The following is a 255,048-nucleotide window of genomic DNA, read 5'->3' as shown; positions in this document are numbered from 1 at the left end:
TTTAAAATAGGGAGAGGGAAATACTGTCCCCTCCAGAGTTTATTGAAAGCTACTGATGAAAGTGTATCTAAGAAGGCATAGTATGTATCAGACTAGCTAGGAAGTTGAAGCAGATGGTACTGTCTTCAAGGGGAGTTGTGGGCACATACGGCTAATCCCAAGTCTTTGGGAAATGAGATTGCCTTAGCATCTTCTCACACTGGAAGGGTCTTACACTCTTTGGGTTGGAAGGAGGGGAAATGGCAGTGCAGTTTTTGTGTGACGAGGAAAGGCAAATGATCTTTATTAACATCTATTTTTAAAAGACAAAACATTGAGGAAAAACTTCTTTCTTTGGGGTTGTTAGCTTGGGAAACCAGGCTTGGAGAGAGGTTATGTGACCTGCCTTTTGTACTTGATTTTTGAACCTGTTGTGCAAGGTCAGGAGATTCCAAGTCTGTGTTCCTTATGAGTTTGGTGAAAATCGGTCATCTGAGACTGCGGTCCTGGTGAGAGGCTGTTACTTGAATTCAACCCTCCTTGTACACCAAGTCTGCCTGAAACACGGATACTAAGCTATAGCTGAAGGAGGGCAGGGGGAGGGAAGAGGAAGCATCAGGAATTTCACTAGTGAAGTTTATTAAGACACGAAGGAATCCAGTAATCTGTTTCCAAGGCATCTGCTTGGCTCTGCTTGCAGGACTGATTATTCCTCAGTCTGAATGGGCATGTTTTAGATGTAATTAAAAGAGCTGTCTGGTTCCTAGGCAAGACAAAATGAGTACCACAGTTAAACTGCAGAGAAACGGGGCTGTACAGTACCAGCCAATTTCAGCCTGGTATCAGGTGCTGTTGAAAATAGTTGATTGTAAACTTTTACTAGGCTGGACTTCACTTTTGTGTAAACTGCCTGGATTAACTAACCGCTTAGCCTTTGGTAGAAGGTGAGGCCCTGGCAAGTAACTCAGCCCCTGTTAGAAACTAACTCTGTCCTCCTGGGGGGCGGGATGTGTAAAAACAGATTGTGTGATTTAGCATGTTCTTTAAATAAGCAAGTAGTAAACTCCCTTCCCACGTAGCTAATAGAAGTGCTCATTACTTGGCAGCACTAGCTAAGTTGAAAAGTACAGACTTGCTAATCAACAGCAAGTGTAATTGTTTCCTTACATTGTCTCCGAAGCATTGGGAGTTTCTGCAAGGCAGCTGTGTGCTGCTGGACGAGGGGCGCTGGTGTGCTGCCTGTGGTAGGCACAGATGCTGATGGAGGGGGCAGTTTGCTCCTTCCTTGCAGCAGAAGGTCACTGAATGTCACTGGTGATTTTGGGGGGGTCTTAGAATGAAGTAATTGGCGATGGAGGAGAGTAATAGTTTGACTCGCTCACTTATCTCTGTCCTTGTAATGCAGCAGTTGTTCGCTAGCCTTGACCTAGTGAGGAAAGTGACTGCATGTGAACAGCCCTGTCCAGCTAATGAATTAAAAAGCTAGACTCTAAAAATAGAGCCTGATTCCTACTCTTTCATCTACTCACTCTCCAAGATGGGGAAAACGACCATCTTTTTTGCCCTTGTATGGCTCTCTTCTTTTGCAGCACACACAGGTCTAGTTCTGAGAGTTATCAAGCCAAAATACTCAGAGTGATGGAAACACCGCTGCAGCCACAAAAAAGCAATTTGGATTTGAATTGGACAGTTTTCTGGGGCTTTGAGCAAGCACCAACTTTTTGATCCAGTCCTTTTCAAGTAATTGTTTGAAGTGTGAAGCTGTATAAAAGGATGGAGAGCCTGTGGGTAGTACTCTTCATGTGTCAAGGTTCTGAATCAGCCTCAATTTAATAATTACACACAGAGTGTTTAGATTGCAAAGTCTAGCTCCCTAAAGTTAAGAAGTGCCTGAGCCTGCTTATACAACCTTTAATTCAGCGGCTATCCTGCTCTTACCTAACATGCCAGAAGAGGCCTGTGGCAAAGCCAGGATTGGAACCCAGTACTTCTAGGCCCCTTGTCGCTGCCTGAAATTTAGGAAAGCATGCTTTTCTTTGGTATCAAGTGATGTTCAATGATGTTGTGTAATTAAAGGCTCTTATGTAATGAAGATGACGGTTAATCTCATTAAATACTGTCAACTCTCCATCATTCAGGGGAACGGAGAGCTGGGGTATCCTGGAGATCAGGGAGCTCAGTGGGAGCGGATGAGTGATTAAATTAAGCCTGACTCTCTTAAGACCAATGCTGGCTGAGGTCGCCCTCTCAGAGGGAAGGTAGCCCCCTTCTGAGCCTGCTCAGGTCTCCCTGTGTTGCCTTCCAGGTACCAGGGTTCAGAAAGACCCTTGCTAGTTCTTATGTTGGACCCTAGCTGGCTCCTTAGGGGTTACGCAGCCTGTGTCTTGCTGCGAAAGGGCTGTGGAGGCAGACGTCTGCACCCCAGCCGACTGTCGGTGTGCAGGCTGAGAAGTTCCCTTGGAAACACAAGAATCAAGAGGCGCATTGAAGGAAAAAAGGAGAAGAAAAAAGAAGAGGACAAGTCAGCTGACTTCCAGCGGGGGCTTGTTAGTACCCTGGTGCTGCCCGGTGACAGGAACGTGTTGCAGAGGAGCCGGCTGCAGCTAGCCAGGGTTCATCGGCCAGGCTTGCGTGGCACAGTCCCCGCAGCGTAAACCTGGCTGGACCCAAGTCCCCTCAGCACACAGCCAGCTCCGCGTGCCCGTGTCTCCGGAGTCAATCTGCAACGCCGACAGACCGGGCAGCGGCCACGCTTCCCCAAACCCAGAGCAGAAGGACTGTTCTCGGTTGGTGCTGTGAACAGTAGGCTGGGAAAGGCACCACGTCCAACGCTCAAGCCCTCCATCTTCCAGGCCTCATCACCAGGCTGCGTGTCAATAGCCGGAACAGCAGGCAGAAACCAAGACCCTGTTATGCTCTGCGTTGTGTTCACGTGTGTAACGAAAATGAGTCGCCATCCCCAGAGAGCTCATATGCCAAGTGGAGGAAGTAGCTCATTAGTCTGGTGTTCGCTCATTCGTTTATTCATACATTTTTCTTCCAGCATTGTTTTTCTGTGACTAACAAGCAATTATTTGAACCCTTTCCTTGTATGAGAATCGCTGCCCTTCAACTCATCTGCTGTTACGATCCACCTGCCTCTCTCATGGGTTTCGTGATTAGTCAGATGAGTTTAGATAGATAGCAAGTTATGCAACCTTTATAAAGAACGTGTTCTGAGCTTGGTGTTTTCAGTTCATTCAGAGCTATGTATAAAAATGTTGTCTTACAAGTTGCTATGTTGTTTGCAACTATTTGAAAAGCAGTTTTGTCAATGCATAGTTAAGCAAAGTCATAGTAAAGCTTTTAATTAAAACAGAAAATTTCATTTTTTCACTTTGTTTACAAGTTATTGCTACAGGTGTTGATGGAGAACATAGGACATCTGCTTACAATCTTTTTAACAGAAGAAGACACAAAGTAAGATTCAGCTACACAAGAAAAGTCAAGGACAGATATAAACCAGTTTAAATACTTATAAATTTAGAAAAAGGTGGGAATAAAAGGATTGTTGATTATTTTTTTTAATAGATTAATACATACATTATTTATACAAAATACATGATTTGGTTGGTTCTATTAAATCTGGAGAATCTAGTTCCCAATCCTAGTGTAGGTAGTTTTATTTTTGATAGATGCCTGGTTGTCCATTCTTAACAGAGGGAGACTAAAAACTCATATGAACTCATAGTGGGATACTAAGTTTTTCATGTTAGCGCCAATGATTTGTACTGGGAAGATGATTGCTGCCCTTTATGTGTGATACACATTTTAGATTATACTTGCTGTTTAGGTTTTGGGCCCTGTTTTACCCAAACAGCAATTTTAAAGCAACAGTTATACCATATCCATGGGAAACACAAAATAAACTAATTGCTATAATGGGTTACACTGGAAACCCAATTCTTAGATTTGTGATTTATATTGCTGAGAAGGAAAAAAGGAGAAAAGAAAACCCACTGTGAACAACTGAATCACTGTTCGAACTCCTGAGGCTAAATAAAAAACTCCACTATAGTTATTATTTTCACTTGCTAGTTTAATAAAAAATACAAGAATCATAAAACTATGGAAAACGTGGCAAACACGAGTTCTATTTTCTCCAGTGATGGTCCCATCTGTTTAGAACAGAAAACTTTAAAATACCTCTCTGATAAACGATCTTGCCTTCTAGTAGGTGCCATTCTGGCAATATTCTGAAGTTTTAATTTATTTTAAGAAAGATAATTTTAAAATAAGGAAAGAAGAGATTTGTTTTGAACCTGAATAATTATTTTAGCCAAATTATGACTGTGGAAATGAATGCAGAACTGGAATTCTGTCCAGATCATAATGAATACTGAAACTTGATGGGTTTTGCAGGTTTTGCAAATTGTCCTGAAATCATACGAATTGCATTTAAGTTTGAATATTGAATTGTATCATCCTTTCATAGAAACTTTGTAGTAGTAGTAAAGGCTGAAGCAATTTTGTCATATGCAGAGGAGTGAGATGGAGAAGCAGGGAAGTGATTACCTTCCATCTTTCCCCCCTTTGGCCCCTGAAGTGGTAACCCTTTCGACACCTACTGGCCAACCCAAGCTGACCCATCTTGTTTCTCCTGGGTTTATTGCAGCCCTGTGCAACAGGCTACTGCTTGCTGCTGACTCGGTTCTTTTCGTCGTCGTTGTTGTTGTTCAATAGGAGTGAGATTGCCAAAGTTGTAGTCATTTGGGTTTGTGAAAAATGAGCTTCTCAGCTTTGCGTGCCAACACTGTTGTCAGAAGAGCTGACTCCAGCTGTCTATCAGGCACGGTGGGGAGGGGGGAGAGGTGGGAGAGCAGTAGGTCTAAGCTGGCCAGCTCTGAGGTGGGAAACTTCCTAATTCAAAGAAAGATCTAGTGTAATGTGTCCTGCTGAGATCCGTGACCGAGGACCGGATTAAGACTTGGCATTGCCTCAAAGGGGAAAAAAAAATTTTAAACGTGTGAGCTAATCAAGCCCCTGGCTCTGGTGACAGGAGCGGGGATATGGCATTCGGCAGCGCCTGCCTCCCGCCCCATGAATGGCCGTGCAGGGCCAGCCCAGAGGTCTAATGGGCACGGCATCCACTTTTGACAGGAACCAGCGATGGGTGTTTGGAGAAAGGCTGCTGAGCACAGAGCAAGTCCAGCCCCACATGTAGCATCATCTCCAGTTCTCTGAAGAGCAGGGTAAGGATTTCCTCACACCGTGGTTGCCCTCGGACTGTCCTGCTCAGTTACTGCAGCGGGACCTGTGTGCCAACAGCCGCCCCAGACAGCTGCAAGCTGTGACATCCAGAGCTAGCTGGGAACTCCCACGGGGCTTCTGGCTCCGCAGGAACGCGGGCTGGATCCGTACGCCGGATGGCATCTGAAAGTAGATAAAGAGAAAATGATTGCCTTGACTCATAGGTGCCTCCTGTAATTTGAAATGGGAAGTGGAAATAGAACCTGTTGTGATGGTTGATGCTCCTGGAAGCTCACTGAACCAGAAACTTTCCAGATGACTCAGAGCAAGACGGTTGTTCACTGAGAACTGCTGTATCAAGGATTTGGCAGGATTATATAACAAGCAGTTGTCCTTCGCTGCTGATAATGTGCCTTCTCTGCAAGATTGATGCTTACAATTGACCAGTTTTGAGGAACTGCAATAAAACAAAATGGCAAGTGCCTGGAGGCATTTTCAGGATGCAGCTGAGCTCCTGCCAGGAACAGACCTATTATTTGTTTCTAGACATTGCGCTACAGTTGTTCAGGAAGAGAAGATAAAATTTCACTGCTAGCCTCAGAATGCCACTCATTCCTTTGCAGTGGTCCCGTTTAGGTTGTGTTTAGCGTGGCGTACCTTGCTCTGTTTAGCAAAAACACTAAAACTAGTTGTGGAGAATGTGTCTCTTTGCAGTTAAAATGTCTAAGGTTCAGAGAGTGATCTTTTTGCTTTTTGGGAGCTGGGGCAAAGCTGGCTTCTTTTGTGTGCTTGAATTTTGCTATGTCTCTTTCAGTGCCCCTCCTGGAAAAGTTTGTACTGGATTAAGCGTTAGTGAAAATTGTCAGTGTTTGTAGCTGGAGGTTAAGAAGATCCTTTCTATCCTCAAAAAAAGTGTTTGCATTCTCCCAGTTCAGAAAAAAAACCCCGGAAGAAACAGGAATGTTCCTTTTTCTTAATGTCCAATATCACCTTTTGAAGAAGATAATTGATTGTGGCAGGGAGCTCCAAGAGTATTTTCAGTCCTTGGAGTTGTGTCTGAGACCCTAGCTGGGAGTTGCATGTATTCACTGATGTTCATGTAACAACAGATGAAGTGACCAGGGTGATTTTGATAAGATTTTAAGTGTCTCAGCAGGAGGTTTTGTTGGTTTGCCCATGATCACTAGAAGAATGAAAGAATTTGCTTCATTCCTTCTTAATTGTAACAGTTTAGAGCTGAAAGTTCTTACTCTGACTTACTGTACAGAGCCAGTTTTGCTGCGCGTGAAGCTGGCAGCTGAATCTGACTAAATGCATGTCTGCCTTTATTCACGAGGCTGATGATATCCAGCTCTGTTTCCATCACATCAAATATGAATGGTCCCTTAATAGGAATATCATTGTGTCAGGAGTAATCTGGGCAAGTCACTGAGGCATAACACAGGCCCAAGATTCAGGACAGCCAGAGAGGTCAGTATTTCCACCGCTTGTACAGTGCCAAAACTACAAGCGTAGATTAGTTTGCATCCACAGCAATGTTTGTATCCTGAGATATCCCACAAACATATTTCTAAGACCCTATGAACATAATTTGGATCTTACACTGGTGTTACAGGATTATAACCCTTTTGCTTTCAATCAAGTTATTCCAGATTTATCTGGAATCTGAGTTATTTTAAGAAGCGTTGTGTATTTGCAAAATAGTTTGAATACCTCAGGTTTGTTTCTAGCAAGCTTTTATTCTTGCTGCCAATGCCTTGCATACGATTTTGTGAGAGAAACTACATTTGTTTTAACAGTTAAATTTTTATAGCTGGAAGCAATTTTCTTTAGTGTAACATTTCAGAAGCCCTTTATGGCTAGCGATATTTCATTGAATGCCTGAAGATTGAGACCTACTGCATGACTTTATCATGTATAAAGCTTATTATCTGACATAATTTGGTGCATAGCAGGCTTATTTATTTAAAAGGTCACACAACCATATTTCACTACTGGTAATGGCATTTTTATCCATTTAATAGGTTTATCCTAAAGCATATTTATTCCTAATGCATTTTATTCTGCAGCCAGCTAATAACTTTAACTCTTTGGGCTCTTAGCAGAATAGAGAAGCCAGCATTTCGGAACAAGATGTTGCCCACCTGGGCCTAATCCAGGAGGACACAAGGTCTGATACGGTGTTCCACGCATCATCTCCTGATACAATTCCGTACCTTGAAGCATTAGGCCTTAAATCAGCTTTTGACCTCCAAGCCAGCCAGGGTGAGACAACGATCGGGGAAAAACCCACTGTGTTATATAGAGCTACTGAAAGTCTGAGGCTGTCCTGGCTCTTAAACTGCTAGCTATCCTTTGGGTAGTTACAGGTAATAATCCTTAGGGCCAAAATATGTTTTGGTTTATTACCCAGAGAAATTTTACCGATTTGAATATAGCTGCCTTTGTTTTGCCTGGATGTAAAAAGACGGTCCTCTCTCTTGGGGCCAATGCACAGGGGCCAATGGCATCTGTAAGGAAAGGCTGTTCCTTTTCTACCATCTTGGGCTATTTAGGGCCCAGATGCAGGTGGCATTTGCCTCTGTTCATGACTGAGCTGAGTTTTCCCTGGGATTTTCCTTGTAAAATATGCCAATAATTACAATAAGCTTGTGCTGCTCCAGAGGAGAGAAGAAAGGGCGATACGCAAAACCTTGCAAGAGCTGTGGGTGACATTTCTGACTTTGTGTCCCCTCCATACAACCTGCAGAGTTTTCCCAAGATGAGGAGAAGGTGTCATTTGCATCTTAGCTCTGCCCAGGACTGAGCTTTGTGTTTGTGTCACACTACATCCCTCCAAGGATTAACATAGTTTACAAAGAGAAAAAGCAAACTGGTTATTTATGTTTTGGTGGCCCGGAGGGTTCAGAAGGGAAATGGTGGAGCCGAGCTACATGACTTCTGAAGCAATGAGTTTGATTCGGTGACAGCAATGCCCGCCACACTGGGAACGTCCTGGCCAGCACCGTGCCAGTGTCACACAATGCCAACATGATCGCTGGCAGCCTGCAGCTAACTTCCTAGTGAGCATCAGTGCTTTGAAATAAGATGCTCTGTAGGACACTGTAACATAAGAGAGTTTGAAAAAGGCAGAAGAAAATCCAGTCTTAGAAGGATGTTTATTACAAAAGACACCAGAAGGAGAAAGGCGGTTGCCCCTGGAGAGGATTGGGTGGTGGGGAGAAGGGACTGGCAGCTGCCAAGAGCGAAAGGCAGCAGTTGTCTGCTGACTGTGCCTTCAATACAACACTGCTGATGTCTTCTCCGAGACAGTACAACGTGTCGTTAGAAATCACCTGTAGTTAAGTCACGTCAGTCTCGGTGTTTCAGTGAAAGCAAAGGGTAGCTCTTGGTGCATCCTTTGCACAATCCTTTCTGCTTCTCTCCCCAAAATCACGATTGGCCCAATCAAGAAATAAATATTCTCATCTTTGTTTCATTAACTGATGATTTTATTTCTGGGTAAATAGGTGATATGCCAGCAGATTAAGTAACTTCTAGCACAAAAAGGAAAAGGTGGGCAGTGATATTACTGCCATATAATATAGGCTCAATTAATGCAAGATTAATGCTTTGTCTTTCTGGACCAAAGGTCCAAGTCCTCACCTTCTACTAAAATCTGCAAGGGCAGCTGAGGCTAGTTGTAACATGTCACTATTGCATGAGGTTATAGCCCATCATTTTGACCAGCCTAGAAGGCCACTTTCATTACCAATTTATGTGAATAAAAAGCACACCTGCAATAACACTGGGTAAGAGGGAAAAGCAGTGGTGTTACATGCTTCAGGCCATAAACTGACTGCTAAAAAGCTGAATCAGGAAGCAAGTTACCCTATGGGCAAGTTAGTTTATAACTGTCTGTTATGAGCTTTTATATCTTCCTCCAAGGCTCTGATACTTGGCACTGAGAGACAGGATGTGAGCGAGGGGGAACGGTTTGTGAGCCAGCTCCTCTGTTTCGGTTATACTTAGCTCCGTGACTACACCGCTCCCGGTACCTAAGCTAGTTGCATTCGTGTCATGTAGGCATGCCCTTAATGGGTAGGCTTTAAATGATTCTATATTTAGCTTTTGCTTCTTCCTAAAGCATTCTGCACACATTCAGCCTATGAAGGGATGTGATGACAAGCTAAAGACCTCTGGGACCTCCTTATCAGGATTTCTCTTCAACAGAGAGGAAAAAAAAAAAGTGCAACAATCTGAAGAGTTAGATACATGTGTGAAATAGAAATGGAGAATAAGTAGGGCAAGGGGTCAGAAAACACCGCGTAGGGCTTGACCCAAGCCGACTCTGATCGATAGAAAAATTTCCACTGGCTTCCAGAGGCTGAGATTAGTTAGATGAGTTATTGCTATTTATATCATGTAATGTAGGAAAGAAGTCACGGTTATAGCTATCATTATAATGACTTTTAGAGGGCAATATTTAAGCTAGCAACTGAAGATAGCAAGTAAATCTTTGCTTTAAAGAAGCTGGAAATGCAAGGATAGGTTTGAAATCAGTTGCCTCACCTAAGAGAAGTGTACTTGTATGAACTAGTTCCACCTGCAGCTGTGGAGCACAAATTATTCGGGACAGACAGATTATTGAGGTTTTTGGAAGGATCTCTTCAAACAGGCTGACTGGACAGAAAAACAGTGACAAAGTATTTTATATGGGGGGAAAATAACTTTCATTAGATGTAAACCATCGTAAGCTGCAAAGGACCAGGGAAGAGAACTCGGACTCACTGTAGATCTGTGCAAATGCCAGCATTGTTCTGAGCATCAGTCAAACAGACAAATAAGATGTTAGGAATTTTTTCCTGAGGTAATAAGGAACAAAGAAACAGAAAACATGAGGAGCTGTTGGGGCATGAAAAGATGCTGCTCCTTGGCACTCTTCATGTAAACAAATTTTTTCTCTTTGCAAAGTATATGTTTGAGGGTCAAATTAATATTATTGCAAATGTGCCAGGTGCTGAAGAAGTCCAACTCATCCAAAAGCAGACAAATGCCTGCTGGTGGAAACTCCTACGTTCCTGGCTGGTGTGTGGATGTTTACTGGGATTAGGAGGGCCTCTCTGCAGGGACAGACAGGTGCAGGCATTCTGTCCCGACCTGAGCAACCACCAGCATTTCAGGCCTGAGGAGAAAGAGTCATCGGTCTCCACATACCTCTGGTGAGGTGGCCAAAGTGCATCCTGTCCCACCATGCAGCTATCAACTGCGCTTAACAGTTAAGTCAGCATTAGTTGCTGCCACACTGTTGTGCCGTCTCCCATCCAGAGTAGGAGAGTCTGTAGCACAGGTGGGAGTCAGTCTGCAACCTCTGGAATTTAAACATGCAGATTTAGCTGCTCCACTTGTGTCGGGTGGGAGGAAAGGGGGAGGGGAAATATTTGTGTACCTTCCCAGGAGTGGGAAGGGGGTTGTAGAAGCTTTCTGTCCCATTTTCTGTGCTTTTTCCCCTCTTCTGCCCCTTCACACAAGTCTTCTGCAGAGAGCAGCACCCTCAGTGAACAGGGGCTGAGGGATTCAGAGGACTGACCAAACACATGGATTCCCAATTGCTCTGCAGGTGGTCATCCTAGTGCCTGTCTGACCATCAGGTTGGAGACGTGCCACGCCACTGTGAATGCCAGCAGCACAGTGCCTCTCCATAATGCCAGGGTTGGTTTTGCCCTTCATGGAGGGGTGAACAACATGTAGGCAATCACATCTCCTGATGGGCATCGGGGATTACCCGCTGACCATCACATCTTGAAGGGAATGTTACTTGCAGCTCAGCAAGTAACACTAGAGCTTTAGCAGCCAAGCTAGGGTCTGCCCCTCAAGAAGCAGCCCAGGCACCACGACTTGGTTAGCACCCAGAGCCACAGGTTATTATGCTAGGTGTTTGTTTGTATGGGTTCGGAAGAGGTAGGTGGAAAGAGGCTCCAAGAAAAAATTGGCTCCCGTATTGCAACCCATCAGCGGAGCGTTGTCTTCCCCCAGGCTACAGGGCAGAATAAAAACCTTGACACTTGCTAAGAAAGTTTTCTCCTTCAAACACTGAAGTGCCTCTCATGGACTACTGTGGCAGTCCATACCTTTGTGCTGACAAGCAGACCTACAGCACAGGAGTGGACAAGGGCCATTCCTGAGATCTTCTCCATTAGGAACTCCAGGATGGGAGTTATACTGGTTGCACCGCCCCATGGCTACCCACAGCAAGCTCTACCTGCTGGACCTTCTCAGGAAACACACCTTTTGGCTTCCTCTGATGTTGTGGACAAGGAGCCTGAGTGGAAGGCTGGGTAGTGGGCCCATTACTTGCTTTTGCCATACTCCATTCCTAACAGAAGCGCTTAGCTATTGCAACCCACGCGTGTGTGTGTAACCACCTCAGGGGAGGACCCAGAGAGGACATAGTATTGGAGCACAGGGAGCCGTCCAAGGTCATTAAGGAAGGGGTTGATCTGAGATACGAGAGAGAAACAAAATAAAGGCATTCTTGAAGATGGGTGGGAGGTGACTCCAGGGCTGCAAAGTGCAGCGCCAGGGGCAAGAGCAGGCTGAAACTGCTATAATGATCCCCGAGAGTCTCAAAAGCAAACGGTAGAAGATACTAGAAGCTAGGATCCCTCTGGGAGGGGCAAAGTCCTGTCCCGGTGGTAAATAGGAGAGACTGAGATTGGGAGCAATAGCGTGATGGCCTCTCCCTAGGGCATCCTGCGAAGCTGTGTACGTTGACTTTCTCATTTGTCCCACCAGGCAGGAGCAGCAGCATTTGTCCTTGCCCACAAAGGAAATGGAGGAGCAGTCCTTCCCTTTATTGGCCACTCTCAGGAATGGAGTCCATGGACCTGAAGAACCTGGAGCCTCCCTTGAGCACCACAGACTGCCTGCAGGCCAGGTGGACCTTTGGTCCGAGTGCCAGTGCCTGCATACTCATCTCCGAGCGCTTCTACCACTACCTGCAGATTGAAGTCTCCTCCCGCCTCATCCAAGAGCAAGAGCTCGAGTTCTGTAGGTTTTTTTAGCAGTCGCAGTGAACATCTGGGGTTGGTAACCCACTGGCTAGTACATACCACGTAAGCATCGTGTCTAGACCTTAATGCCTTGCCAAAATCCAAAAATAACAGAACAAAAAAAAAAAAAATCCCAGAGACAGAGACTGCACGGGCAGAGAGTACTTGCTCTGCTATTGTCCCTGATGTTTAGCTTGGTTTCCTAGGAGAATCTGATTTATACACTACCTTCTCCTTTGGGTTTGTTGGCCAGTTTCAGCTGTCAAGAGGCTTGACATGGCAGGCCAGGCTAATCTCAAATACACCAGATTTGTGCTCGGTCCACGAAGACCAGCAGCCACGTGGAGGAGCAAGACGGAGACCCAGCCAGGTGCCCTGAGCACGGGAAGGGAGGGTGGGACGTTGTGGCCCGTACCTGGCCGTCCCCAGGGCAGGCAGCACTGCTTGGCCGCCAGCCGAGCAGGCAGGGGCAGTGCGAGCGAGCCAAGAGGGCAACACGGCAGGGCTTAGGAAACGTGGTTTGGAGTCGGTACGAGGAGGAGAACCGGCAACGTGAGGAGAACAAGGAAGTTTTGCTGTAGGAAACGAGGGCTGGGGGGTGGAGGCCCTGGAGATGGCGGTGGGGGCTGCCTATGGACCAAGAGGAAAGCTGGATGCTTCCCAGCCACTCGGCCACGGGCAGAAAAACAGGAAAACTCACCCGTTTACCTTCTTCTAGAAGTGAGGAAGCTCGCCCAAACTGACCTGTTTACCTCATTCGAGAAGAGAGGAAACTCACCCAAATTAGGAGGTGGTAAACTACATTTAGCTGCGTTTAACCTCCGCTCGTTAGCCTCATTTAACCCCGCTGCCTCCCCCTCATCCTGGAGGTCGACATACACCGTGATGCGACGCATCTCCTTCTGCCTCCCGGAGGGCAGAGGCAGGACGGAGCTTCCTTTTGGGCTCTGCCTTCACTGAACGGAGAGCGTGCCCCCCCTTTTATTGTTGTAGCGGGTTTTTTTTGGTGGGTTCCCTTCTGGGAGCGGGAGATGGAGGAGGGTGCGGCCACCCCCCGGGCGGGGACACCCCAGCTTTACCCCCCCTCCCCCCCTCCGGGTGCAGTAGGTCCTCGGGGGGCTACTGGCTCTGCCCGGAGACTTGGCAGCGTTTATTTCGGCTGCGTTTATTTCGGCTGAACTGGCGTGTGGACGCTAGCGGAGGGCTCTCTCCCGGATTTTCCTTTTCCCCCGCCAATGGGGAAACAAGCGGCGGAGAGGGTACGGAGCACCCGTGCTCGGAACTGCCCCACGTCCTGGTCGGGAGAGGAGAGAGCTCATTAGCCGCGGCAATCAGAGCAGTGGCATTTCCTGCCGATGCTCGGCGGCGGAGGAGCCCGCCGGCGGATGCTGACACCGCCGGCCGTCACCGTGCCCCGCGGCGCCGCGGGCACGGGCGCGGGCGCGGGCACATACTTGCGCTGCAGCCGCGGTGGGCGAGCGCCGCGCCGACTGCAGCAGCGGCGCGGCCCGGCCGACGGAGGTGGCTTCGGCGGGGCATCCCCCCCGCCGCGCCCGGCTAAAGGGGCGGGGGAGGGGGAGAAGGCAGCGACGCCGCGGCGGGGGCCTCCGCGCACCCTCCCCTCCCCCCGCACCCCGCGTCGCGAGCAGGCCCCGCCGCCCCCGCGAACCCGCCGCCGCAGTGCCCGTGCCGGCCCCGCCACCGCGGCAAACCCCGCCGCCGCAGTGCCCCCGCCGCCCCACGCGCCGCCCGCACGCGCCCGCCGCACGTGAGCGCTCCCGCCCGCGGCCCGGGCGGCGCGGAAAGTGTGTCACTGGGTGAGGGGGGCGGTCGGGGGCGGGGCCGGCCGGCGGGGCGGGGCGGGGCGGGGCGGGCGGCCGGCGGTGCCGCACTCTGCGCGGCTCCCGATCGCTTTTGTTGTAAAGGGGCAGCCGCCGCTCTGACAGGCGGCAGCGCGACCGCCTCCCGCCCGCTCGCTTGCCGCATGTAGGGCTGCGGCGGGGACGGAGCCGCGGAGACAGCGACCGAGCGCAGCCGTGCCGTGCCTTGCCGAACGGAGCCGAGCCGAGCGGAGCCCGGCCGTGCCGTGCCCTGCCCTGCCGTGCCCTGCCGGCGCCCAGCGCGGCGCCGCCCCTGCCCCTGCGGGAGGAGGCCGCCATGGAAGTCAGCGCGGGTAAGCGGCGGGGCGGCCGCTGCGGGCCGGGGCGGGGGAGGGGGCTCTGCGCGGTCGTCCCGGCGGGCCGGGCGGGTGGGGGGGGGTACAGGCGGGGGCCGGCCGGGGCGCCGCGGGGCGGGGGGGAGCGCGGAGGGCGGCGGCGGCGCCCGGCCCCGGCCCCGCTGGTGGCCGGGACGGCCGCGCGCTGCCTCACATGGACCCGCCGGGCGAGCCATGTGCGCCCTGTGTTTACGTTCCGCGCGGCGTGCCCGCTCATTGGCCGTGCGGGGCGGTGACGCGCGGATTGCATAATAGTGCCGGGGCGGCGGCGCGGGGCGGCTGGCGGCGCGGACACGTGAGGCGGGCGGGCGGCCGCTGTTTTGGTGACCTACATTCGGGGCGGCGGCGGAGGGGCGCGCCGGGGACACGTGGGGCCGCGCCGCTGCGGCGCCGGCGGCCCCGCCCCCCCGCGGCGCCCGGCCCCGCCCCCGCCGCGCGAGGCCGCGGTGGAGCGCGGCGGGGGGGGGGGAAGGAGGGCGGCCGTTGGCAGGGGCGGGGGACGCGCTGCGGCGGGGGCGCGGGGCCGGCACGCGCGCGGCCGTGTGCGGCGGCGGGGCTGCCCGGGCGCCCCGCACGTGGACCGGCCCGGTGCGCGGGGGCGGCGTTGTGTAACGGGGAGGGGGCGGCCGGGGGCGGCCGGGGGCAGGGCAGGGCACCGCGGCGCGGCGCAGGGCCTTTCCAGCCCGGCTCCGCCTGACGGCAGGGAAAGCCGCAGCCCCGGCCCCGCGGGGCGGCAGGAGATGGGCAGGGCGGACGGGCCGGCCCCGCCGCCCCCCCTCCCCGCTTTGGTTTCCTGCTTTGTTAACGAGGGCGATAGGCGATGTCGGGGGTGCCGGCCGGGGGAAGCCCCCGCTGCGGCGGCGGCGTCCTCGGCGCCGGGTGAAACGATTCGCACCGTAGCCGGTTCGCCTCCTCCTTGGCGCCTCCGCGCCGTTACAACTTCCTAAACCTCGGTGGAAATCAAGCACCTGCACGTTACGGGGCTCCCCCCCCCCCCCCCCCCCGCGCCTTAAGTAAACCCCCGCCAGGTAGGACCCGAAGGCCCGAGGGTCTTCGCGACTCCGCCCAGCGGGGCCCCCGCCGCGGCGGCGCGGCCGAGAGGCCTTGCCTCGGCACCCTCCGCCCGGTTCCCTGCGCAAAGCCCCACCGGTTTACGGACCCAGGGCCGCCTTCTCCACCGAGCCTGGGGGTCCCTTCCTGCGGGGTACCGGCGTGTGTGGGTGCGCGGAGACCGCCGTTGCCCGGGCTCTTTGTTTGGAGCTGTCGCCCCGTGCTGTGGGTGAGATTCAGCTTTTAACCGCGGGTCAAACGAAAACGGGGCCCGTAGGGAGATGTAACTTGTAAAATAGCGAAAGTATCGGGAACCTTGACTGCGACACGGGCAAGGCCGCCAGGCTCTCAAGGGTGCGGGAGCAGCCCAGCCGTCTGGGCCTCCCCAGGCTTTCAGAAGACAAGGGGCGCACACCCCCACAGGCGTACCCTTGCCGTGCTCCCCTCTGACACTTGAGGGAAAAGAGCCTCTCTTTTTATGAGGCAGGTTTAAAGGCGGCGGGGCCAGGCGGCAACGTGGAGTTCGCCGCCGGGGCCGCGTTCGCGTGCCCTGCTCTGCCCCTTGCAGATAAGGATGGCGCCTGCTGAGGAACCGGGTGCCTCCCTTGGAGCAGGCGGACTGTGAGCTTCGACCCGGCACCGGGCAGAGGCGTGTGTGGCGCCGGGGGACGGCAGGACCCCTGTCAAACAGGCGGTGGTGTCTTACACGAGCGCGGGCGTTTGACGCCGTCTTTTTCTCTTGCTGTTGCGGGACCTGCGTGTCCATTGCAACCCTCCTTTCTCCAGAAAAATGATCCCGAACGCGTGCTACGCTGTGTGGAGGATTTTTTTTTTTAAAAAAAATCCGTCCAGGAATGACCGCTTTGGTGGGGCGTAGGGTCGCCTGTGTCCAGGAACGTGAGGAGCAGTCTGTGTGTAGCGCACGTGTCGCACAACCGCTTGGTCTGACTTCTGCTCCGCGGCGACTCTGCCGGGGGGGGGGCTCCTCAGCTGCACGCTCTTCAGGGTGTTGGCGGCAGTTTCCTTGGTAGAAAAAATTAAATGCTAAAGAGGAAATGGGCCAGTAAAGCCGCCGCAGAAATGCTAAGAGGACCGTTACAGCTGATCAAAGTAAGGAAAACTTGTAAGTCAGAATTTCTACCTGCGAGCAGTGATATTTCCAGGGTTGTATAACACTGCTGCCTAATAGGCGTAACAGCCTTTATCTGTGAGGAGGTGATGTCTGATGTAAGGGGCTACAGCCCCAAACCTGCCGTGCCAACTCAGTTGATCAAAAACTCAACTGACACCAATGCTTTTTCTCCTCCAGAAGAAGCCAATGCATGGCCGTTCTAAAGTTTTTTAATTTCTAAAGTTTTTTAATTCTTACTGGTGTGTGGAGTTCCTTGCTGCAATCTCCTGAGTCGTCTGTGAAGAGACTTTACCGAGCAATACAGGCATAAAGCAGAGAAGATGCTAAGTGGAGTTTATTTAAACAGTTGCGTGGCTTTCGCTGTTGAAATTTTTATGTGAAATATCAAATGTTTTTATATTGACTTTTGAAATGCTGACTCTTGGAGACAAACTCAAATGAAGTGAAAACAATTTTTCTTGCTTAAGAGCAAGAAAAAGGAGCCTGTGAAAAGCCAGAACTGCTCCCAGGTCTGCCTGAGGACAAAAAGCTGTTTCAGCTGAGGGATTCTCAAGTGTGTCAGATTGCAGGACAGAGACTGTTTGCAAATAGCAGCCTGGCAGTCGGAGTTTAGCTGCTACTAGAAACGCTACAAAGGCTTGCAGTCGGACAAATGGCGTTCAGTAGGCTAACCAGGCTGCAGCGCTATTTCTTTCCCTTGCCCCTTCCCTTCTGCATCGTGAGCACCTCCCAGCCTTTCCTTTCTGTACCTCTGGCGCGTAGCCTGCCTGAAGTCTTTCTCTCTGCCCTATTTCTGTCCCTAACCTAGCTTGTTTGCATTCTGGCTCCACAGTGCTGTAAGATCCTGTCTTTGCTGTGGCTCCAGATGAGCTCTGCTCGGAGGGTGGTCAGAGAAACCCTCCCTGGGCCGCCTCATGCCCTCTCCCCGCTGCCCCGTCCTGCCAGCACCATGGCTTGTTGCTCCATCTTTTGCTTTCGCTGTTTCATCTCCACTGGGATCGGAGGAATTCTGATAAATTGGGAGAAGGGGATGGGGCAGATTGAGAGGTCAGCCGCTGAAAACGAATGGAGAGAAGCAAGCTGGAGGGAGCGAGGGAAAGGAGGGCGTCCAGGAACACGTGATGGCTGGGTCTGGTGGTGCTGGGTCATGGCGTGGCTCACATGGCAGCGGTGCATGTCTGCTTGTTATGTCACTACGTGCTGCCTTTTTTTTCTTGCCTTAGGGGGTGTGATAGCTTACATCAGCTCTTCAAGCTCGGCATCTAGCCCAGCCTCATGTCACAGCGAGAGCTCAGACAGCGGTTTCCAGTCGTCCTCTTCGCCTGTACCATCTTCTCCGAACAGCTCCTCCTCGGAAGGTGGCTGCAACAGTCGGAGCAGTGAGGGCTCTGACGGGGCACCGAAGAGCGATCGGCTGGAGGAGACTATTAAAACAAACCAGTCGAGTGTTGCTGGTTTGACAAAAGGCCATAATGGAGTCACAAGTATGTTTGGTGCTGGTTCCTGAAACCACCATTTTCCCCTTATATATTACAACCCAATATATTACAAGCAGGTCCTCTGCGTAGCTTGCTGTGAAGGCACATAGCAAAGCCTCCATTTTTATCTTTTTTTGCATTATATGTATAGTAATACGTATAGTATTGCCATACAAATGCTAATAGATAGAGGTCCCATTGCTGCTAACTTCAAACAGTCCATAAATACAGTCCAGCTTTACTTCAGATTTTCACTAGTGAAAACTGATCTTAATAAAAATCAAACACTTGGTTAAAAAGATGCAATGAAATAAAAGTAATAGTAATTAGAAATTGCCTTCAGGAGTATTTATGGAGCTGTCTTGCAAATCTAGTTTCTCTGTTTTTCATACTCCCTCCCCTTCCTCTCCACCTTTCCTCCCCCCAGATTTCTTTGAGGAACAAAATAAATAGATTACCAAAACATTGTATTATATTTACATAGCTGTAGCTGGGACCTTTATCTTTTTGATTCCAAGTTTTAATTTGTAGATGTAGCAAACAAAAGTACTTGTTAAAGCTGGAGCTGACGGATAGCCTTTTAAAATGCATTTAACAATCTAGCTCCAGCTATTTGCTTCACACTTTTTTTGGTAATCAGAAAAGTTCGACAGTAAAGAACTATATTTGAACAGTTTTGGAAGGGTAAGAATCAAACTAAGTGCTGGAATGAGTGTTTCAGTAAACACTTAGCTGGAATTTACACTAGTCTTTTGAAGGCTGAATTCTTTTATTGGCAGAATTGTTTTATTGTTTTAAATTGTTACGAAGCTAGAATAAGTATCTAACAGTTCTACCTTAAAAAGTTGGGGTTTTTTTGATTTGTTTTGTGTTTTTTTAAAAAATGTGTTCCTACCCTAAGTTCTTAGTAAGAACCTTTACTTCCTATTAAAAATTTGCTAGCAGCTAGGTTTTTGGTATCAGGGCAGAGGTTCCTGAAGATGAAAACTGTTCAGATGTATAGATAGATAGATAACATTTTTAGCTCAGTACTAGCTCTGGTTAAAAAAAAAAAGAAAAAAAAAAAAAAAGAAAAGGAAATCTTGTGGTTTGGTTTTTTTTCAAAACCTTTAAAAAAAAAAGTTTTAGTTCCTCTTTACAAATGAAACCCAAATGTCAAATAAATTACTCTTCTGGTAGAATATGGTTCTGTGGGAGTATTTCCAGCTGTCTCTGTTGCTCACTGTTAAGGTAACTTTGTGGTTACTGAAGTCACTAGTAAAATTCCCATTGGCTTCAGTGAAACCAATGTTAGACCAGCACTTAAGACTTCCAAAAAAATCTTTTTTTGCAAGCTGAAATAAAATAGGTGGGGAAAAACTTAAAAACCCCAAACCATGAGTATCTTTAGAGGGCTGACGAGGTATTTTCAAGGTCAAGGCTGTAAGCATGCCATTGTGGATATGCGCTCAAATGAGTAGTCTTTACGTACGTAGATGTGGCTGAGTTACCAGTCCTAAATTGTTATCAAATAGGTAGAGTTTATGGCTTGTTTACAATATATAATAAAAGAAAGTGTCCTTTAATATTTCTGTTTTTAAGAGAAGATGTTTATTCTCTGTTGGGGAAACAGTAGCCTTTATATGGCCTTACTTGTCCTGATGGAAAAACAGATTGAGCCCGAACTTTGGTGGCCTAGTTAACTAAATGGGCCTTTTAAAAGTGCGTAAATGTAAGCAGACTTTCTTTTTCTACAGTTGAGTACAATGCTACCGTGATTGACAGTCCAGTGAATACGTGCTTTCTCCCTATTCTGTGGAGTGCTTCATGTTTGTCTTTTTTTTCCCCTCTCCCTTGTACTGGTACCTTCTGAACTGTTCAGCGTTTTTGTACATTCTTGTTGTCTGTTCCTCTGCTGTATTTTTTGTGTGTTGAGCTGACCTGACGTAATTTGCTTTTAGTCCAGGTTTTAAAAGCTGGAAACATGTTCCTGCAGTTGTCATTGGTTTTCTATATCCTTGACTTTTCTGTTCTGATTCTAGAATTTAATGGCATGGTTCTTCTTTGCAAAGTCTGTGGAGATGTCGCTTCAGGATTTCATTATGGTGTTCATGCCTGTGAGGGCTGCAAGGTGAGCTATATTTCTGCTCACCTTTCTGTTGGTGAAATACTGAAGTTCCCCACATAGGGGAAGAGGGGTGATACTTCCGAAAAAAACCCAGGATGCTTCTCTGTTAAACCTGAGAAATTTCAGACAGTGTGTAAGTTGTAGGAAAAGGCAAACCACTTAGCAATACACAGCATTTTTCAAACTCTGAATGCTTTTTGTTCTTGCCCCTTGTCTGATCCTCCCTGACCTGGAGTGCACAGCAGAGAACCAGAACTGGAGACAGAGGTGGTAAGGACCATGTCACGCAAGACATGTGAATGTTAATTGCATTAAGAGATAGTGGGTGTGAGTTGTCACCTGGGCTGGGACACAGAACAAAACAGCTTTGGAAAAAGCATTTCTTTACCATGGGGAAAGCCAGAACTGGGTGCTTGCATGTTCGTGTATCAGTAGAGCTGTATTTTCTGATATTTTAACACTGCAGATTTTATGTTCTGTGAAGGAGTTTATCAACTTAAGCGTTATGTGAAAGAACCGCCTTTGAAGATCATATGGTGCAACAGGATGGTTTTGTTGCCAAACGGTGGAGATCGAAGTCAAAAGACCTGATTTTGACTTTCACCTTTGCACTTAGGAGATTGAGGGCATATCTTATAAACTGTCAGTACAGTGATAGAGGTAATTCTGGAGATACTTTGCTCTTAGGTGCTGACTATGCAGGGAACATCTTAGCATCTTCTATAGTTAGAAATCATAACTAGTTTGTGTTATACACAGGTCACACATGAAGGGGAAGTAAGTCATGAGGAGTAGCAAGTTCTTTAAAATCACTTGGGGCTGATGGCTCTGAAGCAGCTGATGAGATGCAGTGAGGTTTTCTGTGCTTGCTGAGAGGTGAATCTTGGCAGGAGGATTTGACATGTGCTGTAATAATAGTTGTGGGGTTTTTTTGTTTGCTTGTTTGTTTACAGGGTTTTTTCAGAAGAAGCATTCAGCAAAACATCCAGTATAAGAAGTGCTTGAAGAATAACAACTGCTCTATAATGAGAATGAATAGGAACAGATGCCAGCAGTGTCGTTTCAAAAAATGCCTGTCTGTTGGGATGTCAAGAGATGGTACGTTCCTCTACTAAGCAGTGATCCTCTCAGAGGGAATCTGCTGCCCACCTCAAAACCGATTGTTAAGGGTCTTAACGGCAGAAAACACAGCCAGCCCTATTGTCAGGGACAGGTTCCCTGTCCAAGAGCATTTAGATCAGCTTGCCTTCTTGTTCCGTGGCTCTCCTGAACTGATAATGTAATACTGGCCACAGAGGTATCCTCCCATCTCTGGAGGCTAATGCAGTGGGATGCGCTGCAGTGGTCTGTTAGGGAGACAGTTGTAAGAAGAGTCTCAGTTTTGTTTTAATGAGTTAATATTTATAGCTGTATCCTGCCTGAATCTGAACAAGACTCTATTCTTTTTAGTTTGTTTTGTTTTGTTAATGTTGGTTTTTCAATGAAAGGGAATTCTGCCCAAGCTGATAGCCTTAGAGTAATCATTATAAAGCCTAAAGAGTTAGGTTTGGGTGCATGGGGAGAACATATATCTGCTCCTCTTTTTTCTTTTTTTTCTTTCTTTTTTTTTTTTTTTCTCCCCTCTTGGAGGGAGGGAGGAGGCAAGGAGGAAAGGGTAATATTGAGCCGTGTCTCTGACCACCTTGCTGGCTATCCACTCCTTGTGACTTTTTTAAAACATGATGCTGAAAGTGTAGTTCATTAGTCTGCTACAACTTACTGTCATGAACCAGAACTCCTGTTTCACTTTTTAATTTTCTCTGGGTGTTTATTTCACAAGAACTAGGAATCTTGGGCTGTTAATAATTTAGTGGGTGGAGTGTTAAAACTTATTTTAAATAATTGTTCCGAGTTCTTGTCGTGCATAGGAGTTATTTCATCCCCTAGGCGCTTGTTTGCACATAAGGTTGCACCTGCTTTAATGAAAGAGATTTAGTTACATTAATGATGGACTACTGCATGAACATAATTACATCAGTCGAAACTGGTTATAAGCCCTTGTAAGGCTGTGGTTGGACAGCATAGTAGAGGCAGTTGTAGATTCCCTAGGACAGGGTCAAAAGGGCTGCAGCCGCAATGATGCCCTTCCCCTTACCAGCAGAAAATGTCCTTGTCAAGGCAAAGTTATCAGGAAAATGTGCCGAGGTAAGCTTCATTCAGCATTGTTGCTCTTAATTGTTTTGGCAAGTTAAATAATTGGTCCATGAGGAGCTGTCTTGTAGGACTTATATTCAAATATGATATGAACTGTGTTTAAATTTAGCTAATTGTCAGCTCACAAAATTGTACTGTTTTAATTGATCCAATCTTAAGGCCCGACACTTAATTAACTAACACAACTGCGTGTATAGTCCATAGCCAGGTTTGTAGCAAAAGGGGAAAAAGCTTTAGAGATTATGTGCTTTAGAGCTGCCTTCTCTTTCTCTGTAAACAGCAGCATGTAATTCGTATCTTGTGCCTGTCCTATGCTCAGGAAGCTCCTTGACTTCAGTGGTAATACCTCTGCTGTAGTATTGGCGAGAGCAGTTAAAGTCTTCCCTTAAAAGGCAAGATTATTGTTTGGGGTGTGTATTTTGTGTGTGTTCTTGTTGGTTTTTCACGTTGGTTTGATGCCTATGTCTGCTGCTAACACTTTCAGGATTGACTTTTTTCTCCCCCCCTGCCCCCTTTTCATTTCTCCACCTTGGTAGCTGTTCGATTTGGCCGTATTCCCAAACGTGAAAAACAGAGGATGCTGATTGAAATGCAGAGTGCCATGAAAACCATGATGAACAGCCAGTTCAGCAGTCACTTACCCAATGAAGCATTAACAGAACATCAAGATCAAGCACCTCAAGAAGACCTTTCCTCCAAGCCCAAACAAGAGCGGGAAACCATCAAAAGCCCTTCTCCCCCTCCTAGCACTGACATGGCTAAGGAAGAAGTGATCGGTATGGTCACTAGGGCTCACAAAGACACTTTCATGTACAACCAAGAACAGTCCCAAAACCCAGCGGAGATAATGCAGTCCCAGAGTGGGGAGAGAGTATCAAAGAACACTGAGCAGTACATCTTGAGCAGCGAGCACTGTGTTGGTGGGCTCGGTGGCCCGCAGTACCCTGAAAGTGAGCACCACCTTGGTGGACAGTACAAAGGGAGAAGCGCAATGCATTATCCAAGTGGGCATGCCATGTGTTTCACAAATGGCCACTGTATGAACTTCACCAGTGGTTATACTCAGCGACTTTGTGATAGGATCCCAGAAGACAGCTTTTCTCCAAACAAGAATACCACTTATTCTTGCAGCACTGGAGGAAGAATGCATCTGGTATATTGATATCGATTGTTTGCTTTGACTTAGTGAAAGGCTTAGTGATGCATGTGATCCAGCTGTACACAATTGGCACAACTGCTGAAACTTTTCATGGTGACACAAGTTTGATAGCACAAATTGTGATGAAGGAGAATAATGGTGCGAGTTGTGTGGAGCATTTGAAATCATACAACTGATGGGGTTTCTTGGCTCATTTTTTAGCAAACAAAGTAGACTGATGTCAAAGAGCATTGGTTGAAGAAAACTCATGGCTTTTTTAACTGGCTTGACTTAAAAATGGAAATAGATGTTAGGAGTTCATAAATTCCCTTCTTCACTCAATCCTCTTGAAGACTTCACTTGAAAATAATCTACACAGTCAGATATGCTGTATTTTTCTTAAAGGTATTCAGAGCAAATTTCTGGGGTGAGACCCCAGAGCTAGGATTTTAAGCCAGTCTGTTTGCACACCTTGCTAGTGTGTTCTAAAAATCTCTCCTGCTGGGTAGGCTGGTGTTTTTTGGGGGAGGGGGGCCAGGGGGTGTTTTGTTTTGTTTTAATGGGGATAGGCTGATTCTGTTACAGGCAGTGTGAAATATAGGCTTAATGGGACCCACAGGCTATGCATCCCTCTCCCCTAGAACATCTTCAGATCTGAGCAGAGGCAGGAGGAAGTTGCACAGCTAAACCACTTGAGAGAAGTTCAGGGTCTTTTCTATAGTACTTACACAAGCGAGGCTCTGCACACACTTATGGGTACCTTAGATGACTTTGCTAGAGCATTTTCTCACTGAATTCTTAACAAGGATGCTTCCAGTTTTCTTGCATATGGGTTTTGTTTTGGTTTTTTTTTTTCTTTTTTCCTTTCCTTAACAGGTCCCTCCCATTTGCCTTGCACCCACTGTTTCTCTGCCATTCAGGCAACTGGTTCTGTAAGCCCCTTAAAATAGATTGTCCTTTATCACTGGAACTGCCTGGGATGAGAGAACATAACATCCTCGTTCTCATTCTGCACTCCTGTCAAGAAGTGTGAGCCCCTGACCTTTCTGAAGTACTCGAGCTGCTGATGTTTTCCTTCCTCCTAGTTTGTAAAGATTCTTCACAGGTTCTTGAATGCCCCTGAAAGTCTCTGCACAGTGAAGGCTGTTTGTTTTGATGTTGGATTTCTTCTGTTGTTGTTGGGGTTTTTTTGGTTGGTTCGTTGGTTTTTTTTCTTCTTCAGCTACGGCATATGCGGACCATGCCATCCCTAGCAGGCTCTGACCTTAATTGCAGACTCTGGGCACTACACCATGGCAAATACTCATCATTCCCAGCCTTTCTTCCTTGCAGGGAAAGTATATGGAGTCACTACAGCAGCATTCTTGGCACTCCTGAGAAGCAGAGGTTAAACCTGTCAGTATGGGCAGGCAGGGAGTGGCACTGCCTGCAGAGGCCCAACCAGTCAGTTTGACCTGTGCATAGCAGCTGCAGGGAGGTTTCACACAGCCAGCGGTGAGGAAACAAAACCGAATCCAACAGAGCACTGCAGGACCGCCTCTTCCCCCCACCCCGCCCGCCCTGCGTCCCTGACGTGAATGAGGGTTTTGCCAGAGAACTTGATGAGAGCAGAATCCGACCAAAATGAGTCAGTAGCAGTAAGGGAGTGTAATTAGGCTCTGAACCAGTACAGAGACAGATGTTCAGGGGTTTGGTTTTTTCACTCATACCCCCACAACCAGAAAAGCAGAGCAGGTCATTCCTGAAGAGGTTCCTCTAAAGAGACCTAGTGACTGCACAAGCTGACAACTGCTTCCACAGGAAGCCTGTCAGAGTTCAGGGAGTGTCTGGATGATGCTCTTAGTCATATGGTTTAGTTTTAGGTAGTCCTGCAAGGAGCAGGGAGTTGGACTTGATGATCCTTATGGGTCCCTTCCAATTTAAGATATTCTGTGATTCTATGACTCTTGGGCAGAGGTCTCTCAAGAGAGCTTAGACAAAATATACAGCGGGTGAAAGTGGCACTTTCCCCTTGGGACTGAGCACGTGGGGGTTAGGGTAAACCATTGTGGGATGAGTTGAGATGCTTTTTGTGTCCAGTTCAGAGTGGGGTGCCGAACCAGAGATTCCTTATTTTCAGAGCGCTGTATTTTTCACAATACCTGTGTGAACTGTCGCAGTATCGTGGACAGAGCAGTGGCTAGTGTCTGCTGTGCTTCTGGTTGTGTGCCTAGACCTTTCCTTTTGCCAAAATATTTCATGATTTTCAGTTTATGGAAAAGGTCCCCCTCTACCCCACAAGTAATTGTTTGGTTTTGGGCATTGTCCTCAGACACACAAATGATGTTGTGTTTCACAGCTGAACCAAGAAATCTGCAATTCTGTTTTTTTGTCTTTTGGGGAGAGCTTTCTGCATATTGACTGCCCAGTTAGTAACTGATATTTGGGAAAAAAAAAGCACAAAAACTCCAGAAATGTGTATCTGTAGCTCTATTTTGTTTTCCCTAGCTGTTGCCAATTTCATACACATGCACGTGCATATATACCTGTTGACTATATTCTTGTAATGGATCTTGGCACCTTCCATGCAAAGAATTGCTAGGCAATTATCAGTCAAGATGGCCTGCAAAAGCAGCATAGCTCTGAGGAATTACTAATCTATTTCACTCCTTTCTATTTGCTTTGCTCACATGATGTAGGATTACATACACAGTAATAGTATACTTCTGAGGAATACTTAAAAGGAATTCTTGTCCTTGATGATAATGATGATAGGTGAAATGAATATTAAAAGATTTAAACTTCATTAAAAGATGTAAATTTTAAAAAGCAGAACCGAAAGTATCTCAGAGTGTCTGGTTGGGTTTTACAGAGGGAATTTATCGGCAGTCAGCCTTGACTGATACGTCTCATCTCATTATAGTGGATTCAGACTGTCCTACAAAAAATTGCTCTATGTATAAAAGAAAGAGCTTTTTGTCATCTTGTGACTGAGCAAAATTGGAATACCAGTTCCTTGGTCCTCCTTCAGTGATACAAATAAAAGCAAACATGTAGGAGAGGAAGGTGGTTCTGGTAATGAGGGTGTAAACTCGTGACTCAGGAAAACAAGGCTCAGTTCCTTGGTCTGGTGTTGACACCTTTACCACCTTGACTGAATCACTTTAGCTGCCTGCAAAACAAGAAAGATATATGAGAGTGAACGTAGTAGTGACTGTGAGGTTACAATTGATTGATTGTGAAATCACGATTAACTGTGAGATTACAGGGATAACACAAGTAAGAGAAATCTAGATGTCAGCCATGAGTGACATCAGGGAAGAGTAGCATAACCCGGGCTCTCTCAAGTCTTTTGCCATAAACAATGTTGGTGTTACCAAGGTCAGCAAATTTAGAAACAGACTGCTAATGGACTGCCATGGATTTTTTTTATTGTTTGTTTGTTTGTTTTAAAGGGAGGGAGAGAAATCTAGTTGCTTTGGGATCTGACTGAGGAATACTGATACTTTTTCTCCCTGTGTCATTATTACAAAGTTTTCTTGGAAGAATAAATCTGTTTCTTTCAAGTACTTGTCAGTATTTGGAATTATATCTTTAAGAGTTGTCTTTTGCTTACATTTTGTAAACATTAGGTCTGCCCAATGAGTAAGACTCCCCACGTGGACCCAAACAAGTCTGGCCATGAAGTCTGGGAAGAGTTTTCCCTGAGTTTTACCCCTGCAGTGAAGGAAGTGGTGGAGTTTGCCAAGCGCATCCCAGGCTTCCGGGATCTCTCCCAGCATGACCAGGTTAATCTTCTGAAGGCTGGGACCTTTGAGGTGAGACCACTGTGTGTATAGTGCGGACCTGAAAAGCTGTGCATCAGTCCGACCCCCTTAAGAACAAAAATAAATACAACTGGGTTATATTGGGCAAAACCAGCTTGTTCATGGATGCTAGCTCTGAGCTTTCCTTAAGCTGATGGTGTCCAGTGCTTCTGTTTGGTCAAATCTTGGTGAGCTGTCCCTCTTCCAAGTACGTCAAAAGTGCTCAGCCCTTTTACCCTTTCCTCTTCCCTGGGCATTAATAAATGACTCACAAGGAGTTTCTTGGTTTTGTATAGCAGCGGTTACTTTGAGCTACCTTTGCTTAGCCTAGAGAGAAGCAGACTGCATCTGGAAGGGTGGATAGTTTAGAAAGCTTTCTATTGACTTACAAGTTTTGTAGCGGAATGTGTTTGTCGCTCTGTATGTCCTTCCTTCTGCCACTGTGCTCCCTGCCAAAGCCAGAGTATCCATCCTGACCAGTCACCACTAGCCTTTCTTGGGAACTGGGGGTTGCTGAAGCCTCCATTTCCAAAGCAGTAACACTGATAACTAGCTGTACTGCTGCAGCTCTGTAGATCCTGCGTACCAGCTGCAGCCTGACTTACTCTAGGCTAATCCCACCAGGTCCTCGTCGTTAATTTCACCCACTTTGCAAGCATGACATATATGTGTATTAGTGGTGTTAAATTGGGAATGATACCAGAGCCTGGTGCTGTTTTATAATTAGTGACCTTCACCAGGGGACCTTTACTTAAGATTTTAGTTGCTCTTCCAGACTCTTGTCTATGGGGACCATGCACATTTGATAAGCATTTGGATTTGAAGTTTAAACATAGAGGGACAGAGGAGCTGAAGTCTCAAGCATGCGATGATACTGTGGTTTTCTGGGGTGGGTAGGGTTGGTGATGCTTTTGTTCTTGTTTACTTGATTTATTCTTTCAAAGAGGGATGCTGGATTTCAAATTTACCTGAACTGAAGACGTTTCTCATGTAATGTGTTGGGTCTTTTATCTGTATTTATATACAGCCCGGTTCTAAAATGGATAATTGTTGGGTTGGAAGGTACAAGTTATACTGGAAGACCTGGTGCCTGGAGCGTATCAGTTTCCACGTTGCTCCCATTTTGCTGTCATGTATTTTTTGCTATTATACTTATTCTTGACCTTTTAATATTCATCTACAACTCCTGTAGCTAAGGGCTGTATTTTCACTTCTTCAGCTACAGCCTCTTATGTTGCTGTTCACATTACACAAAAATGTCGGTTCCTTCCTCTGCAAAGTGGTATACTGTCCAGTGCCCTCAAGGAGGGTGGAAAATCAGGCTTGAACTGTTCCTATAACGTAAAGCCAAACCTTCATGTTTTGCAAGAAAATGTTTTGTCTTGGCCTTTCTTCACCTCAAGCTTTTCTGAAGCCTCATTCGTATGCCTTTTTGCCTGTTACAAGCACTGCTGATAAACTGTTAAACTGCTGACAAGGCTATTTCTATATCCAGGGAAATTAATAATAATGTGTGGCTGCATGCTTATCCCTATTCACTTATTTATAAGAAACATAAATGATTTCTGTTAGTGAGCTGTACCTGTAGTTAAAGGCCTATGTGGCATCTTAGGAACAGAAAAAAACCAAAAAAACAATGCTGCAGAGCAGTGGGAAAAAAACCACCAAAACAGGATTAAAGAAACCATTGCAATAGAGGCAGAAGCATCTTGAAACCCTGGTGCATACAAGGTTGCTTCTGTCTGCTGCATAACTAAATTAGGATATCCCAACCTCTGCATGTTAATAGAAGAACCTGACTAAAAGTACTGCCTCCAAGCCTGTTTTGGCTCCCTTGGGCACCAGTGGGTGGCTGTCTTGGCACTGTGCTTGCCAGCAGCTCATACTCAAGGAGTGCTTGTTTGTTTAGGGGCGAGAAGACGCATGAAGACGCAGAAGCAGCATAGCTATACATATTCACACACATGTAAGCTAAAAAGCCCTCTTAGAAGTGAGAGTACTGGGGAGCTCAGTATATCGTGGTGGTATTTGCGTGGCTTTGTATGGGAGCCAGCTCAGAAACAGCGGTGACTGTAAAATGAGGAATGGATTTGGGTGGATTCTCCCCCACCTCCACAAGCCCCCACTCCAAATGTAATTGATGGTAGAGCTAACGAGCCCCTTGGATCTATTGAGATAGTGACTCAATTTCTCTACAGACTCACAAACTTGGTAATTTGGCTGCAGGTGGTGGGGAAGTGAGCAAGCACTTGCCTGTGTGGAGGTTTTTGTCTGCTTACTTTGCCATGGTCAGGTGATAGGGTTAATCAGGTATATCCTCAGTGTGCACAAATAGGAGTCTGGCTTGAAGTGAAATGGGATGAGTCAATCATGTGCTCTACCATAGTCTAAACTGTTCTTCCTTGCGTTAGAATGGTGACATTGAAATCTATAGGCGAGGTCTTTGCCTTAGTATTAAGTCAGCACAGCTTCGTGGGCTTCAGTTTTGAATACCAGCGTTAATACTGGTTGCTCATTATTTAAAGTTCATGTTTCTAAAGCCCAGTTCTGTAAGGGGAATACCATTTTGAACTGAAAGGTTGTTGAGCACCTGGTGGGTCCCTGCTAATGCAGAAGTTCAGCATTGTCTGTCTGCCCTTTGTCTCCTTTTGTTGTATTCTGCGGGCTTCTGCACCTAGGTTTCTGCCTAGGTTTCTGCACTCTGTAGTTTATGTCGTCAAAGGACATATAGCTTAGCTGACAAAGGTGAATAATACATAGTGCTCATGTGTCCATCAAGATTGCTGCATGTCATTTGGCTGTTAAAATTTAGGAGCAGGTCACATAATGTGCATGAATGGTGTTTGAATTCTCAAACATTTTCATTTTTTTTTTTGAACCCTCCTTTTTTAAGCTTGTCAAAGGCACTAGTCTTTGCTGAAAACCTGGTTCTCCTCTCATCTGTAGTAAACACTTAAATTAATGCAGTTATGTAGGGTAAGTGAGAAGAGACGACTGTCACACCAAGAGATTGCAGCAAGTCTGAAGTTTTAACCAATACCAGTTGGTTCATTTTCTCCAAATAAGAAGGCTGTTCTGTGCAACTTAAACCTTGAAAATGTAAATAAGGTTGTTGAACATGAGCAAATGAAACTTTACAAGCCATTCCAGAGGGAAACATTTCACAGTACGACTGAGAAACCACAAGAGAAATTTCAGCCCAGAGGGGTAAGTTCAGCACATGTCAACCTGCTCCAGTCCAGGTGCTTATACCAAAGGGGTATTCCCAGCTGCAGCTACAGACCAGGTGCCGTTTCAAGCCCTGCTTCCCTAGCCTTTTGAAGGCTGTACATGTGGCTCCTTTTACCAGAGCTCATTAACATTCCTGTGGGTACAGCAATGCGGCATGGTACTTTCCCAAAGAATGCCTAGTGGGCCAGATCATCAGGTGGTGTAAAGCAGCATTGTTTCAATGGAGCTGCTCTAGTTTACGCCAAGCGAGAATCTGGTTCAATACCTTCATTTTGCTCCTCATAAGTGTGGCCAAGAAAACATTTCTTTTAATGCTGTGTATGCCTTTGGCTGTTTGGTGGCTTAAGCAAGTTGTTCTACTGGCATATTTATGAATGGCAGTGTCTTTGTGGCTCAGGCTGTCTGAAGCTTAAATTTTAATTTTCTTCCCTTTCATGTGCTATAGCCCCTCCCCTGCATCCACTCACTAATTTTTTCACTTGTTTGTTTCCCTCAGACTACTGGGCCAGAGCTTGCACTGTTTTTTACAGCTCAATAGCATGCTGACAGTTTTTTTATAGAATGCTTGTACAGTTGTTAATGAGATGGTTTGAATGATGTTAAAAGGTTTAATTTTTTTTCTTCTGCTTTTCTAGAAATCCACCTATATTTACCTGTTTTTGTTGTTCTTTTTTTCTTTCACCAGGTTTTAATGGTACGATTTGCATCTTTGTTTGATGCAAAGGAACGTACTGTCACCTTCCTGAGTGGAAAGAAGTACAGTGTGGATGACTTGCATTCGATGGGAGCTGGTGATCTGCTCAACTCAATGTTTGAGTTTAGTGAGAAACTAAATGCCCTGCAACTTAGTGATGAGGAAATGAGTTTGTTTACAGCGGTTGTCCTGGTATCTGCTGGTAAGGAGAGAAAGTTAACTTGCACCTTTGCCAAATTTTGAATATGGCTCTCTATTAAAAGATTTCTGTAAAATGTATACCCTGTTATTTCACGTCTAAGTGCAATTCAGTAGGTTTTAAGCTATGAGCAGCCTGTAATTTACTTTTTTACATACCTGCTCTTTCTAATACTGCCTTTTGGAAAAATGTGACAATAGGCTTATATTTTCCTACTACTTTCTATAGAATGCAAAAATACATCTCATAGCTGCCCGATGGCCATTTAGAAGCTATTTGTCTGACTCATCTAAGTTTCACAGGACAGCATCAGTGAAATTACTCCTGATTTGCACAGCCTAGATCTTGGGATAAGGTGGTATTTTTTACTTCCAAGTGTTGTCACTGAAGTCAGTTGCGTATCTTACTTAAGTCTAAATCCAACAGTTTGATCTCTGCCTATGTCAGCAAGAAAGCCCTATTCATCTGCATTGTGACTTCTTACCACTAAAGGTCTGCCAATCCACTAACATCTTCACCGGCCTCATATCTTGTTTTAGTCCCTGGATATACAGAACACCCTGGCCCAGATTCAAAGACGGATTAAGCACCGACTTCTGTAGTATTATCTAAAGCCTCAAATTAGGCACATTAGCTCTGCATATAATGCCTGGAATACAAGATGCAGAATCCCTGCTTGCTGGGTAAGGAGCTCTCTAGAGGTAGCAGGCAGGAATACTAGTAGTGTCCACTTATACAACAAGCCAGCATTTGGGGCCACTCACTTCTTGAACAAGTACACCTCTTCCACGAGTGGGTTAGACCCACATCTTTCTTATCAGGGAGAGGCATCCCAGCCATGGTGCTGTAGGCACACGAAGCCTCTGTAAACACTGTAGGACAGTTCAGTCTAATAGCTTTGTGTATGCCCTAACTGAAATGTGATAGCACAGGGTGGGGCAGCTGTAGCCTCTTCAATTTGTAAGTGGTGGTAACGAGCAGAGGGTGGTACAGAGTTTGCAAGCTTCAAAAGCCAGAACGAATGGCAGTGTGAAGGAAGCATGGCACTGTAGTCTGTCAGTGAAAATGTTCAGGTAGCAGAGAGAAACCTGGGGTTTTAGTTGCTTTTTCCAGACTCTGCTTTACATATTTTATTTTTGAAAAGCTAAATTGACAAGAACTGAAGACAACCTTTAAAATAAGGACTGAGAACCAGGCCTCTTCCCTCCTTGTGCAGTGTCATAACTAGGCTACAGCCGCTCTTCTTGCTTGCTCAGCTGCTGGGCCCTAGAATATCACCATCTCTGTGCCACCTGTTTTGAATGTAAGTGGCTGTATCTGTTCTGTTAAATGTGCTTCTAGCACAGAGCCAGCCCCTCCCCCCGCAGCCTTCTGAGCAGTGCTCCATGCTGTTGCTAGCTCCCAGTAGGGCTTAACTTAGGCATAGTATGTAACATGTACAGCATGTAATGTCAGAGCCATGCAACAGGACAAAAAGAGGAGGTGTTTGGTATTCAGGCTTCTTGCAGCTGCTGAGGATTTTTCAGATCATAGTTTTGGACATTATTACTACCCATCTTAGCTACCTTGTGATCTGATCTGTAGTCTGATCGCAGCCTTCCTGGACAAATTCACAAAATACTTCCAGGGTTTTGTAAAGTACGACTTCATCAGTCTTTTAATGTTTGGGCCCAAACTTGCATTATTACTGTATTCCAGACACAATAGTAACCTTGATGGTCACTGAGAGTCCAGCAATTTTCAGATCAGCTTTGCTCTGCACCTTGCAACTAAATTGAAATGCTGCAGTCATTACTTGCACAAGTGAGTAACTGAGCAAGCTTCATGCTTGAGCAGGTACCTAAGAAGAACAGAAGTGCCCCCAACAGAGCTCCTGGGGAAGATTCTTGTAATGTGAGGGCTTGACAGGAGGAGAAGGTGTCTGTAGAACTGAAGGATTGTGTGCACCTGTTGGTTAAACTGATCTTGAAAGACAGATCCCCTGCACCCCACCCCTCAAGGAGGAGTGTGACCCAGAGAGTCATTTCCCATAAGGTGGAGCTCAATTAGAAAAGGAGGAAGAGTTGAGGAAGAGCATCAGAGAGAATGACATGGAGATGCAGGCAAAGGCAAAAGATGCTGTAACTTGAAGAAGAACTGAAGGTGGAAGAATAAAGCCAATTAAGACTTCTTCATCTCAGAATGAAAGTTACTCAAGAGAAGATTGAAAGGAAGGTGGTACAGTAGTCAAGTTTTACATCAGTTCCAGAAGCAGACAGGAGTGTGTGACCTGTTGAATCTGTGTGATCCAGAATATAAAATACCATGCTGCACTAGTTAAAAATCTTTAAAAAAGACTTTCAGTTGTTTTAAAATTTTTGAAAAAACACCAGTGGAAAAAAGAAATGTTCGTAAGTCTCTAAATAGTGCTAGTGGGTAGAACACTTGTCAGAAGCATCTCCACGTAACACTGGGTGAATAACCACACTTACGAGGGATATTTAGAACATGCAGAAAGAAGAAGCAGGGGTAGTAGCAAGGAATGTGTGTAACTGTACATCCTCTTGTTTTGGTGTCACATGGCAAAGAAAGAAGAAGCAGGGCCATACAGTGAGGATGTAGGAGTGTTTCTGGTGGTGCTGAGGAATTGCCTTGGTACCATTCCAAAAGTAAAAGAATGCTTTACCTCTGGCTTCAGTTAGCTGGATGTGTTGAAGATGGAGGGAAGATGGCAGGATGGATCATGGGCACTGAAGAAGGAAGAAGCAAGGTGGAAGCAAAGCTGAATGTGGTTTGTGCAAGTCTAGAGAGCAGATAATCTCTTAACTGAGGGTGATGCCTTGTGGTAGAAGAACGTAAAATACACACCCTCTATTATTCTCTGTTAGTGGGGTAGTACTAACAAAAACTTCTGCTGTCCACTGGGAGAAACTGGGAAGTAGACTGAGAGGGAGAAGAAAGATTTGGACTCATTGAAGAGAGGAGGCTACAGTCACTCACCCAAGGCAGCCAGGAAAGACTGGACTGCATTCTTCTACTTCCAGAAGCAAGGTAGTAGGTACCGCTGTCACTGTACAGAGCTCTTGAGAAACCTCCTCTGGCATATTCTGTGCAAATGTCATCATCCCTGTTCAGGATAGAGCAAACCTAAATGTTTTGCAAAGCAGGGGGGCAAGTGGGATAGATATTAACAAATAAAGGCAGAGAGGCATCTCTTTACTCATGCTCTCTTGGAGAGCAGCTATCAAACCTAGTGGACAATCTACACAGAAGAGTGGAATATGTGCTAATAAACACCATTTGATATTAATCAAAGTTACTAATTGTTAGAGTAGAAGGTTCTGGAACAATCTTTCTAAAGGAAAAAAAACCACATTAATTGCTTCAAGATGGATACTTAAGTGGATTATATAATAATTTTTCCCATAGCGGTAGGGAACTGCACTGAATAGTCCAGGAGGACTTCCTAGACTCTCTTCACCTGAGAAGTCTAATTGGATTGATGCTGACAGCATGAGGAAGGGATTCCCACTCTGACTGTACAGGCTGACTCAGTGCTGCTCCAGAAAGCTGTTGTCATTCTGTGTCCCAGTTCTGCAAAGTGCTTAAGTACGTGTACACATCAAAGCACATTTCTCTTCGTGTCTGTCACTCATGTATGTCTGTGCCCCACTGAATTTACGTAGCATTTAAGAAGAGAGGCTAGCTACAGCTTGCGAAAAACAGCTACTGTGCATGGTTATTAGGTTTTGCTTAAAAATTTATCCTTTTAAGCTGCTTTACTTGGGTTCCACCTAAGGACAACAGGCATGTTCTTAAATACAGCTCTCTTGAAAGAGATGCTTCGGGTGTGGGACGAGTGCAGTATGTGAAAGCATAATATTTTTGTTGATGTTGAAATTCTTCTTTTCTTTCTCATTTGGGAATTTTTGGGCACATGATGTTTCATTTTGTAAGTGCTTCAGAACACACTCAGAAATAGTGCCCAGTCACGTCAAGGCTTGTGCTCCCTTTGCCCCTGGGGTCCCATTGTGCAGATACGAGGGTGGCTTGTCCTGACGAGTGGGATTTCCTCCTGAAATATGAACAGCCAGTTTAAGTTTAGGGTTCTATGTCCAGCCTTGAGAAATGTTTGAAATTCTTACTTCTGTGTACCCTGTCTCTCTCCTTGCATTGGAAGTTGTGATTCAGCAAAATAAAATTTAAGTGTGTGCTTCAATCAGTCCTTTCCTGGAAACATGGGTGATTACAGAAAAGGTGATTGAATGCTGCCAGTTCAGCAGGAACTTCATATTTTACACAGTTGAATCTAAACAATGTTCGAAAGACTCTTCATATGTGGGTTTGAAACTTTTGGCATAAGTATTTAATTTTTCTTGTGCTTGTTAATTTAGTGAGTTATTCTTGCAGACTACATCTGTTCAGTCTCTCCCCCTCCCCCCTCCCCCATTTTTTCTCTCCCCCCTTCCCCCCCTCTTCTCTTTAGATCGCTCCGGAATAGAAAATGTCAATTCTGTGGAGGCACTTCAGGAAACACTAATCCGTGCATTAAGGACCTTAATCATGAAAAATCACCCAAATGAAGCCTCTATTTTCACAAAACTTCTTTTGAAATTACCTGACTTGCGTTCCTTAAACAACATGCACTCTGAAGAACTCTTGGCCTTTAAAGTTCACCCGTAGGCCTTTAGGTCTCATTTGTACTTGGACTTGCCTCGTGTTAAACTGTTTTGTGCTAAAATATGTATTTATACAGTTGTACCACTTGTTGGAGAGAGAGAGTTCACAGACTGTGAACAATCGATAGCTGTCCCATAACCATGCAATAACGCTTCAGCAGGTGCTTTCAGCTAACAGCGGCACAGCATTCAGAGTCCTCCAAGACGTCCAGACCCAGCTGTGCCACACTTCTGCAGAAGAGGTTGCGATGAGCCGGAGTAAATATGGACTGTTCTTTCATTTAGAAAAAATAACCACCACTGCCCTCTCATGTAAACTGAACGCAAAATAGCTGTGTATGTGCATACAGAGCATGGAATGGGGTGGGAACAATCCTGCGCTAATAGGAAAATGGAAGAGCTGTTTTAATTGGTCTTTCACTTATCTAATAGATGTATGTCAGTGTCTCTTGATAACTCACTCATGGTTTCACTGTTGTTATTCCATTAAACCCAATGGAATGATTTCAGCCTGCACCAACTCTTCACTGAGCGTGTGTTCATGCCATGTGTATATAATATAAATAGTTAAGTAATGAGTGTTTATGGCTATATAAAGTACAGAGTTGTGTGTATATATGTGTATGTATATAAATAGTTCTATACATAAAGTATACATATAATTTCTTCACAATATTTTAAACTGTGAAGGAATTTAAACTTACAACAGAAGGTGATCTATGGAAAGAACCAAATAGATGCACTTTGCATATTGCTGAACTAATTATCTGAGCATTTCTAATTTTTAGAAAACATCAAATTTGCATTACTATGCTGTGTTTGTTAATTTAAAAAAAAAAAAAAAAAAGAAAAAAAAAAAGGGCAACAGAGTGGCACCAAAGGGGCAGAGTCAGATTCAGCTTCCAGAAGGGGTTCATAGAGAATCTCAAGTGGAGATGGTTGGTTGTGGCACTAATGAGATTGATTGTCAATTGCCACTGAGGTTCTTACATTCTGATAAAGGTTAAAGAAGCACTAGATGCTCTTCAAAAACTTCAGCACAGCCAGAAAGAAACTATCAGATTAATAACAGCATCTATCAGAAAAAAAAAGTGGGAAAAATGTATCCATGGTTGCGTTTGGGTGTATGTGTGTTCTGTGACCGTTTATTTCTTGCAATACATCATTTTGCTGCTTCATTGCTAAACAAGAATTGAAAACAGAAATGTGAGATTCCCCATGTCTTTTCACAATTTAGGCTTTGTGGTTCCCATGCCTGTTCTTCTGGAGCTCTCCATTGGTGCGTGTGCATGTGCGTGTGTGTGTATGTGCAGAGAAGGTGCACTGGATGGTCTGGATTTTTTTCTTAAAAAAACACCACAAAAACCAAACAAACAAATGGGACTTTTTTTGTTGTTTATGCCAGTAGCAAATTACAAAGCAGATCCTCAAGGCTTAAGATTCTGCTGTTTTTTTCCATGTAGGAAAGCGGCTCTCTATGGGTTTTCTCCATTTGTAGCAGGACCTGGCACCAGAAAAAAGATTAAAAGAAGTCAAAGCAGTTGCATTAATTAGTTACGTTTATGTTTTGCTAATGTGGGAAGAAGATGCTCTATTTAAGCTTGTGTTTAGTTAACTTACTTTGGAGGTAGCTCTCTGGGTCTCCAGCGTTTGGTAACACTACTCTGTGGAGGGAGAGACCTCTCGGTTTGTTACTGCGTTTAGCTGTATGCGGTAGTTTGAGGCCAGGAGCCAGCAAGCCGCCAGACTGCAGAGCTGCTCCTTGCTGTGCCGAAGCATCTCTTGCACAGCGGCGCGTCCATGGGAGCCGGCGTGTGCCTGCCGCTGAGCTGGAGGAGAGGCGTTCTGCCTGCCCCTGAGCATCAGGAGCCAAGCAGGGGAGGGGAGGCTTGCACCCTGCCATGGCTCCGGTCACCTATGGGCTGGGGATTTCCCCTTGGAAAGTGGTAAGGAGCGCGGGCCAGGGGGCTGCGAGCAGGAGGGGGCAGGTGCTCGAGTAAGAGCTGGGGGAAATCTGGCGTCAGCCTTGGCCAAGGAGCAGCAGAGCCCACCCTTTCCCCTGCTCTGCAGCTGCTGCAGGGAGGGTCGTCCTCCTGCTTCAAGCTACTTTAACCGCTGGGTAACGGCTCCTTCATACACACAGTTTTGCTATCCAAATGTGCTCTCGGGGCATAGTGTCCTAATTTCTGTTAACAGTCTGCATCTTACCAGTATTATTTGTTTGAGACCTTCACTGAATTACGCATTGAACCATTCAGACTTTAGAAAGGACAGTCACATGTTTTGTATTATTTAGGAGCTGAAATGACTTCTCTGTAAATGTGGAAAGTACAGTTAACCCTTGGTTGTTTTGGGAGGGAAGAAGGCTTCTTGCAGAGATTGCCACCCTACAACTATGTTTTGTTGTGTTTTGTTTTATTTTGTTTTTCTTCTTAAAACTGTATTATTAAGCCTTTAGGAATGTATAACCAGGACTGAGTAATTACTGCTTATTAAATTTTTAGTTAGATTGACCATGTATGCCTATAGATAGATATTCTAACTTGTGCAATTTCATTTGAAATAATCTTCCTGTACATAATGGAAAAACTCATATAACAGAAAAAAAAAAAGCCCCAAACAGATTGACTGAACAAAAAAGTTGATTAAAGTACGGTTCAAAAGTGACCCACGTATTATAAACTCTAGCTGGACTCTTAGAAGAAAATCTAAACTCATTGTGTTAGCTGTGTATTGTGAGCTCTTCTTTTACTGTGTCACTGGTTATACACTTGTTAAACGCTGAGATAATAGACTTCATGCCAGGCATTTGAGTACTGTAGATTGGGTCATTGCTGAAAGATTAATGTACTGTATGACTTAAATTTTTATTCTTGATTTTATTCTTGATTTTGTTCTTGTTTTAAAAGATTAAATATGGGCATTATGTCAGCAAGCTAAACTGTGTTTCTGTGTTCTTTGTATTTTTCTGTACGAAATCTGGAGGGGAGGACAGCACGCTGAGATGAACAATGCAGAAGTAACGGATGAGAACATCAGCTGCTGTAAGGTCACAGGGGCTGCGCCGGTGCACAGTGGCTGGGAGCCCACATCTCTGTCCGCCTGAGATACTGGTCCATCTTGCCAGGTGGTTGGATGGGGGCATATGAAGGCCAAAGATCTGTTTGGTTTTTCCCAGCTTGATTTCCTAGTTTGAAGAGTTTACTGTTTTAGGAGATAAGAGAGGCTCCTCCAGGAAATACTGTATCTATCGGTGTTCAAAAAAAACCCCCAAATTAAAACAGAAACAAAATTATGACTGCCAGCACTGGAAAAAATAACAGCACAAAAATGCTTTCTTTTTTTCTTGGCATGTGTTCTCTGCTGGCATGTTTGCATATGGCTTTCCTCGTTGCCACCAAGTCTGAGCCCCTGTGAGTGGGGCCGTGAGCCACGGAGGTCCCAGGGCCTGGGAGGTCCTTGGGAAGAGCTCCTTCCAGCTTTCACCAGGATGCTCCAGATGGGCCATGAGTAATTTCTCCCTGTTTGGCTATAAGAGCCTTACCACAGCAAATGAGGGGGATGGGAGGGACACTCCCCAGTAAAAACATGATTCCCTTCCCCGCTCTGCCACCCTCCCAGTTTGGCAAGATGCTCTGGGGTTGGGGACACGAAGTATTTGCGCTTGTTCTTGGGAAACTTGCTGGGCTTGGAGTCAACAGCGCCGACTCAAGTGTGAATGTGCCCACAGCAGCCTGCCCTGTCTCATGTCCTCACCCCACGAGGAAATGGTGAATTTCACAAGGAAAACAAAGGTATGAGCATTGCTGTGTGAAAGTATAAACTGATGAGGGTGTGGGCAGCCAGCTACCTCCTGCTCGGGCCTGTGACCCATGCACAGGCTGTGTGTGGGGTGGGAGGGAATCAGCATTTGCAACTGAACCGCAGAGCTCTTTGATTACAGAAACAGTTTGTACAAGGAAATAATTGGCACTTCCTTTTCTTTGATGAGTACAGCGAGCAGCTGCCAGAGCCTTCATCAGCAAATACCTTTTTTTTTTTTTTTTTTTTTTTTCTTTTCATTTTAAGGTTGAAGTTTGGAGCGGGCAGGGGGGAACATCCAGGAAGGGGGAGAGCCTGGACACAGCCACCCCTGACAGCCAACAGAGCTGCAACGGGCAGCTTGGAAAAAACATTGCGGAGGCTGTGCTTGCTGGGCAGGAAAGTTGGTCAAGGACACAGCCACGTTGCCAGCGAGAGAGAGCAGCTGAGCAGGCGTGTGTGGAGGCTGCAAGGCTGCACATTTCTGGTTATCAGGAACAAACAGGTCCATCCACGCCAATAAAGCTTCCTTCCGTGCAGACACTGCTCTGCCGTGCCAGGCCCCTTCACAGAGAAGTTTATACTTGCTGCAAATGTACCCCCTAGCACTTCTGTTTTAAGGCAGAGCGTGCAATGATAGAGAGCTGAACTCTGCTGTCTCCTATAACTACAGAAACAAACCACTCCTGCCCGGCCTGAATCCCTAAGGCAGGCTGTGTGGTTATCCGTGATGGTTGCTCCCCTGCATTGCTCTCTGGGAGAGCATTTGCCTTTGGATGGAGGAGGACCTCGGGGTTACTTGTAGAGCTACATGCTTAAATCTGGGAGGAGTATCTCCTTGAAGGGCCCTTCTTTCTGCACATCCCCCTATACCTCAGCTTAAGAAGATCATGGCTTGAATTATTTCGTGCAACAGCATCGAGTGCTACTTATATAAGGTGGAACAAAGGCAAATGCGACATGTTAAAAGCCCATCTGGCCCAGAAATTGCAGCTCAAAATGAAGCAAATCTAGAGAGGCCTGATGGATTACTGCTGTACAACAGGTCTTCTCCATCGTGTGTGATGCTCTGTAGACCTCATGCAGGCAGCACGGGAGGCTAGATAATTGCTGCCTTGGTTTTCATGTACTTAGTGCAGATACTCAAAGCTGCACGATGCATAAGCAGTGGTGACGGTTTATAAAATGAGGCTGACACTAATGCCCACTTTTATGCCACTTTTGCAGGTTTGGCTGCCAACACACAGCTGAAGATTGCCTCTGACCTAGGCTGGAGACTGTCTCAGTTCCCACATAGTCCTGGAATATGGGAGGATCTTGAGGAGAACCTCAGGTACCCCTCGGTCCCCTTCCCTCTGCTCCTTTGGCCCAAATGCAGGTGCAGAAGCCCCGGGAAGCAGCCCAGATCTGCACAGATGTGACAGCCTGATAGCTGACTTCTCTTCTGCACAATACTCTGGGATAGAGAAAACACATGGATAAATGGCCACCTAACATGTGCGCCTGAGTCCCCAGTGGCAGATGACGCAAATTATTTAACAATGCTGCATTTCCACGATGTCTAAACTAGTACCTCTTAGCCTGGCTTATGGTGCAGAGATCAGTCCACACTGTGTGGAGGATTTTTTTCTTTTCACCTTTTTATCCTTGCCCAATAGTAACCTCTCTGGCCTCTTCTCGTGCTGCTTAATGGGGTGTGTGGCTTGGCAGCCCTATTTCCTACTGTGCACTGTGCATTTGCCCTCTGCATGCCCATGCACAGGCTTCCCCTTGTTGCTAGTTTGGCGTGGGGCCAAACTGACCCCCTGACATCTACAGGGGAGCATCTGTCCTCTTAGTCCCTTTATAAGAGTATAAGCAAAACTGCTGGGTTAATGCATCAGAAAACAAATGCTGGTTCTTACGTTTCACAGGGGGAATTTAGTCATAATTATTTACAGTCATTTGCCCTGTGCCTCACAGAAGAGCTGTGCTGAAATAATGAGGTATCAGGAAACCCAGTTCTGTCACTCAGTGGCTGCTTTCTTTTAATTCATCTGCACACAGCGAATGCTGTGATAAACCTGGGTGTAAAAGTACCATTTTTCTTATAGGTGCTTCACGATAGGAGAGGTTTCTCCATTGCTTTCTAAGACAAAAAGCAGGGTGTCACTTTTTAACTTCACTGTAAACAAAAATTTCTGGGTAGCTAACTTCATGTAAGCTCTGCCTGGGGTTGTTCTTGCACAGGGGCCTTGTGTGAACATAGGTGGGCTGAATTAAAGCCCTGCTGCGAATAGCCAGAAGGATCGCCTGCCAGCGATACCAGGAATTACCTGGCACCTGCAGCAAAAAATTCCTTGGCATAAAGGAGCAGGCTGAGGGCTCAGCCTTTGCTCCTGCGCTGGAGGGCTGTCAGCCTCCCCCAGCTGCCCCGTGGCACCACAGCTCCTGGGTCACGCTCAGACCGTACGTCTGGCCCTGAGAATCCTCCTGATGCACTGAAGCCAAGACAAGAGAGTGTCACATTCAGAGGGTTGGAGGAGAAGGCAAACATGGGATGGGTGGGGATAATAAGGCTAGGTGACTACATCCACAGCTAGTAATTATTTTCAAATCAAGGAGAAGGTCCCTGTGTTTGCTCCTTCCCACCCGCCAGGTTTCTGCAGGTCCGTAACCAGGTCAGGATCTTTAAAAATAGTTCTGGAGCTGGAGACCAAAGTGCTCGCAGGCTCTGATGTCCATGCTATACTTGTCTGTGGTGTGGCTCTCCAGTCGTGGCTTGGCCTCCAAACATGCTCAGCACAAACCCTGGATGGCTGCTGCAGAAAGCATTTGCTTTGCCTCTTTACCCATCTTACCCCCAAAATGGCCAGAAACAGTGCTGTCGGAGCTAAGTTTGCCTTAGCGCTGCAACAGTTTCCTTGTTTAGTCCTAGCATTTCATTAGAAATAGAATAAATAAAACTACGAGACCCCCAGAACCGGAGCACAGCTTTGCCTGCCTCTTCGCATATGTCTGCAGACATGCATACGTACCCTCGCTGTCATGTAGTTACTGATAGCAATGACTGCCTCTTGGCTCACAGACTGGCGTAATTTAGGCTCAGTTGCTAGTTCAGCCCAGGGACCTAACTACGGTACTTTGCACTTTACAAACCATCTCGTGTCCACCAACTGCTGAGGCTTCCACGGAGGAGAGATCAACTTTAGCCTGGTCCTGCTGGGGTGCAGCCGTGTTTCTGCGCCAGTGCTCTCCCAGTCCAGCACGTGTGCAGTCGTGCACGCTCAGGCTCGGCAGTTGCGTGGCCAGCTTGGGGACGGGAAGGTGCCCTCCGGAGTGTGCATCACCACCTGAGGCAGCAGCGGCAGCGCCTCGGAGCCCGCGGTGCTGCCCTGGCTGGCCAGGCTCGCAGTGGGAAGACCTGAACGAGGGCGACCGCACAGCCGTGGGTCACATTCCTGGTGTTGTTGCAGCTGTGGCCTAAAATGATAAACCGGTCTAGTAAAGGCGAGGCCTAGAGAGGAACGGCTGGGGTTTCGTCTCTACTTTGTCCTTTACTCGCTATGTGCTCTTGGACACGTCACGTACCCTTGCTCTGCCTGAGCTTCCCTTGCTGCATAACACAGCGCTGACCACATGTCAATACCACGGGCTTTCATTCAACGATGTTAGCTGACTGCTGGGAGAGCCTTGACAGGAGCCTTTGTGTTTCCCAAAGTGCTGAAGAGCTGCCACGTATTAGCAAGGGACTTTCCTGCACTGGAACTTAAACGAGTAGCTACCAGGGTGGGTTTTGTCTTCTCTGGAGAGCGTTAGAAGATATAAGAGAGTGCAAGACTCCAATGCCTCAACTCGTTAATACGCTAGGACTCTACTAAAGTCTAAAAGGAGTACCCTGAAGGACAATGTTGTTCCTCATATCTGAAGAAAGTCTAATAACAGTAAGGACAACATTTAAAAAGGATTGCACAACGTCGTTAACTTCACCTTAAACCTAGTCTTACAGTTACCAATGAACCATATGGGTTCATACCTCCCTTGAATGAGTCACGGACAGCGTGTTTCCTTCATGTTTCCTCTTGATACAGGTATGACCACAGCCTCCTCTCTGCTGAGAATAGTTTCAACATGAAGGTCTGGCTCAATGTCCATGTTGTAGCTTTGAATATCCAAATGTCTCCAACACAAGCACTTTAGAAAGGGCTGTATACACAGGGCTGCTGGAGTGAATTCACTCATCAAACCGCAGCTCAAGGTCTTAGTCATTTTGTTGGTACAGAAACCAAACCATTTGTGAGGACCTTGCTACAGAGAGTGGTGACAAGGTAAGCACTACTTGGCCCCCAAAAAGGCAGGTTAAGAGAATATCATACTCCTCTGTTCCCCTCGCCTCTCCACCCAGCAGCTATCCATCCTGTGTCTCCCCCAAATGCTGGTGCCCCTGCAGCAGAGAACTGGGCTCCAGTGCCCGGCTGTGCGCCCCTGCTTCTGCACAAAGGCCGACAGCTCACCCGAAACCCATCTTCATCGACCTCTTTAAAGCGAGCTGCCAGATGTTGCTCAGCAGCAGCCAAACTGAGGCCTGGGAGCCGCTCCACTCGTGCCAGCCTGCTGATGCTGCGAGAGAGGCCGTTCCCTCCATAAGCGGGTGGACCGGCCAGCTCAGAGCAGCCTTTAAGCACAGAGCAAGATCTGTCAGCTCCTGCCAAAGCCCAAAGTCTTGACCAAGCAGAAACTAGCTGCTTGGGGTGGAATCAGCTACTGCAAAGGGAAGAAGTGCTTTCCCGCGGGAGGACCAGCTGCCCCGGCACAGCGCGAGTGCGCAGGAGGAGAGCTCACTTCCCCAGCCCAGTACTGGCCTCGCTGCCCAGCGTAGCTCTTTCCAGTGAGCTTTTGGCTGGTGGCGTCAAAAAGCCAGGGTGTCAGAGGAAAATACAAGCACCTCAGGGAGAGAGAGAAGTGCAAACTCCAGCAGGGAAAGGGCATTCCCTCAACCTGAAAATGTAGTCCAAACCCCCTTACACACCATTTGCGCCGGTATCCTCTTAGCTAGTCTCATCTAAGTACCTGGACATTAACCTACGGCCTGACCCTGAGCTGTAGATTCCTGCCTGGCTTTTCTTCCTCCCCTAAGGAAGCGGACCCGTGTTATTCCCCGGTATTTCTGGAAGGGGGCACTCTGGCACCAGGATTGCAGCACAGCACGCCGCTGTCTGCGGCAGGGCCGCTCTCTGCGGCTGTTTGCTCCTCAGCCCAAAAGGGAAGCTGTTAAGAAAAAATAAACAGTTTATATCCAGCTTTGAGACAGAGACATTAGAAGAGAAGGATAAACTGCAGCTCTAGGGACAAAGATAATGTAGCAGTGAATTTATTGAAATGTCAGGGCAAATGGGAATGACATAACCAAATAATCAAAAGGGGAAAAGAAAAGAAAGTAACCGAGATGATAAAAAATTAAAATGGCAAACACAGCATGACAAGGAGCAATTATCCTGGGCTGGAAGCAAAGAAAATGTACAGCACAGAGATATACAGAGAGTAGTGGTAGAGCACAGCTCGAAATGAAAACAATAAAACAAAAATATAATTAAGAACAATTCGAGCCACCCAGATGCATTCATAGTTCAGCTCGGATGCCAAATTAAGTTAATAACTGCTTCCAGCTGCTCAGCGATGCACAGCCATTTCTCACTGCAGCCTCTGCGTTGGAGCTGGGGAAAGCATCAGCCCGGCAAACAGGCACCACGCTTACAGCACAGGCCCTGAAAGAGGGCAAGGGAACGGGAGGGAATTAGAAGAGGGAAAGAGCCCTACATCACTGCTGAGCTTAATCAGGACTGCAACACAGCCTGCTGAACCCCTCTTGGTGCTGGGCACTTGGGGAGCGTAGGGGATGCTGCAGCTTTAGAGCCTGTGTATCAAAGTGATTCCTCTGCACGGTCTCTGCCTTCACCTGCTGTTTCTGCCCCTCATCTCCCCGCATGGCTACAGTTTCTTCCAGCAAGAGAAAGATGAGGGCGTAAGCCTTAAGAGCAAGCAGCCCGTTACAGAATGGGGCTAAACAGCAGCCTCTGTGCTTCCCCTCAGTCTGGGGCCCGATAATAATATCATCAGACACCTTTAATTTTCCTCCTTTTTTGTTGTTGATTTTTTTTTTTTTAAAGCTGTGTATTTGGATCCAATTTTTTTCAGTTTCTTTTTTTCCTTCCCAAACCAGGAGGGCTCACAACTTAACTTTTTCATGTTTAAACACAGAGATTCCCCATCCCCTGCCCAGCCACTGTGTGAGTGTGTGCACACGCATCCACGCGCACACATCTGCATGCTCTCACGCATGCACTCTATAACATGGTTCTAAGCACCTGGGACTTGATGGAGCCCATCAGCTGCAGGCACGCAGGCGTGAACTTGCAGCGCTAGCACTCCTAAGTTTTCCAGGGGATGATGTTGTCCTGTAAGACAAACCAGTCCTAACAGAATCATATAACCTTTCTATCACTGCTGAGAGACAGGGCGTGAAGACTGTCAGCAAGAGAGTGAGAATAAAGCAAAGGCAGAGAAGAGGCACAGGGGGGAGCTGGATAACTTTTTTTTCCTCTCCATCCCCTTTTTTAATTAACAGCAAGTCTAGTCTGTGATGCTAGAAATGGCCTGTGTTTGTTAATCACAGCTCATTTGGTTGTGTAGGAAGACGCAAACAGAGCTCCGTGTGTGACTGATTGGAGCTGCAGAGCCAGCCCCCGGGATTATTTTTGCTGCTCCCATGAACAGCAGCTCTTAACATCCTTATGCCAGGCCCCAACCCCAGAGGGTGCTGCTCTAGTCATCTGTGGTTGGGCTTTAGCTGAGAGAAAAGAATCCAGCTATGCTGTGCATGTTCTCAAGTCCCTGCTATGCAGTCCCACATCCAGCAATACCTCCCATCCTAGCCAGATGAGGTAACTATGTTTGCTTTGAGGCTTCTACAGCTTACTTTGTTCCTGCTCTACCCACTTGCTGGTCAAAGGGCAGAGACCTCTGCTCTGATCTTCTAGCACCTCTACTCATCTATGCACTCCTTCCCTGAGCAGCTCCACACAGCCCCCTCCTCACCCGCCTGCCAAAAACCCTCTAGTAGCCCCCGCCATCCCCTTGGGTCCTGCCTGTCCGGCCGCCGCCTTCAGTTCATGTTACCTGACGCGGGGCTGTTGGATCTTCCTCCCTCCTACCGGCACTTGCCTGCTTGCTGCTGACCGGCTCCTCTTCCCCCTCCTTAATGAACATGTGCCCCTGCAGCCTCTCCCATCCCACCACCCCATGACACTGGCAAAAGTTAGCAACAGAGACGACTCTTGTGTTTGCACCGGGAGCCTGGCTTGTGTCTGGGAAGCCCAATAGCAAGCGATGGTATTTTGTTGAAGCCAAAATGATCGAGAGGGGGGAAAGAATAAAGGGATGACTTGTCATAAGACCAAGAAAAACGGTGTACCAGGAGCTGAACAGTATATGACTGACAGCTCTGTAACACTGTAGACCCAGCTGTTTCAGCTACAGCTTTTAAGCTGTTTAAGCTGAGTCAGCCATTTGAAGTATCTTGGTTTCTCTACCTATTGACTCAACACCAGGTTACTATACTAGAGATCTCAGAGATTATCTGTCCAGGTGGGAGGGCAAGAACCCAGTTTTGCTCCATGTAACTCATGCCAAGACAGCAGCTCTGAATGATGGCAAACTTTTAAAGCAAGTTTGTAAGTGGATTTCCAGCAGCTCTGAATGATGGCAAACTTTTAAAGAAAGTTTATAAGTGGATCTTCAGGACCAGTCTTGCACTTAAAATCTTCAGGCTACATTGATCTTTTGCTGCTGGGGAAACCCAGTTTACTTTCTTCCTTGTTTATATATAATCCTGATTCAGCTTTGAGATGAACAGTCGTAGAGATAGGAAAGTCCGTCCTCCAGACACCCTGTAACTCCAATATTGCCCCTTGGGACTGATCCACAGTTCAGAAATGGCTTCTATGGCAAGAGACCATGTGTCTGTCACAGGGCTGTGCTGGTGCTGGTACTGCTGGATAACCACAGCCTTTTCCTTCGCCTGGAAAATAAAGTAAGCTAAGAGAGGCTTTCAAACCAAACATCTCTGAGACCCTGCCATACTTTTTGCCCACCTTCACCCCACATACAGGGACCTGCTGCCATCTCCCCCTGCTTCTAGCTCTCTGTGGTCTGTGGTACATCTCCTGTGGCTCTTGGCCACTCACAGATTTTTGGTGTGTGTATCACAAGGTCAAGAAGATTGATCCCCAACCTTCCCACCCTTGGACATTCAGAGGGTAATTTCTGGGTGCATATAAAGACGACTCAAAAGCTCTGAGAGGATTTGAAAAGTTAATACTTACCTAGTTTTGTCTAAATTGCCATAATGACAGTACACCCCTGCAACAAGCGGTTTAGGCAGGAGCTATAAGGATCATCTTATTCTTATTCTCAGGAGAACAACTATGTACCTCTGCTAAGCCAGTTGCATTTCCTTGCTGCTGGTGGTGAGCGAGCCAGACAATACAACATTTTCATCATCTGTCAGCTGAGGATGGAGAAGGAACTGAATAAACTCTGGTGGTAAATTTTCTGTTTCTCTTTCACTGTCAGATCTGAGCCCACAAGAAAATGTTTGGCTGGTATGGGGAAGCTGGGGAGCAACCACTGAATGACTGATAGGTTATGAATTTAATGATACATAAGGCAGCCTCTGCTGAGAGCTTTGCTAGTTGCACCCTTCTCTGCTGAGGTGGGCATCTACATGCTGCACTGTTGTCTACTTGTGACTGAAGAAGACTTATGGTCTCTTGGAACCTGGCTGCTGGTGTGTGGACAGGGGGACAGCATCCCACAGTGAGCAGCGTGAGTTGTTATCTGAGGTTAGAAAGAGGGTTATTTAAATTCATGCTCATTGGATGATTGCAGATGAGTATGAGAAGTCACCAAGGGTTTTGAATGTATGGGTTGTCCAGCTGTGCTGTGGTGATTCACAGCATCATACCCGAATTCCGTGCCTGACAGAGATTTTACATCAACAGGAAGGGTTTTTTCTCCATCATGCTAAAACTATTGTGGACTACCTCAGACATTTCAACACCCTCAGTGATAGAAGGCCAAGGCAAGGAGATGATGCTCGGCTATTTAGCAATATGTGTGTGTGGCAATATAGTTGTACAAGGCTAAGAATTTCTGCCATGTACTTTTCATCAGTGTAAGAGAAAGAAAGATCAAGTCAATCAAGTCTAATAGTGATTATGCATTTAGTTTTTGTTCAGCCAAAACAATGTCGAGGACAAGTTTTTCAAGAGCTCTTGACTATGGCAAAGAAGTGCTAGCTCCTTTTTTTTTTTTCGGCTGCTACTCTCATTAATTAACATGATTTGTGCTTCCATTGTGATAAGAAGCACTTCAGAAAGATGCCAAATATAAATACAAAAATTAACAGCAAAGTGAGATCAAACCAGAAGATGCTGGCTGAGGGAGACACAGTTAAGTTTTCCCACACCATCACTTTATTGTATTCCTTTCTTTAGCTGGCCCTTCTCTAAGGAGATCATAAATCCTTCAGAGAAGAGTAAGCCTTACTGTTGAGGCTGCTGATGTGAACAAAGATTGCTGAATCATCTCCCTGGCCTTCTTACCTATCTGCAGAATATCTAGAACACTTTGAGGGCAGGGGTAAATTATGAAAAAAATACACCTGACAGTTGGGTTTTAAAGCTTTTCAAAGGTAAACTGCTTCTCTGAACTTTCTGAAACCACAAAACTGTGCAGGAATAATATTTACAGTTCAAAAGCATCCAAATCCCTCATCAGACTCCAAAGTCTACCACTTGGATGCCACACATCCCTCAAAACCACTACACAGCTGCACGAGCCCATAGATCACATGCCCCTTAGCATACCCTACAGCTAATAGTTTGAACCTTTGGAGGTGTAGTTCATCCATGAAGCCCCCCCTTTTTCTAAAACTTCCTGGCAGTCCTTGTAACACTGGGGTGTGGCACCTCTAAGTAATGTAAACAACTCTCATCATCCTTATCAAGAAAGAACATAAATAACAAATTTAATATGAGGCCTAAAGTCTTAAAATAACTTGTTTAACCTCCTTTTCCTCTTCTCATTCTCTTCCCCCTCCAGAAGCTCATAGCTTCATCTTTTCAGTCCAACAGCCTTAGAAATAAATTGCTGGTAAATAATATATTTCATGTTTGATAATAAGAATATATCATGGGCTGCAAAAAGTGTTGAGCATATTGATAATAATTAGCTGTGACTTCATGTAATCTTTAACTGAAGCATGTCCGCAATTTGGGCATTCATCAACTTTCTCCCTTTTTCTCTCCCTCCCACATGGAAGCCTTTCTGTTGAAAAAGCACTGAGCTTGTCTTTTACCATAGTAAGGGGAACAGGGCCTCTCCTTTACCTTGAGGCCTCTTGACAGGCACTCTTGAGATCTCAATTCCTCTAGAAAACACTGAGTCAAAACTTATTGATGGGAGGGAAGGGTAAAACCCACAGAGGAACACAAAAACAGAGAGACGGAGAAAGAAAGCACAATTGCAGGCATCTTAAGAAACTGGCATTTAAAAAAATAGGTTTTAGTTCTGTGTGTTTCATTTTCCTTCTTCTTTTATTCATGATGTCTATGCCTCCCTCATCGTCCTGGTACTTGCAGGGCAGAATTAATTTTGCTGTCCTTTGCAGGACACTAATAGGGATCAGAGAACTGCTCCATGCTGCTACGCATTCAATTCCATTAATACTCAACCTGTAGTATTTTTTACTTCCTCCAGCTCCATGTATTATGTCTCACAAAAGCATGAAGATGCCAGTGTCTTGAGGAGGCTACCCTTTTCCTGAGATAAAAGCAGTGACAACAATTCATCCAAGCTCCTGAATGGCAGAATAATAAACTTGTTCTGAGACTGAACTGTAGACCTTATCCTGCCAGCACTGTCAGACAACAATTACTATAATGAGAAGTACATCCTGAACCTACAACTTGTACGATAAGCATTTCTTCTTCAGCACTAATACATGCGCATTAATGCAACAGCCCAAGAAATCACAAGGAAAATGTCAGTGGAATGTATGTTACTTGACCTGTGAAAGAAAAACACCAAGTGTAGCAGAAGCAGGAGCAAACTTTCTGTTCCACATGGCTCATTCCTGGCAGTAGGACATGCCAGTAAGACTGGCGCATACTGAGAAGGGAGAGCTGGAGGGGTTCAAGACACGTCTGTCTGCTGCAGATGTGACAAAGCGGCTAGAAAACAAGGACCAGACCATCCTCTGCCTGGAAACCAACAGCTTTTTTTACTTCATTGCTTCTGTTCCCCTGTCAGAACTGCACACCTCACTTGCAAAATACCTGTGCTTGCCAGAAGGAAAGGTCTTCCTCTCCCTGAGATTATTTTCACTCTGTTCAATTAATTTTATTAACACCCTATAGACTCAGTCCTCAGGTCTTCAGATTAAAATGTTTCATCATTACAATTGTTTCACAATAAGAGCCATGCAAAACCTACTAATGCTTTGTGTGTGCTGCTATTAATTACCCTGTCAGAAAGACTAGGAAAGCCTGATAAAATGAGCTGTATTTAATGCACCATCCAGAGGAATTAATTCAAACAAGCAGAGCTGACTCAGGCAATTTCAGGGAGTTTTGCTAACAACGTTGTATCCAAAGGGTGACATTCAACGTGACACATATGGAAGAGACCAGGCTGTCCTACACTGCTCTTAAAGGTGTAAATATGACTCCCATTATCATGCTATTGCTGTATCATCAGTGGTCCAGGAAGGCAGGGCTATGTTACTTCCATTTTGCAGACAGTTTAGCTTAAGACCCATGCCCAAGATCACACAAGGCATCCCTGGCTAAGGTGGGAATGCACATTGGACCTCCTGAATTCCCGTTCCCATCATCATCAACCACTTTCTTATCTCATTCTCAGTTAATGCTGAACAGGTTCTATACCCAAATGGCAACCATAGTGCACTGCTTAACCCAGGCCAGAACTGAAAGGGAGACAAGGGACAAGTGGGTAAGAGGTGATGCAGACTTCACCTCCCAGTGTGCCTCGAGAACTGCAGGCAGAGAAGCAGGAGCTCTGGGAGCAGAATTCACTTGGGGTGGTTGAGGCCCAGGAGCTGAATGAGAAACATGTGAAAAAAAAAACCCTATTCAAGGAACCTCTCACTGAACTACACTCCTAGATTCCCATTTTACAAACAGTACAGTTGAGACAGGACAGCCCTGTCCCCCGCTTCAATGATCATTTTGTGACAAGCCGGTAAGCAAGGCAATGAACAAGATCAGCCCTCCAGAGATGGAGTGCTGTAAGGAGAATGCATGATACAGAGTGCAGTAATGAACGCGTACCAAGCACATGATATGCTGTATGACCAAAGTGCTCAGCTGAAGTTCAAAAATCTTTGTGGTGTAGGACTTTGAATTTTTTTTATAGCTTTGTAGTACTTTTTACTACTGGCTTGGGAAAAATTTCTCTATTTAATCTAGCAAAACTTGTGAAATCAAAAGATTGCTGAGCGGAAGCAGAAGGGTAAATGAATCCTGTTCATCACACAGTCTGGCAAGCTCCTTGTCCTGGGATTTGCTGTAGTTTAGATTAGCTGGAGTCATGAAGATCCAAAGGAAACAACATAAAAACTATCTGAGCTTCTCAGTGCATTTTTGTGTCTGGAGTCCTCAAAAGCACAACTGCAGGCTTCATGCTGCAGACCCTGCCTGGAGACTGCCATTGCTCTCCCCATTATGTATTCGCTGAGTAACAAGAAACTTTCCAAGATGAGTCAGTAAACCACACAGCATTTTGAAGCGGGGCAATCAACCTGTATGAAGTATGTAATCAACATTTGTATTGTGAATACTGATGCTAGGCTGCTAGGGAGATGTTGATACCATCAGGCCCGGAACAGATACAAACGTGGTGATGCTGGGATGCTCAATTTGTCCATCCTGGGTGTTCTCTTGCTGGCAACTGAATGGACCCTGGGCGTCCTGACTCTGGAAACAAGTTAGACATGTGTGGTATGATCAGAACAACAGGTGTGGCTAATTGTCCTGCTCCAAGTTGTAGTGATAAGGGGCAGGTACCCATGGACAGCTGTGATTATGTCATCTACATCTATTAGATCTTTTCCCATGTTTCGATCCTCCTTTATCCACCTTAGTCTCCTCCCAAATAAACAAGTCACCCCTAATTACTTTTTCCCTCTCAATCCAAATTTGGCTACATCCAGTCCTAAATTCTGTACTTCTGATAATGATACATAGATAATATTGACTTTATGTGACATTACTGGTACTCTTACATAGGCACTGTAGGCCTTGCAAGATTCCACTCCCCAGAAGGTCCCCAATGCTCCCTTACAGTTATCTGAAGTCTGGTTATTCCTCACATAATTTATGTTTAACCATCTCTGAAACCCATCCATTCCTCACAGTGCTATATGTAACTTTTGTTGGCTTCTCACATTGGTAGCTGTCATGTCTGGCAATTGCTCATGCAATGCCCAGTGGTTTCTAATGTCCTGTTCAGTTAGCTCAAAGGCAGGTCAGGGCATAGTCATCTGCCTGCAGCCTTAAAAAACACCACATAATTTTCAGGCAGCCTGTGATGTCCACACCAGCTGTGTGCTGCAAGAACCATGCAGCGGTATGAAAAAGTCTGAACAGAACTGGATTAAAATCACCCTGGACCTTACAGAAGCTCTGACAGATGCCCAGGTGCATCAGGACTCACAGGCAGGCTGTATTTCTCAGCAGGGACATTTAGATGATAAATGGTTCCCTGCACCGATATATTGGTATGGCTGTCACAAAAGCTATTTTTTATGCTACATAGGTGCACAACCAACATTCACATTATGAATCAACCATTTAACGTGAGAAGAACATTATTGAACAACGGAGGTGCAAATGCTCTGCCCCACAGCTGCCATGGTCTGATCAAGCACCCAGCTTCCCGGTCACAAATCACAGCTTTGTGTCAAGGGCAAAGTCAGGCTTCATTAACATCCGCACTTTTACTTCCTTTGGCTTTTTGTAAAAGCAACAGACAAACTTTACTAGTCTGACGAAGAACATAAATTTTTGCAAGTGCAGTACTTTTAAAGTGAGGATGGTTTCCATTCTGTGGAGACCACTGGCATACACATAGAATAGCCCCATCTCTTACAAAACCTCGGCACCTAACCTCCAACCTGAATACAGGAGCTACTACCCCTCAATAAGAAAGAAAATGCCCAGGAGTCAGGATATGCATATGTGTAAGATGTAGGAATGAAGGCTAAATGGTCACTGCAGAAAAGTATCTCCCCTACAGATAAATCTCTGCATAACATCCACATTAAGCAGAAGAGTGTTTCCTCTGCAACAGGCACACCACAAAAAGGGATTCCTCCCTTCCCAGTGCTGACTGTTTCAAACCCCAAGAGCTGAGAGGGGCTCACCAGTGGAAGTCAAACATCCTCCTAAGTCTCTTCTGAAGCCCAGAAAAGAGGAAAAAGAAAATCTTCTTTACTTCTTTAGTAAAATCAGGGGAATTGCAAAAGTAGTCCTGAAATAATTCCTGGGCTTGGCTTGCTGCACTAGTTGAGTAGAAGTGCAGTACTGCAGTTGCTGGCTCATGAAAATTATTCGGAAACCTGGCTTATTAGTCCAGTCTCTTGTCCTGTCCTAGACACATATCTTGTCTTGACATCTCCTCGGTAAAATCCTGATTACCACCTTCTTTCCCACCAAAAAAGAAAAAGTGGGGAAGCTTTGTTAGCTTTGTTCTGAAGCTGAAAACACTGTCATCGTGCCCAGTTCAGGAAAAAAACACATGCGTGGGAATAATGGAGTGTGTAGGTGCATTCAACTGTCTGAAGCCAAGGCTAGAGGCAAATCAGATCAGATCAGCATGGCTAGAAATGTGACAAGGTATAATTAACATGGGGTGATTACTTAATTTCACTATTGATTTTTTAAATAGAACTTGAAATGAAAATAAAATTAAGAAGAATCTCATGCCTCACACCCGAGTGGTCTCCGTGTGCCCTTTCCACCCTGAGTTCAGACCAGCGGCCAAGCCCTGGTGCCAGTGCCGGAGAACACCTCTAACCACTCCAGCCTCACCGGGCTGCGTGCCCGCAGGCTGCTCGAGGCACGTGGTGGTTTCACCAAGGATATTCCCAGCCTGATGTGGTCCCTTGCCCTCAGTGCAGGGCAGCCTGGGACTTGAAACCGTCCTTGGCTCCCAAAACGAACAGTCAGCCCCAGAAGACCTTTGATTCACAGGGCAATCAGAAAAGTCTGGGGGATGTTAGTTAGTGCTGGCCAAACCACCAGCAGATCATTAGCTGCCCACTGTGTCCCTCTGCTCTCTGCTCCACTGATCGACCCAGGCTTCAAAATGTCCCAAGCTTCACAGCACTTGCTGATGTCCCGGATCACAGCACTACTGAGTACATTTGGTTCCCTGGGAAGCTCGGCAATGCGTTTGCCCTGCATAGCCTCATGGCCAAAGTGTATTTGGTGAGGGGGATTTGGGTCACGGGGAGGAAATGCCCAGATTTACGGAAAAAAACCATAACCTGGCTTCAGCTGGGACTATCAGGGTCATCCAGAGTGTGGTGAAGGACTTCACTCTTTGCACTGAAGCGATGGCACCAGCCTCCCGTGCTCCTGGATCTGGCAATGGAGAGAAGGGTCACAAAGCACGTGGTGGCTGTGGAGCGCAGGTCACTTCCCTCTGGCCTCAACTACCACTACAGAGCAGCAACTTGCACTTCTCCCTGAGGGGAATGAGAGGACTGGAGGAGAAACCAAAACTGCAAAGGACTATGAGAACAAAGATAACATCTGGATGAGGAGACCTTCTCCAACAGGTAGGAGACCGTAAAACACAACATTTGGCAATGCAGGAAGTCTGTTTCTACTTGAAGTCTTTTGTATTGCTGTTACCCAATCTTTCCATAAATGTTTTCATTAAGAATGTATTTTTCATATTTAAACGTCTCTCCCTCCAAGCCTGCATTTAAAGATAGTTTGATGCACTTACTTTTCAGCTTAATTTCACTAAGATAGATTCCTTTCAATACGTGCCTCTTGAGAGGTAGTAAGGGCACATTTCACATGCCTTTTGGAGCTGCTGGCTCTTCACTTTCTGGAGCAATTATGTGCATTCGCAGTGCTGCAGTGATGAAGCACTTTTGACGACACCAGAAGATGGCTCAGAAGTTTCCCCTATTCAAAAATGTAAGGTATGCTGTATCGTTACGCACTCGGGATGATTCAGGCCAATGTGGATCTTAAAAGACAACGCCTGTGAAGGTGCCAGACAGGAACTCCTAGCTGAATGTCATAGAGGCAACTTTCAAGTAAGATTAAATAAGTATTTACACCAATTCTCTTAAAATCTCTCAATCTGTACTTCCAATTGCTTCATCCTGGATAAATCTTGGAAAAATACTGGAATTATACTTCCTACAGTGCAGTCCTCTAGACTTTGAAGTCCAATTCCTCCCAGTTAGAAAATTTTCTTGTTGAATCAGGTGTTTCTGAATGGTCCAAGTCACATGTACAAAGTGCATCCTGAGTTCTTGTCTTTGAATAGTAACGCCCAGTGGACATGCTTTTTGGTAACATACTGTAAAATAGCCTCTCTTCTTCAATTGAAAAAAAGCATCTTCCAGCTCTGACAATACTTTGCCCACACAAAAATCTGATGCATGTCTTTTATAACTCAAAACATAAAAAAATATTTGGAATTTTGTTCATATTTGGAACCTGGAAACAATTAGACTGATAGGAATTTTCTAGAAAGACTTGTATGACACAGTATGTAGTAACCAAAATAACCTTTGTTGAAGACATCCTCCAGAAAGCAACTCATAAATGCACTACTGATTGAGAATTCCTCTAAACTACTGCAGTTTGGGAATTTTAGCTGCAGGCCACATCTGTTTTTCTAAATAGGTTTTCTAAATCTTTTACTTTGTAACAGCTGTTGATTACATAAATACTAATTGCACCACTGAACAATAGTTGTCTCTATTGAACTGCTCAGAAGATAATGAAAATAGACGGCAGATATAAGAAAGCCCATCTTCAAGTTCTTCTATTCTGCTAGGCATCTCCATTCAAAAGGTTTATCCTTTACTGACGTTAATGTACCCTTTTTATGATAATAAGTGAAAATTACTTCACAAGCAGTAATTATGTTTTAGAAACAATGCCTAATTTCTACTTAGATTTGTTTACCTTTGTCTGGAGCCATTTTCATTAAGGAAATGGCATTGTCAGACTGCTGGCAGACCTATGAAATAAAATGAGAAGGCTCATTTCTGTTACTATCAACCTCCATTTCACTTCCAAGTATTTCACAATCTCCAGCAGCACACTGTGGAAATCCTTCAAGGAAAAAAGGTAGAATTTAATGAATAACAACATTTTTAGGACAGCAAACAATTTCTACTGCATTGGGTTCCTTCTCTTTGCCAATCATAAAAATAAATGTACTGTATAGAATTTTCAAATGGAAAGACAGCTTAATAAAAGGTACTTACCCAGAACCATGTAATCATAGAATGGTTTAGGCTGGAAAGGACCTTTAAAGACCATCTAGTCCACCTCCCTGCCATAGGCAGGGACATATTCCAAACTGGAAAAGCCTTTTATGGATTGAGAATGGAAACCACGGTCACACTACATCTCCATTTATGCATACTCACTCCTTGGAATATTCTGTATTTTTTGTTTCTTCAGCTCAGTGTCACTGATTTTGTCTGCATAGCTTTTACAGTGGTGTAAATCTGTTTGTTTTATTTAACTTATTCTTGATTTACATTGGAAGAAGTTGGGACTCACTTTCAGTCTATCATCAGATAAGTTGCTGTGGGAACACATTCCATTATCCAGTGTAAAGAACCCTTTTTGAGATATGAGATGATACCATAAAGAGTCACAATCTCTTAGGCTTCAAGATGAAAAATGATAAGCAAACTAGACAATTAAAGCCTCTGTTTTAGTTCGTAATGTCACAGAAAGCCAAGACAGCATTTCAATTTCTCTTCACTTTCCCCCTCCTCTCCTTTCTGTCCCTCTGCTCATTCTTCCTAGCTTCTACAAAGATCTACCAACCTCCTTCCAAACAAACTGAAAAAGCCTCCAAGGCCCTGCAAGCTTGGGGCAAAAAAGGACTCTGCTGGATGTTAAGGAACAAGTGCTCAACACAGTACTGGTTTTATGATATTGTACAATTATCTTCATGCTAACACCCTACGAACCCTGCACTCTTTTTTTACCCCAATAGTTAAGGCATATCCCTCCGTACAACAGGCACTAACATCTTTATGTGTGCCCTTGCAAACAGCTGCCTCTAAATTCTCATTGATAATAGTTCAATTAGACTAAGTTTTCTAGTTTTTCCAGCTGAACAGCAGCTGGTCTAACCAAAATAATACTTTTCCCTGTAAACTTTGCCTCACTTATGGCTAACACATTTTGCATTTGGCCAACTAGCAATCAGTGGTTTCTAACAACGCTCATAAGGTCTTTTAGCCATTAGTCATCTATGTGCTTGACATCAATATGCAGATTAGGATTAAATGAACTGTGTTGGATTGCTTTCCTCTTGGTTACACAAAGGCAGTCCTAGTTACTCCCTCCTTTTTTCCAAAGTATACTTATCAAGAAAAAATAATTTCTTATCACTTTTTTCTTACTTCTGGTATTAGTGGTATTGAGAAACTGTTACCAAATTGTGCTCGTTTCTAGATTACTCATATCTTCAAACATTTGTATTTCTTTGTTACTGTATTAGCTAACCTGCAAGTTACCTCCTCTATATTATTTGGTACTTTTATAATGAATCTTCCCAAGTAGTCAATAGTTCTAATTCAAGTGACCCTCTACTGTAAGCAGATCAATGTTCTTCTCTATGAAGATGATGCTATATTGTGTCTGGATTAGTTTATTGCAGGTAGGTTTATTCATATCTCAAAGAGTTGTTACAGTGACTGGAGTTGGTGGAGGATTAAAAGATATAACCTCAACTGCGGTTTGATCTCACTTTACTAAGTCACATGGATAGTGTTACAGCATATAGTTACGCTAAATTAAAGGAATCATAGCTGTGATTCTGGGAGCATTCCAGACACTTCTCATCAGAGTTTGAAGCCAATGCTGTTGTCCAACACATGCTGCTAGAGGTCTAAGTAAAGTGCTTTTAAGTCAGAAAGTTGCTTTTCCCAACTAAGCAAAAAGTTGGAGCTGAAATGTCCTATGCAATGTTAATTAGCTATTTTGGTTCCTTCCCTGATCGAAGTCCTCAAATAAGTTGAATTATAACATATCTATTGGATGTTTGTAAGAGAAATCGGTAATACAATACTTGGTAGAAAATGCTTTAAAGATTTCTACTAATTTCAGTAACAGGAGCAACTTCAATGGCTTTGTCAGGTCAAATGATCAGACCCACTGTATTTGGTTTTGTAAACTCATTTTCAGTGATGCCCATTGATCATGCAGGAAATGACCAGGGCAGAAAAGCCACCATGCCCAGAGGACTCATAGCAAGCTTTTGTTGATGCAGGCAGTGGGGTATCCTCCAGAATGTCAGCTAAGGTACCCCTCCCATGACTTCAGCTGCCTTGTGCCCTGTGTCAGGCAACAGCAATGATGGTGTAAAACCATCAGGGTAGCTCAGCTTGGACAGGATTGTAGATATGATCCATATGTCTACTTTTATCAAAGGAAGTGATAGATTGAAAACTGTGATGGATACAACAAGGTGCAAAGTATGAAGATGGAAAAATAGGTAAACATACTACACTATTATGTGTATTATCAAATGTAATTATACTGCAAAGTGTTCTCTGTGTTCCTCTCCTTAGTTGGAAGGGCACTTGCTTACATGTTTCCCAATTCTGGATGGAAGGAGAGACTGGTTAGTGAATGGCAAGCAGGACTGTGGTGCTGTCAGTTGCCTTTGGAGTCACAGAATATAGTATTAGTTCCTATGGCTGAAATTTTTCTGGCCTTTTTTTTTTTTTCCTTTACTTTTTATGTTTCTTCTTTCAATGATATACCTCAGCATATTCACAACTGAAACACTGCATACACAGTAACAGCAAACAAGCATAAGTTAATTTAATATGAGACAACATATGTTTCATTAAGGAAAAATGCATATGCTCTAAATCATCATAGCCACATTAATTGTATCACTGTCTTTTTGATGTATAGATTTATTCTAAAATATTTTCAGTTATTTACCTGTTTAGTGTAAATATATAGGCAAAAGATGAATAAACATTTTCATCTATTTATGGAAAAAATTCCAAAGAAGAAAATATATACAGGGGTTATTATATAGGTTGGATACAGTTGTCTCTTCTACAACAGACAGAATTTATTATTAATACTTTAACATATAGTGGTCTAAGTGCAGATAAAATCTAGAATGCCACAGGTATATCCTCACGCCATGGCACCGTTACAAAAATACATATACCAATTAGTAACATTGATATTGTTAGTAATACAATAGTAACACGTATAATGTTACTATATATAATGAGCAAAGGGGAAAACAGAAGTCAATAAAACTTATAATTGAACTTCACTTTTTCTGAATTCCTCCATGGAGTGTATATCTTTAAATCATCCATCAGTTCACTAGACCCCTCACTTTCTCCGTTACACAGCAGTAATAAAACAGGCAGTCAGAAGCAAGCAAACACAAAATTCCCAGTACCTTCACCTCAAAGCGTGCCTCACGCATTGCCCCCCAAATGTACACACACATACTATCCTCATCCCTGCATGACTAAAGCAAGACTTCAGTAAGTAAATGGCCAAAAGACTTGTAGTATTTCTTCCCTCTATCCCCCAGTAACTGTTGAACAGGATATTAATTATCAAAACTGTTTTTATTTAGTGTTTTAAAAATACCTTTCTAAAAAATTTTTAAATTTTTAAAAATTTAAAAATATATGGCTCTCCACTAATTATTCCCCATTTTTCCTAGTGATTAAGTAGTTCAAAGTACAACAGTGGTATAATGAGACAAAAATGTCTCTGATCTGTACTGTGGACCTTGATGATGATGAAACCTGACATAACAGAAAGCAGCACACCTGTAGGTAAAACAGAGTATCCTGGCATAGAGCTGTTGTAATACCTGCCACAATCTGAGATTAACCATCTGAGAGCTGAATATTAACCATATAATGAACACATGCAGAAACCTGGATGCTGGTGGCACAGTCTAATGCAATGAAGAACAGGAACATTAGTAACAGTGCTCTGTGTGCACATTGGCATCATATGAGAAAACCAGCCCTGCTTCTAGATCGGAATATTGGATGCTATTTCCTCAATACTCCGTTTTCAGTTAGGATTTTTAACCCTAGGGCTGTTGTCTTGATGGGTCAGCAGAATGTGATGCTGTTAGTCTTACTGTACTGCCTGAAATCGCAAGGATTGCTTTTCCCACTTGCTAGCACTCCACCAGCCTGTAATCCAAACCAAGTAATACTGGAGCATGCCAAGGACAGAATCGTGGACTGAGCCTGGGAAAGAAACAGGATAAAACTTTCCTGGTTCTTCAGAGGAACAAAATTCAAGGAAAAAAGAGCATCCTCAGTTCTTGTCCTGATTACCATGTCGTAGCAGATGTCACTCCAGCCAACTCAGTGACTTTCTGAGTAGCAACAATTTCTGCCTAGCCCTGTCTGGTAAGTTCTTTCCATCCTTTCTTGACCCAGTTGGTCTACTTTTTCTTGTGGTTCCTCTGACTTTCATCCCCCTTGGGCATGCTGAGTAATTTCCCCTTCTCTTTCACCTCATGCAGTCTTTGCAAAGGAATGTGTAGCTGAGAACACAAAAATTAGCATTATCTGTGATACCTTGCATACATTCCGATATACTCCACTGTAGCTAGGGAGCATGACAGAGAGAACTATAATACCCAAGATGTTAAATTCATCTGTAATGGCCTATACATCTTTTGACTGTGTTGTATGTGTGTTTGTGTGCAACCATGCAGATCTGTATGCATGGGTATGCAACAGTTAATTTCACAGCTCACCCACATGTCTTTGGTCAGTGCCTCCTATCAATTTTGTTTGTCCCTTTGCTACTTATTCACCGAAGGAGAACTCTGTACTAAAGAAAGGCGACTTGCTTCAACTCTTCCATAGCCTCCCTCACGCAAAATGATAATGCAAATAATAATGGTAGTAAAGGAAATCCTACTGTCTAAAATTTACAACTGACTAGGAAACAAGCGATGTTGAAAAAGCATCAGATGCCAACATCTGATAGTAACAGTTCCAGGTCTGAGCACGTCTAGTTTTCCCCACACTTCTACACTTGTCAAAGATTATGTGTAGAGTCTCTGAATGGGTTCATAGACATGGCTTCCAAAGCAATCTGTTTCACTGTCTCATGCACAGTTTATCCCTGGCTTTCAATTTCTTCACTCACTTCTTTCAGAGTACCTTTTATTTCAAAAATGGTTATGCAGAATAGGCATGAGAACGTCCTGCCTCATGGCTGTGTGTCAGCAAGCTTCTCCACTTTGAGCGTTCTAATGCATGGTCTTTCAGACCTTTGTATGGAAAAGGCCACAGGGTATGATCATTTATACACTCTTCTCAAGTTCCCATCACATTTCTAGAGGTACGTACCCCACCCAGCATCTGGAAGGCTGTGAAATTGGTCCGTAGGAAACAGTTTGCTTTTCTGCAACCCTTCTACCCCACCATGACTTGTTCCATAGGTATTACAGTGAAATAATCTAAGGGATATGGATTACTGGAACTGAGAGCTCTCTATTGAAAATTCGATCTGACTGGCTTGTTGTGGTACCTAGTGCCAAATTTGTATTATCTTAACTGCAGGTGTAAAGTGGCAATCACAACAATTGTCACTTGGTGGAGCCAGATTACTCTGCAAATGGAATATGCCTTACGAGTGGTTTGTGAAAAGGTCTCAAAGTCAGGATTTTTAAATAGCACATTGGAGAAAGAAAGTTGGAATCAGGGGACTCAAGTCTTTTAAGAAATCAGAATTTTTACAATTTTGCTTTTAGTTACTCTGGCACAGGAGAAGCAAAGTTCTTGCCAGCTGAGGGAACAGTTATTACCTTCTGTTGGAATAGGATAGAAGTGCAGTAGAGATGCATTTGGTAATTTATGTGCAAACATGTAAATGCAATCAATAGCTGTCACTTTCTGGTTTTGCACAGTTTAAAGAAGTTCAGATTGTTGATGCTAAACTGTGCAATCTTTTTACTGATGATGTTTTTTAAAAATATCTGCCAGTTTTTCCTTCTCTCTCTTAAATTCTCTTAATACAAGTCAGAAAGGACCTAATGTATTTACAATGTAAAACACAGAACATCCTAAGAGGAAAAAATGAGAGGGTGCCAAACTATAAACACCTTCTCTATACTATGCTGAGATTAGCAACCCTTTCCCTACAGTATGTTTCTTTCTTTTCCTGCCCATACATATGTGACATTTTAATTAAAGAAGTATTATTAGTAAAAGCTCCTCTGGCTTCTGGTTCTCTGTTATATTTGTTGTAATTGCTGTAACAGAGCTCGGGGAACTTGCATCACCCTCTGTCATCTTGATCTTCAATGATCAGGAGTTATTACTGAGACTATATCTGCTCTCTGGCATTTTTGTATCTTCTCATTACATAACTTTTCTTTGCATTGAATTGCTCCAAACCATCGACATAAGGCCAGACAACAGGTCTACTTTTGAGTACATGTCCTGACTGGCATATAAACAAAGTCTTACCGGTTCTTTCCATATATTTTTTAGACCTGTCAGATCTCACACATTGGGAACAGACTATCAGTTTGCTCCAGCCTACTATTTTTCTTCAAAGTATATTGAGAAGAAGAAGAAGAGAGGTGGTTTGGTTGTTTTTTTTTTTTGTCAGTGACCCCACATGCCAGAAAAGGCTGGCTGGCTTAGTCTGCACTCTGTTGGTGGGTATATCTTACAAGCAAGATAGAGAATAGGAGAGAAGCCAGAGCACTGGGGGACTGCAGTCTAGTGCCCATGCCCACCTGGAAGGGCATCTCCTCATATGACATGCTGGATCAGATGATGGTTGTGATTTTTGTGTTCTTGAGATATTGGCAAGACTGGCACGGAGTCTGGTTGTAACATGTGCTACCCTATCATACAGAAAAGGTGAGAAAGAATAGGAACTTCTTGTGTTACAGCTTTGAAGATTTAAAGTTTAAGTACTAAATCATATTAAGGACATTATTAAGTTCTATCTAAGATTTCCTAGATAGTTAACTTAGGTATTTCTGCATAAATCCCACTCTTTCAAGGTGGATCAGCCCATGATCATAAAAGCAAACCATAAGTGATGAAAAATTTAATTTATTACCATGAGCAGCAACAAGACTTGCATGAAGTGAAAGTTATATCTGCATGTAAAGAACACACCACATTTTATAGAAAAGTAGAATGAAGTTAGCGATAAAAATCAACAAAGATCAAACAGAATAAAGAGGACTACGTGAAATAAAGAAGTGACTTTCCCCGGCATGGAAAGGCAGCATGGTGTCTCTTAATGCTAGAAGATGGAGTAGGGGTGGGATGAAAATGGGTCATTGGTTCTGCATATGTGGAATAGCTGGAAAGAGGCCCTGTGATGGCAGAGGCCAAGTAGGAATTAGTATTTTCAACTAGCAAGTTGATGGTTTTGCTCCCTGGCATATGTGGCTGGAGCTGAGGACAGGGCTGGGATCTGGGCCCAGGATGGGAGGAACAGCCACACAATTAGTCATGGAGACCAGGGAGGGTCATGGAGTTGCAGTTCAGGCTGGAGAGGTCTCCTATTTGTCCTGGGCCAGTTTGGGCTCCCCCACATTTTTGAGGAAGGTGTTTGTGTCTTGGTGGCAATTTCAGATTTAAGTTCATTAAAGGAGGAGTGGCTGAACTATGTTTCTTTGTGGGCCCATGGAGCTGAACACACCAGGACGCGGTGCAGGAACTTCAGACTGTCTCTGTCTCTCTTGGGTGCAGTGATGGGATGGGGTCAGTGGTGTCAGGCCACAAAGAGTATTGAGCTTGGGGTTCAGGTGGGCTCATCAAAAGGCAGGAGAGCTCAGAAATGGTTGTGTGCCCCAGCCTTCAACCTGACTTTGGAAGTCTTCTAAAACCCAGGAAGGAATGAAGTGTGGCAGCTGCTCCTTTCCATAACCCTCCTGCTACTCCTGCCCATACTAGTTGTCTTGAGCAAGTGGGCCAAGTGCAAGCCTCGCTGGCCCCAGGAAAAGGATGAAAGTTTTCCTCCCAGTCAATGCAATGCCAGATCCTTGCACCCAGGCTGGGCAAGAATTGAGCAGGAGCCTCGACTCTGGAAACCAGAGCCCTCACCCTGACCAGTGGCCACCCTCCTGCTGAGTAGCAAGGTGGGCACTGGCCTGGGACTGAGAGAAGAGCTCGCTGCTGCCCACCACAAACACCAGTCCTCAGCTTAGCTCTGAGGGATGTCCAGAGAAGACGCAGCAAAGACTGGGGCTGTGACAGGCATTTGAGGTCTGCTGCCATCTCCAGACGGTCTGTCTGGTACTTGGAAGAAAGTAAATGGACATTTTCTGGCCTTTATGGCATGGCTTCACCATCACTTTTCAACCTTTAGAGGCCACACAAAGCCTAGTATTCAACTGGGTTCCTCAGCCTGTGAAGTCTTAAACACTTATCCCAGGGTTTTTGTGCAGTCACAGAATTTTAGATTTCCCCCAAAAAAAGTAAAACATGCTTTTTAGCTGGACTACGTCTCTTTTTTATTTTTTTAAATTGATCTCATGTCCTCTTTTCTGAACATTTATCATTCTTATTGCCCTCAAGTCAATAATTAGCATTTTCCAATAAGTGAATCCTCTTTAAACTGAACATTCAGGATTCCTGTGGTGTAGAAGTTTCCTGTTTTTCACTTTAAACTCTCCAGTACTTTTTGCTATGCGTTTGGGCAAAGCTACTCTATTTAAACTACAATCTCCCTTGTGAAATCAAACTACTGTGGAAAGGAGGCAGAAGGGTAAATCTAAGTAGGTGATTTCTAAATCTTGTTCATCGTATAGTCTGGCAAGCTACTTGTCCTGAGTTTTCCTGTAGTTTAGATTAGCTGGATTTTTCTTCTTTCTGTGACTTTTGCAGTTTTGGCAAAGTACTTTGCAAAAGAAGGTAGTTAAAAGAAAAGCTTTCAATTGCTCTCTCTCCTAGACTTATTTTATCAGGAATGTCAGAGATGCTCTCTAGCAGCACATGGTGTGGGTCCTATGTGCCCCCATTCTGCTGCACAGGTTGGGGTCTTTGGAGTTTTGAGCTCCTTTGACAGTTTCTGGCATTGTGCAAAGAGGTCAGATGATAAGGAATGAGAGAGGCGCTCTGGCTAGGGACATAGTTATCAAAAAGCTTCATAAGATCATATGGTTGTATTTCCAAAGCCAGTTTTTGTTTTCTTCCAGCTGAAGGTGTCTTTTCCCCAGTTTTCATGCCCATGCTACAGTCCCAGGATAAACTGCAATGTTATATCTGAAGAAGAATGTCTGAGTTGCAGAATCAAGAAAGTTACTGGAAAGAAGAATGTTTTTACAAAACGTCTAATTTAGTTGGAAAACTAGCCTTCTCTCTAACCCACTTTGAAACGTAATCTTCCAACCAGCCCAATGTGCAGTCACAAATGAAGTTCCAAAGGAAACAACTACCTGAGCTTCTCAGTGCACTTCTCTGGCTAGATCCCTCAAAGGGACAAGCTCAGCCTGTCTGCAGGGCCCAGTTACAAAGCGTGTAACTGACATTTATGTTGTGAATATGATATGATTTTCAGGCAGCAAAAATTCCTACCTCCCTCACCTATGACCATACCAGCTGTGTGCTGCAAGAACCACGGAGCAGTTCAAAAAAAGTCTGTGCAGAATCAGACTGACATCACCCTGGCCCTTACAGAAGCTCTGACAGCAATCCTGATGCATCAAGACTCATAGCCAGGCTGTATTTCTCAGCAGAGACTTTTTAGATGATAAATGGCTACCTGCATCTATTCATCGGTGCATCTGTCACAAAAGCTACAACTTAGCACCTAGGAGCAAACTCAACATTCACAGCATAATGCACTATCCTTTCCATGTGGGAAGAGTCCCAATGTTTTAAACAACTGAGATGCAAACACTGCCCTGCTTTACAGCTGGCATGGTTTGACCAGGCACGCAGCATGTTAGGCACACATTAGAGTCTGCCGTCACAAAATCGGGGCTCAGTAAAAACCACTTTATTTCGTGTCTTCATTTGTGACTGTGCATTGGACTGATGGGAACACAATGTTTCAAACTGGGTTAGCTAGAAAGGTGGCTTTCCAACCGAATGGGATGTTTTCTAAAACCCAGTTCCTTTGGGGTTTTTCCCCCTCATGCAGGCTCTGTGCAGAGAGGCTGGGTGGTGTGGAGTGCTGTGACTCAAAGCAGCAGAAGTCTCTGCTCAGGTGCACATCATGGCAGGGAAACACTCCTGTTGTGAATCACCAACAGGGATCACAGGCAGCCTCCAGTTGCTGTTTTGTTCCTGACGGGGTGATTTTCAGTCTTCTGTAGCTCTTTTTTAAAAAGGGATTGTTGTATATGCTTGACTTTTCACGGTATTTGAGCATCTTTGTATATAAAACTGTATGTTTCTTCTCATTGCCTTTTTTCACCCATAGGAATTACCATCTTTGAAATAACACAGTAGGGCCAGATTCATATCTCTGCACGCTCTGTGAGTGTCTTACTGTCTCAGTGGCTCTACTGATGGCAATGGGACTCTCTGAGGAGGCAAGGACGACGGGCTTGGAGGCAGGAGCCATGCAGCAAGGTGCAACACATGTGCCCTTCGGGCCTGTACTCACTGTCCAGGTGATGCAGACCTCACCATGCACAGGCAAACAAGCGTCACTTCTTCACCGACACTTACCACAACTCTTGTAGCAGTCCAGAGAGCTGTATAATTCATTATGCTTTGAGGTGAATGATGCCAAGGTCATACCATTGTTCTTCCCCGCTAGCACTTTAGAAACCCATTTTGTGGGTGCAAATAACGACCTCAGCCAGGCTGAGATGTATCTCTGGTCCTTAGGCTTTTACGGTTTCATCCAGACAGCACAGCCAAGCAGAGGTGGCTGGGGAAAAGACATGCTCTTGTTTTAATGTAGCTTAAACTGGTACCTAGTTCATGAGTGTAAACTGGTTCAAACCACAGGCAGAATCTCCACACAGCTGTTTGTGCCCGTTCAACAAAGTTTAACCCATACACAAAATTCAACAGGCTCAACTTTGCCAAGGACAAGTTCTTGCTGTCATGGGTAAGCCCAGCTCCAGGGGTAAAGGTTTAGCAAGACTGAGCCTTTAAATGGTTCCCTGTAGTTGCTGCATTTCATAAAACTAGTGAAAAAAGCCAAAGTTCTCTCATTGATAGTTTAGTCAAACATATCACTTCTCAATGCTGTTAAGCCCACTTCAGGGAAAAAAAGGATGTTTCACTCAGAAAGATCTCCACTGAAATGAATTATGGGGATGGATGGACTCTTATATGCAAGCAAGATTTTTTTCTACAGCCACCTGATTTCTGAAGAGCTTTTGGGCCTGAACCCAACTCCATCATCATCAGTTACATCAGTTCTTTAAACTAGACAAACCTTAAGGTATCACTTATCTCTCTGTTTACTTGTTGCAGGCTATAGTTTTCACCTGTTAGTTACCATATTTGCACTTCAAAATCATTAAAATACTGATGCTTCAAAGCAGAAGCAGAAGGATACATTTCTGTATTAGATAAGGCATTTTATGCACAGATATACACAGAGGAAGGAAATAGAGATTTTTCTTTTTTTTTTTTTTGACCTCTCCTTTCAAGAAGGGAAATTCTGAAAACAGTTTCAAGTCTTGGGTCTTATTATATTATTAGTCATCAGTTAGGTTGCGTTATACAAAAATTATTCCTGGCACCCTACGTTTAGTGGGCCTGAAGTGACAGGGAAAAAAATGGAAAAATTCAGTACAAACCACTCAGTACCTGTTTTGAGGACATGATCTTAGAGGGAAGACAACAAGCAGATTTCTTATTACAATAATATTGCATTAACTTCTAAAATTAGGGCCAAGCAAATTAAAGCTCAGAATATGCTCTTATGTTCAGTGCTAGACTACTTCAAATCTGGTCCAAGAATAATGCAGTCCTGAGCTATCCCACAGCTTGTAAAAGCAGAGAAGTTAACTTATGCAATAGGAAAAGTCTGCTCCCTCTCACAAAGAATATAAGCTTTTGCAGTACTTTTAGAGTGATGGCAGTTTCCATTCTATGGAGAGCACTGACATCCACCAAGAGCAGCCCTCCTTCTTAAAAGACCTTGGCACCCGACTTCCGATCCAAGGGCAGGAGCTACTGACGCATGCTGAAAAAGAAAATGCCCAGAAATCAGTGTGTGCATATGTGTGACATGTAGGAGTGAAGGCCAAATAGTCAGTGCAGACAACTGTTCCCTCTTACTGATCAACCTCTCTGCTTAAAATATACATTGAGCAGGAGGAGGGTTTCATCTGCAGCAGACACAAAACATCAACAGCTGAGAGGGGCTCACTTGACTTTGCAGAAGTCAAACATCTTGACTCTGAGGAAGTCAAACAACTCCTAAGTCTCTTCTGAAGCCCAGAAAATGAAAGAAAAAAAAATCTTCTTTACTTCTGTGTTGAAAATTAAAATATTACTGGGATCAGCCTCCGGGAGCTTTGGAAGGATAAAAGTGCAGCATCGCAGCTCATGAAAGTGATTCTGAAACCTAACTTACTAGTCCAGCCTCTTGTTCTGTCCTAGACACATATCTTGTCTTGACATCTCCTCGGTAAAGTCCTGTTACCACCTTCTTTCCCACCAAAAAAAAGAAATTGAGATTGTGAGCTTTGTTTTGAAGTTGAAACACTGTCATCATCCCCAGTTCAGGAAAAAACGTCTGTGGGAAAAATGGTGTGTAGGTGCATTCAACTGTCTGAAGCCAAGGCTAGAGGCAAATCAGATCAGATCAGCATGGCTAGAAATGTGACAAGGTATAATTAACATGGGGTGATTACTTAATTTCACTATTGATTTTTTAAATAGAACTTGAAATGAAAATAAAATTAAGAAGAATCTCATGCCTCACACCCGAGTGGTCTCCGTGTGCCCTTTCCACCCTGAGTTCAGACCAGCGGCCAAGCCCTGGTGCCAGTGCCGGAGAACACCTCTAACCACTCCAGCCTCACCGGGCTGCGTGCCCGCAGGCTGCTCGAGGCATGTGGTGGTTTCACCAAGGATATTCCCAGCCTGATGTGGTCCCTTGCCCTCAGTGCAGGGCAGCCTGGGACTTGAAACCGTCCTTGGCTCCCAAAACGAACAGTCAGCCCCAGAAGACCTTTGATTCACAGGGCAATCAGCACCTATTTTTTCAGCATAGGGTTTTGTGGATATAGACTGGAAATGGAACAGCCCAGTTTGGGTTTTTAGCCCTATGCTGAGTGCAAAGTTGTGCAAACACACAGTCTGCAGGGAGTTCAAACCCGTCTCCTTCTGGCCAGGACAGCTTCTCCCGCAGACTCTGATTTCTCCCTTGGGTCTTCACAACAATATTCACAATTTGCAGACTCTGGTGACAGGATACTTCTGAGGAGAACAGACAAGTGAATGCCAGGTTTTTATAACAACCAGATGCCCATTTTAATACTAGAGGCTCCTGACAAAGAATACTTTGCTCCTGAGCTTTGCACACAGGCTTCAGAAGCAGCAGATCTGTCCCTGTTGCTCCCGAGCTTCGCACATAGAGTTCAGATGCAGCAGATCTGCCCCCGTTGTCACAACCCGTTTTCTTCAGGCAGACCTTTGTGACCACCTCTCCAGCTCTGTACTTCTTGAGCTGGTGAGTAGCAGTCTGTTCTGGTGCCCCTCATCCCACCTCTGGCATCAGCAGGACTTCCAGGGAAGGCTCATGCCTCTGCACACATGCTGCATAGAAACGCATGCCTGATGTCAGGACCTGCCTTCACGGGGCGTTGTTGGGAGCTCAGGGCCTGTTTGTCCTCCTGCGCTGCAAAGGCTGGCGTACAGGAAAGGAGCAGGATGTGCCAGGCAGAGACAAGCATTCTCTCTGAGAGTTGCGGGCTGCCATGTCTCCTGCAAAGCATCAGATGGAGCCTGGTGCTGCCACACACACCAGCTTGGTGGGCTCCCTAGGACTACCTGGCAGAGACTCTACCTGGGTGCCTCTTGTCAGATGCTCTCTCACCATGCTGCAAGACAGGTAGTGAGTGACCTGGCAGCGGCAGAGAAACCCTCCCCTCCTGACATGATTTAACTCTGGATGAGAACAGTGTTTAGGGCTGAGATGATCTGCACACGATAGATAAAGCAGCCGCTGACTGAATGGAAAAAAACCTTGTTCACTTTCCAGACAGTCACAAAGATGGTCTTCCTCTCTGAAGGACCTGGCTGTGCCTGAGCAGAGCGTGCTCGGCTCTTCCATCCCATGGGGAAGCCTCAGGGCTAGACCCAGGAGTGTGGACACAAAGAGCAGAGCTCACTTTGGGAAGGAGAGGCCAGCAGCTTTGGTGTGTGCTGTTGGACTCAGGAGACCAAGCTATCCTTCTCGCCCCTCCACTTTTTTCCAGTACCTAAGACCTAAGTCAGGTCCCCTGAGGACAGCCTGAAGTGCTTAACCATGAGCTGTAGGTCTAAGCACCCCAGCAAAGCCCATTGCTCAGCTCCTTGTGCTCAGCCTCTTCTGGAACATTTTGGGCACTGGCTACTTCTCCGCCTCAGATATCTAGCGAGGCGGTGTCTGTAAATTTTATTTGCCATCCTTAGACACTCTCTTGGAGTTGGTGGCCCATTCCCTCTTCCCGCTCCTCCAGCAACAGCAGCTTGGATATCTCTGTTCAGCCCCTCCTGCTGCAGCTTGGGATCTCAGCCTTCATGCCTGGCTGGCAATAAGTCAGCCGGTCTCTGTCAGCTGCCGCTACCCAAACCACCGGTGGGCACAGCTAATTGGCAAGGTACCGCACAACAGTCGTTAGCTGCCCACTGTGTCCCTCCGCTCTCTGGTTGGTCAAGCAGCTTGAGGCTGGCGTTTCCTTCCCATGGGCATGCCCTGGCTTTTTTTGGACCTGAAGCAGAGCCAGGCCCTTGGTTAGCATCAATCAGCACTGCACTGCAGAGGCCCGGGCTGTATCAGTTCCTAGCAACCCTACATCTGCCAGAAGAAAGTTAAAGCTTCTGGGTGCTTCACTGGCATAGCTCTCAGAGAGGCTCACTGTCTATTACATGCCCCACATCTCCAGCTCCTCAAGGCACATGCAGAGAAAACAGCCCAAATCTTACCTATCGGAACAGCACAGCCAAAAGCAGGTTGTGCCCTGCTCCCTGGGGCCTCTACCTCAGGCTACATTTGTATGGACAAGAGCAAAAGAGCAAAGGTATGTTTGGTGCCTTGGGAAGCTCGGCAAGGCGTTTGCCCTGCATAGCCTCATGGCCAAAGTGTATTTGGTGAGGGGGATTTGGGTCACGGGGAGGAAATGCCCAGACTTACGGAAAAAACCATAACCTGGCTTCAGCTGGGACTATCAGGGTCATCCAGAGTGTGGTGAAGGACTTCACTCTTTGCACTGAAGCGATGGCACCAGCCTCCCGTGCTCCTGGATCTGGCAATGGAGAGAAGGGTCACAAAGCACGTGGTGGCTGTGGAGCGCAGGTCACTTCCCTCTGGCCTCAACTACCACTACAGAGCAGCAACTTGCACTTCCAGCACCAACTGTTAGGTTTGAAAGACAACTTGGGCATAATGGAGACAAGAAAATGACAATTGGCAGTCGTAGCAGGAGCCTCCAGCACACCGCCAGCCGCTGCTTTGCCTGAAACCAGGCTCCTGCAGCTCGGCCAGAGCAGCCCTTGCCCTTGTGGCCAGCAGAGTCAGGGCTGGGACAGAACTGTTTAACTCCGCTGTACAAACCTGATAGGCACAGCCCAAGTGCTGGCTGTAGTCCTTTCCCTGCACTTCTTGCCACCCATCTCAAGTGTCTTCTTGCTGCACACCGATCTTGCAGCCCTGCTCTGGCACCTCCTGGAAGCCCCTGCAAATGTTCCCACTGCTGTCAGACAGCAGGCAGGCAAAGCTGCTCCACTTGCTTCTTAGGCAGGAGGAGCACAGCAGTGAAAGGGTGAGACTGACACAAGCTACAGGACATCCAAGCCATGCAACCCAGCTGTGAACGGTTAAAGACATATTGCTCCTTCCAGAAGCACACTTTGTCTCCCTACAGCCCACAGGAATTTACCAGCTGGCTCAAGGACTGCTCCTGCCATGGGTAGATCTGCAGAAGAGATTTAGTTTGGGCTGCCCCATTTCTTCTGGTACACGAGCTGGAGGAAGCCTGCCAAGGCAGCAGGGCCAGGAGCCATGGGCCAGGAAGGAGATAATAGATCCCTCCTGCCCAGACACGCGCACAGGGTAAGAGCAAGTCCGCTGAACTCTTCCTTGGGAGTGATGGGCAAGACCATTCCCCTCTGCTCTGCAGACTGCCTTGTCGGCACCATCTTTCTTATTGTGGCGGGCAGGTATTGGGGTGGAGAAATGCAGGATCAGGCCCTGCACAGCCCCACATACCTCAAGGTTTGCATCCAGTACTAAGGTCCAAGCCCTGTGCTCCCCACTGGGAGATGCAGTCATCTCAGAGCAAGGCTTCATGCCTGCCCAGGGAGCAGGGGCTCACCACAGGACAGGGCAGCCAGCTCAGGCTCTCACTGGGGACAGCACATGTGCTCCGGCCCAGCGGGGCTCTCCAGCGCCCAGCAATCTCTCCTGCAAATAGGTCTGAAAAGAAGAGTGTGAAGAAGGGTCCTAGCAGAAGGCTAACAGAAGACTGTGGCTTCTGGTCTGCAAACACCTGTGGTAGGAGCACAGGAGACCTCCGCTGAGACATGGGGAGAAGTGGCAAAGACTGCCGCGTTAGAGGCTGCCCTGATAAACCCCATGAGCTCAGCCCGAGGGGACCCAGGGGATGCAGGAGAGGAGCTCCAAGCGTTGGCAGAGGGCAAGGAAGGAAGGAAGGGGAGATGCTGGCAGCTGATGCCTGTCAGACTCCTCTGAGTATTTGAAGAGGACAGTTATTCCTGCCCAGAAGAAGTAAAGGAACTCATGGCAACACAAGCATATTGCGTTAGATATTCCTAGCCCCTCTCTGACTCAGTCCTCTAGGATGTTCATGGTTTTGCATCTTGTAGTCCACTACTCACATTCACCGATTCTGCCTCACTTCACCAAGATGTGCTATTCTTAAATTGTGGATTATGCTTTTGTGTCCTAGTCGCCAAACACATTCTTGTGCCTTTTGTGAAAGCAACTGACAGTACCTGTGATCTACACTCCACAGGAGCAAGGTACAATTTCACCAAGACAACAGCCTGGCTCTCGCCTTTTGCCATTGTCTACAGCTCTGACTTCAGGGGGCACAAGATTTGGCCTCTCAGACCCATTAATTATTTCCAGCTTTGTTTTTTAAATTTGACTACACAGGAACTCAACATACTTCAGTCTTCATCAAGTAAGGGTCCCAGCTTGAAGGATGCTAGCCTATAATTTAGTAGTGCTAAAGCAGGAGATTATATTTGACCCGACGGCCTCTCTCCATATCTTCCTTACAGTTTTGACAGCACCGCTCCCCAGAGCACGCTGGCTAAGCAGGCCCTGATGCACCACATGGTCAGAGCCACGCTTTTTGGCAAAGCTGCAAAGCCCATTACCTGCAGTTATTGCAGCTGCTCTCTTACAACTTAGTAAACACTGATCCAAGGTGCAAGGTTAGCTTACAGTACCCTTTGCCTTTTCCTAAGAAGGCTAATTCTGCAGAGAATAAATAATGATCTAAAGCCTGTATGCATGTTTTCATGATGAGCAAACAAATTTAGGATTGTCTGGACCATGTGAAGTCTCTGTGCACATTGAATTGCTCACCCCTGGGCACACATTTTGTTCTGATCTTTCTGTTTTTCTAATAGTTTCCTCTTTCTTTTCTTTCTTTCTTCTCCCCCCCTTCATTTCTTTCTTTCTTTTCTTTCTTTTTCTTTCTTTCATCAGTGTCCATTTTTTTTTTTAGTGCTTTATCCACTTGCCAGGAATTGACTCATCATCAGATATTGCTGTATTTGTGGTTTTTTTCAGGTCTTTGACTTTTTAACTTTTTATTTTCCTGGATTCCTGCTCCTTAGAGTGGAAAGTATGTCGTTGAGATTTCACTTTGGTTGTATTTTCAGCCCTAGCCAACTGCTACTGCAATTTTATATACACACTAAGGTATGCCCAGGCTTTCATTTCTATTTTAAACATCACATCAGGCAATGAAGCTTTCTGCCTCTGTAGTTATTCCAGCAAAGACAGCTTCATCCCCTTTTTGCTCCTACCTCTGAGCAGGGAGATATCAAAGACCTTGCAACTACATATAACACACACTTTTTTTCCCTTTAATTATCTTTTTTTTTTTTTTTCCCCCCCAACTGCTTTTATTTCTTGCAACTAGAGCATTTCTGTTTAGAGAGACACTGCTTAAATTTACCCCTATACCCACTCAGACAGCCTCTTGCAAATTCAAATTCCAATGGCATTTGGGAAATGACTCGTTCGTGGTTTTGCTTTTGATTTGCTGATGTCCTTTTCTACATTTTTACACTCTGTTTTCCAAACACAATCCACTATAGATTGCCTCGTTTTCCCTGTAGAAGGCAACGTGGTTCTGCACAGCAGGGTACTGAACTTGTACCATTTTTTCAAGTTTGTGACTTTCCAAGGTACCACAAGGTCAGGATGACCTAGGAGCCTTTTTTCCTCCCTTTGGGACCTCTGACTCAGGGATCCCACAAGTCTTTCAATATTGTTTGACCTCAGAAGTCTCAAAACTCTTAAAAATGATTAAAAGGGGCTTCCTCATTTTTCTAAACTCTTTTGGAAATCTGCTTCTTGACCCTGGCAAAAGGGTCTTCTGGCACATCTTTCTTTGTGCCTACCAAGGCAGCTTGAGTCAGTACCTGCAGAGTCAGTGCTCCCCCCGCACATAGGCATGAGCAAGGAGATAAAGGTGCTCTGTGATCCAATCTGGAAAGGAGTCTTCTCTACCTGGTAAACTGTAAAGGAGAGGTGCAATATGATAAATAGAGTGGAGAGGCTCTTGTACTTTTGTACTTTCAAAAGTGCTGTATCTGCAGTCACTCTTAATAAGAACATGCTTTGTTTTGAAACCGTTGATGCTATTGGGAATACCACACAGCACACATGACCATAAGACACCGGGCTGTTTAAAGTTAGACTCCTAAGTTCGCACTGAGAAAATCCTTCAGACGTGGCTCAGTTTTCAAAGGGTGAAAACCCTCACCCACTGTCACCAAGAGGAAGGACAAACTGCAGCTATACATTCAACAGCAGGCTCAGGATGCCCGAGGCAGATCGTAACAGACTGAGAACACACTCTTGCTGGCAGTGCCAGTGCTGAGGGGGGAGAACTGACCATCTTTTACGTCCTTCTCTGCAGTGATAAATATGCACTGAAGGGAATACACGTGGCTGCCAGAATACTGCTTCTCTCCACAGACCTCACGCTACTTTTTTAAAAACACAGACTTGACCACTACAAAGGAAGCCTGGAAACGTGACAGCCAATGCACTGGGGTCTGTGGGAGTAGAAATACTTCTTCACCTCAAGTAAACAAGTTGTGGCGCAGCAAACCAATTCCTCGCACCCGAGCTGGTCCGGGAGGGCCCGAGCAGCCTACATCACTGCTGATTCAGCGCAACCCCACCAGAGGCTTTGGCACGACTACCGCACGCAGGTGCCTGAGCTGAAGCGCTCGAAGGGACTTCATGTAAGGCAGAGCGTGGACTTCATGCCTTCCCTCGGGCCCTTCAGATGGAGCTTCTGCCTTCAACGGCAGGCCCTCTTCCCGCGGGCAACGGCGGAAACCGGCCCCGGAGGTGCCGGCATCACGCTCCCCAGGGACGCCAGGCCCGGCGTGGGCAAGGCGCTCCCGCCCGCGCCAGGCAGAGGGAGGTCGGGGGCCCGGCACCCATCGGAAGGCTCCCAGCGCCTCGCGTGGAAGGGGACCAGGAGCGGGAGCTGGCAGTCAGCCGGCAAACGCCCGTGGAAACCACTGCGAAGCAACCGCCCGAAATAGGTTCCCCGTTTGGGGCAGGCCGCGAAGCGGTTCTGGATCCAGGCACTAGGTCTTGCTTTTCTCCCTGAGGGGAACGAGAGGACTGGAGGAGAAACCAAAACCGCAAAGGACTACGAGAAGAAAGACAAGATCTGGATGAGGAGACCTTCTCCAACAGGTAGGAGACCGAGGTATGGAAAGCGTGGAGAGACGGGAAGGCTACTGCTCCCGTCACACCATCTCCATCTAGACTGGGAATGGAGAAGGAAAGAAAGGGCGTTCCCATAAAAAAATGTGATTGAGTGAGACCTAAATCAAGAGCCAGTTCACCGGAGTGAATTAAATTTGGCTGATGTGAACAGTGGGGAAGTGAAAACCTTTGGCTGGGTACCCAAGGGTGGGGTGGAGGGGAGATAAGATATGAGGTACATGATGAAAGGGATGCAGAAGGATAGAAGTGTGAACAGGTTAGAGTCGATCCAACATTCTGCTCTGGGTCCTACTTTTCCCATTCCAGGGGCTTGGAAGTGTGCGACAGAGCTGATGAAACAGCCTGCAACAAAGAGACAGAGACACCAGGACAGCTTTTCAGTTATAAGCTTTTTCTTTTTTAGAATTCAAGCTTACACAGTTATCTATGCCCACTATATTCATAATTACATTTTAATATCTGCATACAAAAGCTATGTAAAAATTATTTTCTTCCCCCAAATATACAAATTTTCTCTTTAGATAGTTTAAAACATTTGTGATCACAGATTTTTCTTTTAATATATTTTAGGCTGAAAAAATATTACCAATCTAGCATAACTCTTAACACTGTTTGCAAAAAAATACATCATCCAAGGTACTTTGTTTTTTTACTGTACGGTGTAATGTTTGCCTTACCCTCAGGGCACGAAACTGATATAAAAAAATAAACCAAATAAGCAAAACCCACAAACCTCATAGACAAAGTAAGAAGTCCTCCCAACCAACTTCATAAAAACAAATAAACAACCCAAACCACCCTTCTTTTAAAAAAAATTACAAATTACTAATTTGATGTATTTATGAGCAAACTAAAACTGAAGAGGGCTAAGGAAGTAGGAAAAGAGAAAAAGAAATTACAGTATGTCAGCTAGTTCATGCCCTGATACTATCTTTACCAACATTAAATGTGTAATTAAATAAAGTGTCTTTTAATGTTTTACATTGTGCTCAGTAATTTACATAAATTTAATCTACACCCGGGTGCTGATGTAGATTTACATTTGATTGTCTTGTGCATAAACAAGGTTAGCTTTTAAAGAAGGTAAACTGTGCAATGGACAGTCACAAACAACTTATTACCTGCACAATATTGCTTTTTGAAGGCGACATCAGTCAATGTGGATACACACAAATAATGCATACTCTTTGCATTTGCTAACATCTATACGACACACTAAAACTTTGTGATAAGGCCAAACCTTTTTTTTTGTTTTTAATTTTAAAGCAAAAATATACCGCAGTAAAAAAATGTGCTCACACCGTTTTGAGTCTTTAAGTGGAAAATAAATCTCTATCACACTAGAATAAAATTCTCTCTATAAAATTGAAATACGGATCACTTCACTGCTTTATCAAAAGGAAATGTCTGGCAATCATTTCCAGATGATCACAATAACAAGACACATTAAGAGGTCCTGTCGCCTCTTCCTTTGTGAAAAGATAAATGTTGAACACTTTCAATTGCTCTCACAGTGAGAGGAATACGTTCCTTGGTTGTGGATTTTGATTCTGTCAATGAAAAAGGTTTAGCCTTAGGAATGCTGGCTACATCTCAAAACCATAAGACTGATTTTTATAATTTATGATTCATGCAGCAAGAAGTCAATATGACACATACAGGTTAGAGTTCCATAGCATAAAAATACATCACTAGCAACGACATGCTCCGCTTGTGATCAACAGCCCTGTCTTGGCAGATTACTGATATAAATGGTCCTTCTGGACAGTTTTTTCCTCTTTCTGATGCCTGCCTCTGAGGAAGCAAGCAGCCTGCTCAAGGATGATTTGGGACCTGGAGGTCTAACTCTAACGTCTACATTTTGGCAGAATGTAAACAAAAATCATTATCACGCACTATATATGTCATCATAAATATCATAACTTAACTGAGATTACACATGAAATGAATATCTAAATGCATGTGTTACTCAGGGCAAAACCATGAACGGTGACAATCAGGTTTGACAGGAAGAATCTTCTATGTAAGACCCACACGTAGACCATAAAGCAAACATGAGAGTTACGTGGCACCATCAGAAACGAGACTCTGGACTGTACTGGAAAGTGCACATTTGTTATTTCACTCAGAAGGCCAGTTACTACAAAGGGTGCTGACTGTAGAACTGATGTCTGCCACTCAGATGGTCAATCCAGTGGCTGAAGCCTACAATGGCTTGAGACCACTGATATTTAAAAACAAGTATGTCTTTGCAGAACTAAGGTCAGTATCCACTGGTAAGAGTCTGCAAGAGTATCCTCATGTGATCTAATTTTGCTCTCATGATCACATAAATCAGGAGTCATACTAAGGGAGTCAAAGAAGTCACACAAAATAAGACTGGTAGGAGATCAGAGGCCATTAGACGTCGGTACATCAAATCTGTCAAACTAAGAGCTTGGTCTTAGTTTTCAATTGAGGAATACTACTAATCCCCCTCTGTTAATTAATGCCAGACTTCAACTTAATCTATAAAGCTTAGAAAAGCATGTTGACATTATGTCCTTTCAGCGTAAAGCACTGCCAAACCTGTCAAAGTTGGTTGCCTGATTTTAGGCACTTCAGTCCATCTGCAATCACCTAAGGAAGGAGGCCTGATTTTCTGAACCCTGATTAAGCACAACTCCAAATTGCATCAGCATCTTGGGAAGTCAGGCCATTAGCTCGGATGTCTAAATGCAGCTTATGTGCCTGAATTCAGACATCCATTTACGAAGGCTGTTTTAAAACTTTGTAACTTGCCATGGTAGACCTTGGGGGACAAGTTCCCGTATGAGCAATGATTTTTACAGCAGCCAGTGTGCCAAGTGATAATTCTCAATACTGTCTCAAACTGCAGTTCTGTCCAGGGTATTTCAAGTTCTTTCATGTCTTGCTGCTTCCCCAAGTCAATCCAGTAACTCTCACATTTTTTTCTAACCTCTGATCTTTATTTATTTTTTTGATTAATACAGTCTTGACAATCCCAAGTGTTCAAAAGCCAGTTATGAGGGCCCCAATAGTTACGTGCTAAGTCACTGCTGAGTAGTGACTTCCCACCTAAATAATTAACATTTAGGCTACTGATTTTCTTTATAGCCCAAAGGATAAGAATTCTTGATGTTAATGACAGACTGAACCTCTTAAGCAGCAGCACAACTCCAGGAACTGAAGCTCTGAAAAATACATGAAGCATCATGGACCTTGTAGTGAGATCATTTTGAATACTACTGGGAGAAATGTGACTTTTTTCTCCTGCGTCTCATCCACAGCACAGTGAAAAGCTTGTACACTAACTGAGCTCACATTTAGTGAACAGGTGAGATACTTGCACTGGCTTCAGGAGGCACTCCATGCTCAGATCCCGGGCAGGACAGAACTCCAAAAGACACACACATTTCTCTTTTCTTTGCGAGCCACAGTGCGTATAGATGCAAGTAATGGATCAGCTGTTTTTCTGCTTTCCCTATATGCTATCAGTTCCCTATCAAGCCACCTCTAAATCAGGTATCTAGCACTCTTTACTGGCTATGGATGCTCCTCATCTGAGATTCTGCATGAGTATATGTGAGTTCATCACATTGTCTGGCCTCTTGTTCCAAAAAGCTAGAAAGTTTCTAACTCCTTGTCCCCAAGACATAGTTCTCTACAAGGAATTTGGATAGAGACTGATGTTGTTAACACATATGCTTCAAGATGGGGCAAACACAGCCCACAACAGAGGCTCTTCAACTTCAGAAAACATTTAAGAACAAATTTCCAATGGTCTGTCTTCCTTGCTACCTGCAAAAAACCCCTGAACACCCCATTGTGGTTTATGTTCTCACAAAATTATGGGTACAAACCCCTAAGTGATAACATCAGTGCTCACAACTCATCACAGGTGTATATGGTATCAAAAAACATGGAGGACAAGATTCCACACCCCTGAAAACATAGCCAGTAACACTCCAAATGCTATATCAATGATGTAGGGGAAAAGGTGTGGAAAAAATTTAACTCCTGACACACATATATTGTGTTCCACCTATGAGATAAGTTTTCCTGAGTATCATGTTTTCATGAGGGGATAAACACATAACATACGGATTTAGATATGGGCCATGAGCTTTGAAAGTCAACACATCTACTCTAACAATGCCCACTGATTTGCCAGGCAAATATATCAATAAATAGCAGAGAAAGAAACTGGTACAAATGAATGCATAACATGAAAGAACATGGGGTATGAGGAAGTGCAAAATACGTGAACTAAGTCTCTGGTTCCCAGGAAGAACAGAAGGATGCTTTTGATGGATCATACAAATTCAGAGAATGGTTTAATATCAAGTTTATAAAACCCAGGGACAACACCCCTGAATGGGGATGGATGACAGAGAGGAACCTCTACCTATAATGCCCTCATCACCGGCCTCCAAACATTCCAGGACTCTGAGTACTGGCTTGCAGATTTCGGCAGCAGGACATCCTGTCATTGCTCAGTTCGGTTCCTGCTAGTGCAGTTAGTGGAAATAAATTAAAGGAATCAAGAGAGAATCTAGCCAAATGAAACACATACAGACACCAAGGAGGGAGAACTTAGCTGATCAACACACATAAACGCATACTCACACAGGAGAGGGTGAGAGGAGGAGAGAGAGAAGATAAAAATACAGAAATATGTTTAAGACATCTGCTGAACATTTGTAATTATATATATATAAAATTATATATATACGTGCATATAATCTTTATATATATATATATAAAAGATTACTGCCAAGCAACACTGTATTACTGGGATAAAGCTGTACAGTCTTGAGTGTCATTAATAACACAGTTGGTTTCTGTCCCATCTGAAGGTCACCCTGTACGTTTCGTTCTCCTTGTCCTCATTCTGTGAGCACTCATCCCCCTGAATAACTCTGAGGAAAGCCTGCTATCCTGACAGAGAGCCTTCTCCCTCAGAGTAACAAGTTTGCCACACACCTCAGAAAAAGCAGACTTCTCCACTCTCTGGAAAAGCACCTCAGAGGACCAAATTCCCCTCCTTACTCCAACAGACCTTCCAGTGAAGTTACTTGGAGTTCAAATGTAGTAAGAACTGAAGGATCTTACTTTCTTATACACATGGAAAAAAAATAAGTCAGTCCCCTCTAACACTCTGCATTATTTTAAGTACTTGATTTATGGGGCACAGTTAAACCGTATCTGTTGGAACAATCCTCAGATAATGATGGGATCATGATTATGAAGATCCCAGATGATAATGGTGACTGTCACAATACAAACAACCATAAAGACTAGAAATTTCATCTCACAAATTGGTCACTTGTGCCCTGCAAAATGAGGTAATACTAGACAGAATTGCCAGGGTCAAATTAACAATAGCTGTTTTAACTTGGAGGCCAATTTATTTTCTGCCACTTCAATTTCTCTCCCATATTTTCCAAGCAATGATGTGTGTGAGCTGGTGACCACGCAAGTGCTGGTGAATGAGATTGGTCTGTTTGTATTTTCACTGTTAAGCTGCCAAAGCATTCACATCAAAGGACCGAAGAACAAACTGCAATAGTCACAAGTACCCGCATTAAGGGGATGTTTTCATCCATGTGTATACAACTGCCCCCCAGCAACCCCAAAAGAAAACCCAAACAAAAACCCAACCCCACCTCAAGAAACAGAAGAGCACGAAAAAAGAAGAGGAACAAACAGAGGTGAGAAGAGTCGGGCAACGGGATGAAATGACAGCCAGTAGTGCGATGGGGGTGTGGAGAACCGCTCCAGTCTCTCTAATCCTCAAACACTTCCAGGAACAACGGAGGGAAGAGTTCTGTGGGGCACTCCACCTTCATGTGCAGGAAGCGGCTGGCATGGCAGGCTCCGATCATTCGCAGGTCTGTCACTTTCATCAGCAGTTTTGGCCAAAAGTGTGCAACATGGTGTTTTCTGTAATTAATGTAGTGTTCGAATGCCAGGAGGAAACCCTCTTGACACTTTTCTATCCTCTCGACGCAAACAAGGCCTGGGCGATCTGTAGATACAAAGAAGGAGAAATATCACTATAACTTATTTACCTTAACAAATTCCTAATCATAACTCAGGAAAAATAGGACGATTTCGTTGTTAGGACAGAAAGGAGAGAAACCAAGGACATTGGTTTCTGCCACAAACAACTTCTTTGACTCTGGACACCTCGCTATCAGTACTATCTCTGTTAAAACAAGGAGATAACCTTCCTTTCTTCATCCTTTGCCTGCTTTGCCCATTTATAGTATAGCTGTTTGGGAAGTGTTTCCTTACAGTGCCTACAGCAACAGATTCCTGATCTCAGCTAAGGCTTCTACTTATACCTTTCTGTAAAACAACCAATGAATAACCAAAAAAATGTCCTCGTCAGATATTTAAAATACATTTCTTTCCTATCTGTTTCTCTACGGTCTGACCGATGATCAATCATCAAAATGCTTTGATCAAGCTTTAATCCACAGGTGAGCTGCAAAGTAAACTGTTATGGAGCACCAAGGAACAACAAAGGCCAGAAGTTTGGCTAATTGTCTCAACCGGCATGCAGATGGGCACTGGGAAAGCTTTCACAAGTCACTCTTCAGGAGACACTTCTGGGAAAGCAGGTCCTCTGAACTGCATTCTGAAACCCCTATTCATGTATCAGTATGTAGGGAACTAAAAAGAAATCAAAATGTTTTGATTGGGAATGTCAAGTGCTGTGTTGTGATTAATGTGGAAACCTTTCCGTCTCAGATGCAGTTAATGCTTGTAAATCACTCTGTGTGTATTGTTATTCAGTGCCCAATCTTCAAAGTGGTCTTAAAACAAAATTTTGCCAAATCTGCCACTGCCCAAGAATGGAATTTCCTCTTTGGGCTGGCACAGACAGTGGAAGCATATTTGAAAACATACTTAATTTGAGAAGGTTAGAAAGTCTTTGGAAATCATATGAAATGGTGTGTGCTGCTTCTGTATCATGCCACCAACAGACCAGTTGCAAATGGTCCCACTGTGGGAAAACAGCACAGCTCTCAAATGCCCATTAGCAAGCGGTGGTGCTGTTAAGTAGGAAAACAAGATGGCAGGTCAAACTAAGCATATGAGACTGATGGAAATTTGTATGAACTGTACTTCCTGCCCAATGCATGGTAGTACCTAGGGGAAGACGGAACTTTTTGTAACGACAACTGTTGTTAAATTATTAGTTTTTCATTCAAGGCAAATTAGCTCAGAATCAATCTGATATCTTTCTGATGATCACCCCTGCTACCTCCCTAAGTACTCAACTGAGGAAGGTGTGTTACTAAAGCCACTTTTACGTCCATCTTTCTGAATACCCTGAATATTTTTCCTAGTGCTCACCAAACTAATTCTAAGCTGCACTGGGATTTTGAGAGAAAATTTCTCCCACATTACTCTAGTCAGCACTACAAGATCTAACATATCCTATTTCTTTTAAAAAGAAGCTTGTGACAAAGATTAAAGAGTTTAAAAATGGTTGGGGTTCCAATATATTTCTGTTCTCACCTGATGACATGAGCAGAACAGCCTGAAGAAGGGCAACCTCGGTGTCATCCAGGTTAAATGAAGAAAGAGACATGCCCAGGTCAAAAATGGCATCAGACACTACGCCAAGACCCCCATTTTTCAGCTGGCCCCTTGTCACCGCCATCTCCCCATTTAGTGTTAAAGTCTCACTCTCGGGGTCATAGCGAACTGCTGCTCGGAGGGACATTATCTCCATACAGCAGCCTTTCAGAAGGATGATCTGGTCTTCACATGGCAGCTGCAGAAATTATAAACAGTAAAGAAAAAGATATGTTTTTCAAACTGAGTTTGTTTTACAACTACAGCAAATCCATGAGCATGAAGTTGCAGTTCACACCCCAGAACCCTACCTCGCATAGTGCAGCTACCCTCCAAAAATGCCGCTGACCGACTGCACCACACAAACCTCCAAGACTCTCATTCCTGCTTTCAGAAGCTGCCAGCAGGTTACCATCCCCACACACCCTTAGGAAATCTAGTGATGACAAAGCTGCAGGCAAGTCATCCTGGGCAAGACAGTCAACACAAACCAAGCTGGTTCAGATGCTGAGGTGAAGTGATCCAACCTGCAGAAGCACTGCTCCCTGTGGGACCACTCAGTTTGTGGGAGCATTATAGAATTAAGTCCAATAAATCTTAAGAATGTAGCTTTCCATTTTGCAGAACATTTCACAAAGTGTGAAGGGTGAAGCAGACCTGTCAGATGCCAAGTTGGTGGTAACATATACTATTGGTTTTGTCTCCAATCAGGGGTGGATCTAACTGAGATGGCTGAAGTGGTCGCTGTTCTCAGCTGTTCACCCTTCTCTCTTTTACTGCTGAACTCCCTCAGCTTACAACTTAGCATAACAGAACAAACTATAATTGGGGCTGGTACAGACCTCAGCCATCCCAGTTAAACCCACTGCCAGCCATGCTTATTTCTTACCTCCTTGAAAGGAGGCAAAAATCCATCCATTTCCGATTCATATAAAATTATTACATTTACCTGATTTGCAATTCAAAATGAAAAAAAACCCCAGCAACTATAGGTTTACGTGGCAACTGTGCACTCACAAAGCAAATACATTGATTTGGTGTAAAATGATGTAGAGTGGGTGCCAGACAGTTACCTAACACAAGTGGAAAGCAGTTCCCTGTTAGAGAAGAGTTTTAAACACAAAGCTAGCCACAATCAGAAAAAGGAGTAGAATCATGCAGCTATTTTTCCAGCAATGCCAACTTCAGGTGTGAAGTGTTTGATACACAAGAAAAATGACTCATCCTCTTCAGGGCAAATCACTTTCTGCAGATCACACTCAGCTCACTGAGCTACCTAGAAGGGTATTTACACAGCTTCACCCAGCGTGGAACCACTGATGCCTGTGACACTTAAACTCACATCGAACTGATTAAATGCTCCTCAACCTTCATCTTCTAAGCAGAAGAAAATGCAAGAAGGAAACAACAGCAGAAATGTTGAGAAGTAAATGAAGTTTTCCATAAGTACTTCGATTACTCTGGGATTAGACTTTTGCTTTGAGGCATGGGCCAATGGATGCACACAAACTAAGCTGGGCACTCATAGTGCTTTGCTGGCTTGCACATGTGTCCAAAAAAGAGAGAAAGAAGGAAAAGTAACCGTGAATATGTAAGTGGCTATGGATGTTCCTTGCTGTGCCTCTCCTTCATAGAGATTTACTACACTCTCAGCCTGTGCCTCTGTGGAAATTAATAACTGAGATAATGTTTAAATGCTCTGCAGGTCCTACGGGAGAAAGCAGGGCTTTTTCTCATAAACAAATCAAGAGCCCACTCAGTGTTGCTTCTAAGAAAAAGCTATGGGTTAAAAACCATAACCGAAATCAAGTTAACAGGACAGAGCCTCTTCAAAAAGGAGCAAACATTTGTCATTTCTTCATCCTACAGCAGGAACTATATGACAACTCGGAGGATGGCTGTCCTGTTCCTTCGTGTTCAAAAGGAGTTGTCCCTCACTCTGCCATCAGACCTTGCTGTATATGGGTGTCAGGCTTACACAGTGGCTCAGCTGTAAACAAAGCCTGTCCTAGTTGAGCTGCATAACCTACAGAGGTCATGCCCAATGCCGCCTTGACTTCATCCATGCTTCCTGCCCAGCTCTGACACAAGTGGGCCCACAGTAGCCAGGAGGGGTAGGAGATGTCAGATGGGCACTGCAGTCTGTGTGTGACTGGCAAAGCTTTCTAAATTAAAAAGACTACCTTGGTATGTCACTGCAACTTCCCACCAACAAATGCCAAATCAGAGGAGACAGATTCCCTCAGACACTGAATGCTGCAGGCGCCTCTTGATCTATGGACACATTCCTTGTATTTTAAAATCTTCATGCTTGGCCACTATTTCATGCTTTCTTGGCTGATGAAGCCAATGCTGAGGTTAGCCAGGAAGAGCTATTTACACTATGCCAACTATTGATATTTACTTCTTCTTGTTCTGTAGGTGCCAAAGGACATAAATAGCTCTCCTTGACTGACCTTCAAGAAAAGCTGCCAGCCACAGAGGAGTAAAATGCTATGGCTGCCTTAAACTTCCTTCCTGACTGATGTTATTAGGAGGAAACACTGTTGCCGAGTTAGGAAGCCCAATGAACTCATTGACCGTGGTCCCTCCCATTTTGATTGTCATTCACTTGGCATTTCACCAGCAGAGTCAAGTGTTCCTCTGCAGTGTGGATGAGCAGGCAGGCATCCTTCCATGGCTGGATTGGGGATATTTCCATGTGAAAACTCCTGTGGTTGTGTATGCTAAGGGACTCACAAGACTTAAAATTATTAAAAGTATTAAGATTATTAAGACTGAAATATTATTTCAGGCTGTAGTTCTGATAACATTTTTTAAGTTAGGAAAAAAAAATCATCATCCATTGCATCTGGTCCTTCAATAAAAATGATACCTCGGCGTAAATGAGATCAGCCTAGGGCTTCTCTATTCCCAATGTGCAAACAAGTCTATTTGAGCCCATTTACTGTATATTTTACATGTCAGTATCTACCTGGAATGACAATCTATTATTTTTACAGACTCTTTTATGCACAACCTCCCTGTTCAGAAAAAGCATGCCTAGGGAACACAATAAGGCAAGTGCCATTCCTGGATAGGGATGCTTTCCTGAATTTGAAGAACTTGTTACTGCATAGACTCAACTCTACAATACTGTACCTGCAAGGAGCCAGAAAGCACAGAGGGAACTGTGTGCTGGAAGATCTGATTAAACGTATCAAAGATGCTTCTAGACAGTCTCTTTTTGTTCATTTGCTTTGTTCAAGGCCACCTCTAAAGACACATTCGAGTCCCTAATGACCCATGATGACTTCTAGATGAACAAAATCAGGATTTCAGTAATCACAAGAAAAAGAAAGCTCATAAGAATCCAGATGATTCCAGTTCTGTTTATTTTGAGTCTCTTAAATTTTTCTGATTTTAAACATAGTGAATTTTTCAGTTCCAAGCCAGGAGTATTTTGAATAGTTTTTAACAACAGCCATATAAATGAAGAGCGCAAGGAAGTCTTCTTACCTCACAAAACATAGGCAACTTTTTGGCAAAATCCACCACTCTTGTAATCGCTGGTGTGATAATTTTTGTAAACTGGCTGAAGGCTTCTAAATCGACTTTCCCACCTTCTGGGGCATTAACTATTGGTGCCTGCCCAATATCTTCTGGCTAAGGATATAAACAAAGATATTTAAAGGAACAACCTATCTTAGAGCAAGTATTTTATACTTAAAAAGTCCTGCTTGGTGACAGAAGATATGCTAAAATAAAAAATAACACTATTCACTTTATAAGTAATGCCCATTATGCCACAAAACGTGAATTTGTTTGTAAGACATTTGTGAAAGACGTGAGTGCACAGAGAAATGGGCGGCTGGCATGCCGATACCCATCCTGTGTGGGCAGCTACATTTCTGTGCACATGCAGTTTCTTCCTTGTGCCTCTATCTGAGCATCTTGTGGGTGTAGTGTGTGCATTTTTTGCTTAAAAATACAAGCATGTTCTTGTTTCTTACAAGTGCTGAGTATTCCCAAGTTTCTCTAAAAGCAAAGGGATCTGAGCTGACTTGTTACCCCCGAGAAGATGCTGAGAGCTTTGCAGAATTAGCCTCTCTCACCTACTAGAAGTTCTGAAATCCTCCCCAGAACAGATTGCCTGGTATCACAGAGCTCCAGGCAACTGCCAAGGCCTGTTTCCAAAACCAGGCTAAACCAACTGATGACTAAGAATGGGCTAACACAAAGCTAGTCTGGATAAAGTGACTAGAATTTGAACTCATCTGGGTAAAATTTTGATTGAAAATCACATTCTGCATGACTTCAGCCCAAGGCTTCTCCAAAAGAAAAAAAAATCATATTTTGAGAATTTCAATAGGGATATACAATGAAACAGTTTCAAGCAGAATCTGCGATGAGTTTTTTTTTTATTCCAGCTGTACTTCAACCTGATTTTATGACAGCTTGTCAATGTTACCATGTATTTTAAAAGCAGGCACATCAAAGCTGTTCTGTTCGCGAAGTGTGGCTTTGTGGTTGTAAAAGACCTGCTAACCACCATGCAGAGGTTCCGTTTTGTTCACATTAGAGTCAAAAAATGGATAAAACCCAGAGAAGAAGGCCTTTAAGACTGATGGACTTCACGACAATCATATAAGGGTGCTTGAACAGGGGAGGTGCTGAAAGTGCTGTCTGTAATAAAAACTTGTGCTAGGCAGTTTTTTAAAGCAACACATCATAAAGATGAAGATCCTTCCACAGCTCTGTCACCAATCTGAATCCAAATCTAATTTCTTTCAAGAAAAAACTCAGCAATGCGTTAATAAAGCAAGCACCAATTGTAAAGGAACAATGAAGAGGACTGGGCTCAATTATCCGACGGTTCCTACTAAAAACCTCAAGTAATCCCAGTTCTAGGCTCTCTGCCTCCCTGAATCTTGGGAAACTAAACCACATTGTCTGTGTGCTCATGATAAACAACCTTCATCACTTCCAAGCAAGAAGACCAAATGCTTAAAACCACGCATAACATTGTTGGGGAGGAAAAGAAAGAACACAGCATTTTCTTGGGGAAGGCAAAAGCTAACACACTCCAGAAGGGCATGCAACTGGAGAGCCCTTGCCACCTAACTCACCTCAACAGGGAAAGAGGTCCAGACCTCAAAGGAGCTCCTGCTGTTGAAGAACCAGCCTCAGCTGCCTAAGGACCGACCCACAGCTCCTGGGGTGTGTGGTCAGCTCCTCTTGCTCTTCAGCAGCTTGTGGCAGGGGCTTTCAAAGCCCTGCACCTGGGGCTGGCATGCTGTCCTGGACTTTCCCTTCTGTGCTCACTGCAAGGTGTCAGTGAGCTTCCTACGCTTGCCTTGAAACCACTGGGCTTCAGCATATGAGCACCTCAAAGACCCAGGAGGCCCTGCAGCAAGGGCTGCACTGAGAGCAGTTTCGTATGACCTAGGAACCAGCTGTGGAAGTCACAGCTGGTTTCTGAACTGCTCATTGCAGTTGCCACCCCTGCCTCTGCCCCACCAGTCCCCTCTCCCAGTAGCCCTGTCGTTACACCACCTCATGCTCTGCCTCTGGGCACCCTTTGCTGGAGGCTCACCCTCTGCTGTGACTGTCTCCAGAGCCCGAAGTCCCTCAACAACTATCATATTTTACGTGGTCCAGCGTACTCATTCCCAGCCTCAGCCTCAAGCTCCCCGTGCTTTATCCCGAACCAGGCAACACCCAAAGAACAGCACTCCTGTCTAAGCAACCAAATGCACTATTGCAGCTGCTTCTTGGTCTGCTAAAACCAGCATCACAAACCTTGCTGTCCAGCAGCACTGCAAAGTGCTCCATTGCTTCTTGCCAGTGATCACTGGCTGTGGTTTCCTGACTGCAAGCTGTCACAAACATGCAGCCATTCATAAAGAAATTTAGACAGTGCCACTGGAATTAGCAAAACATTATAAAAGGGATCTGCTGGTTTGAATATATGATTTCTCTTAGCAATTTAACAGTGGGTTGAGATTCCCATGGTGAATTAGGCAGCAGGAGCCTAGGCTTGCAAAAAATGAGTATTCTCAATCTGACTAGGTACACACAGACTGTTAAAGACCCCTGTGTATTCCTGAAACACAGTCTATAATCCCTCTTTTGTGCTGTATAAGTATTTTGCATTCTGCACTTATTTCCTTTAAAAATCGATTTAGAAAAATCAAATAAATCCTCCTCTTAGGCTGAGCATCACAAATAATTTATTTTCTGATCCTTAGTTATAGGCTGAAAACTTAAGTTGTCTTGTAGTCTGCAATCCCAATGCTATAGTGTATGTATCATCCGGCTTTCATTGAAATTCATTTTTCTTTGCCAAATTTATTTTAATTAATATGTTCACTTTGGAACAAGGAAGCAAAAAACACAAGTTATTAATAAAAAATATCAGCTTTCACCTAAAACTTTACATTGTTTTAACAGTTACAGTATGTCGTATACTAGACCCTAACACAGACAACTATCCCTAGATATAATATATATAAAAAAAGATAAGGTATGCATTATAGACCACTACTGTTGTTAATCAGGAGCGAAACAATTTTTCTACTTTTTCTTATCATAGCACATTAAAAGTATCCAGCTGGGTAAGCCTTAACTTAGCAACATGCTGTTTATCATTTGAAATACATGGTCTGATCAAACACTGAGCTTCAGGCAAGAATAAGCAAGTAGTAAATACAGAAATCACCCGGTTTTCATAAATGTCAATACACTGGCAGATATACCCTCTTCAGGATTGCAGTGTTGGGAAGGGACTTCAGAAGAAAAAAAGGTACCTGGCACCAAGAGCAGTGTAAAAGGCTGCAGCCCTTACCAGAAATTTCCTTTTCTGCTTCCAGTGGCTTCCTTGCGCATTGGTGGCCACATGTGCTTCAGTAACAATTTTGATGAGCTCCCATTCCTCATCCGTTGGCTCTGGTTTGTGTCCAATGGTTTTCTGCAGCTCTTCCCGACGTCTCTTCTCTCGATTTTCTTCTATCAGCTTCCTCTTTGCCAACCGCTTGCTGTCATCCAACACCACTAGCAGGGGAAAAAGCATTGAAAAATGGCAGGAAGCGCTTAAGGATGTCTGAACTTTGGTCTTTTCTATGCCTGAGGTACTAATTGATCACAAACACCTTAACTAATCAGCAAAGAAATACTTTGGTAAGACCCACAGTTGACACAGTTCTCTTATTTCTCCCTCTGAACTTCATTTCCTCAGAAGCCTGGATTGCAAAGAACGACTTACCCTTCTGGTAACATTTTGTATACCACCATTGCCTTCAGTGGCTTAGTCCACCAATAAAACTAGTATGTAAAAGCTTTGTGAGGACTCAAAGTGCTCCTATAATGGACTTGGAGCAATCCACGTTGGGAAAGATGCACTTTTGTTTTCTTTAAAGTAGTACCAGAATGCTCACTGCTCTGAATTGTGTAGAATGTGCTCTTGTCAGCCAGCAGAAGGTAACACGGATTTAAGAAAGTGGGAGTATTTATTCACAGGAGGCTCAATTACCCGTTGCATGACATGATCAGAAACAATCTGCCTTTGGCTCTTTCCTTAAGCCCTACAAACAGTGCTGTTCTGTAGCATTGCCCTAGAGCCCTGCTACTTCCAGTGATGCCAGACACACAGGCCCCAGGGTTGCGCATCTCTGACCACCACTGAAGGTTTTATCCCATTTTCCGTGCAAACATGAATAGGCCATTTAAACCGACTGGCCTGCTTTAGCAGAGGAGGCCCACTCTGATCCACAACTGGCGGCAGGCAGGCAGGAGCAAGGAAAGCCCCGCTTACATGCTTTTGTTCACGCATCTTAACTCAAAGGTGGAAGAAACCCTTCTGGAGGTGGGCGATCGCTGGCTGGTCTGCCCTGCTCAGTGACAGCTCCTTTGGGGCGTACGTAGGTGCAGCCCACCGAGGCTGTGGCAGCTTTATGGCAATGGCACCTTCTGGTCAGAACCAGGCTCAGAGAGACGTCTCGCTCTGCACAGCCGCTGCCTGCGGCGTCAGACGGGGCTGGGCGCGAAGCAGTGACCCAGGATGATCCAGCCCCCTCTCCCGAAAGTCTACCTGGCTAAAATGAAATTGTGTCATTTCTTCTATTTCTCTCTAGACATAAGGCACGGTTATACATTACCGTAACAATGGAAAATACTAAGTTAGAATATTTTTCTATTGTTTATTGGGCCTGTTTTCCTGCCAGCTCCTCTGCAGAGGATTACGCCCGCAACATCCATTAACATTAATGTACAGGGGGATTTACATGACTTCCTCCCATTTGCACTAATTGAAGTTATCGGTGTAAATCCCTGTGCAATGGCAGGGAAAGAAGATCCCCAAGGGTTAATCGTGTAGCCATATTTTCTAGTTCTTTAGAATGAGAGTTGAATTCTTTGTAGTGCACAACTTCTTCAGGGCTAAAAATAAAACAAACAACTGCAGGATGACTCATACAACGACATTCAATTTCACATCCTCCAGAATTTTCTAAACAAGATGTTTTTTTCTCAAGCAAAGTGTCCATTCAGATGCACTTCTCCCTCCTCTCCTCCAAAGAGTGAACATTCCTACTGTTACTCAGCCTGAGAAGGCCATGAGAAGGTGCAGTCTGATGAAGGATAAACAAAAAATTACAGGCCTATGAAAGTGGTTTGATGCAATGAGCATAATTCCCCAGTACAAGTTATTAAAACCAAAAAAGTGCTGACAGTTCTGCTCTGCTTTAACAATCTTCACCAATCAACATACTTTAAGCAAACACACACATTAAAAGAGAGAAAAGAAAGAAAACCAGAAAAATGTACTTACAATCTGTTGCCATGCCAACAAAGATACATTTTTTGAAGCGACATTCCTGGCACTGATTTCTTGTTACTTTGTCTATCACACATTTTCCTTCATATTTACAGGAATAGGTTGGATGGAGGTTTTTCTGAATGGTTCTTCTAAAAAAACCCTAAGTGCAATAAATAAATACATTGGAAAGCATTAGCATTGTGCATTTTTTTCAATTTGGGAGCCACTTTGGTTTGGTAGGAATTTACCTAAGTAGGCAAGATAACATACTTCATTCCATGAAACTCTCAAAGAGGAAAAGAACAAACCAGTTTTACAGTGTATGGCATTTCTCTTTTGCGTTTCACAAAACACTTCCTGCCTAAAAATTAAAAACATAGAGACATCTTAGGTAAGTAAAGGCATAAATAATGTTGTCTTGAGGGATAAATACTGTCTACATGTCTTCTTCAAGTCTTACATTTCTGTGTGTTTTTTTTTAATTTGAACTACGGAGTTTATTTTGAGCCCCTTTCTAAATTACATAATCATTTTGAGGGATATTAAGATGCATATACATACTTTTAATTGAAGAGCAGCTTCTGCAAATAGTAAGAATGGTGGTGTGTATGTGCTACTTAAGGATTAAAAACAAACAGTTCTACTCCTTTCTTTCTATCAAAGCCAAATAACCAACCAACCAACCAAATCTGGGCAAGACTACGAGTCTTGCAAACACAATTTACACAATCTTTGAATTTGGTTCTAAATAATGGACTCATAATTTAAACTTTTTTATATTTCTGAGAAGAGGATTTGATTTATATTTACCACAGTCCTCTGTATTCAAAACAAAGTTCACCAATAAAGATCGCTCTCTATATAAATCCATTCTTTCTATCTATCTATCTATCTATCTATCTACCTACCTACCTACCTATCATAATATAGATCTGTATCGCCAGTTGCAACATGGATATGAGGTCAGATCCCAAGCTCATGTGAACTAATGTAGTTCCACTGAATTTACGGATTTATACACCCCATAGACCCTAGCCTTAGGTAAAGAAATCAGACACAACTTATATCTGAACATTACAGACCTAATTCTGGTACTAACTTCAACGTGACTCTTCTCATTGACTTTAATTTCAAGTTTGAGACCATCTACATTCAGCAATGTGGCTTGCGACCACTGTGACATAGAGAGTACACTGGGACCCTGGTCCTGTTTGACCGAGGCCGCTGAGAATGGCTTTGGTTTCAGTGAAAACAATGGCAAAATTCGAGAGAGATTTTACCAGCCTCTTCAGCTGGGATTTTATCTAATGAATAGTCTCTTCACTTCACTAGGTGAAAGGTCTGTTTTTAATCATGTTAAATAACACCTGGTAAAATCTTATAGCAGTGTGTAATTTCTTTTAACACAGAATGTTGAATTAAGACGTACAGGTAAGTCTGTATTTCAGCTTGAGCTCTAACTCCAGCGAAGACAATAAAGAGCCTTGTCTTCATTAGAGTTTTATCTTACAAGATCCAGCTCGAGCTAAGAGTACAACTCTTTCTTCCTTAATAAGACCTGAAATCTCAATTAAACTGAGTTGCATAAAGCACTTTGCAAGACTGGGACCTGTCGGGTTGAACCAAAATCCAGGAAATCACAGGCAAGATGTCCTTATGTAGGATTTGGATCAGGTCTCAAACTCTCATCTACCCAACAACTGGACTTGGATCCACTCTCAACCTTGTGACGAACTCCTAGAGACAGGATCTGCCCCTCTCCTCCCTAAAGATCAAAGATGGCTCTGGATAACCAGGGACATGGGGTAATCTCTAGTTACAGCAAGAGACAGAAAAATCTCTGATGAATCTCAGGAAGTGGTACTGACTTCTGTTTTCCAAACCTTGCATGGGACTAATGTAGCTCTAGCTTTACAATGGCAAGGCTCTTCACCACCTCTGTTGGGATCAGCACCTTTCATCTTCCCATTTCTTTGCATTTGCAGAAACTTTTTGCAAAAAACCTCTTTGATGATCTCTCGATACAATGTAATAAAGAAGCTGCTCTCTATATGTGTCCAAACACTTCATCACAAAAGTACTATTTTTGTCAATAAAAGAAACCACATTTTATTGTAAGGCAACCACCCTTTTCCTAAATTCCTTTACTATGCACCTATATAACAATAGATGCAATGGGTACAGTCTGGAGAAACATTTCAGTGACATCAGAACTCCCTGTTGGTTTATTTGTGTTTAAATTCCTTACAATTTACTCTTCAGAAATCATGCGTGAGGATGCTTTGTTCATGAAAGCACACTTGCCAAAGCAAGTTTTTGGCTGTCAAACCTGATTAATGTTACACAATTAAAGTGATTTTGAGTGGAAGCAACTAGTAAATGTCAAATTCATTGAGAATTGATTACATGTAACTTTGCTGATATATCATACAACTTGACATGTGTATGCAGATCCTCCAAAGCATGGGTTGAAATTGTCCACACAAAAACCCCCATCCTGTACAATGAATACATTTGCAAGAAGAGCAACAAATCAAAACAAAGCAAAACAAAACAGTCTGTAAGCCAACTGTAAGTAGGAGAAAGAAATTAATTACTTTTTGCAAATTGTTAGCTCAGTTTCTCGTGCACATAAGCATTATTTTTAATTGTACATCAGACAGAAGAACTGTATCTGAAGATAAAAGTAGATTTTGTATGCTGTATCTTTAAAATACCTGGTAGGCATAAAAAGAAATACTTCAGTTGGAGTAACAAAAAACTTAGCAGGAATGGCAAGAGATCCAGCTGCTCAGCTGGGAGCAAAAGATATTTCATAATGCCACAGGGTCACTTACTTCTCATTATATCTGAATTACGTCATATTCATACATTTTATGTATCGTTATCATCTGGTATATGGGATGCAAATTTCTAAGAATCACTTGTTCAGTTTCACATTTTTTTTCAAATATAAATATTTTTCATACATATTATGTATGTATTATTCATTATATTGTGAATATTGTGAATATATTATATTATGAATATTACCACAAATCTGCTATACATAGGATATTTAGGTCTTTGTGCATTTCATAAATGTAACTTAGGGCAATGCTGTACAACTGAAGGAACTATGTCAACACAAGCTACTGTGATGTGGGGCTCTAAGGCCACTCCAAACCCAAAATCTCAGATCCAAATATTCGAAACTTTGGGGGTGAACAGAATATGACTTTTGTGGCTTAGTCCCATGACACTAGTCCATGACATGTGTGGTCCCATTTGTTTAGAAAAACAATCATTTTTTATTTTCTGCAGGAAAGAATAGCTTTCTTACAGGATCTTGAGCTATTCAGGCAAATTTATGGCAGTAAAATCATCTAAGATGTGCCTGATTGTGTTACTCAATTTTTTTTATTTACTTGCCCAAAGCAATCTCTTTTTTAATTTTGCATGTAGCTTTGGAGATGCAATTTAGGGCTGAAAGCACATTTTGATATGCTTAAGTTAAAGAAGTAAAAATCTTTTTGAAACTCTTTTAACTGAGTGTCAATGCTTCCCAAAGTGATGGATGTTACTGTTGAATGAGCATGTGGAAGGATTTTGATTTTTGCTTCTTCACAGTGATGATGAGAGGCGCTGGAACACTGTTAATCGCTACAGACTCTTCATGGCCATAGGCAGAATCTCAGCTATTGTGTAAACAGCTTCACTGGAGTTGCTGGGAGCATGCTGATGTACACTGGCTCAGAACATGGCCGAAGAAACATTAAAAAATGGAAATGTAAAAGCTAACAGTTAAACAGCAACAAAAAAATATCTAAATTTCTCCTTTTCTTTTCAGAAGCAAACACTGCAAAAATCAACTAAATTCCTTATGCATATGAAGAGCAGTGGCATAGCCAGATACGGCTTATCATCAGTACTGGATGTTCTTACTCGCTTCTAATCTGTCTTTGTTTTATTTGACAGCACAGTTCAGGAAGTCTGTATAATGGAGGAGCTGGAGAGCTATTTCTGATTCCCACTTTCCCACTGTGCCATTTACCTTGCAACCTTCGCAAGTGATGCAGCGATAATGATATCCGGTGGCTTTGTCCCCACATACTACACATAGCTCATCCTTGTCTAAGTAACTGGGTATATACCCTGTAAAGAAAAAGAGGATGCAGTATGTAAACTTGATATAAAGATATATAAAATTATATACGTTTGATATAAAAATATTATATTAAAATCCACTACAGATCTTGTCTACCAGCCCCATACTTCTGAACTCACCAAATTTCCTGAATAAAAAGCTCATACTATGTTACAGACTTATTTAAAAACAGTCTATAGTATCTTCTACTTTTCAGATTGTTTCAGTGTCTACTGGTCAAAGGGAGAAGTCAGAACATGACTGCACTCTCCTGAGTGAAATACTACCTCAGAAAAATAAATGTATTTATTTTTACCTCAAAGGCTTTGATGTGAAAAAATACAGTAACAGCGAGCCATACAATGTATTTCCCTTAATTATATACTTGTATAGTGAAGATGAGATCCTGGGTTGCAGGGTGACTCAGGGACCTGGTAGTAAGAAGTATTTACTGAGAGATCGTTTGTTTCAAAACAGCTCCACAGGTGTGGTTAGGGAAGTACTAGCAACAGATAGCCCAAGCTGTATTGATCATACCTGACCTGGGCGTGTTCCGCAGGAACATTTTGTATAGCCTGAATTTAGGGCAAAATACGTGGGCATTCAAATATGCATGTGTGTGTGTGTGTGTGTACATGCATGTGTTAGAATGACATTTTCTCTTCTGAAGTGGTTTACCACACACACAAGAAGTGAAATCAAATATTACTGCTATGAAAAACATTGGCAATGCTTGGTTCTTTTCCCACAATGACATTTGTTTTGATAACATAAACATATTCTCAATTTGAGCAAAAACCCAAAACAATTCTGATGGCAATCAAAATGTAATTCTAAACTAAAGAAAACTTTTAAACAGGGTAAAATACAAACTTTTCAAAATAAGTGTTCCCATGACTCATAGTTAATGGAGTTATGGTACATAACTTGTCCTTCTGAAAAATCTCTCTGTAAAAATGTAAAACAGAGATCTCAGATTCATTTTGAGGGGGGAGAGGAAAGCTATTTGTGTAACTGTAAGATTATTAAAGTGTAGTAAGTGTTTCACAGAATCCCAGAATGGCTCAGGTTGGCAGGGACCTCTGGAGGTCATCTGGTCCAATCCCCCTGCTCAAGCAGGGCCACCTACAACCAGTTGCCCAGGACCGTGTCCAGATGGCTTCTGAGTATCTCCAAGGATGGAGGCTCCACAACCTCCCTGAGCAATCTCTGCAAGTGCTCGGTCACCCTCATAGTGAAAAGAAAAGATTATTTTATTGTCTTCAGAAGGAATTCCCTCTATCTCTATTTGTGTTCATTGCTTCTTGTCCTGCCACTGAGCACCACTGAGAAGAGTCTGGCTCTGCCTTCTACCTGACAGGGGATGAGGTATTTATATGCATTGATAAGACCCCTGCCTTGAGCCTTCTCTGCTCCAGGCTGAACAGTCCCAGCTCTCTCAGTCTCTCCTCATACAACAGATGATCCAGTCCCTTCATCATCTTTGTAGCCCTTTGCTGGACTCACTCCAGTATGTCCATGTCTTTCTTGTATTGGGGACCCCAAATCTGGACCCAAGACTGCAGATGTGTTTCACACCAGAGCCGAGTAGAGGGGACGGATCACCTTCCTCAACCCGCTGGAGATGGTCTTCCTAATGCAGACCAGGTTGCCGTTGATCTTCCTTGCCTCAAGGACACACTGCTGGCTCGTGTTCAACTTGCTGCCCACTGGGAACCCCCAAGTATTTCAATGCGAAGTGCTTTCTAGCTGGTCAGGATCCAGCCTGTACTGCTGCATTTATTATTCTTCCCCCAGTGCAGGATTTGGCATTTCCCTTTGATGAACTTCTAGAGATTCATCTCATCCCATTTCTCCAGCCTGCCTAGGTCACTCGGAGTGGCAGCACACCCAGCTGGTGTACCAGCCACTCCTCCCAGTTTTGCGTCATCTGCCAACTGGGTGAGAGCAAATTCTGAGTGCAAGGAGAGACCTTTGGATGCGGCTGCCTGTAACATTATCCCTTGCCGCTGGCTTGCTGAACCCATCTGTAGCACTACGTGTCGGACTGGACTCCAAGCTTGCTATCTATGCAGCCCTCACACCAGTATGGCTTGGTACAGCCCAGGGACTCAGCACACCACGGTCACACGGAGGGCAACCAGCAACAAGACTCAGGGCAGCAGAAAGCTGTTGGAGGATGCTGCGAGAGGGGTGGCCGTCATCTTCCTGTGACTAACATGCCAGAGGGTCACCTCAGTAACAGACAAGCTTAAATGAAAGTGCCTTCCTAAGGCTACACTTGCCAGTGGTTCTCCAGAAAGAAAAGCCCAAATCAGAGAGAAAATACTTGAAATTGACTGAGCTTAAAATACTTCAACTTTCTGGGGGCTGGTGAGTGGATTAGGAGAAAGTAAAGAAGGAAGAAGGCAGGAAGTATTTGTAAGGTTGTCGCGGTTTAACCCCAGGCGGCTACTAAGCACCACGCAGACGCTTGCTCACTCCCCCGCACCCAGTGGGATGGGGGAGAGAATCAAAAAAAGTAAAACATGTGGGTTGAGATAAAGACAGTTTAATAGGATAGAAAAGGAAGAAAATAATGATGATAGTAAAAGAATTAGAATATACAAAACATGTGGTGCACATGCAATTGCTCACAACTTGCTGACAGATGCCCAGTCAGTTCCTGAGCAGCGATCTGCCCCTCCTGGCCAACTCCCCCCAGTTTATATACTGGGCATGACGTCACACGGTATGGAATACCCCTTTGGCCAGTTTGGGTCAGCTGTCCTGGCTGTGTCCCCTCCCAACTTCTTGTGCCCCTCCAGCCTTCTTGCTGGCTGGGCATGAGAAGCTGAAAAATCCTTGACTTAGTCTAAACACTACTTAGCAACAGCTGAAAACATCAGTGTGTTATCGACATTCTTCTCATACTGAACCCAAGAGATTAACACTATACCAGCTACTAAGAAGAAAATTAACTCTATCCCAGCCAAACCAGGGCTACGGTCTACTTCATATATCTAGTTTGAGCATAATTATGAGAACCTCAAATTATAGAGGAACATACATCCCTCTTCCGTAATGCTGTGAAGCAGCAGCACTCTGAAGCCATGCCCAGGTACCTGTATCTCAGGTTTGCCAATACTCCTACTGGCATCCGAAAGGGGAGTGGGGGAATGAGCTGAGATCTTACTGATGTATCATACCAATCTATAGTACAGCAAAAGATCAGATTTACATTAAGGTTACATTTCTCCATGATGAACGAGTTGTGCTTGGATAAAGACTGGTGGACAGGTGGAGCTGGTTCTGTGACCTCGAGGGAAGAGAGACAGCAGGGTTTCGACTCTAATTTACATCACTGACTCCTAATGGACATTATGCCAGTGGGGGATTAGCAGAGGCTATTATCTCCATCCTGCCCCGCTTTTGCTCACACCTGCCTCTGCACATGCAACACATACACAACATGGAGCTGACACAGGAGGCAGCAGAGTCAGCAAAGGGATGCAGAATTTTCCACTACATTTCTCATAAAGAATAATGGCTTCTTGTTATTGCTGGTTACTGCTATTCATGAAATGCAGACTTAGTGTAGCATAGACTATGTCCTCTAAAATTCAGTATCCTTGGTTTCCTTCCTCAAGAATTACTTCTGAATTAAATGCCTTGATATTTCATTAAGTATATAATCTGGTTAGTACTGCTCATGTAATGGCAGCTTTGTTCTATTGGAGGAGCAGGAGTCCACTTGTCTAAACCACTTCCTTAAACCTTCTTACAAACCGTAACATCCGCTGTAAATAATTTCTAGTAGTTGCAAATATCCAGTCCGATTTCTGTATAAATTCAATGCAATTTCATTTGTGAGATATGCAGATAAGCAGCCTCAGTGCATTTTTGCCGCTACTCAGAGTTAGAAACAATACCAGCAGGAGGAAATTCAACAGTGTTTTTCTAAACTTGGTACTAGCATGGAAACTATGAATAGTGCAATGGAGATTCTTGGGGAAGCCATGGATGGCAGCAGAGTTGTCTGTTGGATGGTTTGAGGAAGAAGCAGAGCAACTGACCTCTCACTCCTTGCAGCACTTGGGGGAAAAAAAAGAGGGGCAGACTAATAGGGACTTGTCTCTCACATCAGCAAGTACCTTGGCATCTTATGCGTTTAGTAACTCTGAACCAAACATGGAAACTCCTATGTGGAAGAAGCAGATGCTGTCTGGATGTAACCCAGGTGCTCTCTTATGAAATAAGTATGTCTGATGACAAATCTCATTGAAACATTGGGTAGGTTCCTATTTCTGGTGTTCAAATTGCATCCTTTTATTTCTTGGTCAAAAGAGGAACCATTCAAAAGCAACACCAATCTCACTGAACTGTACAGCAATATCCAATGTGAGTCCTTGGTCTTTCAAACCTCTGTCTGATGTATTCTAGTATCCTCATGGACTATCATTTGGTGCATCCCTTATGATCCGCAAAGTTAACTATCTTTCAGGTATGACTTGACGTTGTTCATCCCCATGCCCATCTTGGATCTTCTCTTTGAGTGGGGAACACCAATAAATGACCTTGACCTGCCACGTCTGGTGTTTCCACTGCAGCCTACAGTAACTCCTTTGCTCCCCAGACTCCCACCTGCCAGCCTGCCTAATCTTACTGTCTTGGCAAGACTAAGTACTCAGCAGGACCAGTTGACCCTATCTAGAAGAGTATGTTGTATAATCCATTATAACCAATCTTGATGGTGATTTACAGTACCTTTTAAATTGTAACTGTGGCTTTGTAGAGATATGGCAAGAAACAATTCCCTTTGATAAGAAAACACGCAATGAGTTTGCCCCAGCAGCTCTAAGGACAGAACCTGCTAACCTATGCAGCCATCTGAGGTACTCTGTTTCATTAATACTGTATGCCTACCCTCTCAAGTTACCATTTGCAGGAATGATACCTTAAAGCAGTATATGTGACCCTGCACAGTGTAACAGATTGGAGAGAAACAAATGAGACACTCGGTGGCTATTCTTACCCCTCCAACAAGGCAAAGAAAAGCTATTTAAATGAAAATAATCCCTGAAAAATGATACTGCTTTTATCCTCTGTACCTGGCACACGTTAAAAAAGAAGCATGTTTTGAGAAAAGTAAAGAACCAATTTCAGTTTTGTTGAAGTATCATTGCACAGACTTTACATCTCTAGGTCTCTGTCTGTACAGATAATACAATACTGGCTTAGGGATTAAACCACACCTTAAAAAAATTCTAGGACCCAAACCATATTTGACTAGCAAACAGGGATATGAATGACATCGACGCAAACAAATTATGTCTGTATACCAGATGTTCCTTACTAGCTTGTTCCTGATCCACCATAGGCTTATACCTTCCCAGCAGAAAAAGCTGGTTTTTGCTATTGCAGAAGGACACTTGTATTTTAAGATCATTACTCAGTATTTTGATTTTCACTGTACACTGGCAGAGTCATATATTAAATATATTCCCTGAAATCTTTGTTTCCCCCATCTGGTATGGTTTGCATGACTAGAGACCACTCAGTAAAATGAGGTGTTTAGGACTTATCAGTAAGCTCGTATTCACTTACTAGACACTGCAGTATGAAAATGAAAAAGATGAAATTAATTACTACCTTGAGAATACCCAACTGTATTAGAACTGAAAAGAAAATTCATACTGCTGTTCTACCAATTCCACAGTCACATTGCAACTCTTCGCAAATTATAAAAAATTACAAGAACCATCCAGATATCATCCTTGATACACTTGTGTAGAAAAAGCCGAAATAAGACTGTTTATCAGAGAAAGCAGAGAGCTGAGTGAGAAAAAGCATACTCCATTCTTGTTTGTGCTATTATCAATATTGATCTGGGTTGATGCACTGATCCTTGTTTCCCACTTTCCTTAAATTACTCCCACTGAGAAAAATTGCTTATTTCTCCATTGAGCTTGGAAGCAGTGAGAATGTTGTTAAACAGATTCACACATTTCTTCATTAGCTAACTGGCTTGCTTGTCCGCAATTTTCATCTTTGTTGATGTTCTTTGATTTATGGAATTACTAAAATTTGGCAAGAGATTCTGCAAAGATAGAATCTGGAACATTTATTGTAGTCTCTTTTCCTGCAATGACTTTTCTATGTATTAACCCTGTTGTTTGGGCTGAGTCAGAAACCTTATCAACAGTAGTTCCATTTTGCACAGATGTGCTGAAAACATTTTAGCCCAAACTGTGTTATCACTTAAACTGCTGTGATTGGTCCTATACTCGCATCCATTACCAACTAAAGGTGCAAACTGCACTACGGTAAGAGTTAGACCATGCAAATTTTTCCCCAAAATTATTTAAATGTTTTTAGACACCATAGCTTAGTATCACAAGTAACTTAGTTATTTAGAACTCTAAGCCTCACTGAACATCAGTTTTACTACTGATGAAAAATAAAGTATGACTTAGTTCACTTTTCCATCCTTCATTTGATTGTGGAAAGGTTACAGTAAAGGAGCTGAAAACACTTTTTCCACTGACATGTTTATTAAAAAAGAAACATAATTCCAAATGCATAATGATTTGCTGAATAAGATGCAATTTTTCTGATCAGTGCTATCTCCTTAGATGGGTGGCCAAGAGCAAAATTAATAATTTTTAAGCTCCAAATAACTGTTCACTCACTGGGAGCTGCTCTGCTGCAAAGGCCAAGACGAAAAACACTCAGTGTTTTTGTAAATTGATTATATGCACACATATTCCCTGCACTGATGAGAAGATATTTTGACATAACCTCCATGTTGCATTTTCTTAGCTATTCAGAAAGGACTCTAATGTTTTCACACTGCTGAGAATTCAGTTTGGACTAATTCAGTCGCATACTCTAGCAGTCATACAGTACGTATTCTCAGCTGCACGTAAATTGCCTAATATAAAGGGAAAAAATAATGACAATTACAATTACAGTAACAACAACAATAATAACTTTCAGAGCCCCATTCTCCCACCATACCAAGAGCCCTTAAAAAGACGGCATTAACCTCACCTTGTACCTGGGAAGCAAGGTGAGACACAGGGCTGCGGAGCCAGCACTGCTACAGCCCCACTCAAGAATTCCTGCCTGCAAACCCGTGGTGTGGGGGGCAGCCTCTGGTTACTTCTGGTCTGCTCCCACTGAGCCTGAAGTTAAAGCCTAACTTCACAGACACCTGCGGGCATCTTCCGTTAACTTTGTGTGGGAAATGACTGTGTAAAGGGAAGTGAAAGCCGACTCTCATCCCAGTTTTAACTTTGCAGACCTATTTCTCACGTTGTCCGAATGCCCAAAACACTGCGCACACACCAAACGTGGGGATACTGAGGTTTCCGGACCTCTATATGTATTTCTTTTATACTTTCCTGACTGCACTACCTCTACCCTGTCACCGAGTGCTCCTCCTCACTGTACAGGCGGTGTGAGGAGATCCAGGGACACTTTTGCCTATCTGCTCAGCCTCTGTGCAAGGGTAGGGTGGCACGGGCTCCCCCAGAGCATCACCCATCCAGCCTGCAGTGCTGCAAGCTCACTGTGGCCGGCAGCACCGTGAGAGGGGAAAAATATTCCAGTTTCAGCAATCTGGGACAGAACTGGGAATAGCATCGTTCTTGCAATGATGAGCCCTGTTCTGCTCATCGGATTTCACAGCCTCATGTAGAAAACAAAGCGTATCTGGTTGCCTGTCTCCTATGGTAGGATCAGGTCCAAAAGGGCTTGCTTAATGAAACAGTAAGCTCTTGCAGGAATATTGTGCTGCTACCTTTTAACAGCGTACACTACAGTACAAAAGAACTGAGCAACAAGCAGATGCAAAGCTAAAACCGCATCTCCATCTCTTGATTTTCTGGAGCACAATTTTTTCCTTTAAAATTCAAGTCTTTCATCAGAATTTGTGACAGATAATCAGGAAGTAATAGTTTTTAATATACTGTAATAACTGGAGCCGCTTAAGTGCTTTCTTATATTTTAGAATAACTGGCTATACTTTCTGAATACTTTTTTTTTTCCCCTTAGTGACACATAATTGGGCTCTTTGGTTCTTGTTTTTTAAAGTTATTTTCTGAATTCTTTTAAAGTGACATAGCAAAGTAATTAAACTCCGCTTCATAAATGATAATTTTTTCAGCAAATAAAATGATTTTTTTTTCTTCCCAGACGGAAAAGACTTCAACCATTTAGTAACTATCAAAAGTTTTGATAGGGAAAAACTCCATGTGCTACTGTAAAGTACAATCTGATTTGAACAGCATATTATTGAGATTACTACAAATTTCAGGGGACTAACAGAAATACCAACTGCAACAATCAAGACTCCTCATGAACACCTGCTTAGTGACTTAATTGTGCTCTAATGGGCTATTACCAAGGCTTCTCTAACAAACTCCCTTGTCCCCCCCCAAATCAATTCTAGATCAATACAGACACACATGCCCTGTGTAGAGCCTTCTGTTCTTACGACGGGATTAAAAGATTCGTTAGTTTTATGATAGCTTGGTTAAAAGATGGAAATTAAAAAAAAAAAAAAAGAAAAAAAGAGAAGATGCACATGTCCCCCACAGTTTAGATCTCTTCTGCTTAACAAACTCAGCATTTGCAAAGGTTTGACAGAAGGGAGGCAACTTTTTATTGATTATCATGGTAATAAGGCTCTAAAGAATCCCAAAGCAAGTTGCTCAGTCTCTGTGAATGATCAATTAAAAGCCTGCTTGAGAGCCAGCTTCCACCAAAATTCACTGCTGTTTCTTAGTGAAACTGAGGTAGTAAAAAACGAGGGCAGACAAGCAGGCTTTAAAAACAACTCTGTGTTCTTTCAACCAAACAAATACAAAAACTTTAAACAGAGCAGATGTCAGGTGTCTGAGTACTGAAATAACTTACTTAAAGCTCTGATCTAGGTATATCAATTATTATTTATAACCTTCAACATCATGAAAAATGTATTCCTTCACCGACTTTCCAAAAGCAAGTCTTTATTTTCTCTAAGTTAATCCTGAGTATTGTTTTTCTTTAACCAAAAATAAGACATGTGAAAAGTCTACAAAGAGTTACTAATTCATTAGTTAAAACCCAACAGCAGATAAATAGCCTTAAAAAGAATTGAAAATGTTGCACAATAAAAACCCATGCACTACCCACAACTACATTTAGTCTACAATTTGATCGTGTTCTTATAGCTTCCTAGAACTGGATGTTAAAAAAATATTTCCTTTATTATGAAATACAATGCTGTTCAAAGCACAAAATTAAGATATTTTTCTACTGAACACACAGATTTATTGCACCAAGTGCTAATGAATATTGCCTGCACAAAGGAGAATATTTCAGTTTTCCATGTGGTTAATAAGATTAAACAGTCTACTTTTTACTACAAAGCCACTTCAAAAGTAGTAAATGGTGTTTTCTCTACCTACCTCGTTACATCAGATTCATCTGGGTTTTGGATAACTACATTCAGAAAATCTGGTCTTAATAGAAAAAGGACATTATGTTGGTACAACAGACTGTGTACTTTTATTCTTTAATAACGTGATTTTAAAGAAACACAGAGAATGTATACTCTGTATGCATCAGTTTGCTTGTCTGAGTTCAGAATAAATAACACCGAAAACATTTCCAAGTGTTTGTTGGTATTTTGGGCTCTTTTTGAATCTGCTTTGCTTACTTGAAAGCAAAAGAATAAATTCTAAAAACAGGCAATGATTTAACCCTGAGGGAGCAGATATTGCACTTTGATTATCTCTCACAAACATATTGATTAGATCAACTTTTTGGATGCAGAATAGTCTTTCTTGCACAGATACATTCTTGAATTTTCAGTCTTTTTTGCTTTGCATAATCAGAAACTACACGGTTTTCACTGAGAAGACAGTAACTCTATTAAATGTAATCATCTTCCCATACATATTTACAGTTCTATTTTCAAAATATTTTGCCCAAGCTGATGAGTAAACAGAGTGCACATTTAGTGGTAATGAGGACTCATACAAATTGTTTGTATGTACCAGAAACACAGCATGAAGATGCAGAACATATAATGACGACATTTCAGAAGAGAAACTTTCTTATCTAGCTCACTGGTGAATAGCAAATGAACTTAATAGCCCCAGAAAGCAGAAAACAAGCAATATATTTGCAAATGTCTTTTATAGATTAAGAAAAAGTGCTTGGAAATCCTCATCGCTTACAAACCTTACAATCACCTAGCAACCTGTGTTACTGCTGCTTTCAATTTTGAACAGGCAGCCTTCACATTCAAAGATGTATCTGAGCCAACTGATGCAACTGTTAAGTTTAAAGCAAAACAGAAACAAAAACAGAGATTATTTTTTTTTTTGTTATTTAAATAAATTGCCCCTACCTTTCTTCTGAGAGTACGATGGCGACTGCACTTGAGAAAAAGTAGGTTTTTCTTCGGTGAAATATTCAGGTTGGTTGTACTGATTCAGGGCCATGTCCATGTCAGAGTACTCGCTTTTAAACACGTTTCCAGGGTAACTACAGGTATAAGGCTGATTCACCGCCCAGGCCTGTTCCATATATATGTTGTTACTGTGCAGGACCTGAGCATCACAACTGCTGTAACCCTGATTATCTTCGATATATGTGCAATAATCAGTGGACTGCATGTAGCAATTGCTACCAGCAGCTGGGTGCACTTCATATATTTCTTGCATACAGTAGTTCATTTTGTTACCCTATCTCAGCTTCTACTTTACGTACACACACACATGCATACACACGCAGGCATGCATACACATGGAACGGGAGAGGAGCAATGAATATACACCAACAAAGTCTACTGCAAAACAGCCCGTTTTACTTCGGAGCAGCACCTGATGTGCTAAAATCCTATTTATATTGGGACAGCTTGTGAACTCCCCTGCCAGTCAAACATATTGGGAAGCAGATTTATGACAGTCAAAGGTCTTAATCTGTGACTGTAAGTTAATTCCAAGGGAAGATGGCAGGCAGGTAGCAATGACCACCAGACAAAGAAGCGATGTCCCGAGAACCCTCCTGTTCCCCCGTTTGTCTGGAATAATCATTTTATAAACCATTTCCAGCCTTTTCCAATATGATTAGAAAATGATTACTAAGGTGAGGACACAGTTATGTCACTGTAGTTGTCAACTTAAGTGTGAAGCATTATAAAGACTGCTTAAGAACTCCCAGAGGGGATATGCCGAAAATCCTAAAATCAATAATCCTGTTTTTCAGCATTAAACCATAGAAAATCCAATAGTGCTGTGCTGATGACCCAAACAGTAGTCTAGTTTTACAAAATTTAGCAACTTAATCTGTCATCAGCTTTATTGATTTTGTTTTACAGAATTACATGCATGAATCTCCCCAGCTTTCCACACATTCACAATCCTCCCCACTGCCTGGTAATGCATTTACGGGAAAGCAGCTTTTCTAAACTTCAGTGATTTGGGGAGGTAATTTCTATTGAGTTCAACAGGTGGGAAACTTCAAAATAATATAATCAGCAAAAAGAACACTGCTTAAATATTATCAGTAAGGTAGCTGCTTTGCTATTCTGCTTTGTTATCTTTTATGTTTCAGTAATGAAGTACTTTTAGAAGTGCATCTTTTTCAACAACAGACTGAGTAGAATAAGGAGAGTTTTTTGCTTGCTTTGGCTCACCTATGAGCTATGAATACATCAATGCCGCTACAACAAAAACTACATGATCTTATAATTGCTTAATGCACCCCAAACCTCAATACAGTTAATATACCTTGATTATTCAGCCATTCTTTTTAATCTAAAATAAGTTATTTTATTTTTAACTTATATTAGCTGCTATTTGCTTTTTACTAGGCAAAATACATTTTTTCTTTACAGCACAGCTAAAATATGGGAAAACTTGTGAAGTCAGTAACAAAACGGTATTCCTCCTTAATGTCTGTTCTTATTATTAGAAAGCAGAATTATTACTGATTTGATAATGAGGTCTTAGTTTTCTTATTTCACTCATTTTAAACCATCTACAGGATTGCCAAAATTACCATGTAGGTTGGCCCTTTTTCATCTAGGATCTTAAGTATACATCTAACAACTTTGATGAACGTACACCTAAATGGTCCTCAAAAGTTCAGTGAAATAGGTAAGAACTGGGCATGACATGTACATATTTCTCCCCCTCCAATATTGTTTAATGTTTCAGTCTACTGCAAGGAGGCAATGGAGAAATGTTCTCCCTTCCAGCATACAACCGTAACTAACCTATCTAAATAAGAAGCACTGCCAATTAGGATCTAATGTGCAGGCTAACAGAATTCAGGATAAGTGCTTCTGAGGATCAGAGAAGTTAAAATTAATGCTTGAATTTTTAATTTTGTTTCCTCTAACTATAAAAGAAGCATCTTTAACACACATCTTTAACTTGCTCAGAAAATAATAATACATTTGGTAAGTCAAAATGAACTCTCTCAAGCTCCATTCTACTGAAGTCAATGAAGTTGCTTCCAAAATGAACTTATTCTGCTAAAACTCTGATAATTTAAATTAACATCTTACTTCATTAAGAGCACTAATAGTTACTGAAATCCCAGAAGTAAAACACAAATGAACCCTCATTCTCCATGCTGTTTCTACCAAAGATCTAACTCAACAAATAGCATTGTGAAATACAATGTCAAAAAGCACACAATAAAAGTTAATTTTCATTTTAGCCCAGGCCCATGATCTAGATTTTACAAACAATGATTTTGTCTGTGATAAAAAGCATGTCTTAGCCAAGATCCGATTTTTCAAGAACAAATGTTCAGCACTTCATAAAAACATGCCCGTGTTTCCTAAGAAACTCTGCAATAGTTGTTTACACAGAAACCCCCAAACCATACCCATTTATATGATCGGTTGGTAATACTGTAGTACACAGAAATGTAACACATACAACTTGCCGAAGTTACTTCTCCACACTTCCCAGACAGAAAACATTCCACAAGTGCAATATGTGGGTTGTTCATTTACCACAAAATGATCTCCTGTACAGGTAACAGGAATTTATGTGAGAGCTTGCACAGAGGTGAGGCTGTATGTTCCACGTTAGCAGAGCAGAATACCTAGATACGTCTACACCACCCAGAAAAGTTTTGGAGAACTAGGCTTTAAATTCTTAGTGGGAATTTTTCCCCATGTGCATTTGTTTTGCCAGATGAGTCAAAATTCCTACGAATTTTCTCTTCTCTTGTTCTTTTCCCTCCAATTTGATTTAGGTTTGTTACTGAAAAACTAAACAGAATTGAGACCGTGTGTAGACAGAGCTGTCCCAGCCAGGACGGCACCTGAGGAGATGGTATCTTGATGTGGCACAGCCCGTGACTTACTTTCTGTTCCAAAATAAAACCCTCAAACATTTCTTATCTTCTATTGCTATGTCAATAATGCTTAGAAATGTGTCATATGTCCTACTTTTGTCAGAATTACTGTAATACTGCAAGGGAATTAAATTACATGAAACTGTGAAGAATGAGGAGAAAAAGAAAAATGGATGAGAGCCTTTTCTGACAAAAAAAAAGAATGATAAACACTACCAGGGAATGGGGGTTCCTTACCTGTAATATGGTAACATTAAAGAGTTTTATAGCACTGCAGATTGTTGTTCCCTTGGAAACAAATCAGTTCAAAAAACACTGCAAAGATTTAACATCCCTATTAAAACTGAAATATTTCTAAAATATTTTCATTTTAGTCTCTTAGTGTCCAATCCTCCAAGTCCTTTTCATGAATCACTTTGAACTAAATAATCTGATAAAGACAGTTAGACAGGGTCTTTATCAAAAGTCCAAAAGTGGAGTAGAAAATAATATTAACAGCTTTTCTTTGTCTTGTATTCTGATTTGAATATTAGAGTCTTTAAATCATGCCGTGTTGAGCTTTCATTGCCTTCAGCAATGTAGTTTTGCACTTGGAATTTTATTAGTTCACAAGTGTCTGATTATGTGAACACATGGAAATTAATCACTATCAGAATAAAACCTCCGGGTGAGCAAACAGGCCAGTGATGAAACAGAAATTTTGATACTGCAGCAGAAGGAGATCTTGAACCCTTCACAGTCTGAGGTGTCAGTTCATTGTATTAAAAGAGGCAGAAATTACTTGCTGAACATGAGTCTTGAATAACCCAAAGGTTTTGAAATACTCACCCTGGTGTAAATCAGAAGTAAGTGTAGTGCAGTCAGGGATGTTACACTGGGTGGGCAGAAGTCAGGCTGAGAATGCCTGAAAGACGTCTACAGGAGAGACTGCCCTACACTAGACCATGCAGCTCTTCATCAACTCCTGTTTTAAAAATTCTGACTAAAACTTTTAATTAGGAACAATCAAATGCCCCACTAAGCTGCACTTCTCTTGTGACTTAACTCTGTTACAAAACCGACCAAAATGAACCCACAGAAACGTTCAGGCAAGACGGCAATCCTGTGGCTGCTCCTCCTGACGGTACACCCCAACCAACCGAGATCCCCGATGCACAAAAAAGAAGCGTCATTCAGCACAATCCACTCTGTTGTGTACCTCTGCTAGCTGCGCCAATGCGCAGGTGGCATATTACTCGCAAGAGTCGTATTCTCCTGACCGTTTCCAAACTGCGCACCCCTGGTCTAGAGTCCTGGCTATCTCAATGCTGCAGTTAGGGCCCCTATGTGCCACTCCTAAAAGGTTCGGCCGTGTCAGCATGTGGCAGGTATCGCTGAGCATTCAAGTTAGTCAAGGCAGAGTGCCACTCCTAAGGGACCAAATGGAAGGATCTTATGTTGGTTGTGTTCACACTTTATGAATACAGGTGAATAAAAAGCCAGTATTTGGTCAACAAGTTTTGCACATTTGAACATCTAGTTGCAAGGATTAAACATATCTTTCTAAACTCTTAACAGTTATGTACACTTGTATTATCAGCTCCTAGTTTTGTAATACGTATTTTTACATGTTACAAAATAATGGTTAAATTTCCTATTTATAGATTTGCTTGTTGCCTGCATTCTCTCAGCCACCTCTGATGAAGGTTATGGGGAAAAAAAAATTAGATCACGGCTCTTCAAGGAGAACACAAATCTGCACTTTCAGGACTCACACCACATAACATGGGACACATCCCAGACAGTCCCTATCTTTTCATATCACAAAAAAACCCTACTGAAAACTCTAACAGCTTTTGAGCAGAAGTACTAATGTGGCTTTTGCAACATATATAATTTGTCAAATACAGCCATCTCCGTGCCCACATGATAAGTTATCACTTCTCTTTAATGTATTTATTTGAACTTACTCATTCACCTTATGTACTACGATCAGAGACTCCAAATGGTCCCTCAAAAATATGACTATGCAAATTTATTGTTATAGACTAAACTAAGAAAACCTCAAACATCAGAATCCAAAATAATACCGAGCACTTACAAGAACAGAAAATTAACTCTGTATAGTATTTATCTTATTTTGAAAACTCTACTTGTGACTAAATCATAAAGTATGTAGAATTAGGGAATTTTAGTGTTGTAAAGTTACAATAGCATTTGACAGTTCTTGGAGTATGTCTCAGTGAAATCAAAGACATTAAAAATTGTCATTTTGTCACCACTATATTTATTATAGCAAGTGATACAGTTGAGGGAAAAAGAACTAAAGCTTTCTGGCATAAAATAATTCCTTTGAGTTTGCAACAGATGCAGCAAGCTTCAAACTAGCTGCCCCCGAGGAAAATCTTTCTTACACAATAGCACGCCTCTTTTCTCAACGTGTGTTAAGTCAGTTCTTTCTCTAAAAGCGCTTCTCTCACAAAACCTGCTGTACCTCGGTTATGACATGACACTAAATTTGTATGTGACTCATAAAATGCCAGTATGATGTGCCTTTTATTGAAACACTTCAGACTCATTAGTCTGTTTGGATAACAAAGAATGTCATAGTTTATATTTAAATGTTCAGATTCACTACAAATCCAGTTCTCCCTGAAAATATTTGACACCTTGAATAAATTTGGTTAAAAGAGAATGGAGCTTGCGCTTTCACGATCAAGACTCTTCCAGGGTTCATGTTTGCTTTTTCTTGCTCGAGTTCCTTGCACTGTTCACGATGTGTAGGTAGCACACCGTCTTGTCAGAAAGCATTTGCTCCCCACGAGGTTTGCCAACAAACTGGCTAACAAAATTCTTTGAATAGTGTTTGACAACTTTTAAGATGGTCTCTGAGCAAATATTGCGAAGAGTAATTATAGACCTGTGACCCAGACAACCCAATTTGTTAAGTCTCCCCATATCTTATAATTGGAAGACCCTGTTAGCAGACATCAGTTAATTACGCAGCTTATCTCTTGAGAAAGTAACCGCCAATACTTAAAACATGTACCTTTTCTGAGTCATTCCTTACCACAACTCCACAAGAACACTTCCAAGGTAAAAAGTTCCATTTGTTCAAAAATAAAATAGAGCAGAAAGCTAGCTAATGTAGCTTGACACAACATAATTAACAGACTTGGATGGGACTGTCTGGGTTTGGCAGCCTCCTGACAGCCCTTAGTAAGACGTTAAAGCGATCAACACCTGACATCTGTTAGCAAAGAGGCATTCTGAGGTAAAGAGCAACTAAATCTAAAGAAATCAGGTACTTAGACCAGTTTAACTTTTTCATGAGGTGATATCCTGCCTGACATTGTAATCTTTCTTCCTGGAGTGATGCAAGACTTAAGTAAAAGAAAACAACTTGTAGTCCCTTCTTCCCAATATGCAGTAATTATTTTTTAGGCAAAGAACAATTAAGAACTATCTATCCCAGTTTAAAAAAGAATAAAAATAACTTAAGCACTAAATTTGTGCTAATACCTAAGCAACTGTGATTCTTGCAAGGAATTCCTTCAACGCTTCACTGATGTGAAAAAAAAGCTACCTGAAAGAAAATGGTTAATTCTCCTGACTACTGAGGCAAAGAATATTCATAACAAGAAGTTTCGTTTACTTGAGTTCCGTATGTGCGCTTACTGAGGCTTTGGGGATGGTTAATAATAAGAAAGAAGAAAAGGCAAACAACACAGTCACAGGTGAGATGAACACCCTGGAAGTAGTAAAGGAATGCTTTCATTTGCCTTTGCATTTTTAATGTATCAAGGATATGCTTTATTTAAAAAGGCCAAGTTCAGAAAAGATTTTTTGATCAGCTTATCAAGACCGTAAAAGAGAGAGACAAATTTTTAAAGGGCTAAAGGAATAGATATTATTTTATGTTTGGTATCACACAGAAAACCCCAGTAAGTACTCATCATATTGTCACCAGGGCTCTTCACAAAGCTATCGAATTGAGTAAAAGGGAATACTAAAAATCACAGTTATCCCTCCTGGAAAAAAAAAAATTAAATTAAAAACATTAGTAATAAGAAAACACCTCCCACATAATAATGCTTTTACCAATGGCCAAACCCCTGACCATAAACAAAGATAAAACAACCTGGTGGGGTGTTTTTTTTTTAATACAGCGTTTGCTGTGCCCTGCATAATAATGCCAGTTACCTTTACACTTTTTTTCTTCTTTTTGGTACTCCTGGGCACTTGACATGACTTGAAAGTTTGCTTTTGTATGGCCTGGCTGTAAAATTGTGCTAGTCCAAGTTGAAGCATGTTGACATTGCGAAAGCTGCTGTCCATTCTTCTGGATATCATAATTTTTGGAGTGTCTTTTCCTACACAATCGGTCTTCTGCTATGCCCACTACATTCCATTTCTGATTTCTGTCAGGAAGGTGAATCAGTCTGTCCCATAACAGGAGGCCACGTCCTGGATGTTTGGCAAATACTGCAGGGCTACAAACTGTTGGCATTGCCAAAATCTTGCTCAGGTGTGGAGTTTTGGAAAGCAAGTGGTTCCCCAGCTCTCCTGATGCCGTGGTATTCCTGTGCATCTCCACTTGACCGCACTGATATGATGCAGAGCCTTTCAGCCATGCCCATTCAGCCACCATAGTTCCCCTTCGGTACAAGTAAATATAAAAATTTTCCCGTCTGTGAAGCCTGAACAAGTAGGCAGATCTATGTGGACAGGCTAACACTAGATGTAACTTTCACAACATCACAACTACAACATGGGCCTCAGGGCAAGTTACCACCAATTTATTGCCTTGCTCATATGATCATTTGAGGTCTTGTAGGTCGAGGCTGGTCGTGAACAATTTTCAGATACTTAAAACACAAAACATCAAGGATTCAGCCTTGTTTGACTTTGCTCTTATCGTAGGCTGACCTGAGGGACACTCTGTTACCTAAGTGTGACATTCTTATGTGGGCATGCTTAGCAGTTCCGCTTTTGCTACCTACTGCCTTTCTCTAGTTGTGGTCACAGGGGAGTATCAGAGACACTAATTTTATCACAGGACTATGGACATTTGGGTCCAGTGTAGATAATAAACAATACTAAAGCTGCATGACTTGATCTAATTAGTCATAATAATTAATCAAATTTATTTATTCTTTGATACAGAAGAAACTGAGCTACCACTAGTTGATAAATCTGTAAAACTAAATATAGCCCATCTTCTATTCTTGGGTAGCAAAACTAAATGCTATAGAAAGGACACATCAGAGGTGATATTCCACATTTAAAGAAATTATTTTATTTTATATTATATGTATAAAAATTCAAATACAAAATAGCTTTCTAACTTGCATATAGAAAACAGCAAATTCCAGACATTTGATGACTGATATCCACCGTGGTTTTAATCATAGTAAGATTCTGCTATTTTAACAGACCTAAGAGTTAATTTTACATACGTTTCACTCAGTAAAGTAATTCATATACCTACCAGTAAATAAGTGCATACTAAGTCAGTAATTTCCTGATAAAAATGATTAAAAATAACTTTGGATTTCAGTTACCAGATCTATGATACTATTGCTGTTTCTGAAAGTTTTGTCTTAAGACTTCTCTAAAGTGAAACATCGCTAATATATGACATATTCAGAAGACTTAATGACGGTTAGTATTAAATACTGTTATCCTGTGATAATCCCTGATATTATATATAGCTTTCCTCAATATCTTATTTAATTTTAAATGTAAACGCATACTTTTTTTCTGCTGGGAGTGTAAGCTCACCTGATATTTGCAGTGAGAAGTCCTCAGCGGGACATGATTCAACAACATGAATTTGTGTGAGAAACTATCTGGCATCACAGACTTCAATGCATAGGGCAGGTAAGTTAACTACAGAATTTGCATTTACCTGCTTACTTCTGGCTTAATGATCTGCTCTTAGTTCAGACTTGATTTCTTAGTAAAATTAAAAACTAACTCTAAATGCAGGTCATATGGCAAGAGAATATCACTTGTAGGAGGACAATCAGATTTAAAATAGAATAGTGAAAGTAACCCAGAAAATACTAGGCAATGTAAAAAAAAAATTAAAAGACCAGAATATAAAACTTTTTTTCATAATTTGATCACTTTCATATTTTCTAGACTTCATAATAAATTTAAGCTCAGAGGGAGAGACTGGATTGTTCTGATAAGACCCTCTGGGAGCTGCACTGAACTTCCCTGTAAGATCTGAACTGAACTTGGCCACTTCACTCTTCTTGGCACGGAGAGGAACCGTGCACTATAACCCACTCTTCCACTAGGCTTTGTGCAACCTCAGATAACGTACCCTTCAGTACAAGGCTACTCTCCTCTTCCTTGTCTTCCTTCATGTTCTAGTTACCTCCCTGCATGGATAATATTGCATCTTTATACAAATGCGAGACTCAGGCATGTGCAATATGTATATTAAAAATATAGGCATTTCTACAGTTCACTCATAAATAGATACTTCTATGCTTTGTCGATTTCTTGAGCAGACTACTGATCCCACAGAATTCTCAACCCTGTTTAAAAAAAAGTCAGTTACATCCTCAGTTACTCAGTTCTTGCTATTAGTCCTGAAAATGAGATCAGTGATTCATAATCCAGGCTGTTAAATCTTGTTAGGCAAAAATTTCTGTATCTTTTTCCCAAGTCTATCTTTGATATTAAAGGTCATCTTTGCTGTCTTTTAGCCTATGAGGATTTGCTATACCTTTGATTTTAATTAAAAAACGTATACTCACTGCAATGATAAAACTTTTGTTCCCCAAGGATTCAGAAAAGATGTTACACAAGGTTTACAGATTTTTAACTTTAGAAAGGAACTCTAAAACCCTCCTTAACTTAAAAAAATAAAATTAAAACATTTTCCAATTTCTGTGTTTGCAAAGCATCTGTGCGATTTTAAAATACGATTCTAGACACATTTAAACTATGAGAAGAAACTGATTCTATTATAGCTTCCAACATTTGGAATTTGTCCAGGCAGAGTTTACAAAGGCTAACCCAACATCAAGCAGCTTTATCATCTCTTTTCCTTTTAGTTCTCTCTGAAATTTGTCTCACTATTTTGACTCCTATGTTAGCTACAGTTTATTTAATTTCACGAGCTTCCACTTTATTTCACAAATTCCCTTCAGTCACCAGGGACATTTTACATTCAAATTTTGCTAGACGAGGATTAAGTTGTAAGGACCTACCACTGAGGGGTCCCATATATTGTCTCCTTTTCTTATACTCCTATACTGTGGCGTAGCAGGTATGTCCTAATTTACCATTTAGCTTATTAAAATGTTAAATTAGAGTTTCACTGTAGGACAACATTATTTATTCTATTCCTTTTGTTTCAACATATCTTGCCTGAATGCCTCAAAAGCTTTTTTCTTTCTTTCTTTTTTTTTTTGGCAACAGAGAATGCAGTTTAAATCTCCTACATCTGCTCTTGGTTTTGTCAAACCAAAACCCCTGATAAAGGATGATAATGTAATTTCGTCTGAGCTCCCTAATTGTAAGAGAAGTATCCCTCTCTCCCCTTCCAGCTACTGTTAACATGGCTATAATCAAGGCAGAAAGAAGTACAGCCTACTGGGATGAATCATGACTAAAACCACAGGCCCTATTTCAGAGTAAAGAGGGACTAGTAAGAAGGGCCTTGAGCTCTTCCCATCAACGTAAGTAAAGGAATCATCAAGCAATTTCAGAGATATAAAAGCAGCACATCACAGCAATAACAGGCATCTGAGCAGTTAACAGTTCGAAAGACTTTATCAAGTTCCCATCATAGTGTCTTTAAAAGTAAGTTGGTTTTACAGAAGCAGAAAAGTTTTAGCAGATGAAGTGCCCATTGAGCTAAACTAATAGGACACGTGAGGAGAATCCCTCAGAAATTGTTTATTACAGCCCAAGACAAAGAATCCTAATGGGTGATAGTAAAGGTTGGCTTCTTCTCAGATATGCAGAGTTATCTGAATGTCAGTATATAAAGGACTATAAAAACAATGGAACAATTCATTTGTTTTCCTCTCAGTTATATGCTTTTTTTCCTACTTCTCTACTAGTATCTGCCAACAGTGGTGAAGGAAGAGATACAAAAATCGTTTCCCTTCTTTAGTACATCTCAAGAAAAGGGAGTCATGACTTGTTTTTCCAGAAGGACGGGAGTGGTAGCCAGCCAGCCAGGAGGACAGCTGCTGGAATGAGCTGTGTACCTATTCTGAACTTTGACCCTGACAAAACCTGAGGATGCACAGCACAGGACCAAAAAGCACACTGAAAAGACTGCCTGTTCCCTGTGCTCACCACAACAAACCTAGAGGCACCGCACTAACTCTCCCTGCTGTGCCCTGACAGCTGCCCTCATCCTTCCTAGCTTGGGATCTACCCTGTTACACTGAAGACTGGCATTTGTATTACCGTTATTACCATTAGTGCTTTATACTGCAGTAGCTCCAGTTGAACAGCTATATCCATTGGTGATGAAAGCTGCTCTGTGACCACACAGGCAATCAGTCCCTGCTCCTCAGAGACTACATTGCTCGCACTTTTTTGGGGAGTGCAAACATTTCTTTTTCACCCTCAGCAACAGGCTATCACTTAGTTTCAAGGCAAAAGGTAAATCAGCAGTTCTGGGAAGTCAGAGGAATGCTGTTTTTACAGTTACAAAGACAATTCCTCTCACAACAAAAAGTTATTTTATATTCCAAAACTGCTCACAGCCTGTAAGAATTTCAACTTGCAGTCTCTGAATTGTCATTAACTTACTTGATTGCAAAACAAAAGATTGACAAAAATGATTCTTGTATAAACTTTTGCCTCTTCTCATATTTGAAGTTACTGAAAACAGAGCAGCAAAGGCAACAGCACTTCACTGGTGTTTTTTTTTAAAAAAAAACAACATTGAAGTATGCAAGCATCTAAGGACACTGAAGTGGGTTGGCTTCAGAGAGATCAACTAAGGCAAATGTAATCAGGATTAGGACTGAGGGGTGCATAGTAGGTTGACCAAACAGCCTCGCTTTGTATGGACCTGGTCCAATAACACTAGATGACTTTTACTTACTGACTTAAAAAAAAAAGAAAGCAAGCTACAATTGAATGACATCTCCCCAGAAAAACTGAAACCCGATTCATGTTTTATACAAGCATTTTAAAGCACACAAAGCAACTATAAGTAAAAGCATGTAAAGCTTTCATGTGTGTTTGTGCTGGGAATGATAAAACTATCTGTGCCAGACAAGGCTAAGGTTTTGTTTCTTCTCACCAATGTTGCAGTCAGCTCACAGCATTTTCTTTTCTTTCCTTTATTTTGCTTCTCCTCTCCTCTTCCCCTCTCCTTTCCCCTCCTTCCCTTTTCTCCCAAATAACACCATAGCATTTTCTTCTTATTCTTCCTTATCAAACAGGAAAACACTTCACAACTGAGTTTCTCAAGTTTTAAACTAGGTTTGTGTGATCCTTGAATAAGCAGAAGGATGGAGCACAGCTAATACAGACTAGCCAGATTCTTCTTTATAAATATGCAAAATCTGCCTTCATATAATGTGCTAAATAAAACTTTTGACAACATGTGATTTCTTTCTTAAATTTTAAAATGTAAAAATGATAACAACTATAAGAAAAAATTGTACAATGAGAGAAAGGGACTTTAGCAGGTGAAACTAGTGTTGTCTATTGAAACCACCAGGTGGTTTCCAGTATTTCAGAAAGATGTGTGTATGTGTATGATTGTGGAAGTAAACAGAGCCAGGATTATTTAATGCAGGACTGTTGTACTGTTACTTGCTTTAACAGTGGCAATATTATAAAATATTTAAATATTACATTTTAGAATATGGCTTTCAATATAAATTAAATTTCAATATTTTCAAACAATCTTTTGGACAAAAATTATATCATCATGAAAGAAGAGTGCGCAGATATTCCAATAAACTTTGTAAAGAGTTTTTAACGAGTAAGAAAAGGTAACATTAAGAAACTTGCAATATACAGTGTAATAGCTTTATCCTTGTTCTTGCTGACAGATATCTTAATGAGCTCCTTAGTGTGAACCAGTGTAATTGTTTTTAAAAACACACTGAATTTCTATTAATTATTAAAATAATACTAGATGTATACTTATCTCATCAAGAACCTGGGCTTGACATTATGCTCAGATTTCTAAACATAAGAAAAAAATAATCAGAGGAAAAGAATATCCAGAAGAACGTGACAGCTCATCTGTAAGAACCAGAGGCAGATTCTGAGCACAGAGAAGCAAATGGTTCAGGTTTTGGTATGTAAAGAGCTATCTGAAACCCTCTCACTAGAAAAGTGAACAGGAGTTGTGTACCCAAATAAGGAATCTCGTGACAGCTACAGATACAATAAAAATACTGAAAGAAATGAACGACCAAAGCTATATGGGAAAAAGCAGTAAGATACTGGGATACACAGTGGACCTAGAAAGGTAACATTAACCAATAGAGTCACATAGATGCTAAATGCATTTGACCCTCTCATAATTTCGTACAACACATGGGAGGGAGTTTTTCTGAGAACAAGGTATACCTGAGCATGGCAGCACTATTCAAACCACAGGGCTCGCCTGGTTACTGTTCTCCAACGGGAGCCATAAGAGGATACCCGAGGAAGAGTAAGAACAAAGCAAGCATGTATAAGAGTTCTCTCCAACAGTCTCCAGATCCCCAGCTACTTGTCAGCCCAAGGGATTGCCTGAGCCCCTGTAGCCTATCTAAACTGTAGTAATACCCAAGGTATCTCTCTTTGAAGTGCAGCCCAGTCTCTTCTTGCATATACTTGCATTCACAACACCCTTTGGCAAGGCGCTCCAGTATCTGTCTCTCTTTAATGTGCAGAACCACCTCCCTCTGTTTTAAACTAAGACTAATTTGATGCCCAACAGACAGCAATTCACCTCTCCAGCACTCATTTTGCCGACTACTGCTTGCGTGAATATGGGAATGCTAATGGTTTTTTACACTCTTCGTATTATGTTAGGTAATTCTTTTAATGCCTGGGAACCTACTAAAATAACAGTAAGAAACCAAAACACCATTTCCAGATTACGTATCAAAATACCATATAATCTTTAAAAGCATGTAAGTTACATTGAAACCATTTGGGAAATCACTCAAATCACTTCCAACCACTACCATCATTTTGTAAAATCCAGATTCTGAGTACTGCTTTTGCCATGAGCTTTCCAATCTGTTCACATGGTCTTTCCTCAATCCCACATTAGACTTCCACCCCTCCCCACCAAGGAATGGACAATATATTTGGCCACTATTTACTAACAGCAAATCCTGAGGATATGTGCACATAATTGGAGGTCTTTGTTTTTTCAAGGCGATGAAACAGTTCAAGCTATTTTAGCTCTAGAATTGCTTAAAGAGATACCCTGTATCTTGAAATAACACTTCCTGTTCAAGGATGGAGGTTTCAGCAATGGCCAGGTAAAAAAAGAGGTACTAAAACTAGCAGTGTTGACAAATATGTAATTTGTGAAAGACAAAAAGAACCCCCAAACAAATAAAGTTTGCCCAAATAGTGTAGTCAAAGGCTTCTTCAGAAAGAAATACAAACTGGGATGTGATGAGAGAATTCTTTAAAATTTGAAATAAACTGAAGCTTGGTACAGGTCTAAAAGGTTGTCAGACACGTGATCACATACATAACAAAGCAGATCTGAAAGTCTGGTCTTCAGGTTTTGTAACCTTTAAACATTCCCTTAAACATTTGCCTTCTTTTATGATAAGCACTGTAGCAAATCTGATGCTTTTAAAGAATGTCATCAGAAATGCATTTAGGGAATGTAAAAGGTATTTTGTTTATATGGCAATAACTGGAAAATGCCCAATTGGATAGTAGCTTTCCTATAGTTCATCGACGGCTTTACATTTTGGCACAAAAAAATTACAGTCCTCTCTACATACAGGACTGCATATCAAGGACAAGTACTCTAAGTTCATTGTTCTGACACACAGTCATCAGAACTGAACAGCAGTCTGTGCTCAGGCTTATGAAGACCATAAAATGGCAGGCTGCAACTCCGGTGGCAAGCACAGCAAAGGGAAGTGCTTCATTTTATAGGCTAGTGCATAAGATATAGAAAAAACACACGGACATTTTGGTTTTTTAATTAACTATTTTAAAAGGTTTTTGCCTGTGAAATTAACAAGTATGTTTTGTATTGACAACACTATGCACTCCTAACTGATGGCAGCAGTGAAACACAGTGTAACACAGCCTAAGAATGATATTCAACATTCCAAACGCAGGCCTGCTCTCATCAGAAATAACCTTCAGGAAGACAATTTAACAAAAAGTAGCACCTCTGGTTTAAATAAAATCACTATAGAAAGGGACTAAGTATACTGACAGATTATTGAAAAAAAAAATAGAAAAGGAAAGAAATATCAGCACTAACATAATGAAACATACTTAAGAAAATAGCTAGCAGATGTTGCAAAGCTAAAAAAATACTTGTTTGTTTTTTCTGTTCTTTGTGAAATCTAACCAGATCCAAAATTTTTGAAAAATGTGTGTATCTTATCCGTAAAACGTAGCAGGTATCCATGAGTTGTAAATACCAAATTTAAACACCTTTAGAAACACATAATCATAAGATCTTGTTTCTCCTAAAGAAAAAAAACACTCTTTGAAGAGTCTTTTTTTTGTCCCATGATGGGAAAGAAAACCCCAACACATTATTAAAGAATTGCATAAAAAATTGAAACATTACAAAATGTTACACAGACTACCTGCCTTTTGAAACTTTTGGATTCATATAGTACTTTTTGAAAGCACTTTTTAAAACATTAAAGTTTGAAACAAAAAAGTTAAAATTAAACCAGAATGTCTGTAACCTAGAACTTACCAAGTGTGATATTTTTAACTGCATATTCAAAAATACGCTTCTAAGTAATAAGAGCCATCACGGAGTGATTCATAGCTTCATGCAAAAACATCCCACAATATAAATCTTGTTAACCTTTTGAAAATCCCCAAAAGCTCATTACAAAGCTGCTGAATCCCGGTGTAACAAAACCTTATATTAAAGTATTTACTGTCCTTCTAAAAAGTCCATTACTTAAAAGAAATAATAGCCGGATTTTATCACGGTCTGGCAGACGAGAAGTGTCAGACAGTGATGTATATCAAATTAAATTATCCTAGGAAAATCACTGTAGAAATTCAGGAGAAATAATTTCTCAACTGATGTTACACAATAAACTGTTCTCCATCTGAATTAATGACAAGTTTACAGTGTAATGAGCATTACAGTGAAAAGACTCATGAAGAAAAAAGGTGGTACCTTTCCTATCCTATTACTTTTCCCAGTTCTTGGAAACTACATGCAACACCCTTGGAGACACTGGTTTTCAAATGGATTTGTTGCACAAAAGCTGATTAATTTTCTTCTCCAAATGAGTGACCTGTTACAAGAAATGCTGCATATTAAATTCTACTTACTGAAAACATGCATTTATGACATTTAAATTATATTCCCTAATGTAAGCACTTAATTTTATTATAATTCCTATCTTGATCTAACTTTACAGTCATTACCAAATAGAACAGTGTGAATATTTGAAAGTAGAAGTACAATGTCTGAGTCGATTATGAAACTCCAAGTAAAAGCAGAGTAAAATCCTAGCCTTACTGAAGTCAGTGAAAGAGCTACTGCAGACTTCACGGACACTGCTATTACATTCTTTGCATTCAATCTTCATCTGCCATGAAGGTGAAATTAATGAGATTTACTGTATTCTACAAATACTATTTTCTGGTTTTAGAACCCATTCTTCAATTCCTTCTTCAGTTCTCACTCCAGTAAATGAAGTAAGACTAAGATCTGTCTCAGGGCTTGTCCTGCATTTTGGGAGAAAATGTACAGAAGGAAGCCTTCAGTGATAGATTATTGCCAGTGAATAACAACTATTGCCACTGAATAGCGATGCTAAAGCCATAAGCTTCACTACAGTATTTAAACAGCAAGAATTTTTTAATGAACTATGTTACATACTGATTTATTTGAAAGTACTATCTTCTCAATGAGAAAATAATACTTTCCAACTTTTAAATTTTTCTATTCTACTGTGCTAATGAATGGCAGAAAGGCTTGCAGTTATTGCTAAGATAGTACTAATTTTTAAAATGATTGTATTTTTTTTTTCCCCAGGTATTACTTTGTGGACAGTAATTGCTAGTACCAACTGTAGAGCTGCTGATGAACTATGGGGGGAGCATCCAATCAGTCATTTTCCACTTATTTCTATTTAAAAGAAAACCCCAAACATATTTTACTTACATTCCCTAAATGCATTTTTGATGTTGTTCTTTAAAAGCATCAGATCTGCTGCAGCATTTATTATAAAAGACAACGAACATTTAAAAAAATCAGTTTTCAAACCAGGAAAGCTAAACTTCAGATTTGCTTTGTTACATTTATGTATGTGATCACTCATCTGAAAACTATTTATTTTAGGCACATACCAAGCTTCAGCTTATGAGAACAGAATGCGCCTGTCTCAGTACTCAACTGCAAGACATATTATGTCCAGCTCTCCCTCTCCAGAAGCATCCCTTTATCTCAATGTTTGGTCATCATCTGAGTTATGTGTACATAAAACTGGTTACGCAAGTTTTGACACTTAGAACTGGCAGAGTTGCAAAAGCATACTGACAAGCACAGTGTTTACAAAACCTATAGGTCCAGCTTTTCACTTGTCAGCTTCTAATGTCATCAAGTATCCAGTATTAGGCGTTCATTAACTCCATGCGTATGGCTGTGCGAAAAGGAAGAGTAGTTTGGACTTCATTAACTCAACATTTGCCTTTCAGTTTATCTTTCTACATGCAAAAATTGTACCTGTAGCATTAATTTTGCTTTTTATTTTTAATTTCATTCACTTTCAAGTAAGGGCTTCTACACTTCTGAAATCTTTCCATGTTACCCATAACTTTTAAGTTCCCGGAATACTTTTGGAAAACTTGAACTCTATTAAAAGCTATAAGCACGTACAATTAGAGATGTGTGCCATAAAATAATTACACCAGTACGTGTTTTTAAAGCTGAGATGTCAAAATATTCAAAATATTTCTCCTATGGCAACTGCAAAATGTAGTAAAGCCTAGCTTTACTACCAAAGGCCAAATTCTACAATCTTCTGTCAGAAAAAACTTCTCTAGATTGCACTAGAAACTGGAGGCTTTTGGGCAGTGCCTACAAGAGGAAAATTCTTACTGCAGTAAAAAAGTAACATATGGGTAGAGAAATTTTCTATCAAAAAAATCAGAATAATACAGCCTATTATTTTAGGCAACTGGTTTGGTTTTGGATTAGATTCTGTTCTCATATTCCAGTGACTCAGTAACAGAATCTAAGCTTTCATTTTCATTCATTAGGAAAGGGGTCCTGTCTGGCTCTGGATGGTGGTATTTATGCAGTTTTTATAGAGTTTGAAAGATTTTTATTTCATCCATGCTTCTTTTCACATTCACACTCATGTAGGGAATTTCATTCCTATAATGAGAAACAGAAAATATAAACCGCTCATAATGAAAAGTGCTGGACATCTACAGCTGTACCAACAGTCATCTTCTGCAATGAACTGTTTATTTTGCCTGGCGATTATTTTCTTTGCACATATTTGTTCTGCCCACTTCTTTCAGAAGTAATGCAGAAAAGGTAAGTCCTTCCAATTAGGCTTTGTGTTTCACTGAGCTTAGCAGAGCTGCCCTGCCAGGGGGAAGTCCAGGGAGACAGGTCTGGTTAGAGTGCTAGTAGGAATTCTCCATACCCCCCCCCCTCCCCCCCCCCCCCCATAGGAAGATAAAACCCCAAACAAATAAGGTAAGGATAAAATGGGTACACTGCATTTCCTTCCCCATCTCTTGCCATCAAATAGCACAAGCTACTAATTGATCCCTCCAAAACCACAGCAAAATCAAGCCCTGTAGTAAAAGTTCAAAAAATACAGTTTAACATGAGACAGAAGAGAGCACAAAAAAGAGCTAGAGAGACCCAGTTACATGTTAATGCTTTAAATTCTTCCAAAAGAGGTATTTGCTAAATGAAATTATAATGCTTAGAATGCCTGCAGAAGAATGCAAAAACACTTTACTGGGCCCTGCCAATGTAGCCTAAGGATACTAACTCCTTCCCAGTCCTCATGTGGTGGTGATGCTAATCCAGAGCCTGACACACCAACCAAGGGTCAGGTATTCCACTTCATTCCATGAAAAGCCTTGATGCCCTCTGCCTCCTCCACCTTATATTCATCTGTGCCTAACCTCTGCTTCAATGGACAGCAAAGAAGCCATAAAAACAGAAGTAAAATGATGCATCTTTGTATATTATAAAATAATACATTTTACTATGAAAGCATGCATTTAAATAATACTCTGTTTCTCCCCATGATTTTTACTCTCTACCTCGTATCTAGGACCCTGAACTTCGAAGTCCAGCTTTGCTGGTGAATGCAGTTGCTACCCCTTGCTGGTGAATACAAAAGGATGGGAGCCTTCTAGGGGAAAGGAAAGGATATTTGATCTGCCCGGTCAGTAAAAATAAAGGGTCCCTTGAGCATAACACCATGAATTCAGTCTTGTTTGTTATGATTTTCCCTATGTAGCACATGCTGCATTTTACAAACAGGCTTTTAAAAGGTCCCATTTGTGGCATTTGCCCCTTGAAATATGCATTGGCAAACAGTATCAGCAGAACATTCTCTTTTCTTATGCCATTTGATGAATACTAAAACAAATTCCGGAAGTCTGACATTCTCTGGCTTTCTATATGATCTCCACGTAGTAAGTATATCTTTTTAGATACCCCGTTCTGGGATGAGAATATATGGGTTTTTTTTACAAACCTGATTTATGTATAGCCTTCAACTGCTTTACAATTAGCAGGGATAAGATGGTTAAGTGGACTTAAAATGGTTAATTGTCACTTCAACTCTGGATCTTCATGCCACCTGCAAACCTAGTCAATTATTATCTGAAGAGTAATCAAAATTAATTTGACTGTCTCACTTTGAACCTCAGGGGATATGTCCATGTTACAAAATAACTTAGGCCAATACACTCAGCAGAAACTGTCACTGTACTGTCAGTTTTAGCAAAAATGTTGAAGTTGGAATGGGCATTTAGAACAAAACACAACTTTGCTTCTGAAGGAAAACAGAGGATGAGAGTTGGGGAAAATGGGAGGATGAGAGCAGAAAAATGTTGGGGAAGATTACTGTGTGCCCCACATCTCTATCCTCTGGGTAGAGATTTCAATTCCCAGCACCAGTGCATTCAGAACTTGTTAAAGCAGTATTCTGCAGTAAATGTTTAATAATAATGACTCCAGCAAAGCAAGAAATATCGTATAGATTGTCTTATGATTACCTGACATACTGCTGGAGTTATGGATATGTAATCATTCTCGTTCTTCTTCTGTCACCAGTGTCACCTGCCAAGAAAGGAAAAAAAACCCCATGTAATACATCCATAAATGCAAATTTGCAGAATACCATTAACATTTAAACAGGATGGTACACTTTGGATCTTGAATACCATGGTCCGTGTTTGATGGCATAACACGTTAAATTCAATGCACGTTGCTTAACTGCATGAGGCAATGTATGTAAGTCAGGTCCAAAACCTGGTGGCCTGGAAGAGCTATAGGTAACAGGAATTTGGAAGCAGGATCAAAAAGCTGGTGGCTAGCAATGCAGGAAAAAAATGCTTCTGCCCACTTCATGGAACACCTTCCCTTAATTTTTTGCAGAAGTTCCTTTAGGTCTAATATGGAACTTCAGGTGCTAATTGTTTTTTACTTTACAGTGTCTAATGATACATGCCCATTACTCTCAGGTTCAGTAAAAATAGAGGATTCAAAGGAATTAGAAAAATCTCTGTCCACAGTTACACCGATTTTTCTTCAATCATTTGAAACTCAGAAGCCTATCAACTTTTACAAAGTTTTGAGACGTAAATAGTTATTTTACTCATTTGGTAGGAAACTAATTTATATGTACTTATTACTTAAGTTTTGAAGAATGGCACCTTCTATTTTATTAAGGAGATAACTGCAGCTGTGAGGAACTGGATTTGGCATCCTGAAGTCATGGTTTTAATATTTAGATTGCCTCCCCTATTCATATGTCCATACATACACACTGAGGTAGTAACTATACTCCTTTTCTGTTTGGTAGCAAAGACTGAAGCCCTGCAAGATGATTTTGTGTCAGGAGAGAAAGTCACTGATACCAGTTACAGCATCATCCTTCAGCAGCATCTGTATTTATACTAGCCATAATGTTTTTCAGAGGTATCCCAGGCAGCAGGCACTCATTCAGTCATTCCAGCCCAAAACATGGTGCCCAGTTGGATGATCCCGGCTCACTCCTTAGTTTAAGCACTACCAATCCAATCCGAGCAGAGACAATCCTAAAGGCATTACTCCAGAATAGAGACAAGATCGCATTAGATTTTTTTAAATAAGAAATCCCAGGCCTACAAGTGACCCCGCTAATGCCAGTGGAAAACTAGGCTGGGATCAGAGTCACACTCCTTGATCATCAGGAAACACGTACCTTTTAATGTTAGCATGCAAGTGACATTTTATAGCAGAAGCAGAACCTCTCAGATTGTCCTGATAAGACATTTTATGTTATGACACGGTCCTTGGTTTTTACTTTGTTAACGAACTTTTTTTATTTCTCTCCATCCACTCAGCGCCACAGCCCTGTCTGTATTTCCTCTCAGCCACTTTCTCCTCACACAGGGAGCGCCTCCCTTCCTTGTCCTTGTAATAAATATCCTCCGCCAACAGCAGGCTGAAAGGACAATAAGCGCATCTGCTCTGTTTAGGCAGACTACAACACTAGAATGAGAAAGCAGGTGAACTGCAGCAATCACGTGTACCCTATAATTAATGTATCTGGGACGCAGCCACGCAGTTTCACCTAAGCTCATCACCACCCCCCCCTCCAGCGGTACACCGCCGAGGGCTGAAAACCCTCCCGGGAGCTCAGACACCTGAGGCTCTGCAGTCACCCTTCAAAGGCTCCACAAGATGGCGGCGGGACGCCCCCGCCGCGCTTTGCAGGCCCCGCACCGCACCGGCCCCTCGCCCCAGGCGCTACTTCGCGTCCCACAACTGTAGACGGTGTGATAGCCAGCTCCTTCCCCCGCGGCCAGGAACGGCCGGCTGCCCACCCGTGAGGCGCAGGGAAGAGCCGCAGCCTGCCCACCCCCCCAAAACGGCTGGCGGACGCAGCGCTCCCTCCCCCCCCCCCCCCAGTTATTCTCACAAACACCCGCCGGCCCCCGCCCCCGGGCCCGCCCCGCCGCGCAGTGCGGTGCGGTGCGGTGCGGCGCAGTGCGGCGGCGCCCCCTAGCGGCCGCGCGGGAGCAGGCCGGAGAGGAGCGGGAGAGCCCGAAGCGTGCCCGCGCTGCTCGCCGGACCCGCGTCTGCACTGCAGCACTGCGGGGGGGGGGGGGGGGGGTGGGGGGGTGGTCTTCCCATGCAAATCTCGACCTTCCGAATTAACAGCTCTATTGTCTTCTCCCTAATGTATTCCCTATCTTCTTCATCACTTTATGCATCATTACATTAACGGGGCATATCTGGTAAATCTTTAAACTAAATTAAGTCCCACTCCAGGGTTCAGAATTGCTTCGTGACTGAAAAAACCAAACCAAACCAGAAACATCTCCTCCCCCCCCCCCCCCCCCTTCCCCCAAACCCAACCAAGAAAAAAAGGGGAAAAAACCCCCAACCCGTAATGTTTTCTCTATTTGTAAAGCAAGTGCGAAGTAAAACCTACTGAAAGTTTTACAGCAGGAACTGGTAAAATACCCTCCAGCATACATGCTGCAATGTATTTTTATCTCCTTGTCTTTTCTTTCAAGCAAACCACTCGAGATTCCGTCTGGGCTCTTCTCAGAAAAGACAGTATCTCCTTAAACTCGTAAAGGAAAAGCCAATACTCCGCTTGATATTTGCCAGGTACAAACAACACAACCAGAGGTGACGATACAAAGTCTTTCTTTTGCTACTGACATCCTGTGGAACTTCAAAATCCTTCACATTCAAAATTTAATCAAAAAATTTAATCAAAAGATTAAAGAGGATATAAATTTAGATAGGGCTCCAATTAAAATCAGACTGACCCATCCCACCATGTCATGGGACGCTGTGAACCTCAACAATAAGCCATTTTGCAGAATTTAATTGTGGTTTGGTGACTCAGTGACACACAAGTGCTCTTGAAGTAAACAACTGAGTGTTTTAAATAAAAATTCTGTCCCTCCTGTAAGTAATTAGTTACTAATCCTAAAATTATTGTTTTTGCGCCAATCTATTAAAAAGGATAAAAAGAAAAGGGAGCAATACAAAGTTCTTCAATGAATTCTGTATAGAGAGAAAAATTCTAGCTATCCTGGGAGTTTTGCCATTTTCCCTGATGAGACTAGGACTTGGCATGAAGGCAGCTGTCACTTGTGTAAAAAAACTAATTACGAAATGACTGTAGGGAAAGATAGTCTTTTGTCTAAAGCATTACACTAACGTATCTGGCTTTGGCACAGTCTTCCTGTGTCCCACAGTTTGAAATGCAGAGTGTGCATCCTCTTTCTCCTCATACCTGCCTAGAAAATAAGTTTCTCGGAGCAGGTCTGGGTGTTGCTGTGTGAAAGTACAGCATGTCGCCCATCTAGCATCTCCACTAGGTCGATTTAGCAGCAGCCAAAAGATAGATAGTAAATGAGCCCATTTGTAACACCTGCTTTGTACGTGATGGTGATTTTAATAATCTTTCCAAATGTATCAGAAATGTTTTCAAAAGGATGCTTTTATATGCACTTCCGGCACTTCATATGCCAGAAGTAATTTCTTATTTTTCCTTCTAAGGAATCTGGCATGTGGACAGAAACATTGTGGAGTACAGAACTATTTAGCCATTCTGGCACCCAAAACCTTGACTGTCTTCTGAAGGCCCAGCACAGTTGCTACTTTACATGAGCAAGAAGAGTAAGTGGTGTCTACATTAATTATAGCGAGTTCCTCTTGAAGGCATAGATGTGGAAGATGCCAGAGGAAATCAGGTTCTTTTTCAGAGTCTACGACTAAAAAGTACGTGAACGGGCAGAAACGGGAAGGTGGCAGATGAGTCACAGGCGAGGCTCCACCACATCAGGCCAATTAATGTCTGGGAGTCTTCACGGACATTGCAGAGTAAGTTTCTTTCTTGCCAAAAGTGACACAATTTTTATGGTTAAGCTTTGCTAACATCACAGGGAGCGGGCTTCATCAGACTATCTTTTGTGTGTCGAGTGCTCATTTGCCCACAAAGTGCTACCCAAGGTCTCATGGCTCTGAGTCACAAGCCCTGACCACGCAGCACTAACTTCAGAGGTTGCTATCTCACGTCCCACATGATCTCCCCACCAGAGAGCTGAGGCGGCAGACCAGGCACTGTGCTCTTTCTCCATCACTGGAGTTCAACCTTACTTTTTCTTTTTAACAAGGTAGCCCTCACGTTCATATTGGATACCCCATAGAAAAGTAGCAAAATTATTATTTATTCTGATACTGAGTTGTGTTTCGGATCTACAGCCCTGCACCGTGAAAAGAATACTCCTGTTTTGCCCCAAATGAAAAAAAGACATCTTTGGGATCTTCATCTCCTCTGGCCTGAAAAGGTGATAATTGGAATTAATTCTCAGGCTTTGGTCTCCAGTCTAGAAACACTGTCAAGCCATATTGCCAATTACTGCACTTACTTTCTTTTCCCATAATGAAAGGCGATTAACCAATTAACATTAATCAATGTGGTTAAGCGTTCTCCCACTCTCACCAAGGGCCGCCTCCTTCACACAAACGCATCGGATTAACAAACGGCTATATAAAAGGGTTGCGCCGCTCAGGGGATGAGGGTGGTGTTGACTTTGCGCTGTTGATTCAGCTTTAGGTGGTGGCTACCAGCCTCCCCTAGGCCAGGGGCACGGTACTTTTGTGGTTTGAATCCCAGTCCCTATCGGTACCATGAACCGCACGCTTCCCGGCCACCCTCAGGCTTCCCTTCCCACTCAGCAAGCAGCTGCCCCAGGCAGCACAGCGGGGACCAGCACTGCTGCCTCCTGTCTCTTCTCCAGGCAGGAATGGGTGGTAAAAGGGATTTTGCACCTTTCAGAAGGCCTGACAAGCCACCTGGCTCTGTGCCCTTCACCAGACTGTCCCCTGACATGCCATTTTAAAAGGTAGAGGGAGGGCCACGGGGCGACCTGGCTCATCCGCACAAGTCCCTCGTGTAACCCTACCTGCATCGCCCGATGTCCCTGGCTCATCCCCGGCACCCTTACACAACGCTCTTACACGACGCTTGCCATTTCTGGCTTGCTGGGAGCTGGGCTGCCTCCAGGGAGAGGAGCCTTGCATGGAGAGGAGGGGAGGGCTGCTGGCAGACCCGGGGCGGGTGGGAGCCTGCCCAGGTCCTGGGATGTAGCGGGGAGCAGGCGAGGATGCGGAGCGGGATAGCGGAGCACATAGGTTTTCTAATGGGGCACAGGGGAAAGCTCCAGCGTGGTCAGACCGAGCGCCCCAGGATGCCAGCCCCTCACGCTCTGCCGTGGCCCAAGCTAAGGCACTTTTGTTCTTCTTGGGGGCTATCTTGGCTTGAGGGTGATGAATTACGGGATGTGTCATCTGAGCATTTTGTTCTGCAGACTCCCTCCACGAAAGCTGCTGTCAATTTTAACTTCACCTGTAGTGAAAAATCTGAAATAGCAACTCCACATCAGGAAAAATGACAAGGTAGCCTATAGGCTGTATTGATGCCTAACTGAACTTTTAAGTTTGTTTCAATATTTAACAGCAAAGCAAAACCAGTACTTTAGAGCAGACTTATACAGAGCATTTTGTCCTAATACATGTTCAGTGAAAAATGTACTAAGCTATGGCTTATGGTACATGATACCTATATGATGAGCAAGCAGTATTCTGTCCCTGATAAAACATACTGAACAACTGTGCATTGTATGAGAAATAAAAATCTACCTAGTTTTCTAGATACGTTTAATGAAAAGTCCCCACCAGAACCGGCTTGTAGGCACAAGCTCAGAAGTGGACTTTGATTCATGCTTTTTATTGCTAGTCTAGTTCAACTCACGAGGACACAAAAACATGCAACAAAGCATAAAATCAAAACCACAGTGCACGATCTGTATAAACATTTACAGTCTATCCCAAACCACTCGATCAAAAAGGCAAGGAGCTACTGAGTTTTCCAATACGAAAGTCCAGCAGTTCTGTGTAACCTTACTCTTTCTTCCTCACACAGACTCAATATGTGCTCTTTAGAATAGGGTACTGGTTTTACCTTTTAGGCTCAGAACTTCCTATTTTAACTTGCTTCTTAAATGCTCTAAAAGTTGCTGAGCACTAACAAGTCAAGATTATGGATGCCCTCCATCAGTCAGGATCAGACCATAGTATGAATCATGCTCAGCTCTGTGCAGGCATCGGCAGCTTTTTTCCAGCATGAAAGCCAGAAAACTATTATATGCAGACAATAAGCTTGATAAATTAAAACGGTAACCTCACTGCTTTATAATTTTTTGAAAGCACTTGTGTTTCAATAAGCAGAACTGCAGGATGAACAATGACAATTTAGATGGACAAAGTCATTCCTCCTATAGTCCCACACTGGTGAGACTTTGGTTCTGGCATATGGTTTGCAGGACAGGCTGAATGATAAAGCTGTTGTTTTGGACGTATCTACAAAAAAACAGACACAGCACCACAAAATGAAGGAATGCAAGATAAAAGCAAGATAAAAGTTGTTTTTATGATTTCATCAGAACTTAATGTCTTATTGCATTGGGGTAAATATACCTTTTAATAAGCTAATGGAAAAAATAATAATTGATTTCATCATAGTCGAAAAGTGTTTTAGTGTTTCTGTCCATTGCCCAGTAGCGTGAACACGCCAGAAAGGCAGTCTCGTAGGTATCATCGAAAACACACAGGGGAAGACTGTAACATTACCTTTAAACCACCTGGGCATCAAGTAGAAACCTGAGTACGTAACACTCCTCTTGCCTTGTACTTACAGAAATGAATAACATTATCTCACAGAGTATCTCAAATCACTTATTATCACAGTGTGGAGCTGTTGACTGGCCCTAAGATGTAAAGGCTCTAAGAAACCTGCTTATATTCGGCTTAAAACTCTGTCAGCATAGTGGGCTGTAGCCTCCTCTTTGCTCCACTTCAACCCCTTGCAGAAATGTCAGCTCTCTAGCACTTTGCTTTGGCCTACTACATGTGTACACAGGAGGGCATGAGAGGAGCACAGAACTGGAAGCAGCCTTGTTTAGCCGCTATTTTGATAACCAGCGTTTTATTCCCTCTTGGGGACTTTCTTAACTCGAAGCGTTACAGTTGCAAGCTAGCCAGATTTGCCAAAGAGTAGCTGATCAGTAACTGTGCATTAAGTGATGTTTATATCATTAGAGATTTAGGCCTTAATTCAGAAAGACCTCTACCTACTTGCATAAATATCCAGTTGAGCAAGGATCCTGGAGGACCAAGGATGACAGAAAAGCAAAAGGGATAATATAAGAGACCTCGCATTTAAGTGATTATTCCTGTGTTTTCTGAAGAGCCTTTGAGACACTTCATGGCTTAAGTGTTCCTTCTCCAGCCTATAGGAGTTTCATTCAGACACCAGCTTTGACGTAAAACTTTTCTTGTCTGTTTTGTTCTGTCAACTCAGGCAACATTAGGTGTCCCTGAAATTTCAGCAGGGGACAGTTTCTCTTCGATGCTAATTTCTCTTATTACTCACTGCAAAACATGTATTAGACGAAGGCTGTCTTGAATTACCCAGTGAATCTCTACAACTGACTAAGATCACATAATCCCAAAGATACTAAGTTTCAAAGACTTTTATTGGAACTGGTGATTTTCCACCCTCATGATGACATGGATTAAGAAAAAGAATGTTTTCTAAATGTCAGGAAGGGAGGTACCTGGATGGATCTTGTTAACAAGAATGCATTTTGTCAATGCATCGTACATACACTGTGCCTAAAAAATCAGTGAAGCAGAAGTGAGTATGTTCTAAACTACAAATGTCACTCTGAATACGGATAAGTATTACCCTAAAGATTGGTACTGGCATTTGTTTGAGCTATTTTCAGGGGTTCAGATACGAACAGCAGAATTAACGTAGCTTTAGGCTTTCTGATTTTCTTAACCAGAGCTTCAGAGTGTCACCACTTAGTTTAAAAAAGAAATTCTAAATATTGAAAAATCATTGTCTGTATTTCAGGCCTTGAGTTACAGTGTGCAAATATATAGAACTTTGCAGAAACCCTTGGAAAAGAAAACAGAGATGCTGTTACAGCTATGGATTTAGCCTCATGGGTTTTGCATATTGCGTGACTTGACAAGTTTCCAAACTTGAATCTATTTGTCCTAAAAACTGATAGCTGAATTGCAAAACCACTGAATTCTGAAATGTTCAACACAGATTCCAGACCTGAAATGTATGGCTTAAATTCAATTATAATTGGGGGAAAACTTTGAAGAAGCTTATTTTCAACAAAATGAAGGTAACAGACCAGAACAAGAAGTCAGCTGTTTCCTGAAATCTAGATCCCTAGCCAGAAAAATCTATGGTAGGGGGATAAAGACTAGCTAAACATCCGCACAGATCCTTTCTACAAGTCAAACTGGTGGTCCTGCAGCCTTCGCCTGCCACTGCAGAAGCAGCTCAAGAGAAAATGGCATCAGACAGACACTGACAGCGTAATACACACCGAAAGGGGACAGTGCTTTTCTGGATGTGTAGGTTTAGGCCTTATGTCAAGCAGTAAGGCAGATAATATCCCCGGAGGCATGATGATGAAGGCATACCAGAGACACAAAAAAGTATCCATAATAGAAAAGGAGGGACAGACAAGTAAAGTTAAATGATTAAGGGGCTGGACTGACATGTATTAGTTGAGAGTTAACTATGGCTTGGCAAAGTGACAGGAAAGTGAGCATATGATAACCACGCTCAAAAGAGAGCAAGGGATGATGGAATAATGTGACTGTTATGGGAAATTTGGTTAAATTACGCTAATGGTTACTGGTGGACATGTAATTAGGTTAGAGGGCAGCTATATTTAAAAAGGAGAATTCTTGCCTGGTTTTAATTGATATTTTGAAATGGAGAAGCCCATATTGCTATTTCTGAGGTTTACCCAAAAGCTTATTTTTCAAAAGAAAAAATTCAATGACTTCAGTAACAATTAGGCTCAAGTTGGAGAAAGCTTTCTGCAAACATCTCCTCTGAAATTTCAAAATACAAAACACATGTTTTATACATACATAAATATATTTATAATTATTATAAATAAATAAAAAGTTTCAAGTTACCTGGCAATAAGCTGGTGGTCATAAAATATGACTGTATTAAAACTATCTAAACACCCATTTGCTTATGGTTTTGGGCAGACAGGAGTCATGGAGAGAAGGAATAATACTTGTGAAAATGAAGTAGAAACTCTTATTTTGCTTATTTTAACAGAAAATTGCTTGCACCCGCTGTAATGGCAGTCTCTATATGACCAGCACTGTGAGAAGTTAACTGGATTTCAGCTGAGGATTTTCGAAAGGATGACTACTTCTTCTCAGAAGAGGCATATATCCTAATAAGTACAAACATTATAGATGCAGACCTGCTTTTGGGTGCAGACTGGAAACAAATCACATAGCGTCAGTGTTAACAATGGCCTTTCAGTATGTCCGATAAAGCAGTGATTTCTTTTTTTTTTTTTAAACCTCTCCTTGTCTGCTGCCTCATTTACAGCTAACAATAATAGAATCAGGCCCAGAAATTAAAAGTTTAATCACTGATGATTTTGCTATCCGTCCCAAGCAAACAACAAAAGTCCACAACCTTTTAACCTTTTCCATCCTATTTGCTAATTACGTATTTTGTAATTAACCCATTATGCATCTGTCATTGTGTTTTAAATTAAATCACTTTAATTGCTAGTAAATAGGGTTTATTTAGTTCCTGGTATGGTTGCACGGGGTCATGAGTGGGGAGCTGTTGAACCACTCTTGAGTTACAGGTGGCTCTCTGCAAAACTGCTGAAGTTGCTGAAGATAAGGAAGAGTTAAGCTGCTTTCCTTAGGTGATTTGATTTTAATGTCTAATGGCGTATTTCTAATGGACAAAAGTTTACTGCAAATATCAGAGGGCATTTTTATTCCTTGCATACAGATCACATTGGGCATTATTTTGTTTCTTGAAATAATTTTTAATAAAGGAATAATTATGCTAATAGTTCTAGAAAATGCCTATCACGATAATGCTTATTTTGCTGTATAGTAGAACTCTGTGAAACGCAGCACAACTTTATATTAACAGCTGAACTTCAAATAAAGAGAATAGAGAAGACCTAACACGTGGGACACAGGAAATTTTAAGTACGGAGCTAACAGTTAACAAACTTTAATATCTTCACATAACACCATAAAAGCTGAGGACAGACACAAGAGATTTTGTTCTCTGTAGCACAGCCCCCTTCTACCCCTTGCGTGACCTGACTCGCTTCGCTGATCCTGCAGAATATACTCACTTTTTTGCTGGGTTAGTTTTGCGCTGGGTTAGTGAGTTGAATCAGCCCTGTGAGGTGGCTGGCGAGCACTGCAGCTAGCACAAAGTAAGTGGCAGGAGCCCACAGCTGCAAGAAGGGAAGGGGAGGGAGATGACATTCACCCTGTCTCATAAAATGGCACCCTTGAGGAACACAGTACGCGTTTATGCCTTTCATAATAAACTAGGATATTTAGGACTCTGTGCATTGAAATTACTTTTTCATTGTTAAAGTAATGAAGGTTTCTGAAACACCTTTGAAGATTGTAAGTCTTGCACTAGGGAAAAAAACACTAAAGACAATACAATTCATTGTAACTTTTTTTTTTTTTTAAATTATATCCTTATACACTGAAGAAAGGCACTAAAAACTGCTTGCTCTATGTTCTAGAGAATGGCACTATGAATTGGTAAGGTCAGGCTTCCCTTTAGTACTAAATAAAGTCAAGAACGTAGTACTGATTAGACATGAACTAGAATTTCCAGCAAGAACCCAAGCCCACACCTTTGCTCTGTTACCTAAACATAACTATGGGTCAAATAAATAAATGAAGTCCACACATATGAAAGCTGACAGATTTAGCAAGATGAACTTCCCACATAGACATTCTTCTGAGAATTCATTAACAATACTAAAATCCAAGATTAGCCTAGATGTTAAATATTTTCTTCCCTGCTCCTACCAGAAAAAAAGTAAGTGTACGGAATTATAGGTGGGTTCAGAGCACAGCTTCATAAGACCTACATAGCTCTTCCAAAAGACAGTCCCTGTGTCCAGTGAGGAAGCTGTAATTAACCTTTGAAGCTTGCTATGTCATCTATGTGTTTTTTTACCTTTGGCTACGGGCTACCAAGACACAGCACATGGCTGGAAGATTCTGGTGCCGCATTTTCTTGCTGCCAGCCTTCTGCCACTACATGCATTCATCCTGACGCCTTCCTCACTGATCTGAGTAACTCCACACCTCCACAGGCAGCACACCTTGCCGCTCCTTCGTCTTTGCAGCATACTTCAGCAGAGTACCCCACCTCTGCGTTCACTTTGCTAGCACTTCCACTGTGAGACAAGGCTTACAGGTGCGGAGGAAGGTGAGGGACTGCAGAATGATGCAAAGGAGAACAGGAGACATAGTGGTGACTTACAAATTTTTAATGAGGAGCCTTTGGATGGCCTTCAGGGACAGCAGGGCCTGTCAGAGAGAAGCCATCAAAAGCTCAAGAAATAGATAAATCTGTTGTATAGAGAGGAAGGATGAAATCGGAAAGCTTACGTTTCTGTAGAAAAGGGAAAGAGGGGCAAAGGTGCAGCAATAGAACTGAATTAAGACTCAGAAAGATATTCCTAACAGCTGTGTTCTGAATATGCTTTAATATCATATGACCCATCTTAATATGACCCATATGTGACCTATCTTGAGATGATGAGGCTCTGAGCAGGTGTTCTAGAAGCTTAGACCAACAGAGAAAACCAAACCACCAAAAGCAGCAGACAGCCTTGAGGGTGGCCCGCACATAGGTACACAGAGACAGGTCCATGCTGGAGACAACACACAAGCAGCCCAAGCCTCCAGGAGAATGGCAGGGAAAGAACGAGCAGAGGAAATTCAATTGTAAAGCCCTGTTCCGCACCGCCGGCTTCGCCTGAGGTGTGAGTTGGACTTCTGCAGCTTTCGCTTTCCCTGGTTTGCCAGTTGTTGGCTTCCTACCCTCAGATCTTTCCAGTTTCACCACTGCCTGCATTCAACCCCTAACAGAGGTAAAGTATTTGGGACTTAAGGCATGTATTTATCGAAGCAGTAACATTAGGGGTCCTGAGAGGGCAGAGGGAGATCAGTATGGAAGCAGCATCCTGCCATTGTCCTAAGCAAAACCCTGGTACGAGCAGATACACTCTCCCCAGCGAGCGCACCAAAAATTACCTGGGGAAATCTTATCCACACCTTTTATTAAGTTCATTAAACTCTCAATACCATACTGCTTCCTGATGGCTTTGTGACTGAGGTAACACGTGGGTATCAATCAGAGTTTCTTGGCTCTCCTGAGTTAGTGGGATGGGCCAGGCTTTTCTTTTCAAACATAATTCTCTCCTCTCTCCCTTCTCCTCCCTTACAATTTGAAAATTTTCCAATTAATCTCCCTTTCTGTTCTAGCTTCTAATTTTGTACGTGTGAATGTATAACACGTACATTAAACTGGACGCTGCATTTCATTCCCGAGGATATCAGATCCAGGGGCTCCACTACCAAACGCCAAAGCCATGGCCCCAATGACTCGATCTTTGTCTACTGCTCCTGGTCTGTCTGCCACCTGAAGAACAGATCCTCGAGGAAAGTAGCTGCAAGGAGGGGCAATCAACATTCAAAGAAAACTTTGTTTTAAGACACCCAGCACAGATGACTTCAAAGGTTAGCAGGAAGATACTGAATCTGACCTGGTACGGAGCCCCAGAAGCAAGACAGCGATAAAACAGGGTGTGCTCCCAGCAGCGCATCATATTGGACAGATTCAAAGAATTGGAGAGTTTTCTGTTCTAAAGCTCTATATAAACACACTGCACTAGTAAGGGATGGAAGACACAAATGTGAGGATTATCCAAGTCAAGCTACCAGATGAGTTCTCTCTAGTTATCTCAGGAAAAATTGCCCTGAAAATGCAGACGATAAAGAAGCCAGAGAGCCATGGGAGAAGACACAAGCAAAATGACTCCTGAACACAAGATGAAAATTGCTACTTTTTCAGTGGACTTCGTTCCTCCATTTAGCATCATCTCTATTTAACTGATATGCCGTTTGATTTTAGCCAGACACTCAGAGACAGGTTTTATGCCACCCGCATCAATCAGGAGAAGCAGAATGGGATGTCATCTCTGCATTGCTGATACTGAGGCTTCCTATGATTTATCTCAGCAGCATCACATAGATATTGAAAAGGACAGTGGAAATACATGATCTTACAAGTGATATGCCACATACTTCCCACTAGGCTTATCTGGAAACATGCTAAAAAAGCATCAGAGACATTCTTTTCCTGTTGCTTTCCATAGTGGCTTGAGCAGTAAAATATTAGGTGTCAAAAGCGACACACCAATCTAAATCAAGGATGTAAGCATCTTCCCATCCAATGGTGGGAAGGAAGTAATCTATCAGAGCAATTTTAGAATTAATAAGTTTCGTAAGTATTAATATATGGATCTAATCTACATTCAATGTTATCCAAATTACCTTGTGCTGAAAGAACAAGTTCTGTATAATGAAGAGAAACAAGCGAAGCTCACAGAAAAATAATTAAAGCTGGGAGTTGCAATGGGAATTGGAGTCAGCACTGCCTCATGTTCCATGTTGAAAATTTATTCTTACGGTAACCCAGCTTCCTCTCATCCATAAGGTGGAGATGATAATACTCACTTCAGTTCCAACAGTATGCCAGTAAGATCTACAGATAAGCCATCAGAATTGCTATTATTAATATTATATATGCTTGGCATGCATTTTTTTACTTAAAAGCAGTTTTATAAATTGCATTTCTGGTCTACTCCCAGTGTTTTGGGGATCACTTTTTTAGACTTCAGAAAAGGTATTCTCAATTTATTTACTACATTTGGGCATATTCTTTGCCATTGACTTTAATTCTATTTTACAGCTTATTAGTTTTATGGGATTTTGTTCTCTGTATGATGTGGGAACACAGTAGCGCAATCATTCAACAAACACCAGTTTTACCAACCAGCCAGATTTAACAGGCTATTTCTTGTTGTATCCTATAAACACAGTGAGCAGCCAATCTGATATTTAATGATGCAAACCATAAGCAGAGGTAGTGTTTTGTGCCAAGATACAGTATGTGGAGATTGCAAAAGCTCATAGTGAAATTTCTGTGGAAAAAAAATTACAGCATAGAGGTTTCTGAGTTGTTCTTTTGTGCAAATCAAAACAGAGTATCTTTACTAAATAAAGCAGATAGATTAATTAGAACTCCCCTGAAGATACTGACAGAATGAGAGAACACCTCATACTGTCCATGGAAGGTATGTGCAACCAACTGTGCTTTTTATGGGAATGGTTGATAAGAACAGGATTTCCAGATTTATTTTCATGTTCTGCCATCCACTAAGAGACTTTCATCTGAATGATAAAGCAGTTTGATTATAAGGGAAGCACAAAATGTACTAGCTTCTAAAGAGGGCTTATTTTTTAGTATCTGTGAAGTTGTTGAAGAATCTTACATAAGAAGTTATTTATAATGACTTAAAATTAGAATTTTCTTTGAGGTATCCTAACCAAATTACAGAAAAAAAGATTTGTGAAACAGGATGAGGTAGGTTTTAAAACCAGCTGCTTTTTTAAAATGTCTTTGTAGATCTCTCAAAAGTGATATGGGTATACTGTTAGCATTTTTCTGAACAGGAAAAAACCCTACAGCTTTATAGTCCAGGGTACAGTAGACTACAAAGTGCTGTCCTTGCTCACATACAGACAATAAAATGGAACAAAAAAAAGTCGTAAAAATTCAAAATGAAAAAGCAGAGTTGCCAGTAATGACCTGACTCTCAGCTCCTGAGTGCTTGAAGTTGACAGTACTGGATCACTGGAAATGCTTTAGTAACACAGACATCTCTTCTCTCCTAAACAAACTGACATCACTACAATCCATCAATTTGCTGGCATTCACAACCACACTGGGCTTTATTTCTGAGCTATTGTGGTCAACAGCTATAGCCAAAGTATCTGTCTCTCTTCCAGTTCTCTTTTTTTAAAATCATACATCCTTTTACTTCATTTTACATGTATTTCTTCCTTTTGGTCTTATTCATCCTTACACTTTTTCGTAGAGTAATGGGCTACAATTCATGAAAACCCTGTGCAGCTGTAGAAATAAATATTCTGTTTTATCCTCCAGGACAGATTTAAGATGTCATTGTCAGCTTTAGGATAACTGTCTGTATTAGTCATCCTGCCAGCATTAAGATAGTAAGAGAAAAGATAAGGGTCTGCTGGAAGGCCCACTGAAGCAGAGGGAGTCTTTCGATTGACGTCAGCTGTTTTGTACCACGTTCTTCTAGCATGGATTAGGACACAAAGAAGAGCTTCTCATGCCAAATTCTGTACTTACTTCTTCATGTGCACTCAATTTTATTGAGCAGGCTCAATACAGTCTACTGGGACCATCAGTCCTCCAACCTTTATACAACTTTTACCTTGCTTTATACACTCTGTCTGGGCAGGGAGCCAGGCCTTCATATTTTACAAAGGAAAGCCTTCTCCTCTGCCCACCTGAGTTTATTCCTTCACTTCACCCTCTTATTTACTGGACTTCCTTCACCAGGTACAAAGAGGTCGGTCCTTTGTTGGACATCTACCCTTTGGAAAAAATAAGACCACTAATAAAAGACGGCTTTTTCAAAATCAAGCCCAAAATATTTGCATCATTTAGGGATGTTACCTTTAGGGACAAAAGGGTCTGCCTGCCGAGCGCCGGAGCCCAGACCCCTTTGACATCTTGCCAAATTGGCTCGTGCCTGCCGTTTTCATGTGAGTTGTTGCCCTCGGCCACAGGTCATGCGGCCACTGGCAATGCTTCGGCCACCGCTCTCCCGCTCCCACAGCAGCGCCCAAGGTCTGTTTTCCTTCTGATGCTGAAAACTTCCTGCAGGATCCAAGATGCTGATCCCAACCCATCTTTGAAGTCAGCGTGGGAATCCCTATCCTTAGGGAAGACACCAGGTGGGCAGAGTGACGCTGCCAACGCTGCTAACAAAAGCGATGAATAGCTGGATTTCACTGATGGGTGAAGGGGAGCTTGGCGAGAAACGGACGAGTGTCACAGATGAGGGAAGAGGACCTGCTAGAGAATACAACCATGCAGGGCCACCAGGGCCTATCATGTCACCTAAGGCCAGGATTACCTAGGCAACAGTGGCCGAAAAAACAAGTTGTGGAAAAAACCCCAAGTTGTGGATGTGGAAAAAAAGGGATCAGGGAGGGAAAAAGCAATTAAGGGCAGGTTCTTTATTTGGGAGGAGACTGGAGTGGAGAAAAAAGGTACAAGGGCAGAAAAGAGGAGGGCCAAGAAATGGCAAAAGGGATAACAGCAGATGCAAATAACGTTAACTGGGGCTGCTTAGGGGTATCTATCAGGTGGCCATGCCCTTGACTACTGCAGCCCGTTGTCCTAAATCAGAACAACGAACCAAGCCTGTTGTTCTGAGCACACTGTGTGCGCCAACCTGCTGGCACGGTTGGGAGGACCGGGTGGAATGGGTGCAAGGGAAGATCCGAGGTGGATGGATCAAGCATCCGAGATTGCCATAGCGGTGCCCGTGCCAGGCCTGACAGCTTCAGCCTCTTCCCGACCTCCTCCTCCTCACGCACGCACCAGCAGAAGGAAACCCTCTCCCACCAACGTCATCTCTCCAAGATGGCTTGGCCTAAACCAACAGAGGCAGTGGCAATAGCTTCATCTGTATTAGGGGCTTTGCCAGAATAATTTCACTTGCTAGGAGGGGACGATTAATTTTATATGCCTGTACACAACATATATCTGCTGGCAAAATCATCCAAAGTCACTTCACTGCTTGCTTAGTCCCAAAGAAGGACTTAAAATTCAGTGAGTGGCAGAGCGGGTAATGAAACTGAATTGCACCTATTTCTTCAAGAAAATGCTACATGAAACTATTGCGTTCTTACATTGAAAGCATTATTTTTGTGACAATAGGGACTAGGTGAAAACAGAAGTCTCTTCCTTTCAAATTGTTTTTTCCACTGACACTTTTCTAAAATAACCCTTAGATTTTTTTTTCAGCTAGTTTCATACAGACAGAGTTTCCCTTGGCAGTATTACCGTCTTCAGATACCACACAAACTATCCTTAAAAAGACTATGTAGCGTATTATCCTCAAACATATATGAATCCAAATAACCCCCACTCTGAGTGCAGACTACTGATGCTGACGGGTAAAATAACTAAGGCTTAGTCTTCCAGCAGACAGATGTGCTGCCTTTGGGTGCTGGCTATGCTTCTGAAGCTTTGCTTCAAATACAAAGTCAGATATTGGAAAGGAAAAAGAATTCATCTATGAGAGTCACTATCTTCAAAAATAAAAAGGGGAGTCCTACAATTCTCAACTGGTGATAGACAAAAAGAAGAAAAAGGGGCTTGTTCATTAAGGAGAAGACTTAATAAAATCCAGAGACTAGCTTGTAGAAAGAAATCTGACTGGCTCCACACCAAGACATCTACAGTGGATATAAACCCAGGAACTTCACTAAATATATTGCCTCTTACTCACTACAAGATTTTTTTAATGAAACACTGTTCCATTTTCTCAGAGACAGTGACTGAATCGCCACTGAATAGCACCCCCTGTGTTCATAGCACATTTACAGCTGAGCAAAGCACTGTTAAATGCTACAAATGCAAAGAGTTGCACAAAGCAGCGTAACACTGAGGAATCCAGGCACTACCAGAAAGAATCTGGGATTTGGGATGTTAGCCACTGCCAGCGTTTTTCTTATTTGGTTTAGCAGCCCACCAGAATATTTAACAATAACATACATTGTTTTTTAACACTGTCTCATGAAGAGGGCTATTTTATACGTAGTGCATTTTTCAGTAGGAATAAGATTTTAAGCTGCTAAAGAAAAAGCTCTATTTGTTGGGATTTGTGCATCCCTGAAATAGCCAACAGTTTGGAAGTAGGTCAACTACCTGCAGTGTCAAAAATCACATTTACAAGATAAATAACATAAAATAACCTGCATGCTTTTCTTGTTGTTGTTATTGCACTGTGGGGAAAACTTCTGACATGCAGGTAAAATGATTTTTATCTCTTATTAGAAAATATTGAATTCCCAACAGAATTGTAAATTAATTAAATTGGATGGAAAGAACTTGCACTGATCTAATTTTAAAAAACCCAAGATGAATATATGGGGATGCCCTTCCATAATTCCTAGCAGCAGTAATCACACTTCTCCAGGTTTTTGATCTAAAACTCAGAATTTATTTGGGACCCAGACATAACATTTGGTAGCTGTACACAAGAACAATCACAAGTGAAGCTCTTCTTTACAACGATCATCGGTTCCCTGTTTCAGATGGGTTGGATAAAGATGAGATTCCCAACTGAAACACTTTGACTTTGCAAAAGCAAAACACCGACAAGCAGTCTGATCCTGAATCATAGCCTGATCCTGTTCTCATTTAACTCAAGAGAACTTCTACCCACTGCTTATATTCTTCCACAGAAAAGCAGAGATAGCTCAAGGCAGCAGGCAAGGTAGGCAGCAGCCTAGAGCAGAAAGCTGCCTACACCACCAAGGAGAAGAGGATCACGGTGCTCATTTGCAATTCCACAGCCCTCACTAGTGTACTGTCTCACAACTCAAATGCGCTGATTGAGACCAACGACTTCAAATGAAATTTTACCAGGCTATGAGTACCCATTGTTTATAAGTCTCAGCTGCTCTGGAACTGGATAGCTGATTTCTGAAATATTCTTCTGTCTTACAAAATTTGTATTACCATGTAATTCACCTCCTGAAGAAATCTACGTTTTTACATATTCACCAAATGAACCCGCACTTGATGCTGGGGAATATTTGCTTCTCTCAGTATTCTTTCACAGCTGATGGATATTTTGTTTCGTTTTGTTCTGTTTTCTAAACCCATGTAAAACAACTCCAGGCCGATTTCAGTTCCATGCTGCACAGATTTCTCCCAGAAGAAATGGACATTTTTCTTTCTGTGGTTTCAGGGAACATTTAAACATTTTAAATAAAGAGAAGAACAGCTTCAGCATGAACACCGAGAACCCCCCCCGCCCCGTGGCCAATGCTACCTGCCTAGCAAGGAGGTGCAGAGCTGGAGATCAAATCAGAGAAGATGAGAGATGGGAATAGGAGAGCCTCAGTGCTTCCTCCTGCTTTCGGGAGATAGGGACATGTCTGACCTGCCTGGCTCCAGAAGTGAGCGCTGTCAGCCTAAATCCACTAGGTTAGGGGTGGGACTTAGCTTCCACTCCTCTCCAAGGCATCTCTCACTATGGGCAGCTGGAGCTGGTTCATGTGTAAGTGCCACAAGGAACCCCAGGAACTCAGCCTGAAATAATCTTCAGACTCTGAGAAACAGGTGTCACAAAGCAAAACCTTCACGCATTTACCTACAAAGGACTCCTGTACCGTACTTAGCATTTTGATCTCCAAAAAAAGTCATTGGTCCCTCCAGTGTGCAGATGTTCAGCTCCTTGAATGAATGTAGGGTAGAGCCCATATTCAGTTTGTTAGTCTTCTTTCATCCCCTCTTCATACAGACTCCTAACGTTTCATCTTTCTGGTCTTCCTTAAGAATCAGGAAATATAAAGAAATCAGTGGGAGTTTTTAAGCACTTTAGTTGCCAAAGTATGACTTGAATGGTTATAATATGTGATTCAACTCAAATGAGTCTGTGTCCTCACCATTTCAAGATTACACAAAAGATTACACTTCCTTAGAGCTGTTTGTATCGCCAAATCAGAAACTTCAAATGAAAATCTGGGATTTGCAAATTCTTAGTCAGAAACCATAGCAAGCTCTCCAAACAAAAGCATGTAGAAAACAATTTCACCAATAAAGAGGAAAACTTACCAGGAATCCATTGATTAGAAGACATCTGAGTTACTATTATTTAATTCAAGGGTTTTATATGATAATTATTTCTTGCTAAAAAATGAGGGGGGCTGTTAAAGGTGTCACAAAAGCATTGTCAGGGTAACTATGAAAAAATATCCTTGGATGTTGCCAAGAGAACTGGGAACATTTTTAGAGGGGAGCATATTCAGATCTGTCTTCCCACATGGGAATACTTTCCCAAAATAAGGTCAATGGTGGATTCCCACTTTAGGGCTTCAGTCTTCTAGCAATGGTCAGTCCACAAGCATTTGCATGAACTCTGATTTGCAGATACAAACCTGAAGTTTTTGCATATTTCTGTAGCTGGTTGCAAAGGATTTTCATTTCAGTATAATGCCACATTACTGAGTAAGTGCTAATGCTCTCACTCCTTCTCTATATTGCTATTACAAGTCAGTCTGCTGGTAAGGAAATCTGGGTTCGTTAATCTTGCCAATACTCTGCACTGTGTCATGCGCTGCTCATTAGGAACCATGGGCAACCAGACTGTCTCAGCTGATCAGTTATAAAAGTTACAGGAGCCTTTCCCATCTCTCTGGTAGTAAAGACATGAAGTCTGCCACTATTGCAATTCTCTTCAGAAGAAGAAAAGCAGCAAGTGCTAATTAAATAAGGTGCCATGGTAGGCTGTACAGCAAATGGCATTCAGAATGAACGTTGGAGTGTGAAGGACGGAAGGCTTGTTTCCTCTTTCCAAGAAACAGAGCAGAAAGTTAAACACCAAATAACCTCTCTGAAATAGTACAATCTGCATGTATTTTCCCAATTTGTGTATAGCAAATGAAACACCCTTAAGCCTTGTGTTAAGAACTTAACTGCAGCTTTCAACAGGCTTTTAGCATTTCGACAAGTCTGAAGTTCATTCTTTCAATGCAGGCATCAGCTCCAGTCCAGCAGCGGATTTACTTTGTCTGTCCATATGGACATGCTAGAAGTGTGGGTACTGCTGTAATTCATGAACAGGATTTACAATAAGTGCAAGGTGAAGTAGTGAAGGACAGGGAAGTTTGAAAGGGTTTTCATCTTATAGGGTTTTATATAAATTCTGGTATACTAGAGGTTACCTATCAAGACTGCTATATCATGTCTTTCTTACATGAGACAAAGTGAACACCTCACCAGGTGGGACCAAGGGAGATTTGCTAGTTGGTGTACATCTCTTGTAAATCCAGACCCATTTATGCTAGCTTCAAACGCCACACCTACCCTAAGCAACCTCTTTTAATTAGAGTGTTTTTCCCAATACAGAGTTCTCTTACTGCAAATTCAACTCCCAGTGTCCTGCTATATCCACAAGCGATGCTGGCTTTCCCTCTTCTTCGTAGCTAACTTTTATGCATTTCATGAGAACTATTACCACAGTCTTCCCAACCATATTTTGCAACACTAAGCAGCTGTGTTTCGCTAAACCTTTACTTTGAACTCAAGCTTCCCAAGCCTTTGATATTTCTTGATACTCCTGTCTAGACTCTCTCCCTGTTGCTCATTATCTCTCCTACAATACGAAACTGGAGTGGGTACTCCACCCGGGACCTCAGCAGGACAACGTAGTTACGCACATATTTTTCAGTCATTACTTAGGGCAATCTACACATTAACTATTCCAGATTATTTCCTCTGGAGAAAGTCTGCTTTCAGTTTAAACTAAACTATGTAGAGATCACACTGAAAGAGGAATAAAAGCGTCCATTTATGTAGCTCACCTGGAGTAGCGACTCCATCTCAAGTTTTTAGCTGACGTTTTTCCAAATTAATGTTGTCAGTATGTGCACACAAGCAAATGTATGCATCCCCCTGTTTCAGACCTGATGTCTAGATCTATCCTGCATAAGATGGTTAAACTTTCAACAGTTCTGCACTTTACTGACAGCTACCAAAGACGGAAGGAGAACGTCAGTCGGCATTTCTGAAAATAAGACTTAGCTTTGCAAGACCATCTTTTTCAGCTAACTGGAAGCTATCTAGATTTATTTTTATTATTGTAATGGATATTTTTATTATTGTAATGGATTAGATGTCATTATTGTTCACCTAAGAATATATTTAAATGAAGTCTTAAATGTTATTTTATGGGATTAATCAACACATCACAGCACCAATTTTAATTCACAGCGCAGAAAAGGTCAGTATGCAAATGCAATATGCTAAAAATGGATCTGCTCTGAGTAATGCCCAATCAAGTTAATGAAACTACATCCTGAAGACAAAGTTTAGCTTTTTGTTTTACCTCTGATATTTTGAATCTGTTCTATAGACTAATGCTTGATTCAAAATGTCAGGGAGAAAAATGAGAAATTAAGTAATGCAGAAATAACATTTTCTTTCATTATGCACAATCTATTTATACAGTGGCAATCTTTGCATTACTTTTTCCATGAAAAAACACGCTGATTATCAATCAAAGTTTATTCTGCTTTTCTTCAACTTCAATCTTTTTCTATTTAAATTGGGGTATATATGTAAATTGTAAAATTACTTATTGTTTCTATATATATTAAACGAACTTCAGAGCAACATTAGCATAACCTATCTTTTTTTTTTGTATCAGGGAAGCAATAATCTTTTAAGCTATTTGAATGCGACTACATAATTCTGAAGAACAGTCTGATCAGTATGAACTTGAGACTTTTGTAGGTGAGAAAGAATTTTGCAAATTTTTTTTGTTAGAAACTGGGAACTTTTAACAACATATAAAACCATAAGTAAAATGACCCAAAGACCAATGACTGCATGAATGCATGATTATAATATTTTTCTTCTATTATATATCTGAAATGTTCAGCCGGATGGGGAGGGAAAAGTGGAAATCATTAAGTGCAGTATGCATACCACACTTAATGTGCAAGTTTGTAACTAAGAGAACAACTGAAATACATACAAAACATGTAACAGTTATTGTACCTGCAAAGTACCTATGGCAAACTGGTTAATTTTACATATTTATGGACACAATACTGGTGCTTAATAGCTACAGGCACAAGTTTTGCTGGGTAAAATTGCTCAGGAATAAATACAGGATTTGGTAGGTTTAACAGTTGTATGCACATACATCTAAATCCACCCATTCAAAAAGTCCTTTGAGACTAACACATCCTGGAATAAAACATTATGGAAGACAGGCATGCTACAGCAAAGTACACATTACTTTGCCCAGCTGAACTATTCTTATTTATTAAGGAGGGCTTCCATTTGGCATAAAGCTACTGACATTTGTAATTCTTCCTAGCACAAGATTTCATACAGATAGGCCTTTACTTGTTTTATCTTTCAGATATGCTCTTCATGTTTTTCTTTCTTAATTACCTGTAGAGATTACCTGCTAGATCCTTCCATCAAAGTGTTACAATATTGATAGGCATTAATATTGGAAAAATAGGAATAAAATTCAGAGCCTATCTTCATTTGTTCTTCAGTATTACAGGGTTTCTAGATCACGTCAGAAAAAGATGCATCTAAGGATGGAAAATATTGTGCTGTTATACGTGCTCTAACACTACAGACATGAAAGTCACGCAGGTCAGAATAAAGATTGCATCACTTGAATGCAGTCCTATGTAGAGTGAAACATGGAGAATATGGCATTTTTCTCTGTCCCCTTCCTAAAAATTCCCAATGTTTGTTTTTGACATCTGATGGGCATTCAGCCGTTATCTTTATAAAAGCATCTATTAAATACTAGCACTTTTTTCCCTGAGTGGTTGCAACTTCACTATGACTGTAATTCTTTTAAAAATATTAACATTTACTGTCATTGAATTTCCTCTGCCCTCTTATTACTCAGTCACACTCAATACTGTGAGATCCTTCTACAACTCTTCTCAGTTGACTCTAGTGCTGTCAGCAGGCTTTATTACTTCAATATTAACCCCCTTTTCCATATGTTGAACCACCCAGATGCTTGGACTGATGCCTACCGGACTCCATTGGTGACTTCCCCCCATTGTAAAACTTGACCACTTACTCCCTGTTGCTTCCTAACTTTTAACCTGCTATTAATTCACAACAGGAGTTTTCCTTTCATCGCACGGCAGCTTTAATTCTTTATAAGCCTTCAGGAAAGAACCCTATTGAAAACTTTCGGAAATCCAAGTAGATTATAACCGGATCACATTTTTTCCCCAAATCACTGCCTCCCTTGGAGAACCGATAGACTTGTGAATTTTGACCTCTCTCTGTTAAGCCATGCTGCTTAGCCTGCACAATGAACAACACAATCCTAAATTACAACTGACTCCCTGTTCCCGTTCATTCCACCCCACAGCACTAAACTGTAGCTGTGGTTTGATAGCACTCATCACCCCCATCAGCTCTTTATGCACACGTGACAGAGTTTGGCTGTCAGAAAAGGAAGAGTTATGAATTATGGAAAAAAATCTTTTACAAGATTAGTTCCCATACCCGTTTTTAACTTCCTTCTTTCTCCAATGCAATAAAAATGAATGCAGGTGTGGGAGAGGGGAGAAAGCTCTTGAAATGGAAAAGGTAGCTTCCTTTTAGTTCATTGCAAAGGAAACCAACAAGCCTACTACCAAGGGAGTAGCCCAAATTGACGGCTTCCAAGCTCACAGGTGGCTTCCAAGCTTCAGCGGACAAAGGAGAAGGACATTTCCAATGAGGTTCCCGAAGGAAATAAAGTTTATTGGAGTGGCTGTGCACCACTCCACTGTCGCCTTCCCTCCCTCTGCCCCGCACCTTCTGCCCGTTGGATGGCTTTCGCCCAGCTCGACAGGAACACCGAGGACACCGAAGTCTGAAAAACCTGTAGGTTCTGGCAAGTGCCATGGCAAGGTGGGAGCTGGATGCAGGGGAAGAGAAGCCGGTGGCACCTCCCTCGAGTGGGAAGCCGGGAGGAGCAGACCACTCATCAGCTGTGGACAGAGGAGGAGGAGGAGGAGGAGGAGGAGGAGGAGGAGGAAGAGGAGGATGCCGCAGCAGCACCCAGCCTGGGGTGACCCGCAGCGCAGCTAGGAAGGAATGGGGTGTAGTGCACAGTTTGGTGGGTTTGTGCCTAGTTCCTCTCCACGTCTGACAAAAACCCTTCCTGCTGATGTTGTATTTGTTGCCGATGTCTCGTTAGACAAAGTCTCAAGAAAAGCCGGTTTGGGGAACTGGGGTCATGCACCCCCTGGACCTCCAGCCTCTCAGAGAAGCTGGAACATAGGTGCAGCCGGGGACCCTGGGATAGCCAGGCGTAGCCGAGAGGGGTGCAGGGCCACCGGCTCCCGGGGGTCAGGGAGCGTTGTCCTACCCACTGGCTTAGGCAACAACCAGGCACCTCACTACAGGGCAGTCTGTCAGGAATGAAAACAGGGTCATCAGGGAACTGTCCCCTGGGTCTAGCACAGGCTTATCTAACCCAAGAGGGTTTGAACTGAACTTTTCATTCAGAAAATTGTAATTTTCCATTTCAAATTTCATCGTGACACTGTTAACAGAGCTCTAATGTATTTCACTTTGTGCTCTCGCATAGCAATAAAGCAGTTTTGTCACACTGTATCTGACACTGGAGCGGTAGGTATTGGCTGATGATTTAATATTGTGCTTTTACTGTCATGTCTAAAGAATTTTGGCTGGCTGGTAAAGCGGATAACAGACAAAGGCCAAAGTACAGTTATTCACACCCTGTTTTATGGTTTGGTTTTTCTCATGTTATGACATGAGATGCAAGAAACACAGCACAAAGGTTTCTATCTGCTAGAACAGAGAAATGCAGGATTCCTAACACAGAAGAAAAGTCCATGGTGATATATATTCCCATAGGTATTACAGTGCTTATCTTTTGAAATACTTACAACTATTTGAATATACTCATAGATACAGATACACGTATAGACACACAGAGAAAAACAGAAAAAGCTTATGTCTTATTCTAGATAGCAGTTGCAACATACTGAAAATGGTTCACTTGCAACATACTATATGCAACTAGCATGGCCTTTTAAAAGTGACTAAATTGTTACAGATTCAAAGAAATTATAAACAAATCAGCTAGTGCTTATTAGAAGGGATATTTTTTTCCTGGCTTTATAATTTTACAAAATAATTCTTATGGATCAATCTTGGTAAAAATACTTGAAAGCAGGACTATAAGAGCCACAGCCACCTTTCCTAAAGATGTTTTCCAAGCAAAATCCAGGTTCCAGTTCCCTGGATTCTAATGCTGGCAGCCAGTTACTTTTCCTGTAACAGTCTGAACAAGATCCCAAATCTGAAAAAATAACAAGCTCTAAGAATATTAAGGTCTAGAAATGCATGTTCCACGAAAACTTTTACTCTAAAGTAACCTTCAATTGCATATACATTTTTAAAGAAAGTCAAGGCAAGGTCTGAGCAAATCAAAGCGCAAAATTGGATGGGGGGGACACCTTCCACAAATTAAACTATTATACACTACAGAATTTTGTACAGACCCACAAATAGGTAGGTCAGAAAACAAAAACACATGAAAGCATTGAAAAGTGAAACAGTGTAGGTTTTAAGAGCCAAGATTAATCATCTCTCTTTCCTTTGAAAAAGAGCATTCCAAAAAGGCATCACCAAAATGCAAGTAAGACGCCACAATAAAAAGATGTATTATGTACCAACAAATACTTAGTGTTTGAAGAGACATCACAAAAACTGCATCACAGTCTTGAAATAGATACTTAATCCCACAGACAATCCTTAGTTTAACTGGGTACAAAGAAAAGTGGTTTAGATGTCACATTCTCTACGTTTAGCTCACAAAAACAGGCATTTGCCTTGAATTTTTTTTTCACTGCTGGTAACAAATCCAGAAGAATTTTGCTCTTTTTGTACATCAATGCATATCTTTGCTACATTAACCTGAAAGAATTTTCCATCCTGTATCTTTGAGCTGCACACATAAATATCAGAAGCAAATATCATAGATAAGAAGGAACCTAGTTTAGAAACAGACTTTCTGCCATGACATATCACAAGCAGAGAGTTAACTTTTACTTTCCAAATCACAAAATATTAAATACTGAAACATTCTTTGAAATGTTAACATTTAATTCTTTAATAGCATCCTCAGAGACTTCACAACTCTCACTTAATTTGAGGGTAATAGGTTACAGCAACTTATATCGCTGCACTGGACATAATTCTTTTTTTGTGTGCTTTTATGTTAAGCCAAAATTGCCTAAGTGCATATGACTAAGTTGGGGGGGGTGTGTGTGTTTTTTTGGTTTTTTTTTTTGGTTTTTTTTTTGTTTGTTTTTTTTAAGAATGTGTATACATTTAAATGAATGCTTTTGCTTTCTGCTTTGGTTTTCAACAAGTAGCATTTTTGACCATGCAGCGTCTCGCTATTGTTCCTGTCCGTACCCACCACATCTGCTCCACAGAACTTCCCAACATTTTTTTTTTTTCTGTAAATTGTGTTGTATTTGTATGCAAACCTTACACAGAACTGAAAAGAATTTAATGAAATGTCCTTGACAGCCCATCACAGAGCCCTGCTCTGTGTGTGAGAAGGTGGCAGTGATCTGACCCCGGCTGGGCTCTGCGTTTGCCTCTCCCTGCCTGGTTCTTGCAGAGGAGAGCCCACCAGAAAACTGCTGGCTTCTCTCTTTCAAAAAGCTCTCTAAATGCCACAGCTTGAAAAGCATGAAGAGGAACCATACATTTAGAAATCGATCCACCGGCTGCAGCAGAGCCTGCAAAAAGCAACGGAGAAAAAGAAAAGAGAGGACTCACCAAGATACATCCTGGCGTAGGAAGAACAGTTTTGGTAGCAACCCTCAACAGTCTGGAAGTTAATACTCTGCTTCTCTCCTCTTTTCCTTTCTCAGTCCCCCCACTCCTAATTTCCCCATTTAAGGGAGAAAATAACAAGGCAGAAGACGCCAAGAGACTTTCATGACATAAACAATAAGGCCTTCCTGTGCCAACATTTCCTTTAAAAACACTTGCCAATAAAGCTCCTGGAGGCCAGCAAGAGAAAGAAATGCCGAAACAGCCGTGACATGAACTTGGCATATTTTCTGACTCACTCACTTCCCTTGAGACAATCCCTCCAAGAGAATGCTGAAGGATAATGGGAAAAGAAAATTTCTTCCAGCGAGAAGGACTTCAGCTGCCCGTGCTATACAAGAAAACTGCCAATTAACTTTATTTCTGTTTACCTACAGCCTCGCTCACGCAGCCACCTCCGCTGCCATGTTTCCTGACTCACACACTCATGTTTGCACATTCATCTTGTAATCCTGATGTCTGAGAAAGGCAAGGAGGCTTTTAAAAAATAAAATCCTGAGAATCCCCCACTCCAAATAATTTCTGAACAGCAGGGAGAGCGATCAATAACTGATAAAGGGCAGCCAAACACCTGGCTGCTTCACATACCAAATCCAAATTTCCTTTCTCCTTATCCCTGCTATTTATACTTCTTTTGTAATTTTTTAGTGCCAGACACGCTAGTCTATAAAACATTAAGGATACTTATGTATCTTGTGTATCTGTAATGAAAGATTGTCAAGATTATTTTGCCTCGTCAATCCATCTCATTTTGAGTAATACCATGTTTTCAAAACTAAATGGCACGTCAAAGAACCAGAAATTAAAATCTCTTTGGAAATCAGCATCTTACACGCACCAACATGCACTCCCTCCCTCCCTCCCTCCTGGGGTACGGCCGTCCCCTGCCTGCAGTCAGTCCCCCGTGGGCAGGAATGCAGGGGTTCAGCTGCCTCCTCTCGCCCGTGCCTTCGTCCTCACCTCCCGCGCAGGGGGACCCTCCCCAGGAGGCTCGAGCCCAGCTCCCGAGGGAGAGGACGGGCAGGAGGCAGGCCAGCCAGCGCCGTGCTGATGGCAAGGGGACGACGTGGCTGCTCCTCCACCACCGGCTCGCGGCGGCTCCCGGCTCCCACCCGTCCGAGGGAAACGGGTCTCCGGCCAGGCTTCGCTCCGGGGCTGCCACCCTGCTGCGCTCCCCTCTAACTCCCCACCTTATTCTCAGGCAGACCGAGCAGAAATTTTTGTTGCTGCTTTGGGGGGGCTGCCTGATTGATTACCGGTCTCAGTCTGGCGATGCGGAGACACCACCTCTTCCTTCCACACGTACCCGATTCAGGGGACCGTGCAAAGAGCCGTCCATCCCTCTACGCAAACCTCGCACCCCGTCACCGACTTAGCTCATGCTTGCTCTCCGTTTCTAAGAAGGCAGCGAGAGCTGCCAAGTGCTCCTCGCTCGGCTAAGGGTTGTTATTGTTGCTGGGACTTCTTTGGTTTTGCATTCGACTCCTTAGATTAGCATCAGGGTATCACATATCACAATAACCACTAGTGAGGATTTGCGGGCCTGCTCAGAAGTGAGGGTTCACCATACCTACAGCTGCGCAATTTTGCCGTAATGTAGTCTGATATCATACGCCCCGGGTTTCTACTTTCTAATAACTTGCTGCTTTAGCACTTGGGCTTATGTCGCACTCAGCAAGTCTCTTGACTCTCCTCTAAGAGCCTGCCTACCCCTGAAGACCCTCAGCAATCGTATCTAAGCCAGTGCCACCGGACTGCACAATTTTGGTCTGGGTGGGGGGTTTTTGTGGATTTTTTCACCACCCCCCACACCCCCCCCCCCCCCCCAACCCCAGCATTCCCAGCTAGTATGGCTCTCTGGTAAAATACTGCAGTATGCTGTAATGTATACAATCTACATTAGGAGTCATCTACTAGCTCACCTTTACTCCATCACGGCTGCTGGGCACCTTGTCAAGACATATGCACACACACAGTGCAAGCTTCTTTTTTCTTAACCATCTTTTTCTGCCTACTCGCAAAGCTAACACTGGTTTGTTTTTAGGTTTGTTTTCATCAAAACCTGAGAAAATACGTGTTTTTTTGTAACACCACCAGGGCAAGCCATCTGTGGTTGGCTGGCAAACTCTGAAATTCAGGGCTGGGGCAGAAATATTTAGGAGTCAAAAAAAGCTGACTTGCTTAAGAAATTAAAGCCCTTCTGACAATCTTCCAGAGAGCCCCTGAGGAAAAGGGAGGGAACCAGAGAGACTCAAGGAAAATGGATGGGAGCCCAGCATGGAGATTCAGGCCAGAATGGTTCCTAGCCAAGAAGGAAGGTTGGCAAGTAGACAAATACAGGCTTTCATAGGCAGCATTGTAAACAAGACATTAAAAATATTAATCCATTTAGATTTCAAGCACCAAGATGAGATTTACTTAAGAAGCAGAATTATGCTGGTAATGGCTCCTCAAACATTTCAGCTGAATGTCAAAACTTTTGCTCAACTGTATCAAGTGAAAATACAAGGAGCTGTTGACACTACAATATTCAAACATTCAATCGTATGGCAGGGCTGGAAAAACACAGAGGAAGGCAAAGGAACGCTTGAGCCTTGGGCAGAAACTCAAGCCCTCGCAAGGAAACTGCATTCACAAATTATTTTTACCTCCACTTCTACACCAAAATAATAAATTGAAGGGGCGAAATGGTTTCTTAAAACCAAGCTTCCTTTCAGAAATATTTCAAATAAAACGTAAATTACCTCTACCAAAATACTTTGTTTTCAAGTAGAAACAGTCATCTAGAACAGAACGTCTTTTCGAGTGAAAGAAAGTTTAAGTAAACTTTGAACACCTAGGACTTTTTAAAAAGTTTCTTCTCTCGTACAGGAATCAGCATGTCTTCCCTTTTCACCTTAAAAAACATACACTTATTCTAAATGATTGAATATTTTAATTTTTTTAAAAATGTATTGGAAAAGTCATTTCCCCCCAAAGCAAACAGGCGTTCAGGACAGCTGAAGTACAGAAACATAGAAGAAACACACGCCTTTTTGGTGCACATGGTAAGAGGAATGTCACCTTAAGCCTGACACGGCCAGGAGACTCACGGATCTTCTTCTACATGCTGGTGAGCAGGGTTCACAAGCTTGTCTACCGAGGGGCAAGCGTGTCAGGGGAGTCCCACAGGGAAAAACAAGTGCCTTAAACAGTAAGAAAAATATGAGCTGCAATCACTATATGGGATTCAGGAACTGAGACAGTCAGGAATCTGAAGATTCCCGTATGGGGTTAAAGGAAAGACTAATATTTCTTGAACTAATAAGGTTGATCCCTCACAGAAGTCCATGTGCACAGCCTGTGCTCAAGAGAGGTCTTCTTCCCGTCTCAGTAGCACCGACAATCATTGTAAAATGCCACGCGTGGCCAGAGTGAGATACCACCATTCAAAGCGCTAAAAGCATTCTAAAGAAAAGGCTTACATTCCCCATTATCTTAGTCACTTAAAAAAGCATTAACTTAGTAAAAAGGATAGAACAGCATCCCATCTCTTGCAAACTAGGATATACTTACTATACACCCCTCAGAATTATATTTCTTATCAGGTTCCTTAAAAAAAGAACAAAAATGAAAAGATACCCACCCCACCCCCCCCCCCCCCCCCGCCCAAGCTCTTTTCCTTGCTTATACCTGTAGCCACTCATAAACTTATCTTAAGCTTTCCACAGTATCTGAAATGGAAGATCTGAGCAAAGGAAAAACCTCAAAACACAGAGTTAAAGAAGGAATAACTTCATTCTGCTTAGGAGGGAAAAAACTAGATTAAAGTTTAAAGAATCTGAAATTTTATAACAGTTTAAACATCTAAATGCAAATGCAAGTAGCAAGACATGAATTATAGAAATCCTGTAGCACTCCTGATCTTATGAATCATACTATGAAATTTGCTTCTGCACTCTCGATGTAACCAGAATGAAATACTGGTGTCTCAGATTATTTTGAAATGATACACAAGCAGCACATTTAATAGCATTAATTTTAGTAAGTTAGCATTCTATGTCAGATGCATCTGTTTCAAAAATGTTCTTGTTGAAGGTATTTTTATGAAAGCTATTTGCCTATTACATACCACAACCAGTGCAACTTCACAGTCCAGGGAGGCATTTTCATCACACGAAAGGAGAAGCCATTAGCGAAACGCTGCTTGGCAAACAGTAGCTCACACACTGAAGCTGCAGTATTATCCTGGCTTTCCTACATATTAAGCATAGGACTATGTTCAAAGTAAACATGTGGTCATAATTAAATAATAATTATGACTAACATTTGTGTAACACCATTCATCCAAATAGTTTAAAGCATTAGGTAAATCTGTAAACAATGGGTCTAATCCTGCACCCTTTACTCACATAAGACCATGCAGTTCAAATGGACTATGTAGATCTTGTCTACACACAGAGTTAATTGTTCTCAATTAACTCCATATGTCAACACTCATTCCTGTGTGTCTTGTTCCTGTTTAGCTTAATTCTCTCACTGCTTACTACAGGTGAACATACTGTTTCTATACTCTCACTGATTTAACATCACTTTTATGGGACAATTTCCTACATGGATCCCGCAGCGCTTTTCAAATCTCAATGCAGCCTCTCTTCTTCTACATGCTTCTAGTAAGACAAATATTCTTCCACAGATGAGGAGGTTCACTTGTTATTAGTATGCTTAAGGGACTGACCATCACATCTGACTTGCATCTGTACACCCAGGATGTACAATTTCTATTCTCATACCTTAATGACACAAATAGCCTTCTTCATCCATCACGCTCCAGAGTAAAACTACAGGAAATGGTAAGAAGAGGGGAAAATTCTGCAGTTTCTAAAAATAAAATATATTTGGAAGCAGACATGCTCAAATCACTTTTATGCATCCGTGGTACAAGCTATGTCTGTTACAGAGAACCAAAGTTGCTAAACGAGTTTAAAAAAAAATAATAAAAAAATCAAGAAGAACTTGCAGACCTTCCTGACATTTTGGTGTCAGTCTGCCTTGACAGTCAAGCAACTGAAGAACAAGGCGAGAGACCAGGAATACCCGAGTCAGATTTCATTTTGGCTCTGCTATGGACGGTTACTTAACTTCTTTGTTTCGGCTGCATTATCTGGAAGTCAAGCCAAATCATCCCTTCCTCTTATGGATCTTTTGAAATTCATGAAAATCCCTATGGCCCTTTGAAGACAAATACTGCTTACTAGTGCCAGCTGTTATTTAGTTTTTAGCATTTTTCACCTTCTATCTTAAATTTTGCATAGAAGAAAGTCACTGTCACATCTCACTCTCACCGCGATTTAGTGTATTTTCCTTCCAATTTTAATTTTCCTTTGCAAGAGGTATGCTCAGTTTTAGGTCTTATATGTATTCCAAGTAACTTTGGCATACATCAGAAAGCTTTTTTTTTTTAGCACCAGACAAAAGCACTGTAAAATGTCATCCACTGCCGAATTGTCAGCAAAGCTCACACAAGCGCGGCAGTGAAATAGGGTGGGGTTTTCCCCTTAAAATCTTCTAATGGGTTTAGGCATTTCTCTGATGTGTTCATTCAGAAAAAAATTACAATAACTGCCTCACCTAAGCACAATTTGGTCGAACCTGAAAAGAATCTACTGCCACAATAGCAATCCCTACTATGGAAGAAATCCTGCAAAAGTCACTGCAACTGCTTACTCCCTGTGGAAGGATTTCTTGTGAATTCAGAAGCTGCTGCACTGCTGCTAGCTAGTAAGGACACAGCTCTCCTTGTTCACTGATAACACCTACAGCTATGCACTCTTAATCCCATATATAGATAGCATTTGTGGACCCTATATGAGTGAAAATGTGGATGTTAATGGTTTAATCCACAACATGTTAACAGCTTAGTTTTAATATGTAACGAAAAGGGCGCGTTATATTAAAGTGCGCTGACTTCACATGCGAGGGTGGGGATGGAGAGGTTTGCTTATCTCATCAGTTGGACAGGCAGCAGCTGTCGGCAGCACAAATGGGCAGCGGGCAGGGGAGCTTTCTCGTCCCGTCCAGCCAAAAAAAGCAGCAGAGGTGCTATGCTGTCTCTTGCCAGGACACCCAGAGCAGCTCTCCTGCTCAACAGCACCTCTTCATTTAGGTCTGCGGTGCCTAGAACAGGACTGCGGCTGTAAAAGCCCAGCGCTCTCCCTCCCTTCCCATGGACCAGATCTTGACAGCGCTGCAGAGACCACAGCTAAACACTGCGCTGAGGCACAGAAACCAACAGCAACTCCATTCAAAACCAGGCTGTAGCCTCCTCTGCTCCTTATCTGTGCCCCTGTTTTGGGGTCAGGCCAGAAAGAGCCCATAAGCCTGCTGGCGAGAGCACCTCTGGCACCGCTCCACATCCTCGCTTACAGCGGCGGTGAGCAGCACACAGCCCAGACAGGGGAGCGATACTGGGGGGAAATGGGTGTCATGCTGCCCGGCACCACAGAGCTGCCTATAAATACAGAGACTCTCAACACTACCTCTTAGCAAATCTATAATCCTGGAGAAGCTGTTCATAGGAAGCTATAAGTGATGCCACGCAGGATACATTTGCTGATGCACTGCTACGCACAGCACTGGAACAATTCATGCAAAGCTTTGATACAGTCTTCTCGTGGCACTGAACTTCAGCCAGGAGGGCTGGGAAACTTCCTAAAGTGAAAATGAACAGTACATTACATGAAAGCACACAGGACAAACAGGCTTGGTCGTTTGGATTTCCAGAGCTGCTTATGAGTAAAAAGCAATTATCAGATTTGACACAATGGCAGGCTAGTCCATGCTTTCAATTATGTTTAATGCTAGAAATGCAGAATCAAATCTGCCTGAGATACAAGGTATGTTAGTCAAAATAGCCAAAATTTTAACTGGCATTATGGTAGGTTATAAACTGCAATAACTGCAATAAGCTCAGGAGTCTTCCTGACAGGAAAAGCGGCAGCTCCAGAGGATAATAACCATTTCAGGCATCTTAGCTAAATGCCCCCCGAGTCAGAGTTGGCTGTAAGTGCATCTAGAGAAGATACGAAAAAAATGTGCAGGGGCAGAAAGCAAGTCAAAACCTTTTCTGAATCTAATTAGGACAAAGGAAAGTACAAACTTCAATTTTTCTTTCATTTTAAACCAGTCACTTCTTATTGCTATAACTGCATCTCACTATCACTCCCATAATTTATTTATCATGATTCACTTATAAACACACCCTGGTACTATCTGAGTTTATCATACCACTGATTTTAAAATTTCATATGCTGCTATTTTGGGGCTCTTGCATCCTGAAAGATGTAGTACTCCAAATCTCTGTGAGCACAACGGATTCTGAACATCCCCACGGTACATCTTTCTGACATGGAAGTAAATCCAGTGCACAGTAAATATGCAACTAATATCAAAACACTTCTTCAGATCTGACCAAAGTGGTGGTTGCATTTAACTCTGAATAATGAACAGGCAGAGGCCACTCTTTTAAGAGAGATGACATTTCTGAGTGTAAAACACAGGCCAGATTCCAGTGAGATCCTTCTGTTGGTCTAATTTCACAGGCTTTGATAAAATTTCTCCAGGCTGCAATTGTGCTGCGACAGTGACCAAGACCAGTAAGAGTTCAGTTCAGTTGTCCACTCATGACCTCAGGTATCCTGCCTGGCCTCCACCAGCTGCTCCAGACCCTGTATGAATCTGGGTAGGTCACATGTAGCATCAGCCAAGCTAGATGCCTACCTTTGGTCATCCCTCCATGAACTGATTGCTGTTTCTAAAACATCTGGAACCTGGATGATTGTTTCCCTCCAATTTCTGGTGGGCTGGGTGTTTGGACCCTTGAGGATCCTGGACATATTTCTCCTCCAGGTTCTGGAGCACCACAAACAGAAGATGACTACAGTGATTTCTACAGATCTCACATGTGAGCAGAGTATATTCCATATTCTTCTCAAATGAAACTTTGAGACCTTCCTTCTCCTGGGGTGTACACATGCAGCAATCAAGAAGAAAATCCACCTGTGTCCTCAGGCAATTTCTACCTCATTAGGATGTACCAGAGGCCATTAGCCATACTGAAACGGCAATTCTTTGCTATTTGCCTTTGAAATGCTGCATATCATGACACTTCAAACCTTCCAACTGATAAATTTTAGGAAGGATAATCTGATCAGCCTCTTTCTCATTGGATGGGTATACTTCAACTTGAAGCTAATAATAAACTTTCCTTCCACTGAGATTTATTTTCAACAAAACGAGTACGTAATCTAAAAAGGAAACCTGAAAATTAGGCTAAATTTTAAAATAAAGTATAAAATGTAATGTTCCTACCTTATACCCGCATCACCTTCTAATAAATGTAATGCAGCTGTGGGAGGGCATTTTCAGAAGGGAGGAAAGTCCTAGGAAACAAATTGCTTTTAGTAGAATGCTGAATGGTTTCATTGAGTATTTTTAGCCTGGCCTCTTGAGATGCTCTGCAAACATTTGCAAAACTCTAAAACAGAGCCAGGGTTATGTCACTATCTTTGGTACAAATAATTTGTTAGGAACTATTTTGTTCTGGCACAGGGATGTATCAAGAGAGGATGCGTGAACTGGCTTGTTTTCTTTTGGATTAATGTTGTTTGTCAACTGAAGGCTGTCTTTATGAGGAAAGAGCGAGGTGCCAAGAAGTACATTTCACCATGCCAAAATTAAAGGGAGGAGTTCAGAAGCAGTCTTTTATTACCCAATTAGTTTTATCAAATGACACAGATCAACTAACAGGAGATAACTAATAGGAAAAAGGGGTCTAATGAAAAAGTAAGTTATCAGCTGGATGCTCTCCAGAAGACAATTATCTCTCTAGGTAAACAAGTACTACTGTTGGGAGGTCAGACACAAAGTGCAAGGGATGGAGGTCTTCTCAGGATACCAGCCCTCAGTAGAGTTGAAACAGAAGAAAAAAGTAGTGGGATAAACTACACTGAGAAGAAGGGATGACTTGTTATTAAGGGAGCTAGTACCTTTAGACGAAATTATTCCTATCTGGCCTATAGATATCCCACCAGTTGTTTTTCTTTTTTGAAACACAAATCAAGTGCAGCTTGCCAGATTAGTATCTCTATTCAAAATGAAAATCAGGACTACAATAAGAACAGCCACATTCACCTGCTCAAAAACAAATTACCACAATAACTTTTTTACAGCTAGCGGGGAAAAAAGGCAGCTCGCAGATCTCATTTTATCTTGATTGCCCTCCTAAGACTGGAAAGGATGATCACAAAAAAACTTAGGGAATTTTAGATATTTATCTGCTTTATCCAGAATAACCGAATGTAGGATCTGAAAGGTACTTTACAGGTACTTAGGTTTCCTTTCCATTATTTTCCCAATTGCATGATCTAAGCTAGTCAGACAATTCAGACTCATGTGGCTCACATTCAGATTACATCAACTTTTAATTCCTAATTTGAACAATACTTTCATGTTTCCCATTATTATTTGCTTATCTGGTATACACCTAAAATACGCAAAACTTGTCTGATTATTTTAGCTAGTAAAATGACACCAGACTCACATAACAGCACAAAGGCATTTAAGAAGCCTTGCTGGAAAAAAAAAAAAAAAAAAAAAAAAAAATCAAAAAATGAGGATTTAATTGACTAAAAACTTGTGCCCCCCAGCAACTTGAAGAGAAGCAACATCGATTTTTACAAACATTCTTTGAGAATTCAAGTGATGCAACAGAGGAGTTTTATTATGCTATTCTTTGCCTTCATCCTCCCACTCCTCCATCATCAGTTAATTTGAAAACAGATGGGGCAAAGAATTTATGGGAAAAAGCTCTGTCTATCGGGGTCGACAGTCCTATCTTTACTGCAGAGCTGTGGGGACCACAGGAAAGTTTCATATATATTTACAGTATGCTGTAGCAAGGACTGCCAGATGCAGAACTACTAAAGGAACCTAAAAATCAGTCACTCTAAATGGAAATACCAACCACTGCCACCCCAGAACTATGTTAAGAGCAGGCATAAGATGTTTATGAGGCCTTGGCATGTCCTGGGCAGGGCTGGGTAGCACTGCTGGGAAAGAGCGGTCCGTTTGGTTCCTGTCAGCATGCTTTTCCCTGCACAGAAAGGCTGAGTTAGGGATGAAGTCCTAGCTCAGATAAGACATCTTGATGACCCTGCACCCAGCTGAGAGCACCTGCAGGGACAGAGGCTTCAGCCTAGGCTTACATTGCTGATCCAGACTGCCACAACCCTTTCCACGGAGCACTGACATTCCCATCAGCCTGCGCATGGAACAGGTATCACCACTCCTCTGTGCCTGAACGGACTTAGTAGGGTATTGGATTTTGGAGACTCTATAATAAGATAGTCCAGGAAAAATAAAAGAAAAAAGAGAGAGCACAGTATGGGAATGCAAATTACTGAGCTCACGCAGGCACAAATAGAAAGCAGCTTTAGTTGAGGAATGAAATAACCAGAAGATGAACCTATTCCATCTGCCATCCACCTTTAAAGCCCTGTAACAGAAAAGACTGTAAGATTCATGGCCTTCACAAGTCTCCAAGTGACTCTGCAAAGAGCGAGGATTCTCTGCCAAAAATGGAGAGCCTTCACTTTCCTCCAGAGAGTCAGTCCTTGGCTGGCAAACCCAAACCGCTGCGATATCCAGACCTGCACATGGATGAGGTCACTGGCCACGATCAGCACATCAGCATGTGTGATGCAGATCTCAATGCACACGAGAGCCAGCTTCTCCCCTAACATAACAATCCTTCACTCCCACAAAACAGTGCCGTACCACTGTACTCTCTCTGCTTCTCTCCCTTCTCTCCCACCACCACCTGCTGATTGTTCTTTTTTCCATCATTTCCCTTTACACTAGAGTTGGCTGCAAGGCATGGTGCTATCGTACCGGGGCGAAATCATCCTTGGCTTTGCCCACCTTGAAAAGACTAGCAGATGAGGAAAAATTGGCCAAGCCAGGACAGTGAGCAGAACCAGAAAAGTAACCACCGCCACTCCTGCCATGATCACCTGAAGATTCAGCCAACTACCTTCCTTCTTCCAAAAGAACTTGCCCAAACAACCAATTATCATGTAACTGCACATCCTTTCTCCCACAAAGGGTTTCTAGCAGGCTTTGCTCGTATGTGCTGTACAGGGACACTGAATTTCCAAATGCTTTACTTACTTTTTTTCTTTTAATCCTTTCCCTCCTTTGTGCTCTAAGCAGCAAGTATCTACTGTGTCTACCAGAGAACTACGTAGCAGAGGTTCCTGGACTCAAAGTCCCAAATCAAACTGTTTAATGCTGGGCAACGATTTTCTGGGTTCAGTTACACCACTCAAATTTATACAGCTCTACCTATAACGTTGTGAGAAGACTCTTCCCATAAATCAGTATACATCGCAGGGTGCAGCCAGAGCGATCTCCTGAGATTGTCATTCCTCCACGCCTACTGCATTCCTGCAGACAGCTCCTCTGAAAATTATAAGCTTTAAGGCAGTGTTCTCTGCACACCACCTTCCTTCGCCACATTTCCTTGGGAAGTTTCAGCCTTCCTGCACCAGCACCCCCAACACCAGACTTGTCCTAGTGGCACAACACGAACCCATCAGAACAAACAAGCTGAAGGAAAGGCGTTCATGCTTACTGCTGCTTTTGCCATAGCACCCTGTCATTTTCAACCTGGTCGTCATAGGAGTACTAAGGCTAGATGCAGCGCATCGCCAACCTGTGGCCACAGTAAATACTGAGACCTCTCCCCAAAGATAGAGGTGGTTCAGGAAGCATACCTGAATATAGGAAAAAAACGATTATAAGGAATGTGGGCAAGAGAGGCCATCCAAACAAAAAAGCCTCACTTGACCAGATCACTGACCTTGCCTAGGAACGCAGGCACCGTACACAGGAGGAAAGCTATCTATGCTCAAGCTGCTGTTAACACACAGATTCACATGCCGTTTTCCACAAAGAAAAGCTGTGTGTAAGGTTAGAAGGCAATAAATCACGTTTCATTTTGGATCAGCTTATTGTTTAGGGGACACACACACACACACAGAGAAATATCAAAGGCTTTTTGAAATTAACAGTGAGTGATTATGTGAGGCAAACCTAATGAAAACACAACAGAGTCTCTTAGCTAGGGGTAGAGAATATTCAGCCAAAGCCTTCCTCTGACTCCCACCGAGAATAACGCAATATGGCAATAACCATAATTATGTATTAGAAGAATGAAGACTGAAGGCTTTCCGCTAAGTTATTGTTTTCCTGAATCATTAATTGCAAGAGAGCTTTCTACATCACAATAGCATTTCAATTTACTGACCTTTTCTATGACAAATTTACTGTACATTTTTGAGGATGGACCAAAATTTTATAATTATTCTAATACGTCTAGTAGTAATAGTTATAAAGGACACTGAGCATTTGGTCCTCTATTCACTGTTATAAAACACAAACTAGGCAAAGAGACGATAAGCAATTAACAGGTTTAACACCACATGCGATTAGCTGCAGTCATATTAAGATAGAGTGATTCTTATGCACACTAAGTGGATTATTTAATTAAGTGATATGCATTTCAGCAGAATGCACTGCATAAGAGTGCGTGCAAGTTGCATGCATGTTGAAAAGAAAGTGTTCTTGCAAATTCATTACACATAGGTGGGCACTGTGGCTGTTACTCAGGATTATCCAATACTTCCCATAAGATCCGATTTTCACTTGCTTATAATTTTGCCAGACTAATTGTTTGGGCTGAAACTTTCCATGTTGGAGGTGTGCCTCAGGCTATTTTTTTCTCACATCAGCCAAAACTGTTCAATGATTTCCAAGATAAAAGCCAGGAAAAAAAGACGTTGTTTTACAATGAGAAAACAGTATCTGGTAGGTCCTCCTTCAAGAATTCAAATATCCTTCTTGTTTCAAACAGGCAGAAGGTGCATTTTAGTCAGGGAAGTGCCTTTTGCCAGGACAGTTAAAAACTAGTTCAAATCTGATGACACGCCAAACCTCTGCAAACTTGCGAGAAGCGCTGGATGTGGGCTTTAATGCCAGGTACCGCTGACAAGCACCGTCCCCACAAGAGAAGAGGAAGGCGAGATGCCTTCCCTGACATTGCTGCTGCCTGTGCCGCAGCCCGGGATGGAGGTCAGGCGGCACCGAGAGCAGGACCAGGCTCACCCAGGCTCCTGCGGGGAGAACCTGCTGAAAAGAGGAGGAGAAAGAAGGTATACCTAGCCCATATAGGCCACTTACTCAGAGGACAGAGAGTAGGATCCCCTGAAGAAGAGGTTAAAAAGAAGAGGATTTAATTGGCTGACTGAAGTGACTCGGATAATGAATTTATGATGAAAAGAAACAGCCAGGCAGGGTCATGGGTGGGGTACAGCGCTTGACTTTGCAAACTCTGTGTGTTGTGTGTGTACAGCACTTAAGTAAGAATAAAATGCACTTAAAAGGATGTCATAACATGATAACTCAGAAATGGACAATGCAAAGCTAATGTTCTCAGATACCGGCTCTAACATGCTGCTCCTAAATATTTAGGCACCCCCGTGCAGGTATCCTGTTATTTAGCCTCTAAGTATCCCTGTAACTGCAGTCAGAAATAAAACTCTGTTTATCAGGAGAAGGTTAAAGGGTATATAAACTTAGCCCCCTGTTTCCATGATTAGAAACCTATACATAAAAAACAAGAAAGATGATTTGAAGCACCTCAAACGGCAATCAGGTGGATAGCTCTTACTGAGTTTTTTATGGAATTTTATGCCTTTGAAAATCCTCCCTGTTTCCTTACAAATCCAGCTAGAGACAACTTCCATTTCAGCAGTCCTGGGGAGAGGACACTGGAGCTAACAATCACGACTGAGAACGAAACGTTAAACAAAACCCTTTGGAAAGACAAACACCGTGTTTACTCTATAGCTACTGTGTAGCCCAGCACACACCTCCTCAGCCACCTACTACCCAGCCGTAGCAGCAGCAGAGGGGCGGCGTGGGCAAAATCCCCGTGCCCCTGCCTCCGGAGCAGCCGCAGCTCAGACCCAGCTCCTGGGCGTTTGCTCCACCACGGCTGCAACGTGCCGAGGCACCCAAGGTCGCCCTGCCAGAAGGCAGCGGCAACGATAGGGAGGTCCTGAACCGCTGTCCTCTGCAGGCAGGCGAGTGGGATGGGTACTCTGCCTCGGCACGGGAGAATTTCTGAAGGTTTTCACTGATTTCTGCAGCGATTTTCGAGCAACAGCCAGAAAGGAACCGCAAGCGTTGGTTAAACATTTACCTTTCTTGTGTTGGTTGCTCAATACAGAGCAGGCGCTGCGCACACAACTACACCACGGTCCGGAGTCGATATGGAACAAAGTAAGGCAGAAAACTTTCTGTGACTGGGGGTTCAAGGTTGTCCCCAGAGATTATACTTAGAAATATACATAGAAATGTATTAGTTTAAGTTACTGATTATAATTTTGGGGGTTTTTTTCAATCTTCAGCTCACTTTCTATGTTATTCACCTGTTCTCCTTTCAGCAGCAAGCTCCACTTTCCACAACTAGCCGGTTATACGACAAATTAGTCTAAAAGGCAGAAGATGCAAAGGAATGCTAGCTGTGCAGTTGGACCCTGCTTTTCTTCCTACCCCGTACAATATCATTTATTCCCGCAGATATGAACTCCAATACCCATTACGACAACACTATTTTCATTGATTATGTGCTTATTAATGCCGACTTTCCTTCAGCAAAGAAAATCACCTTCTCCCAGGAGAGAGATGATTTGCAATTTCATAATTGCGGTGTCTCTTAAGTAGTTCTAATTTTAACAGGACAAAGTACATCTTGTTTTACAAGGATGGCAGAACCGTTACACAGCACTGTGCTACAACCTTTTCAGAATGCAAGCATTTCCTTAGAGACAGAAGAAAACCAGATCTAATTCTCTGTGAATTACTATTTTTCTTACTATTTAAGAACAGAAACATACTGGGACTTTGCATACCATGCATTTAAGAAGACAAATACATAAACCCAAGAGATTCAGAAAAGTTAGGACCATGAATAATTTTCTTCCATCATTTTAATGTAAACGACTAGATAACATTTGAAGAATTCTGGTGATGAAAAGGAACACAACTGAAATTTCACAAGAGATGTATTTGGCAAGGACAGATCTGCTCCCCAGTCCCGCTTCTCCATTGCATGAAACTGCTCCCATTAGCACTGGCTGATGTGGCATATGCTCCCAATAACGTGGCAGAAGAGTGGCCTCAGTGGATACATAGCTTCTCCTCCCCCCCAATTCTGGATGCATTCCGTCTTAATACTTGTCACTGTCATTACTTCTTCCCTACAAAAATTAACTCTAGAGCTAGCAGGGGAATAAAATAAAATATATTATAACTTATACTGCAACTTCTTGATTTATATTTGATCTAATTGCTAAACAGCCTACTAAAGACTTGCTAGATCTGGCCCAAAAGTTACCATCAACAAATTATGACAAAATGTGTGTTGATGCACATAAATTGAAAAGAATTGCCTCAGAAAAGCAACACAAAGCACCAAGTGAATTGGAAACGGTCTGTGAAAGGCAGAGGGCATGCACTGTAGCTCTTTCATGCTCTGGTTGTCTTTTGTGAGCTTGATTTATGTATAATTAACCATTTTTTCCCCTGCAAATAATTTCATTCGAAGCTGTGCTACCCCCCATCCTCCTGCCACAGCCACATAAAGCAGTCCAGCTTAAAACAGCAACAACTGAAACACGTTGCCACAGCAAGAGTCCAAACTCTCTAAGTTAGCATATAATCCCACTCTCTTGTCTCCCTCCTGCTCCTCCTATCATCACAAGGATGAAATAAATTCATAAACTGTAACTCTCAGTCTAATAGAGCCTTGGCCAAAATTCAAGCTCGATAATTAATTACATTCTGTCTCTCCAAATTCCCACACTAGGCTGACTAAGAGAAATAACTCTTCTTTTCCCCTCCTAGACAACAAGTTTTTATATGGCTAATGGACACAGCATTCCACCTTTGAGACAGCTGGGAGGTTAAGTGGAGAGAAGTAAGAGATATTTATAATACTTGGATACGACAGCAGCAGCAGATGAAAAGAGAATAGTATTGTAGTAAGTTTGAAGTATATGTCAACCCAAAAGGTAAATCATTGCTCTCTAATTACACTTTCCATCGGAGAATAAAAGCACAGATGATCATACAGGACAGGCAGCTGTCAGGACTTGGTGTCCGAGGGACTGTAACACAGACTGAATGATTTGGGATAGGAAGATATTTGAGACAATTCACATATGATTACGAAAAGCTGATAAATTAGTAAGATAAAACACATTTAAATATAGCGCTAGACCGCAATAAAACACAGAAGGCATCCAAACCATTTTAGTCCGAAGAATACGGAGCATTAACACTATACCATGTTCTTAGACAGCCATAAAACAAATCAGTATCTCATGCCACTATTCAGTAAATTACCAATATATCAAGAAAAGGAAAACTATTACGATACCTGTGCTACGCACATAACATAAACCACTCATTGTACTGGGATTACAATTGGAATATTCTTCTGAGGCTGACAGATGAACACTACAACCTTAAGCAGCACTCTTACAAGATTTTATTCATTGCATATGTCACATGTATTTGTAAAGGATTTAATTAGCTTCTTTCCCTTCTGGTACCAAAGAGTGTGCATCATCACTGAAAAAAATCTCAAGGCAAGGCTAGCATGAAGGGTCTTGCTAGTATTGCATGTATTTCACATTGACAAAAAACAATGCAATTCTTTCTGAACACTGGAGATAGCATCAATAAAACCTGTTTGGTTCCTTCCTTAATCTGGTCTGTGTCATATTTGCTGTCCATGTCACAGTGGTTTTACAGACGTACCAGCAGCCTAGAGGTTGTATCCATGCAAGCACAAGACATTAATATACAGTGACAAACTATTTTTACATTGGTCATATTACTATAGAGAATATATGCAGTGGATGTTGCCAAAAGCATAGGACTGTTCTCCATGAACCAGATGGTAACTTTTGATCCTCTGTTTCTGTTTAGTTTTGGTTTCTAAAAACTCTTCCAATTCTAAATCAGAAGCAGGGTAATTTCAATCCAGCCTCACTTGAAAGCTGGTGTTGGAACAATTAATTCAACTCCAGTCCAATTCTTCATTCATTCCACTCATTTTCAATCTGTAAGGCATAAAGCCTCCAACATTTTTATTCAAATAAGGTCCAACATACTACAAGCATAACATCCACTGCATACTGCACCCATGTTCTGATACACCCTGTACATGCTCTTGAGATTTACTGCAAGAAGTTCAGGCACCTAAGGCTTGGTCACCTACCCCCACATCAACACCACACTGACTGGGCAGAGACTCAGGAAAACAGCTCAAGTAGATTCATTAAAATCACCAACTTTAGCACAACAAATCAATCTTCTTCTGCAGTGGAAATGCTGGGTCATTATACATTGGCCGAGAGAGACAATAAAAACTAAAACTTTTCTGAGCATAGAAATGGTAAGCAGAACATTTGTATGAGTGTTTCATTATTTTACGTGTTGACTTGGTAATAAGTATAGAGTTTAACATTAATTCTGCAAGAAAAAAATATTTCAATAGTTTTATATCTCGGTACTTCAGATTTCACAAAAACCACCAAGAACATATACACAAACTTGTACATTATCTGATTTACACATATTTTGTATATAAAAGTCTAAATCATCCTGTGCATGCAAACACACATAAAAACTATGACAAATAACAACTTGTCTAAATATACTACTTTCTGTTACCTGGTGGAAAGGATGGAGCCATCAGACAAAGATTACCTCTATGCCAGTGTTTGCCTTAAACTGGCATCTGTTCTTAGAACTATCACCCACGTACGTCCAAAGACTGGTAACCCTACAGCTCCCAGTGCAGGAACTCGATTCACGTGAGCTCTCTTCCTCCTGATCAGATCTGTAACTCATTGCTACGTAGACATTTTCTAGCCATTTCAATTTCTTAACTATTCACATTAATGCCAGGTATGGTGAGACCACAACATATGCTGCCTTCAAAACATGTACTGGAGCTTTTCAGGTCTCCAGTAAACAAGTAGCAGGAGTTAATTCCCATCTTTTGTTGAGCTGTAATATAATTTCACTGATTTAGGTGCAATTATTTTCAATTTATACATATGACAATCAAGGGAAATGCAGTATCACAGAAAGTATTTCACTTCTATTCTTCTCCCAAGTGTAGACATCCCAATGCTTTTTTCTTTGTGGTAGCTGTTTATTTATTGTATATCATAATCTGATTTAGAATGGATTATCATGCAACTCTCTTAAAAGCATGGTCATCAATATCATGGTTTTCTTGCTTTCATCCTTATTACTCTCATCTAGGAAAGATTTGCAGTACACAATAAAAGAGCCCCAATACTGTTGCAGTGCCAAAACTCATGAAAAGCATCACAAATCCCAACACTGTAAATCATGCTTCCTTTCTCCTCTTGGTCACAAAATATAATTACAGCTGGATCTAAGCACAATGCACAAAGTGTTCTCACAGTGTTTTGCATGTGCATCGAGCCTTTTATCTACAGATCCCAATGGTCTTTAGATGTTTGAATTTAGACCTGCACACTTCCCACAATACACAGCTAAGAGAACTAGATTCTACAATTAACTGACTATCATTGCATCAGGACACATAAAAGAAGTGCTTTACTTGAAATGGTGTCCCCAGTTTGAAGAGGATTCATACACCTACTTTTTCAGACAACGCACTGAACAACCCCCTCACTCTCATCCCACATCTCAGACAGATCCCAAGGGGAATTTACGCTCCTAAACTCAAGATGATCAAAGCAGTCTGAAAATAAAGTGAAAAAGCTGTTAATTCACCTAAGCTACCCTTAGCTTTAGCTGGGTATCCTGAGCAGGAGGAAGGGAGGCACTATACGAGGAGCAATATATGCACTCCCCCATGCAAAGACATTTAGGGTAAGTCTGGGCAGGGTCAGACCTATTCTCAGGGCTCTTGCACAAAGACAAACCATCCGAGAGAGAGGAAAAGAGCTTGCTGCGATCCCATTTGTCACCTCGCATCCAGGTGGCCTCTTAGGGATGTTCGACTTTTCCAAATAGAGCATTGAAAGGAATGAGGGATTGGATTATCATTTAACATGTTATGGAGACCACACCCCTTAAATAATCAACTCGTACATAGATCCTCAATATACAGATACAATATAGGTATAATATATAGATATACTTAAACTATATAGATACTCCATCTATACTATATAGATTCTGACTAACTGATCTTCAAATTCACTGCGCTTTCCTTAAAGGCATCCAGGCTTGATGCCTTTAAGAAAAACCCCAAATCGATGGAGAATCCAGGACTTTCTGTGGCGGTTCTCTCTGCGTCTTTGAAATTTTTGGTCACAGCTGCTAGTTCTTCCCAGAGTTGCAGGCAACCCTTGGAATGCCTCAGGCACTTGAGGAACAGAATCCAAACTACAGCACACCCTTTGGGCCTTCAAAGAACTTCTGCTAACTAGTAAATGCAATATAACTGTCTCCTTGTAAAGCCTCATTTTTTAATTCAGTAATGGTACTCATGGAGGTTATAGCATTTGAGCTTAAATTTTTTTCAGCTATTCATGAGCTTTACAAAACACTGAAGATCCTCTACCTTTCTCTGGAGGTCACAGGACTCCAAATTAATATGGTGATAATTAGGTCAATCTTACAGAGCATTAACCTGAACTAAGGACTGAGACTTTAAAATTTTTTAAGAAAATGTGTAAAAAAAGCCCAAAGCCTCACAATGTTAATGATGAAACTCATTGCAGTAAAATGGCCAGTCCGTTTCTCTACGATTTCCAGAACACCTGAGACATTGCTGAATCTTAGTAACTTAACTAGCAAGTCTGATGTGATACCAGTAGGATTAAAAAAGCTTTCTTGATTTCAGAGAATAGACTGGAACACCTCCTGGAAAAGTGACTCTTCGGTAATGCAACCCTACTGATGACTTTAGTTTACTACATATATTTGTAATGTGTGTAATTCAGTTCTCCATTTCCTCATTAATTTTAAACCCTTTGTCATGGACTGTTGCTGGTTAACCTGACTGGCTGACACCACTGTAAACAAGAAGAGAATCAGTTCTGCAGATTTTAACTGAAAGACAGCGAGTGATAAAAGAAAATATATGAACATCTAGATCAAGAACACAGTGAACAGGAATTTAAAAATGGCCCACACAATGGAGCCATTACCTTACAGAATTACTCTACATTACATGCACTATGGAAAAGATGCTTATATTTTGTTTTATTGACATGGTAAATTACGAGCCTTGTTCACTGTAACACATACTTTAAAATATTCTGTTCAGATTTATCAGCATAACTAGATTTATTCCACACATGTACGCACCTGTTTTATAAAACATACCAACTGTGCCAGAGCGACTATGCTGGAATCTTCTGGCTCTCATCCAAGAGGAAACACACTGCAAGCTTCGCTGAACTGCCCTAAGAAACCTTCAATTTTACAATGAGGAGGTCACCAGCCAAAGTAAAAGACATTTTATGATTTGCTAATCTCCATGTCAAAAAGACTAAAGAAAAACCCCTAAGTTTTGGTAATGTGGCCATTATTACATGAGATGAAGACCAAGACTAACACTTCTTCTCTTGTGAGAAGTGGCTGATAGCCCTGCTGTCAACCTGGTCCCCTTTTACATAAACAGTTAAGTCTTATATATAACAGAGGAAAAAATCAAAGACAAAAGGATGAAAATGGAAAAAAAACCCAAAATTCTCGGATGAATTTAAATAACACAAGGCTTAGCACACTCTACCGCCTTTTCCCAGGTACCATGCCAACACTGAGGCCAAGTGGGGCACTCTCTGCAGCACGTCAAGTGTCACTGGGCAGCTGAGCTGAGAAGTTAGTTACATTCCCAAACACGAGACTGCAATCAATCAAAGGCACGCTTCATGATTCAGATTTGGTGTTGAAAAGCCTTCTCTGTTAGGAGTTTTGTGGGAGTACTTAATGACAGTAACCTCAGGGGGATTCCACACACATCACACCACTAGATTAAAGGATGCTTCCAAAAGGTTTCTGTGACTCTGCCTACCAAGATATCTGCCTTGATCAACGCACTTTTGGTGCTGTTGTAAAAGGACTGGCCGGTACCTTTCCAAGTACAATAGTTTAAAAAAATAAATCAAGACCAGAAGTTCAAAAACACCATTCAGTTTGCTTTTACTTGTTCTGAAACCTTCTGACAGGTAAAGTTTTGATTCAGGCCATCTCTGCAGTGTACAGAAGATAATCCACCGGACAGATTTCAAGGTCGTCTTCAGCTTTGAGTTACTCCAGCTCTACAGCCAAGCTCTTGCACTAAGCTAAAAAGCCCTTCTGAAATTTTCAGTGATTGAGAAGGGTGTGTACATGCGGAAGACTTAATAATGATGTCTGCTGGCCAAACTAGTTGGAACAGCCCCTCTTCACATTTGTAACTTTAAATATTTCACCGGTATGGTACGGAAGTATGGTGCCATCACTTGTTCAAAGTCAGAATTATTCAGATAGAGGAATATAGGGAAATATAGCCTTATTATGTTGTGGTGCGGTAATGGCCTTCACCACATGCGTTCCAAATTCTTCTGGTAATGGCAAACAATGATGCTAGGCATCCAGAAATTGTGTCACGATGTTGTTACATTGAAGACTGAGCAAATGGGTTTCTCTGCAGAAGTTCATGAACATGGAAATACATTACCATTCCTACTAAGCATGAAGATGTTTTGTTTATTTAGTGCTAAGCTGAACAATGGACCAATTCAGTCTCAGGGCAAGAATGATTTCCAGAGGTCTTGAGAACAAACATTTTGATGTCTCTGTGTATAGGAGGAATAACCCCAAACCCAGGAGAAGGTGGGAAGGAAGTGAAGGCACCCTTGAGGTATAGTTATTGTGGGACATTGACAAAAAAATGAGAGAAGTGGAAAAGATGCTTTCGGGTAAAGCATTGCTAAAAGCATGTGTGTAAGGAAGCTCTTCTAAAAAAGTTTTAGTGGTAGTGCTTTTTTTTTTTTTTTTTAATTCCACCGCACTAAAAAAATCCCTCTTTCCTCAGTGTTTGTGCAGATCTTAAGGAACAAATTTGGATACAAATAAACTGACCACTAAAAAGAATAAGATGATTGTTACATATTGAACACCAAATGGTCCACAGATAGCAGTGATGTATCTCTACTAACGATATGCTTCAACCTTAGCCAAATAATTCCAGATATTTTTTTTTTTTTTTGTAGTGCCCACAGAGGAAATTGTTACTCATCTAGATAAATATTTCAAAGTTCAGTTCAGTTAAGAGCTTTACTTAGATTTTAGAATTCATTTTGCCTTTTGCTTTTAGGGCTAATTTACTTATTCTCCTCCTTACTCTTCCCTAGTAAGGCTGTACATTAAAATTTCATGTCCTTTTCCATATGATAATTAAAAAAAAATTAAAAATGAAGCACACTATGATGGCAAAAGATAAAACCTGAGCAGACTGCCTTGCAAAACATACAATTGCTTTTGGAGTGCTACAATATGAGAATAAAATATTGTGTTATTAATAAATTTAGCAATGAATAATCACAGGTCTAAGAATTACCATTATCTGTTATAGCTTCAGCTAGCAAGTAGGCTAACAATGCCATTTTTGAATGGCATTGTCGAACAATTTTAAGAAAACATTTTCATGTGACTGTTCCTATTAAGAGTTTCATGGGAACTGGAAATGGGAGGGATATCTTTTAAAGATTTTTGCTCTGTTGTAAACACACAGTAGTGGTGTTAGTGGTCCTGCTGAAAAGAGTTTCAAATCTAGTATTTGCTATAAAACTGCAAATGTGAATCTGTGAACTACTCAAAACGTAAGAAGAAATAAGACAACTGAAATTTGATACTTAGTAACTCCAAGGAGATCTTCTCCCATCTCTACAATTACAGCTTACACATATCATTACAGTCACAACATAATTATTGCTCATTTTGCACTTTTACAGATGGGGTACAATGTCAGAAGCCAGTAACCCTGACTCCAAATATATTTTCCAACATTCATAATGCTTACAACCAAACATAAGATCTTTAGGGCTTCCTGAAGCATAGCACAGTAAAAAATAAATGAATACCTATTAAACTACGTAACTAAGTTCTGATCACAAAAACAAAGGCTTGATACACTTTCACAGAAATTATTTCTCCTGAAATACACAGGGATTTTTTTTTTTTTTTTTTTTTTTAAATAAAACTGCCCTGTAAAGGAGTTCACTGAGAACAGGATCCTACACTTTAAATTTTTTGGCCTTTCATTCAAAAAATAATCTTTTGCACTAAATAACAAGACAACACTATATTAATCTGCATTGCTCAGTTAATTTGCTAAGGTCTGTTCAACTATTCATAGCACACTCGATCTGCATCTTCTTGCCCATCAGACAGTTGTGCACAATCCTGACAACCAGGAATGGTGAATCTGCTCTCCAAGATATTGGAAAGATTAGCAAGAAGTGCCACATTTCCAATAAAATCTAAGAAACTTCATGTAGTTGTAGCAAGGGCAAATCTACTCACAGTCCAAATCTAGATGAAAGCCTGCAATTTAAACAGCCCTGATCTAGAGATGTATGGAAAAGGTAATCAGTAAACACTGCCCCTTTAACTGTTCAGGGCAAACAATATCATTAAGTCGTGTTCCCATTTAATCTCATCTGTAAATAAGTCTCAAAAAATGGATCTCCGTTCTAGTGAAAGCATTTTTGCCAGCTGCAACTGAAACGGCTAAAATCTGAATACCTTCAGAGACCACCAAAACATTCAGCAAAAAATTCCATTTTTATATTCAATTACCTAGCAAGTATCTCAAGAGTAATAGTAGTCTATCTCTTGCTATAGGATGCAGAAAATGTAGATCTGTATAACAACATACGAAATCATATGTATATAATTATAACTATATATATAAAAGTAGCTTTCAGATCACTGTAAATTTTTATTAAAATAATGAAATTGCTTGTAGAAGTGCAGACAGATAACATAATGTAACGTTACCTCACTGATGTATAATTTGAATGCCACACAATCAAAAGAAATCTGTCATAACGCCCCACACAATACAGAATAGTTAAATGCTTTATTCTTCCTGTCAAACAATTAACTGCTGCTTTTTTATCACTGAAAGTGAGCATATAAATATTATGCTAACTTGCAACAAAATGACCTGAAATTCAAATTTACACTGGGGCTGAAAATTCATAGTTAACATAGATAACCTAAACAATCTTCTCCTGTAGAATATATTAAGTAATGAGTAGGGAAAAAAAATTAAAACTCACATGCCCAAGCACAGGACAGAGTCCCTGCAATGCTTGCAGTGGATTTATTTTAAGCCGTATTCACCTTGCACGAAACAGTACGGTTTCAAATGAAAACATCAGGAAATCTCTGAGCTCCAAGGATGAAATCTGGCATCAAAGAATTAAAAACAAAAGGACTATTTTAGTTTCACATGTGCTTTTCAGGAACCGAGCTTGCTCTGTGTTTTCGTTACAAGCTGCTAACACCCTCCATGGGAAACACGGTTATTTTAGACTTCTACTGCAGCAAACAGCTCTGGCGATTCCCTCTGAAGTGCTGGCCCCACGCTGGGATGGCCTCTCCCTTTTCCCAAAGGGAAGCAGGAATACTGTGCACAGCCATTGTCACTGACTCATCCTCCTCCTCCTCCTCCACCTCCTCCTCCTCCTCCTCCTCCTCCTTCCAGTGGTGGCAGAGGTTGCCTCCTCTCCGCGCAGCCACCAGACCTGCCTGCAAACTTTGTGGGATGCCACGAGAGGAGGAAGACTCCGGTACCGCCTGCCCCCCAGCCTGCCTCGCCAGGGACGAGCGCCCCAGCCGCCCTGCGCCCCAGGCAGAGGAAGAGCTCACAGGGACGCTCCCCTCAGGGGGAAAGGTCTGGAGCGCAACGTGCCTTGGTTCCAACCTGGCCACCCATTTGTACAGGAGACAAATCCTAGCCATAAGCTAGCAGAAACACTAGCTAAACCTAAACCACTCTGGTCACGGTTCCATCATAAAGTGTAATCACCTTGCCGTGGGAGATAATCACCTTGTAACATAGCGACTTGACGGCAGTTATTCTATGGAAACGAGCATCATTTTATATAAAAAATTAAGATTACGGGTAAATGTTAAAATTCAGCTGAATCCAAGCAGTAAAGAAATGCTGGGGTTTTCTTCCTTTCCTTAAACAAAATTACATGCACGTAAAGGACCACCGCTGTCAAGAGAGAACACCTCTTACACAGTCATGAGTAGTAACAAAACGCTCTTGGCAGTATTTACCCAGTTCTAATCAGCAGATAGAGTGAAAAAAGAAAAAAAGAAAAACAAACCAAAAGACAACACACTAAAAAACAAATAAAAAAACAACCTCAGGAACAACAGGAAGCAGTATCATCTCAATGAAAGTCATGATTAAAGCTTTTAACTCAGCTATGAACCTTCCCAATTATTTGCAGCGCTGACTAACATCCTGAATTTAGCAGCACTGACCTTCACTTTCAGTTCCCTGCTGCAATGCTGTTTTCTAGCAGAGAAGCAGTCTGCAAATCGGAAGTATAACACATATGCAATGCAGACTTCAAACAAAGGACCATTGTCACAACAAGGAGCCTACCACGAATAATCTCGTTATTGCAGTCGTGAACGATCTGACTCATGAAGGGTCTGAAGCAATGTTTCAGGCTACAACCGCTTGCTTAATACACAAAGTACACCTGGCTATTTCACCCAGCAAATAGATGCTAAGTAAGGCTACGTGGTTCTATAACGGGAAAACCTTGAGACAGTACAGCCAGAGCTGCAGAGTTAAGAGGCAATTAATTCTTCTACCATCGTGTGTTTATCCTTCCCTTCTTTGGGAAAGGGGGAGACATCCTTACTCCTCCCTAGCCTATTTTCCTTTTCACATTAGGATAAAGCACTTTGAATAATTCAGGGTACAACCGATGCACCCTTAAGCAGCCCTGCGCGCTCAAGACTCAACTAGCGCTGACCCGTGCCCCGAGGAACCCAGGCTGGGTGGCCAGCACACACGGGTCGCCCCCACCCGCCCCAGCACACGGGTACCAAGCAGGGCACCTGCCTTCGCGGTCCTCGTGAGCATCACCCGCCCTTCCGAGCAAGGTATCGGGATGCAGCGACACGTGCGGAGTGAGGCTGCACCGTTGTCTGCCTGGCTGCCGAGGCAAAAGACCTCGCAGTCCCTTAAAACAATCCTGCTGACGTAAACGCTGCCGGCACAGCGCTGCACAGGTTACAAAGCTGGATGAAGCCCGCTGGGGTAACGCCAAGTTTGACAGTTCTACATGCTTTAGGGGGAAAACTGTCAATTGTCAGGCCACTAAGGATTAATACTAGAAAACAAACACCCAGTTACGGAAAAGACGCACAGAAGGGGGAAGAAAGTGCAAGGGAGTCGAACTGCATTCTTCATGAACAAGAAAGCGACTGAATTAAACTGCAGAACTCAGCAGCACCATAACTTACCAAACCTTTGCCAGGCCCAGGCAGCCTGGGCAGGCAGGAGTCTGGAAAGTGATAAAATGATTATTTTTTAAAAAAAAAAAACCAAAAAACTTAAGAGAGTACACAAGTGTTTCTTAATAAGGTAAATGAAGTTTCTTTATGAGCATATTCCCAAGCTGAACACGCATTTTAACTTGAAATAGAGGGAGTGTTTTGTAAAAGCATTATGGAGATGTGAAGCTGCTTTTATGTAACTCAATTTATCAGAGAAACATGTTGTATCTTGTTTTTAAAATATTACAGAGATAAAAGTATCATCATTGAAATATTTGCATATTTTGTAGTACAAAGAAATGATGTATGCTAACAGACTATTTGTTGTCGCATTAACTTCAAACAAATAAGGAAATAAAGGTTGATTTATTACTATGTGTCTCAGGCTGAGGACTGTAAAATTCCACTGACTGTAGCTTAAATAAAGGTCTAGCAAAAAATCATGGAAAAAATCCTATCAATTTCATAAATCAGGACAAACAAGTGGTACGACATAAGGTATTTAACTTTATTAAAATAATTTATGAATATACCTTATTTATTCATAGCATCTAAAGGACTGGCTTCTGAACTGAAATGTCTTAAATCTGCACTTTAAAGAAGCGTTGATGCGTTGCGGGTTGCATACCACACCCTTCATAAATAACAAACCAATTGAATCTGTTGTACTGCAAAACGCAGCAGCACCTCTGCCCCAGGACCCTGGTCACCCAGCTCGCGTGTGCTGCTGCTGCTGCAGCCATCTCTCGTGGTACTTTTCAGTTCGATTTTTCACCCCGCTGTTATCAATGGGACCCTTTCCAGAATCTCACAGTTCTCATTGTTATCTCCCAACCTCCGTGCTTAATAAACCGCAGAGGAGTTTGTAGACCCTCCCGTGGCAATGTTGGCCGTGGTCAGCTAAAACAGCTTGCTCCCCTCCCTCGTGCCTCACTGCAGCAGGCCAGGTGGAGAAAGACAGGAGGGGGACGGGGAAAATAAACTTCAGCGTGCACATACACACTTAGGTTTACGCACACACGCACGCATGTGTATATAAATACGTACTTACATGTATACAGTATACCTAAAACCAGGTCTACAAATACGGGATGTATATATAGTTAGAAATGAGAGGTGGAGCCCTGAATCCACAGAATGATCAGCTGCTTTGGCTAACAACTCCAAGTTTTGCTCCCGTTTACACGAGGCAGTTTTGGAGCAACGCAGCATATACTGAAGCTCACTGGCAAACCAAATCCGACAGCTGTCGTCTGATTCACTACGTCGGTCGCATCCAAAAAAAGTCTCATGAAAATTCCCTCAGTAAACCCCAATGCCCATGAAGGGGATCAGGAAGGTGTGCTCACACCACTGCAGGGTTTAGTGCTAGGGAGCAAATGAAACGATACATTAAAAAGCATCATATACCCTCAACTGCATCCAGTAGTAGGATCACATTTAGAGTACTTAGGGGATTTAATAAATCAATTTTAAAATAGTTTCAGCTTTTTTCAGAGATGGCAATTAGATTAAGAGTGTTTATTTCAAGTGGTATAGCTAAGGCCGTACTATTCCATGTGTAGATATCCCTCAGAGTAAGAATATCCTTTCGTAGTCAAAACCAATCTACTGTAAACAGAGATCAGACTAAACCAAAAGAAGACATTTTCAATGCAGTACAAGACTGTCAGCATATTCCTTCATAATTCCACAGGTATTTTGGAATGGTACAGACCAACCACAGATAAATAAAAAGAAAGAGCAATTTCCAACTATGTATTTGTATCTATTTTCTCATTCCTTCTCAGTAATAAAGTATTCTCCCATAAATACCATGGAATTACAGCATCTTAAGACTTCAAATTAGAAGTCCACAGGGATGTTTCTGTGAAGTAATAATCCTTGTGGAAGTATTAGCAGGTTATTGTTCCATTTATATGTAACCTTGAAAATGAAAATTTTGAAGATTTAGAACTTGTAGACATTTTAGACTAATGTTTCTTTATTTTGTGCTACTAGGAAAATATTTCTACAGTAGAGGCATAACCCCCAAATAAAATTGCTGACAAAGTCTTAAATACCAAAAAGCAGCAAAAAGTCCTGAATCTGAATTTAAAAAAAAACAATTTAAAAAACAAGTTACGATAAGATTTCTTAACCCAAGTCATTAGCTGTGTTAACATTTGCAGCTTATTATGGGTATTAAGCAGAACACATTTTTATTTGAGCGTAAAAGTTTGGGACTTTCCTCATATGACCTCCCTGGCGTACTGCCAAGGCTCAGCTCTTGTTGACATTTAATCTGAACATAATCCCTGAAATCTCTGTGCCATTGCTGGGTTGCATGGGAATGACTCCCCGACAACGTACATGGAATTGTGCTGTAAATTTTATTTTCAGCTCATGGCTGTTCCCCTTCCTTTCCAGCTTTTGCAAATTATTTCTTTGAATAAAAATAAATAATCTATACCCTTTATTTGTTATAGAACCATATAGTACCTAAAAAAGAAAACAAGCCCAACACTTCTTATTTCAGTTGTTTTTCTACTGACAGCTTCCATATTTTTAAGGGAGAAAATTCCAGAAAAAAAAAATAAAAATTCAGCAGCTGATGAAAAGCCTGGCTAATGAGCTGCAGTGGCTCAAACAAGCCCATCAACACAAAACAGGAGCAAGACCACACTGCAGCAGAGGGGTGAGGGTTCCAGCTGAGGGTGCTTGCACTCATCTGTGGTCTTCTCAATGAGCAATTGCCTTTACAAAAAAAAGCATACAGTTAAAGAGGTTTTTTCCTATTCAAAGATGCCTCTGATCTCTGAAGCCAACTGCCTTTTTGTCATGAACACTGTGAAAAATCACAATGTCCAAGATTTCCACATCTGTGATTTTTGGCACTTGTGCAAGGGTAGGGACTGAATAACTGATGTCTGAACAACACTAATGAAACTGAGGCAACACAGCAATTTGTCCTGCAGGGAAGCGTAGAAAAGCCCAAAAATCACTGCAACAAGATGAGTGTGGATCCCTCATTGTTTTCTGCGTGCTCAGGATTTCACAAGTATTTTTCCCCTGCATTCAGGAAGGAGCTAGAGAAGGCAAAGCAGCATGGACTTTAATCTTGCTAATGCAGGTCCTAAAAGCAGTAAATTGTACAGCAGTATGAGCTCTAGTATGGGATGGAGAGACCTACCCATTGACCTGCATACTTAGTTCAACAACAATTTAAGTGCCATTATAGTTCATGTGAACTAACACTGGTCTACCTACACTTGCTGTGGTCCAATTTCTGCTTGAAGCAGAGATTGGCTCTTATTGAGACTTCTTATGATCCCAACATCTTCCCTTTCCTATGTGAAGTAAGTAAATAAAATTAACAGGAAAGATTAACTATTCACTTCAAAAGATGAACTCAGTTTAAGAAAATGCAAAAGGATGACAGATAAAGTAATTTTAATTGTTTTAAACTCTTAATTTGCAGCAGAGAGCCTGCTTTGTTCAGCAGACTCTTCTCCCTGCGCATTAACCCCTCCCCACAAAGACACTTCCTACACAATGAGTTGACCAAGCTGCCAAGGACCATAATTCCATGGGAAAAGAGAAAGTGCTCTGAAGTATTCATAAAGGCTTATTTTATTACCTCTAAGTTACTTCTCATGCTAATCTCTTCATACGTGTAAAACATGTATCCTATTTCAAAGGTATTCTTTGGGCTTGGGGTGCAGGGGACCTTTCAGTTCTTCTCCTTCTGCTCTTTTAAGAAAGCTAAACTCCAAAGAAAATAGGAGCTACTCCTCCAGTCCTCTGCTTCCTACACCAGAGTGGCCTGATCCAACCAACAGCCACTTAAGTCAATGGGGAGCTGTTAGTGTTGTGTTTAGGCCACGTAAGAGTGAGAAATTGAGAAACATGTTTTTACCTGGCCTTCAGCCAGGTACAGTTCCACCACTAATGAGTGGCTGCTATAATGAGACCTTTTGAAAGAGTCGTATGTGAGATATCAATCAATGAACACAATGCAAACCCCATCCCCATCTCAAAGAGGGCAAAAATCATTGCAGCTTTACCATAAACATTTTTAGGTGTTCTGGTGCCAGCCTACCGCCAAAGGAATTCACTGATAGGGAAGGGCAAGGTCTGTTTGCAATGCAGTCCTCCCCTGGGAGATGCATTTCATGGCTCCCAGCCAAAGCCTCCAAAATACCCTCAGGGTAGCAGTTGGGCTGGAGCTGCCCCATCACGCCCTTCCACTGCAGCCAGATTTGCCTACTTTTGCAGCTGGCACCACCAAAGGCTACAAAAACTTGTAGTCAGCACAATCCCTTCCAGACTGACTTTTCAGACTCTTCAGCTAATACTGAGATCCGTGCATAGACTGGCAACAACTGTAAACACAGTTGACAGATGAGGCTCTGCACCTCCCTAAACCTTTTCTTCTTCATAGCAATTTCTGTGTGACTGTTACCATCGTGGCCCTCACTAGCCTCGAAAGAAAACTGCCCACCAAACCAGCTTGTAAAAACATCGTTTCACTTAGCACTGACACAACAAAATCCTTTTTGCTCAGTGTTTCTAATCCCCACGATAACAGCGCCGTACACAGAGTGTCATGATGACAAAAAGCTATACTGGTTAGTCCAATGTCTCAGGGGTAGTTTCTTCCATTGCCACTCCACAGGCACCAAGAACCGGCTCAGAAGCTTAAATCTTGATGCTAAATACATGTTCACTGTGCTGCCAATCCTGTCGTTTTCAAGACAAAAAAACAAGTCTGTGCAGCCTACAGCTACTAGTGATGTACATCCTACTAGTACACCATGTACTACCTAAATGAAAAAATACTTTCAATGGTGAGTGAGTGAGGAAGACTATGGTTTTAATAGCGTCTCCACTTGCAACTAAAACCGCATACAACAGAAAACAAACTCAGAAAGGGAGCAACCAAGGATTATAAAGAATATTACATATATAGGTATATCTTATACAAACCATTTTTGGAAGAACGCATTCAGCCAAAGCAACAGCACTGCTCAGGAATTCAATGATCCCTTCCAAGAGAGAACTGCACAGGGTTTTACAAACTAGAAATCCCACAGAGGCAAGTAAACACTACCTATTTTCACGTACGGCGTTACAAACAAAGCCTGAAGAGTGAACTATAGATGTGAAGTTCAAAAAAATTCCATGTGTGCAAGCAAATGTATGATCTGTATGCGCAATTACCTTGGTCCTGTGTGATACGTAAATATACACATACCAGAACAATAATTACTTATCTAACTTGCTGTTGTGGGTCTGTGGCAGCACTGGCTTTGTGAACTACTGTTGTACCTGCACTTGCAAATGAGCTGCACGATGGAAGACTACTCTCTAGAAAGCTCATTCAAGCTCACAGGGTTTGGTTTGGTTTGTTGTGTTGCTAGCTTAACATAAAACTTGAGTTGTGCCCCTAACCTGACTCTTATTCAAAGAGAAAAGATCTTAGCGCTATGGAAGCGGTGCTGCAAGCCTGAGCAGATGGCTCACAGGGAGGAGGAGGAGGTGGCTTGATATTGTTGCAGATAACAGCGCTAGCGATTCAGTTAGGAAGCAAAAGCTTGTGTTTCAGCATCCTCCTCAAACAGTAAGCCTGAGAGAGACTTGTCTAGTGAATAAAATGCACCAGGATCCAGAAGCTCACAGGGAAATGGCACAGCCAGCTCAAATCCGCATCTCTACACTCTCTTCCCCTGTAAAACGTGGTTACCTTTTCAATAACGCCTGCTGAGAACAGTCCCTCTCCCACACCATCATGCCACAGGTGTCATCTGGGAGCATGCTAGTTGGCACGGGCCAAAACCATGTCACGGATTGTGCTAGAAATTAAACAATATGGACAATCATAAGATACAAGTCCTGGCCCTGATTAATTTACCAGTGTAGACACAGCCTTGGTGAAGCAAAGTGGAAGTGGAGTCTTTCAAGCCCATCGCTGCAGTTAAAATACAAACATCAGAAACAGGGTGGTACAGCAGGACTAAAGACTAAGACTGCAAATTTTTGTCCCATAGCCACAACACGATCATGTTCACACCACAAGGAAGCGGGAAGCACAAACAACTTCTAAATACAAAGTCAAATGTTCCTCTGAAAATAAAGAGGCCAGAAGATGAGTGCTATAATAGATATCAGGGTGCTGGCAAAGGCAAAGTGTGAAATGGATGCTTTCCAGCATTCAGTTTAGGAAGACAAACATTGTTTCACAAATTCACTGTAGCCCTGCTTATTTTCCAAGCTCCTTAACTCATGCCAAAGGGCTTGGACTTTCTGAACATCCTGTTCTGTTTCCTCCACCGCTAGTCTGAGTCCTCAGCGCTAAATGTCTTTATTTCAGAGTCCCATTTTCTATCATTTTATTCCAAACTCCACACTCTTTGTACAGGCTTTGTATTTTACCTCTGGGTAAGAGTGAAGACAAGCAGATTAATGAGAAGTCTGAACAGCACATTAAGTTACACCTATTTTAAGAGCCTTCTACAGCAAGCATCCCAAGGCACCGTATAAAAATAAAACTACGCAAATCACATTTAAAACTAACAAAAAGCTTGCAGATGCTGGCATGCCTTGAAGCATAAATATAAAGATCGATGATTAAACGATTCCACAATTCCCCAAAGTGTTGGAGCCACATGAACACAGACCATTTTACCTGTCATTGCCTGGATGCGTTAGCAATCTGCTCGGATGTAAAGCTGAGGCATCTCCAGGACGGCCTACTGGCAGGAAAAATATTCCCCCCAACGAGGGCAGGAAAACGGCTTTAGTCTATGAGCAACAGCTGGCCATTTCAGGGACTTCCTAACTGACTAAGGGCAATGCCCCCTGCACCTCTCAAAGGCAGCTGCAGAACACATTTCTGCTCCTTTCTTTGCCTCTCCACAGCTGCAAGAAGTTCAAGGTACAAGTGGTCTCATCGGAGTGACTACAGTAGCAAAGGCTTGCGCAGAGACAGGAACGTCATCTCTCATCCTAATGACATTAACTCCCAGATCCACTGCTCTTGGGACTCCACCAACACCGCAAGACACAGAAGCAAGGACCTTGGCATGGCTGATGTGCACACCGGGCCTGGCTCATCCACCCATACAGATATACCTCCTGGCCGGTGGGGTGAAGTGACATGGGAGAAAGCATTTCGCTTGGTATGAGACGGAACTGCTGCTGCCGCTGAAGTGCCAGGGAGCCTGTTGCTGTTGTTGGTGTGGACACAAAACAGTCCACTTGCTTCCTACTTCTCTGCCGTAAGACTTCCCATCCTGCTTCCTTCCTCTTCCTTCCCACGGCAGCATTTCAGGCTGAGACCAAAGCATGCAGTCAGAGATACAAGGAACCAACTATGACCTTATTTGCCTTAAATAACTGCATTTCTACACTGTCCAGTTACAGTGCCCAAGCAGCCATGGCGCAGAGCAGATGCTCCCACAGGAACCTTAGACCCTGATGACTGCATCAAAGCACCCCAGTAAGGAATCTGGGTGACCCTGCCCTTGGTCTGATGCTCATCAGGAGCTGCTGCTGGTTGTCAACACCTACGTCATGAGACCATGCAGCAGAGCGACAAGCAAGAGGCACAGTCCCGCTGTGGTCCAAGACCCCATGCCCTCCATACAACTCTTTTCCAGGAATCCTCTAGCGTGGATCCTCACTCCCAGCTACCGGGCTGACCACGCTGCTGTCTGGTAAGCATCGCTCCCGTGTGAAGCTCCCACATAAGTGCTTCATCTTGCCCTGCCATTTTAAGGCAGAAATGGTTAAAGCAATGTACAGATAATCAGCTGATCCTTACCAAGACATAGTTCCTTTTCTCAAGATAGTTTAGGAGAAAAGAACCAAGTGATGCATTTGCAGCCTCTTCAAGCAAGTACTGTTGGAAGATCAGCTTTGGCCTGCAACCTGTAACAAACAGCAGTGTGGTTCACGCTAGATTCAACCCTACTTTAAAATTATGTATTCATTAACACACACAAAAGAGGAAAAGGAAGTAACAGCACAAATGGTAAGTGGACAGTCGGCTGTGGTTGCAACAATGAAGTCAAGCTAAGGCCCAAGGGCCATCAAAACTTAAACCTGTTCATGTTACTTTGTGTGCAGCTGAGGTGATCACCAGCATGTGCACATTCTAGAATTCGTGGAATTAAAAAAAAATAATTTAAAAATGTTATGGATGCCAACGTAATGACATTTGTGAAGAGTATTGACTTTAGTAAGTTAGCTAAAACTAGAGCTACAAACTTATGAGGGGGACATGGAATAACATCATCTTACGAAGAACCGGAGGTCCTGAAACACATTTTGAAATCAACTCAAGAATATGTACATGAAATCAACCTAACAGACAAAGCTGATGCTTCAGTAAAGAAGGCCTGGACAGACAAGAGTTCAAGCTCACATTGCTCGAGTAAGGAACACTCTCCTCACTATCTGGCTCAAAAATCACTTGAATTCCAGAGTGGCCTAATTGTCTACAGGAAAGCAGGGAAACTATTTTAAGTAAGCATAACTAAAAATAAAATGGGAGACGCAATGAAAGGAAAAAAAGAAAGTGGTCAGTGATAAATACAGTATAGAGATTTCACTATTTATACTTTTAAGGCTATTTATATTTGAAAGCTTTCCCTTTGAGACACTGGTAGGCAGGCTTCCACATTCATCAGTCTGGTATTCATTCAACTACACAGTATTTATAGAAACATGTCAAGGCTAACAGGAATAAAAAAGACATTAAAATTAATTTCTGTCACAATTTGGGGTTAATATTATCACCTCACATTCAAGTTCAGCCACACATAAAACATTTCCCAACATTACACTGATACGCATTTTGAATGCTCTCCATGAAATCCTGCTCCAGCAACACAGCACACCATGAAAAAACTAATGTAACAGTTTGACACGGTCTGACACAACTCACGTTGCCTGGAGATAAGCTCTTTCAGATGAACTTGCTGTGTGGGCTTGATTTCCCAAAGAGCTGAACACTTCATGTCATTCAGGACACCAGCACAGCACCTGTGATGGCAGGGCCATGAAGAACTTGCACAACAGCAATTCACAATAGAGCAAATCTAAAGGGCAGAACTGAAGAGGAAAGGATCCATGAGAGTGGCATGACTACTGAAAAGACTAATAAGCTGGAAGGACAACCACGGAAATACCCTGCACTGTTCTTTCCAAAAATGTTGCATTTGGCTCTTCAGAAGCTAAGGCATTTGAAAGGAAACTGCAACTCCTCTTGTGCATCTCTAAAGTTTCTCAGAAAACACCAACTGTGCATCTGGTTAAGAACAGATCACATTCATGAACCCACTTGGAAAATGCAAGCAAAGATGCATGCTGCTTCTCTAGTAACCTGGATGATCTAACTTAGTTTCAGAGTCAATTGACTGCTTGTTACTAAAATTGAAGTCTGTTATTATGTTTGTTCATGTGTCAAAACTGTTCAGCTTAATTAGCTAGCCTTCCTCTCTAGCAGTCCCTTCCCCGATGTATTTATTAAGAACTATCTTATCATGCCTCGGGTCTTACTTTGCTGTCTATTCTGCTAAGATATAGGCTCTCAGAAATGCTTTTCTTTCTGTACCTGTTCTAGTTTGAATTGTTCTTGAATTCAAAGTGCAGAATTATATACAGCACAACATATGAAATTCCATTACATTTTTCTTCGATGACTGTAAAATTTCCATGCCTCCATCACCTTCACACTACCCCTATTCCATTCTAGATCCCTATTTATCTTTCCAGGGGCCACATTACTTATCCATTTAGGTTTGGAGATTTGTCTTGTTGCGATACAAGTTTCAAGTACTTTTTAAAATATTTTCTCTGCTTTTAATATCTAGGCTTTTTAGTCCAGCCAACTTAACTACCTACTAACCTCACTACCTTGTTTCCTTAATTTCATAGCCTGTTTTTCGGTGAGAAAGAGCATTATTTACAGATCTATGTTTGCTTATGCTTGTATTAAATTTAAATGGAAACAATTAAATGCACGCTTCATCCAAGCTTATTTTGTATAACCAACTCTTCTATAATGTCCTCAAGCTACATCAAAACGATTTCTGAGAAAGCACATCAACATCTCAGTTCAGTAACCTTTTTTAAGAAGAAATCAGATTCACTGCCTGTGTCAGCTTGCACCCAAGACAGTCAATGTCCTAAGTTTCCAAGGGACTGCATCTACTGAGCCATTTACAGCTATATTTCAATGAGCAAAACAGACATGCCCAAGACTGTTGAGACTAACTGGCACAGGAAGGTGCCATGCTATTAAACTCTCTCACCCTCCAAAACATGGTGGCTGCTTTCAAACTGCCTACCAGAAATAATCCCAAAATAACTTTCATACTTTACCTGGGAATAGTTCAGGGTGAGTTCCATAAATATAAACCAAACCTAGGCCAGGGACAGTTAACAGTAGAGACAATTGATTTCCAGGGCCTGGGAAGGCTTCCAAGCACCATTTAAATTTACTAGTACAGACATGCCCGTTGCATGAAGACCTCTTAATGCCTGCATGACCCTGAGTTCTTCATGACTCTTTGTAGATCTTCATTAGCTTGTCATTCTCTCCCCTCCCTTCTCAGAGATCAATATAATTCTACTGATACCACACCAGCCACAGCTTTTGGGAGACTTTTCTCTGGCTTGACATATTGGTCTTTGTTTTGTTCCAACAGGGATGCTGAGATCTTTGTGCCAAGTTTCTTCTTCAGGACCATTTTCACTTTTATGTCTGTATGATGTTTCTTTGCTCCTGGAAAACAAAATACTGCTCTTTCCCCTAGCTAGGCTCTGCTGATGGATGTGTCTTTCCACCTAAAGAAAAGGAGTCTTCAGACACATGCACCTGCATCTTCCTCGTATCGCTAGGAATCCCAGATCTTCATGGGGTTTTCTTCATTTTTCCCTTGCTGCTGCCCAATTATCTTCTAATTTCTCTCCCCAGTTCTTTAATCGCATCCCTGTTCCTCCTCAGCCGCAAGTGTCTAGTTATCTCCATCTGTGGTGGGTTGACCCTGCCTGGACACCAGGTGCCCACCAAAGCTGCTCTATCACTCCTCCTCCCAGTTGGACAGGGGACAGAAAATATAACAAAAGGCTCATGAGTCGAGATAACAACAGGGAGAGATCAGTCACTAATTACCATCACGGGCAAAACAGACTCGACTTATGGAAAATTAACTTAATTTATTGCCAATCAACCAGAGTAGGGTAATGAGAAATAAAACCAAATCTCAAAACACCTTCCCCCCCACCCCTCCCTTCTTCCCGGGCACAGATTCACTCCCAGATTCTCTACCTAGCCCCCCCAAGCAGCACAGGGGGACGGTAAATGAGGGCTGCAGTCAGTTCATCACATGTTATCACTGCTGCTTAATCCTCTTCAGGGGCAGGACTCTTCCCCTGCTCCAGCGTGGGGTCCCACCCACGGGAGACAGTCCTCCACGAACTTCTCCAATGTGGGTCCTTCCCATGGGCTGCAGTTCTTCATGAACTGCTCCAGCGTGGGTCTCTTCCATGGCATGCAGTCCTTCAGGAGCACACTGCTCCAGCGTGGGTCCCCCATGGGGTCACAAGTCCTGACTCAATTTAGAGCAAATTGAGTCAATTGACTCAATTTGGGAAAATTAAGTCAATTTATTACAAATCAACCAGAGCAAGGTAATGAGAAATAAAATGAAATCTCAGAACACCTTCCCACCACCCCTCCCTTCTTCCCAGGCACAACTTCACTCCCGGATTTCACCACCAAGTCGCCCCAGCGGCACAGGGGGACAGGGATGGGGTTTATGGTCATCACACGTTATTTTCTGCCGCTTCACCTCCTCAGGGCAAGGGCTCATCACACTCTTCCTCTGCTTCAGCGTGGGGTCCCACCCACGGGAGACAGTCCTCCACGGACTTCTCCAACGTGGGTCCTTCCCACAGGCTGCAGTTCTTCACAAACTGCTCCAGCATGGGTCCATTCCACAGTGTGCAGTCCTTCAGGAGCACACTGCTCCAGCGTGGGTCCCCCACGGGGTCACAAGTCCTGCCAGAAAACCTGCTCCATGGGCTCCTCTCTCCACAGATCTGCAGGTCCTGCCAGGAACCTGCTCCAGCACGGGGTTCCCATGGGGTCACAGCCTCCTTCGGGAACCCACCTGCTCCAGCCTGGGGTCCTCCACGGGCTGCAGGTGGAGATCTGCTCCACCGTGGACCTCCCTGGGCTGCAGGGGGACAGCCTGCCTCACCAGGGTCTTCCCCACGGGCTGCAGGGGAATCTCTGCTCCGGCACCTGGAACATCTCCTCCCCCTCCTTCTTCACTTCTGCAGGGCTGTTTCTCTCGCATGTTCCCACTCCTCTCTCCAGCTGCAGTTTCTGTGCCGCAGCAACTTTTTTTCCCCTTCTTAAATACATTATCCCAGAGGCACTACCACTGTTGCTGATGGGCTTGGCCTTGGCCAGTGGCGGGTTCGTCCTGGAGCCGGCTGGCACTGGCTCTGTTGGACATAGAGGAAGTTTCTAGCAGCTTCTAACAGAAGCCACCCCTGTAACTCCCCCTGCTACCAAAACCCTTCCACACAAACCCAATACACCATCTCACCCTCCTTTTTTCTGGTGCCACTCTTCTTCTTTGGTGTCATCTGTTTCTCCCTTTTTCTCCTGAGTTCTCCATCATAAAAAATCAGTCTTTCACTTGATTTCTCCACTACCAGTTATTGCCAGTGTCTACACTGTGATTATAGCCACATGCATCTGTGGTCAGCTTCCTCAAAGACCTGTCCCTTCCAACTACTATTTTTATATACAGCTGTGCATTCAGATCACAACTGCTTCTTCTTTTTCCTCATGTCTTTAGCTCCCTCCCTCTAGCTGCACCTAAACTGCTTGGATACTCTCTCTCCTGACGTCTGTCAGGTGATATTTCTATGTAAAAATAGATCCTATCAGGTAACATTGAAGAAACTATATCTTCTGTTCCTGCATCCAGTCTCAGTATCTTCTTTGCTACCCTTCATTCAGTGCTGCATCATTGCACATCCTTCCTTGTCTCTGCCTTCAAGGAAAAACAAACAGCCCAGACAAAACCCATCCAGACTTGTAAATGCTCACTAAACACTGGCTCCTCTGGCCAATGACTTTTAAATTTTTGGCCACCTCTGAAAGGCAGTTATCTGCCCAGCCTGAACTAAGCTCTCTTGGGTGAAAGGCTTCAGTTGTGACCAAAGGCAAAAAACCTCCTTCATATCCTTCAGCTACAAGAAGTTTAATCCACTGACAACTGCAAATAAGTCCTGCAAACACCAGAAAAAGGAAAAGAAGAAAGCGTAATTAGAATGTAGGGCAGGAATTCTTGTACATGAAACTTTACTACGACTTAAAGAAAATGGATGCCTACCTAAATAGAAGAAAATGAAAGAAGTAGTGGGAGGAGTTTCATGTCAGAGATCAGTAAGTCCAGTTTGAGTAATCTTCATTTTCTGATAAGAGGCTAGGTATTAAGACATAACTCTTCATGCTTGTGAAATAGGAAAAAAAAAGTTTACATGAACCTCAGATACAGAACATAATTATTGGAGGTTTCTGCAAAATTGGAAATGATTGCAGAAACATGGGGCTAAAAAAAAATACAGTTGAAGGATTTAACAAGGATATCTTTTTGTAAATCAAAGTACAGACTCCAACTCTTGATTATTCCCACCAAAGTGTGAAACTATATTAAGGAGTTGGATCACACAATCTAAACTGCACTTTATTGTTTTTTTCCTTTGAAACAACACAGATTTTATGAGACAAATAATAAGGACAGATCTTCAAAGGACACGTGGATGTGTAGGAACAGAGTACAAAGCAGTGTCATCTGAACTTTTTTATTATATAATAAAAATAGCACTTTGTTTTGAGAATTGGGAGTTGATCAGTTTCATTTTCAGTGCAAGGCTTTGCTACACATCCACACGTGCAAGGAAGGATAAGCAATGAACTGCAGGAAAGCCTTGTGCCCTTAATGCTTTGGTTTATCTCCAGAACTTGAAATCCAGAAATGCTGCTAAATAAATAAGGCACACTGAGACACAAACAGAAGGAGTAAGTATGCCGACTGCTTTCATGTAAACAAGCATCCAGGCAACAAATTTAATTGTCAATAACTAGGAGGATTTTCAAAGATGCAAAAGGACAGTAAATGCCAAGTTCAAAAGATACTCAAGGTTGCGTGAAGTGATCTAATTGCTCCTTGTAAATCTACAGTTCCTGAAAACGATGAAGTCTCCTTCACTGTTGTTAAAGATTTTGGAACGCGTATCCACTATAAACACTATACTAATTACAATTAATTACATTAATTTTCTCTCATAATTTCCGCAGTTATTTTCCTGAAATGAAGCAGGCCAAGAATACATCCAAACAGGTACTTCCTCTGCTAGGTCACCAAAGCATGCTGTTGTACCTGGCCTACTGACCTGGGCAGACCTCTGCCTAAAACTGATTTAGGACATAAGTGAAAATTAGTTTGAAGGGGTTTTTCCTCCCCCGAATCATCATAAAACCACCATGAAGTCTGAAACTGCTAGAGGTTTCTTGCCAGAAAACATCCCTGAGACTCCAGCTGTTGTATCACCAGCAGTCAGGTTGGTGGTACAGGAGGTCTCACACTTCACCTGACTGCACCAGCCTCGCCTGAACTAGCTGCAGAAAACCTATTAACACCTTTCTGGCAGATCACATTTATCTGTGGCCTCTGTTACAACGTACAGTGCTGAGACTCCTCCATGGACCCTGGCAAAAAAACAGGACTCTTTCAGCTGGCTTTAAATTAGGGTCATTTTTTCCCTTAACAATGCAGACCAAGGCACACAGTCCCTGACTCTAAACAGCGCTGCCGTGAATATTTTTTAGAAAGCAGAGTAAAACAACAAAGATATATCAGAGTAAAAGCCTACATCATTAATTCCATACTTGATATGAATTTTATGGAGATAAAACAAAGCACAAGACTTTCACAGTTCCTTCTAAAACTTTATAAATCTTCCTCCGGATTCCCAGCGTTGCTTTGACTTGCTTTTTAGACTAATTCTTTGCCAGAGGTGCTATATAATTGTTTATGTCTCATCTAACCTGAAGTGGAAGTTGAAATTCAACAAATAAATATGCAAATATCTGCTACTGATTTGTACTTGCAAAATACAATACAAATGTTTATTGCGATCCTATTTAAGAAGTTCCCAGTGGACATATTTCTAGCAACGGACTAAATGCCAACAGGATCAGATTTTCCGAGAGCCAATCGTGAAGGGCTAGGAAATCCATGTAAAGAAATTTCTGAACAAGATTCCACAGATAAATCCTTTTGTTATGAAAAATATTCAGAGAAGTATGCTTAGCAGGGAAATGTGACTGGCTGGTTCAGTATTCAACTACTTGCCACACATTTACATCAAGGAAAAGCATTTTTCCCACCAGTGGGAGAATTTAATTACATGGGGTACAGGGAAAAGAAAAAAAAATCCATTGTGAAAGGGCTCTTTCACCCTTCTAGTCAAAGTGGATGTCTTAGAATATGTCAGCTGGACAAACTGAAAATACAAAAATAAAAGATGATTAAAGATAGTGTATCTTCACCTAGCAATTGGTAACTATGTGTTCCAGCCAGAGAAAACACTGGGAAAGCTACTGGAGGAGTATTCCTTTGGCTCAGGGAACAGATGAGCAAGAGTTCTCCTAAGGCATTGCTTACAAAGCCAAAAGCTGTTAAATTCAGCAGCGGCTAAAGCAAGTTACAACACAGTCTGCTCCAGCCTATGTGGACAGAGCCAAGCTGCAGTATAATAACATTTAGGGGAAAAGAGAGAGAGGAGAGAAAACATACCTTATGGTTTTATCCCAAGTCTGAACCAGACTCACAGAGCTGTCTCAAGCAAGTCAGAATATGGAGGTAGAAAAGGCTTTTTGCTCAGAGACTGCTCACCTCCAGCAGTGCAGATTGTACAGTGGTATTTTCTAGTGCTTATTCAATCAGCTTCTGAATTCCCAAAGAACAGGGACACTTTCTTTGGAAAATTACGGCACTTGCTGTCCTTGAGGAAGACTTTTCCAGTCCAATAAATCGCATCTCTCCTGACATGCATTCTTTCTCACTTAATCTACTTTTTCCTATATGCCACTTTACCATCCCAAGCATTCTGATCAAACCATTCTTACAGCACTGTTTTCTCCATGCCCCTCTCCTACACGAAACCTCTCTCTTCATCTGTCCTTGCACATTTCCTTCATGTCCACGGTTCATTTTCCTTTATCTTCTCAGAATTTCAGTTAAACCACATAAAATGATGCATAAAGACTAGAGGGAAGTTTAAAAAGCCGCTGAAGTGAAAAACAGGCTGGAATTGTGAATTAAGGACTATTTTCTGGTCAGCTGTGCAGCTCTAGCTCATTGCATAAGCATGAGTGTAAAATCATTCTGCAGCTTCAAATAACTCCCATTTTAGTAATTTCCACTTAATTTAAGAATTAGCTGGAGTGAACTGTGCTGGCATTCTAAGGAAGGCAGAAAAACTTAAGAGGATCTAAAAGGTTTTGATACAATGAGTCCGATACTATGTCAGTCAGAACCTGTACTTAGGATCCCATAAGAACAAGAAATGGCTGCAGGTTCTGTTTTAATTTTCTTTCAAGGAAGCAAGGAATAATAAAATTTAAACAGAATTATGAATGCTAATACATTTTACAGCAGTCTCGTGTTTAACCTCTGTCTCTTCCTATATGTAAAAGCTTTACCTTTAGACAACTTTTGGAAACACAGAACATTGAATCTACCCACACAGAACAGGAATGCATCAGGGTCAGCCTGCCATTTTCCCACTGAGGACAGGTTGCTGAAAGAAGTCAGTGCTCCCTGCCATTTTCACTTAGCTTTTGCTGCTTGCCAAGCTGGAGCTCTTCCTACAAATCCAAGTATTTTCCAATCAGTTCATTTTCAGATATGGAATTTTGGCCAGAAAAAACATAACTTCCTATATCTCAAGAAATTCAGAGCTAGTGAACATCTGCACTGTGGCTACTTATCCAGAAGTCTTGATGGCTTAGTACTGTCATTGTATTTAAAGTGGCTCTACATTGAATTTTCTACTATCCTGTATGTCTTTACATTTTACAAACCTGCTCTGTAACTGTGAAAAGTAAGGCTCTCTAAATCAGCCCCAATCATGGGGTGAGAAGACTAATGGTGTGTATGGTTAGCATCTTAATATAAAGGAAGTCAGAAATGTCAAAACTTGTCATAATTGCTCAATAGGATTCTCTCTCAGTACTACACATCTACTATAACTAAATGACTATGACACGTTTTAACCTGACATCCTCACAGTCAGCAAAAATTCAGTACTTCTTTTCCGTGGTGACAGTCAGATATGGCAGAGAACATTTTCCTTGGTTTCTAGGTGACCTTTATGAAAACCTGCTGCCTTTCTGTGAAGTGCACATGCACTTCAAGTCTAAGTTCAGAACGTACAATTCCCTTCCCTGAAATTTTATTATTTTACCTTTACCTCTGGTTTTTGTCTGTGATTATTAAATCAAAGAAGGGAAAATTGGTTTTTAAATTAATTTGTGAAAGGACAATGAAAGATGCTGATGTCTAGAAGGATGCGAACGAGTTTCTAACAGAACAAAAGAGAAAAGAGCATTAATGAGCAGCTGCGTCCTGAAAGTTTTCTTAAATGCAAGTACAATGACTGTCTCAAGACTGATTCATTACAAATACAGATCTGCCCATCATGGTGCCGGGGAAGAGCTCTTACTGACTTTTGAGTAGAAAGGCAAAACAGCAGAAGGAGCCTCAGTCAGCAGTTCACATTTGAAGGAAAAATATAGTACACTCCATTTAGTCCTTGCTCCCTCTGCAAACAAAATCATCCCAAGTGAAAACACACAGCAGGAAAAAGAAATTTAAGTCCTCATCTCCCACCCTCCTGTCTGATGAGGACTGTGGGAGCTGCAGCTTTCGTAGGAAGTCATCTCTGACCCCTCAACTGCACTCCGACTTCAGTGGTACCCAGAGCCCACACAGAGCTCGTGCCTTCCAACGGCCAAACTCTGCTGCTGCTCTTCACAGAGCAGCTCAGATAAAAAATATTCCCTGCGCACAATACCCTTTTGTCCTACGCAAGTGAAGCCCCTGAATAAAGAGCCCAGTATATCACATAACATCAAGGAATTAGAAACTAACCAGTAAGCGCGACTCTGGAGAGTCACTAGACAGTCCCCTTCAGTCATTGAGTTGGGCTGGCATGGTTGAGGCAGCTTTGTGACTGAAAAGCAAAGCATTTGAGGCTGTATTTCTTCTTTTTTTTTTTTTTTTCAGTGTAATTTTAACTGATCTAGTTCACCATACAACTCAAATCAATCAAACAGGCATGGTGACTTGGAGTTCATTTTTTGGGGGAGGAGGGCTTTTTAACTTGGAAATAAACTGTTCTCCGTCACAAACAAAATCAGCCATCAATCCTGGCTGGCTGCACCTAAAATCCATTTAAAAAAACCAACTCTAGGATATACATGCATTTTACTTTGAACTTCCTGCTAGATTGCATTTGCACTTACTTGAGCAAAATGTTAGAACTTCTACATCTCTCGCTGCCTGAAGGAATCAAAAATATTAGCATTGATTAAATATTTATTTTGTAGCAACATGAAATCTATCATGCTACAGAAAATTATTTTGAATGACACATCTTCAGCAAGGCTGCGACTTACAGCTTTTCCTCTTACTAAGTTACACATTCAATAAAAATACAGCTGGGCCAAGAAAACTGTTTTGTTTTGGCAAAGCATCAGACGGCATCTTCTGGTTTGCCAACACAGGCAGGATCTTGTCTAACTGTGGGATGCTCTTGGATTTACTACCCATTAGCGAAACTATTAAGAAGCACTGAAAGGTTCCAGCCCCTTTTACGTATTCTCAGTCAAATCTCCTTAGTTTGCACGCTCTCAGTTTGCACACAAAAATACAGCAGTCTTTTCCCACCTCTCAGGGAAAAATTAATAGGAGAGTGTCAAGTCTCATGTTACTACGACTTCATTACTTTTACAAGCTATGCTAAATAATTAAACTGCACTTGTCAAATAAGTGATTAGAGAACACTTTGTGCTGCGGTGTATGTTTTTACTGTCTGTTTACCTTCAATTGACAAAATTAAATCATTCACAGAGTTTCCTGCACAACAGCGCTAACAACTGAGAACCTAAACTTGGAGAGGGGGAGAGCTGTGGGACTCCACGGACAAGTGTATATAGGATGTGATTAAAGAAAGAGGACTGGATTAAAGCCACAGATGAGAAAATTGAAACAACAAAACCAAAGCTTGCTCTGAGGATGCTCCTGAATGAGAATGACCTAGAAGCAAATCTAGCTAACACCATTTAGATCTGCAGCAGCTTCTAGACAGGCTTTCTATGGAGTCTCAGACCCTGAAAGTGGGCAAAAAGGCAGAGAATGGATACATGTTGCTTAGAGAGACTAGGACTAATGATATTCAGCCAACATTGACTTTTCCAACCTTTAATTTACCTTCTTATCCATATTTTCACAGTAACATATATAGGGGGGGTGTGTGCTTTGGCTAGTGCTAGTAGCAGGATACAGTAATCTGAAATATTCTGGTGTAAAGAGGATCCCTCAGGGCTGAAATAGAGGGGCTATGTGCGAAATGGCAAAGGTACAAAAATCAGACTCACAACCTAACCCTCCACCACATCCAGAAGCCAAGGCCATTTCCATAATGCCAAAAGACGAACAGAATTTCTGACACAGTGCACATTGTCCTACCTGCCTCCCTTCTCCACAGGTAGGTCTTAGGAGCCCACTCCGTTCAGCGGGATGACCCGCACATCCAAATGAAGCAGATGCAGCCAAAAGAACAGCTGTCTCTCCTGCTGACGGGAATCGATCTATTTGGCCAACCTGGCAATTTTTCAGAAGCAGTCTTTTAAAGGTTACTCAAAACAAAACACTGTCCGGCTACAAATCCCTTCTGGTGGCAGCCACGCATGTGCCATACCAGCCTGCTGCTACCAGAGCCACATCCATCCTCCCAGGGCTGCAGCAAACAGCAGGACCTGCTGCCCTGAACATCGCCGTGATGTTCAAGTTGGACTCTGTCAATGAGCGCATACACAATCTGCTATTTTTTAAATGTACTAGTCACCAAAAGCCACATTTCCATTAAGCAGGAGAGAACATTCCTGATGCTCCCGTTCTCTCACGGCAGCAGAATTTCCCTGAATTGACACTTTTTGCAAAGTTATGTAACAGTGAGCACAGCATGCTTAGCTCTCATCTGAGCAGACATGGCAAGCACAGTATAAGCACCAGGGTACTTCTTTACGCTAAACTGTGCTCCAACCCAGCATGCGAATTAAAAAAAAAATTAAAAAGGTATATTTATTTCTTGGAAGAGAACAGAAAATTACCCAGGCAAAATCATGGATTCTTGTATAGGGATTATTACGGAAACAAAGTGCAGGAAACAAGATTCAATAGCTTTTAAATGCAGTAAAATTGAGCTTTTAAAGCAAGTGCCGTTCTTCGATATAAATAACAAATTCAGGACTAGCAGTGCATTGGAAATGAGCCAAAGTAACTCCCCAGACCTCAACACAACTCCTCTTTTTTGTCATCTGGAGTGTTTTTACAGCATTGCTTAAACAGAAAGAAATGCCACGGGAGTTCCTCGTGATAACCAAAGTCAATTTTGCAGCCTTGTGTACTACTGTCCAGTAGAGGCGTTTCTTCTGTGGTATGAAGGACTGTTTTTCTTTACATTAAATGACTTAGCCACAAGCTTTCACGTGGAAGAAAACAGCAGCAATTTGATGGCTCAAATACATTTACTAATGGAGACAGCAATTTTCTTCCATGGCACAGCGTCCTCCACTCCTTTTCAGAACTGAAGTATCCATTAAGAGTGACTCAGTGGTAGCAAAAACATGAGAAAAAAAGACATCCTGAAGTTTATTTTTAAATACTCTCCACACTCAGTATTATGGCTATCAGGAATTTGTGAAAACCATAGGTATGTAATATATTTTCAAGAGAGATGGTGCATAAGAAACTTCATGCTAAAAAGTCACAACTGTTACTGCATAGCAACCAGCCAAACATGTTTGACTCCTGACTAACCAAAGTTGTCTCTCCTTTCTACTTCACCACAGCCATGAATCCCTTACCTACTAGCAAGCGTAATTACCCATTTGTTCTGGTTTCAGCTGGGATAGAGTTAATTTTCTTTCTAGCAGCTGGTATAGTGTTATGTTTTGGGTTCAGTACCAGAAGAATGTTGATAACACACTGATGTTTTCAGTTGTTGCTGAGTAGTGTTTATACTAAGTGAAGGATTTTTAAGTTTCTTACACCCAGCCAGCAAGAAGGCTGGAGGGGCACAAGAAGTTGGGAGGGGACACAGCCAGGACAGCTGACCCAAACTGGCCAAAGGGGTATTCCATACCGTGTGACATCGTGCCCAGTATATAAACTGGAGGGAGCTGGCCTGGGGGGGATCACTGCTTAGGAACTAAGTGGGCATTCGTCAGTGAGTGGTGAGCAACTGCATTGTGCATAATTTGTTTGTATATTGCAATCCTTTTAATATTATTGTCATTTTCTTATTATTATTATCATTATTAGTTTCTTCCTTTCTGTTCTATTAAACTGTTCTTATCTCAACCCATGAGTTTTACCTTTTTCCTTCTGATTCTCTCCCCCATCCCACTGGGGGGGGTGCGGGGAGTGAGTGAGTGAGCAGCTGCGTCGTGCTTAGTTGCTGGCTGGGGTTAAACCACAACACCATTTTTTATCTTCTTCCAACCTCTTCCTCTCCCTCACCTTTCGCTTTTTCTTGGATGTCCATGAAAGCAGGTGTGGCCTCCATGTGCAGGGACACAGACTTACTTATCTCAGCCACCTTACTTTGGGTTATCAAACACAAGGATATTTCTTTCTCTTGTTTAGTTTTCCTGTTGGTTTAGTCTAGTAATTTTCCCAATGCAGGTATAGACTGCCATGTGTAAACTATACATACACGTTAGTCCAGGGAGGGAGAGCAGTAGGGAAGGTCAGAGTACAGGAACGACAAGGCAGGTAACCAAGTGCCCACCACCTGCCAGCAGGTCAGGTATCAGGCATCCTGGAACACAAAATCCTCTGATATGCCTGGGCTCACCCTCGAATCACCCTGGATAGTTCTAGTTTCTTAAAGTTTTACAGAAGAGCTTTTTCACAGGTCTCTCAACAGAGACAGAATTACACGAAAACTCTCCTGGATAACTTTTTATGCACGCATACGCCCAGTACAACACAGCTATTGCTCCTGTCATACTACTGTGGAGTTATATTGTACATTCCTGTAACAGAAGCTATGTGCAGTAAGTGCAGTAGGATGACATAATTCTGAGCTCAAGTTGATGGATTTTTCCATTTGTAAGATTTTGCACAGTAACTCCTGATTAATTTTGGACGTTGCAGTTAATGAGCTTATCAAAGTAACAAAAAGGAGTCAGGGCTATTCTTGTTCAACACAGTGTTTTATGTTTCTTCTAGTATAAAATTACTTTTTTGATCAATCGTTTTTATGTATTTTCTATGAAAAGGATCTGCTGCCTCTTACCCAGTAAAACAAGGATGCGCTTCCCTGTAGCTGACGAGAACTGAAAGATGAGTGTCCTCCACTCTCTCTCAGTATCCCATGCAGGTCCCAAAGCAAGCATACAAGTCACTACGTTTTCAGTTCTGGGGAAAGCAGATTATTTTATCCTAGGAATTCTACATAATCTGCTAAAAATTTACCCTGCCCTTTCTACTCATATGGATATTAAGGCTGGCTATAGAAGATCCTGTGTTAAAGATGACAGCACTATGCTCACCGAATAACTGAAGAAAATTCTGAATTCATTCAGGACTTCAGTTATAGCACAGAAGGGAGCCAATGAACATCATAGATAAATTACTACTTTTCAGTGAACTCAATACAAAATGCAAGCTACTAAGTAAATCAGGTGAAATATTGGAAGATTATGAAGAAAGACGTATCTATGGGCTGACCAGACAAGAGCAGAAATGGGCTCAGTTTTGTACGACTGCCGCACACAGAACCTGCAAACTCAGCGGCGCGGTACCCACCACCGCGTTTTCTTCAAGGAGCTGCTCAGACTTTTTAACCTTTCACCACTGAAACAAGAGTGACCTGCTCCAGCTCTGATTCTGGAAATCCTGTGGCTGCCTGTACCACATTAGAGCCTTTGTTGGTGGAGATGTGGATTTAAAAGGCCCGAAGGAACTCTTATGATAATCTGGTCTGACTTCCTGCCTGGCACAGGCCGTGATACCTCACGCAGCAATTTCTTTACAAAGCACAAGAACTTGTAACTCTACTAGCAGATATTTCAGAAGGAGATCTAATCTTGATTTAATTACTCCCAGTGATCTACCACATTCCTTTCTAAGCATTTCCAATGGTTAATTACACCTACGGTATCATATTTCCAACGTGAAATCGTCCTTCTTATCTTGCTATGTTTTTGTCTGTTGGAGCCCTATCCTGTCTCCCTACACAGCCATTTTTAGATACTAACCACATCACACCTCAAAATTCTCTTACCTGAGATAAATAGTTTGCCCGCTTGGCAAATCAAAACAGGGATTCCTGAATCCAACGCACAGCAGCTGCGATGATATTATAGATAGCTTTTGACTATAGAGACTAAAAGAGAAAAGTCAATTCAAGTGTAGGGGAAGGCACTGAGCATCTTCTTTAACAAGCTTTTCCAGCTTTCGTAGTGGTCACCCACTTGTAAGACCTGGAAATTTGGGATAAAGAGCACTGTGATCTGCAGAGTTTAATCTTTAACTAATAAATTCTAGCTCAAATTGAACCAGTAGTTACTAAATACTATAGTTAACTCATAAAGAAATAGATGGCTGATGGCAGGTGGTTTTCTACTACTCATGTGTCAGAATCACATAAAAATCCTGCTAATAGAATGACCCAGTACTTCTGCAGGCACTGCCAAGGCAGAAGTCCAAGAGTGAGCAATATGTACCCTAAAATACTTGCAGTTGTGACTCTGGGAAACAAAATGAGTAAATTTCCACTACTGCTGTCATGCTATATTACTTAGGCATATTACTTAGACATTTATGTTACTGTAGCATGCAGAGGCTCCACATAAGGCTCTCTTGTGTTAGGTGATCAACTACAAACAGAGTGAGCTTAATTCGTTTTTGCAACGTTTGCCCAGTTCTTGTATGCCTGAATCCTGGTAAGGAGACAGAAGGAGGACTTGTGTCCTCCCTGGATCACGGACACTGATGAGATCAGTGTACAAAGACTGCTCAGAACTAGAATTTCTTCTGGCATTTACTAAATCCCTCTACTATCCATGTGGTTCTCAACACATTCTAAAGTTCCTTAGCTTCCTTAGCCCTATTCCAAAAGGGTTTTCAGTCCTGCACACTGATTTGGTGCAGAACAGGAGCATCTTGCTGTCTCAGAGATATATCATATATGCGCACACCTTTGTAACTACAAATACATGCACATACTTTCCATGTACTAATACAAAGCAAGAATATGCAAAGCTAGATTGTCTGCTATTTGCAACATCACTTTAAAGTTTTCCACAACAAAAAAAATGTGATATGACACCTCATTACTTTTTCACAACACTTCTGTTTTTTCCATTAATATTTCACATTTCTACTCACTTGTGGTTTCAAACAGTTTACATTTTGCATAGCTTAACTGATTTTTTTTTTTTGCCTTCCTCTTCCTTATTCCACGGATGCCCCTCTGCAAATCAGGAACACAGTTTACGTAGATATATCAGCTTTTACTGGTTTAAGATGTCAGCAGGTTTGAAAAAGACTGCTTTTAATGACACCACCATTTGCAAGGCATTTTACTTGAAATAGGTGCACAAAATCCAACTAACAATTCTGCATGCTTTTACTTTAACCACCGATAAAAACCAAAACAGGCAAATATGGGAGGAAAGGAAAACAGTAACCAATAACACTTCCCTTTCTTGGTATCCTGTGAATGGCTATTAAAATTGAAACTATTACCTGTGACTGAAAAGTAATTATATATTTCTGTAATGGTCTGAACAGGTTCATACTGCAGCTGCCTGTCAGAACAACTTGCTGTCATACACCTGGTTATGTTATTTGACATAACCGCTTCATTTTCTAGGTAACACAGCACATGAATGTCAGCATCCTCACTAGCAATGAAAGAAATAAAAAAAACCCACCTCCCTTTCTTTAACATCCCTTCCTGTTGGTAACATATTGAAAGACCTTCTTCTGCCTTTTGCTTATCTAGCAGATGCATAGAGAATCCATTTCCAGAATGCAGTGTGAATCATGTTATACAGAAGAGGAAATACTCACTCCTAGAAGAGTTCACTCCTCCTCTACAGATAGGTTTATTTAACTATGTAACTCAAACTCCCACCACTGCATCTCAAAACCCCCAAATCTGCTACAAAGCTCCTTAATGTCTCAGCATATACTCTAATATTTCATTTTCCAACTACAAAAAAGTTCTCCTTATAAGTGAAGATTTTAATTGACTGAGTAGAGAAAACTATAAAGTCTGCTGAAAAATAATTACCTGTAAATTCCTTATAGGAAAAAAGAAATTTCCGAATCTATGCGGGTATCTTGTTTTGATTAAAAGACCAAATAGCGGGTTAGTAACAATAAAAAATAGTTAAATGTTGTTACACTCATTCTGCAATGCTGTCTCTTTTTCTTTTTCTTCTTTGACATACTGACCCACACTATGTCTAGGATCTACTCTGAAATGCTGAACATATTTGTTAAAAATTACCTCCAATTAACTTGAATATCGTACTAAAGTGGAATAAAAAAAAATAATCTTACCTTCTTAGAGCTTCATGTTCTGTTCTTTCACTGGAAAGAGTAAAGAAATCTGTATTAAAGATCCATTTGCTAAGAAGTACTTTCTGAAGTTATTATTTAAGTTTCACTTCAATTAACACCAAAACTATGGGATTCTTTTCACATAACTGAAATAAATTTTCATTATTTTGGAGAGTTAATCATTCTCAACACTCTGGGGTGTAGGCCTTTATTTATTTACTATCTTAACTAGCTGTTCTGAACAAACATTTCAAATGCTTTGGAAATATCAATAGAAACAACTGTTCTAGTCAATTCATCACCTAAACTGCAGGCTGATTAGGCACACTTTATAGGCTTGTTTTCACAGCAAGCAGAATTTTCTGACCAGTATTTGTATTGCTATTATTTTTATTGGACACTTAATACTTTCTATTATAAGATGGACTTGCATTGCAGTATGTCCATTCAAAGAGTTTCCCAGCCTGGAAGGTTTTTTTAAAAGCAGCTATTTTCTACTCAGTCTCAAAACAGGTAGGGTCAGCAGTGGCTGTAGAAGAATGAAAGCATCAAGCCATTTCATTAAATATCTGCTTCAACTAAGCCATTCTAAAGGTACATTTGCCAATAGCTTACCAATGTACATCACGAAATTTGAAAAACAAAAAAGCTTTAAGACTATTCTGAAAAAGTTCCGGCATGACTCAGAACGATCAATGATTTCTGAGGCTGCAAAAATATTAATTAACCTTTCATTAGTTTGGGACTTTTGTTCAGTCCTTTACAACCAAGGAGGACTATTTGCAGGCCTCAGCATTATAACTGGGAATTGGATTCTGGTAACTCTGAAATTAAATGGGAAATTTTTGCCACTAATATATGCAAGAGCAGAATCACACTTTATCTTATTTCATTTTCTCAATTAGCATAATACACAGCATGAAATAGAAAACAAAAAGCCAAGTCTAATAAAATCTGACAATTATTAGTGGTATTTATTGAAAAGCAGAGAAAAATCAAGCTGAGTCACAGGCAAAGCATCTCAACCTCTAGCACTTTCTGTACACTTCATTAGCCATCAGTAAGTATGGTTAGAAATTTACAGATGAAGGGAAAACAAGGAGAGACCTTGTTCATCTTTGCCAAGGACGAATTGGAAGTTTGGCCTCAAAGCACGTGATCAATGCAATGGTTGAAGAGATGAATTCTGTGCTCTACAATGAAAATACTGTGGGGACAGAGGGGTTAATTACAGAATTTTCTAGGAATGGCTGTGAATCTGTCAATCTAAGGGAAGCAAAGCTTAAGTGGAAGTGCCTCTTCCCTTAATTTAGAGTATGTTCACCTGGTATTTTATGAGAGACCTATAAAATGAGCCTACTTCAGAAATGAAACAGGTAAACTTAAAAAGAGACATTCCTGAAGTGCAGAAATTCATTAGATTAACCATCCATTTTGAGAAAAGGCACGAGATCTCATTTTTATGAATCAGCTCATCAGAGCTGACATTTGCAATGTCTGATTTCCCACAGCGGAGTATCTGTACACATACACCTTTAAAGGAAGAGGAGTAACTATGAGGTCATTTCATTACTTAGTATAATCTATAAAAACCTCACAGGTGTAATTTTCTACAGCTCCTTCTGATAATCAGCTATTAAAACATGCCTCAGAACCAGCTGACTTCACATTTACCTGTCTGGCTTTAGGCGTGGGTCACCCACAAGGGGTAACTTAAAAAAGGTTTTGCATGCAGGAATCAAGGGACAGATCCAGTAGGTATTGTATCATTGGATGCTGTGCAGGGTTTCAATAGGATTGAGTGGGACTTACTACAGCATGAGCCAAATTCTTCTTACTTTTCTCATGCGAAACACCCATTGAAGCTAGCCAGAGTGCAACTGAGGATATATTATGTCTCTGATTCTTTATTACTCACCTGTCCCAATACTAGACTGGTCCACAGCACAAAGTTTATGGGACCAGAATGGATATTTGTGGGAAGGGAAAGGAATATCTTACAGGATAGCCTGTTTTAACCACAAAGCAGGTACAGAGGCAAGTCTAAGACTAAAAGTCATCCTGGACTTGTGACAAGAACCACAGCTTTTGAGGCAAAGTATTTCTATGCTAAAAACACTCACAGCACAGGCTGCTTTGAAGCATATTTAACTCGTCCTACGTACTTTTAAAAGAAGAATGAAAGCTGACTTCGGCAGGATTTATGACTCCCAGGAAAAAAAAACTCCTAGCATGCTTAAAGAAACAGTTTGCATAAGTTTCCCTTATCTGATCTAGCTGTTGATAACAGGACACGCTATAATGAGGGCCACGAGCACCTGCCATCATACATTCTGATGGGCTCTAGCTTGATGGTCTCAGGAGACATTCGTCCAAGAGGACCATGTCCTAGAGAAAGAAGGGCCCGTTATTGTTCTCCATCAGGTAGCAAGAAGCTTCCCTCTATCTTCAGATGATCTGCCTTCTATCCAAGCGGAGATAACCTCCACCCCAGCGTGCCTGACACCCCACTGGGTAAGTGAGGCTCCAAGCGTTCAACAGTCCCTGCAGAAGACTTGTCAGGTTTCCTGCCTTATCTGCCTCTGACAGCTTGGCAAAGAGTTTCATGTGGGCTCTCTGCTTTCACATAAAAATACAGTATTTCCTGTTAACTGCTTGCACTGCTTTCATGCTTAATGACCTCCTTGCTTTGATGGAGGGGAAGATCTCTACCAAAAAAAGTGAAGACATTTGCATTGCAATATTCAGATGTGTCATTTTTCTAAGCATATGCCTCTTTACAGTAAAAACTGTACTTGTTGCCAGTCACCAAATGTGCTAACTTTGGATGTACTCTGGAGGGATTCTAGCAGACTGCCTCAAAAGCACATCACTACAATTAAGTTAAACTAAGCAGACAACTGTCCACACTCAGTGACAAAGGCTCTGTAATTTCAACAAGGTATTTACATTCTCCTTTCAATTCAGATACAAAAAAATCCATAAATCTTTTTGTAAGCTCCATGTTTTTCAGAACTCCTTATGAATCAGTTTTGTAAATACCAACACCCGAAAAACCTAGACGGATATTGCTTTAACAATGTACTTTTTGCTACTGATGCTCTTGGTGAGTCTGCTTAAAGAAGACTCATCACCGACTCCAGTCAAACCACAGAAAACTAATACTGCCAAATTGATCAGACAGCAGAATAGATGTAGATGAAAATTTCCTCCTTTACCAGACTTAGAAAATTCTTGACTGCATGGCGTTGTACATATAAAAGCGTTCCTTTTTGTTTCAGTCATTATTATTTCATCTTTGCTATTGTATGCTGTTTAGAAGAAACTGCAAAGCTTAAGATACACCAACATACCTTGCCATTAACCAAAACATGGGTTTGATGCCTATAAAAAACAAGTTATTTCCAAATGATTCAGCACTTATCTGGTACATGGTAGGAGAAAAGGCATTCAGGTGGACTTCACCAAATTTAGATATAAATTACATATTCTGCCTAAGTCTTTGAACGGAGATCATATTAGGGATGACGGTACTACTTTTCTTCTTATACACATATTACTATCCAACAAAATCCCATTCATCCTATTCAAAATTACTTTTAGGCTCCTGAAATCTATCACAGGCATCTTCATTTAGAAAGAAACAACTAGGGGGAAAAGTTCTTTAAAAGTTATCAAAAGATGCAATTCTATTCTGTCCTCTAGACAGATTCACCATCACTGCAGAATTTGCTTCGGTTTACTTTTGTAGTCCCCACAGGATGCTCTAGTGTTCAGAGGTCCACAAGGAGACTGACTGAGAAAAGCAATTACAATCTCCTTTTTCACAAAAGATCACAGAAAGCCAACCAGGCCTGGAAAAGCCACTGAGTTCTCATTCCAACAGAGCCAAGGAAGGAAAAAGAAGGAGGTGGGGGACCAAGAATTCCCACCAGGAGATAAATTCATTCCTAAAGCCACTCCAGTAAGTTTGGCTTTCAGTTCTGCTGTTTAGCAGCTCCCAGTAAGAATTAAAATGCACATCACTGAAAAAAAAAAACAAACCACAACAACAAAAAAACAACTCAACTCAGAAAAAACCCACCAAACCAACACAGAAAATCTTGCTGACTTCCCTCAGCAAAGTTCTTCCTCAAGATGCAATGAACTCTTCTGGCATAGAAACATAATTTAATTCTTCCTGCCCCACCAGTCTTGACACAAGGCCATTTGATTTCACAGTTCCAGCACTCACAGAAGTTAGCAAGTTGTGCCATGCGCTTTGTAGAGTGAAAAGCCATGACTGCAGCATGCCAAAGTCCAATCTGTGACAGGCACTTTCATTTCTGAAACTCTACACAGCATGCCTTGGATTGTCTGGTGCTTCCTTGGGGAGACTCGGTCTCTCCGCAAGGCAGTAGATAGGCCTGCATGCACAGTCTGAACTCCGGGGCCTACAGATGCATCCTGAACATGTTTACTACCAGTACAATGCTAATCATAATTATCATGCGGGTATATGCTCTCTGCAGGATAAAAGGCTAGAAGAAAGCCCATGTTTAGATTGGACAGCAAACATAAGATCATAGCCAGAAGGCAGAAAACACATTAAAAAGTTCCATATAAAGCGTATGTACAGATTAAAAACTGACCATCGTTGCCAAAAAACTGCATATAACCCCACCCGCAGCTATACGTGCCTACACATAATTGTCAACTGCAAAAGGAATACAGGGTCTGGTGCCCCACCAGCATGACCAGTCACAGACCCACTGTCTCATGTCTGGCCTTCTCCCCAGGGAAGTGTCGAACGTGCAGGCGCATTCCTCTTTCTTCACCCACCATGCATTATTGCTGTTGATGACTGGCTGTCATAGAAATCAAAGTTCAATGATTTTTTGGAAGCTACTCCTCCTCCTGGGTCTAAGAAGTCTTAGATTTCAGCCAGGTAGCTTGACTCAACTGTTCAGAGGATGAATAAAGAGGAAACATAAATCACCACTGCTACTGTTGTATGTTTGTTGAGGCCATCCTAAGGAGCTAAAAACTCACAGCTGCTTTACTGAAAATGCTATGAATACACTGCCTAGAAGCTATTATCCTCTCCAGTAAATGATGAGTCCATAGACAGTAATGTCTGTAGTCCTGTTTTGGAAGCATTTCCATTACAATTCCCTGTTTCAATGAAGAAGTAACAAGATTAAAACATACTTTGGCTACCCAATTATGAAAGGCATCAGGATATCAAAAACAAGCCTTCATACATATTTCTGAACTATCAGTGTTCATCACATTTCCCAGTATTGCCCAAAACTTCATAAAAAACTAACAGTAGTCAAATCTGAGGGAAACCCTCAAGCTTTAAATGCAACGTATGAAGGTGGTGAAATGGAAAGTTTTGGGGACTCAGAGGTACTCATCTCACATGTGTTTAACCATATACTGCAGTTACTGGTGGGAGTCACCACTTCTGAGACTGGTGGTGCAAACAGCACCCTGGAATTTTCTCCTTTCCTCCTCCAGCTTACTGAAGAGGAACCCAGAGAGAAGACAAGCTGAGACAACCAAAACAAGGTGAGACACTTCATCCTTAGATTCAGACTGTTTTACACCAGATGCCTCATTTTAATCACTGTCCGTATGTCTAAGTAAGCATAAACTACAGAGAAGTAAGTCTTGGACCTTCAAACCTTGTATCAGAAAGCAGGTATTTTTCTGCTTATAATCACCCTACTGACATGAGAATGATTATGGTTGTCTTAATTGCCCCCACTTTGTCTTCTACGGGATGGCAGAATTAAAAAGGCAATTATCTTCAAGGATGAATGTACAGTAAATATTGCTGCACAATATCCCCTGCCAGTGAATGTCATTATTGAGTCCTGGAATAAAAAATGACAGACTTTATGTTTTTTCCAGGGTGCCAGTCCCAACCCATCGCAGAGCTTAAAGCCTGGCTGCCTCCAACTCATGATACATCCAGAACACGTATTTTTTCCCCAATACTTTTTGTAATAACTAAGTTGGTGGTGCCATGTTCTGCTTGGGATGGTGTCTGCACACTGGAATGTCTGCACACTGGAATGCAGCTCTCATGGTAATTCCATCCAAAATTAAAGCAAGAAGGTTCTATGAAAGCAGAGTTTTAATGCATGCATCTAATGGGGAAAGAAAATTATGGTGAACTAGTCTGTAGTACATTATCTGCTTTATCTTTGATTTGAAGATTTTTTTTTCTTACATTTCTTTCTTCTATTTTTTTCTACCTGTATGGCATATGCCCTCATTTAAGTCCCATGTATAGCACATGTCGCAGTAAATCGTCCCAATGCAGTTCAGAACTGTGGCGCAAACTGCATGATTTGAGCAAGGAATATGTCCTTAAGCTCTTCATACAATTTGAAAGCTATGAAATACACCCTAAGAATAAATAAATAAAATGGAAATCTGCCATTTGAAAGTCAGTGAACGCAAACTTAAGAGAGGCGAGTAATTTCTTCTTATTTATGATACAGCAAAGATTTTAAGGAGTATTGTACAGCACCACTGTATAATCATCAGGCCAGCAATTCTGTTGGAAAGTATTTTTCAAATGGCGGTTTTGGTTGCCTATATAAGAAACAGATAATGAAATAGAAACAGGTATTTCTAAGAAGGGCTTTGGAAAATGTCTCCCTATGCCCAGTATATACAGCAAATATAAATCTTCAGTAAAACACAGTTATGTTTAGGTACTGTCTGCAACTGCCTAACTTCTCTTCATCATTTGTGGAGAGGTGGTGGTAAACACTGCTCATGACGATGACATAATTTGCTAGTGATAACCAACTATGACTAAATTCAAAATATTATTGAATCAAGATTTTCTGGCTAACAGGATAAAAGCCTTAAGAAATGATATTTGCTTTATTTTTCGGAGCTAAGGTCAAGCATGCTGAAGCTCCGCGTTTTTTTTGAAAGGTGGAATTGGGCTAAACTCTAATTAGGGGACAAACTCACAGATTTAGAAATTTGTTTAGTAACTTTGTAGTAATGTACCAAAGCCAATCTGTTGCGATTGACTTTTATGTTTATTTCTACCAAAGGAGATCAGAAAAAAAATTTAAAAAAATCTATCAAAATATTCAAATTCAAAATTGCTATCATGCACATTGAAAACATCTGAATGCAGAACTAGCAAGAAAGGGGAAAATGGTACCTTCGCCATCTTGAATGCTCCACAAAACAGGCTTCACTTAAATTTCTGTACTTTTAGAAAGACAGTGGTATTTGCTTGTTTCCCCCCCCCCCCCCCCCCCCCCCCAGTATATCACAGATAATACTCAGCTGCTGGGTTTATGAGGTATTTGCAGTTGTAACTCAACAGACAAATCCTTTGTTACAAATAGAGAACAAATAATGGGGATTTACAAAGCTGCAATTATACTGAGAGGTTTTACGCATAAGGATGTATTAAAAGAAATACTACACGCAAAATAATTTTTTTTAAGAAATCCTCTGAGCATTATCACCACTTACACTAAGGATCCTTTTATAACGTTACCATAAAAGGGATTTTAAATGCATGTCATCCCTAAAGGATGCCTGCAGTCTCTGCCAAGTTGTCCTACGTAGGCTGAAGTTGGTAGTGTATACCTGTTTTATGGTTAGCAAATGATGATAAACGAGCAGAGCAAACTTTGAGCCCAAAGCGATAAACCACACTAAAGGTAGATGATGTACTCCAGCAACCAGCCAAAGCATGTCAGCTGCTGCAAAATGAAAGCAGAGACCAAAAAGTGGTGCCTGCAGTCCCCACCAGCCGACGCCAAGCAGCCGCACGGTTGCATGACGAGCACGAGCAGAACAACTGACCGACGAGCCCACGCTGGCTACAGATCAGGCCGCCGGCACATGAACGACAGCGCAACAGCTGAGCAACACACCACAGAGGACAAAGACCACGTTCTTGCTTTCGCACTGCTCCGTCTGGTCAAGAAAGGCACCTGGACACACAGGAGTGGGATGCCCTGACCCATGGTGGATGCAGCCAGTATTTTGGATCTCCTGTTTCACCGGCAGCCTCCCAAGGACAGGCGCTCCCTGAGCACCAGAGACCTGTGGCTGGCTGCACCGCATTCCCCCGGGGACCCGAACCAGTGACAGCTGTGTCTGAGGATGCTCTGAAGCAAACTGCCAGCCAGCTTGTCCCAAGACTAGAGAAACACAAAAGCAAAGATGACTTCAAGCATCCCACTGTCTGAATTAAAGAGGATGTCAGGTTTCACTTCAATATATTCCATGAGCAGAACATAGCTGAGAAGTTATTTTGCAATATGGTGCACATTCTTTATTTAGTTATCGATGGCTACCACAATTTCTGTTCTTGTTAAGTCAGGAACATTTCTACGTCTTCTCACAATAAAACATTGAGCTGGGAATCACAAACAAAGTCAAAACATTTTGTATAAAGTTATCCCGAGATCCTTTTGATCCTACTGGCTTATTGTCAAACTAAAATAGGAGAATCTGACTGTTATTCAAGAAACTACAGTAAATAAAACTGGAATTACTTTCACAAACCTCTAAGATCAGTGATTCATTACCATGGTTTAATTTTTGTAAATAATTAATTGGTGGTGGGCAGTACCATGCAGAATTATGTATTGGGTTTTTAAGGTTACCCTTCAACACACCAAAACATATGACAAAAAAACCACTAGTTTATTGCCAATTGCTCTGATGGAGACAGACACTATGATTAATTAGATGGTCAAGAGAAATCCAGATCCAATGCAACAGACATCAATACCACGAGTAATATGTCCCCCATGTAGAACCTTTTTTTCAATATATTAATTACAATGTTTTGATTTCTGGCACGGATCCCTGAACCAGACAGGGCTGCGGGAAGGCAGTGCGTCAGGAATGCACAGGGAGAAATAAAGTGGTACGAGGCACGTGCAGCAAACCCATGGTGCACGGGGGCTGAGTGGTCCTAATTTGACAGGAGGGAGCAATGGGTAGCATCACCTCCACTATCCTTCCACATCATCGTAAAGCTGGTGGCGAAAAGAGATGCTCAAAGCCCGCTGGTAGAGGAGAGGGGCAGAGAAGCAACCCAGAGAGAATATGGGGGAGAGGCAGAGGTTCACAGTCTTCCAGCCTGATCACTCTGATGTGTGATTCCATGCCCATAGGCAACAGTAGACACAAAATATCCTACTATCAGAAAAGGCTTCCATACTTGTTTTGCTTCCTGCTTATAAGGACGGAATTCTCTTCTGCAAATGTATCAGAAGTACAATATGACAAAGCAACTAAATATTGCAGCTAAGCTACAATGGAGTAGAAATCTGCATTTTTCATTTTACAGACCAGAAGAGCTTTTGTTCCATGTATTACTTCAACACTGTTTGGGTTTTTTTTATTTCAGGATCGATCTATGACTTTCGTATTTGGGATTGGTCATATGGACTATGTAATGGAAAAGCTCTCTAACTTATCTGAATCATAATTTTTTTTTGTTCTCCCATGGTTCCAATTGTTCATCGTTAATTAGATCCAGCCATAACATCTCATTGTGCAAAAGGCATACTCTGTTTTAATCAAAATCTTGGATGACATTTTGGATGGCATCTTTAACAACTTGGACAGAATATTCTGTGGCTTCTTCACCGAAGAAGAATCAAAATGATTAACTATGAACATGTTTTCCACCAAATGCTGACAGTTATTATCAGGTTATTTTGATGAACACCTGCCTGTTTCGTGGAACCATTTTAGATTTCCTTGCATTTTTTACCTGGTTTCTTCACGCAAAACAATAATGAACTGTAAACCTGTCCCATAGGATGCATCCATGGTAAACTCCTAAATAATTTTTTAATTTCTCATTTTATGCTATGCTGAAAGTGATGCTGTAAACACAAAAGATGACTGTGATAGTCTCATCTATTTGAAATCAGACCTTTTTATTTACGACCTTCAAATTATTTTCCCCATTGTTTTAGCAGTGAAGAGAAACAGCCGGTGTTTGTGAATGAAACAGGCCAACGGGCTCATGCTTATGGACTGTCTTCGTACATGTATTTTGGTGACAAGGTACCAATTCGGATTGTCCTCACAGGTATTTACTGATTACAAAAATCTGAAAAATGTCTCCTTGGCAGGAATAAACATAGCACTCTGCTTTTTCCTATCGATATATAAATTGTCCTTCAGTGGCATTTTTGATTTTGGTGCTGCTGTTTTGACAACCCTTGCTAGGTTTTACATTTTGCTCCATAAGATTTACCCATTTCTTTTATGTCAGGCCACTCAGCAACTTCTTTCCTCCTGCCTCCCCCCACTATAGCCCCAAGGAATCACAGACTGACAAACTGATGTTTGCTGTTGCTTAATCACCTGTTTGTAGCAGCTCCATCACCAACTAAAAGCAAAAAAGGAGAAATAGCCACTAAATCAGTCAGTGTGGAGAAATACCCACTAAATCAGTCAGTGTTGTTAGGACTGCAAAGAGAAAATTACAGAGGATCCTATTATCCAGCTAGAATGTCTAGAGTTTAGGAAACCATAATAGCTTATAGCTATGCAACTACACCATCTGCCTGGCTGTAGTACACAAATTAGCAAAATCTAACACGGTATCTAGCCATCAGTTACTCCTGCTTGCCTTCCCTTCGCAAGAATACAGGCAATAATGCAATTGTTTTATAATAAGTTACATTGTATCATAAATTATAATATCATCACATCACATTGGATTATGTAATTACAGATAAATGTAAGAATTTGTTTGCTTTTAATCTTCTAACTTTTTCAAATTATGAAAAGCTTTCAATCACAGCCTGCAAGGAAATCTAATAAGCTATATTTGCACATACAAGTGGTGATTTTGGATGCCTGGGCATTTCGCTGGCAAACTGAAATGTCTTTAATGGAACCTTGTTTCCAGTAAGAACTGAATACCATCTTTCAGATGTTTTAGGTTATGCACTCTAAAACGGCCTTAAGCCAAATCATGAGTCACTTTTGAAAATTTAAGATGCTGTATCTAGTATCAAAAACCAGAAAAAAAATACATTCTTTAACTATTATCAATGCAGCACCATAATTTGGAGGAAATGAAAAGCCCACTTTGGTTGACTTCTTTCCTAAAACAAAACAAAACACCACAGCAAAGATTTTCAAGTGACAAGTTTAAAACAAAAAAAAAAACAACAAAACACACACACACAAAAGCCTCTTTCTTAAATGGGCAAAAAGAGTCATATTTTAGATTTCTCACAAATTCAGCAACTTCTGCCTGTATTTTAGAAGGAAAAAAAAAATCAAAATAGTGGTAACAAAAGCATGTCTACTTTTTTGATGTGGTGGTATGTATGCCACATCAGCCCACTTCAAACACTGTGCCTCTAGGAGTTTAAACTAGACTTACCCTATTTCTACCACTGAATATAAATGCTAAGGGTCAAAATCCCCAAAAATTTACCCGGCAAAACTATCACAAGTAGCAGTTTGCCTGCACAAGGCTTGAAGAACTGACATTTCAAAACTCTTCAATTCTGCTTTACCCCAAGTTTGTGTACGATTGCTTCTGTTGCACAGCTCAAAATCCTGCATTCACGCGAAAAGGCACTGGAAAGCAGAGACTGGTGGCACAGCAACCTACTTCCTTGTTGCACAACTTTTATATTCGTAATTCCTAGCAAGTTCTGTAAAGTGACTGACAGACATAGGCTTTTGGGGAAAAAAAAAATTCAAGGTAGCTGAAATTGTGTTGGTTTACAGCACAGAAGACAGCACTTCTATATGCCAGCACAGCAGGAAAAAGCTCAATTGCTTTTGATAGACAAGCATTTAGTGCAACTAGTATGATCTGTGGTGACATTTCCCTGTCTATTATGTAAGTCAAAAGCTAAACTTCTGCTTTTATACAGTATATTGCCTATCTCCAACACAGTGCCTTATCAGCTTTCTCTCCATTTTTAAGATAGTTTACTAGCACAAGAAGGGGGACTTACCAGACTCTTAAGATTCCTTCTAAAACTCCTGTTTTCTTCTGTTCTGTGTTTATGTTGCCATGCAGACATCAATTCAGCATGGCTCATATTCTATGTCTAACAACCACCCTGAGAAGTTTAACTCTCCACAGAAAGTAATTTAAAAGGTAGAGAAAAAATCCAGGAAATTCCACAAAGAAAAGCTGGGATTTCAAAAATCAAGGACGGTCAATCCATTTACCGGTGTCACTCCCTAACACCTCTTTTTCTAGGTTTCAGGGAAAAAAGTGAAAAAAAAGGAAGGAAATGGGTAGTTAGAGACATCACCATTTTTATAACCCAGGTGTCACACAGAACATGAGAATATTTACCTTCGTGGCAGCAATTATCCTTGGAAAGATTTTCAAAATGGCATTCAGCAGCAGACTTAGAGAGATCAGGAACTGCCCGCAGAAAGAGCGAAACAGGTAATGACAGACCCACTCTAGTAAAACATCAGTGTATAACCCCAAGATACTTAAATTAATAGTTAATTCTTTCCCAATCTTTCTGTCCATCTACCGTTCTCCACCTCAGTGCTGCCGCTGTGTAAAGCTGGCGTCTTAATCCTAACCGTTTCAAGATAGCCAGCTCCAACAGACCGACTTGTTTTCAATGTATTTTGATAAGACAAATAAAGCTCTCTAAGTGCCGACAAGTCTGCATATTTAAGACCCAGTACTCAAAGAAGCGAGTGATTAAAATCTAGTGATTTTGCAAGGCAAGTTCATAAGGGCTATAAATACAGCACATAGCATCAAAAGAGCTCATCAGCCAGACATCTGAGTACCAGAAGGAGATGCAAGGCATGAAAGAAATCGGACCTTCAAAAACAACATACCATATTGATTAGGCAACACTGGAAGAATGAGTCTTACAGGAGACACTTTATTGTGTATATATGCCAAACATGTTTATGATTTCTCTTAAAAGACCGATCTTGCATTATCCTGATGCGAACAGATAGTCGACGTCATGCCTGCTTTCCCACACTGCGCATCCCACAATAAACAACGCTGCCTGCATTAGACAGAGCGTCCCTTCCAGGTACGTATCGCCTCCTGAAAGGGTACTAAAACCATACTGCGCCAACGTTTTCAGAGCCGGAGCTCTGATGACTTTCCCAACCTGAGGCGTAAGCATACAGCACACAGGCACGGTCGGCGCTGCAGAGCTTGCCGGGCTACTGACGGGTGCAAGATGGACGCCGACCGCTCACCCAGCTCTGCAGGCCGCGATGCAGGCTGGAAACCGCCCTCCCTCTGGAAGAACGGCACATTTCCTGAACCACGCCGCTGATGCCACCGCTCGCGTCTGAGGGAAAGCCGCCTCCACGAGAAGCCTTCTGGCAGGAGCACTGGGGTGGACCGAAGACAGCGGCCGCCACTGGGCTAGCTCCCTGAGCACCCCAGGGCACCTCACCTGGCGGCGTGGATGCCCAGCTCTCCCCTGACACAAAACCCTCCGCAGACAGAGCGGAGCACGCGAGCGCGCCGCTGAGCTCCCCGGGACAGGATCAGAAGGTGGTGTGGAAAAGCATCACATGAGGAGGACAGAAAGCCGTGAAACCGCTAACAAACTCGCTCAGAAACCTCATGACGCTCATGCAGGGAGCGGTGACCAGAACTTCACATACAAAATGTGCCATCTACCCTATACCAGGCAATGCTCTCAGTCTTCCACCGAGATTTCGTACAGGGGCTGAGAAGACTGCCTACGCCCACCGGCTGGAGAGGACTGTGAAACCAGCAGCGGTCAATGCTCTGCTCTTTTTCAGAAAATAGATGCTGAATGAGACAAGCAATGGGAAAAAAACCCCAAACCTTAAGCTGTCTCAGCGCAAAGCGAATTTTTTTCCTCATTACGGCACAAAAAAACACGGCGGGGCTGCATTTCCATTCAGTTTTCTTTGGGTTTGCCTTCTTCTTTTATTTCAGACGGGTCTCAAACTAGTAAGGCTGAGAGCAATCTCTTACTTACCTGGCAGACCCCAGCTGCGGGTAAGGTCCTCACATCACAGCAGCGCTACTAACATTTTTTGCTCTAATTATTTTTGCCCGGTTTTCTATTCTCCAGGTCAAAAGCAAAGAATTGCTTCAAACACTTAACGGGGATGCCTCCTCCTAAAAAGGATAATCCAGAAAAACTGCAATTCAGAATTAATAGAGTCTCAGGTCTTTCCTACAGAGGCATTTTGAGTCCTATAAGCAGAGGGCAGTTTTTTGTTTATCAGGCAGCAGAAAGGGAAGGGCTTTCCATCAGATGATTTTGAAATTCTTGGTCAAAGGTTAACTTGGTTTTTAACTTCAAAGTACAGAAAATCTTGGAGGCTGAAAGAATGAATACAGGGGTAAGGGCTGCCCTGAAAGTAAAACTTCGGAGGGATGTTACTAACCTGAAACCAGGCGGTGAAGGCACGTAAAGCTGCTGCCTCTTGTATTACACCTTTCCTCACTCTTGGTTTCACAGACAGATCCTAAGAAGTGAAAAGTCAAAGTCCTCTTTAGAAAGTTTAAAATATAATCAGTTTTTTCTGGCTGGCAGCACCAAAGGAGGAAAGGCAGTTTCATTAATTAAGATCTGAACTTCTCCTTCAACTTCAGTTTTTCATGATGTTACTAGATATTTAAAAATATGGTACTCATTCATTGCAGGGTGCAGCACCCGCAGGGCAATGAGTAATGGTTTTACTCTTGCTTCGGTACTGGCAGCAGCATGTTGGACTGGAAAATGAACCTCTATTTCCTATCTATTTTTATAATCAGTTTATCTATCATCTGCTTAATTCTTATCCCCATATGCACGATAGAAACAAAACATTTAAGTCTCCGTACTATGCTGAAATACATTCACAATGCTGCCATTGACTCAGACAGCTAACTGGTGACACTGACTTGTAACTGAGGACAGCATTTGGCCAAACAGGACGTCTGTAGTCTATATGAAAAATTCATGAGCTACATCTTTTCACTTCTTTTATAAATAGGAGACAAAATGAGAGAGTCATCACTTAGCCAGGGAATGATTCAAAATCTAAACCTAGGATATCATTTTAAGAAAAGTAACTGGTAATAGAGACAAAGCATATTTTCTCCTCATAACAGAAAAAGGACAGGATTAAGTTATTTTATTTCATGCCATTTTTTTGCTTTCATTAATTTAAAAAGTATAAAATACCAACCAAACATAGCAGGAAGGTATCAGACACAAAATAGAAATCTGCACTATTACATGTCCAGGTATATTTTGCTGCAACCCTGAAGTCATACATGTTATTGAGTTCTGGTTTTTTTGCAAGCTTTCCTGTTCCTCTAAACACAAACATTATTTTTGGTATTTTGTAACTAGCTCTATATTATGAGGTGATACTAGCTGTGGGGGTGACAGCTGGCAGGAACTTTTGAATCGAAGGGTCTCTTTCTAACTGATACACATGAAGCTCTGTATTAGCTCTCACAAGATGCACTGTTTACTAAAGATGATTACCCATGAGTAAATAATGAGTCATGATATCCTTAAAAAAGCAAACACACAGAGTTAAAGAATAATTTCTAACATGGGTAAACAGACAGAACTGAAAATTGAATCACTTACGTACATTTTTCCTAATAAAGTGTCAAAATTAGAAAAGCTATAGAAAATAGCCATAATTAGATAAAAATGTTAAAAGATCTCAGAAAGACTGTGTCTCCCTTCATATGACTATAAAGCACCATTTACAGACACATAAACAGGTAAATGCAGTCTTAAATATATGCAAGAACAAATGGAAAAAGGATTTTTATTTGGATGACACAACACAAACACACCATGGCAATTTTGTCATTCTCAATGGGTTCCTACGCTATCCTTATAAACAATGCAGACCATTGAAACGCTACATATCAGCAACCGGGCAGGAAAGCAGTACTGCAGATCTAACACTGTAATTATAACATGCGGGTAAACTGCTCATTTTTACTGTCTGTTATCAGAGAACTTCCTAGCACTTTGAGAATTTACTGTTCGGGAACTCATCTCCAGACAACCACTGACGGTGTTGAAATGCTCTCCCCTTCATTATTGCTATTTCCATATGCATCTTATTTCTAATGCTACTTTACACATTTCTAAGTTCATCATTAGGCTCCAAAAGTTCCTCTGGGGAGTATGACAGCAGAATGAAGATTATGAAAAATATGCTTATATCATGTCCCTTCAAAACGCCATTCGTCTGTAAGGACTTTGCCTACAACAGTTTGCTCCTAGCCTTTCTGCACAGCCTCCCAGACACCTGCAAAGCTCATCAGTGGTTTTAAAAGAAAAAATAAATGGAAGCTAGTGAACCTTGTGACATCTCAGCAGCTGAGAGTGGTGGCTCTGCAGTGACAGCAAGAGTTAAAGATCATAAGCATAGTCATAAACATAACTGCGCCTTTTCATATAACCTTCTGAAATGTTTTCTTGTAAGCACTAAGGCAGAACAACCTGGACTCTAAAAAAAAATAAATAAAATATTTTAAGGACAATCAAATTTAAGGACAGTAAGGAATTACGTGAAAATAGGAAAAACCACGCACCTAGCCTGCATTCTTTGTGAACACCACTGCATTAGAAAAAGATCCAGATTGAAAGTTGAAATGGATGTTGTCCAAATGTTAGGACTAATGCTCTTTACTTGACATGCTACATTCTGAAATTAAGGAAGCCAGGATGTATTTGAAATTTCATGAGGATGAAATAGTCGCGTTAGATTTCTTTGGGAAGTTGGGAGGAGCACTGAAGTTTTACCACACCACCTCTGTTCAAGGCTGGGTATGGCCACCACGTTTTGGGGAGTGCTGCCCAGCTGGGATATCCAAGCAACTAGGGGAACATACACCAAACCTCGTAGTTCTGACATGGAGACAGGAGTGCTTTTCCCCCTCTCTTCCCTGCGTACTTCTCCTTAGCATATTGGTCTTGAAATGTAATCTCTTGTGCTTTGACCAACCTGCAACCTCCATATAGTTATTCACAGTTCAGTTTTTTGAGATTATGTGATTTTAAATCGCAAGTTTCTAAAAAGTTGTCATAACATTTTAAATAGCATTTTTTAGAGAAGAACCAGACAACTAGTGAGATGGCCAATCACAGAATGGATCACACAACCTGTCCTACAAGTTTCTTAAATTACACACACTTACACTTCTGAATCAGGGTCACATGTGCATGTAACCTGCAAGTCTACGAGGTACTCCTCACTTTTTGGCTGAGAGATGATTGGCAAGATCACTGAGAAGGCACCGAGTAGCTTTAGCTGCCACTGATCATAACAGAAAAGATGGCACTTCTTCCCCAACAATCCTCAAAACTTAAACCACCACCATAAAGAAAAGGAAAAAGGAAGAAAAGATGAGTGCAATCGGAGCACTTCAACTAGAATAAAGACCCCTTTAGGGCACTTTAACTGCCAGTCTGAAGCTTACAGGGAAAATGAAATAAAATCTAAAATGTCACATGGCACTTGCAAGATTATATATGCCTACATTATGCAAATACAACAGAATCCTATCTTTGCTGTATTTTGCTTTATATTATGGCAAATATTTAACGAAGAAAAAATATTACACTAAAAATAGGAAATACTTCAACATGAGTATTTTCCTTTTTTCTTTTCATGATGTAAATGGTCCACATTCTCCATGTTGTTATACTACAGTTAAATTAGGTCAAGGGCATTATTTAGTGTTCAAAACCAGAACATGTCACAACTATCAAAAATGATCATACAAGAGGGGACTTCAGTTGCTGCCTATCCCTCATTCTACCAGAGTTGTACCATTCCATATTATGCAGCTGCTGGTGCTTTACACAACTTAAGATTCCTATCGTTCACTTCCAAGGTGATTAACACCATCACACACAGACCAACGTCTTAGATCCATCCCTTCTAATAAGTAGATCCCTTCGTTAAAATAAAAAAACACTTTCACTTTTTACAGTTACCCTTTACAACTACTTTCAGACAGTTTAGACACAAGTTGCCAATATACGTGTGCCTTGCAGTCTTTGCTAATGTCATTTTCCTTTCACTGCCTCTATTATTTTTCCAACTCCTCACCGAACTCTCTTCTGTTTAATCTCTTCTGGTTAGAAAAAAATAAAAAAATAACAAAGGGTACACAAAAGGGAACACAATGTTCTAGGACTGGGCTTATGTGAGCCATAGGAAAACGGTACAAAGATGAGAAGAGCTGGGATTGCCATAGCGTGACGTCATGACCTCTGTTTACAGCCATAAATTATATCAGCAAAGCAACAGTGTTCTGCATGACCCTCTATTGCTTAATTTTTTCTCTCTTTTTTTATTATTACTGTGTCTGTCTCTGCTTTACTGATTCTAGTTACTCCCTCCAATTTGATAACGGTCTCACCAAACATGTCTCTCTCCTGCACGTCCAAGCAGAAGACCCAATTTTACTGTCAACACAGCCAGATCAAAGCAGCTAACCTGTTATGGAAACATCAAGGCCAACACCCTAATAATGTCCCAATTTCTTACGTTAACCAAAGCGATAAAATTATTCTTAATTAACAACAGGTAATTCAGCAGAAACATAACTTCAAGATAAACGCTGACAGAAAATTAAATGTATTGACTTAAAAGTATGATGCATTTGCTACCAGAAATTCAGCTACTGAACTACAAAATGTTCAAAAGATACAAAAATATGTGCTATGCTGCATATCCAGAGATAACAAAAGAGTATAGTATCTTAATTCCGGAGGTTTTATTATTTTTGTTGAATTACATAATGTTGATTAGAAGACATTAGCTTGGATTAGAAAGGGAAGAGCATTAATTGCTTTTAATATTAATACCACTGGCTAACTGACATACAAAGGTATAAGGAGTCTAATACTGAGTTTTCACAAACTTTCACCAAGTTTTTCATAAAGACACCAGTAAAAAAGAAATACAACAAACTTCACCAATGAGATTCCACATTACATCAGAAAAAAAAAGCAAGTGATATAGCAAAAGTCTGAAGAAAAACAAAAACGAGCATAGTATAAATTCAATCCCTAAATCAAGATATTAGGCTTGACATATACAGATGCAGATGGCTGGGTATACTGATTCCAAATTTAGTACTGGAGATAAAGTTATTTCTATCTTACAAACACTCTGTAAGCAGACCATTTTGCTCACAAAACTGTTGAACTTTGGAAAATATTAAGCTTGTATCACCTACCTTTATTCCTGCCTTTCTCATTTCTCACGCTGTAATAACCCCTGAATTCAATCTCAGCTGTACTTACACTAAGTTTCTTTTTGGAGCCTGATTTCAAACATTGCAGGAAATTCTGTATTTACTAAAAATACAAAATGTTGACTGAATTTCAAAATTCATTGTTGGGATTGTAACTTTTTTTTCCTGACGTATCACTTCTGGGCACTACTTAATGTCATAATCTGCCTCTGATATTCACTGAGACTTTTTCGCATGGAAATGACACAGTAATTCCACCCCTTTGATATTATTAAAAAGGTAGCTCGTTCACTACTAGGAACATTATTGAAGAAAACACATCCTCAGTAAATTAACAGTAAAGCATCACAAAGACCACTGGCATCTGTTGGCTATAGCCTAGTAGCTCAGATTTGCCGTTCTGATATTGTATATAAAAGGAGTAACACCAGACGTTTTTTCTGACTCAATTAAAAATCACCCATCCAAAAATACGAAAAGCATGCAACAAACATGAATCCCCAAAGATTATCCTCAATACAGATAAGCTCAGCAAAAGTAAGCATTTAGACTGTAACTTCTGATCTGCCCATCTGCTTTCCCCACTTAGCCTTGCTCTACAGATGGGAAAACAGGTGAGGTCTTGAATTACTCATATGTCGCTCTGTAGTTTTGCCCACACCCTTCTTCCTGTTACACCATCACCCAAGTGTTGTGAAATCTGGATCTCCTAACAGAGATTGCAGCTCTTAACCTTCACACAGCAAAAGGTAAAGCTTAGTCCTATCCTACCCCATGCTTTGCAACATCTGCCGGGCTGAATCTCTCAAATTCTTCCCACCTAGTGCTCTTTCTGGGTTTAAATACTTGTTCTCTTAAAGATGAAAAAATGACATTGAGGTTTTCACATTCCTAATTTGCAAATTGTTTCAAGCTCTTTTAGATTAGATTACTTTCAAAAGCAAACATAGGAATACTATACTACTCTCATTTCCCAAACACAGACTGGCTCACGACTGTGCAGGGCACACAATGCATTTGCTTCTTTCAGCTGCCTGCGTTCACAAATGGCTTTCACTGACTTCAGGACCTCTTTGCAAAAGTATGGGATGTTCCAGTCATCCAAAGCTATTTAAAGGAGCAAGACCTAAAGAAATATTGACATGATTAGGCATGATGTATAAGGAAACCCTTAGCGACAAAACATTACAAGAACCATCCAGACTTCAGATTTGATCTGGTCGATCTGGACTTCTGAGTGGTAGAGGTCTGCCTTTAATTAATCAATTAATTCATTCAGCTGCAGGCTTATGATCATCAAAATGGACTATGGCTATATCTACACAAGCATGTTTTGAAGAGACTGAGCTCAAGTTATAACTTGGCTTTGAGTTGAACTTCACAAAGCGGAGTCCAAACTTTTTTGTCTTTGTCACTGTTTAACCCTAGCCGGCAACTAAGCACCACACAGCCCCTTGCTCACCTCCCTCACAGGGGAGAGAATCAGAAGGGTAAAAGTGAGAACACTCATGGGTTGAGATAAAGACAGTTTAATAGGTAAGGCAAAAGCCGTGCACACAAGCAAGGCAGAACAAGGAATTCATTCAGCACTGCCCACGGGCAGGCAGGTGTTCAGCCATCTCCAGGAAAGCAGGGCTCCATCACGCCTAACGGTGACTTGGGAAGACAAAGGCCATCAGTCCCAATGTCCCCCGATTCCTTCTTCTTCCCCCAGCTTTCTATGCTGAGCATGACGCCGTATGGTCCGGAATACCCCTGTGGTCAGTTGGGGTCAGCTGTCCCGGCTGTGTCCCCTCCCAACTCCTTGTGCCCCCCCCAGCCCCCTCGCTGGTGGGGTGGGGTGAGGAGCAGAAAAGGCCTTGGCTCTGTGTGAGCCCTGCTCAGCAGCAACGAAAACATCCCTGTGTTATCAACACTGTTTTCAGCACAGATCCAAAACATAGCCCCATACTAGCTACTGTGAAGAAAATTAACTCTATCCCAGCCAAAACCAGCACAGTCCTACTGCACGTTATGCTTGCCCACACAGTGAGCAATATCCTGTCAGCAATCCACTTCCCCTGTGCCTTCTATCTCCAAGGTAAATTGCTGACAAGCCTTCCTGCTAGTCCTCATAAGTTGAGGAAATAAACTATGTAAAAAATATGGAGAAATAGAAAGCTTTTAGAAAAAAGGCAGCCTGCAGTGTTGTTGCAAAACACGGGTTAAACTGATGTGACCTTACATTACAGGCATGAAATTTCAGCTGCCATTTGTGGATGAGCTCAAGCTACGAGCAAAGGTAAGGAGATGTCCCGTACGTGTCTTGGCTGCCAGCCAGCTGTCCACACTGGCCTCCACAGGGCTGCCCCATGAGTAGGTGTTGTAGTAATGGGAGAGGGAAGATTGTCTGCTCAAGTTCAGGTTTTGTGGCTGCAATCCCACCATTTTCTTGCTTTCAGAACTTGGGTTTCTTGCTGGAGAGACACATAACCCTAGAAAGAGACCTCTAGAAAAGCTCTGGGAGCCAAACTGGGAAGCAAAGGTCAAGGGAGAAAGGAGGGCAAGGGTTCATAGAGTAGTTTGCTTATGTAAATTTGGCTTTTTACACTTAACATTCCTATGAGCAAAGCATGATCAGAAAATGACTCCTAATAGCAGCCAAGTCCTGGCTACTTTTTATGCCCATATGACTCTTTCTACTGGATCAAAGGCAATGATCCTGAGCATTGGCCCCTTATGTGCAAAGGTGAGAGCAAAAATTCTGGTTCTAAGTTTTAAGTAAGCTCACAATTTCAACATGTGCATGGAAAATGCACCTAGGGCACTTCCTGAAGTTACAGAGCAGCTTAATTTGTTTGTGTAGACAGAAGTAGTAAGATTTGCTCTCTGTTATTTTGGTATGAATTCATAATATTTTTACTGACTCCCCTGAAGTTCTTGTGGGCAAGCCTGGCAGATCAGCTTATTTTTAAAGTATGCTCTACACTTCCCATTAAATGAATCTATCTTAAATTATTTTTTCCTTCACTCATCTCTCACCAAGTGAACTGCAATTCCCCATATCAGACTTCCCATCTCAAGATGAACTTTTCCAGAAAGTTTCAGTCACGGAATAGCTGGGACTGGAAGGCACCTCTGGAGACTGTCTAGTCCACCCCCCTGCTTAAGCAGGGTCACCTGGAGCAGGCTGCCCTGGACCATGTCCACCTGGGTTTTTAATATCTCCAAGGATGGAGATGCCACAATCTCTCTGGGCAATCTGTGCTGGTGTTCAACCAGTCAAAATGGTCTTGCTATTTCTGCAGAAGTAGCCAAAGGAAATGTTCTTTTTTTTTTTTTTCCTACATGCTAAAATTTTAGACTCTTTTTCTTTCAACGATTTGAGTTCTCCTACTCCTTGGAACAGAACCTGTAATTTGGCAAGCAAGGCACTTATGACAAGAATTAATCCTGCTATCCCTCTGAAAACCTAGTCAGAAAGGGAAAATGGGTGAGAGGGGCTTGCCTAAGTTTATTTGTGCTCCACAAAATTTTTTTATGGTATTTGGAAGAAAAAAAACTTGTTTCATTCAGATTGTTGAATTTACCAGCTATCAGCTATTTCAGAAGATCTGAAGTCACCTGAAAACAGAAGGAAGCACACTATATATACTTATGTTTCTCCATATACATAGCTCCATGCCAGGTAACAAAGACTGTAAAGAAGCCAGCGCAGAGCCCGAAGGCCAGAGGTATGGTCCTGGCTGCAGAAACAAGTGCGGCCAGGTCTGTCATCTCCCCCAGGACAGCCCAGTGAGACTACAGAAGTTCAGCCCCTTGCCAGCCAGCTGGCCAAGGTGCCAGCCCCAAGCCCCTCGGGCTGCCGTCCAGCAAACCCAGATAGACTGGGATAAAGGAGGAGAAGCCAAAGGAGAACAGCTGCCTGGCACATGAACCCTTGGTCTGGGGCACTTTGGGGAAAGCCTCGTAGTCCCTCCTCCTCTAGTCATCAGACCAGAACCGTGACCTGGACAGGCTGGCAAGGCTCCATCCACTCCGCATCCTCTGGCTTGGAGCTACGAAAGCCCCTCACCAACAGATGCCAACAAGAGCACTCTCAAAGCCTGGCTGCTGGGTGCTAACCCCTTCTGCCTCTCATGAAGAAGGCAACGTCAGGGCTTGATGTACTATTAGACAGATGGGGAAAACACTCCACAACCACAGCTGACAGGCTCGATCACAACCAGGTTTGACCATAAACAGTGAACACTGACAGCACTCAGAGCTGTGCCGCAAATGGAGGCCTGAAGGCAAACACCTGTAGGTCCATGTAAGAAACAGGCAGTCTGCCCTAAAGAGAAAGTAAGGCAGCAGACAGAAGGAGACGGACGCAGCACAGGAAGGGAAGCACCTTACCCTAGCTGTCCCTCTCCCAGGTATCCTACGCCAAAGCAAGCTGTCTTACCCACATCGCTGCAGGTAGTACAGGGAGACCAGGAGGGCTAGCTCAGGGAACAGCTCGATAGAGAGGGTATGACCAGAGCTCTCCCTCACTCGGGAATCAGGGAATCCAGCACTTCCCTGCCCCAGGCCACACCATCCCCAACAACGCCCAACTTCCTAGCAGAGAAAGCGCTTCTACCTTCGCAAAACTGAAGTGTGTTTTGACAGAAGGCCTCTTGAAGAGATCACAGTAGAAGATCCTTCCGTCTCGCAAAACACGCTCCCACCATCCACCGACCGGAAAGGCATGGCCAGAATGGCTCCAAGCACATTCCCTGCATCCCACCAGGAGAGCGACAGTGGGTGAGATTCATCTTCCCTTGGTAGAGGATGAAGCAAAAGGGCTTCCCAGGAGGCCTGACTATCATACCAGTCTCTGGGTTCTCCCAGAGTTCAATGGAAACGAAGACAGCTACCATCAAGATGGCATCCTGTGCAGCAACCTACTTGGCAAGAAAGAAGGCTTCATACATTTCAGAGGCTACCACCATTTTCACCAATGTCTCATAGTAGGTGCCAGTGATCACATACAGACACAGCAGAACTGCCAAGTGAGGGGGGGAAAGGGAGGGAGATGCCAACAGGCAGTGGGACTGGGGACAAAAAAACCACCACCAACACCAAAGAACCCCACAACAACAACAACAAAGAACCCAACACTCAGTAATGCAGAAAGACGAGAAGACAAAAGTATAAGGTCTGGTCAACACAATGGCAAGCAGGACTCTTGTCACTGACTCATCCCTTTCGGTGGCAAGAAAAGCCTGTCAGAGGGAACCAGGCAGCAGATGACTCCCAAGGACAATGCAACCCACTGCCAACAGCAGGAGCGTGGCACCTGCCTTCAACATCTGCCAGATTCAGCAACCAGGGCAACTGACAGGGCATCCCATGGGGAAATGAAGCTGGGGATGCCATCTCCATGCATAGGACTCTTCAAGGAAAGAAAATGTCTCTAGCATCCCTGTCCAATTGCTGGCAAAGGAGAAAAGTGTGAAGTATCTGAGGCAGGAGGCTTCAGGGTGAAAAAAAAAAAAAAAAAGGCAGCTGAACAGTTTACAACAGTTGAATGCTAAGTTGGATAATCAGGTTGGATCCCTTCATGATGCAGAGCTAAGTGATTTTCAACTCAAAATTCACAATAACCAGTGACAAATTACTGTTACATGTGTACGACTTACAGGCAAGAACCACGTGCTCCCCATATTCTACATAACCAACTGCATTCCCTATGATGTGATGTTCGGAGGTTTCATAGATTCAAATAAAATTAAGAAAACTGTAGTTTTCAAACACAACTATTACTACATAATGCTAAGCACCCTGAAAAGTGAAGCAGTACCAGCCATGGACTCTAAACCTTAGTTTATCTACATATACCCAAAGACACCTGAATTAAGGCTGCATAACCAACCCCAATTCCGGTATTTCTTTTCCTTAGTGCTTGGCATTATAACCTTAATAATCAGCAACTTATGCAGTTGAACAGTTGATCCAAGTCCTCTGGCCCAGCTAAGCTGTTTTATTCTGGTCACACAGAGCACTTCAGTAAATCAAATCACTCCAGTAAGTCACATCAGTGAAACAGGCACAACATAAAATACATGCAGTTCAACACTGCATATGAAGTACCCTGTGCTCCAGATAGAATTTTCTCTGTATTTGTAGAAATAAAACTATACTTTAATATTTAATGGAAGTAATTATTTTGCTTTAAAAATGAAAATTTTCACACATATTTTATAGGCTAATACTCTTCTAATGCGTATGTGCATGGGCATGTATATTCTGGATTTACATGGACACAACTCTGCACAGAATCCTTCCCTGCTTATCTAACTGGATAATGTGTTTCACCTTATCTTTTTTAGGAGAATAAATGCAATATGGAAAGTAAGACCCTAACTTAAAAAAAGGCTCAAGATAAACTCTTTCATCTCCTGCAGCGATGAACAAAGTTATTCTAAGCCTATACAGAAACGCTACAGCTCCTAATTACACTTGAAGCACCTTGCACACAAACACACCCTATTTTTTAAAAAGATGTTTGAAATATTAAAAAAAAAAGAGCCAGGAATAAGTTAATAAACCATGGAAATAAAATTATTTTAATGTAAAGCTAGAAAACAGATGGTATGATGTCACATGAAGGCAATCCTACCTGTCAAGAGTTGCAAGGAGGTAGGCAAATGGACCAGGAACGACAAGATCGTGCTAAGGGCAGAGGAAAAAAAACAATGCTAAAGAAGAAATATCTTCAATTTATTAGTGCTCATTCTTTCTACAGGTAGGAAACAAAGAAGCAGAAGCAGCAGCACTCCATACCTGCTGAAGTACAGCTTGGCTGGAGCACATGCCGGCATAGCTGAGTCGAGATAAATAACGCAAAGTCATGGGTGGGAGGTGCGGAGTAAGAGTATACTAAAGGAGGCCAAGGTGCAAGACCAAGGCAGTGGAAGAAAGACGTGAAGGTCTGCAAATCCATGAAGCATGAGAAAGCAAAAGGCCCAGAGTTCAAGAACATTGTACAGATGTAGATAACGAGAGCAAACATGACACATGACTCAAGGAAGCCGACTTGCTATGGTGATGAAAACAGCTGTTCTTACCCACAGAAGTATATTTTTGTCGTGAATATTTTAAAAATGCTTCATCCATATGTGTGTCACTAAGATATCAGTTACTGAGCAATTGTCCAATGATCCAACTACTTATGTAGTTGACAAGTACTTCTAATTTTCTTCGAAGAGGTCCTTTATTTTCCTACACCACAGCTGTTCCAAAGCACATCCTACAGTCAAGCAACATTGTTGCTGTACCTGTGGCTTACAGTTCATGCCTACCAACTCCCATGAAGTGATCCAGAAGACATTCAAACATCAGTGTTAGAATAGGCAAAAATATTTAGCAGGTAAGCAGAATTAATGATCTTCTATCCAAGATAAAAAACTATGCATTGTGTATGCATATATATAAGCAATCTGGTTCTACATGTACCAACTTCACTCCTTCCTCATCCAGCAAAGGAAAGACTTACATTTTTACTTTAAATTCACTTGAAGAGACATTGATCTTCTTGCCCTGTTTTCTACTTTACTATTAGGCAGTTTGACAATCAGTCCTTTTATTACTTCCAATGGAAAACAGAACCCTAATTTATTGGTTTAGGTTCACCAGAGGACACAGAACAGTTCTGTAATCTAGAATGATCACACTGCTTTCATGCGTATAATCTAATTATAACATAAGAGTATCTGCTGGTTTAGCTCATCAGTACAAATAATTACAATTCTATGTATTTAAGACACTTGAGGATATACAGTAATTTTTCCTAAACTGCGGTTTATTCCTTTATTCTTTGGCTAATTTACTGGTTTAAGTTTCACAGGACCTTTGATTTCTAACAAGCTACAATAGGTCAGAGTAACATGTGAGTTTTTATGACCAAAGCATTCAGAATTGAACATACGATTTATTTTTTGTATTTCAAAAAAGCATTTTATTTGCTTGCAATCTTATCTTCCCTAGTTGCAGGCTGTTACATGCACTTTGGCAGTGTGACCATAAGCTGAAAAGGTTAACAACAGAACCAACTTTTTCAACCAATCTTTTTACCTGCGGTGTCCCCCTACCATAACCATGTTGTAAAGTAGTTGTGATGAGTAATGGAAACAATCTCATTCACATGTTGTGAATTAAATGAGAGAAACAACTTATGCAAGATTCAATTACTTTATTCAAAATGTCCTCTTGGACCACATACAACTGATGCAATAACAGAGAATTGAAGAAATACAATTCTTTAATCTTTACAGAGAAATTACATTTATTTATAGTCTGCCCTTGATTTTCCATAACAAAGGTTCTCATAACATATGCGTTGCTTGTTTAGCTATCCCTGTAAGATATGTGAAATCCTAGCTCATCCCTGAGAAGACAGAGTATTTCTCCACTGCACAATGACAAGTTTAAAAAGTGTCAGAAGCAGTACCGCCACACTACTGGCCACATGAATTATTCTACTAACTTCTTTGATGGGATAAATTAACCCAAGCAGAGCCCCGAACTAACATACCTATACTGCATTTTCCACTACAGACTTACCTCAACCACTCAGAAGCTTTACTTCAGTTAAGCAGATAGAAGGAGAAGAGTACCTTCGTGACAGTGGAATTCTGCTGTCCTAAACCTGAAGAGCTACTGAACGGCATGTATTTATTTATTTGAATAGGGCCACGCAGGAGAGAGCCACTTCAGAAATTTGGAAAGGAGGGAACAAAGACGAACTGTGGAAATATTAAGTAAATCCTTCCTGATCAGCCCTCTGACCCTGTCTGACAGAAAATTCACAAATTTAGGTCCTGACCATACTCTGTAGAAACCCAAGGCATGGATGTGCTGCCTCGTTCCTCGTGGGTAGCTGGACAGTGCCCCTCCGGTATCTCCTCCCTTCTTCCAGATGCTCATGTGTTTTGGAAATCCAGCATGCAAAAGGACAAGACAGAGGAAATAGGCAGCTCTGCATTGCTACCCTGCATCCTGCAGTACAGCTCTGCCTTCTGCCATGACAGCTATCTCCTATTAAAGAGCAAATTAGTTTGCCTGGAAGAATTAGCACTTCCCACATCCCAGAAGGAAATCCAAGACATGAGGGCTGACAGAAATTGTGCTACCTTCCTTCTCATGCCTTCCCTCATCTCAAGCTATTTACCTGAGCTTCTTTCATACGCATGCCTCTTTTGCCGCCTTCAATTTTTAGTAATAAGCAAACCCCAAATCAGTAAACCAGAATATGATGGAGGAGAGATAATGAGCTCCAGAATTTCCTTTTCCAAGGAGCCAAAATTCCTGGTCTCACCCTTCCGGTAGCAAATGAGAATCTTGCTGGAGGATGTCCTGCCTCAAATCAGGTGGGTTTTTTGAGGTTTCATCTCTTGATTCCCTTCCAAATAGAATCAAATTTCAAGACAGGCTACACTAGACAATAAACTCTGACAAACTTCCATGATTTAAGTTTAGTAATCCTTCTCCTCCCTACTTTTTTCTTGGCTGGGTTTTTACATACATAGCCAAGAGGAAAAATCCTGCTCATCATCAACAACAGGGAAGCCAGAAGAGGATATATGCCTACCACAGGCATGTGTAATTCTGCAAGCTTCTTTATGGAGCACCAGTATCTGTTATCACTAACAACTTTCTCCCCTTCACCTTTAAAAAAAAAAAAAAAAAAAAAAAGCAGCAAACAACCACATGCTGAACAAAGGAATTACAATACGCGCATCTGAGAAAGCATGTCTAAGGACTTCAGATGTCCCACTACCGTAAACTCTTTGAAAAATACCTGAAGAAACCCATCTGCAGGGTAAACAGCCTTCAGCAAAAGCAGATTCACTTTTTCCAACATCCCCCATTTTGGGGGGGAATTGGGAAAAAGCATACATGTTGTCCTCACATAACAGGAAATTATCAGATAATAAAATGAATGCTATAACATATAAAAGGGTGAACAAAAACACCACCACTACTTTCTAGTCAACAAAAGAACATTCCCACACAGGAGAAGGAGACAGCACAATTTGACTTTACATAATGACTTGGATATGCAAAGAATTTCAAAAGCACTGAACAATTTGGAGTAGCCACGATGTGTTCAACACTAGTTCATACAAGACTTGATCCAAACCCACTAAAAATCAATGGGAGATTTTCCATCGACTCTAACAGACTTTGGTTTGAGCCCTTTCAGCTCTGAACGTCGGAGTCCGCACAGTCAAAAGCCGATGCAAACCACAGCTAAATCCTCCCTCTTCTAACATGGGAGCCATAAGACATTTAAATTTCCTCAGGACCATCGAGCAGCAGCACCCTCGGTTTCACAACTGGTACGTCAGGACTAGATTATTCCATCATTAGCAAGTAACAATGGAACACACCAGCTCATCCAAAGGTCACCAATTCAAATAAACTGAAGGAAGGCTGAGACTAATTTAAGGGTCCTGGGACTAATACGAAGGGTGATTTTGAGCCAGTTAGTAGAATAGGAAAAAAAACAGTCTTGTGAGGAAGGAAGTAGGCATGTCTAGTTTCACAAAACTTTTGTTGTTATTGTGCCTTAAACAGCTGTTCTCTGAGAAAATGAAGGGCTATACCCTCCAGTGACTTACTCCAGCTTCTTCACTTTAAAAAGGGCTATACATTTAAATAGTCATATTGCTTACAGTCCAAACTAAGGGAGAGAACTAAAGCCCCTCACTGTAAGGCAATACTGCTAACTAATGCATTTATTAAGTCTCCTGAAAATTACCTTTTTACTACAGAAATTTCTTATAAAGAACTAACCCTTTGCTCTGTTGGTTTTTGTTTGTTGGGTGTTTTTTTTTTTCTCAGATGTTTGTTCAGAAGTTGGGGCTAGCAAAACAGGAACCAGAAAATCTAGGAAATTGTCTCAACACACAAGTAGTACTGAACTGCAAAAGGAAAACAAACTGGTTTATAAAAAGTTCCACAGTCTATCAATTATGCAAACGTATATTTACGACAGACTAAGTTTTGTAAATAAAAGCTAAATATATTACTATAACTAGCAGATGGCTGAGTTCGAATGTATGAATTCTGTGTCAAGTTAAAATAATAAAAGGAACACGTGTATGCTGTCAAAAAAAAAAAAAAAAGTCTCATTCGCCCTCCTGACTCAGAGCTGGTATTTATTACAAGCATTTTTAACCTGTGCTTCTCCTTCCACCGCCCGGATTACAGGAGTGCAAACAAGGTTTCTGGGGACCACGGATGCGTCGGGCTCCTGCCACTCACCAGAACAGGTGGGATCGTTTCCACCGGCAAATGGCTTGTCAAGGCTGACAATTTCCCCTTTTCCTTTTTACTCATACGCTGCCTGATCAATCCATCCACAGCAGCTTTCAAGCCTTCCCCTTCTATATTTAGTTAACAATTAACACGTTTGGCTTTTTAACTTCGCGGATTTCTGCTGCTGCTGCTGCTTTAGAAAGTCAAATAAAACTTCAACGCATAAACTCTTTAACGGGGAAATACCACCGATGCCGCAAACATAAATAAATAAGGAAACGCCGGCAGACGCGCACGCCGCCGGCTCCCCCCTCCACCTGCCCGGCGCCGCCGACCCCCGCGCTGACCCACGCCGCCGGCCGCCGCGGCCCCCTCCCCGCCGGGCCGGGCCGGGCCGGGCCGGCGCTCGCCCCCCGCCGCCCCCGGACGCTGCGGGCGGCGCCCCGACGGAGCTCTCGCTCTCTTGCTCTCTCCCCGGCAGCGTCCGCGCACCGCTGCCGCCGCTCTCCCCGCCGGTGACGGTTAAACGCAGTGAGCGGCCGGGGAGCGCGGCTCCCCTCCCCCGCGCCCGCCCCGCAGCCCGCCGCCCCCGGCACGACGGGGGCACGGCCGCGACGGGGGGCAGCGCGGCGTGCCCCGCGGCCGCCCCGCGACGCCGACTTGCAAAGCCGGCACCCCCTGCCCGCCGCCGGAGCGCCCGCCCACGCCTGCGGCCGGGGCGCGCTGCACCCCCCCGCCCCCCCCTCCTCCTCCTCCGCCGCCGCCCCCGCCGAGCGGGTGACTTACCGGCGGAGCGGCCCGCCTGCCCCGCGCCCCTCGCCTCCCGCCCGCCCGGGCGCGGCGCGGTGCCTCTCGCCGCGTCCCTCCCGCCAGCCGCCGTCTGGCTGCGGACGTGACCTGGATTCCCCCCGCCTGCGCCGCCGCCTCCCGCGGGGCCGCGCACACGCCGCGCCGCGCTGCGCCCCCCCCCGGACCGGACCGGCCCCGCCCGCCCCGCCGCCGCTCACCTCCGGCCGCGGCGACCCGCCTCGCCTCCGCGCCTCCTCGCCGCCCCGAGCGACGCGCGGCGGAGCGCAGCGGAGCGGAGCGCAGCGTTACGCAACGCGCCCCGCGGCCCCTCCGCGCCGCGGAGAGGGTCGCCGGGAGGCGGGCGCGGGGCGGAGGGAAACCGCGGCGGAGCCGGAGCCGGAGCCGAAGCCGAAGCCGCCCCCGGCGGCCACTTGTAGCGCCGCTGGGGCTGGCGCCCGCAGGCGGCCGGGATCCCCCCGGCTCCGGCGCGGCGCGGCGCGGCGGGCGGTGCCCGGGCAGGGCGGGCCCCGGGGCGCCGGCGAGTCAGCCCTTCTCCCGTGGGCCCGGGCGGCGGCGGCGGGCGGCGAGGTGCGGGGACGGGGCTGCGGTGGGAGCCGCTGCGAGGGGACCCGCGGCGCTTTTCTGCCACGGAAATTAAAAGCCCGGCGGCGGTAACGCCGCAAGATGCGGCCGCGGATCGCCTTGCCAGAGGGGCACGGGCGTGGGTAGAGGGAGGAAGAGGACGACGACGACGACGACGACGACGACTCCCCCGTGGTCGGAGGCCGAAGGCAGCGGCCCCCGTTAACAACTCCGCCGCAGGCACGGAGGCCGTGCCTGAACCTCTGGAAGCGGGCACCCGGGCCAGCCGCGGCTTTGCGCAAACAGACAGTCAAAGGGCTTTTTGATCGCGCCTCCTACATCCCGCCGGGCTGTCCCGGTTATTTACCGCGTCCCTCTCCCACACGGGCTTTGTCGCCGTGAGGCCGCCGTGGCAGGGGCACCGGCAGCGCCGGTGGGCGCAGGCGGCTGGAGGTCCCGTCCCTGCCGGGATGACCCGCGGGGGCTCCCCCCTTGCCCCCGCACCTCTGGGTTTGGGGAACCGGCCCGGGTCCGGGGCTGGGCGTGAGGGCGGCTGGGCAGGCCGCAGGCCCTGCGGACAGCCGACCCGTGCAGGAGGGCGCAGGGACGAGGCGGGCTGTAACCGGCACACCCGCTCCGAGAGGAAAACGAAGGCTGACGGGCCTCTGGCCTACAAAACCGGGGGAAACCGAGTCTCAGAAACACGATCGCTGCACCTCGGCCCAGCGCAAATGCTGCTTCTTGCTCGTAGCAAGGCAGGCAGTTTTGGGAGGCCGTACATGCCCTGGCCTTCAGTCACGCTGAGAAGGATGTGCCGTGCCAGGAAAAGGATGACGGTGCATCCCCACCACCCATCTCTAATTCATGAGGCAGGGAAAGCAAGGAAGGAGAAGTACCCAGAGTCTCATTAACAGCTATCAGCTTGAGCGAGTAAGATGGCGTCTGAAGTAACAGGCGTGAAAGCAATAGCTACTTGAAAAGAATAAGATCGGTTTGTTTTTCCTTAAGGAATTACAGGAATATTAAACCCTTCTTGCAGTTATAAATCATTTAATGCAAATCATTTAATCCAAACAGAATTTTTACAGGCTCATGAGGCTCACTCATTTTGCCAAGAGTGAGTCATGTACAAATAAAATGAAACCAACAAAGAAAAGAGCTCTCATACCATGTGTATGTGGGTGATCCTTTGAAAAACTTGTAATTATTTTTTTAACTCTACCACAGCCAGGAAGACAGGTTTGTGAAGCAGGAGCGAACCTCGATAACCGAGCTGTAGCCCATCGACGTGTATTTTCCTTCACCCAGAAAAGTAACACAACAGGTCCCTTGTCAGGCCGACAGCAGCAACGGCGTGACTGATGTATCGGCAGCCCCTCAAAGGCCGCCATTTCAAACCAAGTTGTGTACTGACATACTAAGGAAGCAAAAGACTTCTCAAAAAAAATAAGTGATTAGTAAAAGAATGCAGTAGGCAGTTAATCCCTCACTTATGGGTTAGTTAAGGACATGAGTTAAACTTCATTCTTCACTCTCCGTGTCATAAATATGTGCTAAACACAGAGCACAGCCTGAACCAGTGGGGTGGTGATGCACTGCTCTGCAATGACTAAAATGCAGGGACGCAAAGCCACGTGGTAGTGAGAATGGGAGCCTTGAAATGTGTCATCATCTCCATCGAATGAAGCTGATCCAGAAGGCCATTCACTGACAGGAACAGCAAGTAATTGTGGACACTAGAGCGCTACAGCTTCCTAGTACATCTGGATGCCGACTCCCCGCATCATCTGGAAGAGATAAGTTGGAGTATGTCAAAGTGCTCCTCTAGCCACCTACTTTGTGTTTTGACATGAGGACAGATGCTCCTGGGTCCTCACGTGACCACAGTCTCCCTTCCACCTGCCTGGCCAGAAGATGATACTGCCTATGGACTGTAAGTCCCTTGCCTGCAGTAGGGACCGAAACGGGGAAGGAGTCCAACAGCATTTTGGTAACAAGTCAAGGGGTTGGACTTAGGGCGATAGAGCTGCCCAGGTCCAGTGTGTGGTGTGGATGCCAGTGGAGCAGAGGGCCCCAGATTTAGGCAATCCAGGACCTTAGGCCCTCTGTGATTTTCACTATCAGTGGCCTTGCCAGTGCCTGAAACGCCACTCCCGCCTGGCAGAAAGAGAGGTCCTCTTGTTCCCTTCGGGAGTTTGAGGGAATCTCTGCTTGCCTTGTTGCTATCAGGGATGTGCTGCGTCTACCATGCATTCACATAAATGCTTTTCTTACACAGAGACCATGAGACGTGGGTTCAGTACAACAGCGGGGCGTGTAGAATTGCTTCTGAAATGCTGCGCTATCTGTACTACCTGACCTGGAGCAGGCACTGAAGAGGGAGGGAGGAGCGGAGGGAGGGAGCACATAGCTTGTACGGCCAGGAAAGTAATGACAACATTTTCCTCCTCCCTGACAACAGAAGTTCAGGTCGTCTACAGGCGTAAGCTCCCACTGCATCCCACTGTGTCCCCCTGCACCGTGTTACCCACAGGCCATGACTTTGTTCACAAATACAGGAGTCGGAAACTTCCTTCAGTTAAAAAGCAACCTAACACCGACCTCATCAAATGACCAAGAGCTGGACCAGGAGTGCATAGGATGTAAACCAGCTCTGAGATGAGCTGGAAGAGAATCTATACATCTTTTATAGGGCTCTTGTCAATGAAACAGTATTTTTTCTTTCACATTTCAAAGCACAGACATAACTTGGTACCCTCGCGGATTTCAGCTTTTTATCCTTTACTGCTCTCAATTTGCTTTTCCTCCTAAATATTTTTTGTCCAGCTTTCATACCTGGGGGATGGGCAGGCAGGGGAGAACATCAGTTCAGCTGGGCTTTCTAATGGTTATGGACATCTTGCATCTGCCATCAGCTGGCAGATTGCCTTGTTACGGGTTCTTTCAATTGTTTTTGCCTATGGATCTTTGATTTTAGACTGGTTGCTTGGCAAATCAGTTCAGATACAAATGACTGTGTTTTTCTCAGAAGTATTACACACCTCATCTGTTCTTTTTTGAGGAGGGGTGTTACTAATTTGTTTATACACAAGCAGGCAGATAGCACAGGCAATGAAACACGGGCTAAGGAAGCAGATTAATCACTTGACCACCGAGCACACATTAGCCGGTAGACAGAGGAGCCCCTAATCACTTTCTGAAGGAACGTCTTACAAAATATGCAGGTTTTCTTATTATTTGTAATTTCTCAGGCCTCTTATTTCTTCAATCCTCTGAAGCATGTACTACAGCGGATGGGAAAATGGCGATTGAAGACGGAAACGGTTACAGTAAAGCAGCCCAAAGCGTCAGTAGTTTAAGATCCCTCTGGAGTCTGCTGATTAAATGAGAACCTCACCTTTTGGCAGACAAAGAGAATCCAAACCATTTTGTTTTAAAAACCTTACAAGGAATGTCGAAATCAGGAAGCATACATGCCCCTTTTCATTTTTTAGACTACCAGTAGTGGGCCAGCACAGCAGGAAAGCATCCTGTGTGGGTCCCTCTTTAAACCACGGATAACCAGCGCTTACACGCACAACAAAACTGCCAGGCAGTACGTGAATACAATGACTTTAGATTAACTTCCATTTATTATTAATGATAGCTGAGACCAATCTTCTCTAAATGCCATGAAAGACTTTAAAACAAGTTGGTGTTAACTGAAGGTATTTGGCCAACATCCTCTAGTCTTTGTCTGGAGCAAACATCCGTTTCCTGCAAAAAATTGATAATAAACCACTAATACTATATACTGTTTAATTCTTTTCCTCTTTGATTTCCATTTCACCATACAGTGTAATATATGTCTGTTTAAAGATTTCTGGGGAACCTAAAAATAACCTAACGTAATAATACTTTGTTTTTGCACAGAGATCCAGTTCCCTCCTGCCATCAGAATTTGAGGGGAACCACAGCAGATGTGTAAGAACAGAAGAGAAATGAATGAAAATCGAGACAAATAGGAAAGAAAAATAAATAACCGGAAGGAAAGCAAAAGAGAGAGAAACAAACCTAGATGCACAATCTAACCTTCAATACACAGTTCATATCCATTTTTGATCTTCCACAGAAAAATACAGCAGGGAGGTTTTTTTCAAGTTATGCAGGGATGTACATGGCACAGGACCACCAAACCAAATGAACAAGGGCAAAAAAAATCTGAACTGAAAGAAAAACGGCAAGATTCGGTTATGACCAGAAAATATTTTTAAGGTCTCTGTTTCTAAATTGCAACAACAAAGTATCAAGGAAAACAGCCTTACCCTCCTACACTGAAGCAGGCTTCCAGACTAAATAGGAATTTGTGCATATTCTCCTTTTTATTGCAAAAGCTGTTTTACTAAAAAAGGCTATTTGGACTGTCATCAAAGGATGATGTGGAGGTTCAAGAAAGTTCAAAACAGATCAGACAATTTATGGTCAATAAGTCTATTGATGGCTAGTAAACATTATGATGCAATCCAGTGAAATCTCTGGCTCAGGAAATTCCCATAACCTCTGGCTGCCAGAAGTTAGGAAATCCTACACTTGTCCTATTTCTTCCAGCCGTTCTGCAAGCATCCTCTACTCATCCCAGTCAAAGGTGACTGGGCTAGATGGGCTACCGGGTTAAACAAAACCAGTAGTTCATACTTCTTATGCTCTGAAGAGATGATCAAGGCCATTCTTGTCATGTTACGCTGCCAGCTGTGATGAATTTTTAAATGATCTAAGTCATGGCTCCAAATCTCATAAAAATTATAGTCGACCTAGTTTGGATTTCCCCAAAATACACAGCAGAAGCAACTCCACATTAATAAATTAATGACAAAAGTAGGTGACAAATGACAGGCTTCATTAGCTCACATCTGTAGCTTCTTCTTTATATTGAATGGGATGGACAAAGGGTGAGATGGGCACACGAGTAAGGACAGCCCATCAGGCAAGAAGAAATAGCATTTAATTGACCTGCAGAAAAGTCTCTAGTTCGAAGTGGGTGTGATAGCACCAAAGGCTTTGCACACAGATCCCTTTCAGCGGTGGGTAAGAGACATCTCTTTCGAGAAAAATCAAAGCAAGAGTGAATGCAGCTCTGAGAGAAGGTAGAGCGGGAAGATGGCTAGAAATCCTGTTGAAACCAGATCCCTTGTCCCAAACCACTGCGGTTTCAGTTAAAAGATTAGGGCTTGGAAAGGCTCCTGCATTTGGAATAATTATAACTGGGTTACTCTGAGGGAAAGCTAAAACCCACTGGGAAGAGGCTTGATTTTGGAGGCCTGACAGAAGCAAGAGCTTTGCAAGTTCTCCCATTCCTAATCTAAGACCATATGGAGCTCAACTACCAGGTGGGTGGGTGTATTAATTGAAGGAACGTGCAGCTCATCGTATTCAAAATCAACTTGTTCTTCATAAGCGAGCATTACTATGGAAAACATAGCAAGAAACATAGAGATGCCAGGAAACAACCTCCATCTCTAAGTAAAAAATAACAAAAACTAGGAATTGAGATTCCACCTTTCGACTAAGCTCAGAACAGAATGTAGAAGCCTAGTATCTCTTCTCTGGAGAAGACGAAGACATCTACTCATTTCAGTAAGTGAAAACATGTAAAATAATGCACTATCATCTTTCCATTCATTCTCTGTCTCTTGCTTTAGCGGTATTTTGCTAAGTTTTATTTTAGCAGGCCTAAATCATGGAGCGAATGAGATCACTTTACCATCTTCATCCTGAATCCAATCATAGCTGGATTTCTGGAATAATTCAGAGACATGCACAAAGTTTTCTTTGAAGTATTTTGGTTCCTAAGTTCTCATCAAAGGTATGGAAGAGAAATATTACCATGGTGCTAATAGAAATGCTGTAACGGTACAGCACTATAATTCTATTATTTTACAATGGCTGTTGTCATTTTTTGCTCCAAGTGTAGCACATAGTGTAGTACATATACCTGGTCAGCGTAATATGTAGCACTGGTACAGTTCCAACAGTCATATTTCAGTAAAGGCCAATTTAAACACGATTTGCCTGACATACAAGAAGAAAGCCTACTCTGAGTGTGATTACGGGCTTCATGTTGTGATACTTATGCTAATAGTGTCTGAAAAAAGAAGCAGTTTCTTCCCCTAGAAAACCTGATCTGCCAGGAATCCCAGAAGATGCTTTGGAGGCCAGCTTGAAAAATCTCTCTGTAGGACGTGCCAAGGAAGAGTCCTACTTTAGCCAAACTCTGGCTCTTCAAGTGACCTTACCCAGTATAAACGTGCTGCAGCAGAGTGGCAGCGTTACCCAGTTTGCATAAGTCTTTGCAGAGGGAAGTCCTTCAGTAAAAGGTCTTGCTTGACTTCTAAAGAGTAAATATAGTAAGCCATAGCATAGCGCAGCACTCAGCAGTGCTATACTTTTTTATAGTTACCTGGTCAGCCAAAACCCAATAACATTAAAATTAAAAAGCTAATTATGACCCGAATACAATGAGAAGTATTATGGGAACACCTACAGATCCTACCTGGTGCACTCAGACCCACGGCTATGAACTCCTGGAACAAATTAGAAACTGGTGCTACCGTAATAACTGGGTATCTCCTTTCTTTAGGATACATCTGAATGAGCAAAACATGAACAAACAAGCAATGGATGAGACAGATAACTAGCTAATTCCAACATGCAGGAGCCTCCTGCTTGTAACTCATCCACTCTAGTCAGCTCTCTGACTATAGAAAAAACTATCCACCAAATCTATACTCCTGTACCAGAGCAATAAACAAATTAGAAATGCACAGAAACAGGCTGAACAACTTGCATGTTGTTTTTAAATTATCTTCATAAAAAGGAGAACCTGGGGAGGAGCTGGGGATGATTAGAAACTGATGATGGCATACACTGCCTGCTTTTCCTCCCTCCAAACATAGCACTTCATTTCTTCCAATTCACTAGGTCTTCAGACACACCGAGAGCAGCTACTTGTTCTTTCTAAAGACTTTTTAGAAAGCTGGCACTTACCCTTTTAGCACCGTCAAGAGGAAATAAACTTTTGAAGAAATCTTACCTACTGCAACCACTTTTTAATGCTCTAATGATTTTTTAAAAACAACTTGAATTTTGCCCAAAATGTCATTACAAAACAGAAGGAAAGCGCTTATCCACCCTGACTATAGAATTCCTGATACAACACGATAATCATCTGAACAGAGGAGATTCTCCAGAAAAAGTGTGTATTTACCGTTTATTACAGTGCCGTGTTTCATCATTCAACATTGCAAATGCCCATTAATAAACCAGCATTAATTGGTTTTATAACAATTCCAGTTCAAAATCTTCTTCTTGGAACTCTAATTGATCCTCCAAATGAGCTTTATTAATCATTGACGAAAAACTGGCAAAATCCTACACTGTATTTTGGCAACCTTTCAAAATGTCCAATTAGGTCAAATCAAGAAAGCCCCAGAAACCAATTACAGCAGCACTCCTAAGCCAAAAAAACCTCATTGTACTCTGAAACAATTGCAACATTTTAGGAAGAAAACCCCAACCAAAACCCTCAATCATGATCTGGTTATGCACCTGAAATACCGCCTCCATAGAAACATGCCAAATGGCCACTCCTTGAACCACATTAATTAATGATATTTGCTCACAGATTTTCTTCATCAGCGTGATAAATGTCACCAAGCAGTTCACCGTAAGACAGCGCCAGCGAGTTCCTTAATCTGTCAAGCGAACGCTTGCTCCCCTTCAGCATTTTTCTATACATCTCATCTTCAGCGTTCTAATTTCACATGTATACAAAGTCTTGAGTTTCATGTGTTCTGTATCTCACCTGCATGTTTGTACATTAACAAATATGTTGACAATGCGATAAAAATAATCCTGGCGGCAAGAACAATGGCAACCTTTATCTAACTTCCCAAGAATGTGATCTTTGCTTCGGCAGCACTACTGCACGTATAGCCATAGGTGCTGGTGGGCTGTTTGAGGTGTGTGTTGCTGCCAATCCTAATCCCACCACCCACAGTTCAGAATTAATTAGGACTTGAAGATGCCAGAGGGAAGCAAAACAAACAAAAATAGCATTTTAATTAACTGTAAACAATAATTAAAATTCTGCATTATGTTTAGCATCTGCACATTTCTGGACTTAACTGCAGTGTCTCTGAATCTAATGAGATCATCCAACTAAATCCCAGAGGACTGGACAGATCTCAGATCCTAAGTGTATCTCCTATTATATCTCAGAATGGTAAATAATTCATGCATCCTTATTGTGAAGACCAGTAATTAAAAATTTCAGAAAATAACACTGTAAATGAACCAAAATCCATATACCCTGGCCAGACTAAAGGAGAACAACATGTGCACATATACAGTAAGCAGGGTTTGAGTTTCCAATTCCAGATGTACACTTGTTCTGCAATTCCATGACAAAATTGTCCCCACTTAGTTATTTAGTTTGTTATTTTATTATTTATTTACTTACTTATTTACAGTTCCCTTTTAGTTTTTTTTTTAACCTTTTTTTATTAACCTGTCATTATACCAACAAAATTAGGAAGGTGGTATTATACAACATTCTTTTGTCAAAGTCACGGAAGTTACTTCCAACGTTTTCCACTCCAATGCTCTTTTAATTACAAAGTTGAGACACAGAGCCCTCTAAGTTTCTTCCTATCTATTTGTCCTGCTTTTGGCTGGAATAAAGTTAAATTTTCTTCTTAGTAGTTGGTACAGTGCTGTGTTTTGCATTTAGGATGAGACTAACGTTGATAACACACTAATGTTTTAGTTGTTGCTAAGCAGGATTTTTCAGCTTTTCATACTACCCTGCCAGCAGAGGCTGGGAGTGCAGAACAAACTGGGAGGGGACACAGCAAGCACACCTGACCCAAATGAGCCAAACGAGTACTCCATACCATATTACATCATTCCCAGTATATAAACTGGGGGGAGTTGGCTGGGGGGCACTGTGGCTTGGGGCTTGGCTGGGCATTGGTCAGCGGGTGGTGAGCAACTGCATTGTGCATCACTTGTTTTGCTCATTCTATTATTGTTGTTATTTTTTTTCCCCCTTCCTTTTCTGTCCTATTAAAGTGTCTTTAGCTCAACCCACGAGTTTTACTTTTTTTCTTTGATTCTCTCCCCCATCCCACTGGGTGGGGGGAATGAGTGAGTGGCTGTGTGGTGCTTAATTGTTGGCTGGGGCTAAACCACAACACTATTTTAGTTACTCAGCTTTCTCTGCCATTTGATCTTCAGCTGGCTAGTTTACAAATTGGATCTCATCAGTTCATCTGAACACAAAGTATTACACTCCCTCAACTTATGGTTGAAACAGTCGCCTGTCATTCAGAAGTCAAAGCTCTTTAAGAAAAATCTCCTTACCTTCACCAGGAGGACTGGTAAACTCTCTGAAGTTTTACTTTACTATGAGCTTAATCAAGGGTAACCACCAGGGCCTAGCCCATACAGAAGAAGGTCAAGGGTTTCTCTTGCACCCATCTCTAGAAACCTGAAGGAAAACATCTGTCTGAAGTAACCATGTGCCTTTTGTATTCTGCCATTTTCCAAAAACGGCTAGACCAAACCTCTTAACGTTTATTAACTACAGCTAAAACTTTAATTCACAAAAGGAAGATAACCCAGCTCATAATACCATTTATATAATGGACTCAATATTACAGCCCCCAATTTCTCATTTGAATTATAGCCACTACATGGCAGACAAGTGCAAAGTTTTAGCTAGTATGTTGAAAGCTTTGTGTGGATCCTTTTCTTCCTCCCATTATTTGTTTACTAATCCATCAATATAAAAATCAGGGAATGTTTGGAAGATCCTGCATATCTCTAGCCCTCTTTCAGCTTGAGTTTCATAGGTTCCTCAGGTTTCATAGGTTTCATGTATTCTCCCTTACATTTTGCTAAACTAGTAGGTGCAGAAGATGAACTGATTAGGAATGCTATGATTAATGTTTTCACTTCCATAGCACATTGTTTGAAATGCAAATTGAAGAATTGTAACGGAAGTATTAAGAACTTCATAAAACAGTAAAAACAGACTGGTATGTATTCAGGAAGCCAAGGTCAGACCCAAGCGTAAGGTCTATGTCAGGATGTATCCTAATGTAAGGATATCTTTTGTTAGAATGACTGCCATTATTTAGGACTGATTGCAAGTGTGCCTGAATTGCTTTGTTGACCTGGAAAGGTCAGGAAGTTTACTCTGTTTTTCCTCTCATTTTATGTATGTCACGCCTTTTCTTTAACCATCTGTACTCTCGTAACTGCACCGCTTCACTACTTTTGTCTTTCTACAAAAGCTTTCCTTGCATTTTCCTTTTTAGTCATGTTTTTGGGGTTTGTTTTTTTTTCCTGTAATGGTGGCAAACACCCCATTAAAAGTGCTACATTTCCTTTGGGTGGATGAAGAAACCACTAATTGCCCCCCTTTCTTTACATGAAACGCTGTTTTGCCATGACCTAGAAGGCCCAGCTTGGTACAGGATAGCTATAGGCTGCTCTCTGGTCTGAGGGACATCCTGTAACAGCCCATACCTTGTAGTCGCGTACGTGCTGCTGTATGAGAGCTGCTGAACCTCAGCCCTTATCACAGCTGCTCCTTCTGGTTGGTAATACTTTCCAGGAAACTGCCTCACAATCTTTTGTCTCTCTTTCAGATGTATATAAAATCTGTATTTCCTATAAGTACCCTTGGTTTGCAGTGCCTCGTAAGGGAGTTTCAGTTTTTCCGCCTTAACATTTTGGCCTTCCTTCCGACATCGCCCCGTTGGGGCAGATACAGCGTTCTGTATCGGCTATTTTCCTGCTTAGTCCTTTTCCATCTCCTGGAAAAGCAGCCCTTAGCACATTCAGGAATTTCTCAGGTTTCTCCAGTGCATCTTCATTTGCCCAGAAAACAAGCCAGTAAGATCTCAGGGTCTGGGGTTCTAGTTTTATCTGCTGTCCACATAGCAAAACTAGCCCACAGTTCCCTAGGACAGAAGTTTTGCATCCCTCCCTCCCAGACGAAAGTCTCCAGGACAGTCTGTAGCAGTTCAGCTACCTACTTCTGTTCTGTTTCCCGCTCTCTTTTCCTAATCCTTTTCTACAAGCTACTTCTCTGCTTGTGCCTTGCTCAGGTTGATCTCCAGATTGCAACAATTTGTGTGATGAAAATAATCGTAATTAACCTCCTTCGCCTCAGCTGCTTTCTGAGTAATACTAACTTGTGTCTTTTTCGTTTGACTCTCTTAAGCTGGTCAGCTAACTCCAAAATTACCTTCTGAAAATGTTTATGTTACCTGGAGCACTTCAACTTCTTATTAATAAGAAGTTTCCCTCATTATCAAAGACATTTCTTTGGATTTCGCTTTTTTTCCCCAGCCTTTTTTCCCAAAACTTTTCCATTTCAGCTTTTTCCACGAAAACAAAGCATTGTTGTATTAGCAGGTTCCCTTTCTTTCTTTCTGCTAGGCCTCATTTTTTAAGAGATTTCCTTTTTAAATCTGAGACAATATGTCTTTCTTCATTTCCCTAATAAATCCCGATACCATTTCCCAAGCATTTTTTTCCTAACAATGCCTTCTCATTTATCCTGTTCCGGTTTTATCTCAACTGCTCAGTATAAGTTTATATCAGAAGCTGTATAGTTTTGTTATTTGTTTATTGATTCAACGAAAAAGACCAAGACCTTAAACATTTGCAGCCCAACATGCTGTTGTGCTTTGAATTCTTAACCAAGTTTTACTCCTTTTGGCAATCTTGCTTGTACAGATAGACTCTGCTAACTTTTTTTTTAATGATACTCAGTATCTTTCTGCTTTCCTTTGCAACTGGTTTAGCGCCTCAGTCCCCTGCAGTATTTTCTTTCAGGTATAGTTTCTGGGAAAACAAATCTTTAACATGTGAAAGAGCTGTGATTTGACTAGCCTATAGATATGTTCCACAGTGCTCTCTTTTCATCGAGGCTCTTTCTGCTTTTCCCTGCATCCTGCTTGCTCCAGCGCACAACCGATCCACGCTGCACGACCTAGCAGAGCGTCCTTCTACGACGATGGTGGTCACCTCACAACACATGGCAGTATCTGGACCCGGGAAAGCCCCAATTTCCTCGCCAGAACACTGCTTTTCTGGTCATATGGATTGAGCACAAGTTGCAGAGACATTTCTTTTTTTGCCCAGAGGTGCTTTCCTAGTCTAATAATAATAAAATCATCTCAGATCTTTATCACAGCCTTAGTGAGCAAGAGCTGATCCTGCCTTGCTTGCAGCTGATGGTGTTTTGCCACTGTTTTGGTGAAAAGGAAGCTCTGTCCCTCATGGAGGAAGACTGTGCTATGACAGAGATGCGAGACACGAGAGCCAGGACATGCGCTCTCTTCTCCTCAGCTCTGCCACCTGTTGCTGCAGGACTGAGGAAAAGCCAGTCCATATTCCTGTGGCTTGCACCTTCCACATACGCGTATTCTGTGTTAGTTTGTCTGCATGTCTCCCGCAGAAGCATCCCACGGAACTCACTCTGCAACTGTATGATTTTCCACGCGGCACTGAGTTCACTCGACAAGGAGGCCAAGCAGCGCCTACTTTTTTAAAAATACTGGTTAATTATCCTTCACAGCCACAAGTACAATTAGCAAACAGCGCTGTCACCGCATTCACAGAAGGCTTCCTGCAACTTGTCTCAATCTGTCAGCCGGTCAGAGAGCACTCTCCGAACGATAACCGCACACGGACGTTGCCATGTGTGGCCTGAACTCCCCAGCGTCTCTCGGCCGTCTCCCGCGCCACCGTCCCAGCTGGGCTCAGCGCTCCCACACGCTCCCAGCAGCGACAGCAGCGTGAAGCCCCTGGGAAGCCGTCCCGTCCCGTCCCCACCCCACCCCCCCACCCCCCCCGCCCGCAAAGTCTCCGCCGCTCCCAGGGGTGGGGGAAAGGGATGAACGCTGCAGAAGCAGCAGAAGCGACGCGGCCCTTCCCGGAGCCTGTTTTCTTCCCGTGTAACGAGTAAACACATCTGGTAAACCGAAGGGCGGGCGGACGCTCGGTAGTCGAGGCTGCCCTCGCGGCTCCGGCCCCGTCCTCGCACCCGCGGCCAGCGCGGGGAGCCCCGGCGCCAGGCGGGGAGCCCCAGCGGGGCTGGCCAGGGGAGGGAGCGCCGTTCCCCGGGCGGCGGCACACCGGGGCCTCCCCGCCCCGGCGGCAGGCCGGGCCCCGGGCCGCTCCCGCCCGGGCGCCTCCATCCCCCGGCGGCGCGCAGCCGCCCCAGCCGAGGGCCGGCACAGGGCAGCGGCCCCGGTCCCCGGCCCCGTCCCCCCCGCCCGGCGGAACCCCCGCGCGGGCTTCCCGCCCCGCCCGGCCGCCGCTCCGGCCCCGCCGGCCCGGGGAGGAGAGGGGAGGGGAGGGAAGGGGGGGGGGGCTCCCCCCGGCCCCGTCGCCGCGGCCCGGCAGCCGCCGGGGGAGCGGGGAGGGACGCGGGGGAGTCTCACCTGCCAGAGGCGAGCGCCGAGCGGGAGGCGCCGGGGCGGCTGCGGCGCTTCCTGCGGCGGGAGGCGGGCGCTGTCCCCGGCTGACCCCGCGGGGCGGGGGGGTGGCGGGACGCGGGGCCGGGCCGGCCGGGCGGCCGCCTCTCCGCCGGGGAGGGAGGCGGCCGGGAGCGGGGCCGAGCGGGGCCGTGCGGCGAGGCGGCGGCGGCGGCGGCCGGTGGCCGCTCCGGCGCTGCGCGCTGTCATGGCAGCGCGGCCTGGCGCGGCGCGGCGCCACACGGCTCCCGGCGGCGGCGCGGCCCGGCCCGGCCCGGCCCGGCCCGAGGGGAGCCCCGCTCTCCGCCGCCGCTCCCCCCGACCCCCGGCGCGGAGCCCGCTCCGCTTCGCCGCGCAGCTGCCCCGGCGGGGGTGGGGGGACGCGACACATGCCAGCCGAGCAGGACACCCCCGTCGGGGGAAGCGCGGTCCGTCTGTGCGCCGCAAGCCGTGCGAAGCGCTAAGCGCAGGGGCAGCGCTCCTCTCCCGGCTCCGGCCGCCTCCCGCCTCTCCCGGGCGCTTCTGCCGGCCTGGCCGGGGACGGTACGGGCGGCGTCCCCGTCCGGCTGCGGGGAGAGGCCCCGGCGCCCGGCCCCGCGCCGGCTCGCCGCCGCCGCCGCCGCCGCCGGCGGAACGGCTAGCAAATGGATTGTGTTAAACGGGAG

At 42.6% G+C, this 255,048-nt stretch overlaps 2 protein-coding genes across 11 annotated transcripts; one reads left to right on the top strand and one right to left on the bottom strand.

Annotated features, from left to right (window-relative positions):
* Positions 1 to 14,093: 14,093 nt before the first annotated feature.
* On the top strand, positions 14,094 to 38,739 carry NR1D2 (nuclear receptor subfamily 1 group D member 2). Of its 2 annotated transcripts, none has more exons than XM_049799010.1 (8): positions 14,094 to 14,412; positions 17,860 to 18,120; positions 20,136 to 20,224; positions 21,175 to 21,319; positions 22,951 to 23,567; positions 27,164 to 27,349; positions 31,254 to 31,464; positions 35,927 to 38,739. In XM_049799010.1, the coding sequence occupies exons 1-8, from the start codon at positions 14,397 to 14,399 to the stop codon at positions 36,121 to 36,123; spliced, it is 1,722 nt and encodes a 573-aa protein (XP_049654967.1). In that variant the 5' UTR covers positions 14,094 to 14,396; the 3' UTR covers positions 36,124 to 38,739. The 2 variants fall into 2 exon arrangements, with proteins under 2 accessions (XP_049654967.1, XP_049654966.1); XM_049799009.1 differs by lacking the exon at positions 14,094 to 14,412 and adding an exon at positions 16,648 to 16,981.
* A 39,015-nt stretch (positions 38,740 to 77,754) lies between these two features.
* On the bottom strand, positions 77,755 to 254,416 carry THRB (thyroid hormone receptor beta). Of its 9 annotated transcripts, XM_049798424.1 has the most exons (10): positions 240,488 to 240,681; positions 208,976 to 209,005; positions 180,788 to 180,916; positions 128,653 to 128,716; positions 97,801 to 97,901; positions 93,780 to 93,927; positions 91,800 to 92,005; positions 88,472 to 88,618; positions 84,914 to 85,172; positions 77,755 to 83,411 (listed from the first exon to the last, which is right to left on the bottom strand). In XM_049798424.1, the coding sequence occupies exons 4-10, from the start codon at positions 128,657 to 128,659 to the stop codon at positions 83,170 to 83,172; spliced, it is 1,110 nt and encodes a 369-aa protein (XP_049654381.1). In that variant the 5' UTR covers positions 128,660 to 128,716; positions 180,788 to 180,916; positions 208,976 to 209,005; positions 240,488 to 240,681; the 3' UTR covers positions 77,755 to 83,169. The 9 variants fall into 9 exon arrangements, with proteins under 9 accessions (XP_049654381.1, XP_049654380.1, XP_049654379.1 ...); XM_049798423.1 differs by lacking the exons at positions 180,788 to 180,916; positions 240,488 to 240,681 and adding an exon at positions 254,351 to 254,416; XM_049798422.1 differs by lacking the exon at positions 180,788 to 180,916.
* Between the last annotated feature and the right edge of the window lie 632 nt (positions 254,417 to 255,048).

This window comes from Accipiter gentilis, chromosome 4, assembly GCF_929443795.1.
Source record: "Accipiter gentilis chromosome 4, bAccGen1.1, whole genome shotgun sequence".
Taxonomy (NCBI): Eukaryota; Metazoa; Chordata; class Aves; order Accipitriformes; family Accipitridae; genus Astur; species Astur gentilis.
This window is presented reverse-complemented; position numbering and strand designations above follow the sequence as displayed.

Bases quoted from the DNA above. Each gene is read 5' to 3' on its own strand.
- NR1D2 (XM_049799009.1), top strand. From the start codon at position 16,957: ATGCTAAGTGGAGTTTATTTAAACA. The intron at 16,982-17,859 runs GTTGCGTGGCTT...TTCTTGCCTTAG, and splicing joins AAGTGGAGTTTATTTAAACA to GGGGTGTGATAGCTTACATC. The intron at 18,121-20,135 runs GTATGTTTGGTG...TTCTGATTCTAG, and splicing joins AGGCCATAATGGAGTCACAA to AATTTAATGGCATGGTTCTT.
- THRB (XM_049798420.1), bottom strand. From the start codon at position 115,873: ATGGTGGCTGAATGGGCATGGCTGAAAGGCTCTGCATCATATCAGTGC. The intron at 93,928-97,800 runs GTAAATGGCACA...TATTGCACTTAG, and splicing joins TCACTTGCGAAGGTTGCAAG to GGTTTTTTTAGAAGAACCAT. The intron at 92,006-93,779 runs GTAAGTACATTT...TTCCCCTGCTAG, and splicing joins TGTTGGCATGGCAACAGATT to TGGTGTTGGATGACAGCAAG.